The sequence below is a fragment of the Pan troglodytes genome, chromosome 7, assembly GCF_028858775.2.
Source record: "Pan troglodytes isolate AG18354 chromosome 7, NHGRI_mPanTro3-v2.0_pri, whole genome shotgun sequence".
Lineage (NCBI taxonomy): Eukaryota > Metazoa > Chordata > Mammalia > Primates > Hominidae > Pan > Pan troglodytes.
In genome coordinates this window covers 93,983,327-94,271,684 of record NC_072405.2, presented here as the reverse complement: position 1 = coordinate 94,271,684, position 288,358 = coordinate 93,983,327, and the positions used below count along the sequence as shown (strand labels likewise).

Here is a 288,358-nt window from a genome sequence, read left to right as displayed (position 1 = left end):
GTCAATGGACTTTGTAGTCCCAGCTACTCGGGAGGCTGAAGTGAGACAATCACTTGAACCCAGGAGGTGGAGGTAGCAGTGAGCTGAGATCCCATCTGTACTCCAGCCTGGATGAAAGAGCAGGAGTCTGTCTCAAAAAAAAAAAAAAAAGAAAGAAAGAAAGGAAGAAAAGAAAAGAAAAAGAAATATGAGTAAGGGCAAAATAAATAAAAGGTAACATGAGACATATTGAGTAAGAAATTTACACCACTTTCCAAAGCTGTGCTGTCTAGTAGAAATGCAATGCAAGACACAAATGTGAGACACATAGGTAATTTCAAACAAATTGAACAGAGTCAATGTCCAATTTTTTGTACAATATATAGATTTGGTCTTGTTTTTTATTGCAAGGTACAATTTTAGCAATAAAAACCAATAAAATTACACGAATGCCTTTTCTTTTTTTCTTTTCTTTTTTTGACACAGAATCTCGCTGTGTCACCCAGGCCTGAATGCAATGGCACGATTTTGGCTCACTGCAACCTCCGCCTCCCAGGTTCAAGCAATTCTCCTGCCTCAGCCTCCGAGTAGCTGGGATTACAGGTATGTGCCACCATGCATGGCTAATTTTTGTATTTTTAGTAGAGATGAGGTTTTACCATGTTGGCTAGGGGACATACATTTTCTATGACAACTTAAAACCAAGTGCTATATAAATTAAGAGTACGGATGCATATTTAACAAATGCGTTTAAGACCTAAGATGATTTCCTGCTTTTCAGATCCTAAATTTAGTGTGGTTTATCAGCCCCACTTTAGACAGGCACTGTTGAAGGAGACTGAGAAATAGAACCCAGTAGGAATAAGTCATGATAAAAGTATCTACTGGGATAAGTGACGGGAGGAAATCTAGAATTATTATGCAACATATAAATTCTGTGAAAATAAATGCAGAAAACTAAGCTTGCTTGTTTAAAACATAATGTTCTTTTTTTTTTCTTTTTTTTTTTTGAGACAGAGTCTCGCTCTGTCGCCCAGGCTGGAGTGCAGTGGCGCGATCTCGGCTCACTGCAACCTCCGCTTCCCGGGTTCAAGCAATTCTCCTGCCTCAGCCTCCTGAGTAGCTGGGATTACAGGCGCCCACCACCATGCCCAGCTAATTTTTGTATTTTTAGTAGAGCCGGGGTTTCACCATGTTGGTCAGGCTGGTCTCGAACCCCTGACCTCGTGATCCACTGGCCTCAGCCTCCCAAAGTGCTGGGATTACAGGCATGAGCCACTGTGCCCGGCCAAAACATATCTGTTCTTTACTCCAGAAAGAAAAAGAAGACCCACTAAAAAATCTTGCTTTTGTAAAGATAAAATATTTTCAGTATTTTGTATCAAATTTGAGAAAAGAAAGTCTTAATGTAGAAGGCCAAATATGAGAGAATGTTGAGTTATTCTTGGTAATGAGGGGAGGCAGGCAAGAATCATGCCAGCACTGAATACCAAATTACACAAGAAAATTTGACTATAAAAACATGAACAGAGCAACCACCTGAATTATAATTTTTGCAGCATTTGGCATTTTTGAGACATTCATGGTGGCTTACATGGAAACACATCATGAAATACTTCTAATAAGATTTTAAGCCTACTTTACCTGAAGTTAGGATTAAACATTACCTTGTCAGTTTAATATTAACCAAATTTGCCTGGTGTGGTGGCTCACACCTGTAATCCCAGCACTTTGGGAGGCTGAGACAGGTGGATCACTGAAGGTCAGGAGTTCGAGACCAACCTGGGAAACATGGTGAAACTTTGTCTCTACTAATAATACAAAAAATTAGCTAGGCATAGTGGTGGGCACCTGTAATCTCAGTTACTCAGGAGGCTGAGGCAGAAGAATCACTTGAACCTGGGAGGCAGAGGTTGCAGTGAGCTGAGATCACGCCACTGCACTCCAGCTTGGACAACAGAACAAGAATCTGTCTAAAAATATATATACGTATTGAAGTTATCTATTTTTCCCTGGTTCATTAAATAAACAACTAATTTTACTCTTAAAAATCAAGTCTTCTTATGACTGTGACATGTTTTCAGAAAAAAAAATTAAGTCTTAAGTCTTCACTCGTGAAAGACTATTTTGGGGGAATCTTTATTTAGAAATTATTGTCTTCCTATTGTTAAAATATTTACAGAATGTCTAATCGAGACTTTCACATAGTGGGTGCCTCCTAAATTTTGATGACTGAATGAATCAGGGATAATTTGAATATTAAAATCAATTAAATTACAATAATAACAGAAAAAGATTAGTATGTAAAGGTTGAAGTTCAGTTTCATTCTAGAGAAAAGAAAACATTTTGTGAGAAATTCTTCAAATGCACTCTAAATTTCAGTGGCCATTTATTTATTTATTTATTTATTTATTTATTTATTTTTGAGATAAGAGTTTTGCTCTTGTCACCTGGGCTAGAGTGCAGTGGTGCAATCTAGGCTCACTGCAACCTCCACCTCCCGGGTTCAAGTGATTCTCCTGTCTCAGCCTCCCAAGTAGCTGGGATTATAGGCACCCACCACCACCGCCAGCTAATTTTTTTTTTTTTTTTTTTTTTTTTGTATTTTTAGTAGAGATGAGGTTTCACCATGTTTGCCAGTCTGGTCTCGAACTCCTGACCTCAGGTGATCTGCCTGCCTCAGTCTCCCAAAGTGCAAGGATTACAGGTGTGAGCTACTGTGCCTGGCCATTTATTAATACACTCCCACACTTTAGATATTCTGTACTCTTCACTCCAAGTAGAATCTGAAAATAACAGAAATATGAGATTTTTGAAATATTATACATAAAAAACTCCCTCTCCAATTATTGTTTTACTGTATGTTTTTATTTTTGGCTGGGTCAACCTACGTAAGACAAATTATCTGGAGAAACAGCTTCTTATCTATTTGATCCTAGTTGCTTCTAACAACTGATAGCACAAAACTGAAAGTGGGTGAGCCACATCTGTTGTTATTTTTTGAACCAATTTCATCTATATTTTGGCTTCGTTGTAAACTTTGTGCTCAAAATTCATAGGATCTCTCTAAACTCCATGTTCAGTATACATATTTGTGATGGTTAATACTGAGTGTCAACTTGATTGGATTGAAGGATGCAAAGTATTGACCCTGGGTGTGTCTATGAAGAGATTAACATTCCAGTCAGTGGGCTGGGAAAGGCAGACCCACCCTTAATCTGGGTGGGCGCCATCTAATCAGCTGCCAGTGCAGCCAGAATAAAAAGCAGGCAGAAGAACATGAAAAGACTAGACTGGCTTAGCCTCCCAGGCTACATCTTTCCCCCATGCTGGCTGCTTCCTGCCCTTGAACATCAAACTCCAAGTTCTTCAGCTTTGGGACTCTGACTGGCTTCCTTGCTCCTCTGCTTGCAGACAGCCTATTGTGGGACCTTATGATCACATGAGTTAATACTTCTTAATAAACTCCCCTTTATATATATATTTATCCTATTAGTTCTGTCCTTCTAGAGAACCCTGACTGATATAGCATGTATGTAATTTCTTAAATTGCGATTGCCAGTAGAAAAAAAATAAAAATAAAATCAATGAATTAAAATACTGGTTGATCACAACAACAAACTGAAGTTTCAAGTAAACACTGAGGACTGTTTTATGGATACTATTATCTTCAGTTCTAATTCTAATTGTTCACCAACTGTGGTCCATTAAATTCAGGTTCTGGATGTGCATAGTGAACTAAGGGTCTTGCTGTATATTGTATACTCTGCTTCTGTAATATAATTGCGATTGCAACAGAAACATCTCTCCCTAGGTTTATTATGTAGCAAATGTACCCATGCAAAAGCATGATGGAAAAAGAGTGGGTTAAATGTAAAATCGAGGTCTTAATGGTGCAATTGAAGACAAGATCCTGCCATTGTTTTCCTGAAATATTTTGTGCACTTCTTTTGTTTTCTTTATTTCAATTTTTCTGTTTGTTAAGGGGCAGTTATATTCAAACACTTTCTAGTTAATACATTAGTTGTAAGGATTAATGGACCCTCATAAGTTGCAAAGAGAAAGACATATCTATTGGCAAAAAGAATTGATGGAATCAAATAGATAAGAAGCCAAGTATGTTTCTGAGTGAGTGATTATATTGATAAAACCCAGCAGGGACTAAAAGAGACTGTGGCTTCTTGAGGCTTGGGCCCCTAAACTTTCCTGAGGGAAAAGCAGCCTGGGACTGCACCTTGGCTCCCAATGAGACCATGATCTCCAACATTCTTTTCAGATGTAGCCAAAGAGGATAATGGAAAAGGAAGGCTTCTCAGAGGGCAAAGCTAAGCCCTATGGAGAAGAACGAACTGTAGAGGCATTCCTGGGGGTGAGTTCAGAGAATTATCAAGGAACATCCCCCAGCCTCAGGGAAACAGTGGCCTCTTACAACTTCCCAGTGGGATTTCAAACTTTTACAGGCCATGACTATTGTATGTCCTGGTCTTCCCTCTTCCAAATGCGAATACTTACTGCATTTATCCTGAGCCTGCTCAGTCACTGTATATTGGATGTGCATGGAGTTAATAACGGATATAGTTTGGATATGTGTCCCCACCGAAATCTCATGTTGAATTGTAATCCTCAGTGTTAGACGTGGGGCCTGGTTGGAGGTGATTGGATCATGGGGGTGGATTTATCACGAATGGCTTAACGCCATCTCCTTGGTGCTGTTCTCATGACAGGGAGTGAGTTCTTGTGAGATCTGGCTGTTTAAAAGTGTGTGGCACCTTCCCTGTCTTTCTTGCTCCCGCTTTTGCCAGGTGATGTGACTGCTCCCCCTTTGCCTTCCGCCATGACTGGAAGATTCCTGAGGCCTCCCTGAAGCAGATGCCACTATGCTTCCTGTACAGCCTGCAGAACGGGGAACAAACTAAACATCTTTTCTTACAAATTACCCAGTCTCAGGTATTTTTTAATAGCAATGCAAGAACAGTCTAACACTAAAATTTATTCACAGGTCTCTAGACCAATGTAAAGACCATCACAAAACCCCACTCTTCATTGAGCTTGGTGCCATGAATAATAGGGTTATCTCCTAACGGGGGTAGGTAAGTGTGTTCTGTATGTGGGCACTGAAGAGAAGTATTTGTAATATGTGCTATCCTTCCCTGGAAGCAGATTATACTTTCCCAACCTATTGATGTCAAGCTTATACATGTGACTTGCTCTGGCCAATGAAAGAAGTGACATGAAGAGAACCACAGCTGAAGCTGACCCTGAAGGGCATAAAGCACAAGCAAGAAATAAACACTGGAGTCACTTGCTATAGCAGTATAGTTGGCTATCCTGAAAATATATACTAATTATGGTATTTAGTAAACATGTATTGAATTATTGCCATACGCCAGACACTTGAGGTGCAAAGTGGTCCAAGGAAAGAACAATTGCAGCAGAGCAAAAGGGCAACCAGTTATTCCCTGCCTAAGTGCAAAATATGTGCTGAGAATTCAGGATATGGAACTAGAAAAATAAATGCATTTATATTGTTAAGTATCAATCATATATACAATTGTGTGTGCGTGTATTTCATATATAGAATATCTGCTTAGCTGTATCAGAAGTTCACTCTTTAGACTTGTAATAAAGCTTCATTGCACCATTAAAAAAACAAGAAAAAGACATGCAAAAGCATCCCTAGAGCAGCAGGCAAGCCTGGCTGCTTTTGTTGCTGCTATTTTCAGCTTGCCCTGCTTCTGTCAGACTGGGTCAGCGCTGAATGCCAGGGGCAAGATGGCGTCCTTGGCAGGAGCAAGGCCATGTGGTAGAGAGGTTTAAAAAAGAATCCATGCCTAAAGGACTAAGAGGATGTGTAATGAAGTAATTCTTACTTCGGAAGCAATTGTGTTGTGAATTTTAAAATGTCAAAAGTCTTTGAATTGAGGAGATACCACAAATGCCCTTGATCAACTGAAATAAGAACAATCGGCCGCCTCGGCCCTTCTTTCAAAGCATTTTAGCCTGGGCACCGTAGTGCTGATGGTGCATACTCCATAAAGTTCAGTGCTCACTAGATCTTTATTTGGAAAGATTATCTAAGCATCAAAATGTCTTACATTTCAATTTAAGTGACAAGGTCAGAAGGAAATCCTGAACTACAGATTAAAGGAATGCCTCAGAAGGATAAAAGATAATAATTTTGATTCTTGGGTTAGCAGAATCATTTCCAGAATTCATTAATTCACATTTCCAGAATTGTGAATTAATGGTGATACATTCTTCTAAAAAAGCATTGCTTTTTGTTTGTTTGTTTGTTCCTTAAGGTTTTGCTAAGGAATTGGGAGGATTATTATATAGTTTCTTGAATCTAGGTGAAGGGTGAAAGATGTAATCTGATATCCTCAAACAGAGTCTTCCTAGATTTAGTACTGGCCAGGGTCTGCTGATAAAGTTCCAAGGGCAATTCCAGACGGTGGAAGTTAGACTCAATTATTGCCCATACTCCTAGTTTGTACACCGACTTCTCCAGAATTGGTCATCACCATATCATATATATGCCTAATCAGCTTTTTTTAAAATTATTATTTTCAATGCTCTTTTACAGTATTGTCCTGGAACAGGTTATATTTCATGTACCTCCAAAGATAGGCCTCAGATCACCTGGCAGATCTTAACACGTAAGTCTGAAGTCTGAATTTTGCATGTCCAAAGTGCATAAACACCAGGCAATTGTTTATTTCTTGCCTCTGGTTCTGGAAAAGCCAAGTCTTTTTTAATAGGCCTCCATTTGAGAGCCCAAGCTGCAGACTCCAATTGTGATCTCTCTGTGTACTGGAACATTGAAGTGCTTCTCCCACAAAAAGGTCATAACCAGCCCCTCTTCAAATTGTCCCCTTCTTTTGATCAGTTTTCGCAGAAGGTCCCTCCCCTTGTAATTATAATCCCATTCATTCATGTGTTTGTTTGTTAATTCACTGGGAACAAATCAGTTTATACCAAACTGGTTTCCTTCAAGCAAGTTTTCTTTCCACGCTGCTTTTGCTCTGCTTTCTGTCTCTGTCTCTTGAGGTTTGTCCCAGCCCACCAATGCTGTTTATCATGCTACTGAAACTTCCTAGGACTCTGGGGCTTTTCCTAGCTTGATCCATACTTTTTAGTCTCAGGTAACTATTCATTTTTTTCATTCATCTTTCTTAATAATTTGGCTGGGACATCCTAAGAAGACAGGAATCTTTCATTTGTTCTTCATTTTAAATCAAGGCTCTTTTCCTTTTTAATGGATTTTAAAAGGAATCTTCCCTTGATTCATCCTGGGTTTCTTCTAGCTTTGGCTTCTGCTTCCAGTGTTTATCTGGCTAATTGTCCTAGCCTTTCAATTCATTTTGATTTCGTTCTGTCTGAAACTATAAACATTGGTTGAAGGAGTCATGTAATTTTACTTTAATTTCCTTGTGGACAGGGTGAGGTGGCTCGCACCACCTATAATCCCAGTACTTTGGGAAGCCAAGGCAGGCGCATCCTTTGAGTCTAGGAGATCAAAGATACAATGAGCCATGATTGCACCACTACACTCCAGCCAGGGCAACAGAGTGAGAACCCATGTAAAAAAAATAAAAAATAAAAAATGTCTTTGTGCATGAATTGACTATCTGCTTGTGCATGAAGCTTTTATTTTCTCCAGTGGACTACACACCATACCTTGGTTACATACAAGTCATATTTTATCATATTTTTAGTAATTATATTATTGTTGTTCCCCTTTCTTGAGCACATAATCACATGCCAGACCTATGCCGAGTACTTTGTAAATATTTATCCGTGTTTTCCTTGGAATACAATAAATAAGCCATGAAGATACCTGTTACAAATTGAGATCAATGTACAAATACATTTCAAGGGTTTTCCTTATTATATTCATTTCTTAGCTACTTAAGTATGCTAAAAAATTCCAATTTTCTAACCTACTTAACCAGAATTCCCCCCAAATTAATACGTATTGACATGTCACAAAACCAGTTTTTTTGTGGTATACACTTTGTCAATGGCAACTTTGTGTCCATTTTTTATTATAGGAAACCAGGAAGGTAGATGTCAGCATCCTCATTTATAGATATATGGATAATTTCAAAATGATTAAGATCCTTGTTCAGTTGTGCAAGTAGTGAAATAACACAGTTAGGAATCGAATGTTGAGCTGTCTGACCCCAAGGCCCATGTTCTTAATTCCTCTGTTATTTTTACTTCAACATTTCTAATGTTACAGAAAACTTATTTTCAGCCAGTGATATTTTTCTGCCATTTAGCTTTCTGAATTCCCACAAACTGATCAATTTGGCATGCACTATTTGGATTTGAAGGAAGATAAGATTTGCAATGCTTTGTGATCTCCTTAGCCAGATTTTCCTTTCACCAGCACACTTTTGTGACATTTATCCATTTTGATAACTCAATTCAGTGGTGTTCTGGAGCAATCTCATCCTGGCTCCTGAGAACCAGTTGTAAAATTTCCAGGAATTTTCTGAGCCAGTTGATAAACACAGCCTTAACTCAAAATCAAGCTATATAAACCTACAATTAAATGTTATATTAAAAACAAGCAATAAATGCTTCAAACTCATCAATTCCTAGTTATTTTACTTGTTCCTATGTGCTTGAGTGTTTTTTACGTCCATTGTGGCTGTTTGGTAGAAATGCTATGTAATTGGTAGAAATGCTATATAAAAATGTGCTCAGCACATCTCTTTCCATAATACTGACAACTTGAAATTGACCATGGTGGGAATACTTATACCACAAAACAAAAAAATGCAAACTTCACAGATCACAGCTTGATTTATTGTTTTGTTGATTGTCTAAACCTGTACCTTCCTAGATGGTAGCACCTAGGCACATGTGGCTATCAAGCACTTGAAATATGACTAATACAAATTAAGATGTGTTAGAAGTATAAAATACGCATCAGATTTTGAAGACACTATGGAGAAAGACAGTAAAATATCTCTAATAATTTGTATATCTACTACAGCTTGAAATTATACTATTTTGAATATATTTGTTCAAATAAGATATATCAAGATTAATTTTAATCTGTTTATTTTTTAAGTGGTTACCAGAAATTTATACATATATGGCTCACATTATATTTCTATTGGACAGTGGCCTAGACTTTAAAAAGTGATGATGGAGAAAAATGTTAGCAATACAGATTAAACTTAAAAGTATGTTTTCCTTTACTCATTACATTGTGAATACTGCTCGCGCACGCGCGCGCGCGCACACACACACACACACAGACACACACACACAGAGAAATAACCTTCCAGTATTTAAAGACTGTTATCTGGTTTAGCAAAGAAGTAGCAAAAACTACACTTATTTATAAATTGCAAATGTAGATTTACTATGTATGGATGTATTTTGGCAAATATCAGTGAAAGCATCTGGTGAGGGTCAATTGGCTACATGTAATTTATAGTAAAAAGAACTTTGTAGTTTATTATTGTTTGCAAATTTTGTTTGATACATCCTTTATATCAGTAACATTTATAATGTACATATATATAGACATGTACATTTTTTTCTGAAAGCAAGTTATTAAACATTTACCAGCACACCACTGGCTCAACTCCAGCCCTTTTATCAGCTGCGTTTGTCCATCAACTCTTCATTCCTGTAAAATTAGCATCTTACAACACATCTTTGCATATCACATTGGCAAAATAACTATGGTCAGAAATTGAAGAACATACAATTAAAACATATAAAAATAAGAAAATAAAGTTGATCCATATCGAAATGCAGGAAAAAGACTGATTAGAGCTTTAAAATCTCAAGTTAATTTTTAAGGTAAGTCAACTGTGTTCAATATAGAAAAGTAAGAAATCAAAGTTAATAAAATCTCTTCTCTGACTATTTAAATTCAACAAATGTCTTTCCAAAAATAGAATTTAAACAACTTAAATTTACTTAGGTGATATTTGACACTTGCTGTTTTTTGACAAGGGCTGTGGTTGTTGTTTAGTTTTAGCTCAGAATCAGGTCTTTCTCTATGTTTACCTAAGCCCGCTTCATTAAGTTTGAGACAGCCCATCTGTGAGAGATTGTAGTCACCCTCAGAGTGCTTCATTAATTAAATTATTGCACAAAAAGTGTAGAACCACCACTCTTACAAGTGCTGTGATGAGTGGCCTACCCTCCAAAGTAAAAGAAGCCTGCTCTGAGGCTGTGGAAGTGTGAGGTGTGAAGCCCTAGGGAGAAGGAGGAAAGGATGTTAAGATGCCTTCTGGGTGCGGAAAGCAGCAGGGGAACATGCCCTGTCGGGGGAGGGAGCACTGCAAATAAAAGGGACTGAAAGAGGCTTTTGAGCATAGAACAAAGAAAATGAGAAGGAAGTTGCTTCAAGATAAGGCCAGAGAGGTAAGACGGCTCAGATCTACAGGTAAACATGCTAACAGTATTCTATTTTACCTTGGGAGGTGTTAAAAGCGAACTAAATATGACCTGAGAAGGACTCTGTACTTCTATATTGGAGTCCTTGTGGACAAACTGCAACCTAGCTTAATAGGTAGACAAGATTGAAAACCTAACTTAGGAGTATGCGCCTGTGACAATAGCTGGGTCTTGGCAAATCCCAGCGCTGTACTTCAACCAGTCATACACTGCTGAGTGTTCAAACCGTGTTCAAATAAGGCAAACGCCAGCCTGTAACCAATCCAGCTGCTCTGTACCTCACTTCCCAATTTCTGTACGTTATTTACCTTTTTTGTCTATAAATATTCTTCCACCATGTGGCTGCACTGGAGTCTCTGAATCTGCTGTTTCTGGGGGCTGCCCAATTTGTGAACTGTTCGTTGCTCAGTTAAGCTCCTTTAAGTTTAATTCGGCTGAAGTTTTTCTTTCATCAGAGAGATGGGAAGCCATTGAGGTGGTAGTGGTAGACGGGAGGGCAGCAGCGTTGATGGACATGGATGAGAGCAGGTGTGCATTCTACAAGGTCAATGCTAGCTACGGAAAAAACAATTGGGCGGGAGGAATACAGTATGGAGAAACGAGGATCCATTCTAGGAAGCTATTCTCAGGTAGGTGAGAGAATACAGTACTTTGGAATGGAGAAATAGTAATGGAGAAGGAAAAAATGGGTAAGTGTGAGAAACTTACAGAATGCAAAATCGCCAGGATTTTATGTAATCTCTACTGAAGACAAACTCCGTGCTTCTCACAGAATAAAAAAAAAGCCATTGGCCCGGCCTTGCTAGGGCATGTGCAGTCAGCTATTTTTTCTCGCAGTCGGAGGGAATTTGTGCTGATCAAAAAAATATTTGTTGTGTTTCCATCTAGATCTAGAAGAAAGGATCTGAGTGACAGGCTTAGGTGCGTTGTCTGCGTCCCAGGAACAGAGCAAAGCACACTGGCTCAGGCATGAGGAAGCCACACCCCAATCCTGCCTTTCAGGTGCCAATGGAGAACAACCCCTTCAGCGGAACCATGGTGCTTTACATCTCTCTCTGAACTCTCAGATCTCCTAAGTGGAGATGGCTGATTAAGGCTCTTATCTTTCACGTTCTAAAATCAATTTAGTGTTGTTCGGAGCCAGCAATGTTAAAATATATTTGTATTTTGAAACAAAGTTAACATAGAGAAATGAAAAATAAAATGTTGAGAATTTTACATTTAATTGCAGATATAATTCTGTGTTCTGTATGTTACTTAGTTTTCTATCTTAAATAGTTTGAAGGTAAACACTTCTTTTACTTTTTTTTTTTTTTTTTTTTTTGAGACGGAGTTTTGCTCTGTTGCCAGGCTGGAGTGCAGTGGCGCGATCTCAGCTCACTGCAACCTCGGCCTCCCGGGTCAAGTGATTCTCCTGCCTCAGTCTCCCGAGTAGCTGGGACTGCAGGCGCGCGCCAGCACGCCTCGCAATTTTTTTTGTATTTTAGTAGAGACAGGGTTTCACCATGTTGACCAGGATGGTCTCCATCTCCTGACCTCATGATCCGCCAGTCTCGACCTCCCAAAGTGCTGGGATTACAGGCCTGAACCACCGTGCCCGGCGTACTTTTTTTTTTTTAATTGGGAATATTCTCAACTAAAAAAAATTAACAGCATTCACCATTTTCCTCATTCTTGGATGTCTGTTAAATCTCTCTCTCTCTCCTGGTGAAATAGATTTTCCGATATTTCTATCTGCTGTAAAAATTCAAAAAAACCAGATTGGGCAACATAGTGAGACCTTGACGCTTAACACAAAAATGTTAAAAATTGGCCAGGCGTGGTGGTGCATGCCTATAGTCCCAGCTACTCAGGAGGCTGAGGAGAGAGGATTGCTTGAGCCCAGGAGTTCGAGGCTGCAGTGAGCTATGATTGCACCACTATACCCTAGCCTGGGCAGCAGAACAAGCACCTATCTCAAAAAAAAAATTCTTCAGAAAAAATATGTAAGGCCGGGCACGGTGGCTCACGCCTGTAATCCCAGCACTTTGGGAGGCTGAGGCTGGCGGATCACGAGGTCAGGAGATCAAGACCATCCTGGCTAACACGGTGAAACCCCGTCTCTACTAAAAAAATACAAAAAATTAGCCGGACGTGGTGGCGGGCGCCTGTAGTCCCAGCTACTCAGGAGGCTGAGGCAGGAGAATGGCGTGAACCCGGGAGGCGAAGCTTGCAGTGAGCCGAGATCCTGCCACTGTACTACAGCCTGGGTGACAGAGCAAGACTCTGTCTCACATAAAAAAAAAAAAAAAAAAAAAAAAAAAAAAAAAAATGTATACATGTGTTTGCATAGAGACTACCAAGATATGACAAGTTACTCAATTTTAAAGCCTTCAAAAATCAATCGTGCAACAGAACTCTATAGGTTTCCATTAAAGTGATATCTAATACTGTCAAACAAAGAGAAATATTGATGGCATTTTTTTAGTTTACTTAAATCTGATTTTTCCCCACATTGAAAGTCATCCATTTTGTTCTATTTAATTAGAACGTGATGGGCAAAAGTGTTAACCTTTCCTCAGGTAATTGTTCATCAAAATCATCATGTCATTGTGCCATGTGACAAGAGTTTCATATTTGATTAGAAAAATCCTTGGGCTAAAATTAATTTTTTGAGATAAAAGTTACTGTGACTGTCATGATTGTACACCAGATTTGTTTGTTCTTCAAATTCAATATACACCATGCATCCTCTACACATACTGACCTGTTTAATGTTATCCTATATGTTGTAGGAAGGCAAGGCCCAGCTGTGCTGTTGTATGTCAGGGAGCTTATAGAGCAGCTCTAAAGGGGGCAGTCATTTGGGCACTAATGGAACAGGAAACAGGAAATAGAGCCTTCGCTATCTCAGTGGACATAGATAATGATACCCGTATTTTATCTTTTTACAACAAGGCAAGAAACAAGATGGTCAATAATCACTGCAACAGAATATAATTATAGAATAGTTTTACTTGTAATGCATATTGTCAAAAATCTCATTCTAGAGGCCTTCTACAGATAATTAAGGTCATAGCAGCTATTGACAAAGAGGAAAGGAAAAGGAATGTTAGCTATTTTACTATGATGTAATGGATGTCTTAGAAACCTGGATGAAATAAGGGTCTCTGGAACCAAGAAGGTACATTTCCACACTCATTATTAAAGGTGATGTGATTACTTTGGCAAGTTTCCAGACTTTTTCTAAGGTAATAATGATACTGAGAGAGGTGACATTTTTGATTAGTTGCTAAATGCCATGTCTTCTTCTTAAGACTTTGCACGCTTTATCTTATTCAGTCTTCACAACAAGTTTGTGAGATGAGTCACATTACTAACCTCCTTTTAGGTAAGAAAATGGGGTACAGAAACAGTAAGTTGCAGAGTTAGCGTCAGATCCCAAAGATAAGGGAAGTAAATGGCATGTTTTCTATTAGTTGAACCAATTGCTTATAAATATGTTGTGAAGTTGCGAAATACGCACAAGTTGTGAAAAAGACATCATGCAAATTTCAGCATTTTGTAAAAAGATGTCCTTTTGTTGGCAGTTATATAAATCTATTCACGCATGTTTCATCATTGTTGTGCATCTTGTGTGTGTGTGGCTCTTGCTGAATTGCTGGACTCTGAGGAACTGCTGACTCTTATATAACTTCACTATATAGGATTACACTTCAGACTACAGGCTTTGCAGTTTATATCATCCCAGTATTCAGTGAGGAAAATATTCAAAAGAAACACATAGAAATGCATCCTTTAATTTGCCCCTATTCATTCACAAAGGAAAGTAAATTGTCTTCCAAAATCTGGATGACAGACAACAGTTAAGAGGCAATAACACAGATCCAGGAAGGTTAGAGAGCACTGAGTCACAAGTTTAAACAACTCAGCATCATTCTTAGAAAGCGTGATTGTGACCAACCTAGAAACCTGCATGAATAATCCTTTGCTCACTTTACTAAGAGGTGTAACTGAAGTCAGAAGCTCTGTAAATAAGAGCGCTTTTTTGTTCTGTGCCATGCACTGCCTATTGTGGATAGAGTTGTATAAAACCTCATGTGTTGTTTCCCACTTATCCTGTTAACAGATAGTTCCATTTATTCTCATTAAGAAAAAAAAAAATCTATAGCTAAATTCAGATGAACAAGTTGAACAAGTTAAAACTAAATTTTAACCATTGATATATCCTAACTGAATCCTAACCATTGATATATCTCCTAAAGAAGATGGATTGCCCTCTTATGTAAAGGGACTGGTTATATAATCTGTCTTAACCTCTTGAGCGAAGTGAAGGCCCTGCTCTCTTAATCTCACACTCTGCCTGTAGCGTATTTCTTCCGTTTCTTTTGTGCTCCTTTGCTAAGCAATGCCAATTTAATAAAACCCATCTTAGTCAATACACTAACACGTGATAGCATTTCAAGAGATTTTTAAAAGCTTTCATTGTATGATCACTTATCTACCAATAAGGTGCACACACATGCACACTCACGTGCTCTGTGAACATACAAGTTCCATAACATCCCCATGAGAAACAGTATGGTGGAGTGATTAAGAAAAGGGCTCTGGAGGAAAACTTTCTGGGTGTGAATACTGCGACTCACTTTGTAACCTTGGTCAAGTCTTTTAAACCCTTTGAGTCTCAGTTTTCTTACATTTAAAGTTTTGCAAAACCAGTAAAGACAATACTAGATGATTTTAACCAGCATGTTTCAAGCATTTAAAATATGCCAGGCATTGTTCTAATCACATACATTAAATCATTAAACCCTCACTACAACCCTAAGGAGCAGGTATTATTATTATTATTATCCCGTTTTAAATAAAGCAGAGGCACAAAGAAGTTATTTACTCAAGGTTACCCAAGATAACTGCCCTGCCTTTAATTAAAATGTAGATATTTTGTTTATTGTAGATTTATTTGGATTCCTTTTGATTTTTAAATACAATTCTAAAATGTTATTTATTTAATAACTGAGTTTTTGGTGCCCTGTTAAATTTTGTACCTGAAACAAATGCCTCCTTTGCCTCACCCTAGTCCCAGCTTTGAGTTGCTTATCAATAACAGTTATTGAGGGAATTAAATGAGGTAATGCATGTGGAATACTTTGTACTGCCAGGGCTCTATTAAATGGTAGCTGTCATTATTATTTTTTCATGTAAAGAAAAACAAAGTAATTTTTCTAAATAAACACATAATGAAAGTTTGAAGAACAATTTACAACTCTTGCCTCTCTCTTCATATAATAGTATAAACTTTAAAAGTCTGCTTTTGTATCTAAAATTAACAAAACTTTTATAATACTTCCTCCTTTTCCAAAACACATTTATATATAATATATTATATATGTGCTATATTATATTTATGTGTGCTATATTATACACATACAAAGTTTCAGCTTTACAACAAGATTAGGAAGATAGGGAAATTATTTATTATCTTCTTCTTAAACGATGGAAAACAACAAACTCAGTGGGATTAAGTTGTTTGCTCACCCAGATAACAAGTCATAAAAAAGCTTTACATTGTCTTTTCTACACGTTTAAGGGGAATTCTTAGTAATTGCATGAGGCAGACACTTTCCTGCCTCAAAATCTACATAATGCCACGTCAGGACTCTGATGTGCACAATTTCTGCCATTTCGATCTTCTGTTCTTCTGCAGACAAAGTGATGAAATGGATAGGAAAGCCAGGGAGAACGCTACTCATTTCTGAATCTCTCCAACCCTTTGTTTTCTCCCTGAATGAGCCATAAACCCTTGCTGCTTCTCTTGGGAGCCAGGGTGGGGGAGGGGCGGGGGAGGGGCAGGGAGTTGTGGTTAGCAAGGAAATGAAGAATTTAAAATTCTTCTTTCTTCTTTGTTGCTTTTATGTTTTCAAAGTTGTCTAAAAGAAACATGTATTTTCAGACAGTAGTGAAGCCTGAGTTAATCAAAAAATTAAAAGAAACATGCAAGTGTTTTATAACTCATGAAATGACATTTTAAAAAAACCCTCTGAGTCTTTAGTTTGTGAGTATTCAAACTGCATTATCCTTTATGACTGTACCTAGAATACTTAGAAAAATTATGATGATGACTTCATTTCCTAAAATAATTTAATTTTAAGGATTTTTGTTTTCAGTCTGTGCTTTATGATTAATATTATCTTGTCCTTTCTCATTTCAAATTTTGATTATAGTTTCCTCATTACAGAATGACACTTAATCACAGTGTGAATGGTAATGTCCCTCATTTTCCAGAAATAATACATAAGCTTATGACTTCTGAAATTATCTGCTCACACTTGTGCTCCTGCAGGGGAAGGACAGCTTTGGTACAAATATCTTTTGCAAGGAAAATGGAAACAGCAAAGATACAATGTACAGCATCAATAAATGAGTCATGGTAAAAATATTTTTCTCTTAATCTTTCATCTGAAAAATAATTTTAATTCTAAACATACTCACCTTTTTTATTGTTCTAATGCTACAGAATAAACCCAGCCACTTCAGTATTTTAAATTGTGTTTTTTAATCTCATTTTTTATTAGTGTTTCACATGTTAAAGTCAAATCAGAACATCATGCTCATGAAATACAGAATTACAATCAACAACTATGTAAAAATCAATGAATTTTTTTATGTTGATATAGCAAAAATTCATTAAATTGGTTAGCTTTCATAGTTTAACACTATCTAGTATTTGTTGAACATCTCTTTGGTTAGAAGTATCAACCAAAGGCTAACAAGGTTAACACTGGAAACAGACTGCCTGGATTTGGGTCTGGCAAGCTCTGTGACATTGGGTGAGCTATTTAACCTCTAAGCCTCAGTTTCAGCCTTTATAAAATGGGATTAGTAATAATACATATCTCATAGGATCTCTGAGTATCACAGAAGTTCATGAGTTAAAAAGCAAACAAAACAATGCCTGGCACATAGTAAGTATTTGGTAAATGTTAGCTATTATTATGGAGTGGTCCTGTTACCAGCAGCGAATCCATACAGGTCTGCAGCAACCTCAACTCTTGCCACCTCAGAAGAAAGAGTAAGACCGAGGGGCATATGGCAGAAGGAGAGACTGAGGCAAGTTTTAGAGCAGGAGTGAAAGTTTATTAAAAAGTTTCAGAGTAGGAACAAAAGGAAGGAAAGTACACTTGGAAGAGGGCCAAGTGGGTATTTGAAAGACAAGAGCACGGTTTGACCTTTTGAATTGGGGTTTTATATGTTGGCATGCTTCTGGGGTCTTGTGTTCCCTCTCTCCAGAATCTTCCCTTGGGGTGGGCTGTCTGCATGCAGAGTGGCCTGCTAGCACTTGGGAGGGCAGCATGTGCAGTGTGTTTACTGGAGTTGTATGCATGCTCACTTGAGGCTTTCTTTCCCTTACCAGTCAAATGTCCCTAGGAGGTCAAATACCAGCTAAACTCTGCCATTTTGCCTTTTAATGCACATACTTGAGCCCACTTGCCCAACTCCTGAGATCTTATCAGGAAGCTGCTCATTACCAGTTTTATGTGTTTCTGTTTATTGGAGACTACCTTTCCCTTGTACTGGCTGTGACTAATTATATTTTAGAGAAACAGTTAACAACTGCCTGACCATCACCTGATGGTGGCCTGACATTCCTGGTGTGTGTGTGGTGGGTGGGGAGGAGAGGGCTCCTCATGCCTGACTAGCTACCTGCTATAACAGTCAGAACTAGATAAAATGCTTTGTGGTTACCACTATGAAGCCATAAGATAAACAGTGGTGCCCAATTTTGCCCACAAGGAGAACTCGCACTCTCTGAAGTTTGTCTGTAATAGGGAATAATAAACAAAGGTATGACTTAGCTTGTGATATGACCATCTGTCATATCCTATAGACAAAGGCAATCAATATATGCTCATTTGCTCATTCATTTACATGTGCTTAATTCTGTATACTCTTATCTCTATGAAAAATAAAAGAAATAGCACGTACATGCATGCACACACAGGAAAATATTGAAGGTAATTCTTATGTACTTTGGAAATATTAGCTTGGACAAGACAGATAAAGCTTGAGGTAGGCCTCATGTGAAGGGTAGGTCTTGAATTGCAGAAGAAATAAAAAGTCCTATAAGTAGGAAAATAGCATTCATAAAGCAAGGTGAGAGGATCATCTTACTACATTTCTAGTTTAATATGGGTCTTCATCAAACTTTATGAGGATAAGGACCAGCCCATTCTTTTTAAACAAGATATCTTCTGCATTTAATATGGCGATTAGCATGGCAGGTATTCAACAAATATTTATTAAATGAATAAGGGAGAATGAGAAGTGTGTACAAACCGGTGGCAGTACAGACAGAAAAGTCACCTTTGTAAGTCAAACCCTGGGCAGGATGGAATAGAGCTAGGGAAGGGGGGTGTATAGTTGGGGCTCTCCAGAGAAACAGAATCAATAGCATACATGCATATATGAAAAGATAAAATGAGAATATTGCAACAAATTTGATTAAAAAATATTTAGATGAAATGAACAATTTCCTAGCAAGGACTTATCAAAACCAACATGAAGCATTGTATAATTATAAATTAGTTCATCATTTTTAAAATTCCCACAAATCAGGGACAAAACTAGCTTTGTGGGCTCTTGTACACACCTTTGAAGATATTGTGTAAGAAAAAATATATATATAAGTACAAATACAATATTACACATGAAAATGAGTATTTCTTTGAATGAGAAAATAAGTCATAGTAGAATATTGAATGAATATGTTAGTAGTGGCAAACATCCAAGTATCACGACATGAAATATATTACTGGTGGAAGGTATCTGAATTACCGGCGGAAGGTATCTGAATTACCGGCAGTGAATTCATATGGGTCTGCAGCAACCTCAATCCTTGCCTCTTCAGAAGAAAGAATTTGACTGAGGGGCATAAGACAGAAAAGGAGATGAAGGCAAGTTTCAGATCAGGAGTGGAAGTTTACTTAAAAGGCTTTAGAGCAGGAAAGAAAGGAAAGGAAAGTATGGTTGGAAGAGATCCAAGCGGGCACTGAGGTCAAGTGCAGTGTTTAACCACGATCCTAGGAATATATAGGTTGGCCCTTTCCACATGATTCCTCCCTTAGCACGAGCTGCCCATATGTGCAGTGCCCTCCTTATCCTTGGGAGGTAAGTAGGTGCAGTGTCTTTAATAAATCCCATTTATGCCTAGTGTTCCACTACTGGAACGCTAAGCATGTGGGAATTATTTATATCCTACTGCTCAAGGTCACTGCCAAGGTCTGATTGCAAAAATGCAAAAAATTGCAACCTCAGGCATAAAAGGGTTAGGAAGTTGTATGCATGCCCATCTGAGGCTATTCCCCTTTTCCGGTGGGTGCCTTTGGAATATCATACTCCGCCATTTTGTCTCTTAAGGTGCATGCCCAGGAAGTTTCTTCTCCCTGGTGCCTACATTCAATTAACACTTTTGCAACAGGTGTGGAGCATCAGGAAACGGCCTCTCCCTGGCACCAGCTGCCAATTTATCACTTTTAGAGAGGCAATGTGGCAATTGCCAAAACAGCACCTGATACTCCTGGTGGATGGGAAAAAGCCCTCTCCTACCTCGTTCATGCCTAACTACTTGTAACAAATATATGTATTTGTTATGTGTGTGTGTATATATATATTTGTTATGTGTATATATATATTTATGTGTATATATATATATTTTTGTTACAGGTAGTTAGACAGGGATGAGCAGGACAGGATATAGGTAATGAGTGATACAGGTAATAAGTCTTTGGGGGAGTCATTTCTGGTTTGGCACAAATTCAAGTGTGGCTTTGAAAAGATATCAGCATACATGTGAAATGAAAACATTAAAAGAAGTTTCCCAGGATGATGGGGATGGCTCTAGAGTGTTTGGGAAGAATAATGCTTTCATTTCTTGAATGTTGCCTTGTGTTAGGTACTGACATGTATATAATCACTGATTTTCCCAGTGGCCCCCGAACAGGCTTTATCCTTGTGAATTATCCATTTCACAGCTGATGAAACTGGCAATGACAGTGGGTATATAATTTGCCCATAAGCATGAAGCTAGCAAGTCGAAAGTTATTGATTAAAGCTGGGTTGCATCTGCCTTCAGAATTCATGTTTTCTCTTTCTGGCCCATCACTTCCGGCCGTGTGAGTTTTGGCAAGCCACTTACCACCATTGTTGGTTTGTTCTGCAGTTAAAAAACAAAACAAAAAAAAACGTGTAGATATATTTTCAGGCCGGGCGCTGTGGCCCATGCCTGTAATCCCAGCACTTTGGGAGGCCGAGGTGGGTGGATCACCTGAGGTCAGGAATTCAAGACCAGCCTGGCCAACATAGTGAAACCCCTTCTCTACTAAAAATACAAAAATTAGCAGGCGTGGTGGTGCACACACTTGTAATCCCAGCTACTCCGGAAGCTGAGACAGGAGAATCGCTTGAACCCAGGAAGTGGAGGTTACAGTGAGTTGAGATTCATAAGTCATTATTGAAATGTTACATAAATTAAGATTTTCAAATTTGAGAGATACCTCTATCAAGTTTCTTTCATATGTAAACTATAAAATGTCAGGGTATTATCAAGTGTATTCCTGACAGGAGAGGAGACTTATTTTGACTACTCACTGAGAAGAACCAAATCCTCTGCTTACAGTCTACTCATCTATATAATGGAAGAATTTTCCACATACTAATTTTGAACTCTGTATTTTGTCACCATTTGATGCTGGGTGCAATAGGATAAGACGGCAATGCAAGACAACCTCTGGTCCTATACCTTTGTGTGAGGACACTAGGTAAAACAGCATGATATCAGCTTTATAATAAATTTACTTCTGTCAAAAAGAATATTCTAGGTCATGAACACTTCATCAGTAAATTTTTGCAAACAAGGAAGAAGTAGTGTCAATCTCTCACAAATTTTAATACTGAAACCTAACAAGGACATTACAAGAAAGAAAAATTACAAGAAATCACTCATAATCATAAATGTAACAATATTAAACCAAGTATTAGCAAACCAAATCTAGTTATATATAAAAGGAATAACACTTCATAACCAAGTTGGGTTTATTCCAGGATTTCTAGGTCTCAAACTTACCTTTGAACTCAATCAATGTCACTTAATATATTAACAGAATAGAGGAAAATAATCACATGATTATCTCGATAGATGTATAACTGCTTTTGTTAAAATGTAACACTTATTCATAATAAAGAATGATTAGCTGAGAAACCTAAGAAATCAGAAGACTTCCTTAACTTGGTAAAGATATCTATAAAAGGCCGGGCACGGTGGCTCAAGTCTGTAATCCCAGCACTTGGGAGGCCAAGACGGGAGGATCACGAGGTCAGGAGATCATCCTGGCTAACACGGTGAAACCCCATCTCTACTAAAAATAAAAAGAAAATTAAAAAATTAAAAATTAGCCGGGCGTAGTGGCCAGCGCCTGTAGTCCCAGCTACTCGGGAGGCTGAGGCAGGAGAATGGCGTGAACCCGGGAGGCGGAGCTTGTGGTGAGCCGAGATTGCGCCACAGCGCTCCAGCCTGGGCGACTGAGCGAGACTCTGTCTCAAAAAAAAAAAAAAAAAAAAAAAAAAAGATATCTAGATATCTATAAAAATCTTTCAGTAAACTAAATGGTGAGAAGAGGAATGAGATGAGAATGCCCAGTAGTAGTCAGCATTGCAAGGTCCTAGCCCGTGTAATAAGGCAAGACGAAGAAATAAAGGATATGAAATTAAAAGAGAATAAAATTTTTTTATCAAAATGACACATTTGTGTACAGAGAAAACACAAGCACATCTGCCTACAGATCATAGAATTAATAAAGGAATACAGCAAGTTTGCTGGATATAAGCTCTTTCTATAAAAGCAACTGTATTTTTACATAACAGCAATTAGACATTAAACATTTAAAAATTACGAATGCAAAAATAAAATCCCATAAATACCTATGCATGAAAGATCTGTGAAGCTTCTACAGAGAAAAATATAAAACATGATTAAGAAGTTAAAGAAGTCAGAATAAATAAAGAAACGTACCACATTCATGGATTAGAAGACTCAATATTATGAAGGTTTGATTTCTCTCAAATTAATCTGTAAACTCAATGCAATCTCATTAACAAATCTCAGCATGTCCTTTTTAGTAGTAATTGACATGTGGACTCTAAAATGTATAGAAATACACTTGGTCTCAAAAAAGAAAAATAAAAGTAAAAGGCAAGACATAAAAGCTTCTGGGAAATAATATAAGAGAATATCTCAATGACCTTGCAGTAGCCAAAAACTCTCTAAATGAGGCCTCAAAAAACACTACACACAAAGTGGAATCAGGGCCAGTTTCATTGCCATGTGACTCATATGGCTGCACAGGGCCCTGAGAGTAAAAGGGCTTCATGCTTGGTTTAATATTCTATGTCCTCATCTTGAAATTTTTACTAATTTTTGAATATAGGATCCTTCATTTTGATTTTGTTCTAAGCCCGGTAAATTATGTAGCTGGTCCTGTAAAGAATAGATAATTGTCCTACATTAAAATTAGGAACTTACATTCATCAAACAACCTTATTAAAAGAGTAAAAAGACACAGAAAGTGGGAGAATAAATTTATAATACATCTAACCTCAAGACTAGTATCCAGAATAAAGAATTTTTACAAATCATTAAGAAAAAGTACAATCCAATTAAAAATGGGGAAAAGGATGAAACAATTCTATTATAAAAGAAGATAGCTACATGTCTAATAAAGAAATAGAAAAGTGCACAATTTCATTAGCCACCAAAAAATGCAGATTAAAACAACTGTAGGATATATCCATAGAAATGCCTTCCAGAATGATTAAAAATTTTAAATGACGACATCAAGTGTTGACAATAATGTAGAACAGTACGAACTGTCATGCTTCTGATACTATAACAGACACTTCTCATCATTTTGAGAGGTGATTTAGACCCTGGCAGAGTTGTGGTTAAATTTGTGATAGTTATACAAAATGACAAGCAAATGAATAAACTACACAATTCCAGTGGAAATTAAAAGTTGTGGAGGAAAGAAAAATTATTCTAGATGGTAGATGGCTCAGTTGTGAGTAGCATTTGCATGTTTGTAACAAAATACTTTTAATAATTTAAATACTAATATTGACCTAATTAAATTAAGACAAACGTTTTATCACAAAAGAGGTAGAACAGGGTGAAGGCATAAAAGAAAAGTATATCCTTATCTTCCTAGTGGGAGGCAAATAGAAAATCCCAAAACTGAAAAAATAGTAAGTAGCAATATAAGCAAATTATTTAGTCATATGGAGATAAAGAACAAAATAACTAAAAAATGGAGTTGAAAGTTATTTCCTCAAGTAGAAGAATGGGGACTGCCTATTTTGGTAAACACATTATAAAATCAACCTTTTAAATTAAATGCCAGAAGATCTTAGGTATAAAGGAAGGAAAATAAAAAAAGAACTAAATAAATTTTTTTTTTTTATACTTAGTTTCACTTTTGTTGCCCAGCCTGGAGTGCAATGACGTGATCTTGGCTCACTGCAGCCTCCACCTCCTGGGTTCAAGTGATTCTCCTGCCTCAGCCTCCAGTGTAGCTGGGATTACAGGCATGTGCCACCACGCCAGGCTAATTTTGTATTTTTAATAGGAAGGTGTTTCTCCATGTTGGTCAGGCTGGTCAATAAATGAAGTTTTAAAAGAAAGAAAATAGTTAAGAAAAATGAGAGAGAAAATGAAAGAAGGAAGCTGAGAACTAATTTTCAAGCCTCCAGTAAAGGGATTTCTAATATTAATGGATATCTGGACCATTCCAGTAAAGTCAGAGTCTCACCGTGACCCTCCTCCTGCTCTTGTAACCATTGCCTGACTAGCTGGGTAAAGATGGGTAAGTTAACCCCTGTGTCTCAGTTTTCTCATTAGTTAAATGGGCCAATAGTAGAATCTATCTCATCGACTGAAAAGAAGTTATCACAAAGCTGACACGGTGGCTTTCAAGTTTTGTAAATTTGCAAAGGTAAGATTTTTAAAGCACCATTGACAAAAAAAGTCACAACAAAGCATAAACCTTACAATGCTTGGCTGGGCCCAGTGGCTCATACCTGTAATACCAGCATTTTGGGAGGCTGAGGCAGGAAGATAGTTTGAGCCCAGGAGTTTGAGACTAGCCTGGGCAACAAGTAAGACATCACCTCTATTAAAAAATATTAAAAATTAGCTGAGCATGGTGGTGCTTGCCTGTAGTCTCGGCTACTTGAAGGCTGAGATGGGAGGATCCCTTGAGCCCAGGAGTTTGAGGTTGCAGTGAGCTGAGCTTGTTCCACTGCACTCCAGCCTGGGTGACAGAGTGAGACTGTCTCTCAAAAACAAAAACAGGCCTGGCACGGTGGCTCACGCCTGTAATCCCAGCACTTTGGGAGGCCAAGCTGGGTGGATCACAAGGTCAGGAGTTCAAGACCACCCTGGCTAACACGATGAAACTCCATCTCTACTAAAAATGCAAAAAATTAGCCGGGCGTGGTGGCAGGCGCCTGTAGTCCCAGCTACTCAGGAGGCTGAGGTGGGAGAATGGCGTGAACCCAGGAGGCGGAGCTTTCAGTGAGCTGAGATGATGCCACTGCACTCCAGCCTGGGTGACAGAGCGAGATTCTGTCCCAGAAAGAAAAAAAAGAACCCATATACAATGCATGTATACTTATCTGATTCTAGCTTGTTGTCACCAAGATTGGATTCTACGTTTGCAATTTGATTTTTTTCTCCAATAACACGTCATGCTCATCCTTCCATATGTAGACAGCTTATTATTTATGTGCAGAGAACTCCATGGTAGGTGAGTCATAAGTTATTTTCAGCGTTTGTCTATTGATAGTTTGGTTGCCACTGATTTTTGGCTAGTACAAAAATATGTCAGTGTACATCTTTCCTGTATGTCCTTTATCAAGTGTGTTAACATTTCTATAGCAGAGGTTCCTAAGTGTGGAATGTCTAGGCCAAAGTGTTTTTGCCTATGTAAATTTTGGTTGTAAAATTTGGTATGTTCTACCAAATTGCCATAAAAAAATCAAAGAAAAGAATGTGTTAGTCTACAGCCCAGCAACAGTGAATGCAAGAGCTCTCTAAAACTGAGTGCCATCGAGGATGGCATTTGTACTACTCCTTTGTATTTACAGGAAGCAAGTTCCCTGATCTTAACAGGAACTAAAATAAACAGAAAGGGGAAATTGATTGAGCCAGTTTGAGAGGGAAAGGTAGAGCAGTGGCCTTGGAGAACTCTATCACCAGGAACTTCAAGGTCACCAGAGTGCAGTCATGCTCCTTTCCACACGTTTCTGCATGTCAGCTGCATTAGCTCAGTGGGCTTCTCCATGAGCCCCTCTTCCCAGTTTCTAAGAAGTGAGACACACCACTGAGTTCATATGCTAATAAGTTCCATTAGCAAATAGTAAGAGGCTTCTTCGTCCCATCATCAGTTTGAAAAGCCCTAGGGAAAATTCTGACTGACCAGCTTGCATCACAGACTCACCACTTAGAACAATTATGGTGTGTGTGTGTGTGTGTATGTGTGTGCTCACACACACCAGTGTGAAATACTGTGCTTGAATCAGTTGAAAGTGTGTGCCCTGCCAACTCCTGTGCTTGATACCTATAAAAGGCAGAAAATAAATGTTGGATTGTCTGATATTGTTGGATATTTTATATCTATGTTGGATATTATATATATATAAGCGTCTGTGTGTGCATAACTGAAATAAACTGGTCATTTGAATGATTAAATTACCATCAAGCTGGAAATTTGCATGATTAATTTACCTTTCAACTGGTCATTTAGATGATTGAATTATTAATTTATCCTTTGGAATCGTAGTTCAGCTTTTTACATGTAAAATAATTTTTGTTTGTTTGTTTTTGTTTTTTTGAGATGAAGTTTCACACTGTCACTCAGGCTGGAGTGCAGTGGTGTGATCTTGGATGATCCGCTCGCCTCTGTCACCCAAAGTGCTGGGATTACACTCCTCAGCCACTGCGCCCAGCTGTAAAATAATTTTAAAGTTATTCAGATGTTTAAACAACTACTGTGGACAGCATCTCTTAGCCTAAAATGTGTTCTCTAAAGGTTTGTTACAAGTTTAGATTGAAGAAATCACTGCAGACTCATAGTAGAAGGACTTTTATGACTGATCTTCTGAAGCCTACATCTGTCAGCTCATCATTCTCCATCCAGCTTTGTTCCCTTGCTGGTGAGGAGCTGGGATCCTCTGGAAGAGAAGAGGCACTCTGGTTTTTAGAATTTTCAGCTTTTCTGCTCTGGTTTCTCCCCATCTTTGTGGTTTTATCTACCTTTGGTCTTTGATGTTGGTGACCTACAGATGGGGTTTTGGAGTATATGTGCTTTTTATTGATGTTGATGCTATTCCTTTCTGTTTGTTAGTTTTCCTTAAAACAGTCAGGTCCCTCAGCTGCAGATCTGTTGGAGTTTGCTGGAGGTCCACTCCAGACCATGTTTGCCTAGGTTGGCGGGAGTGTGAACAAGTTCAACCATTGTGGAAGACAGTGTGGTGATTCTTCAAGGATCTAGAGCTAGAAACACCATTTTACCCAGTGATCCCATTACTGGGTATATACCAAAAGGATTATAAATCATGCTACTATAAAGACACATGCACACATATGTTTATTGCCGCACAATTCACAAAGCAAAGACTTGGAACCAACGCAAATGTCCATCAATGATAGACTGGATTAAGAAAATGTGGCAAATATAAAAAGGTAAGTTCATGTCCTTTGCAGGGACATGGATGAAGCTGGAAACCATCATTCTGAGCAAACTATCACAAGAACAGAAAACCAAACACCTCATGTTCTCACTCATAGGTGGAAATTGAACAATGAGAACATTTGGACACAGAGTGGGGAACATCACACACTGGGGCCTGTCATGGGGTGGAGGGTGGGGGAAAGGATAGCATTGGGAGAAATACCTAATGTAAATGATGAGATGCTGGGTGCAACGGGCCAGCATGGCACAGGTATACCTATGGAACAAGCCTGCACATTGTGCACACGTACCCTAAAACTTAAAAATATAATAAAAAATAAAAAATAATAATGGAGCAATAATTTTTTTGTATATTTGATTCAGGTTCTTTTGGACAGTTTCCTGAGACAAATTATACAACCTCCAGATGCCTCAATCAAAGGATATGAAGGTTTCAATGATAATTGATGTATGTCAATACCTATTTCAAATACATATTTTATCAATTTAATGCTGCCTCAAAATACCACACTTTTGTCTGAATTAGGTATAGTGTTTTTTTAAAAAACTAGTGATTAAAAATAGTGCCTCATTTACATTTTAATTACATTTCTATGATTACTACAGACGTTTGACTTCTCTTGGTTGCTGTAAAAGTTTTCTCTTCTGAGTATATTGTTGTTTTCATGATGTTTACCTAATTCTCTATTAAGGCCTTCAATCCAACTAGTTTGTAAAGTCTCTTATTAAAGTGCAGTGTTGCAAATTAAAACCACAATGAGGCCCAGCGTGGTGGCTCACACCTGTAATCCCAGTACTTTGGGAGGACAAGCCTGGTGGATCACTTGAAGTCAGGAGTTCAAGACCAGCCTGGCCAACATGGTGAAACCCCATCTCTACCAGAAACACAAAATTAGCCGGGCATGGTGTGACATGCCTCTAATCTCAGCTGAGGCAGGAGAATCACTTGAACTTGAGAGGCAGAGATTGTAATGAGCCGAAATCACGCCACTGCACTCCAGCCTGGGCAACATGAGCAAAACGCTGTCTCAAAAAAAAAAAGTGGTATATATACCCAATAGAATACTATTCAGCCTTAAAAAAGAAAGAAATCATGTCATTTGCAACATGAATGAGCCTAAAGTGTGTTACAGTGAGTGAAATAAAGCAAACGCCAGGCACGGTGGCTCATGCCTGTAATCCTAGTACTTTGGGAGGCCAAGGCAGGTGGAAGAGTTGAGCCCAGGAGTTGGAGATCAACCTGGGCAACATGGTGAAACCCCATCTCTACAAAAAATACAAAAATTAGCCAGGTGTGGTATTGGACACCTGTAGTTCTAGCTACTCAGGAGGCTGAAGTAGGAGGATCTCTTGACCCCAGAGGTGGAAGCCGTGGTGAGTGAGCCGTGTTTGTGTCACTGTACTCCAGCCTGGGTGACAGACTGAGACCCTGTCTCAAAAAATAAATAAATACATAATAAAGTTTTAAAAAGCAAGCACAGAAAGACAAATACTGCATGATCTCACTTATATGTGCAATCTAAAACAACGGAACTCATAGTTGTAGAGAGCAGAATGGTGGTTACCTGAGGCAGGGGCCCGGGAGGGATTGGGGAGATGTCAGTCAAATCATACAAAATTTCAGATAGGAATAGTTCTAGAGATCTATTGAACAGCATGGCAACCACAGTGAATAACTATGTATTGTATACTTGAAAATTGCTATAAGAGTAGATTTTAAACATGTTCTCATCACAATAAAATTAGTATGTGAGGAAACGAGTGTGTTTATTAGCTTGATTTTGTCATTCCACAATGTATACATACATGAAACTTCACATTGTACACCATAAATATATATGATCTTTATTTGTCAATTTAAAATTAAAATGTAAATAAATTATAAAAATAAAATGAAATAACACACACTAAAAAAAAGACTTTTATTTATTAAATCTCCACAGAAGGAGTCTAAGTTATAAAGGAAAATAACATTCCAGGAAAGGTAAAATCAATCAGAAATGCCCAACTTCAGTGCTTTCCAAAATTTGTCTGACAGAGTGGAAATCCAGTTCTTCACTAAGTCATTGCTCTGGAACAGTTAGTGTGTGTGTGTATATATGTGTGCGTGGGCTCACATACAAAAACTAAATTAATGGTAATGTAAGCATTCAAATTATCAGTTTAATTTAGTTATGTACACATACACACACTCCAGCCTGGGCGACAAAGCGAGACTCCATCTCAAAAATAAAAATAAAAAGGACACACACAGACACATACTCACGCACACACAGAAACATCTATATATGTATAGACTCTCTCTGGGATGGTGCACAAGAAATGGATAACAATGGTTGTCTCTGAAGAGACAACCTTAAAGAAGATCCTTAAAGAAGGTCCCTTAAAGAAGACCAGGGTCTTTAAGGGACAAGGTGAGAGGTGGGTTTGCTTTTCACCATCTGGTTGTTTTATGTTTTATTTCAATATTTCTATGCATTTTCCATACAAAATAAATATTTTAAACATTTCAACAATTTTAAAAATGTGATACCAAGAGATGCAATCAATACCATGGTAAACCCAAACCCAATATCAAAATAAAATATCAAAATAGCTTACATCTTACTTTAGTCACTCTTCAAAGAATGGTGAGTTAGACAGAGTCTCGTATTTGACTTTCTTGGACATTGTTGGTGAATAAAAACATATTTTCATTATTTCTAGCTTATGTCTGCTAAACCAAATGAAAGTAATAAAATCAGAAAATCTAGTGAGATCACTTAATTATTTTTATAACATTTAATTTTGCTACCTTGTTTTAAAATTAATTAATTATTTCAGTTAACCTCTATTGTACACATGTGTGGGGCAGACTGCTAGAGGATAAAAGAGATTGAACTACAGTGCTTGTCACACAAAGAATTTCTCAAGTCATATAGGAAAAATAAATGTATGTGCCTATGGTAGTGTTTATTACATTGTGCATTGGGTCTCTTTGGTTCATATTCTGCTTAAGGTTAATTCTCACTTACTTGAATAACAAAATCAGTGACAACAGTAATAAATTATAACCTAAAGAATACAATAAAAATATATAAATCTACACTAATAGAAATGAATAATTGTCTAAATAACGGAAAAGGGTTGACCCTTTCTCATAATTGTATTCCCATTAAGAAATATAGATAGAATGATGGAACTAGAAAATCCCCATTTGGCAAACACCACAGTAGAATCGTTGCAGACAAAAGTGAAGAATGGATAGTAAAATTAGTGAGTGACGCTATGGTCAGAGACAGGACATTTGCATAATCTCAAAGTATCTCTCAAGAACATACTTAATAATTACAAAGGGCAACATAGTAACTTTACATTGGCAGACAGCTCCATAACCAAATGATTAACTTTAATGCCATCAGTAAGAAGACCTATCCATATTATGTATGTACCCTTTTACAATTTCGTTTCTGTGATAATACTGCCAAAAATGCATAACCTTAATCTAGTTATAACAAGCATCAAACAAACCAAAATTCTACAAAATAATTGGCAAGTATCCTTTAAAAAAAGTCAATGTCATGAAAGAAAAAGAAAGACAGCAACTGTCACAGATTGGAAGCAACTAAAGAGACATGACAACTAAATGCAATGTGGGGATTTTAGTTTAGTTCTTGGAATAGAAATAGGACATTAGTGTGAAAACAGGAATCTCTAGTAAAGTCTATAGATTAGTCAGTCCTATATTTAGTTAATAATATTAATTTCCTGGTTTCAGTGATTATATTATGATTATGTAAGATGTTACCATTTGGTGAAACTGAGTGAAAGGTATACAAGAACTCTCTGTACTATTTTTTTTTTTTTTTTTTTTTGAGACGGAGTTTTGCTCTTGTTGCCCAGGCTGGAGTGCAACAGCGCGATCTCAGCTCACTGCAGCCTCTGCCTCCCGGGTTCAAGAGATTCTCCTGCCTCAGCCCCCAAAATAGCTGGGATTACAGGTATGCACCACCATGCCCGGCTAATTTTGTATTTTCAGTAGAGACGGGGTTTCTCCATGTTGCTCAGGCTGGTCTCCAACTCCCGACCTCAGGTGATCTGCCCACCTCGGCCTCCCAAAGTGCTGAGATTACAGGCGTGAGCAATGGCGCCCAGCCCTTTGTACTATTTTTGAAACTTCAGTGTAAGCCTAAAGTTTCAAACTTAATTAAAAAAAAAAAATAACAGGGAACGCAAATCCTTAACAGAAGTTTTGATTAACTCAGAGGACTTTAATAAATGTCACAGCAACTTGGTTGCTGCTATTGTGAGAGGAAATCTAGCTTCAGTTACTTGTGGCAAATAGGCCAAGCTCAATTTAAAGAAAAATTAAAGCCTTTCGTGACTAATTTTTTCTGTAATATTTGATATATCAGAGTGTTTTACGAAATAACCACCTAAACCTTGAGATCTACCCATAAGCAAACGCTCTCAAGTAAAGAGAAAGGACTAATTTTGACACCAAAAAAAGTTTACTTTTTCCATATCTCCAGATTTGTGTATCTCCCTTTGGTCTACATGTGGCTAAAATCTCATTACAATTCCATGTCAGTTTACAATGGCATGAAAGAGCTGCTCTAGGAAAACAAGGGATAAGATTCACAAGTAGTGTGAAACAATGACTTCTCAGTAGTTCTCATCCAGGATAAAATACAATATTAAGAGTTGACTCATTCTTTTTGTATGGTACTGTGAGCCCTCCTAGGATCCAGGAGCTTTGGGAGAATAGGACAGAAAATAAAGCCTATTTGCAACTATGGATTGTTTATTATCTAATTTGGAAAAAAAGAAAACCCAAGTAAAATGACTTAAGAATTAAATACAAAACAACATGTTTTGGTTCCACTTCAATTAAATGAAATCCAGCTAGCCTAGCCAAAACTCTTAATTAACTTTGTTTTCTTTCCAGTTTCCCCTTAAATTGAGGGGAGGTGAGCAAGGAGGCTGCCATGCATAGTCCAAAGTATTCAGGCCCTGCTGGATCTGCCCCTGCCTGCTCCAGCCTTCTGATCTCTCCTTTCGCTCCCCTCCCAGCTGGCCCTAATCAGCCCCACTGGCCTCCTTGGTCTTCTTCAGGGAGCACCAAGAAGCTCCAGAAGTTCTGAGAAGTCTGCATCCGCACCTCTTCCGGGATTGCTCCTCCCACCCTTATTCATATGCTTACTTCTACTTACTTCAAGTTTCTGCTCGAAGGTCACCAGGATGTTCTCTGAGAATCCAATGCCAATCAGCTGGCTGCCCCTCACCCCACAGTCCCTATTCTCTTTACTCAGCTTTATTTTTCTCCATAGCTCTTACCACCATTTAGTACACTGTACATTTAGGTGCATTCATTTATTGTCTGTCCTCTACCTCTCATGAAAGTGAATCCCATGAAAGCAGGAACACCATCTCTTTGTTTGTTTTTTCACTGCTGTATCCCAGGGCCTAGAAAGTCCTGGCATATTAATAAGTGTCATTATTTGTTGAATGACACTTGCTTCATCATCTATTTATCCCAATGTCTTACAATCTCTATAATTCCCGGTATCTGTGAAAATAATCTGTTCCTCCACTAAGGCACTTAATGCATTCTGCCCCCCTTAGCATTATTCTATATGAGTATTGTATTCCCCTGTTGGATTCTAAGGTTTCCTAAGGCTGAGCCTATTCATCATTAAGGGCCTAGGACATAGTAAACATTGAAAGAATGAATACATTTGCCCTTAATGATCTAGTCCCTTAAAGCATGGCAGGAACCCATCCCAAAATAAGAGTCAATCCCTTTATTATATTTTGTTTTCTAGGGCTATAAGATATGTTATATCTTAGAAATGTTTCAACAAGGGAACAACTGAAAGGATGTTTTGTTGAGCTCTCATTTCATATAAAATCCAATTAGCCGGTACAATGCTTTTTTTGAACATTCTAACTTCGCTGAGATAAAGGCTCATTGGAAAGAAAGAAATGAATCTTACTTTCATTAAGCCAGGGAAATGAAACAAAACATACAAATGAGTGCCAAAAACATTAAAGATATTCAATAGACATTAGAAATCAACTTTTCTGGGTACAGAAGGAAAAATTACTTCATCTGACATACTAATGTTTGTGCCCTCTGACTTTTAGCCTCCTGTAAAATTTGTGGCCACATTTGCCCTGATTTATGTTAGTCCTGGTCTCCAAAAATTCAGTAGGAGTGTAATAGTTGCAACCATTGGCGGCTTGAACCACGCCTTTGTGGGCCCAAAATGAATGGAGCCAGTATAGTGAGACCAGAGCTTAGAGAGGCCCAGGAGAGAAAAGTCAGGATAGGCAGATGATGTTTAGTGGAATCTGACCAAAGGAAATAGGACAGGACTTGGGGAATGTCACATCAGAAGTCCAGATGAAGGTGGCTGTCTCAGCATTTACTATTGAGCTGGGCAGAGCACAGATGCAAGGAGTACAGATTTAACATTCAAGAACAGGACTCTTGTCCTTGGGAGGATTGTTTCAAACTTTAAACTATAGCAAGGTCATCCTCAATCAGAGAGAAAATTACTCCATGTCTTGGTAATTCACCTAATGCCCCAAGGATAGAGGAACAGAGCAGTTGGAAATTTGGTCATAAACAGTAGCAAAGCAAGAGCCAATTCCCTAGTAATTGCACCTAAGATCACATTTGACTTGCTGACTCAAGGTCTGTAACTAAGAAGAATAATTGGTCTCAGTAGATAGACGCATGTTAATCCAGAGGACAAGATGGATGGCCCACCTGGGGAGGTGGAAATCTGTCCTTCCAGCAGAGAGCAGAGGTGCACCAGACTGCAATGGAGGTCTTCCCACCTCATCCCCATGGACTGCCAGCTTTCTCACCGAAGGAATTAGTTTCAGGCTTAGAGGCATTTCATTTACTTTGTATACTAAAAACCTTTGTGATTACCTCTGGGAGAAACAAAACAGGACAGAAGGCTGAATATTGGAATTCTCTCTCCTAGCATTTCGTGATTTGTTTTTAATGGGCAGGCATTGGAGTCAACATGGAGAAGCCACTAATTAAGGAAATGAAAGATTTTGGGTGGAATTATTTCAATAGACTGTGCATTCAGGTAATTACACAAGGCTCTGCTTTCTTTAAGCATTGTCCACACGGACTATGTAAAGTCACCCGCTATGAGAAAAGTGCCCCTTCTCCCACAGAAGGGTGATTAGCGAGGTCTGGAAACAATCTGTATCAATGTGAGAGTAGAGGAAGAAAAAGAAAAACAGAGTTATTGAGATAGAAAAAATATACAAGATTTTAGGTATGTAATTTTTACGGTAAAGGAACTATTATGAGAAAATATAGCTATCTCAAAATGTGAACATAGCTAGAATTCTGCCCTGGATTCAGGAGCAATTAAAGTATGAGTGCTAGAGTATGTTGAGACTAAAAATTCAAGAATAGAGGACCAAAGGGGTAAAGGTGAAGGAAAACTTTAGGGGGGGGAAAGAAGAAAAAGAAAAAAAGGAAGCCAGGAAAAAATAAAGGTGATCCCAGGAGACTGGATTGAAGAGCCAAGACCAAATGCAGCCTAATGATGAGACCATTGAACCAGCCAGGGTGATTCTAAGCCAGAGAGTGAGCAGATCACCCTTAAGCAAGGCTGTTTGGTAGCCTGAGCTCAACTCCCAGAGCAACACGATGGGGCACCTTTTGCGTGATACAATGCAAGGGTTAGTGACAGCCCCTCACAGTGCAGTATCCGTAAGTATTTGGGTGCTGATTTACAGTGAACCAAAGTAGAATATAGATAATATACACCCTCGTAAAGAGAGAAAGACTAAATAGTACATGTTTTCTGCTTAAAATTGTAAGCAAGAATTTTCTTGTTTCCTCTTGTCTGTGTTTCTTTCTGTCTTTTTCAAAGTGCCTTTGAAATAAGACATAAGTAATTATTCATAGAAAATTCTGTCATAAAAGCAAATTCCTTGGGGCAGAAACTGAATGTTTTACTTATTTCTTTTATATTCCCATGTCTGCTTCAGTGCTGGACAACATAGGGGGACTTAAAAAATTGCTAATTGACCTTTATTGAGGAAACTGAAGTTGTGTGTGTCCAAGCTCTGGTGATCTCGGAGTTAGTTATGAGAACCACTTTGTATCTCCTACCTGAACTCAAATTACCAGACCCATAATCTTCTTGGATTCTTGCACTATTACAATTTGAAATTAAAATGACTCCTTTTATGGTTTTAAATGAACAGATTCGTTTTATTCATGTGAGTTCAATGTGAGTTCTTATGCAATGAAAGTTCTTTTTAGCTTATTATGACAGTATTAAGAAAAAGAATTAGACCTTAGTGTTTAAACAATTTTAAAAATGTACTTCCAAACCATAAAACATTTATTTTTTAAGTTTTCAATGCTTTAATCTCATTTTCTCCTCTCATCATACACAGAATATTCTGATTATTTTGTTAGTCCTGTTCTCTGTACCACCAACTCCCCAAATATTTGGTTCACCTCTTTCATTTAAATATTTCTTCTTTTCTAATGTTTTCCGTTAATTTAACTAAGAATATTTAGTTAAATATTCCTTCTTTTCTAATCTTTTCTGTTAATTTAACTAAGAATATTTACTAATTTAGCTAAGAATATTTACTGCAAGGTGATTAGCAAATCGCCAGGTGATTTTTTTTTTCTCTTTGCTATGCCATCCTTTTTCACCCTGAAAATTAGTCTTTGATGCATCAATTGGTCATTATTATTAACTATTACTTTACAAAAACAAGTCCTGCTTTTCTCTAAAGATCTGACATCCTAAAAGGATGACCATTAATTTCCTGATTCATGGAGCCATGTTTTATGTCCTGTTTCTTTGCAAGCATGAACATGTTTTGAAATAGTGGCTGCATGGAATCTCTCTTTATAAGGTGTTATGAACCACTTGTATTTTCTTTGACTGGTATCTGACTCATTAAGATTACTGGTTTCTTTACTTTTAAAAATCCCTCTATTAATCAAGTTAGTACCATTCTAACTCTAAAACCATATGTTGCCATTTTAAAATAAATTTATTTTAGGAAAAAAGTAAGTAGATATAATTCTTAAATTTATTTATGTAAATGGATGCAAAAATGCGAGAAAAAGAAATGATGAATCATGGTCTGCTTGTTCTCACTAAATCATTTCCCTGAACCACAAAAATATTGGTCTCTCAGTCCAGTGAATTTTCACCATTCTGAGATTGGTCTCATTTCATATTTTAAAGCGGGTGCTCCATTGTTATTATAACAGACATTATTTTGTACATATTTAGCATGCGTTAGCTTCCAAACCCTTAGACATTATTCCATAATTTTTGTTTGAAATTTTGAGTAAATTATGTGTGTGTGTGTGTGTCTGTGTCTGTGCATGTGTGTGTGAATTGAATGATAAATTTAAATACTTGGAATAAATTAATATTTGATTTTTGATATAGACTAAAATAGCACATTGATACAATTAAGAATTTTTATAAGGTTAGCTGTAAACAGTTATAAATAAGTAGTTATCCTCTTCATCAAATATACAGTATAATTACTTAAATTTTTCCAATTTTGAGACAGTTCTACTACTAATAAGCGGAATTCAAGCCATTTGCTGGTGAAAACTTTGTACAAATTTTAATAATATAATAAAAGACAGGAGCTTTTTCTGACTTTATGTTACAGCTGTCTCAAGGTGGTTTACTGCAGTGCTTTGGAGTCCTGTCTAAATCTTTTCTCCCATCTTGTAAGTTGTATAACCTTAAACATGTTGCTTAATCCCTTTGTGATTCAGTTTTTACCTTTTTAAAGCAGTATGACAATAGCTCTACCTCATAGGGTCATTGAGGGTATTTTATGAGTCAGTAATGATCCTCTATGTGTGATACTCAACAAAGACTCAGTAAGTGTTTGCTGGGTGGCACGTTCTCTTCCAAACCAGAACTTATCTTTCCTAACAAACTTTTAACCAACAAAAATATCCCTAAATTTTTTATTTTGGTTTTTTTTTATGAGACTGCCTCAACTCTGTTGCCCAGGCTGGAGGGCGGTGGTGCGATCAATTAAGCTCACTTAATCGAGCTTAATGAGCTCAGTTAAGCTCACTGCAGTCTCTCGACTTTTGGGCTCAGGTGATCCTCCCACCTCAGCCTCCAGAGTAGTGGAGCCTGGAGGTGTGTACCACCAAACCGGCTAATTTTTCTATACTTTTGTAGAGATGGGGTTTCACATGTTTCCCAGGCTAGTCTCAAACTCCTAGGCTCAAACAATCCTCCCACCTGGGCCTCCCAAAATGCTGGGATTACAGGCTCGAGGCACCGTCCCCAGGCTAAATTTTTACACTTTTGTAAAACCATCAGGACCTCATTACAGAACTTCAATGTCATATTCACCTTTGTTCTTTTAAACCAACCCTTGCTACTCACCATATTTTCAAATGCATGTTATTATTTTTTACTTTAAAAGCTTATTTATGGCCAGTCACGGTGGCTCACGTCTGTAATCCCAGCACTTTGGGAGGCCGAGGCGGGCAGATCACCTGAGGTCAGAAGTTCGAGACCAGCCTGGTCAACATTGTGAAACCCCCATCTCTACTAAAAATACAAAAATTAGCATGATGTGGCAGCAGGCACCAGTAATCCCAGCTACTCAGGAGGCTGAGGCAGGAGAATCGCTTGAACCTGGGAGGCGGAGGTTGCAGTGATCTGAGATCGCTGCCACTGCACTCCAGCCTTCGTGTTACAAAGCAAGACTCTGTCTCAAAAAAACAAAGCAAAACAAAACAAAAACTTATTTACTTGTAAAACAAAAAAGTTTATTTACTTGTGAGCACAAGGCTCACCCTCTCCTATGAATCATGAAGTTATTCCCATAAAGCAATTTCTGCAACAATATTGATTGTCAGAGGAAGGGTTGGACCTGAGAATACTGGGGTTTAAAGGCAGACTGTAATTCTGTAATATTAAGAAACAGGGTTGAGTGGTCCCCAACTCTTGACTAGTGAGCATTCTCCGGCTTCCCTCCTGAAATATTGTTCTCATAAATGGCAACATTTTGATTTTTAAAAATTTAAGTCTGTAATCTTTTTTCCTTCCCACAACTTTGGCTGCAAAAGCAAATCATCAGAATTTTTAATAAAAGATTTTCTTAACTTAGGACATTTTGAAAATTTAAAAAAATCCTTTTCTGAATAAAAAAAAAAGCTGCATATATACATTATATGGTTTTTTTCCAGGTTATTCATTCTTCATTTCTGTAATTAAATGGGACAGAGAGGAGATTTATTTAGCTCTGAACTTGAATTTTCCCTTTCTTTAAGGGAAGTGGGTTCAGTTAGAAGCCAAATAATTAGGTTTTACATTGGGAAGAAAGATTCACAGAACACAAAATACCTGGAGTACAACTTTTATTTCTCCCTCAGATAACAAGGAAAGAAATAATTCATAGCACCAACTTCAGTGAAAATAATCCCTCTTGGAAGCCAGCTGCTGCCAGTGTCATGTGTCTGTTCAAAACGGCAGAAACAGGAAGAAGAGATTCTTCTTTTTTTTTCCTCAAAGAAATGCTCGAACTCTCTGGGCCTAGAGCTCAGAGTAGTACACAGAAAATCTCCACAGTGGAGTCTACAGTCTGGAAAACAACCATCTCACACAAATGTAGACTTTGGAGCCCTGGGTCCAAGGGTCCTTTGAGTCTCAATTAACATTAACTAATGGAAGAAAAGTCTTAAAGTCCTCAATACCTAAACCTTTAATAGATATCAAGACATCTCAAATGCCATCTGAAATGCTTTAAAAAAGACACTTTAGATTTATAGACAGGCTTTTTCTGAAAATAAAATTGCACCAATATGTATTTCTGACCTTACTACACCATCTGGAGAAAAAGCATTATTTTATTATTAGACCGGTCCTCCGACCCCCCTTGGCCATGGGAAAAAGTAAACAAAGAAGGAATTCATACATGCAGTTATAGCCTGTCAGTTATGGTAAGAATTGGAATAAACAAAATTCATATTTAGCAAACCATGTGTATTTCTAACCTCACCCTCAGAATCACTAACCAGACACAAACAATAAACTGTTATTCCTAAATCCAGAAATATAACAACATCCATAGATTTTTGCTTGATCTGTGCTTCTTAGGTCACTCATGGTGGCTTAATAAGTGTCTTCCAAATTTTTCCTGACCTCATTAACCTGTGGACTCAAATGAGATCAGTGTGTTATTTAGACTCCCCTTTAGCTCAATGACACTCACTACTTTGACAAATTCTGAGGGTCCCTCTCCCTCTCTCTTTCCTCTGAGCGTCCCCAGGGACTGTCTCTGCCTGCTTCTGGATGGATCTGGACCCATCATCTCCCTGGTGCACCCTAGACCAGGGCTTGTGAAGTTCTACTTCAGCAGATGCCAGTTATTCCCTTGCAGCATCCTCAGAACTATTGTTCTGTTGTGTGCTGCTGCTCACTGCAAACGGCCGCTTAGGTGGTCTACTCAGAAACTTTCTCCTTTGGGAAATTAGGAGGAAGCCCCTTCCTCCTCTGGATCAGCAAACCTGTGTGTGACCCAAGCTACAAGAGCCCACTACATTTAAATACAAATCTTCCTCCCTATGGTATTAGGAAACTTCCAGTTTGTCTGGTATCAGGGTGGGTTCCGGTTCCAGCCCTACACCAGTTCCAGATGCAGACCCTTCTCTGAGTCTCCCCACTTTGAGTAAATTCTTTCAAGGGGCCCACAATTCCTTCTTATAATTTGCTTTCTGTCATTTTCCCCTCTTCTAATTAATTGGGCACATATATATATTTGAATTCCTATCATAGACCATGTTCTGGTTCTTCTCACAGGTGGTTCCTCAGCCATTATAAAGTTGGCCAATGAAATTAGATAACAGATAGGAGGTGTTACCTAACCCTATATCCCAAGTGTATATATATATATGTGTGTATATATATATATGTGTGTATATATATATGTGTGTGTGTTTGTGTGTGTGTATATATGTGTGTGTGTATATATATATGGTATATGTACATCCAATTAGATGTGTGTGTGTGTGTATATATACGTATACACACACATACATATATATCTCCAATTAGAAATAATTGCTATGTGTATCTCTAATTGGATATGCATATATATATAAAATATATATTAGAAATACATATTAAATACATCCTGCCTTTGCCACCCTAACAAATATAGAGAGTAAACATACATATATATATACACAACTAATTTTCCCAGATCTCACCACCTATGATGCAAATGAAGTTATCTTAATAGATATCATTCAAACTCTACTAGCTTTTATATCTGTCATTCAAACTATCTATCATTTTACATATATATAATGGGATATAGGGTTTAGAATCAAATCCCTGGATTTGATTCTAAAATTTTGGGTTCTGATCTTAGGACTGCCACTTACTAGAGGGACAACCTTGGCAAGTTACTTAACCTCATTGCAGTTCAGTTTTCTCATCCCCAAATTTAGAACAATTATACTTAGTAAACACTGCTACTTTGATATTTGAAAGAGATAACACAATGGGAACTTTGCAAAAAGTTCTTAGTATAAAGGATTTCATATGTGGCAAGAGTCCTCACTTGACCTGTAGCCAGGGTTCAAGAGCACGTGAATGTGTCTGGGGAACTTGCCTGCCTGGGCCAGCTAAAATCTTTTTGCAAGAGGGCTGAAGAAACTTCCGAGAGAGACTCCAATCTTACCAAAGGATTCAGATACAAGGCACTTGACTCAGTAAAGAGATTTTGGTCTTCAGAAAAAAGGGTTTATTTTCAGTTTAAGATGATAATATACCTCTCTTTAAGCTCAATCCCCAACTATGCTCAGGTCTCCCTAAACACCTATTGAGGAAGCTAAGCTTATTTTTGATCAGGGCAAGCTTTTAAAAGCTAGTAGAGTTTGAATGATATCTATTAAAATGACTCCATTTGTATCATAGGTGGTGAGATCTGGGAAAATTAATTTTGTGTGTGTGTATATATATATATATGCTTACTTTCTATATTTGTTAGAGTGGCAAAGACAGAATGTACTTCATGTGTATCTCTAATATATATTTTATATATATATACACATATCCAATTACAGATACACATAGCAATTATTTCTAATTGGAGATATATGTGTATATATATACATCTAATTGGAGATATATATATGTGTGTATATATGTATACACATATATATTAGAAATACAAATTCCAATTAGAAATACACGTTAAATACATTCTGCCTTTGCCACCCTAACAAATATAGAAAGTAAGCATTTCCTAAAAAGTTATCCTGTTTACTTCATTACTTTATACAATTTTTTCTGATACTACTGAAAGTTATAGTTTCCATTTCTTTATCTTTGATCTACAAAAGTACAGAAAAGTACAAGGTTTAGTTGGTCACCAGAAAATGGTTTGGGCAATTACAATTAACAATGAATTACTACTTTAAAGGAAATTGTATATAATGGAAATGCTCTTTCTTATTTTGGAAGGTAGTTATCAACTAAGATGAATCACTGGTAATGTTTACTTCTTTGTGACTTGGCAAGAAAACAACAAACAAATCTCAAAGGAGATTGATGAATAAAGTCTCAAGGACAATATCATTCTTGCTTGAAATCGTAACCAACTGAAAGACTAAAGGTACAAAATTCAGAATTTCAATGTTCTTCAAATTGCTAGTGGACAAATGGGGAAAAAACCAGGATATTAATTTAACTGTTCACAAAACAACTGAAGGCAGTTACAATAAGTCAGTCATGGCTGGGCACGGTGGCTCACGCCTGTAATCCCAGCACTTTGGGAGGCCGAGGTGGGTGGATCACGAGGTCAGGAGATCGAGACCATCCTGGCTAACATGGTGAAACTCCATCTCTCCTAAAAATACAAAAAAAATAATTAGCCAGGCATGGTGGCAGGCGCCTGTAGTCCCAGCTACTCAGGAGGCTGAGGCAGGAGAATGGTGTGAACCTGGGAGGCGGAGCTTGCAGTGAGCCATATAACAAAATCTTGAAAGCAAAATTACTGTCTCAAAAAGTAAGGTGACAACCCTCTTAATGTGCTGAGTCATGCCTCCTCAAAATTCATATGTCAAGTCCTAACCTCTAGCACTTCAGAAGGTGACTGTATTTAGAGACAGGGCCCTTAAAGGGATAATTAAGGTCAAATGAGGTCATATGCATAGGCTCCAATCCAATAAGACTGGAGTCCTTATAGGAACAAAGACAGGATTAGAGGGAAGGTCACATGAAGACAAGGGAGAAGACAAGGCAAGAGAGTCCTCAGAATGAAACCAGCACTGCAACACTTTGGTCTTGAACTTCTAGCCATCATCAATGTGAGGACATACATTTCTGTTTGTTGAAGCCACTTAGTCTGTGGTATTTGTTATGGCAGCCCTACCAAACGAATGTAGTCCCCTACACCAAAAGCCTTCCCTAAATTTCACACAAAGGAGGGAGGGCCATAACTCTTTTTCTTGAATCATGAGGTTGTAATCATCTCTTATGTTTGGATCTTGCTCATAATTTTGCTTCGTATCTGTTATCTCCTGTGTGCCCCATGACAGCCCCATTTAATGGATGGCAAGATGGAGGCTGAGAAGAGAACAATGATTTTCCTTGCTCAGTGACAGACTAAATACCACAACAAAACCTTCTGGTTCACTTGTACGGTGGCAGCTAAGGTTTAATGAGGACAGCTATACCATCCCTCCATGTTTACTGTTGGGGAGACTGAGGCACCATGTGACTAGGTGACCTACCCAAGGTCCGCCCAGCAGGAAGCCTACTGCCAGGGCCCAAAGCCAGGTCTTCAGATGTTGGGTCCCATAAGGTTTCCACTGTTCTATGAGAAAAAGGCATGCATGGCTGAGTGTGGTGGCTCTCGCCTATAACCCCAGCACTGTGGGCGGCAAGCCAGCAGAATCACTTGAGCCCAGGAATTCGAGACCAGTATAGGCAATATACTGAGACGTCATCTCTACAAAAAAAAAAAAAAAAAAATTTTAATTAGCCAGGCGTAGTGGTGCAAGGCTGTAGTCCCAGCTACTTCAGAGGCTGAGGTGGGAGGATCATTTGAACCTGGGAAGTGGAGGCTACAGTGAGCTATAATGTCACCACTGCACTCCAGCCTGGGTGACACAGTGAGACCCTGTAAGGAAAGAAAGAAAAGAAAGAAGGAAGGAAGGAAGGAAGGAAGGAAGGAAGGAAGGAAGGAAGGAAGGAAGGAAAGAGAGAGAGAGAGAGAGAGGGAGGGAGGGAGGGAGGGAGGGAGGAGAAGGAGAAGAAAGAAAGAAAGAAAAGAAAGAAAGAAAGGAAGGAAGGAAGGAAGGAAGGAAGGAAGGAAGGAATGAAGGAAAGAAAGAAAGAAAGAAAGAAAGAAAGAAAGAAAGAAAGAAAGGAAGAAAGAAAGAAGAAAGAAAGAAAAGAAAGAGCAGGCATGCATTTTCTCTGCAGTCCCAGGACAATTCCTGGCATCCTTCCTTTCCTTCCTGCTCCTTTCTTTGCCAAGGAGATGCCAGCCCTCAGGCCTAAAGAGAGAATAACCGGTTAGGTTAGGCGTATACTTATAGCTTTTGAAAGAAATCTTTACTACAAAGGCGAATTTGTATTTTTCTGACTTTAACTTTTGTTTCTAATAAGAAAAAGTTCAATCTCTACATGACAAAAACAAACATATTAAACATATAAGTAACTACAATCATACATACATGTTATTGTACCCTTTTAGGGAGGGAATAGATTGTTTTACATAAAGAAAATCATTTAAAGAGACAGACTGGGGACTAGGTTTGGGGGTTTGTAGAGATTTATATAACCACAGAACATTTGTGGGAAAGGAAAGATGTCTAATAGAGGTTTTTAGGAAACTTAATTTGTAATGTATTGTGTGAACCCTGCTGTATCCCAGCCTCCTTGGATGTCTTCAAGGACTGTTCAGTAGAGGCCTACATTACTTTTCAATGATTTTTGGAGCCAGAATTGTATTTCTTTCTTTGAATGTCATACAGACAAATATAATCCCCTAGGACTGGTCTTAAAGAAGGACAATTTTGTTTAGATACAATTATTTCCCATTAGTTTCACTGAGGAATAGAAAGCAGCTTCTGCTGCAGAATGAGATAGTGTGAATTTAAGGGAGCGGGCAGCTGGTAACCAGCCAGAAGAACCTGGAACTCTCTAGACACCAAAATGTGACTACCGTACAGAGTCTCCCAGATTACCCAATACCTCTTAGCAAAAGTCACTGAAGACTGAAAAGGAGTAGTATCTATTTATCTTTCTACATTTATGTCTATATATTCTACTAAGTAGTTTCTGTATACAGATTTTTGGTTCACAAAATTATCCCATATGAAAGTTCCAAAAAAGAAAAACTATCCATGACTAAAATAACTGTAAAATCAGAGCTCCTGTTTATAGCTCAATTTTCCCCAGTTGTTGACAATCGACTTCCTGTCTCTCACCTTCATGAAATACAGCGCCAAACGGTGAAGGAGTAAGGATAACACAGTCTTTAATCAAAAAGGGGAAAAAACCTCTAAAAAATGGTTCCCAATTCTCTTAAGTGTTCTATCAGAATCTTCTCTTAGTCTTTTAACATTGTTAGTTCACATTTATCAAACAAAATCATCCGGAAGGCAATCAAATCCAGCCAGGGATTGCCAGAGGGGCTGGGCAGGGTCTTGGAATGAAGACATGCATCTGAGCACTCTTTTAGCATGTCCCTGGTTACTCGTGTTAGCATCTCTTGGAGAATTGGTGGTTGTTTGCATGAGAGTTATTGAGATTCCAAGTGATCTCTAGAGACTTCCAACTGATATCCACCAGTTAAGGAATTTAGCAAGAAGGCCATTGCCGAGAGTTAAAATGCACCCTGCATGTTAATGCTCAGGCTGCAATGGAACTGCGTCCATGATGTCAGACACAGTCAGCAACTCCTATAAAGCAAGAAGAAATGGACTTTGGCTGAAAAGCCCCAAAAGAGAGGCCAGAATTTCCCAGACACAATCTTAGATTCAGCCTTTCCTGGTGTTGTTGTGGCAGAGCAAGCTCATGCTCTGGCCGTAAGGAGGGAGGCTCACCTTTTCTGGAAGGTCACTCCCTCCAGCAGCCCAAGAGCTTTGGGCACCTATTCATCCTTTATTTAGTAATAGTCTACTCTGCAATCTGCTATTCCCAACTGTCTCCTCTATTTTTATCCATGTCAGAGCTGGCTCTACCTAGCTTATATGCTGTCTGTATCCTGACCCTCTCATCCACCCGACTCCATCCCTAAGGTGCTCCCATCAATAAATACACATAGTTCAGCAGAATGTCTGGCTGTTCTTGGCTGAGTTCTCCTTCTCTTGCCTTAGCTATGTGCTCACCCTTCAACCCCTCCCTTCTTGATTCATTGTGTGGAGGGCTTTCTAGAGCACTTTCCTCAGACATACCCCTCCTAGGAGAAGGTTAGTCTTAAAATAGTTCCCAGTTTGGCAAGGCACCGTGGCTCACGCCTATAATCCCAGAACTTTGGGAGGCTGAGGCGGGAGGATTGCCTGAGGTCAGGAGTTTGAGACTAGCCTGGCCAACATGGTGAAACCCCGTCTCTACTAAAAATACAAAAATTAACCGGGCTTGGTGGCATGCAACTGTAATCCCAGCTACTCGGGAGGCTGAGGCAGGAGAATGACTTGAACCCGGGACATGGAGGTTGCAGTGAGCTGAGATCATGCCATTGTATTCCAGCCTGAGTGACAGAGCGAGACTCTGTCTCAAAGAAAAAAAAAAAATTCCTAGTTCATTGCCCATCTTCTCACCTACATGGTTTCTATTTTAAGTCTCTAAGGGTTTTCTTTCTTTCTTTTTTTTTTTTTGGTCAAAAGATTATCACATGGAAATCCAAATACTCCTGGAAATTATAAAGCCTTATTAGCAAATGAGCAAATATTTTAATCAGAAAACAGTTGAAACAAGACCCTATAAATGCTTGATGCCAAATAATGGGTTAATGATACTCACATTGGATTTTCAGCTCCTATTTTTCTCCTGTGCTTTACACTTATATATTCAGCCATAAGCTAGGTATTTCCTCCTGGATATTGTCCATATCCTTCACTCTCTACATGTCCCATGTAGATATGTCTACATGTACATATGTACATATATATGTATATATGTATATATATATGTCTGTATATATATATGTATTTGTGTGATGATGATAAAGCTAAACATAAGATAGCTTTATTTGCATTTATGCAAAAAGGCTTAAATACTATATTCTTTGAAAGGGATAACAAACATGTAAATCAATCCCAAAGTAATTTAAACTATTTGATATAGCACTCTCCCATAGAAATAAAATGCCAACTACATTGTAATTTTAAAGCTTTTACTAGCCACATCAGAAAAAGTAAAAAGAAACAGGTAGGATTAAGTTTAATATATTCAACCTACAATAACTGTAATAGTCATTCTGACATGTAATCAATGCAAAAGTTATTAATGAGATATTTCGCATTCTTCTTTTTGTACTGTTTGATAATAGGTATATAATTTACATTTACAACACATTTCAACTTGCACTAGCTACACCTATGACTAGTGGCTACCAAATCAAATAGTGCAGAACAAAAATAATCTCAATTAGGCCAGGTATGATGGCTCATGCCTGTAATCCCAGCACTTTGGGAGGCCGAGGCGGGTGGATCACTTGAGGCCAGGAGTTTGAGACCAGCCTGGTCAACAAAATGAAGCCCATCTCTACTAAAAATACAAAAATTAGCTTGGTGTGGTGCCACATCCCTGTAGTCTCAGCCACTCGGGTGGCTGAGGTGGGAGAATCGCTTGAACCAGGGTGGTGGAGGTTTCAGTGAGCCGAGATCACACCACTGCACTACAGCCTGGGTGACAGAGAGAGACGCTGTCTCAAAAAAAAACAACAACAACAACAAAAAACCTCAATTAAAATATAACTTGAAAAAAACTTCTGACATTATTCTAAAATTTATCAACTTTAAATTTCAGAAAAAAATCTGAAAAAGAAGAAAAATAAAGTATTAGACAAGTAGAAATATAGAAACTTAGATTAACGGGGGCAGCAAACATTATAGATTCAGTTATAAATAAGAATGTAGTTAACTCCAAACAAAGGAGAAAGGGAGAAACATTTAATAAACAGTTTTAAGATCATTATTCAAGGAGGTGAGGAAATAATATTTTTAAGTCTCCCACATCTTTTTTACCATATATAGAAATAAATTGCAGAGCATATAAAGTATTATGTTTAAAAGGAAGAAAGATAAATTAATCAAAAATAGAAAAATTATTATATCTTCAGAGAACTACTAATTTTCCAATAGATGATATGATAAAATAAATTACAAAGGAGAGGACTCACAGATACAATGACAAAACAATTTAACACATGTGTAGAAAAAGAATGTAGACAATAAAAATATGTGAAAAATTTGAAGGAAATGTTCTTTAGATTTACAAGAAATGATTAAGATACCAATTAGAAAAGAATACAAATAGATCATTATATTTAAAAATCAGTAGCAAGTATATAGAATCACCATTAGTCAAATAAATGAAAACAACGGCAAGTAATACTTTATATAGCTTAAATTTACTAAGTCAATATTTATAGAGCATGTAATGCATGTAAGAAATTCTTTAAGGTTCTATGGATGTGCAATTGAACGAAACAAGCAAATACTCCTGCTGTCATGGAGTTTATATATTCTATTTTTTATATTCCATTGTGGAGAGAGAAAATGAATTTATAAAGATGTAAATACATTCTGTAGGTGACAAAGACCAAGGAAGCCAAGTACCCAAGAATATGTGTCAGGGAGCAGGAAAGAGGGGTGCTGTCCGGGAAAGCCTTGCTGCTAAGTGCATGTGAGCAGAGACCTGAGGGCTGTGAGTGAGTCAGTGGCTGATGAAAAAGAGGACATTCTATGCAGAGTGAAAAGCAAGTGTCAATGCCCTGAGTAACAGGGTAGAAGCTAAGGAAAGTAGGGCAGTTGGAGATCGATCTTGTGGGTGTTTCAGGCTATCATAACAACTTTGGCTTTTACACTAAATAAGATGAAAAGCCATTTGAAGTTTTTAATCAGGGGAGTGATTGATCGGACTTTGTATTAAAAGCAGTGCTTTTGCATGTGGAGGGTAGCATATGGAATGCAAGGGTGAAGAATAGACTGTGGGACCAGAAGTAGAAGCAGGAAAAGACCTGTTTCAATACTTCAACAGAGAGGCCACGGTGCCAGGATGAAGACGGTGGAGACGGCAAGAAGTAATCAATTCTGGGGATGTTTTGAATTTAAAGTTCTGTCAATAGATCATGTGTGAGTTGTGAAAGAGAAAATTCAAAGATGAATGGAGACTTACTTACGTCCAAGAAAGGGGAAGAACTGTTCTGTTCCCATTTCCAAGAGGGGAAAGATACATGTGAATAGAACATGTTTCAAGGATGGAGGTGGGGCGATGACATTAAGAAAGTTAGAAAAAAAATCAGCAATTTCTTTTTGGATATGCTATTTTTGTGCTACATAATTGATATCCAAATGGAAAAAGGTTAAGTAGGCAGTACATTATTAGAAAATGTATCAAACAATTTAGTAGAATAAAGAACAAAAGAAGAAAATCATTTTAGAATCTCAACAGGTGTAGAAGAAGCATTTCTTACAGCACTTACTATGAAAAAAATGTGAGTTTTTTTTTTTTTAGAAAGTCAAGTATGGGAGAGTACTTTATTAACTTGCAAATAATATATTCCAAAAACCTATTGTGAATATAATACTTAGGTTAGTTTCTTTAAATTTCATAATTGTCATAAATGTCTGCTTTCTTAGATGTTTTTTGCATTCTAATGGAATCTAATGGAAATCATGGCCAACAAAAAAAGAAAAGAAAAGGGAACGAATGGTGTAAGAATTAAAAAGTAAGAGATAAGCCATTAGTACTGACAACTCTTCAGAATGACCACATAATACAAGATCAATAGAATGCCTCTACTCCATGTGCTTGCACACTTTTTCTGTAAAAAACAAGTTAGTAAATATTTTCACCCTTGCAAGCCATAAGTCTCCATCACAACTATTCAACTCTGCCATTGTGGTGTAAAAGAAAGCAGCCATAGACAATCTGTAAGTGACTGGATGTAATTGAGTTTTAATAAAACTGTGCTTACTTACGAAAACAGGTTGGTGGGCCAGATTTGGCCCCTCAGTCATAGTTTTCCAATGTTACGTCTTCTCTATGCCAATGTTACCAACCAGAAAAGGGAATCAAAAATGATATACCTTTCTTGTTAGCAGCAAAAACTGTGAGGCATTTAGGAATTAATTTAAACAATATGGCACAATACTTTTATAGAGAACATTTTAAAATACTCTCAAGGATATTGAAAAAGACTTGAATAAGTGGAGAAATATACTGTGTTCACAGATGGGAAGTCTCATTGTGAGGGTATCACTATTTCCCAGATTAATCTCTAAATTAATTTAATCAAATAGAAATTTTAGCCACATTTTTCAAAAATATGAAAACACTTATTCTAGAATTTATGTGGAATATAAAAACCACAAATAACTAACTCAATAAGGCAAAAATAAGAGCAAAGTAGGTTGCATCTTCTACTATATTTTAAAGCTATAAAGGCTTAGTAATAGAAACAAAATTATGTTGGTGGAGAACAAACTAATGAAACTTAGGAGAGACAATATGCATGCATGCATATATATCCTATATATACATATACATATGTATTAAAACTATATGAGAAAAGGAGCATCAAAACCAATGAGGAGAAAATTCCTCATTTAGTAGATTATACTGGAAAAATTTCATTCAGTATACAGAGCAAAATAAACTAGATCCTAACTTTGCTTGTTGTTTGTTTGAGACAGGATCTCCTGTCCCCTTTTCTCAGGCTGGAGTGCAGTGGTGCAATCACTGCTCACTGCAGCCTTGACTTCCTGGGCTCAGGTGATTCTCATGCCTCATCCTTTTGAGTAGCTGGGACCACAGGTGTGCACCACCACACCTGGCTAAATTTTTTTTGTGTGTTTTTAATAGAGATGGGGTTTCTCCATGTTGCCCAGCCTCATCTTGAACTCCTGGACTCAAGCAATCGCCCACCTCAGCCTCCCAAAGTGCTGAGATTACAGGCATGAGCCACCGTGCCCAGCCTAGATCCTTACTTTACAAAATATACTATAATGAAAGCCAGATTAAAGATATTAATTTAAAATTAGAAAGTCAAAATAGTAAATATAGTGGACTATCTTTATAATCTTGTAATGGAAAAGAGATATATTTACACGAAACACAAGATATGCTTGTCAATTTGACAAAAATTAGAGATATCTTTTTTACAAATAATATTATAGGCAAAGTTAGTAACAGATGACAGAATGGCAGAGGATATCAATAATATCTGAAACAGTCAAGGGATTAATATCTTAATAACAGGAAACTCTTGCACATCAAAAGAAAAGAAAATGGACAAGTACTGGAATAGAAATCACACAAAAAAGGAAAACTGAATGGATTAGAGATCCTAAAACTCATCAGTAACCAAAGAAATGCAAATTAAACAACAATATCACTTTAGAGCCATCAAATTAGCAAATTTTTAAAATTCAGATACTGCCCAATACTGAAGAGAATGTAAGTCAACTGGAAGCTTCACGCCTAATTGATGAAAAGATTTGAGTCACTCTGAGCAGCAGTCTGACAGTTCTTAATGAAACCTATTGTGAAAAAAGCCTGTGACTCAGCAGTCTCATTCTTGGGTATAAATCTCAGAGACGTGCTCTCAAAGTCCATTATGTGATATTTGCAAGGATATTCATTGCAGCATTATTTGTGTTTCCTGGAAATACGAGGCAACTTATACAACAAAATGCCACATATGTACATTTAAAACTCTTGTAAATATCATGTTTTAGAAGGGTGCATACATATCCAAAAAGCTGATGTCTACTAGAGAAGGAAATGTGTTTGCGAGTCAGGAATAAAGGGAATTAAGAAAAGGGGAGAAGAGAAAGGTCTCAATTGCACTGAGAGTGATGGAGCTTCATAAACTGAGTGTATGATCAATTCTACACATGAGGCTCAAATAGAGAAATGTCTTGCTTCTATATTGCAACCAAAAATTGTTGAAAATCATAACTAAGAATCATACAAAAATATAGACATGCAAGAAAGTAGTGTAGAAAAAAGCAAAGATTGGTGTGTCTGAGTGATAAAATTATGTGAAAAAAATTTTCCTTTGTTGTTATAATGTTGTTAGTGTTAATGAAACTTCTCTTTAAGCACAATACAAGGTAAACCCTAACAATGATGCTTGTTGTCAGTGCTGAACATTTTCCAGGGGCAGTGGATAAGCAAAATTAATAGTCTGAGTAAAAGTACTAATTAGTTATTTATTTGGAGCTTTGTTAATTTTTTTTTAACCTCATAATACCATGGTAAGTATTTTGGCTATTTCTAATATGTCACAATAACTTAGTTTCATTCGTTTACGTAGCACATTTTTGTTCGGTTTTAATTGCTGAGTACGGTAGCCTCCGGTAATAAGCTTTGGGATTAAGGAAAGGCAGTGGGGCTCTGCTTCAACATCCACTGGCAGATAAGTCTTGACAGTGGGAAGATTTTAAACCCTGTACATGACCTCCTAAACCAAGAGTTGCAAACCCCTAGTCTAAGTTTTTCTTGATAAACCCAAAAACATGAAAGGACTCACTCAAATCCACTACAACCTGTTCTCCTTGTTAAATCCTCACAGAGTGGACTCACATATCCTTAGCCATCTAAGAACATTTGCCTCTCTCTATACCTCATTTTTTTTGTTTCTTTGTTCTCCTTTTCTCCTGACCAATTTCCATTGCTGTAATATATAAAACCTCTGTTCACTACCAGCCAGGGTTGTCCCACTTTGGGAATGACCTTCCTGCTAGCAGCAAATAAAGGTTTTCATGTGGTTGCTGCCTGTGATAGTCTTTAGTTTAGGACCTTTCTAGAGTGGCCAATCCGACATAAGGCTCTGGAATTCAGCCTATACCTATTGTGGCACACTTTTATAAACTTCTGAAAGTCTACCCTTAGGACCAACAGGTTTCAGACCAAATAGTCTTTTTGGACTAGTAAGTCTTCAGTATGCCTACCATTCTGTGGCTTCTAAGTCTTGAAAAATAGCAGATAATTTTTTTTCTTAAAGGGAGAGAAAGTGATTTTCAGGCCCATTGTGGTTTTCACTCTCCTTTTCTCTAAACTAATGGTCAAGCATGAGCCTAAAGCCAGATGACTGGGTTGCAATACCATTTCCACCACTTACTATCTGTGTCCTCTTGGGTAAGTTACTTGGGTAAGTTACTCTTGGGTAAGTTAACCTTTCTGTGTCTCAGTTTCCTCATATGCAAATTGGAGAAAATAGTAATAATCTCATAAATTTGATGTGAGGATTAATTGAACACCTAAGTAAGTACTGATTGCATTTCTTCTATTATCATTGTTACTATATGCCATCCACTTCAGGCTCTGTGCTAGGTTTGCCGTGATGAATCAGACATAATCTCTGTTCTCATATTGCATCTAACTTAACAAGAGTCATCAATCTGTCATTTAGCAGCAAGCTTCCATTGACTAAAAGGCAAGGCCCTAGTTGCATATCCCAAATACTAGGATTCTTTGTGCCTCCAAATACCCTCTTCTACTTCATTTGTTGGGACCAGAGCTTTCAGGGATTCCTATCCGCTAATCTCTCATTTGTTGCTTCACAGACTTCAGGGGTTCTTAATATCAGAGCCATCTGCTCCAATATCCCCACTCGCTAGAATGGCAGACCTAGTTATATAAGAAAGAGAACACCAGGAAGAAGGTTGTGAACCTGTTTGTAAATAGAGCAAAGGCAACACCCTTATAGCCCCTGTAATGATAAGTCAACAACTTATGTTGCAATTGAAATCCTCCTCATTGGATTTATGTTAATGTGTCAATGAGGAAAGAGATTAAATGTATTACCAAGGGTGAATTAAGAGTAGAAAAGTTTTATGAGAAATTACAAATTTAGGCTGGGTGTGGTGGCTTACGCCTCTAATCCTAACATTTTGGGAGGCCAAGGCAGGTGGATTGCTTGAGGCCAGGAGTTAGAGACCAGCCTGACTAACATGGTGAAACTCAGTCTACAAAAAAATACAAAACTTAGCCAGGTGTGGTGGTATGTGCCTGTAGTCCCAGTTACTCAGGAGGCTGAGGCACAAAAATCTCCTAAACCTGGGAGGTGGAAGTTGCAGTGAGCTAGGAGCATGCCCCTGCACTCCAGCCTAAGCAACAGAGCAAGACTCTGTCTCAGAGGAAAAAAAAAAAAGAAATTACAAATTTAAATTTGGCTCAAGAAAAGCTGAAAGGCAAGTAGTCCAATCAGCTTGGCTACAATATGTGATCCAGGCAAGGCTCCATCTGATTTAGATGCATCCAGGTGTAAACCTAGTACCAAACAATAAAACTAAACAATACTGTAGTACAACTGATAAGAAGCTAGCTTCATCACAGACAAGAGATGCAGAAAAGAAAATAGATTATTAGGAAGAAGACACTGAATAATTCCAGTGAAGACTTGACGGCTGCAAAGGTTTATTCAATCCCTCTGGGCTTATGAAAATAAATCTCTAAGGCATATGATTAACACTTCAACCCAAATGGACTTTTCTTACCCACTGTTCTCCCTTGGAAACTACACAGAACAGGTATAGTATGTGTGAGAGTGTTGTGTATGTGTGTATATAAATTAAGTAATGGAATAAGTAATGCAATCAAGACTTTAAAATTTGAAACTTGAATCTCTTGGTGAATTATTCTAAACCTTATCCACCTCCCAGCATGTCTTACACTTATAAAGTTACTATTTGCCTTTTACTTGCAAGAGGATAAAATTTGGAATCTTAGACTTCATTAGGCTGAAAGGAAGCATCTAGATAGACTGATAGGATGGTGATGTGGTTGGGATATTATCCCCTTCAAATCTCATGTTGAATGTTGAAATGTGATCCCCGGTGTTGGAGGTGGGCCTAGTGGGAGGTGATCTGGTCATAATGATGGATACCTCATGAATAACTTGGTGCCTCATGAATTGCCCCTCTCTCGCTGTGTAACAGGCCTACTCCCCCTTTGTCTTCCACCATGATTGTAAGCTTCCTGTGGCCTCACCAGAAGCTGAGCAGCTCCAAGCACCAGGCTTGTACAGCCTGCAAAACCATGAGTCAAAAAATCTCTTTTTTAAAATAAATCATTCAGCCTCAGGTGTTCCTTTATAGCAACACAAAATGAACTAATATAGATGTCCTGTCCCTAGGGGAAAGTTATCCAAGTCCTAGGATTAGAAATATATTTTCAATAGCCTAGCCTCTGGAACAAATTATATCTAAAATTTAAAATATTTGAAATTAGTTGAATCTAGAATCTGGTAGGTAGATAGATCTAGTGGGCTGAGAGGAGGCCCAAAGTGTGCAACTCATTTCTTTGATTAATGAGGTACTAATGGCTAAATGTTGTTCTAGAATCATGTGTCTCCAGTCCTGCCTGAGGCAGGACTGTATAATGGATATATACTCATGCCTGAGTGTACTATCCAACCAACAACAAAACAAGCTGCTACATTTAAATGCTAACTTCTGCAGATATACAAATGACCACACACTGACACTCAAATATTTATTCTTATTAATAATAAACCTCAAAATCTAGAGTACTGGTGCAGACACCCTGTTTATTTAAAAATATTCCAAGATAAAGCCACTGCTCCTCTTGCAAATATATGTGCTACTTTGTTGAATAATTTGACAGGAATTTTAGGTTAAACAACTATTACCTTTTGTCCCAGGCCAAGTTGCCTTTTACTGATTTAAATGTTGACTACAGCAAGTGGAAAGCATAAAAAATATAATGATACAGCCCTATAAAAAAATCAAGAAAGGAGAGGCACAGTCCTGCCTGAACAAATATCATTAAGCCTAACCATACCTAGAGGGCAGGGATTTGTGTCAGTTTTGTGTCTCCGGCGTCTAAGAGAATGCTTACGAGCTGGAGACACAAAATACATATTTCTTAAATGAATGGTCTTCAATTTTTAAATTCCTTTCCATTTCTAATTATAAACTCTACATCTCATTCTCTCATTTATTTAATTCCATTTTCTCCTTTTTGTGTGTCATTCCTTCAGTATCTCTAATAAGCACATCTCTGTCTATCCCCAAGACACATGCTAAGCAGCTTAATGTGATGCCCATGCATCTCCAAGGTGTTTCCTAAGGGAAAAGGGAGATTTTGGAATCTTGCAGGATCAGATTTTGTTCTTTGGAAATAATAACTGAGTAGATGAAAATCTGTAAGACAATCACTCTTTAAAACATTTACTACCTTGGAAGACCGGGAGGATTGAGGGTTGAGTCAAGAACAAGCATCCTTACTAAACATATTTTATTTAAATAAGAAAGCTTTTGACCACCAACAAAATTGTTTTTAAAAATACAGCAACAACAACAAAAACCAGTGATCCTGTGAGATGTAATTACACCTCAGGACACCACATAATTTTAATTATGCCAGAATATGTTGGAATATGGTGAAATGTATAGAAAACGTGTCCATCTGAAACCCTTTACTGGGCGAAAATGTATTTCACAATAGCAAGCTTAAGCAGTAATGAAACCTGCAGTGTATCAGGATGACCTTTCAGACTGTGCCAATATTGACAAAATCAAGGAACTCTTTGGAAACCTAGATAGGACAAGCAAATAAGAAACGCCAAGAGATCACACTACATATTTAAGTCAACCAAACCAAGTTTGTTTGTAACTTGATAATATTCCTATGAATCAGAAATTATAATGCCTTTAAAAAATGTGTTGGGGTTCTAAATTTTAAATTTGATCTCTTGGAATTGTTCATGTTATTTTTAAGAAATTCCCAGACTAGCAATTAGCTCAAATAGCTTTTTAAAAATCAACTTGCATTAAAATTAGTTAGCATTAAAATGTTCTATATTATTGAAATATGTCGAAGCCACTTCAGGTGTTTGCCTGGAAATCATGGAACCATATGTATGCATATGGTTATGTATGCATGTGTATGTATATGCATGTTTATGTATGTGTATATTTATGTGTGTATATACCTATATATGTCTGTGTATATATGTGTGTGTATATGCATAATGTTTAAATATCTTTAAGTATAAAAACAACAAAAAATTCCAACTCAGTGCTTGTTTAGGGTAAAATTCAATGCAGATTCTCAAGCCTTAGCATATTAATGCTCTCCAGCTCAAAAGATCAAATGTCAGCATCCACAGTACTTGTAGCAGATTTAAGACAACAGGGAACAAGAATCCCAGATGCTTTGCCTTATCAGCAAATCTTTTTCAGGTAACTAATCTTTAGCTCATCATGCAGTTTTGCCACCTAAGAGATTTCTTTTACTCCCTCTCTTAAGTGTCTGTCTGACTGCATTTGTTCTAACAACTTAACTGCAGTGTCTTGTCATTATTACCTGATTTATTAAGTAGCCAAGGGTCAAACATGCTTGAATGTCTACAATAGGTATCAACAATGTGGGCAGCATAATAAAATGAGATCCAAATAAATGACTGTGTTATAAATATTTTATATTAGTGAAAAAAATGGTAAAAGCTTTTGGGCTTCTCTGAGTCCTTCTGAAAGGATGTGGTTTTTAAACAACAGAGCCACTTCAAAACCAAACTCTAATTTTAATTCAAAGATGATGTCTCTCAGTGTTCCACACCTGAACTCCAGTTGGTATGTAATTCCTAATAAAATTTCTAGGTAAAGGACGTCACTGTTTTTGTCACTGGATAATATTCTGAATACCATTTCCATCTCAGCAGCCTGTATTTGGCAGCTTAATAGTGCTATGAAGTGAAAGGCATGAAAGAGGACTACAGTGCTGGTGTTTGGGGAGTGAAGAATATTTTTAAAGCAGTTAAGGCAGGAAAGAATAGGCTGGGTCTAGGGAAAATAACTTATTCAAGTTTATTGGAAAAAAAAATGCAGATAGCATCACAAAGCTAAGTCTCCTGCTTTCATGTTAAGGATGAAGGATATTTCTTAGCAATTTTGAAAGTCAGCCAGCCTTTAGTTCTTTTGCATTATAATGAGCCACTTCCTTATTCCCTGCGTATGCACCCTGTTGTCCTTACTGACCTTCATTTCTTTCTATAATTGTGGTAACATTTAACATGAGCTCTACCCTTTAAATAAATTTTTGAGTGCACAATACAGTATTGTTATCTACAGGTGCAATGTTCTACAGCTGATCTCTAGAGCTTTATTCATCTTGCCAGACTAAGACTTTATGCCCATTGATAAGTAACTCATCATTTCCTCCTCCTCCCAGCCCCTGGCCACTATCATTCAACTTTTTCTATGAGTTTGACTACTTTAGATAGCTGATCTAACTGGAATAATGAAGTATTTGTCTTTCACACTGGCTTATTTCACTTAGCACAATGCCCTCATTGACACATATGGCAGGATTTCATTCTTTCTTTAAGGCTTAATAATATTCCATTTTTTGATATATATCATATTTTGTTTATTTACTCATCCTTCAGTAGACATTAAGGTTGTTTCCACCCTTGGCTATTGTGGATAATGCTGCAATGAACTTAGTAGTGCAAATATCTTTCAAGATCCTGATGTCAATTTTTTTTAATAAATACCCAGAGGTGGAATTGCTGGATCATAAGGAAGTTTATTTCCACACTTGCTCTCATCTTCATCAGGGTTATCCCTATTCACTCATCAGGTCACATCTTAGCTGTCACTTCCCAAAAGAAACTTGTCTGGCCCCACCCTCTCACAATTGTATTTCTTGACTTCAAAGTGTTACAACTCAATAAGCATAGACCCAAGGTCACCACGCTTCACCAAGCCTTCTTATCTCCTTCTGTGTTCTTCCCTCAGGGAATGGCTCCACATTCATGCAGCAAATCCATCCATCCACGCAGGGGCCCAAGACAGAAATGTGGATGCCATCTTGGTTCCCCTGTTTTTGTTCCCAACATCAACTTGGTAAATAAGGTTCTCAGTCAAATCTGCCCACTTCTCACCATGCCTACCCTGACTCCTCCGATTCAGGTCACCATCATCATCTCTCACTTGCTTGATGACAACCTCAGAGTTTCCTGTTCTTGGCTCCCTGATATCTGTTCTCTACTTTATTGTCAGCCATCCTTCTAACACGTGAATCTAATCATTTATTCTTCAGTGCTACCCATTTACTAGTCTCCGTTGCCTTCAGGATATAATCGAAACTTCTCATCACGATTTACAGGGTATTTCATAATCCCTAATCCATAATCTGTGTGGTAGATATTATCACCCTTAGATTGATTATACAGAGATACACCCTTGATTATACAGAGATAATCAAATTAGAGTCTCCATGATATTGAAAACCTTGATTAGTATCATACAGCCAGGAATTGGTGGTGTTAGAGGTGAATTCATATTATAAGCTTGAATAATGCATTCAAGTTTGATTCATATTTAGAAGTTTTAATTTATTTTTTGCCCAGCAAGATATACATTCTAGGGTCCCACTTAACATACTTATGATTTTATACACAGTATAGCACGGTTAAATTTCATTAGAATGTTACTTGTGTATAAGTCTTTAGACAACCCTTACTTGTTATCTTAGGTGGGTTCTCCTCAAAACAGAATCTGATAAAGGATTTGTGTGCAGGTAATTTACTTGGGAGGTGATCCCAGGGAGCAGGAGTGGGGAGGATTTTGAGCCAGGGAAGGAGAAATAGTCAACAGAAGTATGTGTTAAGGAATGCCAATGCTATGACATTGGGGCTTAATTTTGTAAGGACCTCATAAAAAGTGTCCTGGATGCCTCCCAGAATTCCTATCTGAGGGACAGAAAATGGAGAACTTTCCATCAGCTTCTGGCCTCATTGGCTAAGAGTAGCCCTCAGGGATATTAACTTCCCCCAAGGTTCTAAGCTGCACGTATGCAACAACCAAGCAAGATCCTGCCAGCTCCTGGGATCTGCAGAACTCCAGGTCAGAAAGCAAAAACAGGCAGCACACATATAGTCTCTCTGCCAGAATGATGTGAATTGAAGACCACGTAGACCTGTCTAAAACAAAATCCGAGATAGCGGCCTTGAGGATAAATCTGGGCACCAGGCATCTAAAACATCCATCTCAAGAATGAAATAATTTAGAAATAGAATGCTATTTACTAACATTTCTAGACTCAGAACAAATTTCAAGTACAAATCATTGGTTATGGATTAACGCAAATACGTTTTTCACTGATTTTTCTCTGCAGAAAATAAGTATAATTGAATTATGTGTATGTGGTCTTATTAAATGATTCATTTATTGCAAATAAGCACTAGGTATTTAGCTGCAAAGCTGGGGTTAATTAAGAAATCATTCTTTCTGGAAAAGGAACAGAATTCTCCACTATAATAGTCAATTTATGGAAATATTAAATATTAAAAACTCTAGGCCCTGAATTTTTCACACAGAAAACGGTTTTAACCATTGGTAAGAGCCTTTGAAGTCATATGGCTGACATTTTTCCTTCTTTTTATTCTCAGTCAGTTCTCAAGGTTCTTTGCTGACTTATGTATTAGGGCATTAAGAAGTATGTCAGGATCATCTATAACTTTCAAAAATGAAATATTTCACATATCTTTGAAACATAAACTCTTTATATCTATTTTGCTTCATTTAAAAATGTATGTTAATATATCCCCAGGCAGGGATAGGGACAAGATAGGAATAGGATGTAATTTAACATAGTAACAAAAGTGACTGCTTGATGTTGGAATTAAAGGAATTTTATTTTCTTCCTTGTGTTATTTCTGGATTTTCTATAGGTCTTACACAATTTTTGTAATATGAAACAATCCTACACTATACATTTTTGAAAGTTAAATTAAAAAGAAAATACTATGGTAACCACTTTTAACTCAAATGTGGCCCAAGATACATTTTATGAAAAACTCACAACATGAGCTCAAGTAGAAAAGTTTCCCTTGCTATGAAAAAGTCTCAACCATTTGATTGTGTACTGAGTTAATCTATTTCCCATTTGTCAGAGGTGTTAATATCTTTGGTTTGGAGCCCATGCAGAAAGGGCTTGAGAGGTGATGAGCAATATGTATACAGAAGTGGGAGCTACAGTGGGGAAAAACTACAGTGTCCTTTTTGTAAGATAGGTTGCAGCAGAGCCTTCCAGGCAGGAATGAGGGAAGAACTGCAATATCCCACTGGCCTTAATTTTGACTAGATAGGGACACACATAGCATTGTACCATTTGTCATTTCATGTCATGCCTTTCTGGGTTGGTGATGACCTTGCAGTTTCTGGATAGATTTATCCATATGCTCCTGTTAGGAAGGTTCTTCTGGATATATTCCACTGTATTTCTCCTCCTGTGTTAATGGAAAATTCTGGGAAAGAACCAGAAACTTTTTACCTAAGGGAGCTGGTGAGCCCATTAATCATTAACCACTGTAATCACACCAAACCAGCCAGAAAAATAGGCTGATAGGCATAGCCGATAATTGCGTCAGGCTCACTGCTTACCACTGGCAAACCCTAGGTGGATCTTTATGTTGTTAACATGAGTCACTTCCGAGGCTCTCCTTTTCCACAAATTCCTGACATTGGTCAGCTGTCGCAGCATTTCTAGAGCTGCAGCATCTTGTCCTTCTCTTCCCCATGGCTGGCTGCGGAGTGGAGCTCCGTCTTTCTCCTCTGCCATGTCACTTTCAAAGACAGTCACATAGGCCCTTCAAGTTTGTCAGAGTTTTTGGTTTTTGTTTTTGGGAGGTTTGTTTGTTTGTTGCTTTGCATCATGAAAAAAAATGGGCATAACTGAAATAACAAACAAGAAACAAAATCTAGTTTCTGATCATCATAGCCCTCATGCTACAATGCTGATGCATTACTGAGATGGTATCTAGTTCTAGTCTCTACTTTCATTCTTCAAGTTGTTGTTTCCCAAATATCCCATCATTTTCTGACCTCCTCATTAGAGAAAGGAATGCAGAGTCTTTCCTATTCAAAGTTTTTTTATTCTGTGTATGTTGGCAAGGAAAGAAACTAGGACAAAACAAATGTGCCCTTTGTCTTTAGTGATTGATTTGCCTCTCTGTGAATGTCAATGCTAGACATTAGAGAGGCTTTACCTAATTCCCAGTCTCCCCACCAATATATGCTCTCTAAACACTACATATTTTCCCTTTACAGCAGAGTTTCTCAACCTTGACACTGTTCACATTTTGGGCTGGATGATTCTTTGTCATGCAGGGCTGCACTATGCATTTTAAGATGTTTTGCAGCATCCTTGGACTCTACCCACTAGATGTTGGTAGCACCACCCCACCCCTTATCCTGGTCATTCATTCCTCAAGTTGGTGCTCTCCAGATATCCCGATTCTGACCTTCTCATTAGAGAAGCGAATGCAGAGTGTTCCCTACTTGAAGTCTTTACTTCTGTGTATGTTGGCAAGCAAAGAAAACAGGGCAAAACAAATGTGCCCTTTATCTTTAGTGGTTAATTTATGACAACCAAAAATGTTGCCAGACATTGCCAAAAGTCTTCTGAGGGGGAGGGGGCAAAATTACTCCTGCTTGGGAGTAAAAACCACAGCTCTAGAGAACTTATTGAATTTGTAATTATATGTTTATTTGTGTAATTTTAAGTAATTACTGTCTCTTCCACTAGACCGTAAATTCCAGAAGGCTAGGATCATCTCCATTCTAAAACATGCCTAACTTATCTTCCTGGCACATAGTAGCTACATATTGAATATATATTGACTTAGTTAATGAATAAATGATATGGTCCATTTTATGAGCAATTACAATAATTCTGAAAGATCCAGGGTTAGTGTCTACATCACATTTCATGAGAAAAATGACTATTCTTGTTATGCAACATAAATTATATTTACAAACTTTAACAATATATAAGGGACATAATATTTGAGACATATGAGTAACTTTTTTCTTATATTATTATTTGAAAAACAAGTAGAAGAGTTAAAATTTTTTCAAAAATTGATTTGAATTTTAATTTATGTTGTATTTCTCCACAAATTATATCTGAATGTTTTTAAGTATGTAAGTACATTTATTAATGCTGATGGCAGAATAATTGTTTAGTTCTCTTAAAACATTTTATAAACCGGGTGTGGTGGCTCACACCTGTAATCCCAACACTCTGGGAGGCTGAGGTGGGCAAATCACTTGAGGTCAGGAGTTCAAGACCAGCCTGGTCAATATGGTGAAACCCCGTCTCTACTAAAAATACAAAAATTAGCTTGGCATGTGGCATGTGCCTGTAGTCCCAGCTACTCACGGAGGCTGAGGCAGGAGAATCTCTTGAACCCAGGAGGCGGAGGTTGCAGTGAGCCGACATTGTGCCACTGCACTCCAGCGTGAGAAACAGAGCAAGACTCTGTCTCCAAAAAAAAAACAAAGCTAAATTTATTATAATTTTAAAAATTTTAATTACAAAATTAATATTCACACACTCTAAAAAAATAATTTAAAAGAATTTAAACTATACAGATAAAGTAAATCCCTTGACTGTTTCACAAACTAGTGTTGTCCTCATAGTTGAAAACCGTAGTTTTGTTTTTTAATAAGTATTAAGATATTAAGGTTTCTTCCCCATACACACATTTATTTCCTGGCCCTTGACTCCAGTTAGTGGCATTCATCACCTTGGGGGAGAGCTAGCACACTCAAATGAACCAAACAGCAAGTCTAGTTCTTACGTTTCTAAGCAAACTTTTAAAAATCATGACAAAAACCATAGTCTTGAAAACCTTTTTTAAAATTTTTGATTACAAATATGGGGTTTTCGGTTTTGTTTTGAGTTTTAAGACTCAAAAGTAAAATTTGGGCAGAGCTGAGTAAAAGGGAAAAAAGCCACAAACAATAGCTTGAAAAGAGAATAGCTGAAGATTCAGAACAACTACCCCACTTCCATCCCTTCCCCCACCAGCATAGTAGATAATACCCGTCCTGGGAATGGAGATAGAGCAACAGTCAGACGTCCATGTAGGTCTTGAGGAAGAGAAAACTTTGACCAGGTGCTACAAAATTGATGGAAGGAGGGCTGTTGCAATGATCTGTTACTGCATAACAAATTACCATAAAATTTTAATGGTTCAAAACAAAAGTAATTATTTTATTACCTCTCACAGTTTCTGTTAATCAAGAATTCAAGAAGGGCTGGGCTGGGTAGTTCTGGCTCTGAGAAGCCTATATATTCAGTGACCATTCCTGAGAATGGTATGATACCCCTGTCTGCGTGGGCAGACACCAAGTGGAGACCATTCCCAAACGTGATGGCCCTTCAGCACCTGTGAATATACATGACAGCTAAGGTAAGAGAAAGTCCTGAATTGATATCTGGAAGTGACCAGATTAAGTTTTCTACCATCAGTCCACATTGGAGCTCAACATATAATCTCTATGTTGATTTACAGAAAAATAAAGAATGCTATTAATTTCATTTTCGTATGATACCCACTATATTACTATTCCTCTTGGGTGAACATTTAGATTGCTTCCAATTTTTTACCATAGAAATTATGCTGCAATGACAACTTGTACATGTTTATATGTGTACATGTCTATTTCTCTAGAAAAGATAAAATTTAAATAAAAATTCAACAGATTCTTTGTGCTTTTCCACAAAGAATTATCCTGCCCAACCGTTCATTGTATTACTAGAATGTGAGCTACTTGAGGACAGGGATTTTTGTGTGTTCTGTGAATATTACTTGTACAATAAACTTACGTTGAACACAGTTATCCTTTATGTATCAAATAACTCTATTCTTTCTACTCAATATGTTTATCTTTGGAATAATCTCATGAGCCCTTTTTCTCAGAGAGCTCCATGTTTCCTGAATAAAACTAATGCCACAAGCAGTCTTACAAACCAGCTAAGGAAGATTGAGTAGGAATTTGAGTAGGAAGCTGGCTAGGGGACCCTTGCTCAAGAATATCAACCCTGTCATCTTTGAAGCTGTAATTTTTACAGCATAGTTGTTAAGGGTCTTGAGGAGGTTTGATCCTCTACTAAATGCAAGTATTCTCAGTAGATAATAAATCTTCTGCCCCCACCCATCACCACCAATAAATTTTACCATAATTATCAGCTGGTAATTTAAACATGGCTTGACAGAAACCAAGAGGACCAATTTTAATTGAGATTTTTTAAAAATAAGAAGACCAAAAAGAAGGACACCAAAGACATAAAATCTCCTAACTTCATTTTGTCTGGAGCCCACTTTGCCTGGGATTAGAGATGACAAAATTTTATACTTAGAGAACTTCAGTTGCTTGACAGTTACATTTCATTTGTGAATGTCACTCACTCTCTACTTCTCAGGTTTTCTTTTACCAATGTAAATCCACTGGATAAGTGCTATACCTACTTCTACTTAATGTATGAAGAAGATTGCATTATTAGACATCAATAAGCATCTGTAATGTCACAATGCTGTCATTAAAATGTTCAGGTTTTATTTCTCTTTTCACACAGGACAGCCCAGGCAAGTAGAACAATAGTGTTTGCTCTCTCATCCACACAGCACCACCATAGTGGATATTGGGTTTTTTAAATCCCAAACCAGTCTGGGTGCGGTGGCTCACGCCTGTAATCCCAGCACTTTGGGAGGCTGAGGCGGGCGGATCACGAGGTCAGGAGTTCGAGACCAGCCTGGCCAACATGGTGAAACCCCGTCTCTACTAAGGATACAAAAATTAGCCAGGCATGGTGGTGCACGCTTGTAATCCCAGCTACTCAGGAGGCTGAGGCAGGAGAATTGCTTGAACCTGGGAGGCAGAGGTTGCAGTGAGCCAAGATCGCACCACTGCCCTCCAGCCTGGCGACAGAGCGAGACTCTGTCTCAAAAAAAAAAAAAAAACAAAGAAAGAAAGAAATCCCAAATAAATGACTAAACAAGAAAAATGCAGACCAAGGCTTTTTCTGGGAGATCTTAAAACTGTTGATAACTTTTGTCAGTCAGCTTCAGATTTACACTTTTAGCTAAATATAATTGTGGAATAAATAGACCTTGGGAAAAAGACAGGTGGGAGGGAAAGGGAGATTGCTCATGCACCCTCAAGGATGTTCTTGAGACTTTCAGGATTACAAAAGGCATTGTTTTCTGCTTCTCTAAATCAACCAATAGCAAAGGTTTCACATAAAAATGTTCTTGGGAAAAAAGCAAGACTAGTAAAACAAATAAAATAAAAATCTATATGAAAAGAATTATTTTTCATTCTTATTTCCCTTTGACAATTGGCTAATGATCAGTTAGAAAATGAGGATATGATAGCTCCACTGGCAGTCTAATAATTTAAATTTTTTTCTGAACTTGGCTTCCATGTGTGTTTCTACAGAAGGAAGCTCTTGGCATTTCAAAAGAGTATTAATAACCCAAGACTTCATCGGATTGAACAGACCTGGATGATTCCTTCTGTTCCTGTGGCTCATTCTTAGCTGATCTTCGAATGTCATTTAGATGACATTCAACAGCTATTGTATGTCCATGCATATTAAATATTCACTGTGTGCCTCATAATTTATGCAGCTATCACATTTAATTATCATAACAACTTTATGACTTGAACACCAATGTTAACCCCATTTTGGAGTAGAGAATGGAGGCTCATGGTGCTAAAGTCATATGTGTTTAGCTGTGTGTATGGGATTAAAATGCAGGTAGCCTGACTCTGAGGCCTATGCTTAACCTTCATGTAATCAATCCTTCAATCTGGCTATATGCTTTCCTATATGCACCCATGGATCCAAGCACTTACACTATTCTTGAACTTTTAAAATATCACTGTGGCTGCCTGCTAAATTGCCTATCTCTCCTACAAGATTACAAGTAACTTGAAGGCATAAATATTTTCAGTCATAGTCATATTCCCAGTGCCTAGCACATTGCCTGGCACATAAACAAAAACATTTCAAATGAATATTTTTCCCTCTAGTGATAATAATAGTGAATAGCTTTAACAACTAATCTACCTGGATTCAAATCTTGGTGCTGATAGTTACTTGCTATGTTGACCATGGAAAAATCATTAACCTCTTGGTATCTGTTTCCTTAGAGATAGTAATAGTCTGCTTCATAATATTGCTGTACAGATTAAATGTTAAAATTAGAGAAATTAAAATAGTACTTGGCACATAGGAAGCCATTTCATGAGGAATTCAATTCACAGACATTTTCTTTTAATGAAGAAGACAATACACTGACGTTAAAGAAATAAAAGAAATTATATTATTAAAAAGAGTCTATTAAGATTCAAAGGAGGATCACATGCTAACTAATGAAAGACAAGATTGATATCTTACACAATAGATGACTATTCTTTGCAATTTAGCTATAATTAGAATTTTACATATTAGACAAATATTATCCTTGGCTGCACTTCATGCTTCGGAATTATGGTTATTGACCTCTAAAAACAACTACCCATAAATCTCAAAGCATTACCTCTAATAGTTCCTCAAAGTGGCTGATCATAATAATAACTTGAGAGTTAAAACACACACATACACACACACAGACACACACACACGTTTCCTAGCCTTACCCCTAGAAAGTCTGATTCTTCAGAACTAAAGTGGAACCAGAGGTTGCATTTAGAGTGTTTTATTGATCTTTTTTCAATCTGGGAGTCATTGATTCAAGAGAGTTCTACTCTGGTTAGCTACAATATGCTCCCTTTTTGACCCTGTTTTTCAAGAAATACCAGCAGAAATCAGGCCACAGCTGAGAGATCATGCTGCTCCAAACTCCATCCTGGATTTTCCTGATGGTGTTCCTCTACCCCGTTCAAGGATTTCCCATCAACCACATTTTGCCTCTTTTGCTGGGATTTACTAAATATTGAAGATTTTAAAAATATTTTTAAGAAATGTATTGGAACCTAATATTTCATTTTGTCAGTAATTAAAACTGTGGTTGAAATTATTGACTAAAAAAACACATTTTTTGGTAAACACTATCTTTTTTCAAACAATTAAAGCAGGAAAATTATTCATTTCCACGAAATAATAAAGATACTACTAACATTACTGAGCATCTACCCTGTCTCAGACACAAGCTGATTTTACTCTTTATAATAACCCTGCAAAGTAGGCATGATTTTACCGTCTTGTTGATTAGGAAATTGAGATTCAGTTCAGTTGAGTAACTTGTTCAAGATCCCATGGCCAGTAAAAGGCTGAGCTCAGGTTCCAATCCAGATTTCTGATTCCACATTCACAGCCATTTCCTCCTTCACTGGCCAGTAGGGGCACATCTCCCTTCTGCAGTGAAAATTACATTCAATTAGGTTTTTTAAAAATGTAATGCATTGTCAACATATAATAACATTTTTGGTAACCTTACTTTTTAATAGGCAATGTCTTTTTTGTTAGAATTACTCCACAGTGCACTGTGAATAGGCTGTGAAAATTGGCAGCACAGGCCAGAGTCTGATTTAGTCAAACATCAATCTGCTTGTAAAAGTTCTCAGAAAACAAAAAAATGCCTTTAACACTTCGCCAAGCATGGAGAGGAGGCTGGCTTGAGGGTTACATGTGCTTTCTTCCTACAGTACAGAACAGTCTACTTCACATCTTCAAACATCAGTACATATATTTTTCCTCTTGTTTGATCACTTTGAGTACGCTTGGAAATGCATTTGCTCCATAAGACACATGAAACTGCCAGGTAGCCCTCCGGGTGCCCACAGGTGCCCAAAACGCATCATTTTGGGCTACGTGCCCTTCTCAGCTTGGTCAATTTGCTGCCAACAGAAAGGGAAACATTCGCATCCTCTGAGTGGGCAGCCACTGCTCCCAACACCTGCTCCAAGACCTTTGTCTTTCTTCATGTAAAGCCTTTTTCCAAAGTTCCTTGGCTGAGCAAGATGAGGAAAATCTCCTCAAAATAGATGACTGAGCATTTATAACCCACTTTAAAAATCTTGCATGGCTGAGGTGGGCTAGTGACTTGGGGTCATTTTCCAGCTTCATCCCATTTTCATTTACTCATTTATTCACTCATTCATTTATTCAATGCTTTTTAAGGGGCAGCTGTGCGCCATGTGCTCTGTAAGCACTAGGGATGATTAGTTATCCACTGTCCCTCCTCAAGAAGCTGCCCGAGAGATGTTTCATAAAAGGCAGCCTGATAAGTCCAGTGATGGAGGAATGTGCAGGGCACTGTGGGAGGAACAGAAAAGGTTTGTCCATCCCAGCAAGAGGAGGTGGGCCGAGGGTGAGGGAAAGCTTCCCGGGGAGGCAACCCCTTAGTTCATTCTGACAGGATGAGTGGGAGGAATCCAACTGGGGTGGGAGACTGGGACTTGCTGAGGGGCATTATGGACAATGAGGACAACATGAGCCTAGACTTTAAGGAGTTCACTCTGTGTGTGTGTGTGTGTGTGTGTGTGTGTGTGTGTGTGTGTTTGCATCTGTATGTGGGAGCTGTGGGGATGCGTGTTGTACAATGTGTGTTGGGGAGGAGCAGAGCTGCAGCAGCTCTGCATGTCTAGGGTGGAGGCTGAGGTAAGAAGCCCCAGCAGATGAGGCTGGAAAGACAGGAGGTGAGGCAGTTAATGAAGTCAGTTCATCGTGTCATCAGGGAGCGGAACAAAAAAGTTAAGAATGAAAGACTACACTCATAGCTGCCTTGTTATGCCTCTGTAGTTACTGATCAGAAATCCTGAGGTGTTCCAAGATCTAACAGCTTCCGAAAGCATGAAAATTAAGACTGACACTCCGGAGGATCCTTGGCAGCTCTTCCTCAAAGGCTTCTCTGGGCTTTCGTTTCTTAAGTGGGGAAGTGAAGAACCAGAATTCTGGAATGATTATGCACAAAGGCTCTGAGGTTGACTGCCTTGGTCTGCATCCTCACTCCAATAGCAAGTTCTATAAGCTGAGGCCAATCACTTAAGTCTCTTTGCCTCAGTTTCCTTGTTTATAAGGAAGATTATGGTTTTTATCTTTGAGTTGCCCTATTCACAAAATATTCATAAAGAGCTTAGAAGCTTACCTGGCACAAAAGAAGCACTCAGTGAATGTCCACTATTACTGTAATTGTTGCTATGGAAACTCATCTTAAATCTAATACTTTAGGACTCCCCAGTTATCTCAGATATTTACTGCATAATTTTCATTGTAAAAGTTTAGCAAAGGTTTAGAGAAAGAAAAAGATTTGTGGGCTAGAGTGTCATAAACTGCCACATTATAACTATGGAAGCATTTTTTGCCTGTTTTCTTATTGAAAATATAATTTATAATACCAAAGCTCAAGATACCTACATGTAATTTATATAGTTATTTTAGGATTAAATAAAAGGAAGTATGTAAGGATGCTGAAACGCTTGGTATAGGCATCTGGTATACATATTCAATATGAAATAAATAATTATATTCCCCTTTATTCAAACATAAATAGTTACTATTTCCATTAGAGGAGAGAGAATATAAAGAATAGAGCATATGTAACTTTTTGATAAGTCCTGCAAATGTAAGGACAAGAAGACACATGAAATTATAGGTACTTTATCAGAAACAAGCAAGGTGGAAATACTTTTACAGCCACCTGTGGAATTGGGGTTATTGATAGCCACAGATATATATTTAATAACAGTGCTTTATGGATATCAGTGACATCCATGAGTGCTTTATGGATATCAGTGACATCAACATCATGCAAGCTGAGTGATGGCAATGACAGTATAAAAACCTTGGGAGGTACACCTGGAGGGTGCAGAAGAAATCTTCCCTCAATACAAAGCAAGAGGATGGAGACTTATAAAACAAACTAAAAACAGGGGTGATCAAAAAGGTGTTCTTAGAAATGTTAATACTAACCATGATGCAACAGATATATTAAGAAAAAGTCATCTTGTAAATAGCATAGAATTATGTATTGAGTAGAACCAATGCATATATTTATGTACATGATTAAGCTAAAAGAAGAGCTTTTAAGTGGGATCTAGATAGAAGGAAAAATAATCATGATGAGGCTTCCCCACACTGTCACTGAGTGTCCTGTGGGTGACAACAGCTCCCAGCATATGCTGAGAGAGTGGCAACTAATTATTTGCCAAACCTATTCCCATGCCTCAGCCTTCTCTTACATCAGCCACCCCTTCTATTCCATTCCCTCACTGAAAAGTTACTTTCAAGACCCCTGCAATGAAGCAGACTAGGAAAATACTAACTTACTCTCTTACTCATAGAGGCAGCCTCCAGTCCTGCCAGCCACAATAATGGGACACTTTTTTATTTAAATTACCAAACCCATACAGTCAATCAATAAATATCTGGTGTTTTCCCAGAAAGTTTCTAGGGAAACTTCTAGGGAAGTTTCCCAGGGAGCATCTAGGACTCATGGAGATGGCAAAAAAATACATTTCATTGATGATGCCATCAGTTATAAGGTAAGCAATAATTTTATGTCAACTCAGAAGGGAGAAACACTTCCAACTAACTGATGACACAATGCCATACTGATAGTATGTATGCACGCATGAGTTGGTCATATCAATTTTCATTGTGTTACATTTTTTTCATCTATTAAGAGGTAATTAGCAATTTCTCCTTTTTTCATCACCTTGCCTTGCATATGATAAGCAGTCTTTTTGCCCACATTTTAATAAAAAGTGTAACAAAGCTTCAACCATTTATGGATATCTTTCTTAGGTCATGTAAAGCACTTCATAATTGCTTTGCAAGAAAATATGGAATTGCATTCATCCCTCCAATCACTAATATCTTCTTCATTACTATTACATGTATGCCCCCACTTTTCTATTTCTGCATCTTGCTATGTACAAATCACTTTCATTTCATTATTGGATTATAATATATTCTTTCTATATTCATTTTAAGTGGCAATTAAATTCAACATGTGGAGTATCAACAATGCCTCAACAGATGTGATGATATTGTTGAGAGCTACAACCAAGTTCACCCACGTGCAGGCAATGACAGCTCTGTCACCATGATGATGGTAACAATTCATAAATTATAAGACACATCCTGCTTTCAGAGATGCTAAAATATGGAGGTCTTGGATAAGCTCATCTTAGAGTGGATAAAATGTAATAATAAGCTTGATTCCTGTCTCCCAAATGTCCATACACCATAATTTGTAAATAAGACACAGGCATATAATATGACACCCACAAGTCAGTGACTTGCATAATTTCCAAAAGGCTGTCACAGACAGCAAGTTCTCTAATTTTTCAGTGCAGAAAGAAAATACTTAATATTGATTTAGATTCCTTCCAAAGAAAAGGATGGAGACCCATTTCTCTTTAGTATTTTCATTTCCTGTTGTCCTATTCCTACATGCCAAAATAGTGTACAGTAATATTTTATGCAAGGTAATCTGACACCTCCACCTTAATTCCCAGGCATTAAAGAGGTGTAGAGTGTTATAACACAATCCAGAGTGCAGCAAATATTTACCACACAGGCGTTAGTGCAGCAAATAAAGAGGAATGGGGAGTGTGTGTTTTGAAGGTCAAAGTCTCTACACAGACCTCCTGCCAGGCAGGCCCAGGTGCTGTCTCCATTAGAGTTGGCATATATGTGGATCTGTACATATTTATTCTCAAACCATGTCCCCAACTCAAGTATTCTCACCTAGCCTCAAACCACCAATCATTTAAAGAAAGCTCAGCTTAAATCCTCAATAAGAAAAAATGAGGTTTGAGGATTACTGGCCACAGGAGGTTGATCAGGGCACTGGAAGAGAACAGATGGACCATTACTAATGGTATCACCCAGAGGACATTCAGCATCTACCAGGGCAGCCGTGCAACCATCCATCCTCTTCCCATTCAAGCCCTTCAGCCTGCTTCCATAGTAGAAAACATTTAAATCTGTAAACCAAAGGGTATAGTCCTTAAATCTGAGCATAATACCTTTCGTGTATTTTGTGGTTATTTCGAAAGATGTGTAGCCAGCATGTCACGGGTGGAATTGTATCTCCAAAAAGATAGGCTGAAGTCCCACACCCAGTACCTCAGAATGTGAGAATGTGACCTTATTTGGAAATAGTTTCTATAGAGGTAATCAAGTTCAAACGAGGTCATGAGGGTGGCCCTAATCCAATAGCACTGGTGTCATCATAAAAAGGGGAAATTCAAACACAGAGATGGATACATACAAAGGAAAAATATTGTGAAGATACAGAAAGAGAATGCCATGTGAGGATAGAAGGTTAGAATGATGGTTCTGCAAACCACAGAAACCCATTGACTGCTGGCAAATCATCAGAGGCTAAGAAGAAGCAAGGAAGGGTCCTCTTTTTCAGGTTTCAGAGTAAACATCGCGATGACAACACCTTGACTCATGACTTTGAGTTTACAGAATTATGAAACAATAAATTTCTATTGTTTTAAGCCACCCAGTTTATGGTACTTCCCTCTGGCAGCCCTCCCTGGGACATGAATACAGCATGATACAATCTTTTTTGTGTGTGTGTGAGGCAGAGTCTTGCTCTGTTGCCCAGTCTGGAGTGCCCTGGTGCAATCTCAGTTCATTGCAACCTCCACCTCCTGGGTTCAAGCAATTCTCTTGCCTCAGCCTCCAGAGTAGCTGGGATTACAGGTGCACGCCACCATGCCTGACTAATTTTTTTTTTGTATTTTTTAGTAGAGATGGGGTTTCGCCATGTTGTCCAGGCTGGTCTCAAACTCTTGGCCTCAAGTGATCCGCCCGCCTTGGTCTCCCAAAGTGCTGGGATTAGAGGCATGAGCCACCACCCCTAGCAATACAATCTTTTACTTAGTGGGCTCCTAAGAATGATAAAATGTCAACACTTCATCTTTTGTTCAAAATATTTTTAAACATAGAGGAAAAGTGTGGAGAAGAGGAGCCAAAATACATCTATTTATTTGTTACAAGTTACCAGAGTCCAATGAATGCAGTAGATAGCAACATTTTTGCCCGTGCTGTTTCCAATAGCTACCATAGGAAGTGCTGATGTAAATTTGGCTAAGTGGCTGTTTCCCACTGGAATGTGATTAAAACAAAAGCAATGCTAGACCACACCAAGGATTTCAGGCAAGATGCCAGCTTTTCCAAGGGAGAAAGTTGAAAAGTACTTCAGTGGTTCAGAAACTGTTACAAACCAAACACGTCACTGTTGCTGTGAAAAGGAAAGGTCATAAGCATGTTGTTCCAGTGTTGAGGAATTGTGGATGTAGCTGCAAGTTGGTTCCCTGGGAATAAAAGATTTTTTAAATTGAAAAGCTTGTGACTGAAACCTAACACCCAATACCAAAAGCTAATGGATTTATTGTTAGGGTATCCATATCCTATTATCTACCTGAGCATTTTCTAGACTCTAATAGCAACCCAAAATTCATTAAACCTTTCTATAATTCAAAGAAACACAAAGTCTGAGATATACAGGTTTCGAATCACAGTCAAGGTATGCTATAACTTAAAATACTCTCAAAATATGAAGTTTCACCTTAATCCAAAAGATGTCAATTTTTCCAGCAAATGTAGCAAGATCTACAGATTTATATACTCTGTTTTTTGATAATACCAAAGATGAAATATACAGTAGGTTTTTTTAAAGAAAAATGTTATCATTCAAATATTTGTTAAGATGACATTTTAATCAAGTATCTTGAGAAATATACCAAAATCAGATTTTATTAACAGATATTTCAAAGTAGAAATGTATTTCAGTATTACAGAATTACCCAGCATGGGGACACTATAAATTCTCTTTAGAAGATAAAACGTTATTCAAGTTTTTACATATCTAAAATAGTATAAGGAATAGTTCTCTATAGGTTTAATAAGATGCTAAATAAAACTTAGTTTGTGTTTTAATACTGATTAAAAAGAAAATGGTAGATTGTCTATAACTGTCTCAATTCAGAACACTTCTTTCATTTGTTTCATTGGGATTTGTCACTATTTTGGAAGTGAAAACTTTCACTTTCCGTTTTTTCCCTACCTGAAACTCTCCTGGACTTCTTTTGGTCATTACATTCAAGCCCAAATTGTTTATTCATTCACCATTTCTGTCTTCACTCTACAAACTCTTTATGTCATCAAAGCCATGTAGGAGTCTTTAGGTATGACTAAAAGGAAGACAAAAAATTGGTAATTTTTAACAGGTAGTAAGTAGTCTTCTTTATACAAAATTCCAAAATTTTTCCTCTTAATTCAAACAGCTTTTCTTCTATGTCTTATAGAGCAACTGAGGCAATGAGTTACTGCTCAGCCCTGTGTTTTCTTGGAGTCCTAATAAAGATCACAGCGATGCGGAGGAATGTGGTGTCATGGCTCTTGCTTTTTTCTTAGGAGCTAGCTTGTAGGTCCTCCTTCTGTGCTAAATAACTTTCAATGATTATTGCAAGGGCTGTGCACAAGTTTGGATACCACATGAAATCAATTTGTTAATTTTCACTTGTTTCCCAAAGAATAATTAATCTCTGTGATAGAACCAACTTAACACTTCCATTTTGAGGGTCCGTTACCTGAACCATGTCAATACAGAGATTATTTTCAAAGTTACTGAGTCAGTTTTTTAAGGGCCACTGGATAGGTTTTAATCATCATGACTTTTAAAGTCAATTAATTACAAGTAACTCAGATGTGTTCCGTTCTGAGACTGTCTCCACACGTTTGTTAAAATTGATTCCCCTTTGGGGTCAGGTTGTACTTGCTTTGTTCCTGCTGAAATCAACATTTTGGACTCAATGAGTTTTCTTGAGTCCTATTATTTTCAGAAATTTTGCTATGGAAGAATTGCTTTCTCTAACACTCAGAGTTGACATTCCATGAGACTGAGTATAACACATCCCCTACCTTCATCTACCCAAGTCAGGATTTACGCTGGGATCTGAAACTCATACCGTCACTCAGTTCAAAATATTGCTTTTCCCCAGAAGAATATTTAGGAGTCATGGAGTCAGAAGAGATTAGCACAAGGGAGGCAGAGGATGATGGCACTGTGGTTCTAAGAGGAATCTCAAAGGGCTCCTTCTCTAAAGGTCTCAAGTTTTACACCAATGATTGCCTGAACATGTGGGTAGAGTTGATTAAAAACTGGAATGAAAAGTATGTTATTCTTAAGGAACCAGGAGACCCAAGTTACATCTGGTAGGGCCTGGATATCATTTATATTCAGGAATAGAACAGCAACTATTTTTAGATGTAATTATTCATAATAATAAAAGGTAGCCTTATTATGGTCTTCACAGATGATACTCATGCTCCTTTAGTTCAACCAAATCTAAAATGCATATATTATCACTTCGTATTCAATGTCATTGGTTTTTCCTCATGTTTAGTTACTGTATTGCAATAACATTGCTTTATTATCCCTTTCATTTTAGATGAACAATTCCACAACCATATTAAAGACTTAATAATCTTTTCCTTGTTATTTTGAAAAACCACGTATACAATTTCTGTTAGAATGTGCATTGTAATTTCAAAGAAAAGATTTTAAAACAAAATTTTGCAGTATATCCATTTATGAACTGGGTCCTGACGGTCCTAAGAGCTGAGTCCAAGAGAACTGCCAGAAGGGGAGAGTCAGTAGGGAGGGAAGTGGGGGACCACAGAGATGAACTTCTTTTTATAGGGAGATACATTTAAAGAGGGTAGTAATTAGACTGGGTACTGTGGCTCACGCCTGTAATCCCAGGACTTTGGGAGGCCAAGGCAGGCGGATCACACGAGGTCAGGAATTCAAGACCAGCTTGACTAACATGGAGAAACCCCACCTCTACTAAAAATACAAAAAATTAGCCGGGCATGGTGGCGCATGCCTGTAATCCCAGCCACTCAGGAGGCTGAGGTAGGAGAATCTCTTGAACCTGGGAGGCGGAGGTTGTGGTGAGCCAAGATTGTGCCCTTGCACACTCCAGCCTGGGCAACAAGAGCGAAACTCCATCTCAAAAAAAAAAAAAAAAAAAAAAGCAGGTAGTAATCGGTGAGGGAGTTTGGGGTTAGTGCTGATAAAGGGAAATTTATTGTGTTGAAGGAGAGCCATAGATTAAATATAACGTTGTCAGTGAATTCTGAAGAACATATTTCTCAGCAAGACATTGAGAAAAACAAACTAGATAAAGAGACTGTAGAATGTTTATATTCTTCTGACCAACCAAAGTAAGGCAGGCCAAGTTTATGGTTGGAATTACTCCAAATGGAGAGAGGTTCCAGCTACATTCAAAGCACTGGCACCTCTCCCAGTTGCTCTAGTGATTGAGCCCCTCCTAACCTTAATGATTTTATAATATAAGGTAACATGCAAGCAAAATAAGTCTTACGTAGGAGTAAGGTCTGGCGAGGAAAGTGTATGGGTGAAGGATGAGATCGTGAGGGAAGACGCTTAGGTGAAATACATGGAATACTGTCACCCTGAGTGCTACAGCTTCTCACGTTTTAATGCACACACACATCACCTGGAGGTCTGGTTGAAATGCATATTCTGGCTTAGTAAGTCTAGGGTGGAGCCTGGGACTCTTGCATTTCTAAAAGACTGCTGCTGGTCCATAGGTCACATACCCTAGACGTCTTGCCTCTTCCTCTGACATCAGTGTCAATAAATTATTCATTCCTGAATCCATCTCAACTGTTCTACTGTGTAGAATTGGTGTCCAGTAGGAAGTCCTGGAAGTGGGAAACTGGGAATCTTTCTCCCTGGGACTTTTGTGAACTGGCTTGACTGTTAGCTGTGGCCACTTGCTGTCTTCGCCAGTTCCTTGGCTTTTGCTGTCATCAAACTCATCCAAACGGGTTAGGAAAAGTAGAAGCAGGCCCCAAAGGGGATATTATTTATTAAGTAAAAAATAATTTTGCTTGGATGAACAAGACATACAATATGATGTTGCTAAGAGTACAAAGATTTATCAGGGCCTCCAAGTCCTAAGAAACTTTTGGTTTAGTACAGAGGTTCTCATCCTCTGGGGAAAGGGAAGCTTCTATCTTTATGTCACTAGCCATTAACTGAGATGTACTACTTCTTTCCAGTATGAAAGTATGTATCACCGTGATATTAGAAGAATCTACAACTCCATCATTAATGGAAATCTCAGATATTTTTATATTACATTATTGTTGCAAATGTCTCTCTCTCTATATATGTATATATAGAGAAAGACTAATGACAATTCCATCACTGTTTTGGAATTGCAGTCATTATTATACTGACATCAGGGTTCACATGATTCTAGTCTTTCTGCCCACAAATGTTATTGTAATATAAGTTGGCCAACTATTGGGCAGTTTTGAAATTCATTTTGATCAGCCACCTGACAGTGAAGTCATGTGTAATACCTTGGTGACCTCAGCATCCACATTTCTTTCCCCATCTACAATTTTGTATTAGTCAGTATGTGGAAAGAGATGGGTCAAGGACCACTCCACAGTTTAATAATCTTACTTTAGCTAAGCTACAGTAGCTGATGTTTTAAAAAATAAAACTAACTTGCTGACTCTTTAAATGTTGTCTTTTTCTTCAATGTGTTAACAAAAACATATGTATACTACTATAACACAAATTTGTTTTTTAATGTTTTGATAACTGTATTTCACTATTTTAAATAATTTCTTTTATAATCCCATGCATTATATTTCATGCATTAAAAAATTACTTTGAGAAGGGGGCTGTAGGCTTATTGACTGCAAAAGGTGTCTATGGCCCAGAAAAATGTTCAGAACCCTTGATCTGGTAGAATAATGCCCATTTGAATAGTTCATTACCATAAAAAATACTTTTTTCATAGAGGTAAGCTAGTGACTAGAGCTACTCCAAGGTACTGGGCAGCTCTTTTGTTAAAAATTCTGCAAGAGGCCAGGCTCAGTGGCTCACCACGCCTGTAATCCCAGCACTCTGGGAGGCCGAGGTGGGTGGATCACAAGGTCAGGAGTTCGAGACCCGCCTCTATTAAAAATACAAAAATTAGCTGGGCACATGCATGTAATCCCAGCTACTTGGGAGGCTGACGCAGGAGAATTGCTTGAACCTGGGAGTCAGAGGTTGCAGAGAGCCAAGATAGCACCACTGCACTCCAGCCTGGGTGACAAGAGTGAGATTCTGTCTCGAAAAAAAAAAATCCACAGGAAACAGACACTGAGACATTAAGTTCTTGCCCATAATGTGGTGTAGAGTTATCCAGGGAGAAACTGGTTCTGTCTCCAAGGATCTATTCCTTCACTTTTTTTTTTTGTTTTTTTTTTTTTGAGACAGAGTCACTGTGTCACCCAGGCTGGAGTGCAGTCGTGCAATCTCTGCTCACTGCAACCTCTGCCTCCCAAGTTCAAGTGATTCTCCTGCCTCAGCCTCTTCAGTAGCTAGGATTACAGGCACATGCCGCCACAACCAGCTAATTGTTTGTATTTTTAGTAGACACAGGATTTCACCATGTTGGCCAGGCTGGTCTTGAACTCCTGACCTCAAGTGATCTGCCCACCTCGGCCTCCCAAAGTGGTGGGATTACAGGCATAAGCCAATGCGCCCAGCCTCATTCATTTATTTACTTTTGGCTGGTCATGTGGCTAATGCCTATAGTCCTAGCACTTTGGGAGGCCGAGGCAGGCCGATTGATTGAGCCTAGGAGTTTGAGACTAGCCTGAGCAACATGGCAAAACCCCATCTCTATAAAAATACAAAGAGAGAGAGAGAGAGAGAGAGAGAAAGAAAGAGAAAGAGAAAGAGAGAGAGAGAAAGAAAAAGAAAGAAAGAAAGAAAGAAAGAAAGAAAGAAAGAAAGAAAGAAAGAAAGAAAGAAAGAGAGAGAGAGAAAGAACGAAAGAGAGAAAGAAAGAATTAGCCAGGTATAATGGTGCATGTCTATGGTCCCAGCTACTTGGGAAGCTGAGGTGGGAGGATCACTTCAGCCCAGGAGGTCGAGGCTGCAGTGAACGAAGATCAAGCCACTGCACTCCAGCCTGGGCAACGGTGTGAGACCCTGTCTCAAAAAACCAAAACAAACAAAACAAAGGTTTCTTAGTTCCTACCTGCCACATGCCAGGAACAATTCTACCTGTTGGGGATAATAACAATAACAAAACAAAAAGACAAAGAAAAATGCTATCTCCTGAAGCTTATATTCTAATGGGTCATCTTTCCTCCACTGCAGATACCTCAGATAAAGAAACCACACTTAAGAAAAACAGTGAGAATGCAGGAGATAGAGACACAAACTTCAGCTAACAACCAAATAAGCAATACTCTTTTTGAGACAGCAAGAGACTATAATTTACTGCTTTCTTCATCCAAAGTGTCTTGTATTTTAAAAAGTTTCACTTTGGTCCTTTCAAAATAATTTATAATTATTTAAAATGAATAAGCAGAACACTAGAGTCAGGATATTTTCATGAGTTTTAGGTTTCTAGGGCATAATAATTGCAATAAATTTATCTGAGAGAATTTGATATTTATACTACTTGAAATTGTATTTTCCACGGGCACCTTTTTCTGAAATATTCCAGTGGCCACATAAATAATCTTTGCAACCTTCGCCTTAAAAACTCCCAGGCCAAGTTGTTTGAAGTGATGATGTGTAACCCGGAACTTTGGGGACTTAGTCACTAGTGACCTACATACTGGAGCAACAGGAGAAGTGTTTTCTGAGGAATATCTTGTCCCAGCATCTAGGCAGTACTTTCGCCCACCTTTCTGCTACTGCAGGGTGGCCATTCCTTTCAGGCATGTGTCTTAGTAACAGACTTTACCCCTACCCTCTGTTTCTTCCATATCTGCACTGCAGGTTCTTGGCAGAAATGACAACTTCAACCATTTGTTGTATAACTTCTCAATAATAGCCTCATTATGAGAACTAGTAAATGCGTAGAAATGCTTGAAGAACATATTCAATTCTCCAGTTATTCTAAATGTTTTCTTCGGACCAAAACAGAAAATGAAAATAAAAACAACCGTTCTTTGAACACTTATTCCATATCACTGGCTAAGACATTTACTTAATGGTGTGCTAATAACAATGCCATGTGTAGCTATTAATTATCTTTATTTTGCAGATAAGGCACAGCGAAGTGATCTGCCTGAGGTTGTACAGCTAGTAAATGGACTACTATTCATATCAGTCTGTCTAATCCTAAAGAGAGTTACCTTTATCGCAGTAAAAGGTTCCACATTAGAGTACTACATGCTTAAATTATGTTGCTTCAGACCTTTATGAATTATTTTTACTTAAATATGGGTTAGCCTTCCTTTACCAGATGTCATTGCAAAGTGCTCCAATACATATCCATACAAACTGGCAATGTTGATTATTATTGTTGCATAAATGAGGACACATCAGAAATTATTCCCGAGGGTATTGATCAAATAAGTTTAAGATAATTCTGAATAACTTTTTTTTTAATCTTGAGGATACTGAATGTCATGTAACTGATCATGTTTTCTTCTTTACTTTGGCTACTAGGATGCACAAAGACAATTGATGCCAATCTCTAGCAACTGTACATATGCATTTCAAAATGCCAATTTTACCATAGATATATTATTTTTCTACTCATACTTTTCCTTTATCCTAGTTCTCTCACTTATTTATTTTAGGTATTTTTTATTGCATGTATTTTTAAGCCTACTCAAATCCTTGGTGAAAATAGGCATAGTAGATTAAGTAAATAAATGCAGCATATTCAAAGTTATTCTAATTACTGTATTAGTCAAGAATTTATTAAGTGCTTACTATATTACCAAAACTATTCTAGGCACTGCATTTATATTGAAACCTAAAAAAAAAAGCCTATATATTATTCTGATGTTTAAAATATAACTTCTACTTCTTATTTTACTAGCCAAGCAAATGTCTGGCCAAAAATAAAAAACATGGACTAATAAAAACTTCCTAATTCTGGTATCCTGCTTTCTCGTACTATAATATACAAGGACCTTTTACTTTTTTTTTTTTTTTTTTTGACAGTTTCGCTCTGTCACCCAGGCTGGAGTGCGGTGGCACAATCTTGGCTCACTGCAACCTACACCTCCCACGGTCAAGTGATTCTCCTTCCTCCCGAGCAGCTGGGATAACAGGCGCCCACCACCACACCCTGCTAATTTTTTATTTTTAGTAGGGATGGAGCTTCACCATGTTGGCCAGGCTGGTCTCGAACTCCTGGCCTCAAGTGATCCACCTGCCTCGGCCTCTCAAAGTTTTGGGATTACAGGTGTGAGCCACTGCGCCTAGCCTTAATATGTACTTTTTATTTTTAACTATATTGAATATTATCAGCTTGAGCAGTGTAATGGATAAGGCAGGCAGATCAATTACAACCAAAACATATTCATGAATGAAGCTACAGTAGAGGAAAGCAAAAATAGAGTTTCTTTGACATCTTAACAACCATTAAATAATACTCAAAACTACTTTTTCTCAGCTAGATAATGTTCTTGCACCTCTAGTCCTGAGAAGAGCAATGCATTACGCTTTATGTAACCTTTTCCATGAGATGAAAATGAAATGCAACCGCAGAACCCAGATGTAAGCCAGAGTTGCCTGTTATGACTACTAATCTTATTTTACAGAGAAAAGAAGAAATAAACTAAGAAAATTAGTCAAGATTACCCAAAACAGACCTGTGTAATTCAGTTTTGTTATCCTTAAAGTTTATCTCACTGAGTGTTCTGACCACCTTTGAAAAAGTGAATTAATTATTAAGCAATTTCCGTAAGGCTACTTGGTCAGCCTTTTCCTCCCACCTCAAGAGCAATAATGCACACAAATGTATCACAGAGTGGGAGGCAATTAAACCTTCAATTGATTTCAATTATTGACAATACTTCAGTTAAATTAGGGGTTTAGGATTTCTTTCCCTGACTATCTTTTATTTCCTAGAAAAGTGAGAAAATAGATGTTTTAAACTTCTTGACCATTTACTTGTAAAACACATATTTTAATGTTTTTTCAATACAGTAACTATTATCCACTGTTCTTTTATGAATAGAAACTTCTCTAATTAATGGACTTAGTGATTTTTCATAGCTATTTCCAGAGAAGATTGCTACTTAATTCTGTCAAGACAAAACAAAGTTCCTAAAAGTTCTTGAGAAAAGACAATGAAAATAATAAGCTAATATTATAATTATTGACCTCTAGTCATATCTTCAATAATTGTTGAAATGTTCTGACTTTATCTATGGTAGCCTGGTACAATGACTTTAGAATTAGATAAAATGCATTTTTATTTTAAGAACAAAACTGAGATATACTTAGGAACTCAATTAAAAAATCTTTTTCTGATGTGCAGAATTCTGTGTCAAAGTTATCAAATGTTAAATAATGATCCACTCAAGGTAGGGTTTACCTTTGAAACAAAAACTTTTCTGTAGATTCATTTGGGCAACTCTTTATGATTAGTGTTACTGACAAATGAAAATTTAAAACAGTTTTTTGTTTGTTTGTTTTTGTTTCTTTTTTCGTTTTTTTGAGACAGAATCTAGCTCTGTCCCCCAGGATGGAGTGCAGTGGCCCAGGCTGGAGTGCAATGGTACGATCTCAGCTCACTGCCACCTCCACCTCCCGGACTCAAGTGATCCCACCTCAGCCTCCCAAGTAGCTTGGACTACAGGCGTCTGCGACCATGCCCGACTAATTTTTGTATTTTTTGTAGAGACAGGGTTTCGTCATATTGCCCAGTTGGTCTCAAACTCCTGGGCTCAAGCTCTCCTCCCTCTTCGGCCTCCTAAAGTGCTGAGATTACAGGCGTAAGCCACCCAACCTGGCCTAAAACAGGATTTTAATCACAGTTAAAACATACGCTGTTTGAGTTGTTTTCTGTTGTGGGTCTCTGACAACGTTTCCAAACTCGCTTGAACAGTAACAAGAGGTTGATTGGCCCCAATAACTGAGGTCTGCCGGTGCTGGGGCTCCAGCGTTTCCATGCCACTTTCTCGTGTTCCTTCAGCTGTGTCCTCTGCTGGGTTTTGACTTTGTCTTTAGATGGAACTCCCATCATGGAGACAAGATGGCTCTGATGTTCCAGACATAATATTCGTGGACCACAACATCCAGGAAGAGATCATTTCTTTGAGTAGCTTTCTCTAAAGAGAAGCAAGGGCCTCCGTGACCAAAGCTCACATCTCATGAGTTTGAACTGAGTCACTTACCCATGGGGCGGGGCTGCCCTGACGGGCGTGACCCAATCACAGCTCCCCACAGGGCGTGACGAGGGGCGACGCCCACCCAGACCACAGGCTGCCACGCGGGCCGAGTCAGGTTGGATGCCAAGCAGACAACTGCACGGACCACTCCAGTCCCTAAACTTCTTTCTGCCTTTTTTCGTTCTACTTTATTTAAGGGTGGTGGGGGTTGGGGGCTATAATATGAAACCCAAGCATACCAACAGAAGCTAAAAATAATTCTCATAGAGAGAAGCCTAGACATCATGTGAGTCCTGACTTTCCACTTGTGACATTTTACCAAAGACCCAAACACCGAAATTTACTTAATTCTAGATCAAAGTAAATGTGACTTTTCATAGTATTTTCTCACCGTTCTTAAAAGAAACGTTACTGGCAAGACTTTACTGCAACTGGCTCCCGGGCTGCCTCTGATTTGGGAAAAAGCAGCAGGCATGAGGATTCCCATCTCCTTAACAACTTCCTGGGAAAGGCTGCTGCTCGGTGACATCTCGATGTGAGAGTCCAACGGCAAAGAAGCTGCTAAGTGAGCCAGAGCCCAGAGTTAGGTGATATGTCCTCGTCATGAGCACAGAGACAAAGAGGCCTGCTGAGCCAGCAACTCCTCGTGAACAGCACTGGAAAATAGAAAGAATAGACATGTTGAAGAATGTATCTAAACAAATCTGTAAATGAGTCCACAGAGGCAAATCATTTCTGAAATAAAAACAATCAACCATGCCACTAAACTTTATCACTGAATTTTATGTACCTTAGCGACTGTTAGAAAAGAGAACAGCAGCATCTAGGCATCTACTGAAGGATTCTAGTACCTCTCTTGAAAAGAAAAAGATATTGTATTCTAACCAAAATAATAAATAAATTAAGGAATTTGTCCATAGGAGTATGCATTACCTATTCATGTGACAAGTTGTCATTTAAAACAATAGAATTCACAGTGTTTTCTATTTTGATTCTTTCATTTTTAAGTCTCTTAAAATTGAGTTACTAATAAATTCTGTCAGCTTCACAAAAAACACATCACACCCAATTAATGAAATTCCTGTCAGTGGCCAAGCAGCAGATCTGTTAGTGCCTAGAGGAAGCCAGAGAAGTGATCCATCTTGATTTAGGCAAACCTTTAGACTGTCCCACTTGGCATGTACTGGAATAATCTAGGAAAATATGCTCTCTAGAATTCCACTGACTGCAGAACGGAATCTGTTCATTGATTCATTCATTTAGTCAGTCAGTCAACAAGCATAACATGTGCACCTATTGCGTGCCAGGCACTGGGCTTGGTGCAGTGGTCTCCAACTTCACCACTCCCAGAACCAAATGGAAGTTGCAAGAGAAGATAGTGAGGGATGGAAAAAATTGGGGGCAGGAGAGAGGGAAGAAGAAAGAGAAGAAGAGAACGAAGAAATGACAGGAGAGAAGAAGGAAGAAGTAAAATGTACCTATTAATGACCAATTAATGTTGCTGGCCAGACTTGTTTCCTGGCCAAGCCTTTGTTTAGTGAGAATGAACAGGAGAAAAGGGAGAATGCGGTGGAGGCAAAATGTGAAGGGGAGGAAGACCTGCCTTAGAGGTCTCTACCACACCCATTCATTAAGTCTCAGTGTCATTCTTAATTCTCACATCAACCCACCTCCTAGATTCAGTGTCATGCCTCTTAATACTGGTTACTTTATCCCAGATTGTTGGGAAGACAACTCTAGTGCCTTGAAACCATCAGTGATGAAAGAGAAGATGTACGCCTATCTCGTTGAGGCATAAATCTGAGCAAATATTCCAGTGACGTCAGCTAGAGTCTCTATTACTGCATACAGTAGTCCTGTAGAGTTATTCTTTAATTCATTCACTCATGCGTTGAAGATCTTCTATTTCCAGTCACTTTTTCAGGCTATTGAAGGCAATGTTGAACAAGACTTTCCCTCTTATGAAACGTACCTATTAGCTGGGGACACATAGAATGCACAAGGAAATTAACAAGAGAATATCAGGTGGTAGGTTTTTTTTTTTTTGAGCTATGCAAAGAATGGAAACATGATAACATGTTTAATAGAATGATTAGGTGGCTAATCTACACTGGGTGTCAGAGTAGGTTTCAGTAGGTGTCAGTAGCTAGGCTGAGTCTACAAAGCAGGTGCACCCAGTGACATTTTTCTTAATGTCTGGAGGAGAAGGAGTCAGAGAACTGCATTCTAAGTGAGAAAACAACTTAGGCAAATGCCTTAAGGTGAGAATAAGTCTGACTTATTCAAGAATCTTGTGGAAGACCAGTGTGACTGGAGCACAGACAGTTAGGGGAGAGTGGTGTGAGGTGAGGTCTGCAAGGAGGCAGAGGATGCCTCATGAAGGACATCATGGGATAGGGCAAGGGATTTGAGCTTTACTCCTAGGGTAAAAGGAGAGTATTGCAGTATACTGGCATTGTACACCTTTAGCATTGTCCGTATATACTGCAAACATACAACATGCTAAAGAGGTTTGTGGGCTTTTCCGGGGTCCAAACCACCATATGAAAAATTGTTTCTATGAGAAATGCTTTCTGAATGCCAAACAAAAATTCTCACAATTTATTCAAAGCCTGATCAATTTATCATCAGTGCTGAGATCTTTTTTAAATATGGCTTGGGCATTATTTCAATATTGCTTTTATTCCTGATAATAAATTTGGAAAATGGGGAACTGCTGTTTGAATCTTCCAGGCCTCAAGAAGAAGGTGGCTTGTCATTTATCTCTCTCTTCCAGTGTACAACAAGGCCTACCACTTGCAGAATCTGTTTCGGGATGGTCATTTATATTATCTACTACTGAGTCTACAATTCTTAGGTCATTTAGTTTGTATTTGAAATGTTTTCTGACAAAAAATTTAATTCACACCATCTTCTCCTTCTTGATCTTAATTAAACCAACTTTCACTTTGAATTTTTCTGTAAGCCTTTTTGACCTAAAAAACACTAGAAGTAAATCTTTACCATTTTGAAAATTTCATTAGTAAGCAAAATGTGAAATGCAATTATACGTTTAGTTATTTGTGAAAATTATTCTCTAGGGTTCAATTATTTTATTTTGGGAAATACATTTCTTCTAGGATAAGAGATTACTCTAGTATATATCATGGGCCACATCAAATACTTTGAAACAAGTTGGAACTTAAATAAATGTGTAAATGTAAAATGGTGTTTTCCACTAAGTCAATGACTATCTCATCCACAAAAGACTTCCCTTCAAGCAAGTTACGAAGACAGAAAATGATTATGTTTTGTATTATCATCTTAAATTGAAGCTCACTGTATCCTTACTGTAAATTACTTTCTGTAGGAAGAGATTTTGGGGAGTGTTTTTAAGACCTTAGATAGAGCCTTATAATGGAAGCTTACCATGTAAATTTCACAGACTCAAAAATCCAGAGGCTAAATAAATTGATCAAGTAATATAATAAAATTAAAATAAATTTTATTTTCCAGTTATGGATACTCACCACACAATATTATCAAAATACTTTTTTAAAACTGCATTTTATGGAAAACTTCAAACACTTCCAAAAGTAGAAAAAATAGTATAGTGAACCCTCATTTATACACCATCCAGTTTCCATAATTATCAGCATTTTGTCCATTTGTTTCAGTAACTCCTCAATTTTTGAGAACATTGTTAAGAGCTGAAAATAATTATATGCATAAATTGGTCGTTAGTTTGAAGTTAACTACAAGATCACTCTCTTCCCTAACACCATATATCTCTTTATGGTTTTTCTATTTTTAATCATAATTATTAGATTTAGTCCTAATTTCTTAAGCAAAAATATGGTCTTTAGTGACTTCCTGTCATAGTTTTTCAGAGCATCACATCTTTCAGTGCCTCGTGGGAATTCAGTAAAAAATAAGCATTAATGGTTTTGGTTTTTCAGAGCCATAGTGCTTAGGTTAACAAGAGAGCAAAGCTGTGAAATAATACCTGAAAAGGACAAAACAGGAACTCCTTTTTGTCTGATAATTGTTGAGTTTAGGCCGTGACGGCGTTAATGACAGGAGAGCAATCTCACAAAATGAGAAGCAATGTAAAAGAATGTAATCTTCTTCTGTGCTTTTGCCTAATGAATAATCTTAGATTTGTTTCCCATACAGTAGAATCCAGTTTAATAAATCTTCACCTCTGCAGCATTATTTTATTTAGGATTTCTGTTATTTAGGGGCCCTGAGTCGTCATCTCTATGAAGTGCTCCTCCTCTGCTCTCACAGAACTGAGCAGGTTATGTTTGTTTGTTGGTTTGTTTTTTGAGACAGAGTCTCGCTCTGTCACCAGGCTGGAGTGCAGTGGCACGATCTCGGCTCACTGCAACCTCTGCTTCCTGGGTTCAAGCGATTCTCCTACCTCAGCCTCCCGAGTAGCTGGGACTACAGGCATGCAGCACCACTCCCAGCTAATTTTTTGTATTTTTAGTTGAGACGGGGTTTCACCATGTTGGCCAGGACAGTCTCAATCTCTTGACCTCGTGATCCACCCACCTCAGCCTCCCAAAGTGCTGGAATTACAGGCGTGAGCCACCGTGCCTGGCTCTGAGCAGGTTATGTTTTAAATATCCATTTACATCCTCATTCCCAACCACATAAAATACTCCCTGAGGCCAGGGATGGTGTTGTACTCATCTTTACATCCTCAGTGTGTTTCCCATTGCTCTGCATGTACTAAATATCCAATAAAGAGTTGTTTAATAAATGGCTGAAGTAATGAATGAAAGATGCACAATTCTGCTTTTATTTAGTAAAAGCATTTTACCAAAAGGAAAATGGAAAATCATCATTTGGAGTGTCATTTTCTGCCATAAAAGTTATGGTGGCAACTTACTTCTAGGCAAGTATAGGATTCTAGATCTATTTCTTAAATATACCTATTCCAGATCTATAATCCTAAAATATTATTCACTGATATCAGATCCATGTTAACAATGTACCCCGTCAAGATTTCAACAGTATATGTGAGTTTAATAAAAGTCCTCTGCTCTCTCATATCACATGGGTTGGTGAGCCACAACCCAGATAGCTATAGGTTCCCTAAGAGAGCTCCAAGGAAACAACAATGAATAAGAAGAAGTTGAGTCTATTTTTTCCCTCAAGAAAACAAGCAGACCTTTCCCAGAAACTGATAGACAAAAGTTACTTAGGTTTCTTGTGGGATTTATTGAGTTACGTTATGGGTGTGTATCATTGCAAATTTAAACCATGCATATATTTATACACTGTCTCAAGTCCTTTCAGAAACAGACAGGAGCATAAATTTAAAACAAATAACAGTACAACTTAATCTATATATAACTACAGAATTGTTGGCACATGCTACATGATATGCTGGCATACTCGTTTCATATTTGTAAGATTAAATTGATCAGTGTTATTACCAGCAGTACGGCTATATTGCTTTGCTTTATTTCTAAGAGATTTGAACCTTATTACTTTAAATAGAAAATGTGACTGCATCATTTAAATTGCTCTGATCGTAACCCAATGCAATGCATAACAGAAAAAAAGAGTTGAAAAACTGTACCCTTTTTAAGAACCCAGGGAATATGTAATTCTTTCCAATACATTTAAGAATAGTTTGTCTTGAATGTTGTAATTCAAGTTACAATTTATTCTTATTCTTTCTTATATGCCTTGTACAAAAAAAAATAAAAACGGTTTGCATCTGTCTCTAACAATGCATATTTATAATAAGGCTATGAAAGAACTTTCAGATTTAAAGTACGCAATTTTTTTTTAAAGTTCTCTAATCTTTGTTTTTTGTTTTGCTGTGTTTTGTTTTTGTTTGGAGACAGGGTCCTAACTCTGTTGCCCAGGCTGGAGTGCAGTGGTGTAATCACGGCTCACTGCAGCAGCGACGTCCCCAGCTGAAGCGATCCTCCGACCTCAGTCTCCCGAGTGGTTGCGACTACCAACGTGGGCCACCATGCCCAGCTAATTTTTTGTACTTCTTGTAGAGAAGAAGTTTTGCTGTGTTGCCCAGGCTACTCTCGAACTCCTGGGCTCAAGCCATCCTCCTACCCTGGCCTCCCAAAATGCTGGGATTACAGGCATGAGCCACCACACTTGGCCCTAATTCTCCAATCTTAGTCTAAGAATAATAGGAAAAATTATACGATTCAGATTCAGATTCCACAAACATTTATTGAAAAGCTACTGCAGGCTGGGCACAGTGGCTCATGCCTGTAATCCCAGCACTTTGGGAAGCCGAGGTACAAGGATCACCTGAGCCTGGAAGATTGAGGCTGCAGTAAGCCATGATCCTGCCACTGCACTCTGGCCTGGGTGAAAGAATGAGAATCTGTCTCAAAAAAAAAAAAACCCAAAAAAAAACCTACTACAGGCCAGCCACTGCACCAAGTTCTTCCTATGGTATCTCATTTGCTCTTCATAACAGTGTGGTGAGGAAAGTGTTATTACCGTCTCTATTTTATAGATGGGCAATTGAGACTGATGGGGTAAGATGCTTACTATCACACAGATAGAATGGAAAACGCCCAGGAAACAGTCCAGCACACAGTAGGCATCAGCAAATGTTTGCTGAATCTGAAAATACACTGCCTTTTAAGACAAATTTGCTGCTTTTCAGCATTCTTAGATCCTATCACAGTGGGTGAGTAAACATGAGGTTTGGCAATCATTTTAGCTTTTTGTGTATTTATTTTTATACGTGTTTTCTTTTATCTGAACAGGTTATTAAACTGTCTGCCAAATGTTTTACACTCTTTAAACACGTTTGAAGTCAACCTTTTCAAATTATATTGTATTATTAACCCACTACATTTCTCTGCCTTGTTGTTTTATAGAGTATCTAAGAAATTGAAGTAAAGTAGTTTGAGTTTAGTTTGATAAATCTGGGAAAACATCCCCTTATGTTCAATCAATGTTTATATGTTCTAACATTACAATTTGGACATGAAAATGGCAAATTGCTTTAAGGTGAACCTTTATGTTTTACTAATTTCTTGTCCCCTCAGCACATACCACAGTGCCTGGTACATCATAAATATTCAATATGTTTATTTATCAGATAAGTAAAATAATGAATGAACAACTCTTATATTGAATGCTACCTACATATAAAACAAGTAATTCTTTCCTGCAATGTTTGTTTTGGTTGCATTCAATCTGGCTATTTAAAGACAATGTTAAAACTCTGCCACTTCCTAGCTGTGGAAACTTGATCAAATCATAGAAAGAGAGTAAGCCCCAATTTTCTCCTCTTTAAAATGGGGACAGTAAACTCTATTTGCAGAATAAATTATGAAAGTTGAAGGAAGGTAGTTTTGAATTTGTACCTCTTGTGGATTGAATTGTACACTCCCCACAAGAATCGTACGTTGAAGTCCTAACCTAGATTACTACAAAAGGTGACCTCACTCAGAGATAGGATCTTTACAGGGGTGATGAAGTTACACTGAGACTAATATAGTGGGTCCTAATCCAAAGTGCCTCGTGTCCTTACTCAAAGGGAAGTTTGGAAACAGGTGCACACACACACACACACACACACACACACGGAGAATGCCACGTGAACATGAAGGCAGAGATTGGAGTGATGCGTCTAGATGCCAAAGAATACCAAAGATTACCCCAAAACCACTAAAAGGTAGGGAAGAAGCATTGAACAGATTCTTCCTCACTGCCTCAAGAACGAATCAACTCTCCTGACACTGGATCTTGGACTCCTAGGCTCCAGAATTGTGAGACAATAAGTATGTTGTTTAAGCCACTTAGTTTGTCACATTTTGTTATAGAAGCTCCAGGAAAGTAACACAATGTCTGATTATGATTATTTCCTGAGTTAGGAAGTTATAATCGCCAGGTGCAGTGGCTCAAGCCTGTAATCCCAGCACTTTGGGAGGCCGAGGCGGGCGGATCACTTGAGGTCACGAGTTCGAGATCAGCCTGGCCAACATGGCGAAAACCTGTCTCTACTAAAAATAGAAAAATTATCTGGGTGTGCTGGCAGGTGCCAGAAAGCCCAGCTACTGGGGAGGCTGAGGCAGGAGAATCGCTTGAGCCTGGGAGGCGGAGGTTGTGGTCAGCCGAGATCGTGCCTTGGCACTCCAGCCTAGGTGATAGAGTAAGACTCAGTCTCAAAAACAAAAGAAGTTAAAGTCACCTTCTGGGAGGAAGGAGTTGGCATAGAGCTAAAAGCTTGAGAAGAGAGACTCATTCTACCTGTAGTTACTGGACATCTCCCATGCATCAGCTACTATGCTTTGTCACCAGAGATATAACCGTGACTAAGAGTCATGGCTACTACCCTCACAGAGCTGATTGCCCAGCAAAGGTTTGAAAGTGCTATGGTGGAGAACAGGTAAAGGTGGCAACTTGGGTTGAGTAAACTAATTGTTAAACCCTACCAAGTTCAAACTGTTGATAGGCACAACCTTTTATGAGTTAGATTTTACCTGCTTCTTTGATTTCATTTTCAACCTCCAATTGATTCCTTCCCCATCACTCCACATATTGTGTACATATATGCTTGTGCACATGTGCACACAGATGCGTGCACACACACACACACACAGAGGTTATGCTGCCACCACACTCACTTGCATTTCCCAAAACTCCCATAGTTTTTGTCTCTCACCTTTGTACATTCCATTCTCTCTGCCTGAAAGTTCCCTCTCCCATTTTATTTACTTGGCAGGTTACCAAGTTTTCCGGTGTTCTAAACTCAAGCATTATCCTCACATTTTAAATTTTCTGACCAGAGTCTGAGTTAGAGGTGTCTCTTCTGCTTCCATAACACCAGACACTCATTATTATACTGGATTGCAATTGGCTGTTGGTTTGTTTGAAACCAGAGGCTGAGTGTTTTTCATCTCTCTCCTTCATGCTAAGCACAGTACCCGGAACAACAAAGATATGCAAAGCACATTTCTTGAATCAAATGAATAATTAATTAATGCAGAAAAACGTCATATGCAAAGATATTCAGCAACCCATACACACATGGCAAAATACCCCTAGAGCTGATTTTTGGTATCACAGGCACCTGTTCCCTGATCCTGTCTCACTCTGTCCTGCAGGCTTCTGCACCCACCCTCCACATCTTCATCCACCACAAAGGTACCTCTCACCATTAGCCCAGCTTGCCATCAGGTGCTGAATGTGTGTCTCCACCCTTCATCATTCACTAGCAAGCCTCTGGAATGCTAGCATTTATCTTCTGAAAAGTTGCCAAGCACAACAGTAAAGCTGTGTGGTATTTTTCAACTGTGCAACTTTAACATGTCTCAAGGAGGCTCTGAAAAAGTCATAAAGTATTAAGTCCCTCCTTAGTGATATTTCAATCCCTTTGGAAATAAGTAAATGTGTAAAAATAAAAGGAAAATAAAGTCTGTTGAAAGATTTCAATTGTTTTCTTTATTTTTAAAAATTTATTTTATTTTACTTTTAATTGACAAATAATTGTAGATATGTATGATTATAGTGTGATTGTTTTGACATATGTATATATTATACCACCACATATCTTCAGTGGTAGATACAAACAAGTACTTCCTAAAACAGTCATGCGAGAATTAAGAACCATAAATCTTAATGTTTTACTCTGCCTCCTCATTGGATTGTGACTTGGCTTTAATCTCTTACATTTAGAAAATTTGGATTTTCTCCTGTTTATAAAATAATTCAGGTATTTCTCCTACAATGCATGTTCACCTCTGTAAAATTGGACACTAAAAATAAGAGAGCTTATGGAAAGAATAGAATTGGGACAAATTCCTCGTAAGCTATGGAATTTTGCAACCAAGACACTAATGAGAGTAATTAACCCTCCTAATAGAAATACCAGCATTGTTAAATCTCTCTTTGTATTTATGTCCAATCAGTTAATCTTCGCAATTTTAACTCCTGGTTCTGGTGATTTCCCTTTGAAGGAGAGATCCTAGAGGACACTCTCTTCTAGTAGATTATTTAACAAATATTAGAAATCTTATCCAGAGTGTACCTTCTTTTTTAATAGAAGGGAAATGTCATTGCAGCTTTGTTATCTGCAGTAACAGTTTACCCAAGAAGCTTGGCATAGTAGAAAGGGTAGCAATTCTTGAAGCCACTAACCTAGTCTCTACCTGCAGTTCTGCAGATTTCCAGAGTTAATTCACAGATTGCTAAGGCTTTTTCTTTAGTTGTAAGAAAGCCTACTCTGACCACTTTAAAACATTAACCTGCTGGAAAAAAAATTATACATGAACTAAGACACAACTGCTGTGTTATGTAGACATTATTCTCCTATTTTCTCCTATTTGCACGAGGGAAGCAGTATCGATGAAACAGCTTTAAAGTAGAACAGATTGTAGTTCTAAATACTTACTTAGTTTATGAACAAAATAATTAACATGGCTTAATAAGATCATGTCAGAAAACTCTTTAAATTCCATGAGACAAATCTACTATGCAGCAGTCAGTATCTCTTTGGAGCCTCACAAATAACAATTGCTACAATCACTTCCACTTTCACATTTAAAGGAAATGTATTTTTAGCTAGGGCAACTCCTACCTTGGCTACCTTCCCAGAAAGTTGTGTGTGAAATATATTGAGGCAAAAACAATGAAGACTTGGTCAATTTTTGCTGTTGAAGTTCTTTTGGGCTTTTCCAACAGATACCTTACTAACCAAATGATTTGGAGGACACAGTTCTAAATTCTGCAGCTCAAAATGCTTCCATTGTAGTATGTCATTTTATTTCCCTCTGGAATAAGGACATTTAAGTACCATTGGAAAGGAACTGTGCTGAATCTGGCATAAATATAAGTCATCTCTTCCTAAGCCTACCAACTCGACTCAAAAACTGTTGAAATATAAGCAAGAATGATACTGGAGTGCATTGGTACAAAATGAAAAGAAGTGTTTCATTACAGCAGGGATACTTTTAATTTTGCGTTTTAGTCTGAAACTAGGTTACGCTTCTGGAAATTGGATGATAACTTTATGTAGTATTCTGTGAGGCTACTGTTTCAGAATAGGTATTTAGCATTTTTATCCTTCTGCATTGATCCTAGGTGAGTTTCTATAATATTAGATATATGTACTCACAATTCATCTACTCATAGAGTTACAGATGTGCAGAATGTTAGAATAGATTGGATCTTAGAGGTCAGTTAGATCATCTGTAACTTCCTTTCATAGGCCACAACATTAAGAGTCACACGGAAGAAATGAATGGTGGGATATTATAATATTTCTTACAATATTTTCTGGGTTTTTTGAGGGGTAAGGGTGGGAAGAAACTATTATCAGCTGGCTAAAAGGAGAGTGATAATGTGTGGTTTTCTCGTGTGTATATTAAAGCTTATGAATAAAACTACTAGGTATAAGAACTTACCCAACACGCAGTGAACCTCAAAGGAGATGGTTGCCCATCTGGTTTCAATTTGATTAAGTTTATGTTCTATTTGACGCTTAGTATGTGGAAGACACTGAGCTAGGTGGTTGGCATACAAAGATAAGCAAGAGAGGAAAACATAATAACACTGTTTCTTGAAATTACTCTTAACTTACTTTGAGACCCAGCTCTACCACCTATTAATTTATTATTAACTTATTATTAATCTTGGGCAAATCACTTAATCCCTTAGACTTTCCATTTTATTTATCTGCAAAACTAAGATCCAGTTTGTAAAGTTTGGTTTAAGGAATTAAATATCTCATATGCAGTTACTTAGCACAGTGCCAGCTATCCAGGAAGTATTTGTCTCCCCTAGATCTAGAGCCAGAAGCCTTAACTTCAAGGAACTCATAATCCAATAGAGACATGAATAGTGCCTTACCGATGCTGAAGAACGAACATATAATGAATATATGGGAGCACATACGCAAGAGACCGTGTTTCTGATGAAGAGGGATTAAATGTTGGAGAATAACAAAGAAGTGTTAGGGAAAGAAACCAAGGGATTTCTGATATGGAAATAGGCAGGAGATGGAAATATTTGGGACAAATTCAACACTGATGGAATAAATGCAGGTAGGACATAGACTGCTTATATATAGTACATCTACTTTGTTGAAAATTGGAAACTTTTAGATTAATAGAGAACAAAGAATCATGATTTGTATTATTTCATTTATGCCAATTTCATTCATTCTTTTCACAAATAGCTTCTATGTGTCAAGCACTATACTAGGCACTGGGAATCCAGAGGTAAGCAAAAGAAGACAGTTCTTATTTTCTTGTAACTTATAGTACTGAAGGACAAAGAGATCACTGAATTGATAAGTGCTGATAAAATGCAAAGTGCTGTGAAGGAAATGAAGATGCTGTTACTGGCCCCTTGGTAGAACAAAAGGATTTAGATAAAAGATGCAGGAACACCTTCCTAAGCAATGATGAATCCTGAAAGGAAAGAAGTAGCTAGCTACACTGAATCAGGGAAGAAAATTCCAGGCAGAGAGACCAGCAGGAGAGATCTAGAAATGGAAACATGTGTTGGTTCTAGAATACGTACACTGTATTGCTGAGAACTTCAGCACAATGCCTGGAATGTGCTAGATACTCAACACTTTTTGACTAAATGAGTGAACGAATGAATAAATTCTGAAAAGACTGATTAGTTAACAAAGCTTTTGAGCAGGAAAATGATATAGTCAGATCAATACTTTAGAAAAAGCAATTCTACAGCCATCACCAATTAAGATAATTTTGCAATAGCACCAGATTAGAAAGACTGAGAGTATATCTAGGACAGTGTTTGTGAGAGACCGGGATTGAAACGGTTGGGATGGAAATGACAAATAGCTTGATATTCCTACCAATGAAAGGCTAGCTCGGCCATGGTGATAGTGGTAGATCATGGAGGTCCTATGTGTGTTGCTTCAGGCCCTAAACTTTATCTTGTGGAAAACAGAAAGGTTTTGAAGAGTTTTTAAGCAGGGGTGTAACTGGTTGCAATTGCATTTTAGATAGGGCATTCTGTGACAGTATGGAAGATAAATTTGAAAGCTCCTCAGATGAAAGGAGAGTAGAAGGATATTGTAATATTCCTGTGAGAAATAATGAATAAATTAGATTAGTGGGAAGTAAGCAAATGTAGGAGGCTATTGTAATATTCCAGGTGAGAGAAACAATGAGTAAATGAAAGAAACCTGTATATCAGATAGAAAAAAAGAGCATTGACTCAAACTACTTCGGAAGCAGAATACTCATTTTATTTTGTTTATTTTCTTATTTTTGAGATGGAGTCTCACTCTGTCACCCAGGCTGGAGTGCAGTGGTGCTATCTCAGCTCAATGCATCCTCCACTTCCCGGGTTCAAGAGATTCTCCCGCTTCAGCCTTCTGAGTAGCTGGGATTTTGGGCACCTGCCATCATGCCCAGCTAACTTTTTTATTTTTAGTAGAGACAGGGTTTCACCATGTGGGCCAGGCTGGTCTTGAACTCCTGACCTCAGGTGATCCTGAGGCCTCCCAAAGTGCTGGGATTACAGGCGTGAGCCACTGTGCCTGGCAGAATATTCATTTTAGTGCTTAATTGGGTGTGCAGGGAGGAAGGAGTAGGAGGAGTTCAGGGCGATTCACAAGTGTATGACGGGGCTGATTGTGCCATTGAATAAGCAAGAAAACCAGGAGGAAGGGCTGGTCAGGATAGGAAAATGTCATGGGGGTGAGAGTGAGACGTAAAGTCTAAGGAGCCTGTGGTACATCCAAGCGAAGATGCTCATTAAGCATTTGGATATTCAAGTTTATATCCCAGATGTGAGAGCAATGCTATAAAGATAGACGGATGGATAGACAGATAGATACATAGATAGGCAGATACCTAGATAGAGAGGATAGATACATACATACGATGGATGATAGATAGAGTCATCTTCATATGAGAGTTGTTTAAACCATGTGAATCACCCAGAAAGACCTGTTGAATGGAAGAGCAATGGGTAAGAACAGAAACTGGAGAAGCAGGAGCTTGAGAGGGCAGGGTTAAAGGCCCATGTATGATAGTAAGAAGGGACGAGAAAAGAAATCAGAGGATGACCAGGCCGGACAATTTTTATGATAAACAAGAAAGTTAAGAGTTTTTATTTAAGAAAAAAAAAAAAGATGGACAACAGCATCAAATGCTACAAAGTGGTCAGGTAAGATGAGGGCTGAAGATAATCCAGACATATTTGCAAGAATAAGGACTGAACATTTTGGACATTATGGCCAGAGTAGGATAATGGAATTGAAGATTTCTAATAGGAATTAGTCTAGTTGGTGACCAAGTCCCAGGTGAAAGTATGACTCTATGTGGGACTGAGGAGGAGGGGCAGTCAAGATCCTTAGAGATGAGGAAGTCAGAGGACTGTGAGGGTCAGGATTTCAGACAGGACATCTACATGACCACTGAGGTCACTGATATGTTGGCAGGACATGAGGTACAAAAAAAGACAATTTTCCACATCCTTTGCTTTTGAGAAGTCAGTAGGAGACCAACTGAAGAATTTATAGTAAAGACAATGAGGTTTTACACAGGGAAAAAGAAGCAATTGAGTTTTCTTAAATCAAGTGTAGTCTAAAGACGCCTCCTTGCATATTTTAAGTTTGGCCTAAAGATTTCTCTGTACATCGTGAACTATAACCTAAATGAAGTTGTATACAGACTGTAGTCTACTCTTGTGCCAATCACCAAGTTTCAGCCAATCAAAGCTGGCCAACCATTCAAACCATGTTCAAATAAGGCAAATGCTGAACTGTAACCAACCTGGCTGTTTCTGTACCTCACTTCCATTTTCTGTGGGTCACTTTTCTTTTTCTGTCCATAAATCTTCCACCACCTGGCTGCGCTGGAGTCTCTGACCCTACTCTGGCTCAGGAGGCTGCCCGATCTGTGAATCATTCTTTGCTCAAACTCTCTTAAATTTAATTTGGCTAAAGTTTTTCTTTTAACAATTTTGATACAAGAACTGGGATTTAAGAGATTATTCACTCCACTTTGTAATCTCATAGTTCATGAGGCCCTCATGATATATGAGTTCAGGATTGGACTGAAAAGGAAAAATGAAATATTGGCCATAAATAGGAGGCACAGAACAGCATAAGTTGAGATCAGAGAGAAGCCAAATGGTTTACATTTAAGGAGACTTATCAAGGGCTAGTGAAGAGCTTTCAGGACAGCAAGAATTAGCGAGGACAAAAAATTAAACCGTGGTCCCTACCCTCATGGAATATATACTATTGGGGATAGATGTTATCAAAGACTCGATACATGTAAGGTTATAGCCAGATAAGGGATAGGAAGGAAGTGAACATGGGATGGGAAAGCAGGTTATAGGAGGGGTTGGTCTGCTTAGGGAGGAGAGGCTTTCTGAGAAGTAATAATTATGCTGGGTTCTGAAGGAGCTCGTGGTCTGAGGAGAGGGTGTTCTAAGGGGAGTGAGTGGACTGGGGTAAGAAGATAGTGCATGCAAAGGCCTGTGGTAGGAGGACTAGGAGCATCCCACGTGGGGTGGGGCACACAGCACAGTGAGCATGTGCCATGGAGAGAAAAGCTGGAGCTAATCATGCCAGGCCTTAGCAGCTTCCAGGAAGCGTGGTCTTTATTTAATGGCATGTTTTGTCCCTGTGACAAGAATCCCCAAACTATCCATGTAAGGCAGATGGGGAGGCCCAAACACATCCTATTTGTTCTGATTGACAAGTCAGTTGGCAAGCACAGAGAAAAAAATTTATCGTTTGCTCCAGTGAAGGCTATTGTGATGCTCACAGTTGACACTTCTTCAAAACGATTATAACATCTTGGGGATCTTACACAGCTGGTTCTTTGTATCCACAGGTTCCACTTTGGTGGATTCAGCCAACCGCAGACCTAAAATATTTTTTAAAAAGCAATAAATAATTAGCAATAAAAAATAATAGAAATACAATACAATACAATATAACCACTATTTACATAGCATATACACTGGATTAGATATTATAAATAATCTAATCTAGAAATCATTTAAAGAATATGGAAGGATATCCATAGGTTATGTGAAAATACTACACCATTTTATTTAAGGGATGTGAGCATCCAAGGATTTTAGCATTAGTCCAGGAACCATTCTCTGCTCTGTGAAAACCAACTTTACTTGTGACCAAACCAAGCAGTTTAAAGTGTCACGTGAGCCCATCCTCCCCACGCTGCTTCCTGTCTCTCTCCCCTCCATGGGTAAAACAGCCTCTTTTGCCTGGAGAGTGGTGGAGGGGGGAAGTGAATTAGAAGATGACATAGATGTAAGATGCCTTTTGATAGAGCAGTTTCAAGAAAATTGTGTGCATAAAAATCAAGTTGCTGTAGGTAAACAAGGAAATAAAAGTGTTTAGCTAGACAGCTATTTCCAAAAATGTCAAGAGAATGAGAGGGAGAGAGATGAAAATGAACCCTGAAGAGAAATGAAGTTAAAGGAAACATACTTGTTCATATGGCCTTTTGCAACAACTCTTTGAAGAAAAAAGTTCAAACATACACAAAAGTAGAAACAATAGTAAAATGAACCATCGTAATTCACTCAGACTAAACAGTTATCAACAATCAGATTGCTACTTTTGCAACATTTTTCTTTTCTCCTGCTCTTTGTGAAACTGCCTTTGCAAAATTATGACAGGTTGAGAAATCTGACATGGCTGACTCCATCTTGCTTCTTTCTTTACAGGCTGGCTGTTGTCACTCACTCCTGGACGTATGCCAAGCTAACTTTGGGGAAAATTTAGTTTATAGTTTAAATGCTAATAGGCCTTCCCAAAAACTAAACTACCCTTGTAAAACTAAAGAAAGGCCACAAAGTTACAAGGATGAGAGGGTCCTGAACTCTACTACAATGTAGGCAGAGTTAAATAATTACCAATCATTATTCTGGAGCTCCCAAGACTTGTGTTTTCCCCAATTACTTCTGCAGACAGCATCACTACTGTAGAACCTAAGACTGGCTTTTTGAGACGTCTTTTCAGGCTTCTGCATTTCTGACAACCAAATGGCCCCACTGGGACTCACCAGTAGTCCTGTGGCCCCACCCAGGAACCAAATCAGCGCAATTGAACAGCTTCAACTCCGTATGATTTCATCTCCCACCCAACGAATTCCTGGCTCCCTACCCACCAAGCTATCTTTGAAAAACCCCTAACCTCTGAGCCTTTGGTGAGATTGATTTGAGTAATAATTCCATCTCCCACAAGGCATGGCCGGCCTCCCGTCAATTAAACTCCTTCTTTACTGCAATGCCGTGGTCTCTGTGAATTGATTTTATTTGTGCAGCAGGCAGGAAGAACTCATCAAGAAATTATATCTTTTCCCTAAGTATTTTATGGCAAATCCCAGACATCATGAAATTTAACGTAGTCTTCATATTCTGACCTATGCTTCACTAAAAATATATTTTTTCTTATATAAATATAATGCTGTTGTTACGTCCAACCAAATTACCAATAATTCCTTGTCACAACCGATACTCAATTCATATTCAAAATTCTTTCATTGTCTCAAAAAAAATCCTTTTACAAGGAGCTTATTGGAATCAAGATTCAAACATGTTCCAAGTATTATATTGGATTGCTATGTCTGTTTTAATTTTCCTGCCATCTAAAATAGCCCCTTCTTATGAGTTTTTTGTTGTTGTTGTTGGTTTTTCATGCCTTGGATTACCTGATAAAACCAGTCAGTTTTTCTACCTCTATATTTTTTATAAATAAAAGTTAGCTTTAAAGCCTTCATGGGTGGATTTCATTGGTTTGTTTGTTTTTAGTGATGAGGAGGGCTTAAATATGTCAAACACAGAGTGAAATAAAAAAGTCGAAGATAGAAGGAAAGGCAAAATAATTTTTAGTGCAAAATGATGAAGAGGTGGAACATAAAAGTTACTTTTGGACTGAAATCAAAATTTTCTTTTTCTGAAACAAGAGACAGAGATAAAAATGAATAAATATATTGGTAAATTTTGAAATGGTAACAGATGTGATAGTCAAAATATTGATTAATAAGCATAACAGTGATAGTCAAAATCAGCTTGGAAACGAATTGAATTATACAAATCAAGTCTTATGCAGACTGGTCCTGGTTATGAAACAGCATGCTGGCAACTTCACAGCATCCAGCTAGTTCCAGCAGATTTGGGAGGCCTGCCAGTTCCTACACACAAGTCCCTCGTAGACTAAAAGACGTAGAACATTCCTCTTGTGGGCCCCTCTCACCTCTCCACACCAGAATGCCTGCCGTGTTTGACATGGACATCAATCATATGAAACAGATTGATGCAAACAACCCATGTATGTGAAGGTATTGGTTCACATCAGTTACCTGTCTGTTCTCAGTGATGGGAGGGAACATTGATATGTGTGTCTAATGGCCTTTCTTTTCTCATTGAAATAGAAAGTTAAGTTATTGGATCAAAGGGAAAGTTAGGGCATGGTTGGAATTTTTACACGTGGGTATTTGGGGTGACTGTAGTAGTGAATGAGAAAGTATGTTAGCCAAGGATGAGGTAAAGAGTTCCTATCAAAATCAAAGACCCAGAGAGAATAATTCAGTTTTGGGTCCTGAAGGTACTTGGTTGACTGGTTATAGAGACAAAGTGAGTGAAGTTATTAACATTGGTGAAAAGATATCCAGGAATCAACAAAAACAATATGACTTGCATATATACAAATCTTACTGGTGTTGTTTTTTAAATTAGTAACTGAGGAGAAAAGACAAAGCAAAAATGATTAAATATTAGCAAGTGTTAGGGCCTGGCACAGTGGCTCACGCTTGTGATTCTAGCACTTTGGGAGGCAAAGGCAGGTGGATCGCTCCATCACTCCAGCTCAGGAGTTCCAGACCAGCCTGGGCAACATGGCAAAACCCTGTCTCTACAAAAAATACAAAAATTAGCCAGATGTGGTGGCACACGCTTGTAGTCCCAGCTACTCAGAAGACTGAGGTGGGAGGATCACTTGAGCCCAGGAGGCAGAAGTTGCTCTGAGCTGAGATCATATCACTGCACTCCAGCCTGACAGACAGAGCAAGACCCTGTCTAAACAAAACAAAACGAAGGAAACCAATTGTTAGTAGAAGATAATGAGAATATGGGTATTTATTTTATTTTGGATACTTTTCTAGTTTTCACTATTTATAAAACCTTTAAATAATTGACAGATGAAAGCTAGATTAAGACATACAAAGTTGAACTAAAAATCAGCTTTAATGAAAATTATTATGAATATGTACTTCTGTTTTTAAATCAGATACTCATAATAAAAATATGAATAATTAAAGAAAGTTAGAAATTAGAGAAAAAGGAAAAAAACAGCCAAAGCATCATAATATTAGCACCCCAGTTTATGTATTTCTATTCTCACTTCTTAAATGGATTTTCATTTGGGAGGGGCATTCAGTGTAGCACAAGTTTGTGTAAGTTTTTATTTTAAGAATATATAATTACAATTTCCATATTATTGCATAAATTTTGTAGCAATTTTTCCTACAGTTTTGTCATAATTTTAACTATTTTTAAGGAAATAGTTAACTATTTTTAATTAAATATTGTACTTAACTATTCCCTGTTGAGGTTGCTTTTAGATTTATACTCTTATAAATAAGTGAATATCTTTTTTGTTAAGTTTATTTTCTGAAAATATAGATTTTTTTGGATATTTATGAGTCAAAGGATATGAAAATTACTAAGGCCCTTCATAACAGGTTTAAAGTCTTGCTCCACAAAGCCCAGTTGCTTTCTAAGAGGATTTACATTTCTACCAGCAATGTATGAGACTGTCTATTTCACCATACCCAATTCAGCATTAAATAGCATTTACTGCTATCTACTGGATAGCTAATTTTCTAGAAGAAAATTTACATTTTAATAATTACGATGGCTAACATTTACAGAGTACCGCTCTATAAGTACAGTTAAATACTTTACAAACATTCATAAGATATGCCTTGCTACTGTCTGGATCTTACAGAGAATTAAAGCATCCAGTCAGCCAGCCAACAACTATAAATGAAAGAAGCTCCCGCTAAGTGCCAGACACTGTTCTGCATGCTGGTAATACAAGGATCTCACATAGCACAGGTCAGAGAAACAAGATAAACAAAACATATAAATAAGTACAATAATATCAAATAACAGTAGGTGCTTTGCAGAAAATAAAATAGAATGATACACAAGAAAGTGATGGAGGTAGGGCACTGGGGGAGCTATTTTTACTAGGATAGTAAAGGAAAATCTTAATAAAATGGCATCATTTCAGCTGAGACCTCAAATGAGAGGGAATAGCCATTTGAAAATCTCGGGGAAAATCATTCCAAGGAGAAGGAATGGCAAGTGTAAAGCCCTTGAGGCTCTGGAATGCAGGGAAAGAGAGGAGGTCAAAATGTTTAAAGAGGAAGGCAGGTCAGATCATGTAAGGCCTTGGGGGCAAGGGAGAGAGTTTGGATTTCCTTATTGATTCAATGGGAAGGCACTGAAAGCTATCATGGAGGGGAGTATATGATTTGATTAATGCTTGTTTGAGCTCTCTGCCTCCTGTGTAGAAAATAAACTTCAGAGTAGCCAGAGTAGAGGGAGAGAGACATGCTGAGATGTTATTGCAGTAGTTCGCGGAAGATATAATGATAGTTTGGATAGGGTTGCATGAAGAATGTTAGACAGAGAGAGGAATCAGATGTGAGTTGCAAGTGTTTGGCTTGAGAAACTGGATGGAAGATGATGCAATTTACTGACTTGGAGAACGCTGAGAATGAAGAAGATTGCACAGACAAGCTCAGTTGGTATTTTTGGTCATATTAAAGTCTAAGATGCCTCTTAGATATCCCAGTGGCAAAGCTGAATAGTCAATTGGACATGAGAGGCTGTGGTTCAGTGGGGAGGAAGGACACAAATGTGATAGTCTTCAACACGCAGGTGGCATTTGAAACGGAAATCCTGGATCACTCAGGTGGACTGTGTAGCTAGAGGAGGAACAACAAAGAGTAGGTGCATAGGGAACTCCATCGGTAGGAGGTCTGGCAGAGAAAGAAAAGCCAGCAAAGTGGGTAGCAAACCAGAAACTAAACATTGAAGCCACTGAAAAAACATTTAAACACAGAAAAAGCAGGAGTGATGAGCTGTATCAGTTGCATCATGATGTCAAGTAAGATTAGGACACAGAAGGGAGAGTTTGCTTCATTTAGATCTTTGTGATTTTTGTGTGTAGGTCTTTGTGATCTTAAATTAGTGCTATTTCAATGGTCTAGTGGAGACAAAATGCTGATTGAAGTGAACCAGGGAAAGAAGAGAATGAGGAAGTTGAGACAGCAATTATGAACTACACTTTGGAGGAGATTTGCTGTGAACAATGACATGGATTTATAGGTGAATTGGTTGACATAACTTGTCCAGGTGTGCACAGAGAGCAAGCCTTCAGATCTTTACTTGGAAACAAAAATGTTCTGACAAGCTCTTAACCAAATATACTGTTTTGATTTGTATCTAAAGAGCACTTTCTAAAAGTATTTACTTAACTGTTTCTTTAATTTTTAGAAAACGATATTACTATAGTCATTGAGACAGTTGCCTGATGTTGAGATGCTGCCAATTCCTAGATAAGAAGTCTGGAAATACTAGATAGCTGGGAGGGGCCCAAAGAATGCCAGAGTGTGGCGCAGATTGTATCACTGAAGAGATCCATGTCTGTCACAGGAAGAATTAAGTGTATATTGTACACTATTGGCTTCCAATTTCCAAAAGAGAAATAATTCCCACTTCCCAACTGCATGCAATACTTTATTGTAGAAAGAGTAGAGCTAAAAATGATTTCATCATACTTTGTCTGAAAGCTTATGTATGACCAAGAAAATGATTGCTCTTCAGTTTGTATTTAAGGTCTGCCAGTTATACGTGACACAGGAAGTGAACATCACATGAAGTGGGACTGACTCAGAATAATAAAATCTATGGCATCTAGGTTTGGGGATGTGATTCTTGATGTAAAACTTAAAGGGAGACTTTCAGACTGCATGTGGCTTTACTGATAACAAAAATTGAAAGGAGGAAGGGAAGGAGGGAGGGAGCAAAGGAAATTAACCAACAGTTATTGATTAGTCATGTGCCCCAGCACTATGCTAAGTACTTAAAAATGCATTATCCTTTTCAGTCCTCACAAAAGACCTTTTAAAGTTACTATCTACATTTTTCAATATGGTAAAATTGAGGCTCAGGGAGGTGAATTCCCTAAAACCACATAGGTGAATTAAGGAGCCAGTGCATGGTCTAACTAAATTCTAGTTCTAGCAATTAAATATAATACCATCATACACTAGCAAAAACTTTGTCAATCATCTGTGACATATTATGTTATTTCTTGTTCAAGTTTATTTTGAAAAAGAAAAATAATGGCTGGAATTCTTAGAATGGTACTCAACAATGTTCCATTCATCCTTAGATGTAATTGCTTGTCATGTGCTGTTCGTGGGAACATGTCACATAAGGGAAGAAATCCTTGCACCCCTGGCTCAAAATGGGCTTGTAATTCATTCACAAAATCTTTCTGGAACACAGAAATAGAGACTGAGTATAGTTTTGCTAATAGAAGAGACATATTTAAGTGGTCTCTTGTATAGATTTTTTAAAAATTAATTAAAAAATTTCTTCTGTGTACTCCCGGAATACTGGAAATCTCCAGCACAGAGCCCAGCACCTAATGGGTAGTGGCGATGGGAGGAAGGATCTCGGTAAATATGCATGGAAAAATGTGGTCTCTGATTATGCATATGTAGACACTTTGGATTATTTAAAGGAAATAATAAGTCAGGCCACCTTAAGAGATGGGAGGTTAAGAATTTACATAAACAGACCAGACGGAAACAAAGAGCTGTCAGAGAGACCCAGACAGCTCTGAGGACTAGCTTCTTCATCCTCCCCTCTGAGTTTTGGGGTTTTTGTCTTGAAGGCTCCCTGTGCTGTGTTGTTTTCCGTTCTTTGTTACACAATCGTCTTTGTAGCCTTCAGGCTGTTTGTAAAGGAAGACTACCTGATAGGCTCACCTATTCATTGTTGTCTCTTCTGGGGAGAGATCTTGATTTCAAGTCACTTCTTGGTCCAAATTTGAGTTAGGTCTCTTCCACAATCCCATAAGTGGTCAATGGTGCTCAGAGAATAGCAGACCACTGCTTTCCTGAAATTATTGAGAAACAACTTTAGCTGGAATGGGGCCTGGCAAGGTGATTATGACCAATTGCGGAGGCTAATGCAACGCCACCTTGGATGCTAATCTGCCGTGTTGGCTTCTGATCAACCTCTGTTCCTGGAGGGCCTCTAAGATTTCCAGTTTATCCATTGCTTCTCGCGTAAGCAGAGGTATTTACTGTAAATCTTACCTTCAGGTCAAACAACCTAATATACTTCAGTTATCATACTTCAGATGTCCTACACATCCTTTTGGAATTATCCTTTCCCTGTGGTATGTAAGCCCTGGGTTGGTGGGGTAATAGCATGAGTTTCCACCATCTTGTCCCACCACCTCCCGAGATACAGACCAGACACAGCTTCTGATCATAAGTTCCTATTAACTATTTCTTTCTAAGAAACTGATCTGTCACTCCTCCTTTGGCCTCTCAGCTTCCTCGAATTTTGGGGTTGGTTTGCATAGACCTGCTCAACATGGAACACCACAGCATTAGTTTCTATGATCTCTAACCTAATGATCTGATTTAATTTGCATCAACAGCAAGGAGTTTGCCTAACTCTCTGCCCAAAGCCTTTTCAATACAAGTCTAACTCATTTTTTTCCAGTCTTTGAAGAACAATGGAAAATTATATGAAGTGTTGCTTCAGAATTCTTTAAAAAAAAAAACATAGTATTTGAACTCCAGATGTGCCAGAGTATTAGTTACTGAAGAAAAAAGCTTGAAAGTGAATTGTTTCTCCTTATAGAATCAATGAGTTGACACAAAACCCAATTCATGCTTACTTTATACAAAAAGTACTTTTGTCACCTAACAAGACTGTGACAGCTTTATTTTACTAAAGATTAAAGAAATTTGATGCACTGATAACAATGTCATGTTCTGACATGTATAGAAATAGCTTTGCAGCCAGGCACTGTGGTTCATGCCTGTAATCCCAGCACTTTGGGAGACCAAGGTGGGTGAATCACCTGAGGTCAGGAGTTTGAGACCAGCTTGGCCAACATAGTGAAACCCCATCTCTACTAAAAATACAAAAATTAGCTGGGTGTGGTGGCAGGCACCTGTAATCCCAGCTACTTGGGAGGCAGAGATAGGAGAGTCGCTTGAACCCGGAAGGTGGAGGTTGCAGTGAGCAAAGATGGCGCCACTGCACTCCAGCCTGGGTGACAAGAGCGAAACTCCTCTCAAAAAAAAAAAAAAAAAAAAGAAGTAACTTTGCTCTCATTGTAAAATAACAAGTCTTATAACTATAACTTTATATGGATAACAAACATACAGGTGAAACACAGGACTTGAACGAGACGCACATCATTGCTTCCTGAAAAATGAGGTTTGTAACAACATACATTTGAAGACATCAGGGACATGAGTGCAGCTTGATAAAGTGTTTAATATTTCTAACTTGGGACCTCCACAAATATTCTGTAAAAATTTTCGCCAATCGTGAAAGATTTACATATAATATAAACACATGGTACATTAAAATGTGCTTTCTTTCTCCTTTTAAAATTTATATTGAATCTGTCACAGTAATTAAAACATGCCATATATATTTTATGAAGTTTTTTAACAGGAAGCAACAATGAAATAAAGTGTAGGCCCAATTAAGACACATTTAGCAATTAGTGAAGAATAAAGTTTCCCTTTGTCATGTAACACAAATTTTTGTGCGGAAAGATATTTTGAATGGTGTTAAGGGTTGAATTGTGTCTCTCCCCCTCAAAATAATATAATGTTGGAGTCCTATTCATTGCCGATGGAATTAGTTAAGATGAGCTCATCTTAAGTAATGGTGTAGAGTGGGCATTCCATGGTATAATCCAATATGACTGGTGTCTATAAAAAGAGGATATTTGGACATAGATACACAGGGAGCATGCCCTGTGGAAATTGGTGGTATGCTGCCACAAATCAAGTAACTGCCAGAAACTAGGAGACAAGTCTGGGACAGAGCCTTCTCTAGTACCTTCACAGGTCTGGCCAACACCTTCATCTTGGTCCCAGGGTCCAGAGTTGCAAGACAATAAACTATTGTTTAAGCCACTCAGTTTGTGGTACATTGTTACAGACACTCTAGCAAACTAATACATGGTCAACCACAGTTGGTAAGTGGATATAGGAATCCCCTCTCACTCAGTGAATCCATAAGAAAGTTAAGCTTATATGCTGAGGAGGAGCAGAGTTAGACAATAGCCCAAGTATCTGTTAGAATGAATTAGTGTATATAAGAGCTGAAAATCTACCTGCCTTTGAAAAAGATACAAGAACACTGACCTCACTGAGATTCAACCCTGTAAAAATGCATAAACTGGGGTGATATGTGATTGAAATCAGATTGCATCATAAAAGGGAACGCACCAACAGGAAAGATGATGCCTGGACCCCAAGCTGTCCTCAGTGTGAAGGCCAAATGGGGCCCGCGCTGTGGGAGCACTCGAGAGACAATGACGTGTGTGTGTGCATGCGTGTGTGTGTGTGTGTGTGAAAGAATTGTGCCTGCCAGCATTTAGGAGCACAGACAGTTCTAAGCCAATACATTATAATATAGATAATAGAGAGAGAGACAAGAAGGGATTCTACTCACCTCTTTTTCTTTTTTTTTTTAATTTCTTGTGTCTTTAAAATAATTTTTTTTATTTCTGTAGGTTTTTGAGAAACAGGTGGTATTTAGTTACATGAGTAAGTTCTTTAGTGGTGATCTGTGAGATTTTTGTGCACCCATCACCAGAACAGTATACACTGAACCTGATTTGTAGTCTTTATTCCTCACCCTCTTCCCACCCTTTCCCCCTGAGTCCCTAAAGTCTATTGTGTCATTTGTATGCCTTTCCGTTCTTATAGCTTAGCTCCCACTTATGAGTGAAAACCATATGTTTGGTTTTCTATTCCTGAGATACTTCACTTAGAATAATAATCTCCTTTCCCATCCAGGTTGCTGCAAATGCCATTAATTCATTCCTTTGTATGGATGAGTAGTATTTTATCATATATATGTGTTTATCATATATATATTTATCATACACACACACGCACACACGCACACACACACCTCAATTTCTTTATCCACTCGTTGATTGATGGGCATTTGGGATGGTTCCACATTTTTGCAATTGTGAATTGTGCTCACCCCTCTTTCAAGAGCATCACAACTTGTGTGAGTTGAAGGAGGTATGCACTAAGGCCATGAGACTATAAGGCTCAGCTAGAAGCCCTGGCAATGGTGACAGTGCTACCAGACATGTGAGTGGATCCCCAGCCCCAGGACAATGGCAGATCTCCCTTTCTCTCACTGGTAGCAGGAGTGATGGGAGGAGACAGAATCAGAGACATTTCAGGGGACCATCACCTGTGGAATTTGCCCACAAGAAATGTCTGTGACTTCCTACTTTATCAGCAGGCAACAATAGTGAATTATGCCCAATGAATGTTTCTTGAAGAGATGTATATACCTCTCAGATCTGAAGAAATCTCTGGAGAGAAAGAATCTTTCGCAGATCAGACTTTCTTGTGAGTCTATCAGGTAGGATCAGAGCATCAAAAATGTAAAACTCAATGTAAATGCTTTCTGATTTGTATGCAAATTTAGATATAGCAATCTCACTAGTCTACATGTAAAGTCAATTTCTTGTCTTCTATACAAATATAAAATTAATGATTTCAAGGACAATGGCATTTTTAGAAAACATACATTATGTTCTCATGGCTATAGCCACCATTTTGTAGTTACTCAGTGAATTTACCTGAGAGGTAGGTAAATGAAAACTAAGCAAGACATTGAATTGCTTGCTACTAGCACAGTAGAAAAGGCTATGAAAATGCTTGGGAGTGTCCCAAGAAAAGTGCTTTTTGAACTCTACAGGATCAGCTGAAAAAATAAATGGTGGAGCCTATCAGCCCCTGACAACACTGTCTACCAAGGAAAGTATCAGATACTTGTGTCTTCACAAACTCATTCTAAGGACTGTCATTCCACAGGGACCATTACCTGCTAGATGACTTCCATTCTGGGGTGGGTGTTCCTTGACCAATACCCAGAAGAATCAGGCATTCCACTAGGCTTGCAGCATGACCAAAGTTTGTTCTGAAGTAAAAGAAAAATTCAACATGATTGTTGGAGGCAGCCATATATTCACTTATTTGGTTACACATTTCCAGAAGCCTGGAAAAAAACCCCAATTGCCACATCTTGAAGTGAATTTCTGCATGGTTGATTCAATGAACTTTTAATAACCTCAGATAGCATTTACTGGTTTAAGTTTTACCTTAATTATCTTTTTTAAATCCTCAAAACAACCCTTAAGAAATAGGTACCTTTATCATTTCCATTGAATGGATGAGGAAACTGGAGCCCAGGAAAGTGATAGCTAAGCCAGTGTTTAATTGTCAGCGGTCTGGCTGACCTCACATCTTACTGTACCTGAGTCAGCCAGAAAGAGGCTGATGTGATCCTTAAGTAAGACTGTTGTTTGATTGGAAAATATATCTTATTTTGAGTATATTTATAAGAATAACCATTTATTGAGCACTTACTATGAGCCAGACTACACTGGTGCTCTTTGTGCATAATTCCATTTACTTCTCACATTGACTCTCTGAAATGTATCACTCTCCTCATTTTATACATGAAGGAGCAGGTCTGAGTCACTGATTCATTAAGTAACACATTCAAGGTCACATAGTTAAAATACAGGCCTCTCAGTCGGATTCTAAAGACTACATTTCCCACTCTAACTTCCTTCTTTTACTAAAAAAATTCTCATTTAATCAGTTTCTGATATCTTACCTATTATCCCTGATTAATAATAATGCTGCATATGAAATATTTTTCCTCAAATATGATATTTGTCTTTTCATATTACATTAGACTAAGATAAGCTGAGAAATTGCTCTCAGTTCGTTTCACCACAGTGGTCAGTAAGTAAAACAAGTTAAAATGCCAGTCTGAAATAGATTAATCATCTCCCTTTCAAAAAAATATAAATTAAAGCAAAAGTGAGAGAAGGGGGAGAGGGAATCCTGGCAATATGGAGTTTGTATCCAATACCACCTTGCCCAGGAGCAGTGGAATAGTTCTACAGGTTCCACTGGGGGAAATCAAGTGTGGCTTACTTGATTCATACAAATTTTTAAAATATAATCTGTAATGTATTTGGGAAGGCAATGCAATAGGAAGCAATTGGATTTTATTTTCTGATTACATAAAAGCTTTCTACACTTTGAAATAAATGGAGAACATACTAGATATTTATCCATCTACAATTCACTCGTTCCTATACTCAGCAATATTTCACAGAATGATCAGGAAAGGCATGCATTCTTGGGGCATTATTCAAGAGGGCAGCATAGAGAGTCTTCTATACCTAGGTAAAAGAGAGGAAAGATGACACATCAAGTCACTCATAGCTGTTTACAAGCAGGAGCCTGGTTTGAGTTAGACTGATACTGAAGGCCCTTCATTTTTAGTCACTTTTGGAGCCTTACTAATCATAGTTGGGATTTTTTGAGTGCTTTCAAAGCATGACAGTTTGTCTCTTACCTGGATTAGTTCACAAAAATCTTATGTGTTAGGTAGTATTATAATCCTCATTTACAGATGAGAAAAAAAGAGGTTTAAAGAGATTAAATAACTGGCCCCAATTCGTACAGCTAAGAGACAAAAAGCCAGGCATTACACCTAGACCATCTGACCCAGAACTCACTGTGGTCAACCACAACATTTGTCACCATTAAATCCAGGTCATCTCGATGCTACATCTTATTTAAGGTCTTATCCATCTTTTTAAGTTAGATTTGTATATATCAGTTTGTTTTGTGCAAAATATGACTACTTTCAAATGGCAGGGAACAAATGAATAATAAAATAGTTGATAATATAAAGTAAATTACTTTATATGGCTTTATATGACTCCAGTCCCCCCGTGCACATTTGACTTTTTCAAAATTTGTGATAAAATATATTTAACAAACAATTTACCATTTTAACCATTTTTAAACTTACAGTTTGGTGGTATTAAGTACATTCACATTGTTGTACAACCATCACCAACATCCATCTCCAACTTCTCATTACACTTGAATTTAAAACAAATTTATCTATTCATTCAGCAGTGCTATTGAAGTCCAGCTGAACCTCTGCTCTGAGCCAGGTGCTGGACAAAGTCTGGCCCAATTCACTTTCTCAAATTCCCCTTACAGGGCTGGCTGGCCCCGCCTGATGAGCCTTAATCCTTATAGTTTGGCCACCAAAACCAGTAGTTAATTGAAAGGGTGGGAATGGGGGGATGGTTTGATACAGTTAAAGAACAGGCCCTGGGCCATCAAGTGTCATCCTTCACGTGGTGCTGTAGAGAGGACGTGAACACTAAAGCTTGGGCTTGCATCTCCTTTTTGCCTCATTTCTTGTGGGATTTGGGCATATTTCCTATCCTCTTTGAGCCCCCAAGTCTCCGTTTGTAAAATGGGAATAATGTCAGACGGGTGCAGGGGCTCACTCCTATAATCCCAGCACTTTGGGAGGCCGAGGCGGGCGGATCAGCTGAAGTCAGGAGTTCGAGACCAGCCTGGCCAACATGGCAAAACCCTGTCTCTACTACAAATACAAAAAAAATAGCTGGGCATGGTGGCACGTGCCTGTAATCCCAACTACTAGGGAGGCTGAGGCAGGAGAATCGCTTGAACCAGGGAGGCTGAGGTTGCAGTGAGCTGAGATTGTGCCATTGCACTCCAGCCTGGGCAACAAGAGCGAAACTCCATCTCAAAAAAAAAAAAAAAAAAAAAAAGGAATAATATTTATTTTGTTGAGAATATGACAGATAATACAAAAATGATTGCTGACAAGAAAAATAAATATTTGTAATTCTCCTGCCACCTTTATGGAGAGACCTTGAAACTGGAGGAAATTACCTTTGCTAGCCTTTAGCATGCTTAAGTGTGGTAAAGTAACAAGAGACAGCTATGTTTATGTGCACGTGTGTGTGTGCATTCACATGTGCTTGAGTTTCTCGGTGTACGTGTGAGTGTGTGTAAATGTTTATTGGGAGCGAGGAGGAAGAGAAGGTGTAACTAAATTGCTCTGTGTTAGAAATAGAGAAGAAAATGAGCCCCAAGGGAGGCTCCAGGGACAGGGAACTGCAGCCAGGGGAGATTCCAAGTCCTTGAAGGGGAAGGAGAGAGGGTGGTGAATGGGGATTTGGGCCATGAAACGCTGCACACTGTGTGATATAAAACCTCATTCCTTTTTCATGGCAACTGTAGTCTACATTGTTCTGTAATACTTACATTTTCTATTTTGGGGGCTATATGGTTAGAAGGTGATGTTGGAAGAGGTGAATCAGTAAATCCTGCTTCAACATTGGCTCCTGAAGGAACCAGGTGGCTCATCAAGGTAGCCATGTATAAAATATCTTACATATCATAAACACACATATTGCCAGCCTTTATCTCACTCTGTCGCCAGGCTGGAGTGCAGTGGCGCTATCTCGGCTCACTGCAACCTCCGATTCTCTGGTTCAAGCGATTCTTCTGCCTCAGCCTCCTGAGTAGCTGGGATTACAGGCACGTGCCACCACGTCCAGCTAGTCTTTTTGTATTTGTAGTAGAGATGGGGTTTCGCCATGTTGGCCAGGCTGGTCTCAAACTCCTGACTTCAGGTGATGCGCCTGCCTTGGCCTCCCAAAGTGCTGGGATTATAGGTTTGAGGCACTGTGCCCATCCCCCGTGCACATTTCTATAGGCTGAAAGGCATCACTGTACCTGCCAGAACTTTCCAAGCATGCAGACTTGAATTCTTCAGAAAGTAGAAACACAGGTGGAGTGAAAAGAGGAAATAAATGACAGTCCAGTGACTGAGCAGTAGATGGACCCCTTCTGGGAGGGCAGGTTGCCCTCTGCCAAACATGTCAGAATCATTCTTCTAAGAGAAGGTGAAAATACTTCTCTAAAAACATCAGGGACAATCTTTCTTCCAAAGACCAAAGGTGTGTGGGAGAAATCTTCAATGTCTGGGTCCTGGTTTGGAGTATGCAGGGTGCCCAGGACTGTGCTGGACTCACTCTCTCCACTTGCACCTGCAGGCTCCTGTTAGCTGAGGACTCCTTCTGTTCCTAAACCTTTTTCCGGGCATCTCTACTTGAAAAACAGATCCTTGGTGGTGGGGGGCCATGCTGTTCTACAGAATGTAACTCCATCAGGGGTGCTGCGTCCAGTCGCAAGCCAACAGTTGAGATTCTCCCACAAGTCCCACAGAGGGACCATCTCTGCACCATCTCTGTTTCCTACACAAGGAAATTGTGCACTGTTCTATTTGTGGAACATGAACCTTTCAGTATCAGAGCCTTCAGAGTTCTTTTTTGTTTCATTCCATAAAACAAATTGTTAAAGATACTAGATGAAAAGTAATAATGTATTTTTTGGATTAAGTTGGTGGATAGGAGGCAGGACTAGCTTGCAGCTCCTGCTCAGGACAGAGCAGCGTGTGGAGACTCACACTGTAGCCGGATGAGCCGCAGACAAAACTCCTCAGACACCAGATTAAAGAAGGAAGAGGTTTTTATTCAGCCGGGAGCGTCAGCAGACTCGCGTCTTAAGAGCTCAGCTCCCCAAAAAAGAAATTCTTGGCCTTTTTAAAGGCTTACAACTTTAAGGGGTCCACGCAAAATGGTCGCGATACATCAAGCAAGCGTGGGAAACGTGACTGGGGGCTACATGCAACAGCTAACAGAAAAAAAGTTTTACAATGCTTTTTTCATACAGTGTCTGGAATTTACAAATAACACAAGTAGTTTAGGTCAGGGGTTGATGTTATTATTATTACTTTTTTTAATTCCTAGGGCCAGGTGGTGGCGCCCAGGTTGTCTGGCTATTTATCTTACTTTTGTTTTTTTCCAACTTTTTGCTTTTTCTCTCCTCCTGTCTTGTGAACTAGGCAAGGTAGGGGGAGGAGGGCAGCAGGAGTAGTAGTGGTCTCCTTCCTTAACATCATGAACTTTTGCTCCAAGAGCTACCACGGGAACATGCCAGGAAAGCTGAGAGAATCCACAGACCCTTTGAAGGAACTGGATCACTGCTGCAGGCTCCCTGAGATGCCGAAAAACTATGAGTGTGCTTTCTTTCTCAACAGGGAGGCCTGTGGTCTGGGGCAAGTTCTCAGCCCTGGTCACTGGCTCCTGGAAATAGACTCGGTGCTGCTGGGGGGTCACAGTGGGGGTGAGACTGGCCTTTAAGACTGTGGTCTGTGTGGGAGTGGAGTGAGACCTTTGAATGACAGCTCTCCCCCATTTTGCCTGGTGAATTGTATGACTCAGCAGTGGCAGCCATAATCCTTCTGGGAATATAACTCCATTGGCCTGGGAACCACACCCCCATTTCCCATAGCCGCCACAGCAAGCCCCACCCAAGAAAAGTCTGTGCTCAGACATGCCTATCCCTGCCCCCACCTGGTGGTCTTTCTCTACCCACCCTGTTAACTGAAGACAAAGGTCATAATCTCTTGGGAATGCTATGGCCCTGCCCATTGCCTAAGAAGCCTGAATACTTAACCACATGTCCCCAGGGCGAGTTTGCATCATCCCTATAGGATTGCAGCTGATGCACTCTTGAAAGTGCCACCTTTTGGCTGAAGGCCAACCAACACAAAACCAGTACACTAAACAAAAACACAACCAGGGACCCTCGCAGAGTCCTCTGCACTCCCCTGCTACCTCCACTGGAACAGGTGCTGGTATCCAAGGCTGCAAGACCTGAAGACAGATCACATCACAGGACTCTTTGCAGACACTCCTCAGTGCCAGCCCAGAACCAGGTAGCTCTGCTGGGTGGCTAGACCCAGAAGAGCAAAAACAATCACTGCAGTTCGGCTCACAAGGAGCCCCATTCCTAGGGAAACAGGGAGAACACCACATCAAGGAAGCACCCCATGAGACAAAAGAATCTGAACAGCAGCCCTTGAATCCCAGATCTTCCCTCTGATATAGTCTACCCAAATGAGAAGGAACGAGAAAAACAATTCTGGTAATAGAACAAAAGAACAAAACAAGGACTTTTAACACCCCCAAAATATCATAGCAGATCCAAATCAAGACAAAATCTCCAAATTGCCAGAAAGAGAATTCAGAAGGTTGATTACTAAGTTAATCAAGAACACCAGAGAAAGGTGAAGTCCAACTTAAAGAAATCAAAAACCTGATACAGGATATGAAAAGAAAATTCTTCAGTGAAATAGATAGCATAATTGAAAAACAGTCACAACTTCTGGAAATCAAGGACACACTTAGAGAAATGCAAAATGCACTGAAAAGTCTCAGCAATAGAATCGAACAAGCAGAAGAAAGAACGCCAGAGCTTGAAGACAAGGCTTTCCAATAAACCCAGTCCATCAAAGACGAAAATTTTTTTAATGAACAAAGCCTCCAAGAAGTTTGAGACTATGTTAAACATCCAAAACTAAGAATAATTGGTGTTCCCCAGGAAGAAGAGAAATCTAAAAGTTTGGAAAATATATTTGAGGGAAAAATTAAGGAAACCTTCCCCAGCCTTGCTAGAGATCTAGACATCCAAATACAAGAAGCTCAAAGAACACCTGGAAAATGTATCACAAAAAGATCATCACCTAGGCTCATAATCATCAGGTTACCTAAAGTCAAGACAAAGGAAGGAAACTTAAGAGCTGTGAGATAAAAGCATCAGGTAACCTAGAAAGGAAAATGTCTCACGTGTCCATGTGAAGAGACCACCAAACAGGCTTTGCATGAGCAACATGACTGTTTATTTCACCTGGGTGCAGGCGGGCTGAGTCCGAAAAAGGAGTCAGCAAATGGTGGTGGATTATCGTTAGTTCTCATAGGTTTTGGGATAGATGGTGGAGTTAGGAGCAATGTTTTGAAGGCCGGGGATGGATCTCACAAAGTACATTCTCAAGGGTGGGGAGAATTACAAAGAACTTTCTTAAGGGTGGGGGAGATTACAAAGTACACTGATCAGTTAGGTTGGGGCAGAAATAAATCACAATGGTGGAATGTCATCAGTTAAGGCTATTTTCACTTCTTTTGTGGATCTTCAGTTGCTTCAGGCCATCTAGATGTATATGTGTAGGTCACTGGGGATATGATGGCCTAGCTTGGGCTTAGAGGCCTGACAGAAAACCTTTCAGATTAACAGCAGATCTCTCAGCAGAAACCCTACAAACTAGAAGGGATTGGGTGCTATCTTTAGCCTCCTTAAACAAAACAATTATCAGTCAAGAATTTTGTATCCAGCAAAACTAATCTTCATTAATGAAGGAAAGATACAGTCTTTTCCAGACAAACAAATGCTGACAGAATTTGCCACTACCAAGCCAGCACTACAAGAACTGCTAAAAGGAGCTCTAAGTCACGAAACAAATCCTTAAAAATACACAAAAATAGAATCTCCTTAAAGCATAAATCACACAAGACCTATATATCAATAACACCATGAAAAAAAACCAATGAGGGCAACAAATAGCATGATGACTAGAATAGTACCTCACAACTCAATGCTAACATTGAATGTAAATGTCCTAAATGCTCCACTTAAAAGATACGGAATGGTAGAACGGATGAGAAATCACCAACCAAGTTTCTCCTGTCTTCAGGAGACTTACCTAACACATAAGGAGTCACATAAACTTAAGGTAAAGGGGTGGAAAAAGATATTCCATGTAAATGAATACCAAAAGCAAGCAGGAGTAGCTATTCTTATATCAGATAAAACAAACTTTAAAGCAACAGAGATAAAAAAGACAAAGAAGGACATAATATAATGATAAAAGGACTAGTCCAACAGGAAAACATCACAATTCTAAATATATAGGCACCTAACACTGGAGCTCCAAAATTTATAAAGCAATTACTACTAGACCTAAGGAATGAGTTAGATGGCAATACAATAATAGTGGGGGACTCCACCGACAGCACTAGATAGGTCATCAGGATAGAAAGTCAACAAAGAAATGGTGGACTTAAATTATATCCTATACAAAATGGACTTAACAGATATTTAAAGAACATTCTACCCAGCAACTGCCGAATATACATTCTATCCATCAGCACATGGAACATTCTGCAAGATAGACCATATGATAGGCCACAAAACAAGTCTCAGTAAATTTGAGAAAATTGAAATTCTATCAAGTACTCTCTCAGACCACAGTGGAATAACAATGGAAATCAACTCCAAAAAGAACCATCAAAACCACGCAAATACATGGAAATTAAATAACCTGCTCCTGAATGATCGTTCGGTCAACAATGAAATCAAGAAACTAAAAAATTCTTTGAACTCAACGATAATAGTGACACAACCTATCAAAATCTCTGGGATGCAGCCAAAGCAGTGCTAAAAGGAAAGTTCATAGCATTAAATGTCCACATCAAAAAGTCTGAAAGAGCACAAATAGACAATCTAAAGTCACACCTCATGGAACTGGAGAAAAAATCCAAACCCAAACCCAGTAGAGAAAAGAAATAACCAAGATCAGAGCAGAACAAAATGAAATTGAAACAAACAAACAAACAAAATAAAATAACACAAAACATAGATGAAACAGAAAGCTGGTTCTTTGAAATGATAAATAAAATTGATAGACCATTAGTGAGATTAACTAAGAAAAGAAGAGAGCAAATCCAAATAAGCTCAATTACAAACAAAATGACAGATATTACAACTGATACCAAAGAAATATAAAAGATTATTATTCAAGGCTACTATGAACAACTTTGCATGCATAAACTAGAAAACCTAGAGGAGGTGGATAAACAACGCTCCTAGATTAAACCAGGAAGAAATGCAAACTTTGACCAGACCAATAACAAGCAGCAAGATTGTAATGGTAATAAAAAAATTTCCAACAAAAAAAATCCAGGACCAGATGGATTTACAGCTGAATTCTACCAGACATTCATAGAAGAATTGGTACCAATCCTATTGACACTATTCCAAAAGGAGAGAAAGAGGGAATCCTCCTTAAATCATTCTATGAAGCAAGTATCATCCTAATATCAAAACCAGGGAAGGACATAACAAAAAAAGAAAACTACAGACCAATATCCCAGATGAACATAGATGCAAAAATCCTCCACAGAATACTAACAAACCAAATCCAACAGCATATCAAAAAGATAATCCACCATGATCAAGTGGGTTTCATAGCAGAGATGCAAGGATGGCTTAACATACATAAGTCAATAAATGTGATACACCACATAAACAGAATTAAAAATAAAAATCACATGATCATCTCAATAGATGCAGAAAAAGCATTTGACAAAATCCAGCATTGCTTTATTATTAAAACCCTCAGCAACATCAGAATAGAAGGGACATACCTTTAGGTAATAAAAACCATCTACGATACACCCACAGCCAACATTATACTGAATGAGGAAAAGTTGAAAGCTTTCCCCCTGAGAACTGGAACAAGACAAGGATGCCCACTTTCACCACTTCTGTTAAACTTGGTACTGGAAGTCCTCGCCAGAGCAATCAGACAAGAGAAAGAAATAAAGGGCATCCTAATCGGTGAAGGGGAAGTCAAACTGTCACTGTTTGCTGATGATATGATCGGATACCTAAAAATCCCTAAAGACACCTCCAAAAAGCCACTAGAACTGATAAAAGAATTCAGGAAAGTTTCAGGATGCAAGATTAATATACACAAATCAGTAACTCTGCTATACACCAACAGCAACCAAGCTGAGAATCAAATTGAGATATCTCAACCTCTTCACAATAGCTAATAAACAAACAAATAAAAAAAAAAAACTTAGGAATATACCTAACCAAGGACATGAAAGACCTCTACAAAGAAAACTACAAAACACTGCTGAAAGAAATCATAGATAACGCAAACAAATGGAAATACAGCCCATGCTCATGGATGGGTAGAATCAATAGTGTGAAAATGACCATACTGCCAAAAGCAATCTACAAATTCAATGCAATTCCCATCAAAATACAACCATCACTCTTCACAAAACTAGAAAAAAAAAAGACCTAAAATTCATATGGAACCAAAAAAGAGCCCACATAGCCAAAGCAAGACTAAGCAAAAAGAATAAATCTGGAGGCATCACATTACCTGACTTCAAACTATGCTATAAGGCCATAGTCACCAAAATAGCTTGGTACTGATATAAAAATAGGCCCATAGACCAATGGAACTGGATAGAGAACCTAGAAATAAAGCCAAATACTTACAGCCAACTGATCTTTGACAAAGCAAACAAAAATATAAAGTAGGGAAAGGACACTCTATTCAACAAATGGTGCTGGGATAATTGGCAAGCCGCATGTAAAAGAATGAAATGGGAACCTCATCTCTCACCCTATAAAAAATCAACTCAAGATGGATCAAATACCTAATCTAATACCTGAAACCATAAAGATCCTAGAAGATAACATGAAAAACCCTGCTAGACATTGGCTTAGGCAAAGACTTCATGACCAAGAACCCAAAAGCAAATGCAACAAAAACAAAAGATAAATAGTTAGGACTCAATTAAACTAAAAAGCTTTTGCACAGCAAAAGAAATAATCAGCAGAGTTAACAGACAACCCACAGAGTGGGAGAAAATCTTCAGAATCTATACATCTGACAAAGGACTAATATCCAGAATCTACAAAGAACTCAAACAAATCAACAAGAAAAAAGCAAATAATCCCATCAAAAAGTGGGCTAAGGACATGAATAGACAATTCTTAAAAGAGGAATTACAAATGGCCAGGAAGCATATGGAAAAATGCTCCGCATCACTAATTATCAGGGAATACAAATCAAAACCACAGTGTAATACCATCTCACTCCTGCAAGAATGGCCATAATCAAAAGATCAAAAAATAATAGATGTTGGCATGGATGCAGTGTAAAGAGGACACGTTTATACTGTCAGTGGGAATGTAAAGTAGTACAATTACTATGGAAAACAGTGTGGAGATTCCTTAAAGAACTAAAAGTAGATCTACCATTTGATCTTGCAATCACACTACTAATTATCTACCCAGAGAAAAGTCATTATATGAAAAAGATATTTGCACATGCATGTTTATAGCAGCACAATTTGCAATTGCAAAAATATGAAACCAGCCCAAATGCCCATCAATCAACAAGTGGATAAAGAAAATGTGATATATATATATTCCATGGTATGTGTGTCACAGAGGTACGTATGGGTATATATATATATATATGTAGTATTACATGGTATGTGTGTCACAGAGGTATGTATGGGTGTATACATATATGAGCTGTAGCAAATAAAGCAATATATATATATGCATACATATCTCTGTGACACACATACCATGGAATACTACTCAGCCAAAAAAAGAATGAAATAATGGCATTTGCAGCAAACTGGATGGAATTGGAGACTATCATTCTAAGTGAAGTAACTCAGAAATGGAAAACCAAACATCATATGTTCTCACTCATATGTGGGAGCTAAGCTATGAGGACACAAAGGCATAAGAATGATACACTGGACTTCGTAGACTCAGGGAAAAGGGCAGGTCAGTGGTGAGGGATAAAATACTAAACGTTGGGTACAGTGTACACTGCTCAGGTGATGGATGCACCAAAATCTCAGAAATCACCACTAAAGATTATTCATGTCAGCACCTGTTCCCCAAAAATCTATTGAAGTTAAAAATTAAAAATTAAAAAAAAAATAAAATAAAAGTAATGATGCTACCTTTGTTAAACATATGGAAGCACTATAGATTACTTATAGTAGAAGCAGAGGTCAGGGGCGGAGAGGAGACGGAGAAAGGAGAAACAGAAGTTGAACTTCTAGATTTTACCAAGTGGGCTAAAGAAATCTCACTGAGTCTTTGGCAGCAGCATATTGCTAAGTATAACATGGGTCTTAATTTTGAAATATTTTCTGATGGCCCTCTCCTATTGTAAAACCAATTTTCTTTCTGTGCATTTTGTCTGCTATTATGACTCTGGGGAAGGCGCCAGGTGAATGCTGCTTTCAGAAAGAAACAGGGTACAAGAGAATATGCCTCCACCCAGGGAAGAATTACACAAGGACAAACTAACATTTTCTGACCCTGTGTGAAGAAGGAGAGAGGAGAATTAAGCAAAGATGTCAGGTACCAGTGTCCTTTTTGCCCTCATTCTTTAAGGGTGCAATCTGGGTGATGAGGAAAAGCAAGGAAACTGGTTCTTCTTCAGAAGATAGGTTGCCTCTGTGTGATTCTTCCTGTGTGACAGAGGCTTCCCTTTTACTGTTTCTTTCTGGAAACAAGATTCACCTGGACCCCTCCCCAGGGTCATAAATGAAGAGCACTAGACTTTGCAACTAGAGGCAATGGTGGGGATAAGCCTTCAGCTATTAGTACCTCCAAAGACCAGATGGAACAGACCGAACACCAGCAGACACAGATGGAGCCAGGGCCAGCCTAGGCCACCCCACAACAGAGGCTAGCAAGGATACAGATCCTGGGCCCTCTCCTCTGTCACCCAGACACCATCTGTGTGGGCTGGTATGAGTGGGGAATGAAAACCTAAAAAAAAACTGCTGAAACCTGAACAGACTGAAATGCCCTTTACTGACAGGTTTTAATTGCCAGCCACCCTGCCACCATTGAGTGGGGACTGGAGACGAGGATGGTCCCAAGGAAGTTGAGATAAGCTGTAGCAAATAAAGTGCAACAATCCAGCCTGGGCAACATAGTGAGACCCTGTTTCTACTAAAAATACAAAAAAATAGCCAGGTGTAGTGCTGCACACCTGTGGTCTCAGGTACCAGGGAGGCTGAGGTAGGAGGATCACTTGAGCCCTGGAGGAAGAGGTTGCAGCAAGCTGAGATCAAGCCATTGTGCTATTGTAGTCCAGCCTGGGCCACAGAGTGAGATCCTACCTCAAAGAAAAAAATAAGAGCAACAATCCTGGGTGTCACTGTCTACATATACCCAGGACCAGAGAGGTTGAGAAGAGCTGGGATTCAAAACAAATAATCAAACTAAGCATAATTCTTTAGGAAAACAGGTGGGAATGTAAGTTGTTTTGGTTACTTGATCTGCAAAGGTACCAAAACAATTCAGTGGGGAAAGGATAGTCTTTTCTACAAATGGTGCTGGGAAAGTTGGATCCTCAGGCCAAAAAACTGAACTTAAATCCTTACCTCACACCATATACAAAAGTTAACTCAAATTGGCTCTTAGACCTATGATCTGCTAGAAAACACAGAATAAAATCTTTGTAAGCTTGGGTTAGGTAAAGATCTAAGGTGAGTTTAGGAAATTTTCTATCTAAAGCAACAAGGAGTTTTTATTCCCTGACATGTAGAACCTGAGTTATGTGTTCTATTTGGTTTTCCAGAATAACTCATCAGCCAAAGACTCCATGGTCAAGGCACAGAGCTAAATCCAGAAAAGCATAATAGTAAGAGATTTTTGTTTCGTTTATTCACTCTTTCCTATCTGTAATAGTTGTATAATTCATCTTTTATTTGTTTGTTTGTTTGTTTAGAGACAGGGTCTCACTCTATCACCGAGACTGGAGTACAGTGATGCAATCATAGCTTACTACAGCCTTGAATGCCTGGGCTTATGTGATCCTTCTGCCTGAGACATCCAAGTAGCTACAACTACAGGTATGCAACACCACACTCAAATAATTTTTACATTTTTTGTAGAGATGAAGCCTCGCTATGTTGCCTAGGCTGGTCTCAAACTCCCAGCCTAAGGCAATCATCCTGCCTCAGCCTCCCAAAGTACTGGGAATACAGGAGTGAGCCACCATGCTCAGCTTAATTTCTCTTTTTAAAATTCAAATTATTCTTTCACTTCTGGGTATCACTAGAATTCCTTTTTTGAATAAAATGAACTTTTATTTATTTTTTTCCCAAGGGGCTTATATTGATTCAGTGTGCACACTCTTCCCCCTTCTCTACCTTGCTACTTTTAATGTAATCATTTCTCTTGCAGGATTAATCTTCATAGGATTGTCAGGAAGATCACATGAATGCTCAGACAGCACTTAAAACAGTACTTGGCATAATAAGTAAATGACTTCCAGAGATTTTCCTTTTCTGGAGACTTTTTCAATTATCAGTAAGCCAATTAAGATGGCTCATTATTAATAAGGAATTATTGTGAATTGTAAAAGTAGACATTTGTTCCTCCATTACTGTATTACCCACCACTCAGTACACAATAAAATAACCCAGAATATTTTGACAAACCTGACAAAAACAAGAAATGGGGAAAGGATTCCCTATTTCATAAATGGTGCTGGGAAAACTGACTAGCCATATGTAGAAAGCTGAAACTGGATCCCTTCCTTACATCTTTTACAAAAATTAATTCAAGATGGATTAAAGACTTAAATGTTAGGCCTAAAACCATAAAAACCATAGAAGAAAACCTAGGCAATACCATTCAAGACATAGGCATGGGCAAGGACTTCATGTCTAAAACACCAAAAGCAATGGCAACAAAAGACAAAATTGACAAATGGGATCTAATTAAACTAAAGAGCTTCTGCACAGCAAAAGAAACTACCATCAGTGTGAACAGGCAACCTACAAAATGGGAGAAAATTTTTGCAACCTACTCTTCTGACAAAGGGCTAATATCCGGAATCTACAATGAACTCAGACAAATTTCAAGAAAAAAACAAACAACCCTATCAAAAAGTGGGCAAAGGATATGAACAGACACTTCTCAAAAGAAGACATATATGCAGCCAAAAGACACATGAAAAAATGCTCATCATCACTGGCCATCAGAGAAATGCAAAGCAAAACCACAATGAGATACCATCCCACACCAGTTAGAATGGCAATCATTAAAAAGTCAGGAAACAACAGGTGCTGGAGAGGATGTGAAGAAATAGGAACACTTTTACACTGTTGGTCAGACTATAAACTAGTTCAATCATTGTGGAAGTCAGTGTGGCGATTCCTCAGGGATCTAGAACTAGAAATACCATTTGACCCAGCCATCCCATTACTCGGTATATACCCAAAGGATTATAAATCATGCTGCTATAAAGACACATGCACACGTATGTTTATTGCGGCACTATTCACAATAGCAAAGACTTGGAACCAACCCAAATGTCCAACAATGATAGACTGGATTAAGAAAATGTGGCACATATACACCATGGAATACTATGCAGCCATAAAAAAGGATGAGTTCATGTCCTTTGTAGGGACACGGATGAAACTGGGAACCATTATTCTCAGCAAACTATCACAAGGACAAAAAACCAAACACTGTATGTTCTCACTCATAGGTGGGAATTGAACAATGAGAACACATGGACACAGGAAGGGGAACATCACACACTGGGGCCTGTCGTGGGGTGGGGGGAGTGGGGAGGGATAGCATTAGGAGATATACCTAATGCTAAATGACAAGTTAATGGGTGCAGCACACCAACATGGCACATGTATACATATGTAACAAACCTGCACGTTGTGCACATGTACCCTAAAACTTAAAGTATAATAAAAATAAATAAATAAATAACCCAGAATAGAATTCTGAATTTTATTAGAGAATATATCTAAAATACAATATTTATTAAGTTATGATATATTGTCTGAATGGGAATATACTCTGTATCACAACTCTAATTGTAACAATTTTTACAGATAATACTTCATTTATATCTCTGTAATTCAAAAGTCATTAAATTACAACAGAATTCATATTTAAGATAACTTTGCTATAAATATATAATAATTTTTAAAGTTTTTCTTTAATATAACATCTTGAAATCATGAACATTTATTTTTTCTGGTTTACATTACATAGAATCATGACTATTTTACCTGATTTGCCTTAACTTGCTCAATTTATCTTGTGCTATGGATTTGCACTCAACCATTCTACTTTCCTATGTTTTAAAAGCAGCATTTTAGTGAACAATTGTGAGTGCTCATCACCCTACATGCTGTGAACAAAGTCAAGGTACTTTATTCTTATTTCTTATCCTATATTCTGTGTTACAGAAAAACTACTACCATAAACAAAGCACCAACCAGCCACAGCAGTTGTGTCAAGCATGACAATTGGTCTAGTCTTCACATTTTATTAATAAGTCTATCAAGTAAGAGATGAAGGGTCTAGAAAACTAGACACAAAGCAACCAGGGTCCAAATCACCAAGGTAGATCTGAGCTTAGCTAAAGGGAAACACCCGAAGATTCATTATTTGGATACAGACTATGGGACCATCTTATTTGAAGGAAGCTTTGATTTGCCTGTTCTTCAGTGGCTGAGCTGGGCGCCAGTTGTCCACCATCAGTTCTTCGGGTTCACCCTCCCCATTGAAGTTAAGTTTACGGAATTTCAACATCTAAAAGACACAATAAAACATTGATAATTAATGTTTCACAATAGTATTCAGTTATATACTTGTGTTATATCTTTAAATACATTCCCCGGCCAGGCGCAGTGGCTCATGCCTGTAATCCCAGCACTTTGTAAGGCTGAGGCATGAGGCAGGTGGATCACTTGAGGTCAGCAATTCGAGACCAGCCTGGCCAACATGGCGAAACCCTGTCTCTACAAACACACACACACACACACACACACACACACACACACACACAAATTAGACAGGCGTGGTAGAGCACCTGTAATCTCAGCTACTCAGGAGGCTAAGGCACGAGAATCATTTAAACCCTGGAGGCAGAGATTGCAATGAGCTGAGATTGCGCCACTGCACTCCAGCCTAGGCGACAGAGCAAGGCTCTGCCTCAAAAAACAGAAACAAAAACAAACAAAAATTACATTCCCCAACATTCAGTGCTGTGCATCAATGGCCAAAATTCAGTTTGATTCCTAATGAATACATAATCACATATAGATTATGTATGTATGCTTTAATATAACAAACCAATTTATACAAAATACACAAATTCGTTGGGGTCATTTTTAAGGGAAATTTTCAGTGACCTTCTAATTTAAAAATCTAACATCAAAAGTCTATAAACTCATACCTTTAGATGCAAAATAATAACAATTTTAGTTCCAAATTAAAGCTTTGTTTTCTGCCCCAGGGAAGACAAACTACCACATCTATACAATTAGATCAAGTGATCAGGACCTGTAAGCTCCATGGGCTGAGTGACGAGCTGGCATCTCCAAATACACAAAACATGGAAATGAATTTGCCTAGGCTGATTTGCCTTAAGAAGCTCAATTTATCTCATGCTATGGATTTGCACTCAACCATTCTACTTTCCTGTTTTAAAAACAGCATTTTAGTGAACAATTGTGAGTGCTCACCACCCTACGTAGCCCTACTGGCATTTTGCCAATATATGCATTTAACATTAGAACCCCTTGTCACTGGTTGATTTTTATTCCCTTATAAACTTGTTTCAGTTTACTGGCCACCACTGAGATACAGGCAGCCGTTGAACAGTCTCCCACTTCTTCAAGGTTCTCAAAAAGTGCTACTTTCCCCCCTCTAACCAAGACTTGATCCAAATGAAAAAGGGTGGTTTGGACAGTAATATAGCAGCCCATGAATCAATAGCCTTTAACCTGATCTCTTTTGTCCAGTAATAGTCCCTCAATCACTCCCGTAGAGCCACGTTCCATGCACATATATTATAACGTGCACAGCTATGGTTACTGAATGCAAGGGAGCATTCTAAGGATATATAGGGTTGATTCACTACGACAGAATTCCAGCAATCTGAAAGAGAGTCTGTTCATAAAGTGTAAACAGGTCAAACTTTTGATCAAACCAGTATAACCGATTTCTGCTACTCACTGCACCAATTAAACTACACTGTCACATTAGTCAACTTGACTCATTGTTTTAGCATCACAGAGACAGAGCCTGGGTATAGAAAATAAAGGTAGCAGAATTAGCAGACCCATTTATACTGCTTACCTAAAATCCACGCCCTGCCATACTTCCTCATTAACAGACATCTGCCCTCTCCCTGTAAGCCTCAGTGGGGTAAACCTGCAGGTCTTAACTGACTGTGATGATCACATTCCCGGCCTAGGGACTGAGCAAGAAACACAATTCTAGCCAGTGAGAAGTGAAAGGTTTGCTAGGGGCCTTCAGAGAAAAGCTTCTCTGCACTTAGGAAGCCAATGGAAGAGGTATTAATTTCCTCCTCAAGAAGTGGTTGTATCTAGATGTGATGCTCAAAATGCTATTACAACCACCTTGAGGATGAAGTCACCAATTGGCAAGGCCAAGTCAAGGGACTCAGATAGAGGAGGACCTGCAGCCCTAGCTTCCTGAGCTGAGCATGACCCTCCCTCCAGATTCCATGTTATAGGACAAAAAAAGAGCCCTATTGGTATTTTGCCAATATATGCAATTAACATCATTAGTTTAATACCACTTTCAACTTTAAAGAGCAAACTCAGGGTACAGGGATTAATGCAGTAGGTTCAACTGCCCTTATCTATATGTGTATTTCTGCCTGTGGGTGTGTATACACCATAAATCCATTTGTTATAATGGCTCTAAATGTCAGACTATCGCTTTAAAGTTGGATTGCTCTCAGTGAAAGAAGAAAAAAAAAATTCATGTTTTAAATTATAATGTAAACACTGCGTCTACAAAAAGAAGGGCATTATAATCTTTCCTTATGCTACACTTCAAGAAGCCTACTCAAATATGTTATTACTACAAGGTCAATCTTCAAGTGACATACCAAGCATGCTATTTTTTAGGCCCACTTTGATATGCTACAAGTAATTTTCCAGTCAGATACATATTTCCTTTAAAGAAAGATATGAAGTATCTTCAGCATTCATAAGTTCATATTCTAAGGGAGGACACAGGAATAGAATCCTTGCTCCCAGACCTGATTCTGTCGCAAGGTAGCTGAGTGGAAAACACTTCAATTTTCCTGCATCTCAGACTGTTGATCAATGTGATTCAAGCCAGTGAAATGAGAAAGTTGGACAACATGATCTCTATTGCACATTGCAGCTCTAAACCTCTATTATTCAGCATTTTTGTAGGTTTAAATCACACTACCACTACTCACATAGTTACCATTTTCAAGACTGTTGGCTCCTAAAGCTATCCTTAAATTATTCAGGATCCATCCTCTTGTGAATCCTAAGGAATGTTCACTTTCTACATTTCAACTGTGCGCTAAGAGGTAAGTCTAGGAAAAACTCATTTGTATCCACTTTTGTGGCTGCTCATCAGTGACTTAGAAGCTGCACTAATCACTTGACGATCACACACTATATTTTATTGGAAATGTAAGAATACCTGCTCTAAGCCTCTAAAGCAACCTGGAGTGAGTTTTAATAGATACATGTTCTCCAAGGGATGACTCTCATCTGTCAGGATTCAGAAATGCATTCTGATATAAATAAAATGGCAGAAAGCCCTTATGTGAGTGAGTAGTAGGCTCACTAGTAGTAGGTAACTCACTGATACCTGCGTAACCTTGAACATGAACTCTCACTTTTCTAAGCCTTAGTTTCCTCATAACTGGCAAAAAAAAAAAAAGGCATTTATTAGGTGACAGACATCTTTCTCATTGAATCTTTACAATGACTATTCAATTTTACAGACTAAACGAACTAAGTTTATAGTTAATAACAACAAAGATTTACTGAACGCTGTTTATTTGCTAGGCACCATCAAAGGCACTATTTCCATAGCAAGAAGTAGCAGGAAAAGGATTAAATCTCAGGTCTCTCTCAGTCTGGAGGCCAAGGTCTTCTGCCTTGACTAAATGCTCCACCCGTAAACAGACCTGTCATTAGAAAACAAACCTGCTCGCTGCTGACGCTGATGGGTTCCTTGAGCACAATCCAGGTCACACATTCCAGAAGAGGAGGGGTGGTCAGTGAGCCTGGGTAGGTCCAGTAATCCAAGGATTCAGGAAGGAGGCCATGAGGATCGAAGTTAGTGAAGTCAGCACTCTTGCCCTAGAACAAGGCAAATACACAGCTTCAAACTATCACATTGACAGAGTAGGAGGAAGGTAGGAGAGCAGCAGACACAAATAGGTATACTCCCCTCTGATGGTCAAAAACATTTTTAAAAAAGAGGTTCTATATTCCCTGGCAAACAAAATAAAAAGAAATTAACAGAAGACATTCAACTTGAAAATATGTGGCAAGTCTTAGTAAAAAAAAAAAAAAAAAAAAAAAAAAAACTATTTTCACATGTCCATTTTTCATCTTGGCCTTTTATCTAAAATGATCCCTTACATTCTCCATTAAGTCATTAGCTGATCACACCCAGTATTTAAAGTGAGACTGCTGCCACTAAAATGAGGTGACTTCAAGTTGCAATAACAGAAATATGGTATCCTGATGAGGAGGTGATTTTCTTGCTCTAGGTCAGAATCAAATAACTACATTCTGTTTTGGACACTACACTTTTCAAGTAAACAGGAAAGATTTACTGGAAGAATGACAAGGTGGTGGCAAAGAGAGAAAACTATATCATATGAGAATAGTTAAAGGAAACTAAAGATAATTAGCTTGGGGTAGGTGAAAAAACAAAGTAGAGACAGAGTAGAGTTATTTGGAAGAGAGATCAGGTTTATTCTATGAATTCAAGGGGCTCAAGCCAGTGAGTGAGCATTTCAGAGGACAGATGCTGCTTCAATGTGAAGATCAGCTTTATAAAGCCAGGGCTGCCCCTGGTGATAAGTTCCCCATCACCGGAAGTGACTGTAGTGTTTAAACAGATGCTCAACGACCTCAACACAACTATGCTGTAGAGAGGATTTAAATGCAGGATGGATGAATGCAAAGAGGTCATAGAATAGAAATCTCCATGAAACAGGGCCTTGTTTATCTTGTTCACCATTGTGTCTACTAGTTTGCAAAGCGACTGGCACATAGTACATACTTAACAAATATCTGCTGTATGAATGAGTGAATAATTTGACTAGAGGACCTTTGAACCTCCTTGCAGGCATAAGATTCTCTGACTCTTACATATGGATGTTCAAATGATGGGGGAGCAAGATTAAATAAATACAAGTCTTAGAATTATGCTAGCATTAGGATCAACTTTGTTGAAAGAAACGTTAATTAAATATTTAAGTAATATTCTACCTTTACTAACTGCTCATCCAAACACCACATGTCATTGAGACTGTGCAATTTGATCAAAAGAAATTTCTAAAACCAATGGAGTATTGCAAATTGGTACCCTAAGGAGGTGGCAGAAAATTCAAATTTACCTTTGTTTTAATGGAATCCAGCACATCAACAACTTTCTGAAGGCCCGGTTTAGCGCTGCCAACCTAAAGAAAAACATAAAGGGCAAGATACTATCACCCAGTTGGTACTGTACCAGTTTTTATTTTTATTTGGGTAGCTCTATTAGAAAACATCCAAATAGTGAGCCCAAATTCTCCACTTCATACATGACCCCTATCAGTACTGGCTTGATGACACTGACACCATAGACTTGCCTACTTTCACTGAATCTTCAACTCGCCTCTAATTCCACTCAGAGAGTAGTCCTGAAACCACCAGCTCAATTGTCCCCAGTGACCTCTAACTGCCAAAGGATACTCCTCAAGGGCTTGCCTTGATTTCCTTGTAGGACTTTACACTATGGTCTTCCCTTCTTTTTAAAAATTATTTTCTTCTTTGGCTTTCCCTATGCCTTCCAGCATCCCAAATCTCTCTTGACTCTCGCTTTTTTTTCTTTTTTTTTTAGAGTCAAGAGTCTTGCTCTGTCATCCAGCTTGTAGTGCAGTGGCATGATCATAGCTCACTGCAACCTCAAACCCCTAGGCTGCAGTGATTTTCCTGCCCTGGCTTCCCAAGTAGCTGAGACTACAGGTGTATACCACCACGCCCAGCTAATTTTGTGTTTTTGTTTTTGTTTTGTCTTTTGTTTGTTTGTTTTTTATGCCCAGCTAATTTTTAAAAAAATTTTGTGGAGATGGAATTGCGCTATGTTGCCCAGGCTGGTCTTGAGCTCCTGGCCTCAAACTATCCTCCTGCCTTGGTGTCCCAAGGTGCTGGGATTACAGGCTTAAGCCACCACACCTGGCCCCTTTTAAGTTGTTTAATTTGCATGTCTCCCCTTGTAAAGGCCTTACATTTTGCAGTTTCTCAGGATTGCTCCCTGGGCAGATTTCTCATCTCCCTCTTCGTGCTATACTTGGATGATTTCATACACACCTGTAGCTTCCACCTCAACATATGAATCAGAGCTCATAAATCTCCAGCCCAGACTTTTCTCCATTCCCCTTTACCACTGTTTAGAGGGCAGCTCAACCGGTTCTGTCCCATTGTTGCCTGAAATTCACTGTCCTTCCCCTCTTCAGAACCTGATCTTACTTTATCATAATATAGTACTGTCTAGCCTCAGGTTAAATGAAAAGAAAAGAAAACAAACAAACACCTAGCAGTCACCCAAGTTGATCTCTTTATGTTCTTCACATTTACATCCAAAAGGTACCAAATAAATATCTCTCCTATTGTCTTTCTGCCCTCCATCTCCACTGCAACTAGCAGATATGAAAGGAGGAGATAAACTTGAAAACATTTCAGGGACAAAGGCATTTCCTAAGCTCTTTTGTAGAATGTCCTGTATGTTACAAATATTCTGTCTGGTCATTCTTTATTAAAAATAGGGAAAAAAAAGAATTGGGTCATCAACTAACCTTCAAAAAAATACCTAGAACGGCCAGTCCATCAGGTTGCTGCACAGCTTTCCCAAAATCCCCATATTTGGTGTTCCAGTGAACCAAGTGAAGCTAAGGCGGAAGAGACAAAGCCACAGTGAGTGATTTACATAATCAAAGCTGACAGATTTTATTCAATGGTCTTTTTCTCACAATAAAGGTTACTCAGGAAATTGAAAATATGAATAATTTTAAATCAAAATTTTCCTTTCATTTTAATTCTAATCATCCACACAGTACTTGGTATAACAGCAAGTGTTTTCGTCAATAACTCTAAGACAAAGAAATGTACAGTTTTGACAGAAGGCACACATTTTATTTCTAAATTTCTGTTAAAACAGGATCCTCCAGTTTGAGTCTGTTTACTTTTTGCAAATGGTGGAGTTGGAGACAGTAGAGAAAGTTTTGCAGCATTAAGTATGATGTCACAATTAAAGGTTATAAAAAGCAAAGGTGAAGGTCCTTTGTAAAAGAAGTGGTTCACTGGGCGTGAGTTGAATTTACAAATTAAGCTTTTGAAATTAATGCTAAATATCAACTTATAAACATTTTTCCCTGGAAAGAAAAAAAAAAAGTATATCTTACTTCTGCAGCATATTTCTTTTTATCCACAGTATGCTCTGAACCTTGTCCATCAAGTGAACCCCAGTGAAAGTGAAACTGAATCAATCTGTAAGTGCCATCCAGGGGTCCTCCCTTGAGCACTAAAATTAAAAACATATATATATATATATGTAACATATATGTATGTATCTGCATACACATATATACATAGGTATACACACATACACTCATACATACACACACATGAAACACATGCCTAGATATTACAATCTTAATTCTGTTTTACAGTACTAAATGTTTGCCATTAATCACATTTTACTCTGAAAATTCAATCCAGAGTCAAGTTTAGTCTACGGTGCTGAACAAAATCACTTTACCTGTTTTTATTCCTCACATGCGTTGTCTGGAGAATGGATGCTTTTCACATCTTTCTTTCTGAGCATACTGATTCCTTTTTCTGGGTTTGTTTTAGAGTCATAGATTCAGGTCCAGAGAGAGAAAATTTTAAGTGAAACTAATAATCTGTGAAACATTTAGGAAGTGCCCACGCAGCTACTGGCCAATAAATTGGTCTGCTACACACACTTGCAAACGTGAGACCCTCTCTTCTACCAAGGCCCGATTGCTGCCATACAGCCTGCTTTGCTAACCTCTGATACCAGTTCTTACACACCCGAATTTGTGAAATCAGTATTCCATTGATCTTAAAACTGCAAAATCCAATTATCCTTATATACGCTTCCCAAATTCTTTAGAATTTAGACTCTCACTGCTGAGGGCTAGCTTTGCTCCCTTAATTTTTTTTACTATTTATTTATTATTATTATTATTATTATTATTATTATTTTGAAACAGAGCCTTGCTCTGTTGCCCAGGCTGGAGTGCGGTGGTGCGATCTCGGCTCACTGCAACTTCCGCCTCAAGCAGAGTTCAAGCGATTCTCGTGCCTCAGCCTCCCGAGTAGCTGGGATTACAGGTGTGCACCACCATGTCCAGTTGATTTTTGTATTTTTAGTAGAGGCAGAGTCTTGCCTTGTTTCCCAGGCTGGTCTGCAACTCCTGAGCTTGAGTAATCCATCCACCTCGGCCTCCTAAAGTGCCGGGATTACAGGCATGAGCCACCGTGCCCGGCCAAAAATTTTTATTAAACCTCTTTGACCTTAATTTACTCATCTGTGAAGTGGACACACTAAATCATTTACTATTTCACTAATAATTTATGGATCATCTTCTATATGCAGTGTAATGTGCTCTATTATCTCCAAGAACTTAAAATTCTAACTTGATAACTATTCCACGATTCTACTATTCTGGCATTAATGTAACTTTATTAAGCAAAATCAGTACCAAAAATCACATCCTTGGGCTACAAACTATCTGTATATAATTAATAAGTTGCGTCTTGACAGAGGATTAAAATAGTGTGAAATCACTCTTTCTCCCATCCACCAAGAAACTCTGTACCTAACTTTATATGTATTAATGGGATTTAACCAATATATTCAAAAGCTTTTAAAAGCAGTTTAGTTCTACAATTTAAATTTTATTTTTCTAGTACTGGGAATTAAACATCTGTTGCTATAAGTGTATTTTATTAGCTTTACTTTATAATTCCATAAAATAATGAACCCGAATTTACTTTGGCATTGCAGAACAAAGGGATAACTTCTGTACAACAAGATTTGTTCATGAGCTTCACCTAAATATCCTTACATGGTAGCAATATCCATTCATCTATTCAAAGTGAAAGACTGCTTTGAAGATATTTAAGCAGTGGGGTCTTTCTGTGGTTCCTGATACGACCTCTGGCTGCCAGATCTGCTTTACAATAGGCCAGGAGAAAAAAGGAAGAATGAAAACAGAAAGAATTATAAATGGTGTTATGTTAAAGATCTTCTAAGAAATATGAATTTGGATGTATTCTGACAAAGTCACATCTCTTGGAACACAAAAACAACTTATTACAACAGTTTGTTTCCTGACAATTCTATAAGGAAATATTAGCCTCTAATCCTAGACTTTTTTTAAAAGAATGAAAGAGTTCCCTTTTTTCATAATAATATATAAAAATTAAATATATGTTTATGAAATAAATTAATACTGAAAAAAATCCTTTATAATAACTCTTTAAAGCTAGCAACCAACTGGCTGATAATAAGAAGCAAATGTCATTTGTCAAATCATTAATTCTACCAAGTGGTAAAACTAACTAACTAAAACCATACTAAGAATCTGAGATAACCAATTTTCTAAATGTATCTTCTTTCCCCCCAGTGAAGAATCATAGCAGGATCTTACATTTTAAGGAGAATAAAGTTTATTGCTGTTTCTTATTCTTTCTCTAACAAATCTTAAAGTTTCATCTTAATTTGTTTCTAAAAACATTTAGAATTAGGCAAGAGTGTGTGCAAACCTTCAGTAAACAATACTTGTTAACAGCTAACACTAAAAGAAAAAAAAGATAACGTGCTCTGGGCTCAATGATTAAACACATTCAGTGCTAATCTGTTATCACCAGATACCTGTTTTAGCCCCTGTTAAAATAAAACTTGTTCCTATGAAGATTAGAAACCCACTGTAACTAGAAAAAGTTATTAAATCCTTAAAGTTTACTTGCTACAGAAGGCAGCATTTCTGGCAAACTCTTAGCATGGAGTTTAGTCAATGAAGTCCTTCAAAAACATTGTTATAATAAATTGCCATAAACTCAAACTTTTTATTTGAGAAACATAAAACATAATATCTTGGTTTAAGTTAGGGACTTTATGCTGTATTCTGGATCTACTTACTTATTTAAATGACTACACGCCATTTTCTAAACTGTTGCAGTTTAAAATGAAATCTATTTTCTAATGTAAAAATAATTTTAAAAAATAGCAGAAATTGCTAACTGCCTATTTTTTCTCTGTAAAATCCAGCCATGGCAGTGGTGCTTTAAAGAGTCAATGATTCATTGTACCCCAGAAATGGGTTCTGTGAGGGATGGAGACATAAATACAGTTTTCTACTCTAATGTTTTTTCAAGAACCCCCCCCCAATTTAATTTAAATTCAAATCTCAACACCAAGAGCTCCAGCCAATTTTAATTTTCATGATTGTCATCAATTATACATACTCTGTATATAACACAAAACAAGCACTAAGTATAATGTTATAGAATAATCTCTCTTCCTATACATATTATTTGAGGAAATTATATAAATTACTTTTTGAGAAAAATAAGAAATCCAGTAATATTGAAATGAATCACATTACTTATACAAATTAAAAGCTGAACATTTAATATTTTTAAATTTTTTCTCCCTAATCACTTAAACTAAATTAAGATGCACTGGAGTAACAGACTAAAGACCGTAATGAATGTCAACAGTTTCTCCTAAGTCCAAAATATAAATAAACTAGTCCCAGTAATCTTTAGTTTAAAAATATAATTTAAATGATTTCCTACTAATAAAGCAAAAGATTAATTCTACAGAAAACATGTCATTTTCGGTACCATCTTTTCTATAAATAACCTGAAAAATTTTAAATCATGCATTACTGTTTTGCCTGTTGGCAGCAGCCAATAATCCTAGGGCTACGTGCCAATATAGACAAATCTGGGGGGAAAAAATACACGTATTCCATTTGTTTTAAAGCAATAAGATGTTTAGCTGTCACTTTCGCTAGAGTAAACACAGTTGAAATTCAACAGAAGTCGTGGTTTAAACTATGTGGCAATTATATAGGAGTAAAAAAGAAGCTGTTTTGATGTGAATATAGCAACTACGGTGTTTAGAATATGTTGGTCCATTTTCTAGATATTTAAGGTTCGGCTGACACCATTACTGCGTGCATGACAAGCCCTTTCATTTGTTGTTATGCTTTCTTTTAACTTAGGACTGCTGTGGAAGAAAACTTTTAGAGCTCCAAAAGCAAGTCCCTGAAAGTCAAGCAGGATCCATGTATGAAGATCCATTACGTCATACAGACAATGGGTCACTTAAAAAAAGCACAGGTAAACTCATCCAGCTTCCTTTACTCTTTTCTTGAAATAACAAACAGATTTTAAAAATTCCAATTTCTGAAAAACAGAAATGATGTAAGACTTGGATAAGAGTTGGCCCAATAATTCTGGCATTGACTTTCAATATTTGTCCCTAACTTTGCAATAAAGCAGGAGAGTATTAAACTCATTAATAAAAGTTAATAAGTTAGCAGGAGTTAATAATTTGACTACTATTATTTTCTCCCAGATAAGGCCATTAATAAAACATCTCAAGCAGGGTGAGTTATTTTTTAATAAGTTTTTTAAGAACCTAAAGGGATTAGCAATTTTTCATTAACTTAAGGTGAATTTAAGGTGGCTTATTTTCAAAGGAATTTAGAAGATTGATGAGAGCTCTAACCCAAGTTTCTAGTTAAATCCTATTAACTCCATAGTTTAAAAAATTCTCTCAAGCTTAAATCAGCAATAAAGTCAACCCGCTCAGTTCCTGATACCCAAGTTCTTAAGTTTGGATATAAGAGAACATTTAAAGCATATTGGAAAACCTCAATCTATGAAAAGTTCTAGAAGGCTGAAATCTCATTGAGGCAAAGAAGACAGGTAAATGAACTGCATTTAAATGCAGGAAATAAGAGGTATAGGAAATCTAAAAATGTTACCACCACAAAAATAACTCCTAATAAAAAGAGATGTTAAACTGTCGATTTTTTAAAATTAAGTGACTAAAATAAATAACTTTTTGACTTAAGTGTACAGAAAAAAAAATGCCAGCTTTTAAAAAACATGGTATGTACAAACTAAATGTCAAATAAGGTTATCCTTCAAATATTTTTATTCAAATTCTATTTTTAAGTGATTGCTACTTAGTCCCTCCAGCAAACTAGCAAGGAGACGACTTAGCAAGTTATTTAAACTCTTCGGCTTCTGTTTCTTCATGTTTATTAAGGTGAGTTTAACTAGAGTATCTCTACTCTTTGTTTTGGCTTTGAGAGCCTAGGATTGTTTTATTTAAAAAAAGAAAGAAAGAAAGTCTAAAGGGAGTTTTTCCACATGGTTTTGTGTGTGTGTGTGTGTGGTTTTTTGTTTGTTTGTTTGTTTTGAGATGGAGTCTCGTTCTGTCACCAGGCTGGAGTGCAGTGGTGCGGTCTCGGCTCACTGCGACCTCTGCCTCCCGGGATCCAGCGATTCTCCTGCCTCAGTCTCCTGAGTAGCTGGGATTACAGGCACATGCCACAACACCTAGCTCATTTTTTGTATTTTTAGTACAGACAGTGTTTCACCCTGTTGGCCAGGCTGGTCTTGAACTTCTGACCTCAAGTGATCCGCCCACCTCAGTCTTCCAAAGTGCTGGGACTACAGGCGTGAGCCACCGTGCCTGGCCCCCACATGGTATGATTTTTAAAAATTTATTCTGTAGATGTCTTTTCTCTTAATATTGACATTTTAATATATTCTGCATTCTTGTTTAACCAAAGTAACTGAAAATGTGGAAAAGAGAGGCAAAATTACAAAGGAATCTTTCATATGCAAAGGAGGGCAAGTCCTTTCTGACCTTGCTTTTAGTATACCTTCTTGCCTTTCTGGAGCACATGCTGTGCTCTCTTAAGTCTCCTGGTATTTCCTATCTCCCTTTGCCTGGACTCTCGTCCAAGACATCAAAATCCTTCAAGCCTCCACATAAGCCTTACTTACCCTGGAAAGTCTTTCCTGTCTTATCAGTTAAACTGCCAAGCCTCCTTCACGTTTCCATAGTTCCTTGGAGTACTTCCTTTCTGCACTTATCAAAGTGGCAGTCAGGGTCTACTATTTCTATGTCTTTCTACTTTAGATATTTCCAGCATGGGCTCCGGGGAACAGGAGAGGGACCAGGCCTCCACCCTGCTTTCATGATGCTTAGCTTCCCATGCATTTAAGTGGTGTTAGTAATGACTTTTTTGTAGAACTAGGTGGATAATACATGTGTCTCTAAAGGCATGGGTGGGAGCTCCTACCTAAACCCTGTGGTTTTCATCTGTTTCACAATCTAAACATGGCCAACTTCTTTAAAAATGTATGCATTGCTCTCCAGAAGAAATAGCTGTGAAAAATGTAGCTAGATCTAATTAGTTACTGCTTATGGAGAAATCTGTCAAAGTTTAACAGATTCATGGTAAAATATGTAACTATATAATAACTTCATACATAAAATAAGTACATATTCAGTATGATAAACAGTATGCTTCAGAAAATATAAAAATAAAAATTTAAAATACATCAAATGATGGGAACTAATCTTAAAGCTGTTAAAGAAAAAGTTTATTCAGAAATCTTATCTCAGGTGCAACATCTACAGCAATGGTCTAACAGAGGTGGTCGAAGGGTTCAAGTTGTGACAACAACAGAGGCCATTTATTGAGGAACTTCTATGCGCCAGGCACTGGGCTAGGGGCTTTACATATACTGTTCCATTTCATCCTTCCACTGTGGCAGACACTATTGTTACTCCAACTTTACAGTTAAAAACAATTAAAACCTAGACAGTATTACTCCCAAAGTCTCTGAGCTAGTTGTCGGCAGCTCTAGAACTCAAATCCAGGTCTCTCTGACCCCAGTCTATGCTGATAGCCACCAGACCATGTGTTCAAATCCACTTTCCAGTAATATATATTACTAGAATAATTTATTTCACTATCCATTTTTTAAGGACTATTAGGAACCTCATCTGCTTTCATTTGTTGGAGATTTGTTTCTTCAGTGCTCCAAAAAAGACTTAAACTATCCAATTTCTATGTAGCATCCAATGAGATACATAATTTGGCAGACATTACATCCATTGAAAACAATGACATCATTGTGGCTCTTTAAAAAAGTACAGCTACAGACTAAAGTAGCTCACTTCTTTTGGTTTGTAAATGACTAGACATGAAATGTTATAGTATTCTTTCTGTATGTGTAATACCTTGAGACCTTTGGCCTTGTCTTGTTATAAATATACAGTATTCTTTACAAGAAAAAAATTGTTTAATTTAATTATATGAGCACTGTTCCTTTGGAGTGAGAGGAATGCTTGGGAAAGCAATGTAGCAGAATCACTGAACTGTCTTCAATGTACAACCTTTACTTGATTCTAATAAATCATCATACTATGCCAGAAAGTGTGAGTATGATTGTAAGTGTGTGTGTGTGTGTGTGTATGTATGTATGTATGTATGTATGTGTGTACTGGGGAGGGGTGCACACAGACAGGCACAGGTAGGTTGAAAACATTTCTCAGATGATCTCCACATTATCCCCCATCAAATTGTCTTCCAGAATCACCATTTCAGAAAGCCAGGTGTTTGCAAATTTTTTTAAAGTTGAAAGGAGGGAAGAATTCTTTTTTCAAAACCAAGTTGACTATATAGGATAGCTGCTGACAAAGAATAGTCTACTTGACTAAATGGTTATAATTACATATTATATAATATATTAGTAACGTAGGTCACTACTCCAAAACTTTCTCATTTTGTTCCACCACTCCCCTCACTCCCACACCACCACCAAACAAAATGTGTTTGCAGCACCATTTCATTCTATGACCTTCAGAGGAAAGCACTCAGGAAAATAGGGCACTGGCAATTAAATTAACTGCTTAGCAAAGAAGGCAGCTACTATGTGTGAATGGGATTGTTCTCTTGTTTCAAAAGAGAGAGAGATAAAAAAAAAAAAAAGCAGGATTTTTTTTCTTCTTTCTCTCTCTTTCTTTTCTTTTCTTTCTTTTTTTTTTTTTTTTTACAGTGAGCATCCTGTAAACAGCTCTATTACAAATAAATACGGTAATTGGTTTTGTCAGTAATGGGCCAGGTATGTTCACCAACTCTAAAACATCTTCGTTTGTGAAATGAATTTCTGAGTAGATATCAAAACATGCTGCCATCTTTATCACACTAGCCCAATACTAAGAAATACTCATAAGTAAAACATTTTCCCAGAATTTCAGTATTTTAAATTGGCACGTTTTTGTTACTCTTCTCACTGCTAACTTGAAGATAAGGCTCACTAAGATATACTTTTTAATGGATATGCATCAGCTCTGCAAGACAAAATATTTTACAATCTTAAAAGTTCAATTGGTGCAAATCTCATCGTGACTGATCTTTATTGCAAGGGGACTTTGCACCTTTTGTGATTTTTCACAGGTATATCGCAGTTATTCAATGGCCTTCATAGAAGCCAAGGATTTTACAGGGAAGAAACGGCCCCGGGATACTTCAAACTAATTAGCCTACTTCTCAGAATCTGAGACCTAATGAAAATGATCAGGGTGGCATCCTTGAGTCCTGAGACAAACTGTATTATTAAGAGGGTTCCTGCCACTGTTCCTGGCTCCTTCCATTAAGCTCGGAAAACAGCTACTGGCTAAAAGACACAAGTTATTTTCTAAACACTGACCTGCTTTGTCCTGAGAGTCATCAAACTCCACGTTGAAAGCATGACCATTGTTGAGGATCCTCAGGGAAGTTGCTTGACCATAGGAAACAGACAGGGGCTTCAGGGAAGGGTCATACTTGGCTGTATGAGTGTCGATGTCAACAGGGGACTGGCGCTCTCCCTTGGCAATGGGGAAGTCCTTATGCCAGTGCTCAGGTCCTGGGGGAAAGAAGACGTGTGAATCCCCCATTGTGGGGAAAGGTACACCCAGACCCCTAGAGAAGAGTAATCATTCCGGAGCCAATCTGCTCAGTTCCAATTTTAGAAGCACCACTTAACAATGGGCTAAATTTTGGGAAAACACGTAATCTGTGCCTCAGTTTCCACATTTGTAATATGGGATAATTAGAATTCTACCTCATAGATGTCGCTGTAAGAATTAGAATAGATAGATATATGTAAAGCTCTTAGATCACTGAGTGCTATATAAATATTAGCTATTTTAAGGTCGTTTTACTGAAATTCAGCAACTGAAATCGGGCAGACACTAATGTCAGGGCTTGTGGTTGCGATTTTGGGATATGCAAGCTCACTTAAGACATTCAAGGAGGTCTGGATGTCCTCACTGCCCAGGCCCGGGCCCACCCCACCTTTAACCGTCAGGGTTCCCCACTACCTGGGAAGCCCCACACCCTCCAAAGATGCGCTAGGTGCGCCAGACGCATGCTCCTCTGCTCCGCTGGCTCCGAAGAACCAGATCTGAGGCCAAGATAAAACCCGATTCCTGATGTCCGACCCCCTAACATTAGAAGTCGAGAGATGAAGGGAAAACTCGGAAATCAGAGCCATGGATTCAAACCAGCACTGGAAAATGCCCCGGGACAGTTCGTGCTGAGCGCCTTAGCCACAGGTGGTGCTGAAGCTGGAGGGGTGGGGTGGGGGTGGAAGGTGGGGGAGGGGGGAGGGGAGTCTCTTAATTTCTCTGCGATCAACAACTAGAATTTTCCGTTACAACCCTTTCCCGCCTCCTCCTAGGTCCGGTTAAAATGATCCCCAGGTCGGGACCCGGGAGGGACTGTCCTCGGGTCCCGCGGCCAGGGCTGCGCCTCCCCTCCCTCGGGCCCTACGCGCCTCGGGCGGACGCGGGGATTCCTCGACAGTGGCCTCGCAGCTGGGGCAAGGGGGACATCCCCGGCGCCGGGGAGCTGCGAGCGGAGCGAGCGCCCGGGGCGCACCTGAGCCTCCAGCACTCCCCGCGGCCGCGGTAAACAGCATGTGCGGGCGCTGCGGGCCCCGGGCCGGCATCCGGGCTCGGGGATCTGGGATCGGGGATCGGGGATCGGGGCGCCCCCGCGCTGGCCGTCGCCGGCACTCACCGTTGTGTTTGCCGTACCCCCAGTGATGGGACATGGTCGCGCTGGCGGTCGGGGCAGGGTAGGAATCGGCACCGATCTAGCGGCGGCGGGTTGGGCGCCTGCACTGTGTGTCCGCGGGTCGCGCCGGCACCAGCTTTTATAGGCTCCCTCCAACTTCGTGCTCGGGGGCGGCCCGGGGGAGGGGGCTCGGGTGGACCTAGGCCACAAGGGGAGGAGGTGACGGGCGGAGGTGAACTCCCCGCGCTCGGGGCGGGGCGGGCCGGGCCGGGCGGGCGAGGCTCCGGGGGCGGGGAAAACGCCCTCTCGGCTGGCGCCCGGCGTGGCTCCGGGGCTCCGGGGCTCCGGGGCTCCTCTCCCGCCGCCCGGCTCCCCTCGGCCCACGGCAGGGCCCGGGTGTCCTGGGCTGGCAGCGAAGCTCGGAGCTCTGGGCGTGCGGCGGCTGCGGTGGCTCCTGGGCTCCTCCGTCCAACCGGGGCCGCGGAGCCTCTACGCGCACCCCATCCCCCTCCCGGCTGCGGAGTCTGGCGGCGGCGGGGACTGCTCGGGACCCGGACCCCTGGCGCCTTTCGTCCCCTGTCCCCATTGTGACCTGTCTCTTGGCCCCGGAGCCCTCCCGCCCCACCCGCGCCGGGGTCTCCAGCGCGAAGGGCTCAGTCTCTGGTGTCCCCGGCCTGGGGCTGGCAAGCTGGGTTAGGAGCTATGACCTTGGGGCAAATAGGGATACGATCCTAGAGGCGCAGGGGAGCGCGCAGCATGAGTGCTGAGAGGCACGCGCCCTCTGCTGCACGGCCGTGGAATAAAACGAGACAGCGGCGCCACAGTCCCCTGCCCGCAGCCCACGCTCGGGCGAGCCTGGAGGATTGCATTTCCTCGTAGGCTGGCAGAGCCTTACATGAAGCGCTCATCTTCTCCTACTTTCCTCCTCTTTAAAAAATTAACGTGGGTGAGGAGACGTCCTAGTTGAGTACATATTGATTTGAAATAACCAAAACTTTTAACAAATCACTTTTCTCAGAAGAATCCAGTAAGAGAAAGATAATTTCTTCCAAAGACATGAGACGTTCCCTGGCTGGCCAAGAAAAATTGGCATCTGGCATACCTAGGAATCATTCAAAATAGTTTAATAGGAAGGACATTTTGAGGCCAGCCAGCATTATGACATTTGTGGGTCCTACGGCATTTCACCTTGGTGGGTCCCTTTTTCATAAACACGCATTTATACCCACACTGACATAAAGATAAATATCTTAATATTATATATTTAAACATTTTCTTTAACCAAAACCTAATGTTTTTCTTTTTTGTTCTTATTTTAAAAGGAAACATTTTCCTGGGCATCTAAAAGTATTGTGGACCTGAGACACTGTGCTTACAGGGCCTACTGGGTAAGTGAGGCTGTTTTGAGATATAGACAGAATTCATTTCCTACAAGGGACTTTGCCACAGAAAAATCCGGGGGTTTGTGGGAAGGAGTTCGGTTCTGTGGTCTCTGCAATCTCTGAGGGCAATAGTATTAGAGTTACAGTTGGGGAAGCAGGACACAGTTTAATGTGATTGTGTCGGCCTTGACATCACATTACTTACATTTGAAAATATACAGATAAATACAAGGATAAGTTATTAGTGTACATTTTTGCAATATGTATCTCAAAATCACTCTTTACTATTTATTTCAGTCAATTTCACCCAAACAAATATGATTCATGTTTAGACTTACTTGTTCTAAGATTCTAGAAAATTGTGTACTTCTGCTTATGTGGGTTTTGGGTTGATGTCACAGGGAATTCTTAGGCAAGAAAGCAGCAATAAAGTTTTTAAATTTTTAGGACCATTACAAAATGGAGTTTGTAGCAAAGAAGCTTTTATTTGTGCCTCTGTAGGTGCATTGTATCTGTTGGGGCCCATTGATGTAATTTTGTTTCTTTACATAATTTTCAAATATTAACTTAGTTGCTATGAGACTCTTCACTTGGCCCTGGAGATATGGCGTTGATAGGTGCCAAGAATTGAGTGCAAAGTTTGTGAATGTAGAGTGGCTTCCCAGGATTCTGTGGAGGGAGCCAGGCGATTTGATCAGCAGGAATCCTTGTCTTTGATTTTCCGTGAAACTGGATTGTGGCTTTCCTAACAGGGATGAAGTAAGAGCATGTTTGATTCTTAAATATGCGTAAAACTTCAACCACCACCAAACTGCAGTTCACCAAATGGATTATTGTCATGGGAATTTTTCCTTATCTCTCACTTCTGGAAAGTGAATTAATTCTCAGTGGGAGCAAGCCCTCCCCACAGAGCTGCTGTTAGGGAGAGTGTCACATGTTCACCACAGGGTGGAGAGTGGTTCACCTTTGGTTACTCAGAAGCAATCTAAATTTTTTAGCAGCGTTTTTGGTATTACAGTGGTTGGCTTAGCATTGTTTTATTTTCCTGGTCAATTTTTTTTAATGGAGTTAACTTTATGCATTCATGTTGGTCAGTCCCAACCTAACTTTATTTTACTGAAGGCATTCTTCTTAGCAGGCTGTCACGATTCACTGGCTGCAAAAGACTACTCTAATACTGGATTTGTTCAAATAAAAAAAAGTGCTTATCTTATTATGTACCTATCTTTCCATTAGAGGGAAGGATGGGTTCATTTCAGAATAATCTTAAGTAAAGGAATTGACAGTAGCTTAAGAAAAGTACTTTTCTTTGCCCCAGAAAAAAAAAAAAAAATTCAGGCAGTACATCAGGAAAATGTAATGTAAAAAAACTTAAAGTCTGTGTTCCAATTATTATAATAAAAAAGCTTCTAACATATTATTCTTAGTAAAAATGTGAAAGTATTTGCTTTTTCTCAAAAAATGTAAAGATATTGTTAAAATATTTTACAAAGTGAGATATACATTATTTATTAAATATTTAATTAAAAAGCTAATAAAAAGCCAGATATTCTCATATTTGTTACCATTATAGTGTTTAGGTAGATATCTGGGGCTGGACTCAGTGGCTCCCGCCTGTAATCCCAGCACTTTGGGAGGCCAAGGCAGGCGGATCACTTGAGGTCAGGAGCTCAAGACCAGCCTGGGCAACATGGCAAAACCCCATCTTTACAAAAAATAAGAAGTTAGCCAGCATGGTGGTGTGCCCCTGTAGTCCCAGCTGCTTAGGAGGCTAAGGTGGGCAGATCGGAACCCAGGAGGTCGAGGCTGCAGTGAGCCATGATCATGCGACTGCACTCCAGACTGGGAAACAGGAAGACACTGTCTCAAACAAAATAAAAATAAATAAATATCTATGAAGGCCAAGAGCCATTTGTTTCTTAGGGCTCCCATAGGTCTTTGCATACACATCCTTCTATCCTAATATTGGCAATTCTGCATTGTAATCAGACACTCTATTGTAATCATTGGGTTATAATCCAATGCCCCAATAAGCTGTTGACTGCTCATTTGTAAAGCAGGAATAATGACACTCACCTCATTGTTTTAAGAATTCAGTCAGTGAGCATAGATAAATCACCTGTCACGTGTAGGCACTCAGTAAATGATGGCTATTCAGTCCCTCCTAGACAGTGCTAAACAGTTAGAATATAATTTAAGGAATGCAAAATTAAACACCTGGGCCAGGTTCATGGGAAACATTTAAGAGGAGTGAGTCTCCACAGCAGGAGGTGTTTTTTTGTTTGTTTGTTTGTTTGTTTGTTTGTTTTGTTTTGTTTTGTTTTGTGAGAGGACAGAGGAGTGTTTGGGTCATGGAGATGTCCATTCTACCACGCTTATGTTTTTCTTCCTAAACTGTGCCCCCTGAAGTTGAGTACTGTGTCACATTATTTATCTCTGTATCTTAGGCACCTAGTACCCTTTACCTAGCCTGAGTCCCAAGATACATATAGTAGTTACTCACATAGTACTCCTTGAAATTATAAACTTTGAAAAATCCAAATGGAGATAATGGCAGTTTCACTTTGCAGAAGTTAGTAAATAATTTTGTTACAGATTATAGTTAGCAAATAACATTGTGCTGAAATTAGGTTGGTTTTGAATCTGGGTTAATTTACTAGCTTTGTGACTTTGGGCAAATTTCTTGATTGTGCTAAGATTCAGTTTCCTCATCTATAAAACTAGGATAATAATAATACCTACCTCACAGAGTTGTGGTGAGGACTAAGATGATACAGTGTGTGAAGGATTTAACCTAGTGCCAATAATTAGAGCTTGATCAATGTCAGTTATCATTACTACCGTTACATGTTTCTCAGCTCCTATTTTGTGCTTAATATTTTCTATGTGCTAGGTGAGCTACACAAGATAACTTGTCTCATCATCCATTCACTCAGTGAATCATTCTGAATGCTATTATGTGTCAGGCATCAGCACAGAGGCTATAGCCATAAACCAGATCAACATGACTCCTGCCCTCACAGAGTTTACATGGGGATGGATGGGGGTACTGTACAATAAATGACTCAAAATAAACAACAAAAGTAAATTTCCAATACTGAAAATTAGTATGAGGAAAGTAAAACAGGAATGAGGTAAAGAATAATGAGTGAGGAAATCCTACTTTAGATGCGGTGGTTATAGAAAACCTATTGAAGGAAGTACATTTGAGGAACCACTAAGAAAAGATCTGGGGGAGGGCATTTCAGGCAGAGGAAACAGCAAGTATAAAGGCCCTGAGAAAGGAAATTTCTAGAACAGAAAAGCTTGTGACTGAAGCATGGTGACTGAGGAAGAAAAGACAAGTAGTGGAGTCAGAGACAGTCAGGGGCTACAGCCTGCAGAGCCTTGCAGACAATGATAGCAAGAAAGGATTTTATACTAGTTGCGCAGGGAAGCCACTAGGGAGTGGCTTATGCACAGGTATATTATGTGCTGGGAGGGTATAATACAAACCACAACAATATATCATTGTAGAATTAAAAGAAGTTTGGAGGTTACCTGGTCCAACTATTTATTTTATAGATGAGGAGACTTGTAGAAGTCCCCAGATACAACACGCTGTTGCCTAGCTCCTTGCTTTTATTCATCTGACAACTTCCTTTACAGAAAGATCCAAACTTCTTCTTCTGACTATAAAACCATTTAATCCTGTCTCTGGCTTCCCTCTTGGACTCTGAGTCTCTCAGTATCCTTCTTTGGTAAGATAGGAGGCAGCATCACACGTGGCCAAGAGCCCAGGTTTTATAGTTTGGATTCAGCTTCGAGGGCTTCTTCACTACATGATCTTATATACTTATTTCACCTCCTCAAAGCTCAGTTTCCAAAGGTGAAATGTAGTAAGAGTACCCAGGGCTGCTGATCGTGGTAAATGGACTAGTTTGTGTGAATTGGTCCTGTGAATGAACATGATTCCTGGTATGTTGTTAGCTGCTCCATTAGGATTATTGTTATTGTAGTCAAGAACCATAGAATTGTGAAATGGGAATCGACTTTGTAATAAGACAGACCTGAGTTCATACTCTGACTCGAACACTTACTTGCTGCATCACCTTCAGCAAACTAAGCAATCCCTCTGAACTTCACATGCTTTATTTGTAAATGGGGACTGGGCGGAACGGGGCGAAGGGAATTCTAGCTCCACAACGTGATGAGAATGAATGTCTGGAAGATGCTAGATACAATCCTGGCATATTTTCTTTGTTGAATAAATGGTATGATTGTCATTACATATAATATTTTCCATTGTCAAATAACAGGTTGACTTTCCTAGTTCTCTAACTTGGATGAAAATTCACATGTATTTAATTGACATTATTTGAGTTCCTGATCTATAAAAATAGCTAACACTTATTGAAAACTGATTACGCACCAACACAGTTCTGAATGCTTCACATAGTCCTACTCTACAGCTGGTGTCATTGAGGCATAGAGGTAGGTCAGATTACCCCAGGTAACTCAGCTAGGAAGTGATGGGGCCAGGTATGAAACCAAACAGTTTGAACTGTTAGCCATCTGCTATGTGGTCTCTCCGAGGGCCAGCGAAATACCTTCAAGGAGCTTATGAAGGCAACTGCCTGGTGGTGATGTAATAGCAATGAATTAAGATTATGTGAGCAATACTCCTCTATAAAATAGAATGTTCTATCAAAATGCTGGCCATTTTTAGGGTTTCCTGCGAAACTCCTTTTAACTATTTGGGGTAGCAGGGGATAACAATAACTTTACATATAATAAACAGTTGAATTCAACTTCCCTTAGTAAATAGCTTTTCAGACTTTTAAAAATTTAGTTTCTGAATGTGTCTTTGTTTTTTCATAATAACTAGTAACACTTAACTCTTCTATAAGTAATAGAATCTATTTAGTTTTGAAGAGTAGTGGATAGATTCCAAGCTCATTACCTAGTTTCACTTTCAACCAGAACTGGAAGAAATATTAAGTGGGACAATTACACTAAAAATATGCAAAGTATACATTTTAAGTATTTTATGTTCCAGAACAGCTACCACATGTGATACTATAATCAATCTAATAGAAATAAAAGTCCACCTCTTCTTAGAACATAGGTTCTCCACTGGAGGCAGTTTTGCTCCCCAGGAGGATGTTGACAATGTCTGGACACATTTTTGGTTTTCACAGCTGGGGGAGAGAGGGACTGTGTGCCATTGGCCTCTAGTGGATAGACGCCGGGGATGTTGCTAAACATCCTACAATGCAGAGAATCACCCACTGACAACAGTGAATTTTTCTGTCCAAAATGTTAACAGTACCAAGATTTTGGAACCCTACCTTAAGAGTATACATAAGGTAATGCTTTTCTAAAAGGTCTGTGTTAGAGTTGCATATGTATCCAGCAACATGTGAGCCCTAGGACAGGGCTTTGCCCATAATACTCCCTCACTCATCTTTTGTTTATTGGATTGAGTAGAAAAGAACAAAATCCAGCCTCTACACCTTAAGATTATTGTCTATTCACTTTGCTTCAACACATTTCCAATGATGGCTTTGCGCCTAAATCATAGTGGTTTGGTTAAGTTAATATTAGCTTCGCCACATGATTAAACTTCTCTTTTGCTTATAAATCACCATTTTGTATAGGGGAATTTCTGACTTCTCTTTAGTTATAAGAACAATTTAACATTTTCCATGCCAGGGGAATTGTAGGCATTACAAATACGTTTTTTCCTCCTATTCAAGGGCAGGAGTCCTCATTCACCGGTGTCACTAACTGACAACAGTCTTAAGAGTATACAAGTGGAAAATCAGCACTTTATAATCCTATAACATATGTGGATAGGCTATAGGAAACAAAGATAATTACATTTTATAACTCTGTAGTTTTCTCATTTGTGTTTATCCAGGTTGATTCTAAAGAGGAAAGAAAATCTATATGCATGAAAAGATGTCTTAAAAAGTTTTGAACTACTCAGAGTTAAGATTTGGGGAAATAGAAATAGTATATAACTTAAGAAAATTGCCACTGGCTGTGAACCCCCGTGGCATTTTCTTTGCACTTTTTTGCTTCTCGTTAGATTGTATGTGTTTTTACCATTTCACACAAACTTTTAAAGATTATTCCACGCCGTTAGCTCTGTGCTTCTGTTAGTGTCTCTATCTCTCTTTCTCTCTCTCTTCCATCTGAGTACAATGGCTAGAAAATAATACACACTTGAATGAATAAATGTCATTTAAATATTTTAATAAACAGAAGGAATAGTACAATATATTTCCCTTGACCAATGTATTGTGATTGCTTTTTTCTTTCTTTTTTTTTTAATCTTTTGCTGTCTTTGACCAAGTCAAAAGAGTTACAACCAAATTCAAAAAGCCACCCAACCCAAGATCAAAACTGATGAGTCAAAAATGTGTGCTGTTCCTCCAATAACTCATTGACATGTCAGTCTCTGACCTTCCTAGGATGAGGCCACAGCTCCCAGTAGCTCATGAACCTAGACTGGCATTCAGTATTTTAGGAGTTTCATTGCACCATCTGTCCATCCATCCATCACTCCATTCCTTCAACCATGAAACAATTCACAGCAGTCTTAATGGCTCTTTTTTTAAAAGATTTGTTATAGAATTATCTCCTTCTACTTCCACTCTCAGTTAATCCCCACTCAGTGAGTCAGTGAATAAGACAGTAAGCCAGCATGGCTGGTGAGAAACCACAGGACAGAACAAAGTGGACCAGTTGGCAGGAGACTCTGTAGCCTGTTTTGTTAGCATTCAACTCTGCACCAGCTGCCCCCCACATGACCCTGCACATACTTCAGGGGTGCACATGATGACTGCTCCATGACAGGAAGAAAATATGAGAAATTGTACTTATAGTTAACTTTTTAGCCTCTAAAATTTTCTACTTTGTTTATATTTTATAATATATAAAATAATAAAATACTGTGAATATATACTTTATTTTTTAAAAATGCAGTGTTGTAGGAACATGTGGAAGAACTGTGTCCCAGGGGCCTTACATCATTCAAAAAGAGTCTGGAGTCCATTGCTCACCCAAAGACCCAGGTGACCCAGAGCCGTGTTTTGTAGGTCGCCTGTACCCTCAGTCCTGCTATCTGTTCCTTCTTTCCTATGGCACTGATATCACTGTTCGACATGTATTTCATGCCCAGTGTGTTGGGCACTGTGCTTGTGCCCGATAAGCCCTTTCCTTCAGTATTCACAGCCACGTCTAGTATCATTTCTCTTGAGCAATGTTTGGAAGTCGACTTTATCTTTCAATTTTTTTCTTCTCCTTGATGCTTCTAGGTAGTTCCTTAACCTGCTTTTATCTCTTCCGTGTTTGACACATAAACACTTTTGAAAAGCACGAAACCTTTTCAAAAAGAGCCTTTCTTATGGCCGGGCATGGTGGCTCACACCTGTAATCCCAGCACTCTGGGAGGCCAAGGTGCGCAGATTACTTGAGGTCAGAAGTTTGAGACCAGCCTGGCCAACCTGCTGAAACCCCATCTCTACTAAAAATACAAAAATTAGCCAGGCGTGGTGGCATGTGTCTGTAATCCCAGCCAAAACCCCACCATTGATTGCACTCCAGCCTGGGTGACAGCAGAGTGATACTGTGTCTCCAAAAAAAAAAAAAAAAAGCCTTTCTTTAGTCATCTGTGTATACTTTTAAAATTATATACCAAATAGTGAATACTTTTGCCCAGCTGAAAGCATTACCCTGAAGCTATAAACTTTCTTCTTTATGCCTTGTGGTTATTTCATAATTCCTCTGCAACTCTCCACTCCTCTTGGGGCCTAATCAATGTTTCATATCAATTAAGCTCCCAAGAATAAGAGACTTAGTACACCTCACAATCTTGACAACAGGCCCTTTGTTAGAGAAAACAAATTAAAAGGAATGAATTAGACCTTCTCAGATAAGGCGTCATTAAAATACTCTTTTAATTAAGAAATATTTATAATAGGCTCTCTGAAATTTACATATCAAGTTACAAGTTAAGCTGCAAAGTACTTACTATTCCACCCTGCCACTCCCCAACCCACCACCATCATAATTGACCGTGACTTCTAGTAATTTACTGTCTGAGGTAAAGCTTTTTTAAAAAAAATTCTCAGCTATCCTATAAAGCTCAAGGTAGTAATTATCAGTACCTGAACATACATGGGGTGTATATGCCTATATTGTTTGTGGAGGAAATTTACGTGAATTTACCATCTATTTGGCTGGTGTGGAGTGGAATATGTCAGTTGGAAATGCTTTTTGGATTTTCAAAAGTTATCATACTTTGCTAATCATGACTGTGAAACAAAGATTTGTGTTAGGAAGAGGTATCTTTATTATGTACGTGAACTTGCCATAAGCATCTCTACACAAAACTGAATGAAATGGAGAACTAAAGTCGCTAATGAGAAAATTAAGGCAAACTTAGAGAAAAGAGAGAGTGGGTAAGTTCAAGTACCAGTATGAATCATGCCAATTAGTGTCATCAGAGTCTAATGCCACAGACTCATTGCTAATCTACCTCTTCAACTTGCACTTTAGAAGCATGAGTGCTAAAAGAGATAAATATGTGGGGAGAGACTCTGCTGTTATATCTCCTAAAACATGTCTCTTTTATACTAAGTGAAATTAGTTATTAAAATTAAAATTTGCAAATGATAAGCTTTGGATATAAGTAAAGCTGCTTCTCTTCTTCCATGCATACTCTTTTTATAGAGAAGCCTGCGTTACAGCAACAGACATCGGTATATTTCTGCAAGAACTCTTTGAGAAGCCAGTCTCTGGCCTTCCTAAGATGAGGCCACAGCTCCCAGTAGCTCATGGACCTAGACTGGCATTCAGTATTTTAGGAATTTCATTGCACCATCTGTCTGTTCATCCATCCATCCCTCTATCAATTTATCCATCCATCTATTCATTCCTTCAACCATGCAACAAATATCTTTGAGCTCCATTCTAGGTTCCAGATACTGTGTTAAGTGCTGGGGCTTCAATAGTGTAATGAAACCAATAAAGTCTTTACCTTCATAAAACCTCCCTGTCACCACTACTTATCACACACACACACACCCCAACTTTTATATTACAAACATAATTTAAAAGTGTTGTTGTTACTCCTAAAGTTCCCAGTGTGAGAATCTGAGCTCCTATATATTCACTGATGTGCAGCCTTCTCAGTTCTTAGTTCTTCCCAGCACTTGGCCTTGCCCTTACATCTGCTGTGCTTGGCTTGTACAATTTTCCTACCCTTAATAGGCCCCCTTCTTTGGGGTCCTGATCCATCCAAGTGCCCCTTGTGATGCCTTAGATCTTGCTGTAAACTGATCTCACAGGAGCAGAAGTGTAAATTCTGTGAGCGCAGTATTTTCAAACACTTCCATTTGTATTATAGTTCCATGGTAGCCAGGTTCCTTTTAGGGTAAGAATTACCCTGAATAAATGCGTTTGGAACCATCCAAATTTCAAATGAGCTGAGTACATATTATAGAAATGTATGGACATGTTGGAACAGAATATTTACACTTAATGGCCAAAATATTTCCCTGGAATTCCAGTCTTCTCTACCTGAGAAAGATTTAAATACAAGGGAGGATCTGATTCCTGTTTACTGAGCAGAATCAATTCTAACCTGGCTAAAATTAGCTTTTAAATCACTGGGTTTTATGCTGCTGCAGCGCACATGGTCCCCTGTGATTACACCATTAGATTTGCTCTTAACTCCTGCTGATTACCTGTGATTACTTACGTGGTCAAGTTGTCAAGTGGCAGCGCCTACTAAACACCTTCACATCTAAAGTAGTTCTTTAACTCTCTACTTAATTCCTTTATGCTGCATTTTATGCCTAGACTGTTTTATCTCCTTTTTTGTAGTCGAATCACCCCAAAGTACAAGCTCTTCCCTCAGGTGTGACTTGTGCATCTCATTTAGGATTCTGACTTTATGGCATGCTCAGACAAGTCCAAAATTAATTTCATGGCAGGAGACTTTCTGTATTTACTATTAAGATAGATTTTTCCACTTCGCGCTGCACTCCAAGGGATTCTATCTTGCCAACATTTGAAAATCAATATTGAACTAAATGAATGCTATGGTTCTTCCAACTCTCCTCTTTGGTTTATTTTCTGGATGTTTTGCTAACTCTGTATGCTTCTCAGGAAAGGGGCAGAACTCCTGGAGCAGAAGCTTCCTCAGGAAAAGTTATTTGGTCCTCCTCTGAATCGCTGCTTCTAGTGATGTGCTGGTTTCCAATGTGACCACATCTTGTTTTGCCTCCTATATATATGGGACAAAAGTTATTGTTATTTAAAATACCATTTTCCCCAATAACAAGCAGAGGTGAGCCTGTTATAGAAACTCTTTTAATATTACCTGTTGATGAGGTGTGGATTCACGATGTTACTAATGGATACCTAAAGAAAGAAACATGATTTTAGGTATTGAATAAGGCATCCGATTTTTTCTTGGTTGATGTAAAATTAATTAATAAAAGATCATCGTTAACTCTTATTGCGAGTTATGTCAGAAAGACTATTCTAAGTGGTTTACCAGTAATTCTTAAAATCTCCTTGGAGGCAGGTATTACTCTCATTCCTGTTTACAGATGAGGAAACTGAGGCATAGAGAAATTAACTTGCCTGATGCCACACATTCAGCAAGTGTTGTGTGACTTCAATCTAGTCCTCCTGAAAACTGAAGAGGGCTTTAAAATGTTAATTTCCCATTATTTAAGTTTCAGTTCAATTCCTACTATTCTTTTATCCCTCAGGCCTTATTTTTAGCTATAAAGACTCAAAAATATGTAAGAATCCTTTACTCTTTTCTTTTGCATAGATATTAATGGCTAATAGTAAACATTTGAAAAACAGAAATAGGCTGTCAAAAACAATTTTTAAACCTTATTGCTCTGCAATTAGTGTGAATAAAGAACAGCATGGCTTTTAATGTCATAGTCATTTTTGTAATTATTTTGCTGCCATCTAGTGACTCACATGAAATTTTTAAATGTTTTGCTGCCATCTAATGACCTAAGTGAAAATAACATTCAAACATGATTTTGCTTTTCATTTGCATTTTAAGACTTTAGGGGTAGGTTTTAAAAAATCATTAAATTTCTATACCTCAAATATGAAATTTTAAAAATCTGACATTCACAGTTATCATTCATTTTTCTTACCTCTTCTCACTTCTTCTTCTGCTAAAATAATATATTTTGCTCATAACTGGAGATCGCCTTTAATATCAGATAAGAAGGCATTAGAAAAGAACCTAGAGTCTAATTAATTTTCTTTATGTGTGGTCTTTGATGTGGGTTTAGACTATATGTATTTCTCTTAGGCCAATTTTATTTGTGCCAATTCTCATCTTAATAACTGTCATATTAATTTTTCCACATGTATCCAAGCTTGTTAATAGCTGATCAATTTCAACTATATTTAATTACATAAATGATTATGGTTAAACACTGAGAGCTCCAGTTTTGCATGTTCTATGTAGAATACTTCTCACTCATCTACATAAATACTCACTGACTGTACAGTTTAAAGAATTTTGGATCAATATTCCTGAAATTATTTGCCTTTTCATAAATATATCCTGTCTGCTCATTTAAAAGGCAGCTATTACATTAACAATATATTTGCACCCTTAGTCTTGGCCGGGCGCGGTGGCTCGTGCCTGTAATCCTAGCACTTTGGGAGGCCGAGGTAAGCAGATCACCTGAGGTCAGGAGTTTGAGGCCAGCTTGGACAACATGGTGAAACCCCATCTGTACTAAAAATACAAAAATTAGCATGTCATTGTGGTGCATGCCTGTAATCCCAGCTACTTGGGAGGCTGAGGAACAAGAATCGCTTGAACCCAGGAGGCGGAAGTGGCAGTGAGCCAAGATCACACCACTGCACTCCAACCTGGGCAATAGAGTGAGACTCCATCTCAAAAAAAAAAGTTTTTTATATATATAAAAATATATATATGTAAATATACATATGTAAATATATGTAAATATATATGTAAATATATGTAAATGTATGTGTAAATATGTGTAAATATATGTATATATGTAAATATATATATTTGCATACTTTTAACAATACCCTATGTTAGATAAATTCTTGTTAATTCTGCTCTATCCATAGGCTTTTAATGATATGATCATCGGAATATTATGAAACACAAATTCAAATTAGTTTCTGCCCTATTTTGAAATTTTAAAATACCTACAATGATTATACCCTGAAGAACAAAAGTTGGCAGATGCTGAAATCTTTTTACCACAGCAGTTCTTGGCCATGCCCCTTTGTAAGGCTGTGTGTATCTGAAATGCAATTGTTTGAGGGCCTGTTTATGATCAGGAAAATGATCCCCCTGCTGAATAAGGACACAGTATGTCTTTAATATTCTAATGGACATCTATAATATCACATATCACAGAACTCTGAGTTCAGCACTTTGAGAAACTGTGAGGAAATTTTAAGATGGGCGATAATTGTGAGCATTGACAATGACTCAGACTGGAGGGAGGGGGAGAAGTATGTTCTACTAGAAAGCTCCCACCTGAAGCTAGTGAGATCATTTTCCAAGGAGATTTAAACTAAGATAAACAAAAACAATATTCCTATTAACCATGTGATGTGTTGTTCAAGAAGGTAAGTATTTTACCTGGATTCATCTATATTCATGACATCACTTATTCAACAAATATTAATTGAGTAATTATTATGTGCCGGACACAGTATCAGACAACAAGGTGAATGTCAGCATGCAAGACGCATATTTGTGCCCTCATAGAGCATATGGTTTATGAAGATAGCCTCTTTTGATGGGGCATTTTCCCTCAAAACAGTTCTAACCTTGTTCAGCTTGTATACTGGAATAAGGACCATTTGTAGCTGACATTAAGTCATATGTTCCTCCCCCACATAGAGTCAATACTGGATACATCTTTTACAGTGCATAAGCATTACTAAGTAAGTACCTTGAGAGAATCAGCTTGTGTATTTTCACTAATGATCAAAGCTCCACACCTCCTAATTTCGAGGGATTTAATTAACACTTCCAGTTCACACTGACCAACCTGGCTTGACTTCACCTGGGTGGTAATCTATTAAATAACTTTGGCCTCATAGGACTCTGTCACGTGATTTGACTTCTGGCATCTCAGGACTCTCCTGACCCAATATTATTTCATTCCTTAGGGTAATGAACTTATTCCTGTCACTTTCTAAAGTAAGTTAACATATTGGCCAGTGAGGTGATGAAAGATGTATCAAAGCCACTAACTGCAAAATTAGACTTTATGTCTAAAGATATTATATTAAATGGTTTAAAGGTCTAAATATATGGATTTTTGCAGTGTTAGGCCAGCATCATCCTAAAGGCACAATTTTTTAAAAATATGGATGTAAAAGCTACAGTCTGACTTGATTTCACGCCCCTAAAACCCATTGCACTAGTCTGAACCCCAGAATCCTAAACCAATTTTGAGGCCTCTGGAAAGTATTTCCCACTATCAGATATATGGCCATACATTCCTCTTCTGGTCTGCAGTTTCCTCAGAAGGGCTTCACTAATTGCTTTTTAATTTTTTTTTCTGGCCCTCCTTGAGGAATGTAGCATCCAAACTCAGAATTTCAGCCCTTAGTGCCATCCTTCAGCTATAAAAACAAACTTACAAAGTTTGTTGCTCCTAGTTAAACTCCATTTTTGTCATTTATGATCCCTTTCCATTTAAAAAACACAACACTCAACGTTTTCCATTCATGTCTTTATTGGTTCTGGTGATCAGTACAACTGCTTTGACTTCAAGTGTCATCATTCACTCTTTTGTGTTCTAGTGATCATTCATTCCAGCCTCCAGTGAGAAACACAACAGAGGCAGTTTTTATTTTAATAATCATGCAAAGAAAAATGTAGTGAAATTAAAAATAAATGGCCCTCCTTCAGGTAAAGAAAAATACTAGGATAAATTCAACTACATTTATGAAGAAGAAATTCAAATACTGAATCAAAAATTTGAAAACTCCTGATTGTATTGTGTTTTCTTTTCACTGGTAATCAAAACCAAGTAATCTTAGTAGCTAAAACTTCAATAAATGACTGACTTCTTGCTGGTGTTAAGAGTTAAAACATATTATTAGCTCAATTCTTGCTGTCTATAGTCATTTTAATTTCTGGCTTATGTTTAATTGTTATATGATCTTCATACACCTCTACTACATGTAGAATTACTCATATTTATTTAAGATGGACAACTCATAATATAAAAATAAAAACAATGAAGTTCTGTGAAATTTTAGATAACAGAAAAACTGGTGCCCAATAGCTAGCCATTTTAAAAATATCTTTACTCTTCCATCTCTGTTTCTTCTTCTTTGAAACTTTACCAAAAATGCTACTTTTATAGGAAAGATGATTATTACAGAGATCAAATGTGAAATCTATGCTTTCATATTAGATCTTGTCGAAAGTAACTTTCTTTCAACAAGTAACTTAGATCTTGGTGACCACATCTCTCACATTCATTGCTCAGTGTGGAAAAATGAAATAGACTCGGAGTAAGGAGCACCAGAAGGAGGCAAGGAACCAAGCTCTCCAATGGCAGGTTTCCTTTCCTGAAGAGGGCAAGATCCAGCAGCCTCATTTGAAGGAAGCTCTCACCACCCTGTTATTGATAGGCTGTGGAGGTCGCCAGTTGCTCACAAGAGGCACTGGGGGCTCGTTCTCAGCACTGGAGAGGAGGCTCCGCAGCTTGGCCATCTGCAAAGGGCAGGGGCAGACTGTTAACAAGACATTCGGATCAACTGGACACACTACGTGACAAAGAGGTATAAATACTGCTGGGGTTTTTTTTGTTGTTGGTTTTGTTTGTTTGTTTGTTTGTTTGTTTGTTTGTTTTTGAGACAGAGTCTCGCTCTGTAGCCAGGCTGGAGTGCAGTGGTGTGATCTTGGCTCACTGCAACCTCCACCTCACAGAACTCAAGCGATTCTCCTGCCTCAGCCTCCCGAATAGCTGGGATTACAGGTGTTCACCACCTTGCCCAGCTAATTTTTTGTATTTTTAGTAGAGATGGGGTTTCACCATGTTGGCCAGGCTGGTCTCGAACTCCTGACCTCAGGTCATCCACCCGCCTTGGACCCCCAAAGTACTGGGATTACAGGCATAAGCCACCGCGCCTGGCCAATACTGGTGTTTTAAACATGACAAGCAAACCACACAACCTGTCCCCAGTGTCCAGTCCAGAGCTATTTAGCTAGCAGCTCTAGAGTGACACACATTTTTTCTTTATTTGTAAAGCCCTTTTCTTCATTCTATACAGGATCACTATGCTCTCTGGTCACAACCTTTTCCTGTTGAATCTGAAACATTTATTTTTTATTTGAGGGGTCAGTATGAACTACATACTTTGTTGGAGAGGATGACCACATCCATATATCAGTGTAAATAAAATGTAGTAGACCTTTATTGTATAAGTTTATGGAGTCAATTATTTTAAGAGCAAAAAGAAATCAAACTCATGCTACATTTTCAATTTTAAATTGACTTTTCTTTCTTAAAGGATAAGAAAATAAGAAATTCTCATTAATAACACTATGATTCTATATTAAAATATTTTTAGATTTCTCCTTGAAAAAATTTCATTCTTTCAAAATAGTTATATCACTGAACAAGGTTGTTATATCTGATCTTTTAATAAAAATGTCTTTATAAACTTGAGTTTACAACTGACATAAATATGAAAGCTGTTGCCTTATGCAAGAGACACACACTGGGAAACTGATTTTACTATTAGAGTATATGCATGCTCTAGGTTGTGAGTCCCTGTGTTGTTTACTTGCTTCAATCTGTTTTTCTCCATGTTCTTGCCCACTTATTTTCTCCTACACAGCTTTTCCTTGATAGTGTCTTTAATGAATGTTACTAGGACACTCTTTAGATCAAACAGTAAGAAGGGAACCTTGAGAAGAGATGCCAAAAAGTACTGGAAACAGTTTGGAGGTGGGATTAGAATCCTGCACTTGGCTGTGTGATCATGGACAAATTACTGAACTTTTGAGCCTTGAATTATGTATCTGTAAAACTGCAGAAATAATATATAGCATACAAAATTGTTAAATCCTTTCCATTAGCACCCTTCTCTTCTCCAGGTCTGTATTTATCATCCCATCTCCTTACCAGTGCTCAGTATTTGGCAACATCCAAATTAACAAAGACTCATATTAATCTAAACCCTTTAAAGTGTTTATAGAGCATAAACTCAGTCATGTTCGGTATCAAAACTACTTTTAAGTGAGTTGCATTTATCCTGGTACCCTTTGGGGGCCAAGTTTTAGAAAGCTGAACAGGCTGGTTGTAATTAACCAGGGCAGACCATGAAATTGCTGGCCATAGAGCTGTTCAGTGAGTATCCAGTTAGTAGCTATGTATTTTTGATTTAGCATCTGTATCTTACATAGGCAGACAGCAACATAAGCCCACGTGTTCACAAGGCTGCTCACCTGGTCAGAGCTCACGGTCATGGGCTCCTTCAGCAGCAGCCACACAATGCATTCCTCGCAGGGCGGCGTGGTGAATGAGCCCTGGTAGGTCCAGTAGTCCCGGCATGCCGGGAACAGGCAGGATGGGTCAAACTTTGTGAAGGGCGCCTCCTTGCCCTGGGTAAGAGCAGGTTGCAGGTGCAGTGAGTGCATGCATGCACATCCCCACCCACCCCAATGCCCTCACCACTTTATTTGTAAGAATGAATTTCAAATGCAATAGAGAAAATAGAACTTCTAAACAAAGTATAAGCCTTTCAGAAATAAAGATCAAAGCAGGGAAGCTGGTTTGCACATTATTACTTGATCTGACACAATCACTGTCATACTGTGTTCCTTAGTGTTTTAGCTGTGAGTAGAACTATCTGTGATAATTCTATCACTCAAGAAAAAGGAGAAACTGATATCTCAAGTGTAATTGAATTATTTAATATAAGTTAATGTTTTGTTCTTGATGATACCAAAAAATATCAGGCTTGTATTTTTATTGAATGATCTACTTGGAATACTTACTTTCTCTGTTAATAAAACTCAATAATATTTGATTAGAATGGTCAGAAAAAAATAATTAAAATGTTTCTGTTACTTACATGAGTCTATTGTGAAGATTTTAAATTTTTAAGTGCTTCCCAGAAAGCTCATCACCAAGACTCAAAAGACCAGCACTGGCTGACATTTAGTAGCTCCGTGATGGTATGCATGCATATATGCAGTGTGTGTGTGTGTGTGTGTGTGTGTATGTGTGTGTGTGTGTGTGTGTGTTGGGCGAGGATGCGGTGACCACTCAACTTCTCTCTCACTTACTCCATTGAGAAAGTGATTATCTGACAGGATGACTATGACCATTAAAAAAACTGATATATGTGAAATTGCTCTAAAAACGGTATGCCATACAAATATAATAGCATTTATTTTTATATGTATGCTTAGCATATCCATCAAACTTAGTAACAGATTTTAGGTGAAAAAAATACTTGAAAATATGTAAAGAAAATCTGCATAATCTGCTTTAGGTTTTAGGAGGGAAAATGATTTTTGTTTACCTTTGTCTTAATCTTGTCCAATGCATCAAGGAAAATCTGGAACTCGCCATTCTCACGTCCTATCTGTAAGAAAACAGAAATCCAAGTATAGTTATTTTACTTCTCCATAGTTTAGGATTGTCTTCAAAGCTGATTTTGATCCATCCATCTGCAACTAGTGTTTATAAATCTGCCAGAATATCTCGTACTAAGCAAAAACATAAGTTTATTTTTCCTCAAGATTTTAGAGTATATATTTTCTGATCTAAATTTGGACTCCAGGCTTCTGAAGTACAGGACCACAAAATTACACGTTCATCTAGTTCTGTGTCTTTGACCTTCTCTGCAAAGTCATTCCACTTTTCTAAAAAACAGATTTAGAACCAAAATGGACCCTATGTATCCCAAACTAAACTCATTGTCTTTCTTCTCAGACCTACTCCACCTCCTGCTGTTCTGTGCTCAGGTACCAAAAATGACCCAATGAATTAAGAACCTAAAACAAATTAGGTCATTCAAAGAGAAAGAAGCCAGATTTTCACCTCTGGCTTGAAATCTAGATTATGTTACCACTAACTTCATGTGTTAATGACACTAAGTCCTCTTTAAAGCAAGGTTGGCTCAACAACACACACATTCCATGTGCTATCTTAGCCTGGGATCATGTGAGTGGTGACCACCTCAAGCCGAGGGGATGTCCAGCCAGGGACTTGGAATCATATGGTTCGCAACACTGACTTTTCTGGTTTCCAGTGCAATTGAAGTTGAGCAGTGAGAAAGGAAAATGAATATATGCCACCTTTGCCCTTACCACCACCGTAATAAGCTCACTCTAAGGCTCTGTCCCCAACACCTACACGCACACACACACATCCCACATCTGGGGAAAATTTAGAAGTACTAGGGGTCCTGGAGTGTGGTAAAAGATATACTTTTAGAGAAAAGTAAGACATTTTGAGCTGATCTTAGCAGAAATATCTTGATTAGTTGAATGAATAATAAAATGCATATGGAAGGAGGAAGGTAAAAATGAGGAAATGAAACTCAAACTATGCTAACCATTGGTAGGGAAATACATTTTGGAAGAAAATATATAGTCAATTTTTACTTTACCTTCAGAAAAATGCCAATCACAGCGATCCCATCGCGCTGCTTCAGGGCTTCTTTAAAAGTGTTATACTTCGGGTTCCAGTGAACCAAATGAAGCTGAAACCATAGACGACAGATTAGAAGGTAAATTCCTGGAATATGGAAATAAGTACAACATTATCCACAATAAACCCAATCATTGTACAGGCTAAGGTTGCTGAGCACTCTCATAAAAGCTGAGAAAATTTGAAAGAGTAGCATGTAATATTTTGGTAACATTTCTAGTGGCTCAAATAAAAAGCATATAAAATTATTTATTTATCTCCTTTTATCAACCAGAGCTCTGAAACCTGGTGGCAACCTGACCTTAATTTAGAACATGAGCACCAGTTAGGTTAATCAAACTTTCTATGCTGAGTTACAGAGAATGGCAAGAGGATACAATCATTTGCAGCAGTTAAAAAATGTTTTATTCAAGACCAAAAGTATGAAATAATCCCATGTGCAAAGGTCAAACTGAAAGCCTTGCCTGCATCTGTAAGAAATATACTCAACTTTCCCCATTTGGTTGGGGAAGATGTCTAGAAGGCATTCTCAATACTTAATTTATCTTGCCATGGCTCTCTAGATTGGCTGTAAAGAAACAGAAAGATCACAGTGAAGTACTTTGGGTTTCGCAGAATTTAATTTAACCAAGAACTAAGATGCCTAATGATTCTGCTTAAGAACATGTTCATAGTGTGTTTCTGAGCTTCTGTCACAGCCCCTATGTTAACCAGAGCCTATCTTTGGAAAAGAATAAAGCAGGAAAAATGAATTGGTCCTCACCTCCAAGGCAATTGCCACCACTTATTGGTTTGGCTTTATAAAGAGAACATGTCAGAGGCCTGTCTTAAACCCTTGTAATTTGATGCGTTGATCTGAGTTAAAATTCATGTTTTTCTTTAATGAGTTAACTGAGACAGAGAGTAGTATGTGCTCAGATTAAATGGTATGTGTGTACACATATCTCTATGTGTGTGTAAATATGTATGCATGTGTATATATAGATATACACACACATATATATGCACACGGTTCATTAAGAGATTGGAACATAAGCATTATTCAGAATTTCTAAATGCTATTTTTAGAGCACTATATTCTTATAAAATAGGCAGTATAGGGCACTGGATAAGATGATGAATTCTGAAGCCAGTCTGTATCAGGTAGAGCACTAGCACTTACCAGCCGTGTGACTTTATTATGTGTCTTTTCTATGCCTTCTGTTTCCTCATCTGTAACCTGTCTCATAAGGTAGCTAAGAGGATCTAATGAGTTAATACATGTAAGCATTTAATAAGTATTAGCTATCCTTTTTCCGGTTCCATTGAGGACCCTGGGCTTTCTTATTAAGTAGCTATCCAATTTCTAACTTTTAGGGTTTTTTTTTTTTCGAGACAGGGTCTTACTCTGTTGCTCAGGCTGGAGTGAAGTGGCGCAATCACGGCTCACTGCAGCCTCGACCTCCCAGGCTCAAGTGATCCTCCCACCTCAGCCTCCTGAGTAGCTGGGACCACAGGTGCATGCCACCATGCCAGGCTAATTTTTGTATTTTTTGTAGAGACAGGGTTTCACCATATTGCCCAGGCTGGTCTCGAACTCCTGGGCTCAAGCAATCCACCTGCCTCAGCCTCCCAAAGTGTTGAGATTACAGGTGTGAGCCACTGCACTCGCCCCAGTTTCTTAACATAACCTTGGAAATCTTCATGTTTGATGCCAACTCACCTATACCCTTTTACGTGTCTAGCCTAGAATGTTCAGCAGCTTCAGTTCAGCTAAAACTAGTATAGCTCTTTTCATAACTATAGACTTGAAACAAAAGCAGTGGATGATGCTTTGTTGCTGTGGTTCTTATTTTTAATTTTGCAGTTTTCACTGTATGAGACTGAGAATGGATTACGGCAGTTCCTCTTACCTCCGCTGCATACTTGACTCCATCCACGGTGTGCTCAGAGCCATGATCATCCGAAGAGCCCCAGTGAAGATGAAACTGGCGAAGTCGGTAGGGTCCAGGGAGAGGACCCCCTCTCAGCACTGTGATTCAGATAAGCTTGGTCAACAGTGAATTCATGCTTCTTTTACAGAGCTCTACTTTAACCAAGTGCTCTTAGAGCCAAGGCTTAATGGACAAAATGTGGTCAGTTTGCTGGGTGGATGGTGCCACTCCCAGGACACTGGACTCCTCACAAAATGAAGTCTGGGGATATGTCAAGATAAATGATTGTTCTTTTCTGTCTTTCTTATTTTGTTTGCTTGTTTCATTATTATTGAAACATCATTTTAACATTTAGGAAAGCAAAATGAAAACAACAGATAGACAATGAGGATGCATACACCAAAAGAACAGGTCAGTAGTGTGGTGCAGTGGGAAGAACTGGACAGTTGAGAACCAGGTGGATGTAGGTTTCCAATGCTGGCTTCACCCCTTGCTAGTTCTGTGGTCTCAGGCAAGTTGCTAAACTTCTCTGAACCCACTTTCACATCTCTAAGAAGGTGATAATAATACCAAACTTTCAGAGCTGCTGTGAAGATTAACTGAGATTAAGCACCTTAAAGTGCTCATCATAGTGCCTGCATGATGATCACTGAGCAGATGTGAATTCCTTCTCCACGTGTTGCTTCCAACTACACTTTTCTTCAAGACAACGAGCAAAAACTTTCATCTACGTCTAATTTAGACTGTGTCTATTCAAATGAGATGAAATGGAAAATTCAGAAATTTCCCAGAAAACCAATCAATGTGGATGATTAAACTAGATAATTCTCAGCAGCATTAATTTGGGCTTGTTGATAAACATCTCAACCCATTGCAGAGTGATTTAGAGGTTCAAATGTCTTCCAAAGTATATTGGAAACTATGCAGAAACCCTAAGATCAAGATTTGGCAATATAAGCTAGATCAAAATAGAATTCAGAGCATAGCTATTTTAGAAGAGGTTGCCCACACTAAGTGGCCCAGGGAAAGCCATAAACATAGACCTCAAACAATGAGGCTAGGCCTATATGAGTTTGTTCAGGTAGAAATGGAGTGGTTCAATTCATTGCATTTTTCCTGTCCAACCACTCAGAACAGTTATAGGGACATGTGAGTCCAATTTATTAGAAGAAACTATATGAAATTGACAATATTCAACTATTTTTGCACACAAAAATGGCATTTTCATATGGTTCAACCTAATAGGTATGTTTAATTTTGTTATGTTGCTTTCAAAATGGTACTTGATATATAAGGAGAAGGGGAAAAAAAGGAAACAATAGCAATACGAAACCACTGTTTAAGAAAATTTAAATTTCTGTAACTTGGAACCTCCTGGTAGGTAGGAATTATGAATATCATTCTTCATTACAACATCATTAAGAATGTTCATTTATGTATATCAATAAATATAACTTTATTAGAAATGGGGCTATAAGGAATTATTTTGCTGTATATCAAGCACCAAAATATTAAAGGAAGATTCTTTCTTACCTCATTTATCGTGAAATAAAGTATTTCTGACTAGCCTTCTTTTATTATACTGATTTGCTTACTAGTGTAGGTGAAATAAAGAGATTTGTTTTTTCTAAACATGTATTTTTCAGTCGCTGTCTCACACACAAACTACTACTCAAGAAGAAATTGTCAGATATTTCAAAAATACTCACCCAAATGATTAATCAGATGAACCCCACTGAAGGCTTGAAGGCAAGTCATCTTGACACCTTCAGTGGCCCTGTTCTCTCCCCTAGATTGGTCACCTCCCAGGCACCAAGGGAAAAAAGTGCCTATTTAGGGTTTCTATTGTATATCTGGCTTTGTAGAATGGAATCTATGCAATTGAGAGTGGAAGCCTGGCTCTCCAGACCATGGACAAGAAGCACAAGAACCCTCAGGTATAGGCCATCGGAGTCTGAAGAATACTCATTTGAGTTTATTGTCATCTCTGTCCTATCGTGTTCCATTTCGGGAATGCATTGCCAACTTTTAGCTTGGACATGGGGCCGTTTTCACAGAGACCAAGTTTGGAGGGTGTGACATTCCTCTTCAATACATAAATATAATTATTCATGACTAAAGCAAAATCAAATGTCATCTGCATTTTAAAAGATAAAGTGCTCCCTCTCCCCATTAATTCTGGTACTGTGTCATAAACCACATTTTGTCAATATGGACCTTGAAAACATCCATGTGATTCTACCTCATTGTCATACTTACTTGACCTATCATAAGTATCATCAAATACAACTCGGCAGGTCTTCCCATTATTCAGGATGGTCTTGGCAGAGCCACCATCATAAGACACAGACCATGGCTGCAGAGAAGGGTCATGCCTGATGTCTTTAGTATGCAGCTCAACGGGCGACTGGTTTTCCCCCTTGGCATTTGGGAAAAGTTCATGCCAGTGGTCAGGACCTAGGAAATAAAGTCGAGGAGATGTATTTATTTGGTGGCACAACCCAAGGCCTCTTTCTAATTGACTAAACCAGCAAAATACAGAGAGGCTAGATAGTGATTTCAAAAAGGTCTTAGGTTTCAGACTGGGCAATAAGAGACTTAGCATTCATTTCAGGCCTGTTGGTAGTTTTGTGAATAGCACACATGGAGACTATTTAACTCAGTGTGTTCACTCTGCCTGCTCAAAGGCTTATTTTTCAGATAAACTTTATCACATTTTTTTTAACCAATGACACCTTCCATCATACAGTTGGAATAAAATAATATTGACCACCTACATTTGAGCATTATGTTGTGGGTTTCAGAGCACACCCATATTCCTTTGCCTTGGATTAGGGAGAAGCTTAGGCAGAGCAGAGATTCTCACACCGGCACCAAGCTCAGGTTAGGTGCTTGTCCAGTAAAACAGAATAAGGGCCAGTCACACCTGACCTCGGGCTGTCTGACTTCTCAGAGGCAATGGGATCTTAGGCAAGTGATCCAACTTCTCTGCACTTCAGTTTTCTCCAAGGGAAATAAAAACTCCATTCTAGGGAGAACCAAATGAGATGAAGGAAAAAAAGAAGCAGCAGCATTTGGCAGTTGAAAAGCCTCAGTAAATGTTAGGTCTTATTCTACTCCTACATTTTCCACTGCAGTCTCTAAAGTTGCCCATTTCTGTGCAATGGCAGGGCTCTCCTGGACTGGCATCCCTTCCTGGCCGGGTCGCGGCTGCCTGCACTCACCGTTGTGACTGGCGTAGCCCCACTCCTTGGCCATGGTCGCCTTCCTCCGTCCTGGACGGCTCCTGCTTTCTCTTCCCCTGCGTGGTGCAGAGTCGCCGCGAGCCCGCGCTTTTATGTAGCTCCCCCGCACACTGCATGGCCTTATTAGGTCAGCGAGGGTGGGGCGGGGGGCTAAACTAGATTGGGGTGGTATTTGGGAGGCCGGGTAGAGGAAGCCAATGAATTCCAAGAGCGGGACAGCTGTCGAGGTGACGGGGGGCGGAGGTGGGCGAAGGGGCACCCACGCCCCTCCCTGCGCTCTCCCGGGAGTCGTGGCTCCTGGCCCCTCCATCTCCTCTTCTTCTCTCTCAAAACTGCAGGGTTTCTAAGCGGCGCCGACGTGCAGAAATGCAGGCGGCCCTCACCTCGTCCTCTCTCCTTCCTCCATGCATTCTTGGGGATGGGGTGGGGGCAGGGACAGGGTGTCGTAGTTGTGCTTGGCCACGAACTAAAATCTACATCCCGGCGGCTCTTGCAGCCTCACTTAAAAGTTGCTTCAAGCGCAGGCTGGCGGTCTGGCTACGATCTCTGGACACTTGTGCGAGTTTATTTCGCTCTAGCGATCCGGTTACAGAGGCTGGAAAGAACTCGTTTGTTTGCCTGCCCCCTAAGTTTGACTCCCTTTGCAGGCAACATGTAAAGTCCTAGGAGCAAAGGATGGGAAGAAAGGGTCCGGAGCAGGGTGAGAGGGTGAAGAGGCCCTCCAAGTCCGTTATCCTTAAAGAGATGGCCCTTTCTGGAATCGCACCAGGCGGCATTTCCCAACCTAGCGGATCCTTTTGGCTTGCAGGAAACCGAGGGCTGGATCTCAGAGTGCGCCAGATATCCAGGAGATGTCTGGATCCCAGGTTCACGCGGAGCTGGAGACTGGGACTGATTTAGCCACACTCCCTGAGCTGTACCTCTGTTCATGAAAAATCAAGAATATTCTGAAGTATTGGAAGGCCACTAACATAAAATGAGTCATATTTCTTAAAACCTGTGGTCTTGCTCTCCAAGATACAATGAGAGATTGCAAGAAAAGAAAGAGGGAAAGATTTACAGAATGGCTTTTAATTTTTTTCTCCCCCTACTAAGTTGTTTTCTTATACATTGAACCATGCAAAGGAGAATAAAAGTGGCATATCTAGTGTGTCTACATGACAAAAAGTATATTTTTTAAATGTCTGGTTATGGTTCATATCAAAGAAGTCTGTAGTAGATATTTACAATTTTAAGAGTATATTGTAAAATTTCTCCTGTTTTAATTCAGTAATAATTTTTTAAGACAATGAGGAAAGATAAACCTAATTTCAGTGCTATCTTGAACAATATTTCGATATACATTTCCTTAATTAACTTTTATTGATAATAGTATTTAGTATTTGGGGATTACAAAACTCGAAAAGGAAATCGCTCGTCATGGCACAGATAGCTCATCCCTAAGGCATGTGGAATGACTGACCACACTCATAACCTGGACGCCAGGGGAGTCATTCCCCAGGGTATTTTTGTGACAAGGGATTATTTGATCCACACAATAGCAGTGTGGAATCAGGAACTAAGGCAGTTCGGAAAATCCAAGCAAACATAGTAAACAAATGCCCTTAAACTCTGAGCTCCTATCTGTCACTGTTTGATCAGAAAGACTGCAGTGGTTAATGGAGATGTTTTGTAGTTCTTATAAAATGTATAATTATTTGTATGAGTAAACCAATCCACTCAATCATTACAATATTCTTTTTCTGGTATGAGTGGTTAGAAGATTGGCAAATAAATTTCATGTTATTTGATATAGTCATACAGAGAAGACAATAACATTTATACCAAGAACGATCTAGAAATTCATCATGTTGCTATTATTTATGCATAGAAGGATACCTTTTTTAAAAAAAGTGCTATTTATGATTAATTTTAAACGTGCACAATAGCACATAATTTCAAATAAATGCTAGGTAAACTTTGCAAAGTGAAATATTTAATAGCTTTAGATGTGCGGCCTTCAAAATTACGATTTGTATTGCATTATACTTTCTCATAAGAAGTTAATAGAAATTGGAATTTCAAGACAATTTATATTAAGTCATGTAATTTTAGGCCATAGTAAGTTTTTCAGAAACTTTATCTAAATTTTTCTGCAAATACATTTTTCAAAAACCTCATCGGCAAATTTACTATCTGCATCTTAGTTGATTTATTCCAGCATGTTTGCCTATACATTTCAAAATTCTCTGTCAATAAACAGATAATTCTAAACTGTGTGTTCAAGACTTTGAGATTTCTGGAGTTCACCTGAAAAAGAAAACTGTTAGGTATACACTGAGATAAATAATGCCAGAAAAAAAGAGTGAGCAATGATTAACTACAAATTATCTCCTAGCATATTGGCAGCATTTCTCACAGTGCCATTACTGAAAAGTTGATATATTGGGCAATTTGTAGGAAATGACTGTACACATATAGAGAAAGAGAGAAAGAGAGAGTAAGAGAGAGGAAAATATTTAAATAAACAAAAGTTATTGGTGGGGAAATAGTGTCCAATATAGAAGTTTCATCTAGGATTGTACGTTAACATTATAAACTTGAAAGAGCTAAGGATATAAAATTTAACTATATTTTACTCATGACTTGGTATTTTGTTTTGCAAGATATCAGGTAATATAACTAACTCAAATCTTCTACAAGTTACCATTTGGCATTTCTATTGCACTACAAAAAAAGAGTGAGAAATTGCCCACAAAGTAATTGCAAAATTTTGCCTAGATATTTTACATATTATAGAGGCATGCACTTTCTATTACATTTTCATTTTTATGAAACAAGTTCTGGCATAGGAAGGTGAAAATGGCTGATAAAAATTAAAATTGTTGATTAATCTACTGAACTGTCACAAATAACGTAACTTTTACGTTCTTCCCTGACAATGTTATTTTCCAAAGCTTGACTCACTAGGTTGTATAAGAACATGATAGGCCCAGCCCCTGAGTGTGTCACCAGTGACAGCTGGGCCACTTGAATCAGGTCTTAGAGTTTGGCTCCTGTTCATGGCAAATTTGTAGGAGAGCAGCCTAGGCCTTGTCCCAACTGGTCTCCCTCCCTGGAATGTATCAACCTAAGGTAGTCACTTTATTTGAGAGTAGGAGCATGAATCCAAAGACGAAGTCCTCCCAAATCTGTGCAGCAAGATTTCATCATCAGGGTCAGCAAATGCAAACTATTTTCTTTCAAAAACAAATTCTTCTCTTCAAATATATTAATAACACCTTAAATGGAGGAAAGTTCCTTAAACTTTATGATTTTTTTAGGATCAAATTTAAATGCTCAACTTTAGTTTTCAATAACTTGATGGCATTTGCTTATAGAAATAACAGGTGAAATTTTGCTTTGACATTTCAGAAGCATTTAGGTGGCCATTTGCTTAAATTTTTCTTTGACCCCATTCACCTCATCTTTGAAATGGAGAAAATAACGCCCCTTGCAGGGTTCTCGTGAGGCTTAAACGAGATGCTATATGTAAGGCAACTGACTAGGCCAATGTAGTTAGCACTCAGCAAAGTTAGTGCCCTTCTCTGGCCTTATTCATTTCATCTAATTTCTCTCTGGGCAACCAGCTACTCTAAATAATCCTTGTTCCTTGTTGGCCATAAACAGTGCCTCTTTGCATGTCATAAAGCATAGGTGCTAACCTGCAGACATCACTTAAATGAAGGACACATCCTGCTTATGTAGGATAAAAATTAATGCTCACAGCATTCACCCTTTTCTTCAGCTGTTTGAGCTGTGTAATCTAATCACCGTTTACTCTTCCCATAGTGGGAGTCAAAGTAAACCTTTTCAACCATATGTGACCAGTTATGCACAAAATGCATTCATCTAACATAATTAATGGAAACTAATAGAATCTAAACAATAAAAATCATATAATTCCGACAAAGCTTAAAACTCCTTTGACATATTATTTGAATAACAAGTTTTTTAAGGTGAAATTCAAACTCCTCTAAATGGCATTCAGGAGTTTTCAGAAGCCTCGGTGCCTACTTACTTTTCAGCCTTATCCCAGCCTTTCTTCCCAAATTTGCCCACATTCTGCTTCAGCTACAGAGCATCCTTTACTCTTCCCATAGCACACTTTATTCTTTCCCGCCTCTGTGCCTTCTCACACATTATTCTCTTTGGCTCAGTTGTCCTTTCTTTCATTTATACCTGACAAATTTCAGCTGTTTGTACCTATAGTTATTCAGACTGTGTAGGTAGTGAGTATTTATGTAATATTTTATGTGAAAAATGTTATTGTCTTTTAAAAATATGCATACTTTATAAAATTTCTCATAGATTCAGAGGGTACATATGCAGATTTGCTACATGAATATATTACGTAGTGGTGAAGTTTGGGCTTCTAGTATATGCATCACCTGACTAATGAACATAGTGCCCAATAGGTAACTTTTCAACCCTCACTGCCCCTCTCACCCTCCCCTCTTTTGGAGTCCCCATTACCTATTGTTTTCCTCTGTATGTCCATGTGTACCCATTGTTTAGTTCCCACTTATAAGTGAGAACATGTGGCATTTGATTTTGTTTCTGCGTTATTTCATTCAGGATAATGGCCTTCAGCTCCATCCATGTTGCTCTGAAAGATATGATTTCATTTTTTATGACTGCATAGTATTCCGTGATATATATATGCCACGTTTTCTTCATCAAATCCACCATTGATGGACACCTGGGTTCATTCCACGTCTTTGCTAATGTAAATAGTGCTGCAATAAACATACAAATGCAGGAGTCTTTTTGATGTAACATTTTTTTTTTTCCTTTGGGTAGATACCTAGTGGCAGGTATTGCTGGGTCCAGTCGTAATTCTGGTTTTATTTCTTTGAGAAATGTCTATATTATTTTCCACAGAGGTTGTACTAATTTACATTCCCACCAGCAGTGTATAAGCATTCCCTTTTCTCCATAACCTCACTAACATCTGTTTTTTGACTGTTTAGTGATAGCCATTCTTACTGGTGTGAAACAGTATCTTTCTTTTTTCTTTTCTTTTTTATTTTACTTTAAGTTCTGGGATACATGAACTGAATGTGCAGGTTTGTTACATAAGTATACATGTGCCATGGTGGCTTGTTGCACCTATCAACCCGTCATCTAGGTTTTAAGCCCCGCATGCATCAGGTATTTGTCCTAATGCTATCCCTCCACTTTCTCCCCACTCCCTGGTAGGCCCCAGTGTGTGATGTTCGCCTCCCTGTGTCCATGTGTGTGAGACGGTATCTTATTGTTGTTTTAATTTGCATTTCTCTAATGATTGGTGACGTTGCGCTTTTCTTGTGTTTCTTGGCCACTTGTGTATTTTCTTCTGACAAATGTCTGCTCATGTTCTTTGCTCACTTTTTAATGGGGTTATTTGTTTTTCTAGACCCTATCTCTCACTATATACAAAAATTAACTCGAGATGAATTAAAAGACTTATATCTAAGACCTGAAAGTATAAAAATCCTAGAAGAAAACCTAGGAAAAACTCTTCAGGACATTGGCCTACATAAAGAATTTATGATTAAGACCTCAAAAGCAAATGCAACAAAAACAAAAATAAACAAATGAGACTTAATTAAACTAAAAAGCTTCTAGACAGCAAAATAAATAATCAATAAAGAGACAACCTACAGAATGGGAGAAAATGTTTACACACTATGCATCTGCCAAAGAACTAATATCCAGAATGTATAAGGATCTCAAACAACTCAACATGAAAAGTTATTGTCTTCAACCTGCTTTCCTTGGCTCCCTGCAGCCATACTAATTCAAGGCCAAGCCATTGTTGGAGTTGCATTGACTCATATTTGGAGGGTGGAGGTGGGAGGGTTCTATTTTCACTGTAATATAAATTATTTTGCTTCCTTGGAAAAAATCAAGCATCTACCTCATGTCTATAGCAGCTAGGAAAACAAAACAAAACAAACAAATAAACTACAAAAAAACTTCAATTTTACATCTGGAGCTTCCTTTAAAGTATTGTTACCCTAGGCTGGTTGACTAACTTCTCAGAATAATAATTGCCCTGGATACTTCACTTGGTTTTTAACACTAAATGAAGAAATACATGTCAAGCACTTGAAAACTAACATTTTGCATTTATTATTCTCATTTTATAAGTTTAATTAAATAAATACTTAAGATCTGGGAAGTTTTCACGCAGGAAGCACGATTTTTTAAAATTACGTCATTTAAAAAATAAAGCATCATTTAAAAAATTGCAAGTGCCATTTTGCAAGGCAAAACCTGGTGAACTGAAGATCATAACATCTTAAAGACATTAAGAGACGTTAGAGATTGCCTTTCATCAAATTTCCAAATAGCAGTGCAGAAAAATATCTGCACTGATTGCTTGAATTTTATAGCCCTTTAATGTTAGTTATTTCTTTATTTTTCTAAAATTAAGTAATGAAGACTAATAGAAATCTTTCAATTAGTATAATGCCCCACAAGCTATTTTATCTCATTTACTCCAAATAAGTAATAAAATTTAAATAATATATTCTTAAAATTTTTTAAATACTGATATAATGAGGCATGCAATTTTCAGTATTTTAAGGGTAAACATGTCTGCTATAAAAATGCTACTTAAAGCAGGACCAGAGTATATGATTGGTCTGTCATAAGTATTTTTAAGAAACATGGCATTGGTTAAAGGTATGATGAAGAGCACAATGAAACAAAATGAACAGATAAAATACTGTTAGATAAATTTGAATCTCACATTAAAAAAAATCAAGATTCCAATTAATTAGCAGCAATTAACTCTTTCCACAATTCATTACTTATGGTTTTCAGAGGTTAATTTTAAAATCAATTCTCTGTATCTATATATCTACCTATCTGTCTAGCAATATATGCATGTTGCCATGGATGTATATCTGTAAAGTATTCTGGAGAGTAAACAAGCTTCATAATCATGGACAAAGTATGTTCTTTATGTTACTGGAAATGGTTCCTGACCCCAAGAGAGGGTTCTTGGATCTCATGCAAGAGAGAATTCAGGGTGAGTCCATAGAGTAAAGTGAAAGCAAGTTTATTAAGAAAGCAAAGGAATAAAAGAATGGCTACTCCATAGACAGAGCAGCCTTGAGGGCTGCTGGTTGCCCATTTTAATGGTTATTTCTTGATTATATGCCAAATAAGGGGTTGATTCTTCACGCCTCCCTTTTTTAAATCATATAGGGTAACTTCCTGATGTTGCCATGGCATTTGTAAACTGTCATGGCATTGGTGGGAGTGTAGCAGTGAGAACCACCAGAGGTCACTGTTGTTGCCATCTTCGTTTTGGTGGGGTTTAGCCAGCTTCTTTACTGCAACCTGTTTTATCAGCAAGGTCTTTATGACCTGTATCTTGTGCCAACCTCCTATCTCATCCTGTGACTCAGAATCCCTAACCGTCTGGGAATGCAGCCCAGTAAGTCTCAGCCTTATTTTACCGAGCCCTTATTCAAGATGGAGTTGCTCTGGTTCAAATGCCTCTGACATTTATATGAAAATAAATTAACCACCCCATGCCCTACGTTACAATGGGAACAAAAAGAAAATGCTACTCAGTATTTCTACTTTCTCCACTGATCCTAAGATGAACTTATTTTATACTCATCTACAAAAAAAAAAATGCTGTCAATCAAACCATAACACACTGCATTTTAAAAATCCCACCAACAGTGTCTTAGCACTAAGATTAAGATATAATTAGTTTTTATCTGTTGGCTTTAGAAAGTTATTTGGACACTTTTGATTTTGCCTCTAAATGATGAGGAGCACCTTGTCATTGTAAAAAAAATATGTATTTTTTCTTTAGATATGGCTCTATAATGTTTGTTACTTTGCTTTGCTTAACCTAATCCATCTTCTTGACTTGTGATGTTTTTATAAAAATAATTACTGTGATATAATATGAATTACTCTTATAAGTTACAGTCAACTGAAATCCTACAAATATATATTGGCATATGGTTTGGTATTCGGTATTTAAATAATTTTAAACTGGTATGAAATCCCTAAGTAAATTTTTTCAAGCCAGAGACATCCATTTTTCAAGCCAGAGACACCCACTGATACTAGTTAACAAGTATCAATGTAAAGAAAAATGCAATTATGGAATATAATATGATAAGCTACATAGTCTTTGAGATGGTTATAACACATACTCATTTATGTGGAACGTAAAATTGAGAAAGGGAATTTCCAATCTGAGCGTGAGTAGCTATATGAAGCTAATTGCTTCTATGTGCTCTGGTACATAAACCATTTACTTTGTTTTAGCACAGGAATGTTTTTAATGAAACAGGAATGTTTTTAACTATATCTTAGAAAAAGATAGAGAATTCTCTATGACCTTGAAAAGCACAATGCAAAATGAATACCTAATGATTTGAAATTCTGCGATACTAAAAGGGTTGAAAGAGATCAGTATAAATATTGATGTCTAAAACAAATGTGTTTTGTTACATGCTAGAATAAATGCTTTTTCTGGAGCCAATTCAGTATGTAAACAGAATTGAGATCTTTGGAATTATAGTTTCTTATCTGTATATCTATAGTTTCTTAGCTATAGTAAGATGTGTTTTTCTTTGTACATCAGAAGTATCAGATGAATTCAAAAGACTGAGAAATTTAGTTTCAATACTAAATAAATTCCTTTGTAGGACCCAGTATAGTTTAACCTTGAAACACACTATTACTTACTAGAAGCAAGAGCTAGTCTTTGTAGTTTTAATTTCTCAGTATATCCTATTGAAAAAGGAATATAACTGAATGAAAAGCACTTGCATGACATGTAAAAGTGAATTGCAATGCTTGGAGCAGCCAGAGAACCTTTCTCAGGGCAATGAAGAGACTCCATGTGTAATTCTTTAAACTAGAGCACCTAATTATCGTTAGTTAATATTTATAAATGTCAACAAGATGGAAAAATTGGAAAGCATATCCACAATTTAGGAGCCAAAAAAATTTCAATCTAGACTTGATACTTAAAGTGGACAGACAAGAACCAGTGGGGAAATGGTGGTCGTATGGGGAATAATATGATACAGAGACATGAGTTGTCTTGCTCCTGCTTGAAGATCTATCCTGCCACCTCCCCACTGCTAATCCTTCATTAAATTCTTAGGTTCTATTGACATTAACCCTCAGGACAGTTGATCCTTCTGTAAGGTCAGAACTTGAATCCTCAAGGGAGGCTATCCTGACCAGATTTTTGTCTTTTAGTTTCACACACAGAAGTAATCATTTATTATTGATGTTAAAGACATTCTTCTTTTCAGAAGGTGCCAGGGTAAAGAAGACAAACAATTCACACAGAGAAATCACCATTCAAATGAGAGGGGTGAACCATGCTGTCCCTCTTGGGCAGAAGCACGCGTATAAATACATTGCTTACAGCCAGATTGATGCACACGTCTCTTCCAAAATAAACGGGGCTAGATTTTTTGTTTGGCAACCGTCGTATTAGGACTCACAGTTACTTTTCTAAGGTATTCTTTTTTACTCACAAGGATCAGAACTGAGCCTGAGAGGAACAGCTGTTCAGATCTTTTTATCTTTGGCCTAAGTCACAAACTTCCCACGTTGATATTTGATTGAAAGAATGAGTAATGGGTATTGTTGACTAGGGTTCAGTACTCAGATTGCAACCAACAACACTGCCTCGACTGGGACAAGGCGGCGAGAGGAATAAATGGCAGCCCAGTGTGTCTGATGTTGCACATAATTTCCCCTTAGCGTAATTAAAAGGTGGCATAATCCCCAAACTGAACTTTTTGAAAATTAGTCCATTTGTTCTGATTTAGGAACACCCATTTCTTCACACTTTCACATTGCTGAAATGTTGCATTTCAGCAACAAAAACTGAAGTTTATGTTGATTTTTTTTAACGTTGCCTTATTTAAATAAATTAAGGAAGATCTCTCTTTGGCAGTGGTAAACTAGAAAAAGTTGTTCATTACTTCTTATCCTGTAAAAATTTCAGGGAGGGGAACAACACAGGGGGTGGGGGGCAAGGGGAGGGAGAGCATTAGGACAAATACCTAATGCATGTGGGGCTTAAAACCTAGATGACGGGTTGATAGGTGCAGCAAACCATCATGGCACATGTATACCTATGTAATAAACCTGCACATTCTGCACATGTATCCCAGAACTTAAAATAAAATAAAATAAGAATTTATTGTTCTTTCCACAAGAATAAAGAAAAGAAATTCAGAAATGTAAGCATTTAATCACATGGAAAATATAAATTATAATAATTTATTTCATAAATTTAATATGCTTTGACTTGAGCATATATTTTAAATTTAAATTTTCCTGCAGATATAGTAAATGGCATGCATAAATCTTAGTGCAAATCTTCAATCTCTCAGAAGTGGTTTCTTTGCCAACAAACAAACAGAAACTTATGAGGCACCACATCCCATTCTACAATTTTTAACTCATTACAGTATAAGAATATATTATTTTGTTCAATGACTAGACCAACACTTTTCTATAGTCTGTGATACTGGTAACTAATCATAGTAAGCTACTACTTTTAAAGTTCCTATGGATATTGAAACCACCTTTGCAAAAATTATGTCAGTGAGAAAATTATGGCAGTGGGGGAGATCTGATCCAGCCAACCCTCCCTCTCGCCTTTAGCTTTCAAGCTGCTTTATTCCTAGGCTTGGGCTGAGTTAACTTTGGAAGATATAGAGATTATAGTTTATTTAAATATCTTGCAGTTTGGGCCTTCCCCAAAACTCAACCACCTTTAAAAAGTTAATGAGAGATCAGCAGGCTAGGGGGAGGAGAAGAGCCTTCATCTTGCTAAGGTGTAGACTGGTCAAAAGATATGCAGTTTCTTTAATTACTGCTGCAGAGAACATCACTGTTGTAGATTGACCTTTTGAGATAACTTTTCTGGTTTTTTGCATGTCGGACACCCATTGCTCTACCACCTGATCCCACTTACCAATGGCTTCTGTGGCCCCACCCAGAAGCAACTCAGTGCAAGAGGACAGCTTCAACTCCCTATGATTTCCTCTCTGACCCAACCAATCAACAGCAAGCACTCACCCATGGCCTAACCATCTCCACCCCTTCCTCTAAACTACCTTTGAAAAACCCCTAACCTATGACCCTTTGATGAGATTGATTTGAGTAATAACTCCATCTCCACGTAGCATGGCCAGCCTTGTGTCAATTAAAGAGTTTCTTTACTGCAATGCCATGGCCTTTATTTGTGCAGTGGGCAGAAAGAACCCCTCAGTTGGTTACAGTGTCTTTGACATTCTACATTCAATAAATTCCAAATGGAATAATATTTTAGCAAAATCCAATAGGTTTTTAAAATATATCTAAAGAATGTTATTAAAATAATATCATCTATTCATGCATTCTACATATTTATTTAGTGCCTTTTGCGTGCCAAGTTCTGTTCTAGGAACCAGCACTATATCCGGGAGCAAAAGAGAGAGTTTCTCCTCAAGCTTACATTCTAGTTGAGTGGTACTGACAAAAGTAAATAGACAAATATCCATTGTGGCTTGTGATACACACTAGAATGAAAACTAATGAAAAACTGACATAAGGAATAATCAGCTGGTGATACTGAAAAAGAGTGATCTTCTCTAGATAGATAATTATGGAAGTCTTTCTGTGAAGGTGAAATAAAAGAACTATAGCATGGAAAGCATTAGCCACTTGAATTCAAGGAAGAGCATTCTTGGCCATGGGAGTTCCAAGAACACTGTGGCTGGAGGGTAGTAATCCAAGGAGAAGGTGGTGCAAGGTGAAGTTAGGATTGATGGTAGGAGACAGGACACCCAGGGCCCTGCAGGTTACAGCTGATCTTTTCGTTTAGGGCAATGGCAGGTTGGAGAGTATAATGCTGAGGAGGAACACAACTTAATTCACCTTTGCAGGTCACTGGCTGATATGTAGGAAATGGAGTGGAAGGGGAGGCAGAAAGCAAACAGAGAATAGTAATTCCTGTTATTATGATTCCAGTAAATAATTTTCTTTATGTGATGAAGCTACAGATTTCAAATAGAGTTTCAAATATTCAAATAGTGAAATTTGTCTGGCTGAACATGGAGGAAGAAACGAGAAACAAAACTCAGTTCTGCATTTCAATATTGTTATCATTAAAACAAGACAATGGAAATATTAAACAATGCTTTGTATTTCTCCACATTAGGAGATGGGATGTGGTTGTCAGAAGTTCAGGTTAACTAATAGGTCATTGATATTGCTCCTGGTGATCTCATTTTATGATTTTTTTTCTTTTTCTTTTTTTCTTTTTTTTTTGAGTTGGAGTTTTGTTCTTTTTGCCCAGGCTGGAGTGCAATGGCACAGTCTTGGTTCACCACAACCTCCACCTCCCAGGTTGAAGTGATTCTTCTGCCTCAGCCTCCTGAGTAGTTGGGATTACAGGCATGCTGCCACACCCAGCTAATTTTGCATTTTTAGTAGAGATGGAGCTTCACCATGTTGGCCAGGCTGATCTTCAACTCCTGACCTCAGGCTATCTGTCCCCCTCAGCCTCCCAAAGTGCTGGGATTGCAGGCGTTAGCCACCACACCCGGCCTACTTCTCTTAAAATAGATCTTAAATCATGTAGACCAGAGCAGCCTGAGAAAGGGTAGTATAAAGCTTTCCAGCTCCCTTCTCATTAAAGGAAGCAAGAAATGGGTAATGCTAAAACAAGTTTTTATTTCTTCATTTGTGTGCTTTTATTTATGTATTTGGTTGGTTAGCTTTAAAATAAAATTTAAGATGACATAAAGCATTGCAATTAAGAGCTGGAACTCTGAGTTCCAGAGACCTGAGACTAAGACTAACTCTGCCACTTACTTAGGGCCAGCAATTTCCCTGAGCTTCAGCTTCCTCATTAACAGAATAGAGTTTTAAGGATTAATTAAGATAATACATGTGAGGAGCGACATCAGGAAGATGGCAGAGGAGAAGATCCTAGCCTTCACACACACACACACATACACACACACACACACACACACACACACAATTAGCTATCCAAGAATAAAAATAGCTCTAGGAGAGCTCAGAAGTGTAGGTAAGATACTGTCACAACACAATGGAGCAAAAAAATCAAGAAATAACTGCACAAAAATGGTAGGAAGAACAGTTTTATTTTGCCGCATTATCTCATCCCCTAGGCCATCACAGTTCAGCAACCAGTGATAACTCCCCAGCCCATGCATGAGCTTCTCAAACAGGGAGAAGAAGAGCAGGGTGAATGCCCAGCTTCCCCAGCCTTTTGGGCATCGCATGAAGGACCCACTTTGGCTTCATCTACCCAGATTGCTGGGGAAACCAACACAGCTGAGACATCTGGAGATGGCTAGAATAAAAGAAGAAGAGTAGGGCCTATCAGTTTCAGCCACATGGCAGAAGACACCATGGTCCCCAGAGGCCTCGAATTTGTATTGACAACTTTAAGAAAATTGAGCTCATATCAACTATCTTCTCAGTAGAATGAAACTAGAAATCAAAAATAGAAAGAAAACAGGAAAATTCACAAATACATGTAAGCTAAACCACACATTCTTAAACAACAATTGAGTAAAAGAGAAAATGAAAAGGGAATTTTAAAAATTATCTCAAGACAAGTAAAAATGAAAATATAACTTACCAAAACTTATGGGATGCGACAAAAGCAGTACTAGGAAGGAAATACTTTAACACCTAGTATTAAATGCCTATGTTAAAGAAGAAAGATATCAATTTAAAAACCTAGATTTATACTCCAAGAAACTAGAAAAACAAGAACAAACTAAACCCAAACTTAGCAAAAGGAGGAAAATGATAGAGTGATGTAAAATAGAGAATAGAGGAAAATGGATTGGTTTTTAAAAAGTTAAACAATCAACAAATCCTAAACTAGGGGGAGGAGCCAAGATGGCCGAATAGGAACAGCTCCAGTCTACAGCTCCCAGCGTGAGCGATGCAGAAGACGGGTGATTTCTGCATTTCCAACTGAGGTACTGGGTTCATCTCACTGGAGTGTGCCAGACAGTGGGTGCAGGACAGTGGGTGCAGTGCCCCGTGCATGAGCCGAAGCAAGGCGAGGCATCGCCTCACCTGGGAAGTGCAAGGGGTCAGGGAATTCCCTTTCCTAGTCAAAGAAATGGGTGACAGACGGCACCTGGAAAATCGGGTCACTCCCACCCTAATACTGCACTTTCCCAACGGGCTTAAAAAACGGCACACCAGGAGATTATATCCGCACCTGGCTCGGAGGGTCCTACGCCCACGGAGTCTCACTTATTGCTAGCACAGCAGTCTGAGATCAAACTGCAAGGCTGCAGTGAGGCTGCGGGAGGGGCGCCTGCCATTGCCTAGACTTGATTAGGTAAACAAAGTGGCAGGGAAGTTTGAACCGGGTGAAGCCCACCACAGCTCAAGGAGGCCTGCCTACCTCTGCAGGCTCCACCTCTGGGGGCAGGGCACAGACAAACAAAAAGACAGCAGTAACCTCTGCAGACTTAAATGTCCCTCTCTGACAGCTTTGAAGAGAGCAGTGGTTCTCCCAGCATGCAGCTTGAGATCTGAGAAGGGGCAGACTGCCTCCTCAAGTAGGTCCCTGAACCCTGAGTAGCCTAACTGGGAGGCACCCTCCAGTAGGGGCGGACTGATAGCTTACACGGCCGGTACTCCTCTGAGACAAAACTTCCAGAGGAACGATCAGGCAGCAGCATTTGCGATTCACCAATATCCGCTGTTCTGCAGCCACCGCTACTGATACCCAGGCAAACAGGGTCTGGAGTGGACCTCTAGCAAACTCCAACAGACCTGCAGCTGAGGGTCCTGTCTGTTAGAAGGAAAACTAACAAACAGGAAGGACATCCACACCAAAAACCCATCTATATGTCACCATCATCAAAGACCAAAGGTAGATAAAACCACAAAGATGGGGAAAAAACAGAGCAGAAAAACTGGAAACTCTAAAAATCAGACCGCCTCTCCTCCTCCAAAGGAACGCAGCTCCTCACCAGCAATGGAACAAAGCTGGACGGTGAATGACTTTGACGAGTTGAGAGAAGAAGGCTTCAGAGGATCAAACTACTCCAAGCTACAGGAGGAAGTTCGAACAAATGGCAAAGAAGTTAAAAACTTTGAAAAAAAATTAGACAAATGGATAACTAGAATAACCAATGCAGAGAAGTCCTTAAAGGACCTGAAGGAGCTGAAAACCAAGGCATGAGAACTACGTGAAGAATGCAGAAGCCTCAGTAGCCAATGCAATCAACTGGAAGAAAGGGTATCAGTGATGGAAGACGAAATGAATGAAATGAAGCGAGAAGAGAAGTTTAGAGAAAAAAGATTAAAAAGAAATGAACAAAGCCATCAAGAAATATGGGACTATGGAAAAGACCAAATCTACGTTTGATTGGTGTACCTGAAAGTGACAGGGAGAATGGAACCAAGCTGGAAAACACTCTGCAGGATATTATCCAGGAAAACTTCCCCAATCTAGCAAGGCAGGCCAACATTCAAATTCAGGAAATACAGAGAATACCACAAAGATACTCCTCGAGAAGAGCAACTCCAAGACACATAATTGTCAGATTCACCAAAGTGGAAATGAAGGAAAAAATGTTAAGGGCAGCCAGAGAGAAAGGTCAAGTTACCCACAAAGAAAGCCCATCAGACTAACAGCTGGTCTCTCAGCAGAAACTCTACGAGCCAGAAGAAAGTGGGGGCCAATATTCAACATTCTTAAAGAAAAGAATTTTCAACCCAGAATTTCATATCCAGCCAAACTAAGCTTCATAAGTGAAGGAGAAATAAAATACTTTACAGAGAAACAAATGCTGAGAGATTTTGTCACCACCAGGCCTGCCCTAAAAGAGCTCCTGAAGGAAGCCCTAAACATGTAAAGGAACAACCGGTACCAGCCACTGCAAAAACATGCCAAATTGTAAAGACCAAAAAGGCTAGGAAGAAACTGCATCAACTAACAAGCAAAGTAGCCAGCTGACATCATAATGACAGGATCAAATTCACACATAACGATATTAACTTTGAATGTAAATGGGATAAATGCTCCAATTAAAAGACACAGACTGGCAAATCAGATAGAGTCAAGACCCATCAGTGTGCTGTATTCAGGAAACCCATCTCCTGTGCAGAGACACACAAAGGCCCAAAATAAAGGGATGGAGGAAGACCTACCAAGCAAATGGAAAACAGAAAAAGGCAGGGGTTGCAATCCTATTCTCTGATAAAACAGACTTTAAAACAGCAAAGATCAAAAGAGACAAAGAAGGCCATTACATAATGGTAAAGGGATCAATTCAACAAGAAGAGCTAACTATCCGAAGTATATATGCACCCAATACAGGAGCACATAGATTCATAAAGCAAGTCCTCAGTGAACTACAAAGAGACTTAGACTCCAAAACAATAATAATGGGAGACTTTAACACCCTACCGTCCACATTAGACAGATCAATGAGACAGAAAGTTGAAAAGGATATTCAGGAACTGAACTTAGCTCTGCACCAAGCAGACCTAATAGACATCCACATTAACTCTCCACCCCAAGTCAACAGAATATACACTCTTCTCAGCACCACATCACACTTATTCCAAAACTGACCCCATAGTCGGAAGGAAAGCACTCCTCAGCAAATGCAAAAGAACACAAATTACAACAAATGGTCTCTCAGACCACAGTGCAATCAATCAAACTAGACCTCAGGATTAAGAAACTCAGTCAAAACCGCTCAACTACATGGAAACTGAGCAATCTGCTCCTGAATGACTACTGGGTACATAACGAAATGAAGGCAGAATAAAGATGTGCTTTGAAACCAATGAGAACAAAGACACAACATACCAGAATCTCTGGGACACATTCAAAGCAGTGTGTAGAGGGAAACTTATAGCATTAAATGCCCACAGGGGAAAGCAGGAAAGATCTAAAATGGACACCCTAACATCACAATTAAAAGAACCAGGGAAGAAAGAGCAAACACATTCAAAAGCTAGCAGAGGGCAAGAAATAACTAAGATCACAGCAGAGCTGAAGGAGACGGAGACACAAAAAGCCCTTCAAAAATCGATGAATCCAGGAGCTGGTTTTTGGAAAAGATCAACAAAATTGATAGACCGCTAGCAAGACTAATAAAGAAGAAAAGAGAGAAGAATCAAATAGATGCAATAAAAAATGATAAAGGGGATATCACCACCGATCCCACACAAATACAAACTACCATCAGAGAATCCTATAAACACCTCGACGCAAATAAACTAGAAAATCTAGAAGAAATGGATAAATTCCTAGACACATACATCCTCCCCAGACTAAATCAGGAAGAAGTTGAATCCTTGAATAGACCAATAACAGGCTCTGAAATTGAGGCAATAATTAATAGCCTACCAACCAAAAAAAGTCCAGGACCAGAAGGATTCACAGCCGAATTCTAACAGAGGTACAAGGAGGAGTTGGTACCATTCCTTCTGAAACTATTCCAATCAATAGAAAAAGAGGGAATTCTCCCTAACTCGTTTTATGAGGCCAGCATTATCCTGACATCAAATCCTGACAGAGACACAACAAAAAGAGAATTTTAGACCAATATCCCTGATGAACACTGATGCAAAATCCTCAATAAAATACTGGCAACCCTAATCCAGCAGCACATCATAAAGCTTATCCAACTTGATCAAGTGGACTTCATCCCTGAGATGCAAGGCTGGTTCAACATACGCAAATCAATAAACGTAATCCAGCATATAAACAGAACCAAAGACAAAAACCACATGATTATCTCAATAGATGCAGAAAAGACCTTTGACAAAATTCAACAGCCCTTCGTTCTAAAAACCCTCAATAAATTAAGTATTGATAGGACGTATCTCAAAATAATAAGAGCTACTTATGACAAACCCACAGCCAATATCGTACTGAATGGGCAAAAACTGGAAGCATTCCCTTTGCAAACTGGCACAAGACAGGGATGCCCTCTCTCACCACTCCTATTCAACCTAGTGTTGGAACTTCTGGCCAGGGCAATTGGGCAGGAGAAAGAAATAAAGGGTATTCAATTAGGGAAAGAGGAAGTCAAATTGTCCCTGTTTGCAGATGACATGATTGAATATTTAGAAAACCCCATTGCCTCAGCCCAAAATCTCCTCAAGCTGATAAGCAACTGCAGCAAAATCTCAGGATACAAAATCAATGTGCAAAAGTCACAAGCATTCTTATGCGCCACTAACAGACAAACAGAGAGCCAAATCATGAGTGAACTCCCATTCACAATTGCTTCAAAGAGAATAGAATACCTAGGAATCCAACTTACAGGTGATGTGAAGGACCTCTTCAAGGAGGACTACAAACCACTGCTCCATGAAATAAAAGAGGATGAAAACAAATGGAAGAACATTCCATGCACCCGGATAGGAAGAATCAATATCGTGAAAATGGCCATACTGCCCAAGGGAATTTATAGATTCAATGCCATCCCCATCAAGCTACCAATGACTTTCTTCACAGAGTTGGAAAAAACTCCTTCAAAATTCACATGGAACCAAAAACGAGCCCGCATTGCCAAGACGATCCTAAGCCAGAAGAACAAAGCTGGATGCATCAGGCTACCTGACTTCAAAGTACACTACAAGGCTACAGTAACCAAAACAGCATGCTATTGATTGCTGTTTTGGTTACTGTAGACCAATGGAACAGAATAGAGCCCTCAGAAATAATACCACACATCTACAACCATCTGATCTTTGACAAACCTGACAAAAACAAGAAATGGGGAAAGGATTCCCTATTTAATAAATGGTGCTGGGAAAACTGGCTAGCCATATGTCGAAAGCTGAAATTGGATCCCTTCCTTACACCTTATACGAAAATTAATTCAAGACGGATGAACGACTTAAATGTTAGATCTTAAACCATACAAAGCCTAGAAGAAAACCTAGGCAATACCATTCAGGACACAGGCATGGGCAAGGACTTCATGTCTAAAACACCAAAAGCAATGGCAACAAAAGCCAAAATTGACAAATGGCATCTTATTAAACCAAAGAGTTTCTGCACAGCTAAAGAAACTACCATCAGAGTGAACAGGCATCCTACAGAACGGGAGAAAATTTTTGCAATCTACTCATCTGACAAAGGGCTAATATCCGGAATCGACTAAGAACTCAAACAAATTTACAAGAAAAAACCAAACAACCCCATCAACAAGTGGGGGAAGGATATGAAGAGACACTTCTCAAAAGAAGACATTTATGCAGCCAACAGACACATGAAAAAATGCTCATCATCACCGGCCATCAGAGAAATGCAAATCAAAACTACAATGAGATACCATCTCACACCAGTTAGAATGGCGATCATTAAAAAGTCAGGAAACAACAGGTGCTGGAGAGGATGTGGAGAAATAGGAACACTTTTACACTGTTGGTGGGACTGTAAACTAGTTCAAACATTGTGGAAGATAGTGTGGCGAATCCTCAAGAATCTAGAAATAGAAATACCATTTGACCCAGCCATCCCATTACTGGGTATATACCCAAAGGATTATAAATCATGCTGCTAGAAGGACACATGCACATGTATGTTTATTGCGGCACTATTCACAATAGCAAAGACTTGGAACCAACCCAAACGTCCATCAATGATACACTGGATTAAGAAAATGTGGCACATATACACCATGGAATACTATGCAGTCATAAAAAAGGATGAGTTCACATCCTTCGTAGGGACACGGACGAAGCTGGAAACCATCGTTCTTAGCAGACTATCGCAAGGACGAAAAATCAATCACCGCATGTTCTCACTCATAGGTGGGAACTGAACAATGAGAACACTTGGACACAGAAAGGGGAACATCACACACCGGGGCCTGTCATGGGTGGGGGGAGGGGGAGGGATAGCATTAGGAGTTATACCTAGTGCTAAATGACAAGTTAATGGGTGCAGCACACCAACATGTCACATGTATACATATGTAACAAATCTGCACTTTGTGCACATGTACCCTAAAACTTAAAGTATAATAATAATAAAATTTAAAAAAAATCCTAAACTAGACTAAGAAAAAAAAAAGAGAAAGTCTCAAATAAATAAAATTGGAAATGAAAAAGGAGACATTACAATGGATAACACAGAAATTAAAAAACTTCATAAGGGACTATTGTGAGCAATTACATGCCAACCAAGGAGTTACAAAACTGAGAAGAAATGGATAAATTCCTAGAAACAAACAACCTACTACAACTGCATCAAAAATAAATAGAAAGGCTAAACAGACCAATAACAAGCAAGGCGATTGAATTAATAATCAAAAACCTTCCAAAAGGCTAGTGCGGTGGCTCACACCTGCAATTTCAGCACTTCGGGAGGCCAGGCTGGAGAATAGCTTTAGCCCAGGAGTTTGAGACCTGCCGGGGTAACATAGTAAGACCCCTATGTCTACAAAAACATTAAAAATTAGCTGGGTGTTGTGGTGCATGACTGTAGTCCCAGCTACTCAGGAAGCTGAGGTAGGAGGATTATTTGACCCCAGGAGGTCGAGGCTGCAATGAGCTGTGATTCTGCCACTGCACTCCAGCCTGGGTGACGGAGTCTCAGGCTTAAAACAAAAACAAAAACAAAAATCCTTCCAACAAAAGCCCCAAACTAAATGGCTTGGTAGGTGAACTGGACCATATATTTAAAGAAGAGGTGATACCAATCCTTAAACTTCCATGAAGTAGAAGAAGGAACAATCCCAAACTCATTTAAGAAACCAGCATCACTCTGATTCTAAAGCCAGACAAAAACAACACAAGACTATACTAGCAAACCAAATTCAATAGCACATTAAAAAGATCATGGAGCAGGATCAAGTGAAATTTATCCCTGGGATGCAATGATGGTTCAATTTATGAGAATCAACCAATGTAATACACCACAGTAGTAGAATGAAAGACAAAGGCCACGTGATCATCTCAATAGATGCGGAAAAAGCATTTGACAAAATTCATTATTTTTTCATGATAAAAAGTCTTAACAAAATAGGTATGGAAGAAGCTGACCTCAACACAATAAAGGCCATAGATGAAAAACCCACAGCTAGCATCATAATCAATAGGGAAATAAAGGCCACATATGAAAAACCCACGTAATCATCAATGGAGAAATAATAAAAAAATTTTCTTGTAAAATCTGGAACAAGGCATGGATGCCCACTCTTACCACTGCTATGCAACATATTACTGGAAGTCACAGAGCAATCCGGCAAGAAAAAAAAAGAAAAGGCATCCAAATCTAAAGGGAAGAGGTAAAACTATCTGTTTTCAAATGATATTATCTTTTATGTAGAAAACCTTAAAGATTTCACAAAAAAGCTATTCAAACAAATAAATGAACTCGGTAAAGTTGTAGGATACAAAATCAACATACAAAATTCAATGGGATTGCTATGCACCAACAACAAACTATCCAAAAAGGAAATTAAGAAAACAATATCATTTACATTAGCAACAACCAAAAAATAAAATACTTAGGAATTAACTTAAGCAAAGAGGTGAGAGACCTGAACACTGAAAATTATAAAACATTAATGAAGAAAATTTAAAATGACATGAATAAATAAAAAACACCTCATGTTCATGGATTGGGAGAACTAATATTGTCAAAATGTTCATATTACATAAGGTGACCTACAGATTCAATATAATCGCTATCAAAATTCTGATGATGTTTACAGAAATAGGAAACAAAAATTCTAAAATTCATATGGAACCACAAAAAGTCTTACATTTATCTAAACATAATTGTTTAATTTTAATAGCTTTAGGGGTAGGAGTGGGTTTTGTTTACATGGACAAATTGTGCACTAAAATCCCAGTTCACCCAATTCATGTACATTGTACCTAAAAGGTAGTTTTTCATCCCTCACCGCCTTCCCCACTTCCCACTTTCTGGGTTTCCAATGTCCATTATACCACTCTATATGCCTTTGTGTACCCATACCTTAGCCCCCACTCATAAATGGGAACATGTGGTATTTGGTTTTCAATTCCTGAGTTACTTCACTTAGAATAATGGTCTCCATCTAATTCCATGTAAGTTGTTGCAAAAGACATTATTCTGTTCTTTTTTATGGTTGAGTAGCATTCCATGATGTGGAGATATATATTATGCATATATATAATTGATATAATGACTTCTTTTCATTTGGGAAGTACCCAGTAGCGGGTACTTTTAGTTCTTTAATGGAAGATTTACTTTTAGTTCTTTAAGAAATCTCCATATTATTTTCCATAGAGGTTTTACTCATTTACATTCCCACCAACACTGTATGAGTGTTCCCTTTTCACCACATTTATGCTAACATCTATTGCTCTTTAACTTTTTAATAATGGCTATGCTGGCTAGGGTGGTGGTATCTCATTGTGGTTTTAATTTGTATTTCCCTGATGATTAGTGATGTTGAGTATTTTTTCACCTGTTTCTTAGCCATTTGTATATCTTCTTTTGAGAAATGTCCATTCGTGTCATCTGCCCACTTTTTAATGGGATTACTTGTTTTTTTCGTGGTGATTTAAGTTCCTTGTAGATTCTGGATATTAGTCCTTTGTTGAATGCAAATATTTTCTCCCATTCTCTAGGTTGTCTATTTACTCTGATAATTATTGCTTTTGCTGTGCAGAAGCTTTTTAGTTTAATTTGGTCCCATTTATTAGTATTTATTTATTTATTTATATATTTACTTATTTATTTTTGAGACGGAGTCTCACTCTGTCGCCAGGCTGGAGTGCAATGGTGTGATCTCTGCTCACTGCAATCTCCGACTCCCTGGTTCAAGCACTCCTCCTACCTCAGCCTCTGGAGTAGCTGGAATTACAGGCACAAACCACCATGCCCAGCTAATTTTTGTATTTTTAATAGAGATGGGGTTTCACTGTGTTGGCCAGGATGGTCTCAAACTCCTGACCTCACGATCCGTCCATCTCAGCCTCCCAAAGTGCTGAGATTACAGGCATGAGCCACTGAGCCCAGCCTAGTATTTATTTTTGTTTCTGTTGCATTTGCTTTTGGGGGCCTTAGTAGATTCTTTGCCTAGGCCAATGTCCAGAACAGTTTTTTTTAGGTTTTCTTCTAGAATTTTTATGGTTTCAGGTCTCAGATGTAAGTCTTTAATTCATCTTGAGTTAATTATTGTATATTGTGAGAGACAGGAATAATAGGGTGTCATTTTCCCAATTTATGTTTTTGTATGCTTTGTCAAATATCAGTTGGTTGTCAGTATTTTGCTTCATTTCTGAGTTCTCTATTCTGTTCTATTGGCCTATGTATCTACTTTTATACCAGTACTATGGTGCTTTGGTTACTATAACCTTGTAGTATAATTTGAAGTCAAGTAATGTGATGGCTCCAGATTTCTCCTTTTTGCTTAGGACTGCTTGGGCTACTCAGGCTCTTTTTTGATTCCATATGAGTTTTAGGATTTTTTTTTCTAATTGTGTGAAAAATGATATTGGTATTTTTACAGAAATTACATTGACTCTTTAGATTGCTTTGAGTAGTATGGTCATTTTCATGATATCGATTCTTCCAATCCATGAGTATGGGAAGTATTTCCATTTGTTTGTGTCATATATGATTTCCCTCAGCAATGTTTTATAGTCCTCCTTGTAGAGCTCTTTCACCTTATTGGTTAGGTATATTCCTAGTTTTTTTTTGTTTGTTTTTTGTTTTTCATTTTTGTTTTTTGTTTGTTTGTTTGTTTGTTTTGGTAGTTAGTGTAAAAGGGGTTAGTTTTTTATTTGATGCTCAGCTTAGTTGTTGTTGGTGTACAGCAGTGCTGCTGCTATACATACATTGATTTTGTAACCTAAGACTTTACTGAATTCATGTATCAGATCTTGGAGTCTTTTGAAGGAATCTTTAGTGTTTTCTAGGTATAAGATCATATCATCAGCAGACAGAGATAGTTTTACTACCTCTTTTCTAACTTGGAGGTATTTTTTTCTCTTGCCTGATTGCTCTGACTAGGACTTTCTTAAACATAAAATTTGGAACTGTAAAATTCCTGGAAGAAAACATAGGGAAAAACCTTCTGGACACTGGTCTTGGCAATAATTTTCTGGGTATGAAAAGCATAGGTAACAAAATTAAAAATAGACAAGTGGAATTGCATCAAACTAAAAAACTTCTTCACAGTAAAGAAAATAACAGCAACCTATAGAATTGGGAAAATATTTGCAAATAATATATCAAAAATGTATTAATATCCAAAACATATAAGGATCTCATTTAGCTCAATACCCCAAACACAAATATCCTGACTAAAAAATGAGCAAAGAACCTAAATAGACACTTTTCAAAAGAAGAAATTCAAGTGATCAACAGGCATATGAAGATGTTCTCAACATCACTAATTATTAGGGAAACGAAAAATCAAAACCACAATGAGATAATTTCCTCACACCTGCTAGTATGACTATTATAAAAAAGACAAAATATAACAAGCGTAGGCAAGGATGTGGAGAAAAGAGAACCCGTTACACTGTTGGTGGGAATATAAACTAGTGCAGCCACTATGGAAAACAGTATAAAGCTTCCTCAAACATTCAAAATAGAAATACTGTATGATCCAGCAATCCCACTTCTGGGTATATATCCAATGAAATTGAAAACAGGATCATGGAGGGATGCCTGAATTCCCATGTTTATTCCAGCATTATTCACAATAACTAAGATATGGAAAAAACTAAAATGTCCTTCAATGGATGAATGGATAAGAAAATGTGATACACACACACAAACAATGGAATATTATTCAGCCTTTAAAAAAAAAAGAAAGTCCTGCTATTTGCAACAACACGAATGAAGCTAGAGGACATTATGCCAAGAGAAATAAACATGACACAGAAAGAGAAATACTGCACGGTTCTCACTTATACGTGGAATTTAAAATAGTCAAACATGTGGATGAAGAGAGGCCAAGGGAAGAAAGAAATGGGGTGATGTTGGTCAAAGGGCACAAAACTGGTACCTATATAAAGGTGACATGTTAATTGGCTGGAAAGAGACGATCATTTCACAATGTATATGTATATCAAAATGTCAAGTTGTGCAACTTAAATATATACAATTTTGTGTCAATAAAATTAGATCATCATGAAGTAGAGAATTTAAAAGACAAAAAACTCTTTAAATACAAAAAGGTTTTTTTTTATTTTAAAGATATTATTATACCTCATCTCCTAAAAATGGATAAGTCAGATAGAGCTATCATTCAAGTCTAAAGGCAACGTTTGCCTTTTGAATTCTGGGCAGTGTGTGTTCCTTTTGTTCTCAGGACATATTTAAACCCTAAGGCTTTTTCTGTACATGTCTACTGAATTGGCCAGTCTTTATAAATGATTGTGAATCATCTCAAGGTTCAACAGGTGGGAATGGTTAAGAATAGTATAGATTCAAGAAATGAACAATTCAGTAAACACAATCCTTATGATAAAATTTATTTAATAAAATGAAAAATGCTTACAAAAAATAAAAGTAACATGCTCAGCATGCTACCTAGAATTTAGTAAGCATTCAGTAATTATTAACTTACAAAATAGAAATGTAAAGTAGATAAAATTCTGTTTGGGGTAATCAGCACCTAATTAAATGAAAATTTCATGAAAGCAGTAACAAGGACTGTTTTGTTCATAACTGTATGTTCAATACCTAGCCCAGTGCTTGACGGCAAGTAGGCATATATTAAATATTGTTGGAGGAAGGCAGGCAGGTAAGAAGAAGGAATGCAGGAAGAAAGGGAAGAAGTGAGAAAGGGAATTTCTAACAAACAGAAAGTGAATTGTCTGAAGAAATATCCTCTCTCATACCAAGGAAAAGGAATGGCTTCTGTTTAAGAATGTCTGATAAAAGATTGAAATGTATTGAAGATTTTTGAGATTATACAGAACCGAATAGGGATTGGAGAATGATTTGTATGCATGTGTTATGTACCTAAAATATGACATATATGTATAGAATCTACTCCAGTGTGTGAGTACCTCCAAAATATGCCTCCACCGCTATCATCCTAGTCCAAGCTGTAGACATCCCTCATCTGGACCGCTGCCATCTGTTCTGTGTATGACTAGAATGTGCTAAACTCCTCCCAGCCTCAGGGCCTTTCAGCTTGCTGCATTCTCTATCTAGACTGATCCTGCCCTAAGCTCTGCACCTGCAGGTTCTTTCCCAACATTAAGGCTTCAGCTTAAAAGTCACTAGCACAGATTGGCTTTTTCTTACTATCCTATCTAAGCACATTCCCCCTCTTAATTTTTGAGAGTTGGTATTTATGTTCTTTCTTCCATTTATCAAAATCTATACTTTTTCCTTTGTCTGTTTCCTTGAATGAATTAATCAATTTATTTCTGGTCTGCCTGTCCAAAAGTTATTCTGAACAAGGAAATAATTTATTGAGGAAAAATACTATACTGCTCTTTTCTTCATCCAAAAACTTAAACTTTGTAGCAGGGCCTTCAAATTGAAATCAACCAGATATTTTCAAAACAGCATACCATAGAGCACCTGTTGGGCACTCATTCACTATTTACAGAAAAATAAAATCACCATGCAAGTCGCAGAAAAGTCCTTTGCCTAACACGAGTAAATACGGTAATTTCCATCCCTTACTCATTCCATTCTTTGGTAGGCATCTCCTAGCATGGCATGCATACTGAAATCTCAATTCAGGAATGAAAATCTGAAACCAAGCTATCTACTTTTGTGTACTCTGGCATTGTCTCATTTAAAATAATCCAAGAATGAAAATATGAGCTAAGCTGTTTGCTTTTTTAAACACTGAACGTGTTGATCCTGAAATTCCATTGGACAGGCATTTACTCTCCATGAAGATAAGAGTCCCTGTTGACCTTGAGTTACTCAAATGTCTTAACTATACAACACCCCTCCCCATATATGTATGCACTCTAAGCAGGTAGAATTCTAGCCAGATTATCTAACTGCAATCAACCTATTATAACACATTAAATAACAGAGACCAAAAGAGTTTTAGGAAAGCAGTTAAGAGCTGAAGTTCTGAATTAGAGTGACCTGAGTTGGAAGTCTAGCTTTAACATTTACAACTCATGTATCCTTGAGAAAGTTACTCGGCCTGTCTAAGGCCTCAATTTCCGCATCTATAAAATGGGAGTAATAAAATATTGTTTTTGTCAGACTAAATATGATCACGCATGTAGAATATTTTTATAACAGTTTTCTCAATTTATATTAGCTGATACTATAACAATAATGTTATAATTATTATTGGCTCTTTGAGCTCAAATGGATCTTGTAAGACATTGAGGCAATCTTCAATGAAGTTTCAGTAATATCTCTCAATTATTTAATAGTGTTCATATAGATTACTCTTGCATAATTCCCATGAAAAACTGCTCAGTAAATTACAAAGTAGATTATTCCATTTTCTACAACTCCCAATTATCTGAAAATAATTCATGAGCAGAAATTTGTCTCCCTGTCTTGTTTGAGTGTGAATTCTACTAAAGTAAATAGAATTGAATTAAACCATCAGCCCCAAGACATCCCCTTAAATCTTTGAAAATAGCTACTTTACTTCCCTTCTCCCCACTCCCACTGCACCATCCAGATCTTCCTATTCCAAGCTAAACACCCCCAGTCTTCACATGACACAGTTTCACTCTTCTGGTCTCTCTCTGAACATGCTCCAGTTTGTCAATATCCTTCCTAACAATAGCCACCCCAAACTGAACAAAATGCTTCACAATTTGTCAGACAATAGCAGTGACCAGAGTGCAATTACATTCCTTTTCCTGGACACTATATTTTAATGCAGGATAAGAATGCCTTAGCTTTTTTGGCTAACACCTTTGAATCATATTGAGCTTGCTGTCAATTAAAATATCGAAGTCTTTTTCATGTGAATTCCTGTTAATCCAGTTCTCCCTCAATCCCGTATTAATTTCAGCCCATAGTTCCAGTCTGATGAGATCTTTTCAAATCCTGATTCTTTCTTTGAGCATATCAACTATCACTTCCAGCTTTGTGTCAACAACAAATGTGGTCATCCTGCCCTCTGTCTTCATTTATGTTGTTGATAAGATTATCAAATGGGATCCAGCCATTCTCAGAGCCCTGTGACAACTCTGGGGATGTCCCTCAAGATTGAGATCAGTCCATGAGTTAACATTCCCTGCATTCAGTTATTCAACTCTTTGTGAATATCCGGAATTACATCATCACTCAGTTCCTATTCTTACCCACAAGCATGCTGCTGTTGGAAGCATGCCATAATGGAACGTCATGGACTTTTCAGCCCTATATAATTTAGTTCAAATTCTTTGTTACTTTTTAGCTGTGTGACATCAGGAGAGTTATTTAACTTCTCTGAGCTTCTCTTGCCATATTTAAAGCATAATTTTTAATTAGTAGGCTAGTAAAGAACTGTCATATTGATCTCTGAATCTCCAATAGCCAGCACAATTCAGGTACATTCTTAGTAAATTTCCAACAGATAATGAATTACTAAACAAGCAAACAATCAATGACTGGATCCAAATTACTTACTTAAATCATGATACATTGTCTATAGGTTGTTTCTCTAATCTGCTTGTCTAGTTTGCTTATGAAAAAATGGTAATAAATTATGTTAGTCAAGTTATTCTTAAGTGATTCATTGCTGGTTCCTAATAATCATCATACCTCTTCACTTTTTATTGGTACATAATTCATATATTATAAAGCATATTCTTTTAAACTGTACAGTTTAGTGACTTTTATTCACAGAGTTGTGCAAACATCGCCAGAATCTAATTTCAGAACATGTCATCAGCATGAAAAGAAATTCTATACCCATTATCAGTCACTTTCCATTTCCTTTCTAAACCCCGAGCCTAGACAACCACTAATCTACTTTCTGTTTCTACAGATTTGCCTATTCTGGATATTTTATATAGATGAAATCACTTACTAGGTGGTCTTCTGCAACTATATTCTCTCACTTAGCATAATCTTTTCAAGGTTCATCAAGGACTTAGCATGTATCAGTACTTCATTTCTTTTTAGGGCCAAATAATATTCCACTATATGGATGTACCATGTTTTATTTAACCATTCATCAGTTGATAGACTTTTGAGTTATTTCCACTTTTTGGTTATTATGAATAAAGGTGCTATAATGTTTGCATACAAGCTTTTGTGTGAACATATTTTTCATTTTTCTTGGATGTATACCTAGTAGTAGAATTGGTGAGTCATATGGTAACTCTATATTGAACCTTTTGAAAAATGGTTTTTCAAAAGCAGCTGCACCATTTTAAGTCTTATCAGCAATATAAAAGGGTTCAAATTTCCCTACATCCTAGCTACCACTTTTTATTGTTTGACATTTTTATTATAACCATCTTAGTGAATGTGTAATGGTATCTCATTGTGGTTTTTATGTGCATTTCCCTAAGACTAATGCTGCTGAACATTTTTCATGTGCTTATTGGCCATTTGTATATCTTCTTTTAAAAACGTCTATTAAAAGTAGTTGCCCATTTTTCTGTTGCACTGTCTTTTTTATCGTAAAGTTGCAAAAGGTCTTTTATATTCTGGATAGACTAGTCCCTTATTAAATATATGATTTGCAAATATTTTCTCTCATTCCATGAGTTGTCTTTTAACTTTCTTGATAGTGTCTTTTCAAGTACAAAAGTTTTCAGTTTTATGAAGTCTAATTTATTTATTTATTTTGTTGCTGCTCATGATTTGATGTCATGTCTAAGAAACCATTGCCTTATTCGAGAAAGTTTTGTTTTCTTGTAAGAGTTTAATAGTTTTTGTTATTAAATTTAGGTCTTTGATCTGTTTGGAGTTAATTTTTGTATGTGGTGTGAGTGGTCCAGTTTTATTCTTTTGCATGTGGACATCTAGTTGTTCCAGCACCAATTTTTTGACACAACTATTTTTTTCTCCATTGAATATCCTTGGAACCCTTCCTGCAAATCAATTGACCATAAACTTGAGATTTATTTCTGGACTTTCAATTGTTTTCTAATGCTCTATATATCTGTTTTTATGCCAGTACCACATAGTTTTGAATACTGTAGCTTCACAAGAAGTTTGAAATTGGTAGTATGAGTCCATCTTTGTTGTTTTTCAAGATTATTTAAGCTATCTAGGTTTCCTGCACTTTCATATGCATTTTAAATTAAGCTTGTCTATTTCCGAAGAAAAGACAGCAAACAGCTGGAATTTTTATAAGAATTGCATTGATTATGTAGATCAATTATCATCTTAATATTAAATCTTGCAATCCATGAACATGGGATGTCTTTCCATTTATTTAGATCTTCTTTAATTTCTTTCAGCAATGTTTTAGTTTTCAACACACAAGGCTTAAACTCCTTTTGTTGATTTTGTTTGTAAATATTTTATTCTTTTTTATACTACTATAAATTGACTTTTAAAAATTTTCCTTTCAGATTATTCATTGCTACTACATAGAAATAGAATTAATTTTTGCATAATTATTTTGTATTTTTCAACTTTGTTAAGCTTGTTTATTAGCACTAGTAGCTGTTGTTTTGTATCTTCCCTAGAATTTTCTGCTTATAAGATCATGTCATCTGCAAATAGAAATAGTTTTACTCTTTCCTCTCTGATTTGGATGCCTTTTATTTCCTTTTCTTGCCAAATTACATGGAAAAATCTCCAGTACAATGTTGAAAAGAGTGGTGAGAGTGAACATCCTTGCCCTGTTCCTGATTCTGGTGGGAAAGCTTTCAGGCTTCTACCATTAAGTATAATGTTAGTTGTGGGTGTTTTGTAGATGCTATCAGGTGGGGAAATTTTTTTTCTATTCCTGGTTCGTTGAATGTTTCTATCATGAAAGGTTGTTGAATTTCATCAAATACTTTTCCACATCTACTGAGATGATCATATGAGTTTTGTCCTTTATTTTATTAACATATTGTATTATGTTGATTCATTTTCACATGATGTAGCAACCTCACATTCTGGGATAGGTCCTACTTAGTTAAGTGTGTAATCTTTTTTTCTGTCTTTGGATTCAGTTGACTAGTAATTCAGCGAACCAATATTTTCCAAATGAACAAAGAATGATACTATGAAATCATGCATGGGTAAACAACCTATTTAAAGTACAAGATAAAATCCAAAGCCATGGATTTTAATGCAACAGAGTGTGGATAGTTTATTAATATGGTTTCAGATTCTACACTGGATCTAATATTTAGAAACCTACAACTTGTTGAGTGTTAGGGTAATATCAAAAATAGCCACAATTCCATGAAAAAGCTAACAAAATTCAGTCAGTTCTGCTTTCACACAGAAAAATCTGAATTTGTGCAAGCCAGAAAACAAATCTGTTTTGTTTTGAAGGCCTGAATATTTTCCAAAGAGAACCATTAGGTGAATGCAGAACCCAAAAACTCCAGACACACACCTCATGAGGACATTGAGCCACATCATCTGCATTCAGTGTCACAATTGTTCCATGTGATTTCAGATCACCTCTTGCCACCCCTTTACAAAAACTTTCTAGCTACAAGCTTGAGTTTTAGGATAATATAGCCACAATTATATGGAAAAGCCCCTGCCCTAAAGACTCTTTCATTTTCCCATTTCCTCTTGGCTTATTATATATTTTTTCTCTCTGCTCTCATCTCTCTTCCTCTCTCCTTACCCTTGCTGCCTTGTTCTTTTATTCTTGCACACATGATGGTGGGTGAGGAAGCCAGTCAGGCAAGCCTGGTGGGAGTGGGAGTTCAGGCACCCACTTCCACAAGCAAACTTTAGATATTTTTCAAGGTAAAATACCATAAGTATTATAGTAGCCATTTATTTCTTAACCATTTAGAATGTGTAAACTGTGCTCCCATTTTATTAGATTCCATTCTGTTTAATTAAATTCCTACCTGCTTTTTATGTGTCACTGATAAGTTTTTGAGTATTATCTCTTAAATCCTATTTTCTCATAAACCTTGTGATCTATTGTATTGGGATAATGTGACTAACATTAAATTCACCATTTAAGCAATTTTAAAACATACAATCCAGTGTCTTTTAGTATATTCACAATATATGGAACTATCACCACTAATTCCAGAAAATTCTCATTACCCCAAAAAGAAACTTCATACCTATTAAGTAGTAACTTCCAATTTCCCCTCCACTACCCCCTTGCACTGGCAACTATTAACCTACTTTCTATGAATTTCTTATTCTAGACTTTTTAGATAAATGAAATCATACAATACATCGACTTTTTGTCTGGCTTCTTCCACTTAGCATAAAGTTTTCAGGTTCATCTATGTTTAGTATTTATTGGTACTTCATTCCCTTTATGACAGAATAGTATTTCATTGTATGAATATATGACATTGTGCTTATTCACTCATCAGTTCGTGAACATTTGGCTTCTTTACATTTTTGGCTATGATGAATAATGCTTCAGTAAACACTAGTATATAAGTATCTGTTTTGAGTCTCTCTTTTCAATTCTGTTGGGTATATAACTAGAAGTAGGATTGATTAATCAGGTACTAATGCTATGTTTAACTTTTTGAGGAGCAGCCAGACTGTTTTCCTTTCTTTTTTAAAAAAAATTATAGCCATCTTAGTGGGTATAAAGTTGTATCTCATTGTAGTTCTTATTTACATCCACATTCATAAGGGATTTTTATCTGAAGGTATTTTTTTGTTGTGATCTATCTTTCTAAGTTTGGTATAATGATATTATTGGCCTTATGGAATGCATTTAGAAGTGTTGTCTCCTATTCCACTTTTTGGAAGATTTTGAAATGGTTGGTGCTAATTATTCTTTAAATGTTTGGTAGAATTCACCAGGGAAGCCATCTGGTTCTGGGCTTTTCTTTGTAGAAAGTTTACCAATTACAGATTCATTCTCTTTACTTGTTATAGGTCTATTCACATTTTCTGTTTCCTTTGGAGTTACTTTTGGTAATTTGTGTCCTTCTAGGAGTTTGTCTGTTTCATTCAGGTTATTTAATTTGTTGGCACACTGTTGCTCATTGTATTATTTTATAATCCTTTTCTTTGTTCTACCTTTTACAATTTAAAGATCATTCTCCTTGTTAGAAAAGAATAGCTGATTGTTTTTAATTTATTCCCTTAAAATTTCATCAAACAAAATTTGTTAAACTGGACTACAGTTACTAATATTTATTGAATGATAAAATTTATGAATTTTTTACTAATGTTTATAAGCAGGTCCTTTTTACTGTTCTGTCCTTTTGCAGCAGGCAGAAGGTGGAGATGGAAGTGGAAATTGCCTTTTTACAATATATGGCACATTGAAATTTGTTTGTGTGTCTCTCCTTCTCCATTTGAGAAATACTGATTCCCAGTATTTGTGTTCTCCTCCAGGATTTTCTGCCTTGGTCTTTTTATATCTGGGACATGCTTGCTGCCATTTTTGTATGTATCAAATGGAGACAGATGTGCCATGTCAGTAACATTTACACTGGGAAACAAAAAACAAAATGTTCCAAAAGCAACTTGACAAATAATTCACTCTTACTTTTTCTGGGTATCTGTTAAAATAAGAGTTTCATTTTTGGGAGAGCTCCACTTCACATTCTGCCAATGTTTATGCATGTGAGCATATAACTCAATAAATGTGTTGAATAGACTTCACATGTATAATTCCCTCCTCCTAGAAGATACCACCTCTTCTACCCACAATAGTTTATTCATGTGGGCATTCATTTATTGACTGATGCAAGAAATTTGTGTTGCCATATGCCAGGAATACAGAGGTGCACAATAGAATAAATGGACAGATGCACCTGTCCTCATGGAGCTTACGTTCTACTGAGGGGAGACAGACAATAAACAAAACTGATAGAGAAATTTGATAGCATATCAAAATGCAACTAGTGGTTTGGAGAAAAAAGGAAAAGAAATCAGAAGTGTGAGAATAATTTCACAAAGGGTGTTCATTTGCTTCCCTGAAAAAGTGGCATTTGCACAAATAACTGGAAGATCTTTTCATGATATGATTCCCCTGTTGAAACTGGTATCATTATAGGTTTCCTCCTTCAAAGTCTCCCTTTGACATGCAGCGTCTGCTTTCCCGCCCCCTGTCATGCACCCCACTGTTTCTTATGTGCCGCTCTTCCACCTCCGACACTTCCATGCATACTTGTCCCTTTTCCAGTCCTCATCAAATATCTTTCCACTGTGCTTACTATGGAGGATGTGTCCTCCCAGCAGGAGAGACATTTGTTCCTCTAAGTGACATTTTAAAAAAGTATTTGACTTATATTGTGAGCCTCTTGTAATAGATATATGTCCTCTGAAGAATTTTCCCTTTGGGACGTGCTCTCCAAGTTCGCCCTTCTACATCTTCTTCACATGCTGCAATATATTCCAAAACAAGGTTGCCAATTTCTATTATTTTCATGTGGGCCATGATTCTCTACAGCTAGAGCAACCTGTCTTTTCACATGGCAAATAATAATAATAATTAAATTATTTTTAATTACTTAAAATGTTTTTAATTCCAGCTAATTTTGAAAAACTATTTAATTAACAAGTGTTAAATTCAATACTTTATATGTACAAATAGAAAGCAGCCTACCAGTTTTTGTTTTTAATTTCCTTAAGACAGACACCTCCTATTGAATTACCAAAAGAGTCCCTAAAATCAGAAACCTGGAGAAACCTGGTGTTCCTCCAGGGATATTTATATTATCTAAAGATATTTGTATTCAAGGTTTTTGTTGTTGTTGTTAATGAGAAGTTTTATGGGGGTAAGATAAATTTTTAAAATTGTAGAGTAGGGCCGGGTGCGATGGCTCATGCCTGTAATCCCAGCATTTTGTGAGGCTGAGGCAGGTGGATTGCTTGAGCCCAGGAGTTCAAGACAGCCTAGACAACATGGTGAAACTCTATCTCTACTAAAAATACAAAAATTAGCCAGGTGTGGTGGTGCACACCTGTAATCCCAGCTACTCAGGAGGCTAAGGCACGAGAATCACTTGAACCTGGGAGGCGGAGGTTGCAGTGAGCCAAGATCGTGCCACTACACTACAGCCTGGACAACAAAGCTAGACTCTGTCTCAAACAAAATAAAACAAACAAACAAAAACAAATAAAATTGTAAAATAGGAGCATTCCAGAGGTTGAGTTATATTTTCTTTAGCGGGATGCAAGAGGAAGAAAATTATTTGTTGAGCACCTTACTAGAATTAAAGCCTTGTGATGAGTCTTACAATGACATAAAGAGTTGAACTTTAATGTCTCCATTTGACAATTGATATGACTGAGGCCTGAAAAGGTAAGTAACTTGCTCCAGGTCACAAAGCTATAGACCAGCAAAGCTGGTACTTAAATCTGGCCTGTTTGGCTCTAAAGACCATAGTCTATTTTTCTAGTAGTTGGTGTCATAATAGAACTCAAACTGGGCTCATCCTGAAGAGTAGTTGTTATAGAAATCCAAATTATAAAAGCTTACTAACCAAACAGAGAGTGACTGAGTTAAGTGCGACTTGTAAAGTACACAAGGATAGTTAATTGAAGAACAATTAATACACATGAAAAAAATAAATGCATGATTAGTGACAGGAAAAGAGCCAAAACCCAGCCCCACCCCTCACCCACAAAAGCACAAAATGTTTTGCCTTATTACCTTATAAAATTATCTTTACAACTTTTATTTTCACTATATTTTAGGAAGCACGACAAGTATTGCCAGTATATTTTAGGAAGCATGACAACTACACAAGTATTGAAATTGACATGGTGGTGAGAATTCAAAGTTGGTATGTGAATTATAATTCTAGTGCAAAGTGTACTGAGGGGAGTGTCTCTCCTTCCCTTTGCCAAAGTTGCAATTATCAAGCTGTTAACAGAGCCAGCTTCCCTCTTGGCTCATGCAGAGCACTGATGGGTTCCCATGGTCATGATCTCTACACAGAGTAGTTAGCTCTACTCTGAGAAAAAGTGTTGCACACCCACAAACAGCACTTTTAGTCTAGGCCAGACATCATAAAAGTTCACATCCCTGATAAAAAAGGAGAAGGGATTGTGCAAGACAGCATGGATAATTTGGCATCCACAAATAAAGAATCACTGCTGGGAAACCAGCTCAGTTGCTCATTTTGCTGAAAATTTGTTGTTAGTACAGTGGCCATATAATTTATTATCCAAACCATAACTCTTGTGAGGGGGGCGTTATTAACAAATCCTCTGGGCCAGGCACGGTGGGTCACACCTGTAATCCCACCACTTTGGGAGGCCGAGGCAGGGGGATCACCTGAGGTCAGGAGTTCGAGACCAGCTTGGCCAACATGGTAAAACCCCATCTCTACTAAAAATACAAAAAAAAAAAAAAAATAGCCAGGCGTGGTGGCAGGCACCTGTAATCCCAGCTCCTCAGGAGGCTGAGGCAAGAGAATCACTTGAATCCAGGAGGCGGAGGTTGCAGTGAGCCGAGATCATGCCATTGCACTCCAGCCTGGGAAACAAGGACGAAACTCCATCCCAAAAAAAAAAAAAAAAAAGTCTGGATAACAGGCCTAAACTGGAGTTGCACAAACGAGTGAAGGACTTATATTACACCAGCTATTAGTATCATCTTTGCAAATGAGAAGACAAACATCTAAATGATATATATGCACTATGTAGTGTTACAATCTCCCTGGAATTGTTTCCTTTAAAAGAAGTCTCTGTGTTGGTCTTAGCTAGAATCAGAGCCTATTGTGGAGGTAACAGAAGTCTACGATTAAATGATCCTCAGAAAATGTTAGTGCGCTGCAAGCAAGAACACTTTTCCTGTTTTGCCTTTTGTCCTAAGAATATGAACTCCAAGACAAAGGGACTAATATAGAGAAACTAAGGCTTTCACTCTCTCACCTATGGTTTCACAGCATTTTGTTCACAATTAGGAACTAGAGCTTAGCAAGAACTGTTGCCATTTACCTTATTCTGTGTCTATCAATGAACAACTTAAGAAGAAAGATCACATATTACTCATCTCTGCAGCCCCAGTATTTAACACAGACCTACACAATGCATTTCTGTAAATGTACATACAGCAAATGAAAATGGTAGGATAAATTTTCTTAATCCTGAAACTATGGAACCTACTACATTGACTAACATTGAACTTGAAATAAATTTCCCAGCCGGGTGCGGTGGCTTTGTATTTTTGTTAAAATAGAAGAAAATTAGCCGGGCGTGGTGGTGTGTGCCTGTAGTCCCAGCTACTCAGGAGGCTGAGGCAAGAGAATCGCTTGAACCTGGGAGGTGGAGGTTGCAGTGAGCCAAGATTGCCCCACTGCACTCCAGCCTGGGCAACACAGTGGGACTCCATCTCCAAAAAAAAGAAAAAAGAAAAAAAGAAACAAAAGAAAAAAATTTGCCTCTTGGTTTAAAAAATATACACTGAGTTTCAGGAAGACTCTTCTATGAAAATCTAAGAAAATCACTTCTACTTGGCTTTCATATGCAGATGTGAGAGTGAAAGCAAAGTATAGCTTTTCAAATTTGTTCCAATATGAGCAACTAGCTGAAAAGCAACCTAAACTTTGCCGATTACTTGTTCAGTCTGTGCAGGGCCTTTTTGTTATCTCAGCTTTGTTGTACAGGCAAGCTATGACTTTTACCATCTTATTTTTGTGTCTGCTAAGCAGAAATTATTGCAGCATTTCCTAAGATGCCTGGAATGGTAAATATTCTTTTTGAACTCATGCTGCCAGCCATACCTTTCTTTCTCTTCAGCTACCATGGAATCAGAGTTCTAAATAAAGAGCTTACAAGTGTTTTCAAACAGCCAAATTCAGCTCTGTTTATTTCACCTCCAGGAATATTCTTTGGCTAGAAGCTCTGGGAGTTTCATTTACTGGTTGCTCGGTTAAGTCAGACAACGACATACTTCCAAGATGGCCTTTGGGAAGAATTCAAATAAAGCTGCTTCAAATTCTCTTTAGAAGTAGACAGGGCATAAATACATATATTTTTGATAGCAACTATGGAAGAGTTGTGGTATTATATCATTTTTGGAATGAAGTGGGATATAAATAAACAGATAACTATGCAGAGTTCCATCCCAGATATTTGTTTACAAGGAAAAGGTTGGATCCCTCCAATTCATCCTCTTTATTGCAGCCAGTGTCACTTTCCTAAAGTGAGAAACTGATCCTGTCTCTGCTCTGCCTCCCATTCTTTCAAGCCTCTCTTCCTCTACCAGTCCACATTTCTTACCTCCATTTACAAAGCCTGGGGTCCTCTATAACTTCCCAGACTCTCCTCTCACCAGTCACATGCACCTTCTATTCCTACATGTGACATGGATTGATAGCGCAAATGACCCCAGTTCCCCACCCCTCCACACCCTTTGCAATGTGACTGTGCAGCAGTGACTTATTTTCCCCCTCTGTGAATCTGCACTGGCTTACTGACTTGCTTTGCCTTATGGAAGGTGATGGTGTGCTGGTTCTAAATCCAGTCCTCAAGGGGCCTTATGCTGTCTCTTAGAACCCTGCCTCCACCATGGAAACAAGTCCAGGCCAACTTGGGGGAGGAGGAGATTTCACACAGAGCAGTGACAAGTCATCCTGACTGAGGCCATCTTAAACCCACCAGCTCCCAGCTTCAGGCCAGTTGATCACAGATTCAGGAGAGAACTCAGCTTAGATCAGCAGACTACAACCAGATCAGCAGAAGCATCCAGCCTACTCACAGATACATGAGAAAGAATGAATGATTGTTGTTCAGCAGCCAGATTTGGGATGGTTTTTTACACAACTTTTTGTGGCAAAAAGATGACTGATACATATACCAAACTACCTATAGTTCCTGAACAAAAATATTCTTTCACCCTATCACTCCTTTTAAAGATGCTATTATCTCTATATGGAATAAGTCTCAATTCAGTCCATAGTCATTAATATGTCACCCATATGCCCCAGTGTTTTTCTCTCTGGGAATTTATCTGCCAGGGACAACCCTACCTGGATATCAAGATCTTGCAGCTTGGAATCCCCCGTCAAACCAGCAATAGTGTGGAGAACTGAAATCGCCCTTATTCCTCCTCCTCCTCTCTCTCACCTCACAGCTACTCACTCTCTCCTCTATGCTGCTTAGTACTTTGCACCTATATGCATTCTGGCAGTTGTCACATTATTTTGCATTTATTTTACATCTTTGTCTCTTCCACGGGACAGTAAGCTCTTTGAGAGGAGAGACCATACCATTTATTTTGGAGTAGCCAGGGCCTGAGACAGGCACTGCTCACATTTGCATGACTGCATTAATTTTCTACTTACTGTGAGTTTGTTTCTTATCAATGAATCTCTGTACTAATAAAAAAATGGAAAAATAACTCAACATAAGTGAAGACAATATTTAAGTTGATATTCAATCAGGTGCTAGGCACTATGGTAGCATCAAGGAAATAAAAAATAAATAATAATTAAGTCCTTTATTAAAAGGATGGGTTAAGGTCATCATAAAGATTTGTGGGTTTGGGCCAAGTACAGTGGCTCATGCCTGTAATCCCAGCACTTTGGGAGGCCAAGGCAGGAGGATTGCTTGAGCCCGGGAGTTTGAGCCCACACTGTCTCTACAAAAAAATTTAAAAATTTATCCAGGTAGGGCGTGGTGGTGTGCTCCTGTAGTCCCAGCTACTCGGGAGGCTGAGATGGGAGGATTGCTTGAGCTCAGAAGGTTGAGGCTGCAGTGAACCATGATCATGTCACTGCACTCAGCCTGGGTGTCAGACAGAGACCCTGTTTCAAAAATGAAAAGGAAGATTTGTAGGTTAGGTAACCCCCCACATGATTTGGTTTATCCAATTCTTACTTCATTCAGAAACCAAAAGGTATATTCTATTTGGAAATCATACATTTAAGAAGGAGGATATGAGGCAGAAAGGTTCAGGCAATTCTGTCTTGGCAAAAGTGTTTAATTCCTATATAGAATTCCTCTCAAAGAACAGATCTTATGACCAGGAGAGATGACTTGCTAAATTCATAAAGTGGATTAAATTTGTTTTAATATTACAATGTACTCTCTTCTTTTTTATGATAACCATGCTAGGCAGGTTATTTTGGATGTGTGGAATAAAGACTCTATCAGGATAGCTCAAGTGACAGGGGAATTATAAGAATTCTCAGTCTAAGGCTGACAGGACCTTATTTGAACAAATCTGAGGAAAGGAACCATAGGACAGATGTATCACAGGGAAGGGAACTGGAAAGGTGATAACTTATATGATTTGTCATCAGCAACAGGAATTCATATGCCATTAACTCAGCTCCGGTCCACCCCTGTGGTTCCACCCACCATTACTTCCTCTCTTCCTCCCTGCCTCAAGGTCTCTGCTTATACCTAAATTAGAAGTCTCATGACTTTGGCCCAGCCTGCCTCATGGCCTCTCTCACTGTGGCTGATCAACTTCTGCTCTTGTGTTAGAGTACTGATTCCTTGCATGTTTCTAAATTCTAATTGCTAAGAGAAATAACATGATGGCATAGCTATTTCACATTTGGCTAAGCCTTCCTACATCAGGTATCCTAACAAGCTATGGGCCAGCCATGAGATTGGCTACCTTCCTCCTCTGGAAGGGAACACTGTGTCAACACAAGACTGAAGAGTGAAATTTACACTTTCTCTGGGGCCTTTGATACACACCATTAGCTTAGCCTTTGTTTCAAAGACAAGAACTGTAACAAAAATTTTTAAGATCCTGATTGGTTGGCTTTTTCTGAAATAGACTCTTTATACCAGCAGTTTTAGTTCACAGAGAAATTGAGCAGAAAGTATTATAAAAAGTCCTTCTATGCCCTCTGCCCCTACACGTGCACAGGTCCCCAGCTGTCAGCCTCCTTCACCAGAGTGATTCATCTGTTAAAATCAATGAATGCACATTGACACATTATTATCATCCAAAATCCATAGTTTACATTAGGGTTCACTCCTGCAATTGCACGTTCTATGGGTTTTGACAAATGTGTGACATGTATCTACCATTATAGTACCTTACAGAGTAGTTTTACTGCCCTAAAAATCCCCTGTGCTCTGCCAATTCATCCTTCTCTTCTGCCAACCCCTGGCAACCATTGATCTTTTTACCATTTCAATAGTTTTGCCTTTTCCAGAGTGTTGCATAGTTGATAGTTGGATCATACAGTATGCAGCCCTTTATATTGATTTCTTTCCTTAGTAATATGAATTTAAATTTCCTCTGTGGATTTTTATGCCTTGATAGCTCATTTCTTTTTAGTGCTAAATAGTAGACCCTTGTCAGGATGTTCCACAATTTATGCATCCACCTGCTAAAGGCACATCTTGGTTGCTTCCAAGTTTGGGCAATTATGATAAAACTGCTATAAATGTTCATGTACAGATTTTTGTGTAGACATAAGTTTTCAACTAATTTGGGTAAAAACCAAGGAGCACAACTGTCAGGTCATATGGTAAGAGTACATTTAATTTTAAAAGAAACTGCCAAACTGTCTTCCAATTTGTTGACTTCAAAACGTTCTGCTCTCAAACACTAATACTTTCTTCTCTGAAGGTTAGAATTGGCAATCACATGAAATAATTTGGCTATGTTCTAATCAGACACAAAAATCCTCTTCTATTGCCTTTCTTACCTCTTCTTGTTCTTCACCACAATCTTCCCAGTCTCCATACCTTACCTACCACCAATTTACCATCCAAGATGGGGATTGTAGAGAAAATGAAGCTACAGGCTTGAGCCTCTTCAACTGCTTGACATCTCCTAGATACAAAATTACTTGTCTCTTTGCCTCTTTGCATTATCTCCTTTCACTTTGTCACACACACACACACACACACACACTCCACAGCTCTCCTCCAATCAAACATAATCCATCCATCTGAGCTCTGAACCTCAATCTTACACACATACTTTTCTACAGTTTACTTTTTATGTCTTAACAATTTCCTTTTCATCTATTTCCTCTCAGCAGGTAAACAAGCTTACTTCACTTACATCTGAAAACAAGAAGCCAAACAAAGGCCTCCTATCACCCTGCCATAACTCTCTCTTCCCTTCTCTCTTCTTTCCTCTATAGCAGCAGTGGGTCTATCCTGTTAACTCAACTTGCTCCCTTAACATCCAGTTTTCTGCACCCGTTTTTGACTTTTTTAAACTTTTGCACCCCTACTCCTCTGAATTTGTGTTCCGTAAAGTCAGCAGTTACCTACTAAAAGCATAGCCTAATGAACACTTTTCAGCTTTGCTCTGGCTCTCTTCCCATTATTTCGAGTGCTTATTTTGACTTATTTCCCAATTTTTACCCACTCCTACCCTTTGATCTCATCTATTGATTTGGCTCTCCTGGTTCTCCTGGTTCCTATATATTTATGTTACAGACTCTTCTCCTCTTGCTCTTTCTTCTCCTCAAGGTTTTAAGACAGCTGCTTAGACCTAGCTATGATCCTTTAGGATTGACCTGCATTGCTGACACTCCAGCCTAGCACACCCAAGCCCCACTGATGGGTGGTAGGACACCTCAACTCTCTATTATCTCATCAGATTACTTCAACTCCCACTTACATACTAAAGAATCACAAATTTATGTCTCTAGCTGTCTCTTAGAAACATCCACCAGTATGTCTCACAAGAACTTCAAATTCCACACATCCCAAACTGATCACCTCATCTTAACTCCATATGTGTGTGCCTCCTCCAATATTCTTTTTCTTTATAAACGGATTTCTTGTCATTCAAACCAGTTGTGTTTTTGCTTCAGTAATGCTATGGTCTGAATGTATCCACTCAAAATTCCTATGTTGCAATTTAATTGCCAATGTGATAGTATTAAGAGGTGGGGCCTTCAGGAGGTGATTAAGGTGTGAAGGTAGATCCTTCATGAATGGGATTAATGACCTTATAAATGAGGTACAAGGAAACTGTTAGCCTTTTCAGTCATGAGAGGACACAGAAAAGGCACTCTGTGAGGAACAGGCCCTCACAAGACATTAAATCTGCTGGTACCTTGATCTTGGACTTTCTAGCCTCTGGAACTATAAGAAAGTACACTTCTATTATTTTTATTACCTGGTCTAAGATATTTTGTTATAGTAGCAGGAACAGCCTAAGGCAAATAGTGTTAATGCTATTACAATTGTCTCCTATGATTTTCTCTAAACTCAACCCTCCCCAATTCATCCCCTAATGCACTGCCAGTTGTACACTAACAAACAAACCTGATCGACACTTTCTTATTCAGAAATCTTTGCTAGCCCTCTGCTACCCAAGGAATAAAGCACACACTGCTTGAAGGAAAGCGAGTCCTCCATTATCTGGCCCTTCTCTGCCTCTCCAGCTTCATCACTTTCCAAGGTCACTTTCACCCTTTATGCTCCAGAAATATTAAATTATTTATAAATATGTGCTGTGGAGGACATTTGTCATTTTGGAAGCTATATTATTCAAACTCTAATATTTTAAAACCATACTAATTTTTTTAACAGGAAGAATGTAACATAAGAATTAGTTAAATGGGTGTTGAGGTCTAAAGAAGGCAAAGGTACAACTGAGGTGACACAGAGATAATAACTGTGGAAGCATTTGCCACCTCTGTGCTTGGAGCAGCAAATGGAAGAGGTTGGCCTTATGAGAACCTGAAAGCTTAGGGAGAAGGCCCTGTAGAGTTGGAACCCAAACATCTTAGGAGAAAGGACAGCCCCCCTGGTGCGTTAGTAGCTCCTAAGGGAGTCACCACCAAGCTAAGACCCAGGTCACTGAAGATGGAGCACGGGCTGATTGGAGTTAGCCTCTCAGGGTAGGACGTGGGCAATTATGAGGTTGGTTCTTGGAATATGGGAAGAAACTCAAGACTGGAATCGACTGCCCCAGACAGGGTGAATAATCATTCCTGGGGAGAGCCTGACAGGCACATGGAGCAAATGAAGAAGGAACAAGTTTCTCCCCTCTCCCCTAGCCTTCTCATCTCCTTCTAGTGGCCCCCTATTGGCAGAATCTGACAGGGGGCCAATTGGCAATGGAGGAATGTGGTTCACACAGTCCCAGCCCCAGTGCCACTAAGCAGAGAGCAAAGAGACAATTGCTTAATAACCAGCATCCAGACAACTTTTGTATGTGAAGAAACATCAAGACTAGTAGAAAGTGGAGCCCTGCATCTCATCCTGAAAGACGAAGGAGGTGGGAGGCTGCTACTCCCTTTCTGAGCTCCCTGTAGCTAGAGGACCTATGTTCAGCCAGAGAAAGGTCTCATCTGAGACATTATTCCTAGAGTGAATGATGCAATCAAGAGGGCACAGTGCAGAATTCATTTCAGTTGTGACTCTGGCAGCAGAAGAGCCTAATATTAAAGGGGAGTGGTCTCAGAACAGGCAGTAATGGTGACCAGCAACAGAGGGCCACTCATGGCAGGATTGCCAGTGGCGGCAGCAGGGTCCATCTCTACCAGCTCTGGCCATCCAGTCTGTCCTGTTTCTTCCTTTATTATGAGTTTGGTTCTTTAGACTTCCAGAGGGTTTGGGAGCTACACAATATTCCTTCAATATATCACCTTTCTGCTGAACTAGCATCATTTTCTAATGCTTGAATATACATAGATATAAGTAATAATAGAGGGATCTGAAATGACTTTTTCCTTTTTCATGAGCCTCTATAATCCCAGGGTAGAGAAAAGGGCCTGTTTGCAGGCCATTTATGGACACACTTCTGTGTAGTTAGCTGATCTCTCTCTTCCCTTCCTAACCCTCATAGTGTTATTATTGAATGTGCTATTATGGAATGCCCAATACAGGTTTTGGGCCACAGCCAACCGTGGGTGGCTCTGGAACCTGTCCAGGGCTGGCAGCTTCCTTCTCTTTTTTACAAATCTGATTTCTCGAATCTCTATGATACCCCATGCGGGAGGCTTCCTAGAGGACAAAGCTGGTCTCTGTGCCAGAACACGCGAGCATGCTCTGCAGGCTACTGTAGAACAGAACTTAAACCTCTGCGCATTGACACTCCTAAGCCAGTGGGTTAAGAAGACTGATAGCCTTTTAAAAAGTCGTAACTCAGGAGAGAGTTCTAAGGAGCAAATGCCATAAGGACATTCACTGACCAAGCGCTTATTAAACATTTACTGTGGGCCAAGAACTCTGTCCCCCGCTCCCTATTTGACTTTGAATATGCCTAATGGATTCACCACCCTCTTCTTACTATGCTAGTGGTCTCTGCTTCTGATTTATCTAGGAAGAGCAGAGCCATCTATAAGACTGGTCAGAAGTGAGTTAGAGTTCATTTTTGCCCCTTCCAATTACGGAATCTATATCTAAGCTTACCGACCTTTGAGACTTGTTGAGAGTCTACCAGACACAAAGAGACTCCAGAGGACTGAAACTAGAGAAATAAAGAAATTGTACAGGTTTTGGCAGGTCTTCTAGTACAAATTTTGTAATTTTATGAACAATAGTCAAAATCCTTCCAATATTATACTTTGGTGAATTTACATGGGATCCCATATAAATAGATGGTTATATTCACTTTATAAGTCATTCGCATCAAAAATATTTCTTGTATCCCAACCTAAAATGAAGCATAGAGTTACAGGAAAAATAGAGTTGACAACTTCTTTATTTGTTCCCTTTGCTGTCTCTAGAGCAGAGCTCCACAATAAATTTTTCCATAACTGAATTATAATAATGTATTTGCATTCTTGTCCCTTCCACTTCTCTGCACCTCATTGAGGACCAACTCAGGGTCTGATTCACCTTCATGTATCGAGCACTTGGACCTGAGTGTCTCAGTGCCTGAGACAATAAATGGTTTGTGAACACATAAATAAAAACATCTTGAGAAACAAAAGAGGTAAAGAGAGAACTACGGAAAGCTCACACATGGTGCAATTGGGGAACTACTGTAAAGTGAGTAGTAATGTATGAGATGATGGTCTGCATTTTTGAGTATGAGGGTTGGGGGAATTTCAGGTAAGAAAAAAAATAAACATTTAGGGTTAAAATGGTCTATGCAGGGTTTCATGGAAGAAAGCATTGAGGTGGACCTTAAGGGATAGGATTTGAAATGACAGAATAAAAGCATTTTTAGTAGAAAGGCAAATAAGGCTATAAATGGAAATTCATAGAAGGTATCAATGATTGTATTATAAGTTTGCTGAGTAGAGTAGTGAATGAAAGGGGCTTTCTCTTGCTTGAAATCTCCCTCCACATTTTTTTTTTGTAAATAGTCCACCTGTTCTTCAAAGTAATGTTCGTAACTCACTCTCCTTCCTCAGCTGACCCATACTGACTCTTGTTACCTCCCATAAAATTATTCCTGCACATTATTTTCTTGTCCCATTTGATACGTAAAGTATACTACAGTGAAATGGTGAAAAGAAAGTCCCCAAAATGGACATTTCAATATTAGCTCTTCAACTGACTGGTTTGGTGACTTTGACTAATCGTTAAGCCTCCCGGGGACTCTGTCTGTTAGACAATTTCTAAGATCCTTTGCAAAATAAGAGTCTAAAATTTGTCTTTTTGGCCCTTTGGCATCAAAAGGAGAAAATATCAGACAGAGCCTTCAGTCTGACCAGTTTCAGAAACTCATATGCATTTTCTAACCCAATCCATGTCTTGTCCTGGTGGGGGAGGTCTTCTGTGGCCTTCTCTAGCTACACAAAGTATTCATGTAGAAATTGACTCTCAAGTCAGACTGCCTTGCTTTGAATTCAATGCTATTACTTTCTAAGTGTTTAATTTGGGCAAACTGCTTAACCTTACTATGCACAAAATAGGGCTATCAGAGTATCTACTCCATAAGTTTGTTGCAAAGATTAAAAGAGATAATCCATAAAGAATTTAGCACAATTATTCTCAAAGGACAAGCAGAATGAAGTGATTTTCTTCCTCTCTTCCAGTTTGCTGAAACACTGCTGCAAGAATCATGACTGTCCCTAGCAGCCATTTGAGCCATTAACATTGCTGTACCTGGTGTAGTATAAGCTGATCTTGCCCACATTCTTGGTCCTTCAACTTCCAAGCTAATTTCTAGGTGTCATTCAATAAGAAATGTTTAGCTTTCTCCACAGGTAGTGATGGTCAGAAGAAATAAGATTAACATGTATATATTCAACCCTAGGTTCGAGTTCTCCCATCACTAAATGTAGGAGTGTTCCTGACATGTTCTAACGTTGTATTGCTCTATCTTTAAAGATCTTTGAGTTAATCAGTTTCTAATCAATGAGGCTGAGGAGTGGATGACTTAATTTTGTAGGCAAAGAAAAAAACTGTACATTTCTTCAGAGACTAATGAACAAGGAAGTGATACTTTAGGACAAGTGAACAGGCATTGTGATACAAGAGGTACTGAATCTGGGGAAAGAAGAGATTTTTGTTCCCAAATGTGTGTGTTCCTTATGGAATTAAGATGTATTATATTTAGAAACACTTTGGAAAAATAAGATCTCATCCAGGTGTCAAAATCTAATTAAGAGAGTTCTGCTCTCAGAAACAATTCAAAAGGAAGGGAGGAATATGTAGAAGGAGGGAGTTTCAGAGGGAGGGAAAGACCCAAGAGATGCTTGGTTTGTTTTTTTAATTTTTTAATAATTGCCTGAATAGAAGTTATAAACAGAAATGCTAGTTTCTGACCTAAACATATTTTAAATAATAAGATTTTCATGTATGCCTAGGTTCTAGAATCCACATTAGTATTTTAAAATCTGTAGAGTGAGTTTTCAAATCACTGTTTTAATGGCATCTCACTTAAAGAGGAGCAAACAGGCTGAAATTTTGAACTAGTATGCTTCATCTTCAGTAACTTGTCAAGGAGGCACCCAGTAGGTAATGTGCATTCTGGAAACTAAAGCCAAAACTGAGTTGAATTTGGTAAGGAAAAACGTTCTTAGCAACTATCCAAAATTAGCAAAGCGAAGTTTCATTTTCCTCAACCAATAATGGGAAAATGAATAAAAATAAACTATTATGCAAAAAAGTTCTGGAAAATAATAAAGTCATTTTTCCCAAATATAGCACATTTTAAAAAAATTGAATTCACCCTTTGAAAAAACACACAGGCTGAATGCAGTGGCTCACGCCTGTAATACCAGCACTTTGGGGGGCCAGGGCGGGTGGATCACTTGAGCCCAAGAGTTTGAGACAAGTCTGGGCAACATGGTGAAACCCCATCTCTATGAAAAATGCAAAAAATTAACCAGGCATGGTGACGTGCACCTGTGGTCCCAGCTATTCGGGAGGATGAGGCGGGAGGATGAGGCAGGAGGATCACCTGAGCCCTGGAGACTGAGGTTGCAGTGAGTCAAGATCGCATCACTGCCCTTGAGCCAGAGCAACAGAAAGAGACTCTATCTCAAAAAAATAAAAAATAAAGAAAACACACAACTTTAATTCCTGAAACTTCCCTAATCGCCCTTCAATTCAATTGCTATTCAACTGATCAAAGAATACAAGTTTTATTATTTATAAATTCAAGAATATATGTTGCTTTATTGTGGTTGTTTTTTCATAATTATAGTGAATTAAATGAGGAAATATAGCTCTGGTGTTAAATATAAAATATTATTTTCATATTATATAGGAAACATAACCTTAATTCAATTCAGAATGAAGTACACACTTAAATATGTATGATTTCACATATGATCATTTTATTTTTAATAAGAATTTATATTCATATTTTACTTTTTTATATCTAAAAGTAATATGAAGCTGTTTGTTTATATCATCTCATAACTTAATATATGCATATTTATCTTACAAATTATATTCCTTATTCACACTCATCTTTTCTTCTTCCCCTGAGGAGAGACTGTATGTGAAGAAAGCATTAGAAGGAGAGAAGGAACAATGGCTTTTCAGGAAGAAGAGAAAGAAACCTGATTGGTAAGAAAAAAGCCCAGGGTGGGCTGGTGCTCTCAGCTTCCTATTGGAGAGGCACAGCACTGATTTCTAAGAAGACTTTGAGAGAGGGCAATTGTCAGACAGAAATTCCTATAGTCCTATAAAATAACCTGACATACAAATGCTGCAAGCATGTGTCAGAGTAATCATGTTGAGGTGAGCCAAACTTAAGACAAAAGATTCTGAAGAGGTGGTAGGTACATTAAAAAAAATAAGAATTTGCTTCCATAATTTCCCACTCAAGTTGCTTTATTTTTATTGACATCCGTATTTCTTCCAATTTGCTATTTGGTTTTTGTACAATTAACTTAAGGTGTTTTTGCCTTGACAGAATTTTTATGCAGTCGAATTCATAAATCTTTTCTTTTGAATATGGATTCTTAATCATAGTTTAAAAGTGTTTTCCTATACCTAGATTATAGAAGAATTCATCCATCCTTTAGTACTTTCACGGATTCTTTCTTTTTTTCTGTTTTTCATGTGTGAGAGGTGAGGAAATGATCTGACTGTGTCTTTTGTCAAAAGACTTAACTCTTTTTTTTAAATTTATTTTATTTATTTTATTTTTTTTGAGACAAGGTCTCACTCTGTAGCCCAGGCTGGAGTTCAGTGGCATGATCTCGGCTCAGTGCAACCTCAACCTTTTGGCTCTAGCGATCCTCCCACCCTCGCCTCCAGAGTAGATGGGACTACAGGCGCATGCCACCACACCCAGCTAATTCTTTGCATTTTTTGTAAAGACAGGGCTTCGCCATGTTGCCCAAACTTGCCGGTCTCAAACTTCTGGGCTCAGGTGATCTGCCTGCCTTGCCTCTCAAAGTGCTGGGATTACAGGCATGAGCCACTGCACCTAGCCAACTTTCTTCTTTTCCCAGCAATTTATTTAAAAGTCTATCTTTAGTCCAGTAATTTGAGACATTACTTTCATTAATAGTAAATTTCCATATTTATTTTGATCTATTTCTAGACTTTTTATTCTATTTCACTAGTCTGTCTGCCTACTCATGTGACAGTACCACACGGTGCTAATTACAGAGGCTTTCTAGCATGTTTTAATAGATGGTAAAGAAAGTCTCCTCATAGCTTTTTTTTTTTCCAGTATTTTACTGGCTATTCTGGTTTTAAGATTGCATTAAAGTTATAAACTACCGTAGAGAGAAATGACATCTTTATGATTGAGTCATCTTACCCAAAATTAATGGATATCTTTTCTTTTTTTTTTTTTTTTTGTTTTTTTTTTGTTTGTTTTTTTTTGAGACGGAGTCTCACTTTGTCGCCCAGGCTGGAGTGCAGTGGCGCGATCTCGGCTCACTGCAAGCTCAGCCTCCCGGGTTCACGCCATTCTCCTGCCTCAGCCTCCCGAGTAGCTGGGACTACAGGCACCCGCCACCATGCCCGGCTAATTTCTTTTTCTATTTTTAGTAGAGACGGGGTTTCACCGTGTTAGCCAAGATTGCTACGATCTCCTGACCTCTTGATCCGCCCGCCTAGGCCTCCCAAAGTGCTGGGATTACAGGCGTAAGCCACCGCACCCGGCCTCTGTTCAGTTTTAAGTATTTATCTTCCTTTGCTATGTAAATGAAGTTTTCTGTATCATTTTATCTTTTAGCTGGCTATTTTTATTTTGTATATAAATGCTATTTCTACATATTAATTTTATATCCTGCTACATTACTGAATTGTTTTATTATCTGAGTCCATGGACATTCATTTGAAAGCTACATACTACACACATTCTGACAGATGACATCGTCTAATTGAGGATGCTGTACTTCGGTCAAGGGTATGTGATGTTATTTAGAGTTGAAGGAAAATAATCTACAACAATGTTGAGCCTTAAAAATCTGTTTGTTTCAAGAAGAAATCAGCATACTTCCTGATTTTAAAACGGTCTATGAAGAAATGGTAATGAAAATAGTGTGATACTGCTACAAGAATAGACATCTATACCAAATAAATAGAATTGAGAGTCTAGATAAAAAACCATACATTTACAGAATGGACAAATGGAAGCCAGGGCCAGAAAGGAAATTATGATCTGCTGCATAGTTCTGATTTTCAGGAAGGGGCGAGCAAGTTGGCCGGGCGCGGGGGCCCACGCCTGTAATCTCAACACTCTGGGAGGCTGAGGGGGGTGGTGGATTACCTGTAGTCAGGAGTTCAAGACCAGCGTGGCCAACAGGGCAAAACCCCATCTCTACTAAAAAATACAAAAAATTAGCCAGGTGTGGTGGCCGGCGCCTGTAATCCCAGCTACTGGGGAGGCTGAGGTAGGAGAATCACTTGAACCCAGGAGGCAGGCTGGGGTGAGCCAAGATGGTGCCACTGCACTCCAGCTAGGCAACAGGGCGAGACTCCATCTCAAAAATAAAAATAAAAAAGGAAAGAGCAAGTCGATCAGTTCCTGGCTACATAATCTTTTTATCTGCCACTAAACTCTTGAAAGTCTAAAAGAAATTTTATAAAAAAGGCTATTGAAGAATTTAACATGAATATTCCATAATATGCATATTTATGGTAATAGTTACAATTATAATTGTTCTAAATTACTTAAACTAGAAATATATAGTGTCTTATTAACATGTATTATATCAGATTTCAGGAGATTTTGTTGAAGGTAAGGAAAGAATTATGTGAGAATCACCAAATTTACGAACAAAATGAAAATTTGTAGGAGTTCTTTAATTTTTAAATGGACTCTGGCCTCAAAATTGTGATTGTGAAAAACTGCCATTCTTCATCAAATACTTGAGACAGAAAAACTAGTGAAGCACAAAAGTCATGCATGCAAACGTACAAAGTCTTTATATTTAAAAAAAAATTGTAGCCACAGTTTATTGAGAACTTGCTAGGTTCTAAGTGTTGTGTTAGTACTTTAAAACATTATATTACTGAAACCTCACAAGCACCTAATGCAGTTGCTGTTTATAGTCACTACTTTACAGATAAGGAAACTAAATGTGAGAGGCAGTGGGAGCTTTGTCAATGGTCCACAACCACAGCTAGTCCACGGTTGAGCTTGTTACTTTAGCAGATGACTTGCTATCACATAGCAGGGCTCCCAATAATTAATATTTCTCAACATGTTACCAATGAATAAAATAACTAAAAATGTAAAATTGCGTATATAAAAGAGGAACATTTTCACCATATTGTTTATCTTAGGTTGCTTTAATTTATTATTTATCTTCTAAAAGATTTGGCTGATCCTTTTTCACCTGTCTCTCTTTTGTCAGAAGCAAACTCAGTGTTATATAAAAATATGATCACATTTCCCAAAAGGCAAGGTAGTCAGAGAAAGCCAGTGATGATGATATGATACTGGACATTAAATATAGCCTTAAGCCAGACTTAAATTTCAGGTGGAGTCACTTGTCTGCCGAGAGAAATGCCATCATTGCTGATAAAGATTTTTAGACCCTAGCTTCAGAGTCCTGAGTTCTGAGTGATAGTTCCAAATGGTCAGTTAAAATCTGAGATCAGAGCCTAGTGTGAATTCTATCAAGTCATGGCACTGAGCCCAAGAGCAAGACTGATTGTACATTTGCAGACTTGGCAGCTTTTGAGATGATGATTTAGGGTAATCAACTTTCACCTCTTCCTTTCCTCTGAGATTTATGGAGAACATATTTAGTTTTGGAGGTGTTTTTGTTTTGTTTTGTTTTGTTTTTGTTTTCTTACAGAAGAAGGATGCTTAGCTTTAGTGACACTCTAACTTCAGAACTAATTCAGAAAATCACACTAAAGTCTTTAATATGTTTGCATAATAACACATATTTAAAGCATTATAATTACAAAAAAAGTAGGATAAATCACCTTCTGGGTATTTATAACCAACTTTAGACTAAAGTAAAAGCTGAACATACAGTTTGCAAATTATTTAGATTCTCTGTTTCTTCCTCTGTGGTTTCTACCTGGCTTCGGTTTGTTGTTAAAAGCTGCATAGAGTAGAAGAAAATAGCTTTGCAGGTATTATTTTTAAAAAGAAGAGAACTTGAAGTTAACATGATTGCATTGTAATTATTTATGGATTAAATTTTCTGTGTGCTGGTTGCCTATTCCTGCTAACCTCTGAAGAAGTTTAGAGAGACTTCATTCAGCATATATCTAAACTTGTGTCCTAAAATAAGAAATACATTTATATAAAGATGCATTTTAGTGAGCACACACATTCCCTTTAAGAAATCAACAGGGAAATCACTAAAATATATGGAAAAAAATCATTGGATTGAGTCAGGGTCCTTTTTTATTTTTGGTGACAAATGGATCAATAATCTCCAACATCAAGACTCCTACTGTCTTGATGTTGAAGGTTTTCCTGTCCTTTGAATGTCTGCCTCAGTCCTAAACCAATGCATTGTCATTACCCCTAACAAGTGCAGTTGTCTATGGCTCTCAAATATTGCCCAGGTCAAATTCTCTCAGCCTAGCTTGTGTCCTCTCTAGTGACCTTCAGCCAGCCTGGTCCTGGCATTTACATAAGAACAGGATATTAAAACATTCCCTGTGCATGTTTGAAGTTGATACTCACTGCACAGTTATTTCAGAAACTTTTTAGAACAACTGCTCTATCTTTAAAGTGTCTGCAGACAGGTGTCATAAATGGGCCATCCAAGAGTGTCAGAAACCATCAAAGCATTATTTGCAAAGTCAAAGCACTCTAGTGATGTTATTCATTGAACACAGTCTCAAAGCTTGCAGGTCATCTAGTCCAACTCTCTATCTAATTCAATAAATTCTTTCTCCAGCATTCATGGAAGGGGGCCTGAGGGGAAAGAGCACACGATATTTGTGAAGTCTGAAGGCCTGGGCCTGAGTCCTAGCTCCAGTTCATTCTACCTCTGTGTAAGCAAAATACAAACCCTCTGAACCTCAATTTGCACATGTTAAGTACTTGGGTACATAGTAAGTGCTTAATACATAATTTTGAATGAATAAACATGACAACAACATCAGTCTCTCAAAGTTGTACTTGTAATTTTCAAAATCATTCTCTTTCTCTCAACTGTGCTTTTGCATAGCCTATATTCTGCCTGGGATTGCCTTTGCACCATTTCACCTGGTTAACTAGTACCTGTCCAGAGAAATCTCTCCTGACAAGAGCCTCCTACCCCAGGCACCTGAAGCCTGTCTAAGGTACCCACTTTAAACATTCTGTGCTTATCGAATTAATCATGTGTTACAATCACATGTCTCTACCTATGTCTGCCTACCAGGCTGTGAGTTTCTTGAGGACAGGGACTATGTTTTATTCCTTTATTTATGTACTTTCTGCAGGTGCAGAAGGTCAAGTTAATCACATCTCTCAGTTCAGGGGAAATTGCCATTATTTCTGTGATAGTCCCTTTCTTCTTTTCCCCCTTTGTTATATTACTTTTTAACTTATTCTTTTCTGTATCCCCATAACCATCTCCCATTTTTCTCCCCTGCACAAGCATCCATTATAATGCAACCATATGTATCTTTTTGTTTGCATGTATTTTCAAAATGAGCTATGTTGTTCTATATAGCTATGTCTTACTTAATTTTAATGCATTGACATATTTTTGTACCAACACTTGTTTCCTGACTGGCACATCTTTAATTTTCAATAAATGTCTGTGGAATTACAAAGGAATAAGTTTAAAATGTGGTCACTGAATTTACTGTGAATCTGGCTTAGAAAGAAAATTGTGAAATAAAGTATGTGAAATTGATGTACAAATAGCATATTACATCACAAGTGTTACTTGTAACTAGTAATCTTTTAGCTTTTTCTAATGTAATTTGAAGAGCAGGAAACTCACTAACTCACAAGAGAGTACATGGTAATCTAAAACAGGGATCCTCAACCTTTTTGGCACCAGGGACCAGTTTCATGGAAGATAATTTTTCCACAGACCGACGTGGGGGTGGGAATAATTTTGGGATGATTCAAGCGGATTACATTTATTGTGCACTTTATTTCTATTATTATTACATTGTAATATATAATGAAATAATTGTACAACTCACTGTAATGTAGAATCAGTGGGAGCCCTGAGCTTGATTTCCTGCAACTAGAAGTTTCCATCTGGGGGTGCGGAGAGACAGTGACAGATCATCAGGCATTAGATTCTCATAAGGAGCACACAAACTAGATCTCTTGCATGCACAGTTCTCAATAGGGTTCATACTCCTATGAGAACCTAATGCCACTGCTGATCTGACATGAAGTAGATCTCAGGCATTAATGTGAGTGATGGGGAGCAGCTGTAAATACAGATGAAGCTTCCCTCGCTGGCCTGCCGCTCACCTCCTGCTGTACATCCCTGTTCCTAACAGGCTAGGGACCTGTACTGTGACCTGTTAGATCAGGGAACTCCTGATCTAAAACACAAAATTTGCATCATTCATTCTTAGTGAACCAATGCTGGCTCTTGGTGATTACCTCCATCTTTTGGTTTGTAATGTTTATGAGGGTATTTATGCACAGAAATAGTCTCTTAGTCTACAATATAGGGTTTTCTTTTCTTTCTTATTCTGTTTTTTTTTTTTCTTTTTTTTTTTTTTGTAATTGTGCTGTCTTGACCCAGTTTGAGGCCCTGGCTAAAGGCTGATAAATTCCCTTTCTCCAGCAGCTGAGTAATTCCACACCTTGAAGACTTTCCTTATCATGCTCTCACACTCACATCTGCCCTAATCTGCCCTGGGACCTAGCACCAAACAACTAGGGACAGTCCCTAAACCCCAGGGCCCACCAAAATTATTTAAATCATCCAATCCACAGACAGCCTATGAAACCAAGCTAGCCCCACCCTGTGTGCCATACGTAAGCTGCCCCCTGTAGCTTGCAGTTACTCACTCAGTCCCCGACACAACTCCTGTAAGTGTCCACCATCAAAAGTCTTCAAATATTATAAACAATTGGTACTGTGAGCAGGAAGGTGTGGCCATGATTGTGGACTCTTGGGTAGCTCCTTGTGGGGCAGGGTGTGAGGGTCTGCTCTTGGCTTACTCATTGGCTCCAGACCTACACCAGCACAACTAGGGATGTAACTGCTGCCTGTTGGTGAGCTGCAATTTAGCTGGTGCTGCTGTGCCTGCCGGTGGTTGCCAAGTCTCTCCTTATCCACATTCCTGTTTTGGAACATTAAAAATGATCAATACTGACTGGCTAAACTCCAAAGCTATACACTAGTACAGCTGGGGCCCACCTTAGACCATTAGGAGTGATGGGCCACTTGAGCTGCACTTTGCAGGGTCTGCATTCCCCGTGCTTCTGCTCATAGCCTGTGTTTGGCAGAAGCCTATTCCAGGAGTCTGTAACTTCTTTGGCAGCAGTGTTTCTTTATTATTATGTAGGGCAGAATCCTGTTTGTCTGAGTGTTTCAGGTAAACTCTTGTGGAGGAAAGTGTTGGTTGGGCTCTCCCACAATACAGAAATGGCACCCCGTTCTCATTGTCAACTGGACCAATTTAACCAATTACTGTAAAGGAACTATAAAGGAACATAGAAATTGGTTAAATTGGAGGGCTTCCTATAGACTAATACTGGAGTTACAGCCTCAGCCATAGATATATTAATTGGCAAACAACCTGACACCCTATTAACCATATGCACTCAAATCAGGCCATATGATTTAAAACCTGTGTACAGCAGAACCCCTCTCATCACATGTCTAGAAAAACCAGGGACTGTTGAGAGCTTTTATATTCAGCTGCCTTTATTTTTATTAATTTAATTTTATTTTAAGTTCTGGGACACAGGCGCAGGATGTGCAGGTTTGTTACATAGGTAAACTTGTGCCATGGTGGTTTGCTGCACCTATCAACCCATCACCTAGGTATTAAGCCCCACATTCATTAGCTATTTATCCTGATGCGCTCCCTCCCCGTGCCATCACCCCCCAGAAAGGCCCCAGTGTGTGCTGTTCCCCTCCCTGTGTCCACGTGTTCTCATTTTTCAGCTCCCACTTATAAGTGAGAACACGAGGTGTTTGGTTTTCTGTTCCTGTATTAGTTTGCTGAGGATAATGGCTTTGAGCTCCAGGATACAAAATCAACGTGCAAAAATCACAAGCATTCCTATACACCAACAGTAGACAAGCAGAGAGTCAAATCATGAATGAACTCTCACTCACAATTGCTGCAAAGAGAATAAAATACCTAGGAATACAGCTAACAAGGAAAGTGAAGGTCCTCTTCAAAGAGAACTAAAAACCACTGCTCAATGAAATCTGAGAGGACACAAACAAATGGAAAAACATTCCATGCTCATGGATAGGAAGAATCAATATCATGAAAATGGCCAAAATGTCCAAAGTGATTTATAGATTTAATGCTATTCCCATCAAGCTACCATTGACTTTCTTCACAGAACTAGAAAAAAACTACTTTAAAAGTAATGTGGAACCAAAAAAGAGCCCATATAGCCAAGACAATCCTAAGCAAAAAGAACAAAGATGGAGGCATCATGTTACCCTACTTCAAACTATACTACAAGTTTACAGTAACCAAAGCAGCATGGTACTGGTACAAAAACAGACACATAGACCAATGGAATAGAATAGAGATCTCAGAAATAAGACTGCACATCTACAACCATCTGATCTTTAACAAACCTGACAAAAACAAGTAATGGGGAAAGGATTCCTTATTTAGTAAGTGGTGCTGGGAGAACTGGCTAGCCATATGCAGAAAATTGAAACTTAACCCCTTCCTCACATCTTACACAAAAATTAACTCAAGATGAATTAAAGACTTAAATGTAAAACCCAAAAGTAAAAAAAAAAAAAAAAAACCCTAGAAGAAAATCCAGGCAATACCATTCATAACATAGGCATAGGCAAAGATTTCATGACAAAAATGTCAAAAGCAATTGCAACAAAAGCAAAAATTGACAAATGGGATCTAATTAAACTAAAGAGCTTCTGCACTGCAAAAGGAGCTATCATTAGAGCAAACAGGTAACCTACAGAGTGGGAGAAAATGTTTGCAATCTATCTATCTGACAAAGGTCTAATATCCAGAATCTTCAAGGAACTTAAACAAATTTATAAGAAAAAAAATGAACAACCCCATTAAAAAGTGGGCAAAGCCCATTAACAAACACTTCTCAAAAAAAGACATATATGTGGTCAAGAAACATAAAAAAAGCTCAACCTCACTGATCATTACAGGAATGCACATCAAAACCACAATGAGATATGATCTCACACCTGTCAGAATGGTGATTATTAAAAAGTCAAGAAACAACAGATGCTGGCGAGGCTATGGAGAAATAGGAGTGCTTTTCCACTGTTGGTGAGAATGTAAATTAGTTCCACCATTGTGGAAGACACTGTAGCAATTCCTTAAAGACCTAGAACCAGAAATAGCATTTGATACAGCAATCTCCTTACTGGGTATATACACCCAAAAGAATATAAATCATTCTATTATAAAGATACATGCTTATGTATGTTAATTGCAGCACTATTCACAATAACAAAGACGTGGAATCAACCCAAATGTCCATCAATGATAGGCTGGATAAAGAAAATGTGGTACATATACACCATGGAATACTACGCCGCCATAAAAAGGAACAAGATCCTGTCCTTTGTAGGGACATTTAGCTGCCTTTAATTGAGACTTTGATTGTACCATTCAGATTCTGGCACTTTGGTCCAATTATAGCAGTATTCTGGATGCCAGCATCTTTGCTAGCTGTGCACCCACAAAGCCTTTGACTTAAAAGACATTTGTGAATCAAGCTCCCAGGACCCAACATTGTATTCAAATTCTACAAATGACTCAGCCTCATTATAACACCACAGAACCACAAAAATACGGCCTACATCAACCCTAGTGGGTATCCATGTGGGAAGGATACCCTAGTCCGACACTGCCCTAGCTCAAGACCACACCATTAAAGATGACATGCCCCCTGCCTCCCAACCAACTATGGGCAGTGCCAACTACACCAGCACATGGAATGTCTTGCCATTCATAGGAGACCAGAGGCTCTTGGTTTTCCAGTAGCTGGTTACACTGCTGACTTCTGTTTTAGAAAAGCAAGACCCACAAAACTGGAGTAACTTTCCAGACTTTACAGACACCTATAAAACTCGAAGTTCTGCTCTCTGTGATTGTAATTCCACTCTATACCTGGCTAAGCCCTTATGAGACCAAGTCCAATACCTCCCTAATGCTTCTAAGATTCGGGTTCCTGCTAATCCCGCCCACTTCTCCTGCCTAAAGGGTAGCCTGACTGAAGTATTCCACCCTGTGTGCTCTCCTAGGAGTAAAAGGAGCATCTGCTGGTCTCCCACTGTCAAATCATTTATTCCCTTCCATCCTCTTCCCCTTCCCTTTCTCATTGTCAGTATCCCTACTCCTACCCCCATCTCTTCCGTCCTAACAGCATCTTCTCCTCTTGCCCTCTAAAAGACTACATAAGTAAAATTCAAACCCACTGCCCCAGCTTCTCTGATATTTATACAGACATCCAAAATACAAACACATTTGACTGAAGTAGGCTCTTCTGCACTGACTATCCATAACTCATCACCCTGCTTCCACATATCCCACATCACACATTTACCCAACTGATAATTGCCCCAGAGATGAAAAATACTGAGAAATGAAAACCACTTCCAAACGGCCTTTTCTTTTGTATTGGGGTGCCCCCTCATGGCAAGTGGCAACTGCACTCGTATTTCCTCAATACATACCACAGATGGGCTACCCAATGAACAACTGCATATTCTCACCATATGCCCAACAAAAGCCACTGTCTTCCTCCAGTCCCATTCTTTAGTAATTTCCCTTTACCTAAATCAAGGTACAATTTTCCAGTCTAAAGGTAATGCCACAAAACTATATTGTGTCCCAACCAACAAGGGTGTTTATCCCCTCTCCTTTGCCCTTCCATTACTCTGAAACTGGAAGCCACGAGATGCATTCCGGCCTCTCTTGGCATTCCTATTTATATAAATGTTAATTATTCTTTCCCTACCCAGCCAAATGTCACTGATGTGCCACATTCGTACCTATAATATTGGGACTCACCACTGCTCTGGGACTTGCTGCGATGGCCACAAGGACCATTGCTTTAGCCCAACAGTCAAAATTAATTGATGCTACCCTACAAATGTCCAAAACCCTAGTATATTGTATTTCTAAATTACAGCAAATATTAGTCCTGCTAAACCAGGGAGCTTTGGCAAAAATGTTTTTTGACAGTAAATTTGTCCTTCATTATATATTAACTAGTCAAAGAGGTGTTTGTAACATTATTAGAGCTTCTTGTAGGTGTGTTAACACCACCAGTCAAGAGGTAATTCTAACAGAAAGCCTGGATCAGAAAACCATCATCCTAAAAAAACATGCCTTACATATTTAACACACTCTGAAATCCAGTCAAAATATGACTAAAGGCCCTTGCCATGACTGATGTATTCTCCTGGCCAACGCCAAACAAATGGGAGCCTGGTTACAAGTCAGCCTTCAGGGACTTGTCATATTTCTACTTGGTTTCTTCCTTGTTATTGTCATAATAAAATGTTTTCTATGCTGTTTAGTGCAACTTAGGCCCTATTCTGTAGAAGTCTCCTCTACTATTCAGGCCACTCAAATACCCCAAATAATTGAGTTCAAAATCAACATCAAGATATAAAGGAATCAGTGACTAAATATATTTCATATATGGTATTTTTATTGATTATTGTGCTGTCTTGACCTAGTATGGAGGCCTCGGCTAGAGGCTGGTCAGTTTCCTCTCTTGAGCAGCTGATTAAATCCACACCCCAACCACTTCCCTTATCAGGTTCTCACACTCTGGGGCCACTATGTACCCACTCTAATCACCACAGGGCCAGACATCAGACAATTAAGGACAGCGCCCATGCCCCAAAGCCTGCCAAAATTATGCAAATTATTCAAAATTATTCAACCTAGCTAACCCCACCCTTTTTGCTGTACATAAGCTGCCCTTTCCCTCTCCAGCCTGTGGTACCCGGTCCTCAGGTGCAACCCCCTGCGTGGTCCTCTGTGGCAGCCTTCTCTCATTCAGAGCTGTAAGTAACAAAGACTTCTGCCTTTCATCTAGCTGAGCATTGAAGTGTTTTGTCCGACTGCCAAAAGAATCTTTAAATCTTATAAAATACAGTCCTACCTACATCTTAATTACTATTCAATGAATGAAAGCTGCAAATTTTAAAAAACCTTTATAGTTTTTCTAAACCTTTTATATTTATCAAGCAGATCTCTGTAAATCTGTAAATCTGAAAAGGATAATATAAATTACCTTTTTTTTTTTTGAGACAGAGTCTCACTTGGCAGCCTAGGCTAGAGTGCAGTGGCACCATCTCTGCTAACTGCAACCTCTGCCTCCCAGGTTCAAGTGATTCTCCTGCCTCAGCCAATCGAGTAGCTGGGATTACAGGCACATGCCACCACACCTGGCTAATTATTGTATTTTTAGTAGAGGGGATTTCACCATGTTTGCAAGGCTGGTCTCGAACTACTGACCTCAGGTGATCTGCCCTCCTCAGCCTCCCAAAGTGCTGGGACTACAGGCATGAGCCACTGCGCCCGGCCAATATAAATTACCATTTAAACTTATTCCATGACTAATGTTCAATTTGACATTAATTCCCCTAAACAATTAATGCAATTGATAGACTTGGTTAATTAAGTTCCTTTAAATATTATATATTATATCAATTACAAATTTAGTCTACCTGAATCTCTCAAGCATTTCAAATGCCTGACATATTAGTATCTTTTATACATCTTGCAAGTTTATAAAAGGAGGGAGGGGGCTCTAATAATTAAAGCAATTCCAGTAAAAGTAATAAACCAAATGTATGCAGTAGTAAGTTATGTTCTCTTAAACATTCAAACACTGTGTATAGACTGAAGAAAATGCTCTTATACTTTAAAACTGAAATTATATGGTCCATATATCTGATTTTCTAATATATCAGGTTATATTAAATGCTTCAAGTAACTTAACAAACAATCTTTCATAGGTTATCTCAAGGATTAAATACTTAAATTTCTAAAGTTAATACAAATGTGTTAATATTGTGGATTTGACTAACTTCAACATTCTTATAGTTATTTCTCTCTTCTCCCAGTATTGTAAAGCCACTTATGCAAATAAAGAGAATAGATAGATGTATGATCTGATTGGGCTGAGGATACCGTAACAGAGAATCAAGGCCAGGGTTGAAGTGTCAGTTAAAGAATTTGAGAGAGGGTCAGGGACCTAATTCGGTACCACACATGCCCAGGGTGCCTCTACACGACCCGAAAGTTAATCTGCTGGGCATCTCCTTGAGGTAACAGAGCTTTCCAAACTCACACTGTTTCATGCAGTCTAGTATATCATGTGTACCCTTAACTAGTTTTATTTTATTTATTTATTTATTTATTTATTTTTGAGACAATGTCTCTGTCACCAGGCTGGAGTGCAGTGGTGCGATCTCGGCTCACTGTAACTTCTGCCTCCTGGGTTCAAGCAATTCTCTTGCCTCAGTCTCCGGAGTAGCTGGGACTACAGGCGTGTGCCACCACGCCTGTCTAATTTTTGTATTTTTAGTAGAGACAGGGTTTCACCATGTTGGCCAGGATTGTCTCAATCTCTTGACCTCTGATGATCTGCCTACCTCGGCCTCCCAAAGTGCTGGGATTATAGGTGTGAGGCACTGTGCCCGGCCCCCTTACCCAATTTTTAAAGTTACCTCTTTTATAACTTTTTTGTTTTTTTGAGACAGAATCTCACTCTGTCACCCAGGCTGGAGTGTAGTGGCATGATCTTTGCTCACTGCAACCTCTGCCTCCCGGTTCAAGCAATTCTCGTGTCTCAGCCTCCCGAGTAGCTGGGATTACAAGTATGCGCCACCACACCCGGCCAATTTTTGTATTTTTAGTAGAGATGGGGTTTCGCCATGTTGGCCAGGCTGGTCCTGAACTCCTAACCTCAAGCGATCCACCAACTTGGACCTCCCAAAGTACTGGGATTAAAGGCGTGAGCCACCATGCCCAGCTTCTTTTATAACTTATAACTGTGTAATTTGATAGTTGAAATTCCCTCTATAGGATATTATTCACTACTCGACTGAATTCAATCTCTTTATTGCCTGATTGGAGTCAACTTGCTTTTTACATGTTTTATATCCAGTTCAATATCAAGAATCCTTTTGTCATTTTATTGACCATTCCCTACGTGATTAACACTATCTACTGAATACTGTATCTCAGAATATTACCTACATTTGCATCAAGCTCATGATCTATAGCTCACCTACATCCACCATTCTATTTTTGAAATTTGGGATAGCATGTGCCAGGATACAGTTGTTCTGCCTGAGTCTTCACTGCACCTCGAGTTATTTTGAGGTTCATCCATCTTATCTGAACTTTCTCCGTGCTCTGGATTTTATTCCTCTCCAAGAGACACAAACTCATTTAGAGCATGTAGATCTTCCCTTGGGATGTTTCTGCCTATTTTATTCCTTGTTTCTATCATGCCAACATTTGTTCTAATCTTTCTATTTGTTCTAATCTTTTTTTTTCAAAAGAAAAGGAAAAAAACAGGTATTTTATGGCACCACTGGTCAGTGTAGGGCGGGTGGGTGGGACATGGCATTAGATGTGCTAGTTGGGCAGAGCTGTGCTGTTAATTTTCTGAAAGTGGTAACAAAATACATAAAATAAAACAGTGCAATGCCAGGACAGGCCAGCATGAGATAGGTGAGTTCTTCCCTCCGAAGCCTTCCTTCCAGGCTGTTTTATGTGTCTTTCTTTAGTGTGTCCTTCCTGTCTAATTAGGTTTCTCTCATTGCCCTTGTCCTAACGTTTTACAATTATCTAAGGTGGAATAGCACAGTGGAGAGAAGCAAAAATGTTGGAGTGAGACAGACTTAGGCAGAGGTGGCAATATTGTAAAAATAATGATGCTTAAGCTGTAAGACCATTCATTGCTTGATTTACTTCCAAGATCCCAGAAGGGCACAAGAAATGTGTTCACACAATCATATGTTTTATATAAAATTTGCAAAAGATATTTAACCACAATCAGTCAACCCCATTATCATTTTACTCTGACTGTCCGGCATCATATTTCCTGTATCAGGTGGTATTGGAGGGGCTGTGGGCATTTTTGAGACCCAAATGCGGGAAGTTGAGTTGAGAATAATTTTAGTTTGGCTTTAGTGGGTCATATTTATGTGGGTATCAGTCATTTCTGTATATTGATAATTTATTGCTAGCCATTCAGGGTAGCATCCACTATGCCAAAACAAATATGCAGGGCCAGAAGTCATATCGAAAAGTGAAAGTGTGCTTCCTAATGGCTCCCAGGTTCCGAAATTTGTAGGTTATTGAAGAGAAACAGATGGTGAAATGCACAGAGACAGAGCTAATCTAGGGAAAATAATTTCAATCATCCAGTGTGTAAAGCTGCAGGCAGAGAATTTGGTTTTAGAATTTGACCAGAAAACCTAGTTCAGACAGGTTCTCTCAGGAATGTATCTGATAATGTCTTACGTACGATTAAAACCACATCATATGTTACAAAATTTTTTTGATGAAAATAGTACAAAATTAAAGAATCCTGTGTATTAAGACACAAACCTATAGCAGTACTTCAAATGTGTGTGAAGTTTTATGAATCCCAGTATTAATAAGAACAAACATAAATTTTAATCAACCATGCTTGAAATAAGACTGAAATATCTTTCTATTCTCTCTACAGAAAATAATATAAAATTTTTGTTATATGAAGAGATAATCCAGAATTATGAAATTAAAATATAGATAAAAGCTCTTAGAGAATTGTGTCTGGCAGTGGCTGAATATGAAATATTGTTTTTTAGATTTTGTGATATTTTTGATATTTAACTTTGTAAAATATTTGATTTATTATAAATCATTTTCTTGTTCTAAATAGATATTCACTTTTGTCACTAATTTTATTATTAATTTTATATTCTTTTTGTGGTAAAATTAAATTTACTACTTTAAACATTTTAAGGTATACAGGTCTGTGGCATTAAGTACATTGACGTTGCTGTGCAACCCCCATCGCGCATCATCTCCAGAACTTTTTCATCTTTCCAAACTGAAACTCCATATTCATTAAACAATAACTCCCCACTCTTTCCTCCCCCGAGCTCTGGCAGCAATTACTCTATTTTCTAGCTCTATAAATTTGACTATTCTAGTTATCCCATATAAGTGGAATCACACAGTATTTGTCCTTTTGCATATGGCTTATTTCACTTAGCATAGTGTCTTCAATCTTCATCCATATTGTAGCATGTATCATTTCTTTTTAAGGCTGAATAATATTCCCTTGTATATACAATAGTCCCCCTTATCTGTGAGGATACGTTACAAGACAATACCTGAAACCATGGCTAGTACCGAACCCTATAAACACTATGTTTTTTTCCTTATACAAACACATCTATGATAAAGTTTAAATTATAAATTAGGAATAGGAAGAGATTAATAACAATAATAATAAAATTGAACGATAACAATATATCATAATAAAAGTTATGTGAATGTAGTCTCTCTCGCTCTCAAAATATTGCATTGTACTGTACTCACCTTTCTTGTGATGGGAGATGCTGTGATGCCTCTGTGATGAGGTGACAAGAGGTGAATGATGTAAGCATTGTGATGTAGCCATAGGCTGCTACTGACCTTCTGTATTTCTGAATCAGTGTATCCAGCCCTTTGCAGCATGGTGTCACTCATTTCTTGCTTGCTGAAGTCTTCACAGATGCTCAGTGCTTTCTGGTGCAACGGATGGTTATCAAAACATGTTTTCTATTCATGTCTTCCACCCACCCATTTAATGTCTTTTCCGTCTTAATGAAACACCCATCTTGCACTGTAGCTGTAACTTATACAGTTTGAGTTGCAACACCAACACTAGCACGAATTTCTTTTTCCTCCTTCACAATTGCCTGGATAGAAGATTTGTTCTTACCATAGATCTTAGCAACCTCAGTATATGACTTTTTTCCTCTCCTTATTAAGCCAAGAGCTTTCAAATTTTCACTTAAAGGAAGGACTGATGGCTTCTCTTTGGCATATCCAAATTACCAGCATCACAAGTCTTGGGCTTTGGGGCCATTATGACGTAAAATAAGGGTTACTTGAACACAAGCACTGCAACATGGCAACAGAAAATCTGATAACTGAGAAGACTACTAAGTGAGTAAGGGGAGGGCAGCGTGTACAGAGGCGATACGATGGACAAAAGGAAGATTCACGGCCCCATCAGGATGGAGTGGGATGCTGTGAGATGTCATCACACTACTCAGAATGGCATGCAATTGAAAACGTATTAATTGTTTATTTCTAGAAGTTTCCATTTAATAATTTTGGACTGTGGTGGATCATACATAACTGAAACAGAGGAAAGCAAAGCTTTGGTTAAGGGGGAAACTACTGTATATATAGTACCACATTTTGTTTATTCATTCATCTGACAATAAACACTGGGTTTGTTTCCACCTTTGGAATATTGTGAATAACACTGCTATGAATACAGGTGTACAAATATCTGTAGAATCCCCTGTTCTCACTTCTTTCAGATATATACTCAGAAGTGGAATGCTGGACCATAAGGTAGTTCTGTGTTTAATTCTTTGAGGAATCACCATACTGCTTTCCACAATGGTGACAGCTCTTTACATTCCCACCAGAAATGCACAAGGGTTCTCATTTCTCCACATCATCGCCAACACTTGTTTTCTGCTGTATTTTTGTCTGGTTGGTTTTCTTTTTGTTTCATAGTAGCCATCTGATGAGTACAAAGTGCATTCTTTTTTAAAGAGGGTCTCCCAAAAACCTGGGTCTTCTCTGTGCTCGCGTCTGAACTTTAGTTCTACCATGGCATATGGTCCATCGTCCATGATTTTGTTTCCTCGCTTGTAAAATGAGGATAAAAATAAACATGACTCTAGGATTGTTTTAAAGATTTGGTGAAATAATACATGTGAAACCATTAGCATGTAGTCTGCACTTAAAAAGTAGCAATCCCTTTCATTATTATTTACTTACATGTCTTTCTCCTGTACAACATTATGAGCTCCTCACTCATCTTCTGTCCTCAACACCCAGCATAGGACCTGACATATACTTGGTGTTTAATGGATGTTTGATGGTTGAGCTTAAAATCATCCATAGAAGACAGGCCACAATTCTTTTAGCCACAATGCATGTAGAAGTTCAAAAGTTCCTCAGTGAAGAGGAACTGAAAGTAAATATCAGAACCTTGCTGCTCTGTAATTCACTGAGTGCAATCAAGTCTTTATCAACACAGTAAAATCTTTACTGTTCTCATTCTCTAAAGCAGCTTCACTCATGCTCAGCAAATGATTTTATTTTTCTCATTAAGTTGTAAATCATATTACCTCTCCGGGTATTGCTTTAGACAAATATTTGTATTGGGTGGACCCTACCTGACTACTGCTGACAAGATTCTGGTGCACCAAAGGGCAAGAAAGGTTCAATGGCATGTGATTTAGGATGCTGCCCCAGCTGGGCTGATTTCTGCTTGGGTGTACTACACATGGCATTAAAGCCTGCAATATTCAGAGACCCCGTTCTTTGGGGGTTGCCTTAGGATTCATGAAAGCCCAGAAACTGTATTCAAAATTGTGAGTATGTGTGTATACGCACACACACCTGAGAATATGTGCACTTTCAAAAGAAACAAACCTAACTTTTATCATAATTTCAAAGGAATGCATGACCAAAAGAATTAAGATTAACAGACCTAGAAAGCCTAGGGCGCCAGAATCATTATCAAGCCAGAGGCTTACCTTTAGGAAAAGAAACAGATCTTGAAACAATTTGTGGTATGAGTTCAGATCTTTAGGGGAGCTAGAACCCCCAGTTACTAGGACCAAGGCACAGAATCAGCTAACCAAACTCCAAGGATGAAGAGTCACTGGAGTTGGCAGGGTAATTTAAATCTCCTTTAAACTCCCTCTAACTGCACATAAGTTAGATCCAGAATCTGTGGATCCATCCTAAAGATGGCAGTAGTCATTATAGCTGGGAGCTATTCAGAGAGGCATTCAGATATCACACTGTGTCATACGTTAAATGCAGACAACCAAAGGTGATAGAAGAATTATGACATCAAATTTAAAATTCCTAGAAGTATCCAGAATAGTATGCAAAAATAAATTTAACACTTCTAAGATCCATTTAAACACAACAATGGCAAATTATATTTTAACCTATTTTGTGTCTTAATCTGATAAGAAGAAATTTGAAATTGTGCATCTTTTAATGCAGGACTGATTAAAATAATTTCTGAGAAAAGTCAATAAAAATAAATACTAGCGAGAAAAGAAAATCTAAGACATAAATTTAAAATAGTGTATCTGTACATACTTATACTACAGGTTGTCATACATTTTGACAGCACTTGTCATTTTTAGAAAATTGAAATTACTTTCTATTTACTCTCTGTAAATAAAAAGCATCTCTACTGAGACATGGTTACTGAGTTCCATATTTACAGAAATGAGCTAGAATGTTTTACTCTCTAACTACAATAAAATCATCCAAGGTGATCATAAAGTTCCCATATCTCTTTCTAAAAAATAAAAATAAAATAGAACAAAGCCAAAAGATTTTAAAAGTTTTTTTAAGAAAACTCCAAGGTTTTAGTACTATTAAAAAATGCCTAAGTTTAGAGGGTTTTGATTCAATTTCCTCTGAATTTCACTCTTCCCATGATAACCAGTCACTACCATTTGTATCCCCAGAGGTTTGAATGAAGTCTGAACAAAGTTTACTTCAATTTATTTCCTGCCAATCTGAGATAGGCTGAGACTGTCAGAGTGAAGGAAAAACAGTACAAATAAACATATAAAATACAAGAAGCATAAATCTTTATGGGCTTATAAATTACAGGTATTAATATACAACAATCACTAGTTCTCTAGAACAGTCCTAACCTATTCTATGGCTGTGCCATCTAGCCCTTAATGATGGGGTTCAGCTTCAAAGACAGCTGGTTCAACTTTCCCCCCATTTCAGTTCCTGGCCTGATTCCGAAAGGTTTGGTGTCATGTTATTTCTCACTACAGAGGAAATAGTTTGCTAGACACATTAAACCCTAGGTAGCCAAATTCCAGGGATCTTAGTTGGTCATATATTACTTGGCTACTTGTTGAACTGTAATCCTATCCTCTACATACAAGTCCAGGACTATAACAGTTTCTTAACCATAAGTAAAAGTAATTTCCAATTAGTAAGAAACAGACTAACATGGGTAACAGGCGTAAGGGATGAATGGAGAACATCAAGATTAACCCACCATAGCGCCAGGGTTCCCATTCATTTCCCCTTCAGGTAGCCATTTGGAGTATACTTTTAAAAGAGAACCCTGTTCCCATGCTTTCTCTTAAGTACAACTTTTGCATCAACCAAAGATGGACTAGCTATTATGATGCAAAGGACCACGGGAAGCTGCTCTGGCTAAACATCTCCTTCTCGTTGGCCCTACCAGTCCACGGCATTTCATTGTTCAAAATGCATTTCTTTACTTAAGATCTTTGGAGTTTCAAATCACTATGTAGAGCAAAGATGTGACTAGAAGTTACCACATTAAGCTATTTTCTGTCATTAATGCATTGATATGAATTTGTTTCAAGATGGTTAACTAGCCAAGGTTAGGCATTGAAAGTTGGAGAGATGCATCCTAGGCAAGCCGGGGTAATCTCCAAAGTGGGGTAACCAAGAGCATTAGGAAACTGAAGTTGGAAAAGAGAGGGTAGCATGAAAGATGAAATCTGATATAAATAAGGAGGTAGCAGGGCAAAGCCATTTCACAGATCTGTAAACAAACTGCAATGCTGACCTCTGGTTTCCCTAACGTAAGAGCTTTCACAAAGTAAACATGTTATTTAAAAATAATATCTCAAATAGCCATGCAGTTATGATGCACAGTTTAACTGAGGTGGGGGAGATTCTCAGAGGGAAGAACCCAGAGATCAGGGTTCAAGGCTGGGAGAGAAGTGGCTACTTCCTTGGAAATGTTCCTAGGTGTCCTGATCTGCCACTGAGCTACAGCCTTCAAACTCAAACTGCAAGGGAAGCTTTTTTCGAGCCTCCCTGGAAAAAACCCATGACCCCAAAATCCTTCCCTCGAAGCTCTGTCCAGAGGCTTGGTATTGCTTCAAGTAGAAAATCTGATTTGGTTTCTGGGAAGGAGGATCTGTTGGAAAGTTACAAGATTGACGTGACAGTGACAAGTCTGGAACCTCCTGGCTCTGACGCATAGTGCTTGAACTCCCTTAGAAATGAAGCATTGCCCCCAAGATAGTATAAAGTTACAGTTATCTAAAGTTTTCTCTCTTTTTTTTTTACCTGTTTCTCTTTCTCCAAAAAAAAGTTTAATTTTAAGAACAATGAAAAATCAATCTTGAACAATTATAGGGAAACTCAAAAGAGCACACTGTGCATTTCAGCTACTTCAGTCACAATGAAACAATCATTAAAAAGATATTATGTTTGTTTCACACAAAGAAAATGTGAAAAAAAAAAACACCTCCATATTGTTAAAGCAATCATGTACCACAACTAAAGACAGGTAGAATTTTTAAATTTTAAATTTGGCCAGGTGTGGTGGCTCGCACCTGTAATCTCAGCACTTTGGGAGGCAGAGAAGGGCAGATCATGAGGTCAGGAGTTCAAGACCAGCCTAGCCAACATGGTGAAACCTCATCTCTACTAAAAATACAAAAAAATTACCCGGGCATGGTGGCACACTCCTCTAGTCCCATCTACTCAGGAGACTGAGGCAGAAGAATCACTTGAACCTGGGAGACAGAGTTTGTGGTGAGCCAAGATTGCGCCACTGCACTCCAGCCTGGCAACAGAGTGAGACTCTGCCTCAAAATAATAATAATTATTATTATTATTTAAAATTTAATTTAATTTTTTAATTTTAAAATTACAAGCGATTTGTAAACATTCTGTCCTCTCTTCTTTCAATATTTTGTTTTTATTTATTGTCTAATATGTATAACTAGCTGGAAAATTGTACAGCTCATATTCTTTTATAAGCAATGAAAAGAAAATAAGTGAGATTTAATACATATAAATAATTTTCTATTATTCTTTAATACTTTCAATTTATTTAATGCTTTTGTTTTATACAACATACAAAATACTACCGCAGCACATGTAGTGTAATAGACAGCTTAGTCGTAGTCTTACTTTTCAAAAAATTGTATATAATACATAATCTCTACCCCAGTATCAGATATCACTTGTGTACATCTTGCCTTTATTCCTATTCTTGCTTCTGGAAATCTTAGCCATTTCTGACAAAGGGTATACAAGGAATATTTCTAAAGCAGTGGCTCTCTAAGTGTGGTCCTCAGAGCAGCAGTATCAGCATCACCTGGGACTTGCTAGAAGTGCAAATTCTCAGCTTCCATCCCAGACCTACTGAATCAGAAACTCTGAAGGTGAGGCTGGGCAATCTGTATTTTAACAAAGCCCTCTGATGCACAGAAATGTTTGAGAACCACTCGCTTAAAGGAACCACAAAGCAAAGATTTTTTACATGCTTCAGAACTTATCCCTAGCTTTGTTTTTCTCTTTCCAATCATTTAATTTAAATGTTTTCTCTTATGCCACAGAGTTGAGTGAAATTCCCCTGACTCCCTTGGTTTTTTTCAAACAAGTACGTTTCTTTTCCTCTTAGGAGTATAATCATCATGTAGATCGTACAAAATAAAATAACTTCTCCATGTGTTCATCTGGTTAGGAGATTTCCAATTTTATAAGGCAATAAAATAGTATTCAAAAGGGGGCACAATAGCTATATTGACATGTCAGTAGACATGTAGAAACTATAGAAATGGTTCTTTTCCTCTTATAAACTTTTTTTATTGGTTAAAACAAGATTTTATTAAAATATTGGCTTATTCTTAAGGTAAGAATAATTTTAATTTTTAAAAAATTTTGATTTTTAAATTCTATAATCTGTCTCTGAAATTCTTCAGATTAATATCTCAAAATCTTATAAACTTTTAAATATGAGGTTAAGAAAAAATTTAAATAATTTTATTACAAAAATGATATATGTTCTTTGCAGCTATCAAACAATACAGATGTAAATCAAGTAAAAATTAACAATCTGTCATCTTTTAGAGTCATATTCTCTTTAAGGCAACAAATGTTACCAGATTGGTATTTCTTTCTAATCTCTCTTCACTGACTGCATAAGTGTGTAGATGCAAAAAAATTTTATATGCAAAATCAGGATCATATTATGCCATTGCTCTTCAATTCACTTTTTACACTTAAAGTATCACAAATGCACTTGTCTAGTATCACTATTTAATTCCATTCCCCTTTAGGTTATTTTGAAATGCCTGCTCTTATAAACACTGATTCAGTTAGCATCCTTGCACATGTATTTCCAATTACTCTTGTTAATTTTTCAATTTCACAGACTCCTAAAAGTGGAATATTTGAATCTAACTCTATGCCCATTTATAATTTAATTAAGGGCTGCAAATGAATTATTGGAGTACTTTGTGCTTCCGCAGGAATATTATCAGTCTTTTGAATTTTGCCTCCCATTCCCATGGTCTCTCATTGTTTTGATCTACGTTTCTCTAAACAGTGGTCGCATAGATGATCTTTTCTCACACTGTTGGCCATTGGCTATTTTGTGAGCAAAAGATCAAAAGTCTTCCTTGGAGGCTAAGGGGGAAAAGTGACCTTTTGAAGCTCAAGGTAAGAAACAGCATGATGGGTAACACACAGTAACTCACACCTGTAATCCTAACAATTTGGGAGGCCGAAGAGGGAGGATCACTTGAGCTCAGGAGTTCGAAACCAGCCTGGGCAACATAGTGGGACCTCATCTCTAAAAAAACTTTAAAAAAAAAAAAAAGGGAAGAAAGAGCATGGTGGGGCTTCTCCCCTCCTTAACTGTGTGGATTAACAATAGTTCTGCTCAAAGTTGCAGTTCCTCTCCAGGGCTGCTAGAGTTGGCCTGCAGAAGCAAGCTGTACATAGGACATTGGCAAAGGCAATTTTTCTCCAAAGACTGAGAGACATCTACTGGGTTTCATTGATTGCACCCACTCAGGGAGCCAAGGGTTCTGAGTTCCTTATCCCAGGGCAAAACATCAACCCTGTACCTAGAGGAGCCACTGCCCTCTGCCTGGGACTATAAAAGCCTTCATTATTTTGGAGGTCCCTAGGCCTTGCTTATTCTACTGATTGACTCTCACCTGCAGGGCACTAGCAAGAAGGGGGGTGATGGATATGCAATGAAATTGTCATCTGTCCCAATATTTTGTATTTTCTTCATGTGTATGGCCACAGTTGTTCTCCCCGAACTTAAAAATAAATTAACAAGCCCAGGCTATATTGAAGGTGAAGAGAAGATGATTTTAAAATAAGATTTAAAGGGAATCAACCATTTATAAATTTATTTAGAATATAACACAAGCAAAGTGCATAAAACGATTTACCAGTTCTTCCAAATGCTCATTTTAAAGCAAAAGCCCTGTGTACGAATGGGTGCAGAACACTGTGGCACAAAGTCCATATTTGGCTTCCCCAGCCTGCAATGTGAGAAATTCCTTTTACCATAATAATATTAGGGAGGCTCTGTCCAGCCAAGCAGTGCTCACTTTCTTAAGTCATAGAGGTTTATCATGTCAGGCAAAGTTCAGAATCATTTAATCTCACCTTTCATCATCCATTATGGTAGAGACGGAGCTACCTACTTCTAGATTTATATGCCTGTAATTTTTTCATGTTGTTCTGAAATGAAGCGCCTGTTAAGTTTACTCCCCAGATAATCCTTTGTTTCTGGAAATTCATAGAAGTCACCCTTTGTCATCATTAATGTAATATCGTCTCACAAGCAGGTATTATAACTCAATTCTGAGATTCCCTCACCCTTTTATATACCGGTGATGCCATAACTAATTGCTCTGCTTCATACAGCTCAGCTGTATCTCCAACCAGGGCCTGAGGCCTCCTCTTAAGCCCCTGCCCCATCTGACCACCCACCTCCCCATCTCATCCTGGACCTCTTGCCCACAGAGGGAGAGCAGAGGGCTGCCTCCAGAGCCAAGTGGCAGCTGTTGCTGCCAGTACCGTCTAGAAGCTGAGCACCCACACCCACCCTCAGCACCTTTCTCTCCACATGCCCCTCAGCTGGCACTGCAGGGTGGATAATGCTCAAGTTAATTTGATACTCCCAGCCCTGTCAGAGTTATGAGCTATTAAAAATTGAAACTTATTTATTCTCCAGTTAGGTTTCACATTTCTGGTACTAAGACGAGGTCATATCTTAGGGAAACAAATGGTATCTCTTTCCTGAAAATAGTGTACTAAGATTCTGGCACCTTTTCCAGCATGAGATTTTTCATAGCTCAGTGTGTATTATAGCAGTGTAGCTGATTAAAAATTCTGTTACTCTAGTTCCAGATGGTTTTTATTTTGGATGTGCTCAAAGTGTTTGTTCACCACATCACTAATGTTCTGTAGAAATAAATCGACAAAATCAATTCACTTGCTTATTCATTCCAATATTTAACAAAAGTTTTTGATTATCTACTGAAGAGAATGGAAGACTCCTAGGACTTATAAAATTCGGACTCTGATTTTAAGAGTCTTACTACCCATCTGGTGGAGAGACAAGTATACACATAAATATAACTAAGGTTTGAATGTGAGTGCTGTCATAAGAAAGATGTAAAACAAATTCTATGGCAATGCAAAGATGAAAGACTTTATTCAAGAAATACCTATCATCTGAGATGTACTTTTGATGATAGGTTAGATTTTCACAAGTGGATATGTGTGTTTGGGACAAGAGTTGGGCATTTCACATTAAAGAGCAGCACATCGCAAAGTCTGAAGGTAAAGAGAGAAAGACACAGAATAAATTTGGGGTTAATAGCCAGGTGCAGTGGCTCACGCCTGTAACTCCAGCATTTTGGGAGGCCAAGGTGGGCAGATCGCTTGAGCCCAGGAGCTCAAGACCAGCCTGGGCAACATGGTGAGACCCTGTCTCTATTTAAAAAAAAAAAAAAGAAAAGAAAAAAGAAAAGAAAGTAAAGGAAAGAAAAGAAATTTGGGGACAACATATAGTCCTGCTTTACAAAATAAACAGTATAAAGGAAACTATTGAAATAAAAATCTGGAAAAGTAGATCTGAGGCCCTTGCCTGCTAGGTGGTGGTGTTTGCCTTTTATGCAAAGCAATGGGAAGCTGTTGAAAATTCCCTGACCATGAATGAGCTGACTGGAACAGAGCTTCAGGGCTATCATTCTTGCAGTAGGTCTTTAGCTGGATATGAGGGAGCAAAGGCTTAGGCAATGAGGTCAGTTAGGATGTGATTTGATGTCAGCAGGTAAGAGGCAATGGTGATGAAAGCAGAAGGAAGGAAAGAACACCAGAGGGGTTGTGAAGATAGAATTGGCAGCATTTACCACAAGAGCCTAAGGAAAGGGAAGGAGACACAGGTAACTCCAAGCTGGTGGGCCTGGACCCTTACCTTTGATAAGGATGGCAACAGTAACCAACACACTGGAGGCAGGAAGGGAACAATCACCAATTCATTTGGAGGCAGGAAGAGCTCAGAGTGTGGGCAAGTCACTCAGGTGGTGCTCACTTTAGCAGAAAGGCTGTGTAGATGAGTGTTTAGTTAAAGAACTGACATTTTCACAGATATGCCTTGAAAGTATGTAAATCTGTATTTCTTAAATGGTTAGCAAGCGGAGCCCTCAACAGCATTTATCACCTGCATGAACAGAATTATTTATTGTGCTGTGCTCCTGTGAATGGTATTCCAGGAATTGGAAAGATGCGGGCAAAGTTTTGTTTTAAAATTAACTCTTAAAGAACTGGAATTTCTCTCATTAGTAGTAAAAGCAACAAGAGGTTGCCAAAAGCAAAAGTGTTGAGAAAGAAACATGTTCCCTTTACTTTTTCTTTAAATTATAAGTGAATGGGCATGACACAAAACAGCGACCACGTAGACTTAACAGCCCTTATAAAATAAAACTCACATCACCCTGACTTGCTTTCGTGCTATTGTGCCACAAGGGAATTGAAGGTAAGCAGTTCACACAGATGACTATATTGATAATCATTCTGCCAAACTACACATCTTTAGTGTTTTTAATTGCTTCTTCTCAGGTATCTATTGCTAATATCAGCATTGATATTTTCATCAAAATAATATAAGTTATCTGCCTAAAAATTTCAATAGAATCAATAGAATCAATGGATGACTCTTTTCTGCTACATCAACTACAGCCAATTGAATGATATCCATCAATATCCAGAGAATGATACGCTTTAGTAATGAAACTATTCGTACATTGTATTATTTCAACCATCACTAACTCCCCTTGCTCTTCCCCTACGCACCACAATTATACTCCCAATTTTGCTTTTTAGAAAGCAAAATCCCTGAATCTTTTTCAGCTCTCAGTGAAGCTAATTTCCTTGAATCCCATCCCCTCAAAATACGCCATTTCAATTACACCCAGGGCCAAAAATCATCTTTTATTTCCAGTTTGGCCTGTTTCCTCCTCAATACCCCAGCCACCACCACCTTCAAACGCCACCATCACTAAATGAGTCCTTGAGAAGTTTTCCCTTGCTTCCTACCAGTAGTAGGCTAAATAATTGGCCCCAACAATGTCCATATCTTAATCCCCAGAATCTTTGAAAATGTCTTACACAACACAAGGGACTTCACAGATGTGATTAAATGAAGGATCCTGAGATGGGAGATTATTCTGATTCATCCAGATGGGCCTGATATAATCACAAAGATTCTTATAAGAAGGAGGAAGAAAAGAGGAGGGAGAGAAGATTTTATACTGCTCGCTTTGAGGATGGAGAAGGGATCATAAGCCAAGGAATGTAGGAGGCATATAGAAACTGGAAAAGACAACAAAACAAATTCTTCCCAGAGACTGAGAAGGAATGCAACCCTGCCAACCCCTTGATTTTAGCCCCAAAAACGTATTTTGGATTTGTGACTGCCAGAAGTGTCAGGAGAATAAATTTGTATTGTAAGAGGCTAAACTTTTGATGATTTGTTTCAGCAGCAGTAGAAAACTACTATATTACCTCTCTGTATGGTCTGCCATAAACTCAATACCATAAAGATGTGGATTGCCTGCCCAGAGAAGGTAACTTGCATGATCAATGGGTACCTTCAGATGATAGTAGCTGGTGAATTGGTGCTAATAGTGCTGGTCCAGTGAAGAAAGGATGAGGTGCAATCCACATGGAGTTTCCACATAGTAAGCCCCACTGAGTGTTAGACATCAAGCTCAATACTTCATGTCTGTTATTTTATTTTATTTTATTTTTTGACAGAGTCTTGCTCTGTCACTTAGAGGGCATCTCACATTGCACCCAGGGAATGCAGTGGTGTGATGGCTCACTGCAACCTCCACCCCCTGGGTTCAACTGATTCTCCTGTCTCGGCCTCCCAAGTAGGTGGGATTACAGGTGGCTGCCACCATGCCCAGCTAACTTGTGTATTTTTAGTAGACAGAGGGTTTCGACATGTTGGCCAGGCTGGTCTCAAACTTCTGGCATCAAGCAATCATCCCGCTTCGGCTTCCCAAAGTGCTGAGATTACAGGTGTGAGCCATGGTGCCTGGCCACATCTGATATCTCTTTAACATTTTCTTCTTTATTATCTTTTTAAACGTATTTGACACATACAGTGCTTACCTTCTTGGGTATCTGGTGGTCTTCATGAACTCATTATTTGATGATTTGGAGGAGTCCTAAATCCCTAAACTGGACAATCTTTCCTTAAAGAGATCAATAGCCAGTGGTCATCAGCAACCATGAACCAGTTCAGCTCCCTTGAGAGTGTCTGAGCAGAAGAGTCACAGATTCAGATTTCCCCTCCCAGTGGCCTGAGCCTCAGAGTTATTACTGGCATCCACTCTCAGGATGGGACAACATGTGCCTCTAAGGTCCAGTTCTCAGTTTTGGGGAGTTTTGCTTTGTGTTTAGAGGGAAAAGGTGCATTTCCTGAAGGGATCAGTTACTTCTTGCAGAACCCACATTCCCTACAGGAGCATGGTCTCCCCAGGGCCTGGTGGTTCTGCAAGAGAGAAATGGTGATGGCAGATGGTGGTGCAAAAGTAGATGATTTAAATTATGTTTAGGAGGAAGAAGCTATTAAACTTGCTGCTGATTTGATAAATAGATTTTGTGAAAGGAAATATTCAAAGAGGACTCCTAGATTTCTTCCTTAAGAAATAGGGATGGTGTAATGCCATTTACAGTTACCGGAGATGAGAAACAAGAGTTATGCTTGTATCATTTTTAATTGTTTATTTATATATATATATATTTATTTATTTAGAGACAGGGGGTGTCACCCAGGCTGGAGTGCAGTGCTGCAAACACAGCTTACTGCAGTTTTGACCTCCCAGGCTCAAGCAATCCTTCTGCCTCGGTCCCCCAAGTAGCTGGGACTACAGGCACATGCCACCACACCTGGCTAATTTTTGTGTTTTTTAGTAGAGATGGGGTTTTGCCATGTTGCCCGGGCTGGTCTGGAATTCCTGAGCTCAAGTGATACTCCTGCCTTGACCTCCCAAAGTGCTGGGATTATGGGCCTGAGCCACTACACCCAGCCAACGCTTGTATTGTTTTCTAAAAAGGCTTTACTGTTGAGTGCCCAGGCCATTTTAAAAATTTTTTACCTTTTAGATTGACAGGGAAAGGTCAGCAGTGTCTTTAATTTTACATTTAGGCCTACTTTCAGGGAAAATTGGTATTTCATCTTCTTATAATCTGGCTGGCTTGATTTTTCTATTTAAGGTATGAAAAATTACTAGATATTTCAAGCAAGTTAGGGTTAGAGGAGGTAAAAGGCTACAAAATCTCATATTTTATCTTTCTAGAAGGATTTATGGAAGAAGGGCTGTGGAATTTGTTCCCAAAGACTGGCTAACAAAGATTCAATGGGACTTGAACCGTTCTTTCTATATGTTCATAGCTTGCTTTTTCAGTGTCTGCTTTTTAACCAAATGCTACAACCAGAAAACGTAATTTGTCTAGAACATCAACACATGTTTTCCATGGTTTTAGTCTCCTTATTGGTAAGGAATTTAGTCTCCTTATTGGTAAATCATACACAATACCAGTAAGTGGGTTTTAAGCCCTGGGACTCAGGTTTCAGGGTATCTGGATGTCCCAGGGTATATCAAAGAGGCCAGTGCACAGAGATAAGATACATGCCCACATTTTTAGGGGCATTAGTGGAATAAGCCTTTGTTATAATACCTACCAAGTTATCAACAATATGTGAAAGACTGTTGTGAGCAGCTTCTTCTGTGCTCTTGCACAAACAAAGATAAACAGAAAATAACCGTTTATGAAATTGGTCTTTTGTTTCTCCAGCTGCCCTGTCCTGTCTCACGTCATTTCCATGCAGGGCTTCCTTTTCATTCGAGGTTCAGTGTCTCTTCTTCCAAACCCTCTCCACCAATTAATACAAGAAGGGTCCTGATATCATCATTTACAAGTGGTTGAATCTTATTTTTCATTCGTTAGCAATTCCACGTCTTTCTATTTTTAAGAGTTACTTGAATTTCCCTAGGACTCATCCACTGAATGAAGTCACTGACTCATAGATCTGGCCTGCAGGAATAGATTCTCCCCATACTCCACTCCAATCAAAACCCACCATGTTAATTCTTGGATGTTTCATGTGCTCAGAAACAAGTCTGCTCATGTTCTTCCATCTGGCCTTCCAGTTACGGCCTTTCTTGCCTCAAAAGCTATTTTTAAAAGGCACTTCCTCTCTACCTTGGCTTCTGAAAACCATTAAGAGAATATGGCTTTGCTGAGTAGGGTACAGTGAGTAGGGTACAGTAATAAGTCTTCCCTTCCTTCAAACCTGTTAATTTCCATTGTGTTTAACATACAGTAACTTGACTTGTGTAAGGTTCTGAATGATTGTTTTCCTTTCTAAACCATCTCACACTACCTTTGCCTGCTCACTATGCCTCGGCTCTGTTTCAGGTTTTTTGCACATAGAAGACCACCCAAAAACTCAGTGGCTTAGAGTGACAACTTTTTTTTCTTCTCACTGTTATGGGGTTGATGGGTGGATATTTCTGTTGGTTTTACGTGGACTTACTCACTGAGTGAATTTCAGCTGGGTGGCTGAATTTCAGCTGGGACAGCTGGAATGCCAGCACCTTGCTCTCCAAGCGGTATTTTCTCTTGAAGGAGACCAGACCAGGCAGGACTTTCTCACATGGCTCATCTGTGTTCTAAACAAGCACTTATCAAGCCTTCGCTCGTGTTGTTCGCTGATGTCCCATTGGCCAAATAAGTCATGTGGCCATGCCCTGAGTCAGTAAGGGAGGAGACTACATAAGGGTATGGATACCAGAAGGCAGGATTCATTGGAGGCCATTAGCATCAACAAGACCCAAATGCCTTGTTTTATTTCCTAGAATGCATCGGGCTCTTTTTTGCTTTAAGGTCTTTGCATAGTCTTCCTTTTAATCATTCAACAAATATTTAGGCACCCTCAGACACTGGACAAAATGCTCAGAGATCTCAAGAATCTTTCCTTCTAAAGAGGGGAAGCATATAATAAATACATGCAAAACTAGAAAAGATAATTTCAGACGGTTATAAAAGCTCCGAAAAAATAAACTGGGATAATGGGTAGAAAGTGATTGGCGAAAGTGGAGAGTGAAATGAAGTTTAGCGAGGTCAAGAAGGCCTTCTGAGGGGATGGCACTCCATCTAAAAGCTGGTGATGAGAAAGCACAGCAGCGAGGTGTCACAGAGGAGGAGTGTTCTAGCCATACCTCAACCTTGGTCATGGCTGTCCTGTCTCCTCTTGCCTTCCTCCTTGTAAGTAGCCCATTCCTGCCCTTACCACTGCCCATCTAGTTTATCCCTTTAGAAAATTCACCACAATTTTGGGTGATTTGCTGTTGATCCTTGTTTAAGTCCCTCATAAACTATAATGCTAATGAAGATAGAGTTGTTTCTGTATGTTTCTTGGATATTTTCATAGATCTATGCTTAGTTGACATTCAAAAACAATTGCTAAATGAATAAATAAATGAATTCACATAGTCACTCGTGCAGGTTGAAAGCATGACCACAGATGCTCAGAGTGAGACAAGTTCCTATGTCCAATTCCTCATGGGCCCAGACTACATTTGCCTGTCTCTCAGTTGGGACCAACCCACTGTGCAAGTTCTTTCTACCCTCCTGGGGGTTTCATTTCAGGGGTTCTTTGGACTCTTTGGAACTTCCCTGACTCTGAGCTGAGAACAGTTGCTATCCCGTCCAGCCTAATAGGTTTCAATAAATGTTAAGTCCCAGAGACAAAGCTTTGGGGCCTTGCCCCTTTTCCCTTTAGGAAGTCTGCTGGAATTCATATACAAAATTTCTACCCCTTTTCCCTGCTACCTTCAAATTTGAAATAATAAAAAAAGAGATTTTATTCTATTTCATTAGATACCACCTCTCATGAACAATGATAGCAGCTATCAATCATACTGTAAATACCAGGTAACTAGACACCTGGCCTATATTATCATTAACCCTCGCCACAATCCTGCAAGGTAGGATTCTTTTCCCCATTTTCAGATAAGGAAACAGAGGCTTATAGAGGTGAAATAATTTCCACAATAAATCCGAGGATTAAAAGGTAGATCAGGTGTTCAGGCCTACTTGAGTCTGGATCTCATGATCTTCCTACCAGACACGTTGCCTTTGTGTTGACCCGCTCCACATTGGGGATAAAAATACAGCTCCACTGTCTCTTATCTCCAGCTCTGAAATCCAAAAATTTCTGAAAACCAAAACTGTTCCTGAAAACACATGACCTGATGTGACCTGAACTCATCTGTGGGCCTAACCTGACCTGACACGAAGCTATTTATAGTCTTTATTTATTCCATGTACTATGACTATTCATACATTTGCTCCAAAAATAGTAATGTGTTCAATTACAAGGTACTCCCCCAGACCCTGATAAGGGCATTCATATATAATATTTGTGTTGTATTGCTTTCCAAAAATCTGAGAAATTCTGAATTCTGAAACACATGTGGCCCCAGGGTTTTCAGGTGTGCAACTGGGATTCTGTAATAATAAATTATGTTTGTCAATGGTTTTAGAGCTCACAAAGTTTTTAAGGGTTGAGGAAATTTTATTTTGTTTTCCTCTAGTACACAAAGAATAATTTAGGAGATATATCTGCACCTTATTTTCTTACTCTTCCATAAAGCAGCTTTATTTCTGATTTCAGGCTATTAATCATACTTGATCCCAACAGAAGTCTCGAGTTATCTCTTCTTGCAGAAAGACATTTAGTTTTAAGATTAAGTAAAATGAAAAAAAAGGAAAGCACTTTTCAGAAGCATTGGTATTCACTTCAGTTAAACTAACTTTAAATTTTTAATTTCCTAAAATAATGGCTTAGAATAGCACTAAAGTGAATATACTAAATGGATCCAACCATTAAAACGTATTCTAAAATTAGTGAATAAATATTTTTAAATGTAAGAAAATAATTATAATAAGAGTACCTTGCATTTATCAATTTGCAATTTATAAAACATTTTCACCTACCTGATCTCCTATATAATAATAATTATTATTATCATTATAGGAAAGTTGCCATTCACTGAGTGCTATCTTTTCATGAGACACTTTATATATACTATTTACTCATCCTCACAACTGTGTAAGGTTGTTATTGTTATTTCTGCCTCACAAACAAAAAAATTGAAGCTCAATGAGGCTGATATATTTGCTTCCAATTGCGCAAATAGAAGGTTAGAGTGAGTACATGAGAAAAGCTGTGTGTAGAAGGCATTTTCTTTTTGGTATTTTATTCTTACCAACATATGACAACATTCAATGTGTTTTTAATCTCAAGGTTCCTGATTGTCATAGAAAAAACTCTTGGGCTGGAGGCACAAAAAGTAGGATCAAATATCAACACTGCCACCCTGACATGGGACTTCCGGCAAGTGACAAAATATTTCAACTTCAATCTCCTCATTTGTGAAATGAAGGACATTATATTCAGTCCACACGTTGTCATGGGAATTATGTCAAATACTAGAAGGATTAAATGCTAGTAAAGGAAGCCAAGAAAGTCATGGCAGGCTGAGGTTCTTGATCTTTCAATAAGAAGAAGAAAAAAAAAACTAGACCTGCCATTTACCACTGATCAAAATGGCTTGGTTCACACAATAAGTTTAGCTTCAAGTTACATTAAAACAAAATAAATAAAATGCACTTAATCACTTTTTTAAAATAAAAAATATATACTTTTAAAAGTAAAAATTTAAATCTGGGCCAGGCACGGTGGCTCATGCCTATAATGCCCCTACTTTGAGAGGCCAAGACAAGAGGATCCCTGGAGCCCAGGAGTTCAAGACCAGCCTGAGCAACATAGCAAGACTCTGTCTCTACTGAAAGTAAAAAAAAAGGAACTAGACATAGTGGCGTGCATCTGTAGTCCCAGCTGTTTGGGAGGCTGAGGTGGGAGGATCGCTAGAGCCCAGGACCTGGATGCTGCAGTGATCTGCACCCAGCCTGGGTGACAGAGAAAGATGCTGTCTTTTAAAAATTTGTTTTTAATTTTTAAATAAAAAATAAGTGCATAGGTACATTTGGTTGCTTTCTCACTAAGCTTTAAAGTTTCTTTCTTTGTATATTCACCTTCATACTTCAGTTACAGAAAAACAATTTTGGGGTGATGTTTCTCAGTGTTCGTGTGTACCAGTTCTTCCTTTGCAGCTACAGTTTTTCTCGCACAGCAGTCAGTGATTTCAGTGCCCTGATTGGCTGCATTTCTCTCAACCTCTGGTTCAAGCAGTCACTTGACCCTGAACTCAACTAGTGGTCAGTATCAGGCCATGAAACAGGGTGAGATAAGAGGGTACTGGAGTAGAAGCTGGGCTGAGCTGGTAGGAAGGGGATGGGCAGAGCAGGGACATGCATCCTGACACAGGCAGCAGTCATTGGCTGTTATATAAGACCAACCACAGGTCAAAGGCAACGTCACAGTCTAGATTGGAAGACTGGGGCTAAGGTCCAGAAAGCTGAGTTGCTCCAGATGGCACAGGACAGAATGGAAAGCAGGCATACAGGTATAGGTTGGACATTCAAGCTAACCTAAATCTAGCTTCCAGAAAAGACAGGTTCATACATGTCTATTCCAGGATGTAACTAAGGTATGCTCCCTTGGTTTTAAGACTGTGCTCACAAACTTGTTTTCTCTCTTTATATCAAACACAAAAGTTGTCCTGGAGAGCTGTTTATAAAGACAATGAGACTCCTCCTGCCTCGCCACCACCACACACACCCTTTAGTCAGAAGCTGGTTCGCCGCCTTGAAAGATCTCTCTTCTCTGTTGTCTCAGTGACTTCCACTGGTGACTCCACCTTGAATCTGCTATCAATCATGTAAAAGTCGTCCTTGTTCTATGAGCTATTTGCTTTCCTTTACTTTGTATATGTGTGAGGAAACAGATATTTTTTAAAGAACTCTAAAAACAGATCATCCCAACAAGATTTTGTCTTAGCACTTTTTCTGGAAGGAAGAATGGACTTCTCTGCTAAAAGGTGGTACTCTGGGGTGTATCTAAGAGATTAATTTCCTTCCATTCAACTTTCCCTTTAAAGAAAGCTGTCACCTTTGCCTCTCTCTAGATATGTTTTTCCTTATGTTAAAAAAAAAAAGAAAAAAAAGAAAGAAAAATGGGCCAGGCACAGTAGCTCACACCTATAATCCCAGCACTGTGGGAGGCCAAGGTGGGTGGATCACTTGAGGTCAGGAGTTTGAGACCAGCCTGGCCAACATGGTGAAATCCCATCCCTACTAAAAATACAAAAAAAAAAAAAAAAAAAAAAAAAATTAGCTGGGTGTGGTGGCACGGGCCTGTAATCCCAGCTACTCGGGAGGCTGAGCTGGGAGGATCTCTTGAACCCAGGAGGCAGAGGTTGCAGTGAGCCGAGATCCACGTCACTGCACTCCAGCATGGGTGACAGTGAGACTCTGTCTCAAAAAAAGAAAAGAAAAAAAAAAGTATGTATTACCTTTCCCTCCCTGTCAGGATAGTTATTAGAATCTAAGCAGTGAGAAGTCATTGAGAAGAACAAAAATCTATGTATTTACTTACAAGGTATTCATATTACTAGACCCCTTTTCCTGTATCCAGTAGCAGTCCTCTCCATATACAAGGAAATGTACCATTCATTTCAACTTTGTTTGTAACAATGAGAAATAACCTAAATGCCCATTGATTGAGGAATGGCTAAATAAACAATAGCAATCCATAAAAAAGAACATTGCAAAGCCAAAAAAAAATACTCTTTGTATAATGGCCAAATTCCAAGATAATGAATTAAGGAAAAAAAGTAAAACAAAACATGTAAAACAAAAAGAAAAAAATTACTCTTTGTATAGTAATAGGGCCAAATTCTAATGTATTAAGGGGAAAAAGTAAGGGACAAAAAAAGCGTATACAGTATGTATTATTTGTATTTTTTTCGAAAGAGCAAAATAATACGTGCAGTTATACCCACGTATATGCATCAAATATCTCTTTAAATATATGAAATAAATTGATAACTTTGGTTTTCTCTGGGACAGAAAATGGGAGAAGATTGTTTTTTACTTTGTACCCTTTTATACCTTTGAATTTGAAACCACATGAACATAGTACCCGTCCAACAAAATTAAATTAAGATCATAAATAAAAATATCCCTGGGTGATTTTTCACAATGTGTGAGAAACTCAAGATGCAAATGCTACCCAAGTGAGCTGAGTTGCAAGTCTATAGCGTCATGTTAGTTATTAGTGTGGCACAAGATTAACGGCTCATGTTCTTGCTTTCACTTTTCTCCCGCTTAAGCCAGATATTTCTCCTCAAATTTTTGACCACTGGAGAGCACACAGTGCCCTTTGGTTCTGGCTCAAAGCAGCCTGTACTCTCCCCTCTGGGACTTGGGTCCTTCAGCAATATTCTTTCCAGGCCTAAACTCTCAGCCTCTGGTCTAAGCAGTCACTTGAGCCTGCACTCAACTAGTGGTCAGCATCAGATCATGGAATAGGATGGTGTAAGAGGTCCTGGATTAGAAGCTAGGCTGAGTTTGTGACCAGTCTGTCCAACTTGGCAAAACCCCATCTCTATTAAAAATACAAAAATTAGCCAAGCATGGTGGCACATGTCTGTAGTCCCAGCTACTTGCAGGCTGAGGCACGAGAATCACTTGAATCTGGGAGGCAGAGGTTGCAGTGAGCTGAGATCACACCACTGCACTCCAGCCTGGGCAACAGAGTGAGACTATGTCTCAAAAAAAAAAAAAAAAAAAAAATGGAGCTGAGGGCTGAGCTGGCAGGAAGGGGCTGGGCAGAGCAGGGGCATGCATCCTGACATAGGCAGCAGTCAGTGGCTGTTATATAAGACCAACCACAGGTCAAAGGCAAGGTCACAGTCTAGATTAGAAAACTGGGGCTAAGGTCCAGAGAGCTGAGTTGCTCCAGATGGCACAGGACAGAATGGAAAGCAGGCATACCGGTATTGGTTGGACATTCAAGCTAACCTAAATCTAGCTTCCAGAAAAGACAGGTTCACACATGTCTATTCAGGATGTTACTAAGGTATGCCCCCTCAAATGGTTTTAAGCACTTTTCCTGCTGAGGAAGTAGAGAGAGGGAGCCAGGATTCTGCAAGTGCCACTTGTAACATGTAGCAGGGCCAAATGTGATTCTCTCCCCTCCCACCCTCAGTGCTGTCTAGCCCAAATTTTACACCCTAAGAAGCCATGGATCATTGAGTTCAAAACATACTTTCTCCATCCACCCCTTGAGGTTAGGTTGAATGATTTGGATGCAGACCTGGTGTTTCAGGAGACAGGTTGGTGACATTAATGGTAATATGCAACTATGAGTTACAAAATCAACCCATAGCTAATTTCAACAACCAGAAGTTGTGGTGCCTGAGACAGTGCCCAACTGCCATGGTACCGTTTGTTTTGTTCCTTGTTCATATTATGATGAAGGGATTAAGTTGTGTTGGAATTAGCTTCATCTAGACACTGCAGTTCAAGTCTTTCGTCAGTAGCTGCATTTTAATCCTACTGGGTTTAATAACAGTACTAAAAATCTTTATGGTATGTCATTTAATCACCGACCTTTGCATTACTTCAACAGCAGCCTTACAAGTAACAAAGAATAAATCCTGTGCTTGCCTCTAGGTTTTCCACAGAGGTAGTGAAAAGAACTGGATTTTCAAGTTCACTTTGCAAGAGGCAAGTAGGAAGGAGACTGAAAGCTGCTCGTAAATCAGTAAATCAGTTGCTTTAGGCCGGACACCTGCCCTGTCAGTCTCAGCTGCATCCAAATGGAAAAATGGGTGATCTAGGATTACCCTCAGGCGATGCCAATGGCCAAGGCACTAAAAGGTCACATCTATTATTGCTGGCATTTCTTTCCCCACTGGGCTGTTTTTTGAGTGGATGTCATACTCATCTCATACAGAAGGCATGTCCATCATGCTAGAGCAGTGCTGTCAATATTAGATCTAATGAAATACACCCTATTTTTCTTTTCTGCAAACTTCATTATACCTAGCTGCCGCTAAAAGATGATTCATTTTTTCCTTACTACTCCAACATTACATTTTAGGGACATGAATCCTTAAGCAAAGTTTCATTCGCCACCTCTGATTTTAAAGTTAAAATGAGTCTTTTAAAAACATTAACCAAAATAAATGGCACAGTGAGTGCCATACCCAGAAGTGGCTACATAAAGCCACTACATAAACAGTCAATGCTCCCTTGGAAGAAGTCACTGGCCTTTACTAATAATATCATGTTCATCAGCAAACAATTTGGCAAGTGTGTAGTATCAGAAGTTGGGGGAGGACTAGAAACACAATCTTAACACACAAAAATAAATGTAGATAAAAAAGTGTAGCAACAGCTGTTGCCAGCTGCAAGCAACCACGCAGCAAAATCCTGTCCAACTCTGCAGGGGACTGTATGAGGACTCTTGGAGCCTGAGACAGGAGTGACAAAAGATCGCATTGTAAGAACATCGAACGTGAACCCTGGCTAGCAAGCACCCCTAGGAATTACCAATAGGAGGAATTGAGAACATTGCCAAGAATTCATCTTCCCCAGATCGAATCACTGCATAAAATCAGCCCTATTTGTTCTAAGAAGTCCACATTCATAAGCTTCATTCTAACTGAGCTTGGTTCTTAGCCTATAAGGCCCATAAGAACTCCTTTGGACTCTGTGGATCTCCATTTTAAAAGCGTTATTGACACGAACCTGGGGAGGTGTTTTTCCTGGAGTTCTTTCTCACCAGACTAGTTCTGGCTGCCTCCTGGGTGATGATGGAAAACTGAGGCACTTGCCAACATGTCATCCCCTCATTTTGCAACCCTCAGGCAGTTGCACAAAGGCTATGTGGAACTTTACCAACTAGTTAAAGGCAGAGTCTGGGACAGTCTTAAAGGAATTAGGACTACTACAATGTCCAAGTGTTGCATATTAAGGAACTCCATCACAGGGCCAGATAAACTAGGTGCAAGGCGATGCAATTAAGAGCCTTTCATTCAACACCTCTTCACTCATAACCCTGGGGTTTTGAAATGCAGCGCCTTTCAAGTCACACTTGAAAACTGTTGCCTAAGCAGCCTCTCCAGAGTTTTCTGATTCCAGAAGCTAAAAGAGCCCTAAGAAACCACAGGAGAAGCTGCCCTGCACTCCTTCTGTGGGAGTCACTGAGGACAGAAGTTACGCGATATCAAACATCTTTAAGAGGCCTGAAAATTCTTCACTTACTTAGAGCTAAACCCATCTTAGAAATCTGCTTATTGTATATGTTTAGGTAATCTCATTTGCCTGGAGCAACTTGAAAAAAAATTTTTTAGAAAGTAAAACAGGAAATTCAGAATAAGACATGGCCTTGACCAGCTAAATTAATTGCCCAAGTAACCTTTTGCATAAAGGAAACAGGATCAGGAAGGACTTCCATTCAAACCTTGCTATTTTGCCTTTAGCTAAGAGGACAGGATTCGTTTCTAAAATTTTGCTGTGAAGACCCTAATAAATAATTTTGCTTTTTTCTCCTTCCTATCCTAGAAATAGAAGGGAGGAGGACCTATTTTGTTCCATCCTGTAGGCTGATCCTTTACACCTAGGACTGGAAGAAATAAGGTAGATTTTTGTGGAAACGTAGAATATGCATTCACCAGCTACACTGGAATCAGGAAGCATAAATCACAAGTAGCTTGGTCTCTCCACAGAAATGTGGAAATGGTAGGCCCTGAAAGAGCCTCAGTAAGGATGCATGTGATAGCTTCGTGGGCTGGGCAGGCTAGCTGTGGAGATGCAAAAACCACAGCATGCAGCATGCATTCTCTCCAAAGATAATGGTGGTCCATACCCCATCTCTAGCACCCATGGATAAAATCAAGCCAAAGTTATAGGGTCTGTTTTAGGGAAACTACAATGACTGTTGTGAGGTAATAGTTTCCCACACGACTAAACTCTTTTGTGATAATAAAGTAAAAAGTAATGAAAAAAAGTTATTGTTAGTTTGATTTTATAATTTATCATAGTGGGAAGAATTCTTGACCCAGAGTTTAAAGACTTGACATTCCACTTTTAACACTTTCATCTGACTTTGGACAAGTGGCTTAATTTTCTCATCTGTGAAAGCCTCTTTCTTCCTTTTGAAATGGAAATACTGATATTTGTTTTTCTCAGCCTCCGAACTTCTTAAAAGTTACAAATTAAGATCATGTGAGTAAAAAAAGTACAGGAGTAAAATCATCTCATTCTATTGGGCTATTCTAAAAGAAACTATTTCTATTTCTTTCTTTAAAAGCACCTGTTGTGTCCTTAGTGTAGAGGCTAAAAATAAAAAGATTTTTTAAAAATCAGAAAGCACTTGTAATCATTCCATTTATTCCTTCCCCATTTATTAGAAAAACCCCGGGGTGAGGGGGTCAGATTATGTCCCTTGATTTCAAGGCTGATCAGCTAATGTACATCATCAAATCCTTGGAAGCTCAGACATAGCCTTGTGTCCTCCTTAACACCTGGCTGCATTAAAGTTTCAACCATAGCCCACACAGTTTTCTATTAGTAGTAGCACACTCAGTAAAAAATAAAAGCCATCTTTTACTGTGCATCCGCTATGTGTATTAATCGTTGCTCCTCATTTAGAAAATATTTTTAGGTATTTTATACTTATTAACCCAGTTTTATCATAAAGAAACAGCATTACTCAAAGTAATTGGGTTAGACAGATTAAAAAAATTTTACCGTTAATGCTAATTCTTAAAAATAACTGTGAAACAAAAGACAGTCTAGAGACTAAAGGAACGTTGTAGATACTACTTCATCCTCGTTATATGTCTTTGTTTACTCTTTTAAGATCAGTAAAGAGGACCTCTATAATGTACTTTTTCTGTGAAACCTGCCCTTGAGTAATGAGTCGTTCTGCAAATCATTAATTCAAATAGTGCTCTTGCCACTTTTCTTTGATAGATCTACTAAGACAAAGATCAGATAAGAGTAAATTAAAATGACAATCTCCTGCAGGCAACAATTGGTATTGCCAGTACTAGAAGGCATTTAGTTATTGTACCTGTCTTTACTTAATCATGGCTCTGACTTGAGCATTTGATTTAAAAACTACTGCAGAGCAAGTCACCACCCTGTATTTAGCATACTGACTTAATAATAAAAAGGGTATCACAAAAAAAGAATGAAAAAAAAATTTATTCACTGGAGTTAGGTACTAGTAAAAGCATTAAAAATTCAAGAAATCTTATGGGGGAAATCTAATTTAGAAAAACAGTGAGTAGTTTTTGAAGTGGCTGTTGAAGTGAATATTAACTCAGTATTCTTCCCAAAGGAGAAAGCATGTCAAGAAAATAGCATTTAGGATTTTTTAAAATGTTTGTAAAAGTCTACAAATATGTTTTTAATATATTACCTGGAAATGTTTGTTAAAAACATAGATTCCCAGGTCTTGCATGCAGAGATTTTGATTCAGTAGTGTTATAATTATACATCACTTCAGTATAAATAACTTTTGTTCATATAATCCAATGCCTAATAGGAATGCTTGATAGTGTCCTAATCAGGACCTGCCCTCTTCAGAGGTGGCTACTTAGCTATTTGTAGTGAAATCAACACTTAAAGTTTTGTTATTTACTCTAAAAGATGTCAGAAAGAATTTTGTACAATTAGTGGTATCAAGAGTAGTAACTGAGAAGGAAAAATTGTCTGGACCCAGAAAATGTCTTGTATGAACAAGACACAGGAGTGGAGAAGCCCAGCACTCAAATGTCATTGATGGAGTATGTGAGGTCTAAGCCCCACTGAACTCAGCTGCCTGACCCAAAAGAGGTCTTGATGTCATTGATGTCTGTTTGGAGTGAACTTTTCATGCAAGGTGCTGGTTGGTGAGCCTCACTTGCGGCCAGCCCGCCTGAAATTACAGGGGAAGGCATATGACTATTTTCTGGCTGTTTATTTATAACACATGTACACTTGGGAAATTTGACTGTTGAAGACTTGCTTTCACTGAAATACACCTCTTGGTAATTAGATTGTGAGGGTGGAGTCATCTAACTCCCAGATACCTCTAACAAAGCTACCAATACTTACTGAAAGAGCTTATTTGTTGATCATCTAAACTGGCCAAGACCATTCACAAAAATAAAGGATTGGTTGAGACACACACATTGTATTTTAATATCACTTCAGGTGACGCTGAAGCAGGTGATTTACAAACCATACATTGGGAACCACTGGATTAAGAAAAGACATGTCATTACAAATGTATTTTAGAAATCTAATCTTTGATAAAAGGATTTAAGAGCTAAAAAAGCTGATTTCAGGAGTAAGAAGACATGCTTTTTTAACCTTAAAATGATTTTAGGTAGCTAGAACCCCCAAACAGATGAATGAAGGATGTTACTACAAGGTAATTAATAGAACTGACCTTCACCTCCCTTAATATTTACACTTGAGAACTTATCTCTTTTCATATTTACATATAGGATTTAGTTTAATCTACAGCAAACATGTATCTATGAAGCAAGTGTTTGAATTTCAGGCCACATGCAATATTTGAACTGTTTTGTTTTATATCATCATCTATTTGCCTGAGAGTTAAAATCAAACTCTTTTTTTTTGAGGCTTATGTTGATCATTTATATTTGTGCAGAATTTTATTATTTATTTATTTATTTTGAGACGGAGTTTCACTCTTGTTGCCCAGGCTGGCGTGCAGCAGTGCAGTCTCAGCTCACTGCAACCTCTGGCTCCCGGGTTCAAGCGATTCTCCTGCCTCAGCTTCCCGAGTAGCTAGGATTACAGGTGCCTACCATCACGCCTGGCTAATTTTTTGTATTTTAGTAGAGACAGGGTTTCATGATGTTGGCCAGGCTGGTCTCAAATTCCTGAACTCAGGTGATCCACCGGTCTCAGCTTCCCAAGGTGCTGGGATTACAGGCATGAGCCACCACGCCTGGCAGAATTTTATGCTTTATAAATCATTAATGCATGTTATTTTCTTTTTAGGTGAAAAATGTTACTTAATAGTGTCATTATCTGTTCTATAAGACTCATTAATTTCCCAAACAGTTATAGAAGATAAGATACAAATAGTATGTTCTCAATTTTAAAAATAAATATGGGGATAGTACTATTAACTTGCCCAAGTTATCCATTCATGCAGTAGAAGAGATTCCTAATTATTAGCATAAAAGTTCACTAGACATTCTCTGAATATCAGTGTGTCTTTCTAGCCAGTAATTTCAATAAGCATGACAGTCAGTGAGATACACTTAAAATTTAATATTTTCAAAAGCCTGAAATTGTAAGACATTGCGAATGTCTCTATGCTGTGTATTAAAATGATTACATATAAAGAGTTGACTTGGTTGTTAATAAAAAACACCCATTAGCAGATTTAACAACTGTGTTAAAAATAAAATGTTCCAAGACAGGAAATAAAAGGTTGAAACTTTTCTTTAGTTACAGCAATAAAAGCCATAAAAGTGATGGATTTTTGAAATTTATATGTCAAAAGTTCAAACTATATTTGAAGAGTTAGATTTTGACACTTACAAAGTGTCAAAAATTTGACACTTACAAAGATCAGTGTTCTCATTCTCCCAGTAATGACTGACAGACACAGACGGGTCACTTCATTCCTCCCATTAATAGAACTGAGAGGGGAAAGGCTTTTTCCTTAATCCAAAAACAAACATGAGTGTAGCAAAGCTCATTCACATGCCCAAATATCAATGTACCACACAACCTGAGTTCAGATCAGTGCACTTGGGTAAGCATAGTCCCTGATAACATTCTGCTCTTCTACATCTTTAAAAATATACAATAGTTTAAATTTAAAATGACCATTTAATTATTCTCTCTATAAGTGTCTATTGAGCACCACTGTTTTCCAGGCATATTATAGATGAGGAGAACATGGTGGTGAAAAAAATGATCAAGGTTTTATCATATCATAGAGATGCCATTTTAGAGATGGTTATAGACATTAAGCAAGTAAATTAATTTCACAATACAAGCAAGATGTGACAAATGCTATGAAAGAAATAAGACAGAATGATATAATGGAGTGACTGGGAAAAGGAGGACATGTGAATTTGGAGTTCAGGAAAGTCATTTCTAAGCAGGAGATATTTGAGGCTATACAAAGGTCTGCGTACAGAGCAATCCGGACAGCAGGACAGCAAGCACAAAGGTCCTAAAATGGGAACAAGCTCGGTATGGATGGAGACAAATACAAACACTGGAAGGAATAAAGTTACCAATACAGCTTTGTTACAGGTGATGAGAAAGCCCAACTGAGAGAAAATGATAGCTGTGAAATCCAGATAACCCATCCTGCCACTTCAGTTGATTAATCAGAATTTCTAGTTGTCTCAATGCAGAAATGTCCAGGCTAATATCACCATTTTCCATGACCCACTTCTCCACTGGAAATAAGATTTATGTTGCCACCCTAAATGATACCATTTCTAGAGGGGCAGGGAATTTAGGAGGCAATGTGAGAGTCAGGCCAAATTTAATAGTCAACAATGACATTATTTTCACAATATATATTTCCTCATTTTAGGGAAAATATGAGTCCCAGGAAAGCCACTTATTGTTGTGGAACTCTAAGCATTGTAGAACAGCTATGGCTTTTTGGAATTTGGTCCTGCCAAGGTGTGGATTTTTCCTTTCAGTGGCATTTAGCAGATCTCGTCCATAACTAGGCACGGATGGCACTCTTTTTCACTTTTTGTTCCTTTTATAGCAGAGAGTTATTTTCTAAGTACAAATTTAAATTTGAAACTCACCATAATTTATTTGCTTCCAGAAGAGTTCATGTTTTTGATTTTAAAATATTAAAATAAAAATTAGATGAAAAGTATCAAAGGAACTAGAAGAACAAAAGTTAAAATAAGAAATACTAAGGCTCTTAAATATAATTTAAAACTGATTTAAATAGATACTTAAAAACACTGAAGAAATGCTTTTTTGAAAAACATTTTAGGGTACTAAAAAATATTTAGTACCCTAAATTTAGTACCATTTAATTTAGAAATTAATTGGTGTTAATAAATAAATGTAATAATCTAATATACATAATATATATGTATAAATTCAAATTATATTATATATTATATACTGTATATAATATATAATTATATTATATACTGTATATAATATATAATTATATTATATACTGTATATAATATATAATTATATTATATACTGTATATAATATATAATTATATTATATACTGTATATAATATATAATTATATTATATACTGTATATAATATATAATTATATTATATACTGTATATAATATATAATTATATTATATACTGTATATAATATATAATTATATTATATACTGTATATAATATATAATTATATTATATACTGTATATAATATATAATTATATTATATATAAATTTAAATTTTATATATATAAAATTTAAAAGTATATATATATATATATACTTTTAGTTTAGAAGAGCAGAGTCTGTGTAGATTAAACTCCTTCTTGGTAGGCAAAAGTAACCCAAAGATCATCCTGGAAAAGTATACTGGGAGGAAGCTGTTGGTGAAAGTGAAGTGAATACAAAACTAAACATCTTGAATTTGGCATAGATTCAGCTGAGAGAAGCAAAATTTGTAAGCAGAAAAAGAAGGATAAAGGTAAATGGGAAGGGTGTTTGGACTTATAAAGGCTCATTAAACTTTATATCCTTTCTCTATATAATTTTCTGCCAGTACAATAACACACCCTGGGTACATAATAAAATAAAAGGTGATAATAGTTAGGGTCCAGTGTCATTCTGTGCCTAAAACTTTAAATAAATTACCATTCCATATGGATGTTAAAGCATTCATGTGACAAATCATCACATAATCGTGTAATGAAAGGGGGTTGCTGTTTTTCAAATTTGTCGATTAATAGAGTAGTTCAAGCTAAAGTTGCTTTTTACAAAGTATACAATATTAGGAGGCAAATTACCTGGCAGGGGGTAGCCTGCTCCTGTCACTCCATGAGCTTCTGGAGTGAAGTAAGCCCAAGGATGAAGCCTGACTCTTGGTCATCTTGAGCCAAACCAAGCTACATCACCTAATCCAATCCTCCAGAAAATAGAATCAACTGGAGGTCAGTGGACAATTGTTGACGGTGGAAGGCTAAGCAAATGTATTAGCTTTGGAATTACACAGATCTAGGTTTAAACCCTAGGCTTATGGGATATAAGCAGCCACTTGCAAGTTTTGTAACTCTGAGGAGGTGTCTTCACCTCTGTAAGCCTCAATATTTTTTTAATGTAAAACACAATTTTTTTCTTTTTCCAGAAACAGAGTATCACTATGTGGCCCAAGCTGGTCTGGACCTCCTAGGTGCAAGAGATCCTCCCACCTCAGCCTAAAACACAGATTTTAATGCCCAATTTTGTTATAATAAGAATTAAATAAGTTAATGTACGTAAAGTTTTTAGCACAGCAGTTGATCCCTATTGGGCCTTCAATAAACAGTACTTTGGAAAAAAAAAAAAAGAATTCTCTTTTAAACAATATCTTCTTATGCTTACTAAAGCCATAGAATGGGAGCTTGGGCCTCTTCCCACTCTGTGGATGTTCATGACCACAGCCCACTCTGCATATGAGACAATGAACCATCACTAACTGCAAAGGAGCAAACAACGTGTCTCCAGTCAGCCTTAGTGAAAATTGCTCCTGATCCCTCTCTTCTTTCAGGGGTTGCAGCAGCTCAGACAATCCTTACCATGTGAAAGGAGGAATGACTGTCATGGCATGAAAAAAGCATCACTATGGTAGCTTATTTTTCCGGTTTTCTTTTCTTTGAACATGTTTAGAGCTTTGAACATGTAGAACTGGCCAGAGTCTGGCACATCCTAATCAGTTTTCTTTGCCATCCTGAAAAGTCCTGTGTACCTTCTCATCATTCAGTTGGCATCAGTTCTCATCTTGGTCCAGGCTTAACTTGCACTTAAAGAGTATTGTGAGCATAGGAGGGGAATTAGTGTGGCATTTGGTGGAGGTATAGTGAAGAAGGGAACTGGATTAGGAGGCCGAAGTCTCGGCTTCTTGGCTTGTTGCCAGTTGTGGCAAAGTACCCCAACATCTCTCAATTACAAATGCTAATTCTTACTATATAGCATTTGTATGTATGTGTGATGGTGAAATAAAATAATAAGAAAGGGGTTTATAAATTATATAGAGCTATTAAAAAATAAGACCTTTATTCTTGTAGACCTATTTGATGTATAAAATAAATATTGTGTTATATTTAACTTTAATATTAATAAAATCTTCTCCATTTATGAATTCCAATATTGCTCCAAAATGGACTTTATTCTTACCCTGTATATCTATAAAATGTATCATTATAAATAACATATATTACAAATGATTAGTAATTTAATTATCTGATTTTAAATTAACATTAAGATACTAGTTCAGATCAGCCTGTAAACACACAAATTATTCTCCTGATAAATTACTTTTGCCTATATTGCTTAGGTAACTAACAAAGGTAGAGTTGGAAATCTTGAGTGTACAAAGTATTTTTCATTTAGAAAATCTAAAGAATTACATATTATAATATTAAGCCATATCTTCTACTAACATGAGTGAAACAGGACTTGGCTTTATAAAATCTAGGATCTGATAATTCTCTTTTACAATATAAGAAAATTAAGCAATTTAAACTAACATAGCCCTTGTAGAATTTTTTACAACACCTTTTTTTTAGATATGTGTACTTCCTGATAAGCAGAGATGATGAAATAATGGCCTATTAAAAGCAAATAAGTTTCTATAAAAACGCCCAAGCAGGGATTTAAGGCATCTCCTGCATGCACAGTTGCAGTTAGTTATTCCAGATATTATTTTTGTTTTCAGAAAAAGAAAACTCGGTAGAAGATAATGGCAAGTCCAGACTGGGGATATGATGACAAAAATGGTAAGAGTTCTCCTGTTTATATAGATCAAAATGATAACTTGTTCCCATTTCCAACAGAAAAGATATTAAGCATTTAAAATAATTGTACAGCTATAGGTTAATTGTTGAACTGTCTGCTTTAAATAATTATACTATCTTTGCATGTATTCTTAGCATTGTCTTTTGGGGCATGGCTGACTACAAAATATGTTTGATATATATATACAGGCATACCTCAGAGATACTGAAGGTTCAGTTTCGGACGCCTATCATTAAGCAAATATCACAAGAAAGCAAGTCACATAAAATTTGGAGTTTTCCAGGGCATTTACAAGTTATGTTTACACTATGCTGTTGTCTATTAAGTGTGCAATAGCATGTTTAAAAAATCTACATACCTTAATTAAAAATACTTTATTGCTAAAGTATGCTAGTGATCACCTGAGCCTTCAGAAGTATTAATTTTTTTTTCTTTGACACAGAGTCTCACTCTGTCGCCCAGGCTAGAGTGCAATGGCATGATCTAGGCTCACTGCAATCTCTGCCTCCCAGGTTCAAGTGATTCTCCTGCCTCAGCCTCCCGAGTAGCTGGGACTACAGGTGCCCACCACCACCCCTAGCTAATTTTTTTGTATTTTTAGTAGAGATGGGGTTCCACCGTGTTAGCCAGGATGGTCTCGATCTCCTGACCTCATGATCTGCCCTCCTTGGCCTCCCAACGTGCTGGGATTACAGGCATGAGCCACTGCGCCCAGCCAAGTATTAATCTTTTTGATGGTGGAGGGTCTTGCCTCAGTGTGGATGACTGCTGACTGATCAGGATAGTGGTTGCTGAAGGTTGGAAAGGCTCAAAGTTATCCATGACTTTGGAATTAACTTCTTTCAAACTCCTGTTAATGTTGATAACTTGACCTTCTCCCATGAATTACAAATGTTCATGCAGAATGGTGAATCCTTTCCAGACATCTTCCATTTCCTTTACTCAGATCCATCATAAAAAAAATTATTATCTATGGGAACTACAGCCTTACAAAGTGTATTCTTAAATAAGATTTGAAAGTTGAAATTACTCCTTGATCCATAGACTGCAGAATAGATGCTGTGTTAGCAGGCATGAGCATAACATCAATCTCCTTGTACATCTCCATCAGAGCTCCTGGGTGACCAGGTGCATTGTCAATGAGCAGTGATATTTTGAAAGGAATCTTCTTTTACTGAGGAGTAGAGCTCAACAGTGGGCTTGAAAATAGTCAGTAAACTAGGCTGTAAATAGATGTGCTGTCGTTCAGGCTTTGTTGTTCCTTTTATAGAGCACAGGCAGAGTAGATTGAGTATAATTCTTAAGGGTCCTAGGATTTTCAGAATGTTAAATGAGTGTTGGCTTCAACTTAAAGTCAACAGTTGCATTTGACCCTAACAAAAGAGTCAGGCTGTTTTTAAAACTTTGAAACCATGCATTGACTTCTCCTCTCTAGCTATGAAAGTCCTAGATGCTATCTTCTTCCAAAAGAAGGCTGTTTTGTCTGCTCTGAAAATCTGTTGTTTAGTGTAGTCACCTTCATTGGTTATCTTAGCTAGATCTTCTGTATAACTGTCTGCGGCTTCTGTATCAGCACTTGCCACATCACCTCACACTTTCATGTTATGGAGATGGCATCTTTCTTTAAATCTCATAAACCAACCTCCACTAGCTTCTAACTTTTCTTCTGCAGCTTCTTTGCCTTTCTCAGCCTTCACAGAATTAAAGAGAGCTATAGCCTTGCTCTCATTAGGATTTGGCTTAAGGGAATGTGGTTGTTGGTTTGATCTTCTATCCAGACTACGCAAACTTTCTCCATATCAGCAATAATGCTGCTTTGCTTTCTTATCATTTGTGTGTGCACTGCTGTAGCACCTTTAATTTTCTCCAAGAACTTTTCTTTTGCATTCACGGCTTGGCTAACTGGCACAAGAGGTCTAGTTTTTGGCCTGTCTCAACTTTTGACATGCCTTCTTCACTGAGCTTAATCATTTCTAGCTTTTGATTTAAAGTGAGAAACATGTGACTCTTCCTCTCACTGGAGTACTTACAGGTCATTGTAGGGTTATTAAACAGATTAATTTCAATATTCTTGTCTCAGGGAATAGGGAGACTTACAGAGAGGGAGATAGATGGGGAATAGCCAGTCAGTAAAGTAGTTAAAACACACAAAACATTTACAGATTAAGTTCATCATCTTACTTGGACATGGTTTATGGTGCCACAACACTATTATAATAGTAACATCAAAGATCTCCATGATAGATATATGAACAATTAAAAAGTTTAAAATATTGTGAGAATTACCAAAATGTGACACAGAGACGTGAAATAAACACATGCTGTTGAAAATATGCCCCTAATAAGCTTGCTTGATGCAAGGTTGCTACAAATCTTCAGTTTGTAAAAAATGCAATATCTGCAAAGAACAATAAAGTGAAGTGCAATAAAATGAGTTAAGCTTGTATTAGAAATCTATTGCTAATAATAAAATATGTATGGTCTGATTCTATAGACTATGAGTATAGATCTATATTAGTAGTATTGACAAATACACTATTTTATAGTACAATATAGAAAAGGGGCCGGGTGCAGTGGCTCATGCTTGTAATCCCAGCACTTTGGGTAACCGAGGCAGGTGGATCACTTGAAGTCAGAAGTTCGAGACAAGCCTGGACAACATGATGAAACCCCATCTCTACTAAAAATACAAAAAAATTGGCCAGGCATGGTGGCATGCTCCTGTAATCCCAGCTACTTGGGAAGCTCAGGCATGAGTATCGCTTGAGCTTGGGAGGCAGAGGTTGCAGTGAGCCGAGAGCGCATCACTGCACTCCAGCCTGGGTGACAGAGCAAGACTCTGTCAAAAAAAAAAAAAAGAAAGAGAGAGAGAGAAAGAAAGAAGGAAAGAAAGAAAGAAGGAAAGAAAGAAAGAAGGAAAGAAAGAAAGAAAGAAAGAAAGAAAGAAAGAAAGAAAGAAAGAAAGAAAAGGGACATTTTCAAACACAGAATTTCTATTAATCTTAAGAGAATATCATTTAATACACTTAAATAAACCCTAATCTAATAAGCAAACAGGTAACTATACTCCTAAAACTTGGAATCAAGCATTTGATAAGGCATTGATTTTACACGTGTTTGTCCTGGTAGGTCCTGAACAATGGAGCAAGCTGTATCCCATTGCCAATGGAAATAACCAGTCCCCTGTTGATATTAAAACCAGTGAAACCAAACATGACACCTCTCTGAAACCTATTAGTGTCTCCTACAACCCAGCCACAGCCAAAGAAATTATCAATGTGGGACATTCCTTCCATGTAAATTTTGAGGACAACGATAACCGATCAGGTGAGCTGAAAGACCCTTCTGATATTTTTTTCTTACAGTCTACTGGGAAAATTTAAAAAATAGTGCTCGAGAAATATGACACCCATTCTAAGTCTTTTGTGCTTGTGTGCAGCATTGCTGTAATCTAGTGAGGCATCTTGGACTTCTGGAAAACGTCCAGGTGGTAAAGACAATTTTTTGAACTCCCAGCTCTCTATTTTCAGTCTTGCTTCTCAAAGTCACCATCACGTCTCTTCTCGTCATTCCAGTATCTGTATGCTCACTTCACTGTCTCTGAATAAACAGCATTTATCCACAAAGGTCTAGTGAACCAGTCATTACAAATATAACAACTAAAAAGAAAAATATTTTCTAATTAGGATGAGTATGAATGAGCACAGTAGAAAAGAAAAACAAAGCAGTGACTGAATTATCCTTATACTCCAGAATCTAGAACAAATTTTGCTACGGAGTTAGCTTTTCATGAAGGTTTATTGAATATTTTATTAAATGACAATTCCATAAAACAGTTCTACTGATTTAAAATGCTAAATTTGTTTATGAGTTTCTGAGGCCTAAATTTTAGGCACCTTGGGACTATGTCCATTATTAATATTAGATTAGGTCTGGTATTATATGCATTTAACTAATATTATCATTGGATAGGCTCTCCAAACAAAGTTTTATAAGTGCCCCACTGCCCCACTGGTACTCTCTCTTGGTCCCTGGCCAGGGATTCTCAACAAAGCTGTCAAGATATACTGTTGTGTCTTCATCAGTTACACAGTAGGTGATGAATGGTTCATTACTCAAAATAAACTACTAAAGATTTTTGATGCATACTGTCTTTGTTGAAAGAATGAAGGAATAAGCTTGCAAATTAAAGGAGATTCAAGGACAGCCCTGTAATGATATAATTCACTCACATTGCAATATGCTTTCTAGGAGTTAGAAATAGGTAAAATTGTAGCTCGTGTGGCTGGGAAATGTGTATAATTCATGGAATATCTCATCAATGCCACAGTCAGGGGTGCACCATACTTATGACTGTCATCCTCGTGGATGTGGGGGAAAACAAGATGAAAGTTTAGGCACTAATGTTTGTTTTCACTTCTACTCAACACAATTTAGTGTTGGTTTATATTAAATGCAAAGATAAGCTAGAGTTTGTGTAGCATCGGGCTAACAATCGGTTCCCTTTTCTTCCAGTGCTGAAAGGTGGTCCTTTCTCTGACAGCTACAGGCTCTTTCAGTTCCATTTTCACTGGGGCAGTACAAATGAGCATGGTTCAGAACATACAGTGGATGGAGTCAAATATTCTGCCGAGGTAATGTAATTTAGTAAGTGAGAGATAATTACCCTGAGAGTACTCCCAGAAGCAGCTTCTCCCTTCTCTTCTAAGACAACATCATAATGACTCCAAAGGAATGGGTATTCCAGTAAGGAACTCCCAGTTTCCATTAAAATCAAGCACAGACACATAATGTTTGGCAAGAGAGGGAAATTTTCATGTGGAAAGAGGCAGCTAAACTCCTGAGCCCAAGATTCACCTTTCCCTGAGAATGCCTCAAAAACTGTTACCTTGATATCAAAGCCAGCTTCAAAGGATGACACTGCTCCTCCTTTAAAGCTGTAACCCCAAATGGAACACACCATCATTTCCTCTTTATTTAAATGTTCAAGTTTGGATACACCAGCAGTATCGTTGTGGCCAAGCCAGGACAATTCAATGAGACTCTACTAAGAGCTCAAATTTAACCATAGCAATGGTCACAGAACAGCATACACCTAGATGAGGGTCTAACCTTCCCTGGCTCTTAACCTGCTCTCACATGGAAGTTTGCGACTTATTTCAGGACATTATTATCTGTATATCCAAAGAAAAATGGAGACATGTACACCAAACTGTCAACAGAGGGTCTGAGAGATTAAAATGTGAGAAATTTTGCTCTTTACTTTAGGTGTATGAATTATATAATACATGTGTACCCATATATGCAGGTTGACTTTTTAATTTTACTTTCATCAAATGAATTCTACAATATATATAATTTTGCAACCTGCTTTTTTTCTATTTACCCATTTATCATGACAATTTTTAAAAATCAGAAGATTGAATTCCACCTTTTTTACTGTCTGCATAGTATTTCATTTGGGTGAACGCATCAGAATTTATTTAACTGCCTTCTATTGATGAACAATCACAACATATGATTTTTGTTATATTGGTTTCTTTTGCTTTTATTAAAAAATGCTTCAGTGAATATATCTATACATATATCTTGTGCACTAGTGAAAGTAATTATGTAGGATAGATTTTTCCAGGGCAGACTGCTACGTTACAAAGTATATGTATCTTCTATTCTGATAGAATATCAGCGGATTGTATACGAATAAAACTTGCTTTACCTTGTGTTGTAAAGCACGACTAACACCTTTCAATGCTGCAGAAATCTGTTAATTGGGTTTTCCCCTCCGTAAAATTGAAGGTAGATTAAAATTAAATGGACTAAGAGCCTAAATTAGTATTATCTTTTTGGAAGGATAGTTGGTAGTATCCAAGAAAACTAAATTAGTGACTCTCTCATCTAAATTGAGAAAAATCAATATAATCCATGCTAGATATGAGAGACACTTAGCCACAAAGTTTGGCATATGATTAAATTTAGTTCAATAAACCTTCTTGAGATACCTATAAGACAATAGGTTTGAGAGGCAGTGCAGCCTGTTGCTTAAGAATGCAAGTACCCAGCTGACTGCCAGAGTTTGAATCAAAGCTCGATCACTTACTAGCTGTACAACTTCAAACAAATCACTCTACGCTCCAATATTCCTATATAGAGAATCTAGATAATATAGCATTAGTATCTATCTTAATAATTGTTGACAGCATGAAAAGAGTCAACCCATACAGAGCACACTTAGACCAGCACCTTTCATGTTGCATGTGCTGAATAATGTTACTTAACATTTCCGTAGAGACACAAGCAAACATTTTTCAAGCAGGGAAGTATAGGCATAAATTGTTGTGATTAAATAAATATAGCAGTAAATGGCAGTATGACTATTCACAAAGAAGCATAGGAATACAGATGTAAGAATAATTAATTACAAGTAGGGACAGAATCTACACTGGCATGGTCAGAGGAAATTGCAATAAGTGATCCCTCTTAATATACTGTCTTAATTATTCTTTTTTCATTCAACAAATATTCATTGAACACCTACAATATGCCAGATACTGTCTTCATTTATTTTTTGTCGTTATTTATTTATTTATTTTTGAGAAAGAGTCTTGCTCTGTTGCCCAGGCTGGAGTCCAGAGGCGCGATCTCGGCTTACTGCAACCTCCTCCTCTCAGGTTCAAGTGATTCTCCTGCCCTGGCCTCCTGAGTAGCTGGGATTACAGGCATGTGCCACCACACCCGGCTAATTTTGTATTTTTAGTAGAGATGGAGTTTTACCACGTTGGTGAGGCTGATCTCGAACTCCTGACCTCGTGATCCGCCCACCTCGGCCTCCCAAAGTGCTGGAATTACAGGCGTGAGATACTGTTTTTAAAAAGTACTTGCTATCAGAACTTGCATTTGATAGGGAAAATAAAAATTTCAGGGGAAGGAAGGCAGGAAAGAAGGGAGGGAGGGAGGAAGGAAGGGAGGGATGGAGGAAGGGAGGGAGGGATGGAGGAAGGGAGGGAGGAGAATAGGAAGAAGAGAGATTAAATAAGTGATATGGATGAACTGTTTTGATTTGTGGTGGTTACTTTATATTGGATGATCAGGAAAGAATTATTTAAGGAGGGGCATTTGAGTTCAACCCTAATTCAAGACAAAAGTCTGCCATTTGAAGATCAAGGGGAAGGAAATTCCAGAGAAAATTAGAAGCTAATGCAAAGGCTCAAAGTTGTGAACATGTGACGAAGTATAATCTGTAAGATGTGAATGTTGATAGGTGGGGAAATGAGAAATGAATGATAATTGTTGTACTTATTGATTGAGCACTTAAAAACCTTATCCTAAGAAGGTAAAATTAAGCAGGTTTGGCAAGAAGGAAATCTAGAGTTCTATTTTGGCCGGATTAAGTCTGAAACATCTATTAGACATCCATGTAGAGATATCAAGAATATATCAAGAATACATATATACATACTTGGATGTACAAATCTAGAGTTTGCAGAGACATTAAGCTGGAGATATTTATTTGAGAGGTGTTTGGAAAGGGCACAAATGTGCCTGAAAGAATCTGTTCTTGGCCAAGACTCCCAGGTACTCCAGGAACCCTTTCTCATAAATTTACTATGAAGTACCTCATGTGAGAGAAAATTACTTCAATTATTTTCCCAAAAACTAGTTAGTCATATTTCCTGATCTTTTCATAACAAAGAGAGATACATTTAAAGAGTAATATTAAATAACAATATCGTAGGAAAGGACATTTTGCTTACTGGTTCCAGGTTTTGTAATCTCTACCTGGCACACAGATAACCCTTCCTACGAATGAGAATGTAACTCTTCTAATCCACTGGATAAAGGTTCACATAAGTTTTATGTATCTAAGCCAAGATACATCATCATATGGTAACAAGTTAACTTATAACTTATCTTTTTTCATCACACTGGTATAAATAATTAATTAACCATAGTATCATTTTTAGCTTCACATAGCTCACTGGAATTCTGCAAAGTACTCCAACCTCGCTGAAGCTGCCTCAAAGGCTGATGGTTTGGCAGTTATTGGTGTTTTGATGAAGGTGAGTTACAGATAATTACACAGCTCTGCTTCCACTGTCTTACCAATTAGACCTCAAAATAGAAGGAAATAAGGCAACATATATTTTAGAATTTCTTATTTTAAAGTTTCCATTTAATCGATGACTACAGGTGAACAAATAGTTCCCTAGTATTTTATTGCTTGGGTTTATCTCTGCTTTTCCCTCTTAAAGAGAGAAATGAGTTTCAGGTGGAGGTGAGATAGAAATGTGTTCATAGGGAAAAAGGAATTTCTATTTTCCAGCTCTTCCAAATTCCCTTTCCTCTAAACTTCCTACATCATAGATTCTGAAATTTATTAACTTAATATCTCATCAGGAAAGAAATATTATTAAATATTAATAAGGAAACCTGAAATCATAGATTCAGAAATTTATCAATTTAATATCTCATTAGGAAAGAAATAGTAAGAGAATTTTTTCTTACAAAGAACATTCAATTGATTTTTTAAATGGGAGATGTTGCTCAAATCCTCTATAGAAGAATCCCTGAAAAGTTCTACGAAAAAGTTATTATTAAATTGGGTATGCCCGGGTAACCAAGTAACTCTTGAAATTATAGCACTTCTACTTAACCTTTACTGAGCACTTACAATATGCCAAATACTGTAGTAATGAAAACAAATATAACAGACCAAAATAAGAGATTTGTTTTTGTGTCAGTTTTGATAAATTACTAGATTTTGCCCTGTATAACTTTGAACATATTGCCAATAATTAAGTTTAAATCAAGCTTTTTGTTTGCTACTTTATCTGTAGGTACATATTATAAACAATTTATAGAGTACAAAGACCCTCAAAGACATACAGCTTGAAAAATTTCCCCTTCTAAAGCAGAGAGAAAATACCTTACCTCTTGTCAGTTGTTAATTGAAAAAAAATTCAAAATTTAGCTAAGCAGTGTTCGATTGATAATAATCTTTATCTCATACTTTATTTTCTTAAATCTCCAGGTTGGTGAGGCCAACCCAAAGCTGCAGAAAGTACTTGATGCCCTCCAAGCAATTAAAACCAAGGTAAACACACTAAATAAGTAGTTTAAATCAGAGAACAAGAATTTACAGATCTATGGAAATCATTTAAGGAAGTATTAAAACTGGGGAGTAGGAAGGCCATAGTAAAAGCTACCAACTGAAAATCAAGGTGCTACTTCAATACTGCCTACCTCTGAGAAAGTATCTAATGCAGGGAATTGTTTTGGTTTTCTGTTTTTCATAGTTATGGTTTATTTATTTCAGCAGAATATGGCCTGTAGAAAACCAGATTACACAGCCATTTAAATTTGCTTGAAAAACTATATCTAACAAAATTGTGATTTTCCATTTGATAAATAAAGATATCTCTAGTTTTTTAGCAGTAGAAAAATTCAGAAGTAAAGGGCATTCTTTTGAGATATGGTTGATATACAATCTTTGATAACCATAACTCTTGCCAACTCAAAAAAATATTGATTTTTTGATATACACAAACTTAGCTTTATTGTTTTAAAGGTAAGCAGTTAAACCATAAATCAGAAATTTGTCATGTTTTGCAGCATGGAGAACTGTCATATATTTGTGTAAAATAAATCTGATTTATGCTGATTCCAGAAAAGATTAAACTTAAATGATTGTCTTACAAAGTATAAATGACAGAAGATAAAAAATAAGCCCTCAACTCAAGAGTTATCAAAAAAAATATGAAAAGAAAATATAAGGAAATAATTAGTGAAGATAAAAGCAGAAAAGAATAAAATAAGAAAGAAAAATGATGGCCGGGTGTGGTGGCTCATGCCTGTAATCACTGCACTTTGGGAGGCCGAGGCAGGTAGATTGCTTGAGGTCAGGAGTTCAAGACCAGCCTGGCCAACATAGTGAAATCCCATCTCTACTAAAAATACAAAAAATTAGCTGGGCGTGGTGGCACACACATGTAGTCCTAGCTAATCAGGAGATTGAGCCAGGAGAATCGCTTGAACCCAGGAGGTGGAGGTTGCAGTGAGCTGAGATTGTGCCACTGCACTCCAGCCTGGGTAACAGAGTGAGACTCCATCTTAAATAAATAAATAAATAAATTTTGAAAAGAAAAATGATGGCTAAGTAAGGGGTAAAATTTTATCAATAAATTGAAAAGTTGATTCTTTGGAAGAACAACAAAAAAGTCAGACTTTGGGGAAGCTGGATAAAGAGAAAAAAAGCCGTACATATAAAACATTATTAGAAATAAATAGGTTGTGACTAAAGACATAGAAGAAAATTTTAAGAGACAAAATTTTTTATAACATTATGCCAGTAAATTTGAAAATTTAGATAAAATGGATAATTTTCTAAGAAAATGGGAAGTAAGGGAATTGACTCAAAAGGAGTTAGAATACCTAAATAGACTGAGAACCTAAAAGTAAATTTAAACAATAGTCAAAATGTATCTATTAAACAAAAAGACTAGGCCCAGACCACTTCATGGAAAAGGGTTACTCAACTTTTAAGAAACAATCATGCCAGTGTTAACTAAAGTGCCCAGATGAAGGAACAGACAGAAAACTTCCCATCAATTTAATGGAATCTGATACCAAAACCGGGTATTAAAACTACAAAACAGACAAACAAAACAAAAAACATAGGATAAACTTTCTTAGGAATATAGCTAAAGGAAATCCTAAAATTTATTATAACAAATCAAATTCAACAGTGTTTTAAAAGAGTAGTTTCTGAACTAGTAGAGTTTATCCCAAAAATACAAGAATGACTCAATATTAGAAAATCTTAAATTCATTCATTATATTAACTAGTTAAAGATGAAGAAAACCTCATGATCAACTTGTTAAATGCTTAAAATCATTTGATAAAAGTTAATGCCCTTTCTTTAGGATGAAACAAAATGAAAGAAAACTGTCTGAAAACTTATTGAATTTGATAAAGAATTTACCTAGAAACTTGTATCAACATTTAACTTCATAGTGAAACACTTGAAGCATTTTCATTTCAATCAGGGACAAGACAAAAGTGCCACTGTGATCATCACAATTGAAAATTATAATAAGGGTCCTAGTCAGTGCAACAAAATAATGAAAGAGTACATATTATGATAGATATTGAAAGAGCAAAAACAAAACTATCATTATGTGCAGTTGATATCATCACTAACATCCACCTGAAAACTCCAGAAGAATCATCTAAAATACAGAATGCATAAAAGATTAGCATACAAATATCAGTATATTTCCTACACACCAGTAATAATCAGAAAAGACGATAGGAATAAATAGAATAAAACTAAAACAACCAATATGCATGTCAATAAAGATTTTTGCCATTGAAATAGAATCTGGCATCATTCCTAGAGAAAAAATAAAAGCTTTATACTAGAAATTAAATATGTTTTAAAGATATAGATTGTAAAAAAGATTTTTGAATCTTTGCTTATCTGCAACCAAATGAAGAAGGAAGACGTCTTGGTCAAAAACTTACATATAACACATTTTTCATCTTTTTTTTTTCTGTTGATATTATTGTTTATATCCACAAACACACCAGTCATGAAATACTAAATAGTAGAAAAATCAATGACTCTTAGCTAAAATCTCTAAATAATGTATAACAAGATAATATAGCATATATATGTCACATATATTCATATAAGTATTTTATGTCATGCTGTAATGATGTATTCTTTTCTTCCAGGGCAAACGAGCCCCATTCACAAATTTTGACCCCTCTACTCTCCTTCCTTCATCCCTGGATTTCTGGACCTACCCTGGCTCTCTGACTCATCCTCCTCTTTATGAGAGTGTAACTTGGATCATCTGTAAGGAGAGCATCAGTGTCAGCTCAGAGCAGGTAGAGTTGTGAGTGAATGGGAACTGGGAATGCGTAGCAGGAATATTACTTTAATTGACAGTATCAGTGAGAGAGATTATTATTTCAGTCAGCTTTGTGAGAAGTTCATTTTTCCTCCCAACTTAAAAATATTAATTTGGGGACATAGGTTTATTAAACTATCCAAAAATGCATTATAATACTTTTTTTTTGCCTTTATGCAGAAAAAAAAAAATGACTCCCGCCACTCTTTCCTCCTTAATAAGGAAAAGTCCAAGCTTGTTAAATATCTTATTAAGCATTTCAGAAATAAAGGAAAAACTGTGACTGGACATTTCAACAAGACTTTGGGGAACTGTGGCTCCCAGCTGGCATACCTTGATAGTTGGCAAAATATTTTTGTTCCTTTTGTGGAGCTTAAACTTTTAAATATTCAACAAAATATCTCATTAACTGTTGTTAATAATGGTGATTATAGTAAGTATCATTCATTGCTCTACCACGTTTATTACGTGCCTTACATATGTTTTATTAGCCAATTCTCATAACAAACCTACAGGACAAGCATTGTAGCCTGTTGCTAACTGACATTTATTGAGCACATGCTATGTATCAAGTATCATTCTAAGGACTTTGCATGTATTAACCCATTTAATCTTCACAACAACACAGTGAAGTAAGTACTATATGGAAACTAAGGTACTAAGTTAATAAGTCGCTCGCCCAACGTACCCCAGCTGAAATTAAAAAGTTGATACTTTAACCCAGTCATCAATAATTAAATCAATAATTAAAGCAAATAATTAAATTTGCTGTATTTAATTGATTTAATTAAATAATTAAATCAATAATTAAAGCAAAATGCCTGGTTCAAAGGAATGAATGTAAAGGATTTGGGGCTTTCTCTCCTCCTATTAGTGATATTACTGCAATTTCTAACTCAGTTTTCTAAATATCAGTGCGTTAGTAATCCTGTAAATAAAACGCTTTATGTAACTTTAAAAACTTTTTATTTTTAAAATATTTTATCCTTCTAGCTGGCACAATTCCGCAGCCTTCTATCAAATGTTGAAGGTGATAACGCTGTCCCCATGCAGCACAACAACCGCCCAACCCAACCTCTGAAGGGCAGAACAGTGAGAGCTTCATTTTGATGAGTCTGAGAAGAAACTTGTCCTTCCTCAAGAACACAGCCCTGCTTCTGACATAATCCAGTAGAATAATAATTTTTAAGAAATAAATTTATTTCAATATTAGCAAGACAGCATGCCTTCAAATCAATCTGTAAAACTAAGAAACTTAAATTTTAGTTCTTACTGCTTAATTCAAATAATAATTAGTAAGCTAGCAAATAGTAATCTGTAAGCATAAGCTTATGCTTAAATTCAAGTTTAGTTTGAGGAATTCTTTAAAATTACAACTAAGTGATTTGTATGTCTATTTTTTTCAGTTTATTTGAACCAACAAAATAATTTTATCTCTTTCTTTCTGTTGTGCATTCAGTTTCTAAAACCATTAAGTTTCTACTCCATTTACATTCAAAAATCTTAAATACTTTACTTGCAAGAGTATTTTGCTTCAAATACAACAACCTAAGAGCAGCTGGAGATGAAATATTGGGAAATTCATTTGCTTACTCCTGAAGACAAAAATATAGCTGAGATGACCACTGGATTTAATATCATTATGCTGGCCCAACATTGCTACCATTTGTGTTGTCTGTGATCAAAATGATTATCTTTTATATAGGAAGATGATGCTTCTGGATATTGCTTTCACTTCTTCTCCCCACGTTAGCAAGGACAATGCTTCTCTGCCATTATTACAACTAGTTAGTTTGCATGGAGAATCTTTACTTTAAAATTGGAAGAAAAGTCACAAGTGAATGGTTTATAACAATGCTAAAGAAGTCATTCTTGCTTAGAATCATATAGAAACATCATGCAATCTTTTAGTCAGATGTGCGCTTCACCTTATGCTATTTTTATCTTTAATTGACACACAATAATTGTACATGTTTATGGAGTACAGTGTGGTGTTTTTTGTTTGTTTGTTTGTTTTTTGAGACAAGGTCTCACTCTGCCAGTCAGGGTGGAGTGCGATGGTGTGATCATAGCTCACTGCAGCCTCAAACCCCTCGGCTCAAGGTATCCTCCCACCTCAGCCTCTTGAGTAACTGGGACTATAGATGCATGTCACCATGCCAGCCTAATTTTTAAATTTTTTTTTGTAGAGACATGGTCTCTCTATGTTGCCCAGGCTAGCAGTGTGATATTTTGATTCATGTATACACTGTGTAATGATCAAATCAGGGTAATTAGCATATCCATTACCTTAAACATTTATCATTTCTTTGTGTTGAGAATATTCAAAATCCTTTCCTCTAGCTATTTAAAAATATACAATAAATTATTGTTCATTATAGTCACCCTATTATGCTGTAAAACACTAGAACTTATTCCTCCTATTTTGCCGAAGCCATATCTACATCCAGAATTCTATGAATCCTGTGTCCAGTGTTTAATCTTGTGATTTACTTTAGTTATCTCATTTGAAGTAGTAAAGACCAAGCCTAATTGTTCATTTCTGTAAGTTTTAGTAAAATTACTTAAAAAACATTAAGCAGATTCTTCACTGCTCTAATAAGCCTTTCTGCAAAGGCTGTGTTTATTTTACACCTAAAAACCATACTAAGAGACTTGAAATATTTGACTTGGGTCCTAGAATTTAGGTGAATCCTCTTTATTAAAATGTAATTTGTTTTTATTTTATTTTTAATCAAAATTAATTTGTTTTTCTACACAAAGTTGGGAAATTTAGAATTTATTAATTGAAAAAATAAATACAAATATAATGGAGTCGAGTAACACATTAGCTCTGCCCCCATGTGTAATCTCTAAATATAAAATACTTTATTTGCAAAGGAATCCAACTGTGTATGATACTCTATATTTGCCAAATATTGAGAAAGCCTGCAACACTTATACCTGGCCTAGGATCCTATTACTTCACATGAGTTGTATTGATAGGATTTTAATTATAAAGTTATCAAAGGCTCTCAAAAGGTGGGAGCCAAAGAAAGAGGGATATGAGCTTAAGTTGAGAAATACATTTGCAAAAGATGTTCATTTGAAAACATTTTCTGAAAAGAAATTAAACAATTTAGAAATAAGTTTCACAGGAAGGATCTGAAAAACACTTGACCTGATGGTCCATATATTTTTTAAGAAGGTTAAAATGGATTCCAGCATTTAGATATAAGTCTGTAAGTCTTATTATGGACAGGGCAAAGATGTGACAAAAAAATACATGATGACCATCAAACATTATCCCTAAGGCAAATGCCAAATGGGGAGCATGTTTCCCCTGACTGCCTCTGCCAGAATTTCATATATTTGGCAGAACTCATGAGATTCATTATGAATTTCTCTGAAGTAGCCAATAAAAACAGCTGTTGAGAGGAGGTGTGTAAACTAGGCATTGGATCATCTGAGAGTGTAACTCATATGTGTCACTGACTCACCCTCCTCTTGTATGTCCTCATCCTTTGTCAACTTACATAAAGAATTTAAACATCCTGCAAGGATTCTCTGGCTTTTCCATGATGTTTGGCAGCTGACCTTCTTTATGCCACATCTATTGGCATCTAGAATGATAAGCCAGCTGGTGAGGCCCAGCGTGGGCTCAAGGATAAAGAGTACTCTTACTCCATGCTATTTTCTGCCTTTTCACTTGCCCTTCAGAAATACCCTGCTGTACCGTTATCACTATGGCACCCTTCTGCTGAATTGTGAGTCCAGGTAGACCAAAATATTTTCTGCATTGTTCATTTATGTAAGGTTTAGCAAAATGACTCAAAATACATTAAATTCATCATAATAGGAATTAGGGCAAAGGAAAGAAAGAAAAAGAAATATCTTCATTAAATTTAATTTCCTTACATGACTCAAAAGAGCAGATATCTATTTATTATAACTCTAGGAACTCCCTATCCGTGGTCCTTCTCTGTTCTGTGGTGGCAGATTCCTACCAATATGTGATTAAAGCCATGAAACTTCTCTCCCTTACCAAAAATGTTACATAATCAAATATAGCCAAAATTTTGCACTGAGTCTTAGAATGTTTAGAAACTCAGCCTTTTGCTTCCTTCCCCATCACAAAGTCATTCCTGGACCTCAGGAAAAGATCTCTGCTCTAAACTATTTAAAAAGTTAAAAATGGACTCCAAGTCTCTCTTGATCTTGCATCCTAGTATAATATTTATTTTTGCTTTTCTTCCTCATCCTTTATAACACATACCTACAAATGGTATGACAGTATATTTCTGGTATCATTCATGAATTATCTTTTTTTCCTTTCTCCTCTAAAAATATTACTTTGGGTTGATATAAGGTTTCATTGCAGAAGAGATATAAAAAGATTTTTTTAAAAAAGAGAACTCAAACCTTAGTGAATTGTTTATTAGTGGGTAATAAAAGATTACAAATGAGAATAAAAGGGCATAGAAGAGAAAGTTTGTTTGAGGAAGATATCATTGGATAAATAAAGGGCCAAAATCATTTTAAAAGCCATCAATATTCTCTGCATCCAAGACCATGAAAGCATAAGGAAATACTTATTTTATAAGCATTATCTTCTTGATTATCTGTAAACCCCAAATGTTTATTTACTCATTGATCTTCTGAGACACTGCACAGATTTTCTTATTACTCTTAATAGATTTACCAGTTTTTAATTTCAGTAGATACACATAGAGATAGGCAGACAGACAGACATAGATACTGTATAAATGAGTATATCTACTTTGGCAAAATGGAACTATGGATATAGGTATTTAACCAATTAACAAAAGGTAGCTGATTTTGTGTTCCTAGACTAAAAGCTAAGGAAAATAATGAATAGAATAAAAAGTATTTTAACAGAAGTATAACATGCTTGAAATAAATGTGGAGAAGTAGCCATAGGATTCTTGTACAAAAAATCTTGCTTTCAATAAAGAAGTAAGTTATAAAGAGTAAACTTAGAGTCTTAAAAATATGCACACACTCTCACCATGTACCAAAACAGTGAACTGGTGAACAAAGGGGTTGTGTTTGAAGACTTTAGAATGCTCAGATCACAAGTGCATTTACTAGATGTTGCGGGAAGTCAGGGACCCCAAATGGAGGGACCAGCTGGAGCCATGGCAGAGGAACATAAATTGTGAGGATTTCATTTTAATATGGACATTTATCAGTTCCCAAATAATTTCATAATTTCTTATACCTGTCTTACTTTAATCTCTTAATCCTGTTATCTTCATAAGCTGAGGATGTACATCACCTCAGGACCACTGTGATAATTGTGTTAACTGTACAAATTGATTGTAAAACATGTGTGTTTGAACAATATGAAATCAGTGCACCTTGAAAAAAACAGAATAACAGCAATTTTTAGGGAACAAGGGAAGACAACCATAAGGTCTGACTGCCTGTGGGATCAGGCAAAAAGAGCCATATTTTTCTTCTTGCAGACAGCCTATAAAAGGACGTGCAAGTAGAGAAGGTATCACTAAATTCTTTTCCTAGCAAGGAATATTAATATTAACACCCTGGGAAAGGAATGCATTCCTGGGGAGAGGTCTATAAATGGCTGTTCTGGGAATGACTGTCTTGTGTAGTTGAGATAAGGACTGAGATACGCCCTGGTCTCCTGCAGTACCAGGCTTACTAGGGTGGGGAAAAACTCCGCCTTGGTAAATTTGTGGTCAGACCGGTTCTCTGCTCTCGAACCCTGTTTTCTGTTGTTTAAGATGTTTATCAAGACAATACATGCACTGCTGAACATAGACGCTTATCAGTAGTTCTGCTTTTGCCCTTTGCCTTGTGATCTTTGTTGGACCCTTATCAATAGTTCTGCTTTTGCCCTTTGTCCTGTTCCCTCAGAAGCATGTGATCTTTGTTAGACCTTTATTAGTAGTTCTGCCTTTTGCCGTTTGAAGCATGTGATCTTTGTACCTACTCCCTGTTCTTACATCCCCTCCCCTTTTGAAACCCTTAATAAAAAACTTGCTGGTTTGAGGCTCAGGTGGGCATCACAGTCCTACCGATATGTGATGTCACCCCCAACAGCCCAGCTGTAAAATTCCTCTCTTTGTACTCTTTCTCTTTGTTTCTCAGCCAGCTGACACTTATGGAAAATAGAAAGAACCTATGTTGAAATACTGGGGGCGGGTTCCCCCAATAACTAGAGTTTTCTCACAATGGCATCTTGGATGCTAATCCCCTAACTATGAGAAGACAGAAATAGCATTTATGTTATAGAGGAACAAACTTTAAATGGCTTTATTTTTTCTCTCAAAAACTAGAGTATATCTTTCCCAAGTCATTAATAAACATTTTAATACCCCTTACAGGTAGAAGCATGTTATGCTATTTAGGTATGTTACCTTCTACTATGTTATTAGATGATCTAAATTGCCAGCAGAAGCAAACATGCACAACAGAATCACACTGTGCTAAAATAACATTTAGCTACTTAAAAAAATAGTTAGAACCTGATCTCACTCATATATCAAAATATATCCAAGATAGGTTAAATTTTTCAATGAAATCATTAATATGCTAGAAAATACATAAATATTTAAATAATATCTGGTAGGAGAATTTTATTCAAAAACACCAAAGGCAAACCCAGGAAATGGCAGAATAATTGATTGAACTGTGAAAAATTAAATATGTTGGTAAAAGCAGCAACAATAAAAAAATTTAATAAAAAGGAAAATGACAACCGGAAATAATGTTTCAATATAAATGGCATCCACAGGAACAATGTCCTCGCTATGTAAAAAGCTTTCACAAGTTTCAACATAAAAATTGAATTTCCAAGAGAAAACGTCAGGAAGACATAAAGAGGCAATTTAGTAAAGAAGAAATACAAATCATAAACAAATACATTTTTAAATGACCCAACTTAATAATCAAAGAAGTACAGATTAAAATAATGTTCTATCAATCTTTACATTCTTTAAATCGGTAAAGATTTTTAAATAATACACAGTGCTGTCAATGATGCAAAGAAATAAGAACTGTCATATGTTGTTGAGAAGAGCATAAATTGGTACCATCTGTTCACTATTAATACAAAGGGCGTGTTCCAGAAGAAGTCTTATTATAAAAAATCATGTAACAAAAAACGATAGGTTCAATGTAAGAAAAAAAGAGTTAAGTGGCAAAATTTTAAACTTGCTATAATAAGGTTCGCTTATCCATAACTTTGGCTTCAAAGGCTATGTAAACTTTTATTAGGTTTATGATCTTAAATTTACATTTTTATCCAAGACTGTTTCAAATGCCCACATCCAATGCCTATTTGATATTTCCATCTAGATGTCACAAGAACATCTCAAACTATTCAAAACACGGTTCATGATGCCCTCTCAAAGCTGGTTCCCACCAGCTCCACTGTGCACAGAGATGATGAGGCAGCAGGAGCTTCTTATAGCTCAGGGGCTGCTTGGCATGGTGGAAATCCATAAAACATGGCCCTAATCAATGTCACCACTGAGCTTGATGTGACCCCTTCCTTCTATTTTTTCAAACATAATATTTTTCTTATCATTATCCTCCTCTTTTTTTCTATTATCAAGAGCAGTGTTCTTGGACTAAACTTCGTATGTCACAAGCTACTTCCTACGTTTTTCTTTTACAGGAATGATGATACCTACCACATGAAGAAACAGATGTATTTCTAGTCCCAGTTCCATATTCCCAGGAAAAGGACCCCAGCTGGCTTGGATGGGACCCAGCTATGGTCCTATCAACTGTGGTTGGAAATGGGGTGGAGATCCCACTGAATTCACTGACATTTAGGAAGATAGGCTATAGGCTGCAGGAGCAAATGCAGCTTAGGGGCCATTGTGAACCAAGTGGAAACTTTAAAAAGGGTTACCACTTCTTTAAAGATGACAGAGGAAAAAGACTGGGCTAGGAGTAAAGTTTGGTGAATCTAGGTAAAGTTTAGAACTGGGCTCATTTGAGAAAGACACTTCCAATTCTAAAATCTGAATTTTCCCTGAAATTTCTAATGGTAGAACCCTAGTATGTCAATTGAATATCAAAAACAGCCATTTCCTTCCACCCACCATATGAACTGAATAGCAGGTCAGGAAGTTATTTTTATTTTGTAAATACTAGAGCTAATCATTAAGCCATTTCCAGGAAAATAAATCTCTATACTAATCAGAAAATTAACTGTGTTAGTCAGAAAATCAACTCAAAAAGAAATCTAAGCTTTCAGGTGGAACATGGATTAAACAGCAGCATTTGTTACTTCTGCAGAAATGAAGAGTCTCAGAAAGCTCTGCAGCTTAAATAACATGTAAAAGAATATAAATGGCAGTTCCTGGAAACATTTATTGCTTCCTTAGATAGCTAAGATTCAATGATAGATAAAGAGAGAAGTTGTACCTACAGAAATATTTTAGAGTTGAGAGATCTCTCAGGCATTTATTTTCTTTCTAAAATTGGGAAACGATTTTTTTTTTTGTATTTTTGTACATTGGCAATGTTCAAGAAGGGTAAATAAACTTTAAATTCCTTATTTCAGCAGAAATATAATTTTCTGTTGCACTGAAGGAGAAGTTAACAAAGACTCAATTCCAGAGACCACAGCCCCAAGCCAAGCATTAAGTGCTTGGGAAATGGCACCAATTTTATTAAAAACTTGGGAAATCCATAGTTCTGCCAAAAGGATAGCTCACATTTTGCTTTACTTTCTGATGATTTTCCTTGACATATTTTTCCCCTTAATTTTGCTGGACAAAGCAAACAGAAACAGAAGCTCATCCTTCTCCCCCTTCACTCTTGTCCCTATTTCACGTCATTATTTCACTCCGAATTACTTACAGTGACTCTCAAACCTTTCACCTAACTGAGCCCCTGAGCTTTTGATAAAAATTTTACCTCCTCAGGGTCATCTCCCCTAACTAGAGTTGTCAGGCCCATCATTATGTCTTCTCACAGTACCCTGTGTTTCTCCTCAATAGTACTTAGTACAGTTATAATTTGTGTAATTACTCATTTAGCATTGGTTAATCCTGCTAGGCTGAAACTCTATGAGATCAGTGATGGTGCCTGTTGTCTTCCTTTCTATATTTCCAGTAATTACACAATGTGTAATACATAGTAGGTGTTCAATCGACTTTTTTAAATTTTAATTTTTATTTTTTGAGACAAAGTCTCACCCTGTCACTAGGCTGGAGTGTAGTGGTGCAATCTCAGCTCAGGACAACCTCTGCGTCTCGGGTTCAAGCAATTCTCCTGCCTCAGCCTCCGGAGTAGCTGAGACTACAGGTGCTCGCCACCATGCCAAGCTAATTTTTGTATATTTAGTAGAAACAGGGTTTCTCCATGTTGGCCAGGCTGGTCTCAAACTCCTGACCTCAGGTGATCCACCTGCCTCGGCCTCCCAAAGTGCTGGGATTACAGGCATGAGCCACTGCAAGCCTGGCCTCAATAGACTTTTGATAAATGAGTGAACAGAATTTCCTGGCCAGTAATCTATAATCCACAACTGACTCCCAAACCTGGGAAATAAAAATTACCTGAGGAATTTTGGGGGTTTTGTTAAGTACAGTTTCCGAAGTCACCTTAATATTCTCACTCTAGAGATCTGGGCTGATTCAGTATCTTTCTCAAAGATACTGAAGTGATTTTAGTAACCTGCTATGGTTTGGAGCCCTCCCCTTACCCCCATCTTTCTCTTTCTCTCCTTACACACACACAAACACAAACACACACACGTACACACACATTCTCATGCACGCACGCACACACGGTTATGGCTCTCCACTGTCTTCCCAAGTTAAGTACAGATTCCCTAAAGTTCATAATATGTCTTCCATCTACCTTGACTTTGTAAGACTTACTGCCCACTTGTTTGTTATTTGTACATGAAGCCTAACAAACCCATTTGACATTCTCTAGACATATCTTGCTTCTCTGTCTCTATTCACGTTCTTCTCTTCTCCAATGGTCTCCTACTTCTTCAGTCAAAATCCTGGCCATACTTTCACGTTGATTTCAAATGCCACTCCTCTAGAATGTTCCCACAGCTAGATACAAGCCTTTCCCAGCATAGCGCTCCCCCCAGGACATCAGATGAGCATCTCCCCAAGCTCTTCCCCTTTGTCATGTTTCATAATTTTCACGCACTTGATTTCTCTCTTCTTTTT

At 38.0% G+C, this 288,358-nt stretch overlaps 4 protein-coding genes and 1 long non-coding RNA gene across 7 annotated transcripts; 2 read left to right on the top strand and 3 right to left on the bottom strand.

The window, feature by feature from the left end:
* Positions 1-98,957: 98,957 nt before the first annotated feature.
* LOC107976359 (uncharacterized) lies at positions 98,958-113,152 on the bottom strand. Its single transcript, XR_001720264.3, has 4 exons — positions 111,800-113,152; positions 110,547-110,642; positions 106,418-106,548; positions 98,958-99,244 (listed from the first exon to the last, which is right to left on the bottom strand). It is a non-coding gene; the product is annotated as an uncharacterized LOC107976359 (long non-coding RNA).
* Positions 113,153-126,162: 13,010 nt separating this feature from the next.
* Positions 126,163-143,625, bottom strand: CA2 (carbonic anhydrase 2). Its single transcript, NM_001194924.1, is given in 7 exon segments — positions 126,163-126,895; positions 130,312-130,467; positions 131,739-131,801; positions 133,179-133,271; positions 133,785-133,903; positions 142,162-142,359; positions 143,517-143,625. Coding segments are annotated over 7 exon segments (783 nt in total). The 5' UTR covers positions 143,551-143,625; the 3' UTR covers positions 126,163-126,775.
* On the top strand, positions 143,549-167,095 carry LOC129135741 (uncharacterized). Its single transcript, XM_063816121.1, has 4 exons — positions 143,549-143,574; positions 143,794-144,705; positions 144,836-144,901; positions 165,458-167,095. Exons 1-2 carry the CDS (start codon positions 143,549-143,551, stop codon positions 144,278-144,280), a joined length of 513 nt encoding a protein of 170 aa, XP_063672191.1. The 3' UTR covers positions 144,281-144,705; positions 144,836-144,901; positions 165,458-167,095.
* CA3 (carbonic anhydrase 3) lies at positions 158,650-234,741 on the bottom strand. Its single transcript, XM_016959626.4, has 8 exons — positions 234,249-234,741; positions 168,749-169,691; positions 167,784-167,981; positions 165,504-165,622; positions 163,571-163,663; positions 162,479-162,541; positions 161,397-161,552; positions 158,650-159,656 (listed from the first exon to the last, which is right to left on the bottom strand). Exons 2-8 carry the CDS (start codon positions 169,077-169,079, stop codon positions 159,537-159,539), a joined length of 1,080 nt encoding a protein of 359 aa, XP_016815115.1. The 5' UTR covers positions 169,080-169,691; positions 234,249-234,741; the 3' UTR covers positions 158,650-159,536.
* On the top strand, positions 229,616-279,630 carry CA1 (carbonic anhydrase 1). 3 transcript variants are annotated; one of them, XM_016958907.4, is made up of 9 exons: positions 229,618-229,702; positions 265,030-265,106; positions 266,197-266,257; positions 269,406-269,603; positions 270,792-270,910; positions 274,238-274,333; positions 275,305-275,367; positions 278,011-278,166; positions 279,183-279,630. In XM_016958907.4, exons 3-9 carry the CDS (start codon positions 266,221-266,223, stop codon positions 279,297-279,299), a joined length of 786 nt encoding a protein of 261 aa, XP_016814396.2. In that variant the 5' UTR covers positions 229,618-229,702; positions 265,030-265,106; positions 266,197-266,220; the 3' UTR covers positions 279,300-279,630.
* Positions 279,631-288,358: the final 8,728 nt, after the last annotated feature.

What these genes read in the sequence shown, in the direction of transcription:
- CA1 (XM_016958906.4), top strand. Translation starts at nt 266,221, where the DNA reads ATGGCAAGTCCAGACTGGGGATATGATGACAAAAATG. An exon ending in GAGTCAAATATTCTGCCGAG is followed by an intron (nt 270,911 to 274,237) that starts GTAATGTAATTT and finishes TATCATTTTTAG; the next exon opens with CTTCACATAGCTCACTGGAA. An exon ending in TTATTGGTGTTTTGATGAAG is followed by an intron (nt 274,334 to 275,304) that starts GTGAGTTACAGA and finishes TTAAATCTCCAG; the next exon opens with GTTGGTGAGGCCAACCCAAA.
- CA3 (XM_016959626.4), bottom strand. Translation starts at nt 169,079, where the DNA reads ATGGAGGGGCCAGGAGCCACGACTCCCGGGAGAGCGCAGGGAGGGGCG. An exon ending in GAGTCAAGTATGCAGCGGAG is followed by an intron (nt 163,664 to 165,503) that starts GTAAGAGGAACT and finishes CTATGGTTTCAG; the next exon opens with CTTCATTTGGTTCACTGGAA. An exon ending in TGACCGTGAGCTCTGACCAG is followed by an intron (nt 159,657 to 161,396) that starts GTGAGCAGCCTT and finishes TGCCCTTTGCAG; the next exon opens with ATGGCCAAGCTGCGGAGCCT.
- LOC129135741 (XM_063816121.1), top strand. Translation starts at nt 143,549, where the DNA reads ATGGTCGCGCTGGCGGTCGGGGCAGG. An exon ending in GCGCTGGCGGTCGGGGCAGG is followed by an intron (nt 143,575 to 143,793) that starts GTAGGAATCGGC and finishes CGGGCGGGCGAG; the next exon opens with GCTCCGGGGGCGGGGAAAAC.